General features: G+C 40.4%; 8 protein-coding genes, 1 long non-coding RNA gene and 1 pseudogene across 17 annotated transcripts in view; 5 read left to right on the forward strand and 5 right to left on the reverse strand.

Annotated features, from left to right (window-relative positions):
- The window catches only part of LOC102798900 (vasoactive intestinal polypeptide receptor 2-like), a 54,791-nt gene extending 10,235 nt beyond the window's left edge, over window positions 1-44,556 (reverse strand). Inside the window, exons 1-6 of one of the 3 annotated variants that reach the window (XM_087846366.1) lie at window positions 44,117-44,556; window positions 31,863-31,962; window positions 28,398-28,505; window positions 27,054-27,157; window positions 4,243-4,340; window positions 1,379-1,517 (exon numbers count right to left, since the gene is read on the reverse strand). In XM_087846366.1, coding sequence (XP_087702492.1) covers window positions 1,379-1,517; window positions 4,243-4,340; window positions 27,054-27,157; window positions 28,398-28,505; window positions 31,863-31,962; window positions 44,117-44,173 — 606 coding nt within the window. In that variant the 5' untranslated portion in view covers window positions 44,174-44,556. The remainder of the gene's footprint in view (window positions 1-1,378; window positions 1,518-4,242; window positions 4,341-27,053; window positions 27,158-28,397; window positions 28,506-31,862; window positions 31,963-44,116) is intronic. The other 2 variants (XM_087846368.1, XM_087846367.1) reach the window with 2 other exon arrangements.
- A 4,475-nt stretch (window positions 44,557-49,031) lies between these two features.
- LOC102798602 (disco-interacting protein 2 homolog C-like) lies at window positions 49,032-123,663 on the reverse strand. Of its 2 annotated transcripts, XM_087846369.1 has the most exons (38): window positions 123,235-123,663; window positions 100,703-100,774; window positions 99,955-100,059; window positions 98,229-98,354; window positions 95,298-95,588; window positions 94,828-94,950; window positions 93,425-93,571; window positions 91,515-91,634; window positions 89,514-89,711; window positions 87,397-87,488; window positions 85,502-85,612; window positions 84,456-84,579; window positions 83,108-83,217; window positions 81,168-81,270; window positions 80,967-81,031; window positions 78,823-78,916; window positions 78,582-78,701; window positions 77,059-77,173; window positions 76,203-76,342; window positions 73,422-73,558; window positions 73,133-73,341; window positions 71,089-71,203; window positions 70,644-70,845; window positions 70,455-70,555; window positions 68,345-68,425; window positions 67,792-67,915; window positions 67,575-67,696; window positions 67,283-67,394; window positions 65,624-65,733; window positions 65,117-65,247; window positions 63,237-63,405; window positions 60,447-60,617; window positions 59,186-59,247; window positions 59,043-59,100; window positions 54,938-55,012; window positions 54,503-54,677; window positions 54,297-54,420; window positions 49,032-52,795 (listed from the first exon to the last, which is right to left on the reverse strand). In XM_087846369.1, the coding sequence occupies exons 1-38, from the start codon at window positions 123,311-123,313 to the stop codon at window positions 52,543-52,545; spliced, it is 4,866 nt and encodes a 1,621-aa protein (XP_087702495.1). In that variant the 5' UTR covers window positions 123,314-123,663; the 3' UTR covers window positions 49,032-52,542. The 2 variants fall into 2 exon arrangements, with proteins under 2 accessions (XP_087702495.1, XP_087702496.1); XM_087846370.1 differs by lacking the exon at window positions 100,703-100,774.
- Window positions 123,664-124,971: 1,308 nt separating this feature from the next.
- LOC102795738 (la-related protein 4B-like) lies at window positions 124,972-135,962 on the reverse strand. 4 transcript variants are annotated; one of them, XM_087846371.1, is made up of 15 exons: window positions 135,544-135,962; window positions 132,862-132,999; window positions 132,639-132,761; window positions 131,497-131,545; window positions 131,110-131,246; window positions 130,713-130,816; window positions 130,436-130,546; window positions 129,962-130,231; window positions 129,686-129,765; window positions 129,409-129,609; window positions 128,424-128,493; window positions 128,257-128,352; window positions 127,666-127,739; window positions 127,386-127,455; window positions 124,972-126,070 (listed from the first exon to the last, which is right to left on the reverse strand). In XM_087846371.1, exons 2-15 carry the CDS (start codon window positions 132,956-132,958, stop codon window positions 126,050-126,052), a joined length of 1,503 nt encoding a protein of 500 aa, XP_087702497.1. In that variant the 5' UTR covers window positions 132,959-132,999; window positions 135,544-135,962; the 3' UTR covers window positions 124,972-126,049. The 4 variants fall into 4 exon arrangements, with proteins under 4 accessions (XP_087702497.1, XP_087702500.1, XP_087702499.1 ...); XM_087846374.1 differs by lacking the exon at window positions 135,544-135,962 and adding an exon at window positions 135,454-135,473; XM_087846373.1 differs by lacking the exon at window positions 135,544-135,962 and adding an exon at window positions 135,010-135,140.
- A 2,640-nt stretch (window positions 135,963-138,602) lies between these two features.
- LOC102795253 (gamma-aminobutyric acid receptor subunit rho-3-like) lies at window positions 138,603-175,063 on the reverse strand. 2 transcript variants are annotated; one of them, XM_087845672.1, is made up of 10 exons: window positions 174,879-175,063; window positions 160,325-160,437; window positions 145,608-145,675; window positions 144,003-144,226; window positions 142,806-142,888; window positions 142,510-142,647; window positions 141,965-142,117; window positions 141,007-141,068; window positions 140,218-140,349; window positions 138,603-139,099 (listed from the first exon to the last, which is right to left on the reverse strand). In XM_087845672.1, exons 1-10 carry the CDS (start codon window positions 175,061-175,063, stop codon window positions 138,797-138,799), a joined length of 1,461 nt encoding a protein of 486 aa, XP_087701798.1. In that variant the 3' UTR covers window positions 138,603-138,796. The 2 variants fall into 2 exon arrangements, with proteins under 2 accessions (XP_087701798.1, XP_087701799.1); XM_087845673.1 differs by lacking the exon at window positions 174,879-175,063 and adding an exon at window positions 169,969-170,105.
- LOC148101539 (uncharacterized) lies at window positions 152,000-152,723 on the reverse strand (annotated as a pseudogene).
- Window positions 175,064-208,726: 33,663 nt separating the features above from the next.
- On the forward strand, window positions 208,727-216,322 carry LOC102794969 (uncharacterized). The gene is made up of 6 exons (XM_006809082.2): window positions 208,727-208,874; window positions 211,792-212,100; window positions 213,804-214,061; window positions 214,236-214,526; window positions 215,146-215,250; window positions 215,334-216,322. The coding sequence occupies exons 1-6, from the start codon at window positions 208,802-208,804 to the stop codon at window positions 215,411-215,413; spliced, it is 1,116 nt and encodes a 371-aa protein (XP_006809145.2). The 5' UTR covers window positions 208,727-208,801; the 3' UTR covers window positions 215,414-216,322.
- A 4,538-nt stretch (window positions 216,323-220,860) lies between these two features.
- LOC102794688 (NACHT, LRR and PYD domains-containing protein 3-like) lies at window positions 220,861-231,478 on the forward strand. The gene is made up of 10 exons (XM_087846377.1): window positions 220,861-220,964; window positions 221,268-221,366; window positions 221,702-221,800; window positions 222,318-222,396; window positions 224,694-224,922; window positions 225,052-226,852; window positions 228,331-228,504; window positions 229,467-229,640; window positions 230,361-230,410; window positions 230,505-231,478. The coding sequence occupies exons 1-10, from the start codon at window positions 220,876-220,878 to the stop codon at window positions 231,047-231,049; spliced, it is 3,339 nt and encodes a 1,112-aa protein (XP_087702503.1). The 5' UTR covers window positions 220,861-220,875; the 3' UTR covers window positions 231,050-231,478.
- Window positions 231,479-242,182: 10,704 nt separating this feature from the next.
- LOC148101540 (programmed cell death 1 ligand 1-like) lies at window positions 242,183-250,545 on the forward strand. Of its 2 annotated transcripts, none has more exons than XM_087846375.1 (6): window positions 242,183-242,586; window positions 246,024-246,341; window positions 246,832-247,110; window positions 248,609-248,704; window positions 248,787-248,809; window positions 249,113-250,545. In XM_087846375.1, the coding sequence occupies exons 1-6, from the start codon at window positions 242,520-242,522 to the stop codon at window positions 249,113-249,115; spliced, it is 786 nt and encodes a 261-aa protein (XP_087702501.1). In that variant the 5' UTR covers window positions 242,183-242,519; the 3' UTR covers window positions 249,116-250,545. The 2 variants fall into 2 exon arrangements, with proteins under 2 accessions (XP_087702501.1, XP_087702502.1); XM_087846376.1 differs by having other exon boundaries at window positions 248,609-248,701; window positions 248,785-248,809.
- Window positions 250,546-257,858: 7,313 nt separating this feature from the next.
- Window positions 257,859-258,683, forward strand: LOC118456045 (uncharacterized). Its single transcript, XR_004844334.2, has 3 exons — window positions 257,859-257,894; window positions 257,986-258,026; window positions 258,328-258,683. It is a non-coding gene; the product is annotated as an uncharacterized LOC118456045 (long non-coding RNA).
- Window positions 258,684-260,260: 1,577 nt separating this feature from the next.
- LOC102786439 (CD276 antigen-like) lies at window positions 260,261-266,124 on the forward strand. Its single transcript, XM_087845521.1, has 6 exons — window positions 260,261-260,345; window positions 263,081-263,395; window positions 263,886-264,152; window positions 264,345-264,629; window positions 265,492-265,590; window positions 266,033-266,124. The coding sequence occupies exons 1-6, from the start codon at window positions 260,279-260,281 to the stop codon at window positions 266,122-266,124; spliced, it is 1,125 nt and encodes a 374-aa protein (XP_087701647.1). The 5' UTR covers window positions 260,261-260,278.
- The last annotated feature ends 17,598 nt before the right edge of the window (window positions 266,125-283,722 follow it).

Genomic DNA, 283,722 nt, shown 5'->3' on the forward strand with positions numbered 1-283,722 from the left:
CACAGTTTTCTAAACTAAAGCTGCTTCTTTATGTGAATGGTTTCCAATGCTTCACTCTGAGGTCGTTTATAGCCATCTGCCTAAGGACCCTCAGTGCCGTGCAAAAGATTTAGATACGTTAGATTCTTATCCATCACACGCACACAAAAACAACATCAGGAAGGCGTCTAACTGGTTCCAAATTCATGCTTCTGCATGACAAAGAGTCCAAACATTTAGCCAGAGTCATAAAAAACCAAACATTCAGTTCAGCTACAAGAGTCCTGCAACAGATGGCCTCATAAAGTGCTCATCTCCAAGATGCTTGGAAGAACCCAGAAAGTTTTTAAAACAGGTCAGAGCGGCACGCTCCATTTTGCACAACTACTTTTAAATCCCGGTAGCACTGCAACCACATAAGCTAGCGCAATAATTTTTTTTGCATATGAAACCGGAGGAGTTGTACGTACATCTTATGCCATCAGCTTGTCCTCGGTCACAGTTTCCTTCCACATATAGCTTTGCAAAAACTGCATAAAAAGCGCTTGCAGCAATAAAAACATAATATTCCAGAAACACGCTTTGCTGATCCGATCAGCTGTTCATAACACTTCCTACGTTAGAATAGACGTCAGCACGAACTATAGCATATCGCCATGACCTGCCCGAAACCGGAAGTAACGTCATTTTTGCGGAAATGTAGTTTTTTACCATCGGGGACTTATGAGCCTATACTGGTGTTTTTAAAAGTTATGTTTGACTTTCTAACTTTCTGTGTCGTTTCTGGGATGCTTAGGACTCATATTGCACTACTGGAAATAGTTTATTTTGATGCATATGCTGTTTTTTTGCAAATTTGCAAAAAATATTTATTTTCGTTTTTCCTGCAGTATATAAAAATTGGTGTATTTCAAAAATAAAACTATGAAGACACTCAAAATAAATTTCCTGTGGTGGGAAACTATTTTGTGCAACTTTTTTGTATTTGCAGTTTTGAGGGATAAGCCTCTTAAATTTCTCTAACTAGAAATATATGTTAAAAAAGCAAAAACGATTTTCAAATTTTTTGTATTTTGTTGCACTTTTTTGCAATTTATGTAATTACTGTGCACTTAATGCATGCATATTATTAAAATCTGGGCTATAATGGTTGTATTGATGTATAGCAACTTGAAATGCTCCCAAAAATGGCTCCACAGCATGTAAACATATAATATAAGCTCTGGCGGGCTTTGTTCTATGGTAGGTCTTAAAGGGTTGGTGAACGTTGGTATCACCAATACAGACTCCTCCTTTTTGTACTTTAATTAAGGTTCATCTAAAGGTTTCTGTACATATAGTAAATGTGTTTAACGGTGAAGTAAAAAATGTGTGTGTGTTTTCATGCGTGAAAGGCTACCAGCGAGGGCTGTTGGCTGCAGTCTGTGGTTTCACCATACGAGAAGAGCAGGGTGTCTTTGACGAGCACTGCGACGGCGCGCAGGATGAACGACACGAACAAGTTCAGATGGATGTAGTTCCTCTTGCAGTGGAGTCTCCTGTAAACACGCACACACACGCAAACATAGAGAAGTGTGTTTATACAGAGTGTGTGGGTGTGAATTGACTGAAGGATGCGGTATCTAAACATGTTGATAACGGCCGAGTGAGCAGCTGGAGTCGATCCAGACTGAGCTTCGCACATCTCTACAAACTGTTATCATGCTCCGTATGTTCGGAAGTGTTAAGAGTATATAAATAAAAATATGTTATATAACCCGATTCTGAATACATCATTTGTTCAAATTATCTTGACTTTTCAGGAAATTTGCACAACGAGACTGATAACTTTGCCTTCAGCGCTGGACCCTGCCTGACTTTAAACCTCACGTTTTTTTCAGGATTTCCGCACTTTAGAAGAACAAAAACGATTCATTCAACATGTGTGAGAAGACTGAAGAGGTCAGAGCCATGACCCCAAACTCTGTAGTAAATGGGAGTTTTCTAAAGAAACGTGCTCTCCAAACCCTGTATTTGTTTTCTTTAAAAAGATGACCTGAGGGGCTGCACGAGGGCCGAGCATAAGACTACGAATCATGCAAAGTCACTCTGGCAGCGTTTAAGAATAGAAATATGGAGCTATGATGTAAAAACTGAAGACAAAATCATCTGTTTCTGATTTCTTCAGATACCAACTTTCACTGTTTCAGGGAATTTAAATTGAGATGTTAGATTAGTCATTATCATTAACTTTACAAACCTATTTCAAAATTACATAAGGGAAGTTTCATGTTTGTTTTTTTTACATTCGTCACCATATTTTTATGTTTAAAAAGAAAAAGAGAGTTTATGCAGACTTTTCAGGGTTATTGTATTAATAGAAAAAGTGTGAGGCACCTTTGTTTGTCCTTCATAAGAGGCCTCATTTACATATAAGAGATGTTTATTTTAGGTTGTTCCACCAGCACCCCTGTGGATGTTTCCAGCAGTGTCCTTGTTAAGCTCAAAAGCATCGCCCTCGCCTTTGTTACTTTTATTTTGTCTTTTAGGTAACTCAGAAAACTTGAATCCGTCCATGTGCACACAACATTATAAATCATGACATCCAAAGGCAACAATTTGTAGAAGTTTTAGAGTCTAGTTTTAGTTAGTTATAGTTAAGGCTGGGTCGGGTGACCATGAATTATCTCTTAGTTATGCTGCCACAGACTCAGGCAGCTGTGGGATTTTCCACGAAGCAGCAACAACTTCTCCTGTCTCCACTCTTCCACACAGCATGTCCTTAGATGCCACCACTGCGTTTGTGTTCTCTGTCCTCCCTGCGCCTCTCCAACCTGTTCGCTTGTTTCAACAAGTCTGCCTAACACACGTTTTCTTCCTGAGGCGAAGAATAAAAGCCCTTCTAATGCATCTTTTGACCACCAAGAGATGCATCCAATACTATCAGTTGCTTCTTAGTTTTAGCTTTTTTTTCCTACTTCCATTTTGCTTCATTCAGCTTCAGTTGTGTTTTGTGTGTTTTTGCAGCATTTTTTAATTTGCTGGTGTCTATTTGACCTCTCAGGGCGACTGCACTAAGAAGTAAAAATAGTATTTTGCAGGGTTACTGTGATGGAACATGTTATGCCCTGAGTAAATGCCCTGATGGAGTTAGTGGCACCATCAGGACAAGCAAGGCAATCAATGCTTGTCCACTGAAATCTAAAAACAGACATTGATTAAAATCAAATTGGACTAAACTATCTTAAAGTAGGATTGATCTGCTTTACTCTGCTTGAATCTTATACTAAGAGTCAAATTTATGGGTGTGTTTGCGTCCTGTCATCAGCGCCTGCAGCTGGGCAAACTGAGAGCACAGCTGCTTTGTCTGGTTGTTTGAACATGCATATTGGGGATTATCGTCTCGTCTTTGATGGGTGATCAGGACACTAGACAAGTCGTCTGCGGCTCTGCTTTCAGTGTTCTAGGATCAGATAAGATCTGTACTTTAGATGGAAAAAGAGCAAATATTAGCAAGTAATTATCAGAATAATCACATGTAAAGTAAAAGAGTTGCAGTTTTTGAAGTTACAGGAGATGTTTTTTAACAGTAGCTTTTTAATAGCTGTATTATTAAATATTTAATATTATTATTATACATATTTATATAAGAACACTTAAACTGAGTTCATCTTAAACATCTGCAGCAGAAGCATTTTACTTTTGAATTTTGGACAATAATACAGTTTTGCCCTTCTAATGCATCCTTTGACCACTAAGAGATGCATCCAATACTATCAGTTGCTTCTTAGTTTTAGCTTTTTTTCCCTGCTTCCATTTTGCATATATTACATATATAAGAACACTTAAACTGAGTTCATCTTAAGCATCTGCAGCAGAAGCATTTTACTTTTGAATTTTGGACAATAATACAGTTTTGTGTGTAGTGAGGTGCTTTCATAGTTTTTATTTCTACTTTTACTGCATCAGACGAAACTCTACACAGCTCAATATTTGCACTTCCTGGTTGTCTGTGACTCCACAGCTTCCTTTATGCTTCTCTTTCCTCCACTTTCCCATTCATCAAACAAGTGGTGACAGCGCTGTGGTCTCTGAACATGTGCTTTTTGGATGACTTCTCCCTGTTATGGGGATTTTTCTTTTCTCTGACTATGTGGTCACTAATGGTCTGTCAGTGTTGTTTGTCTTTATAGTATAAAGTGCCTTGAGATGACTTGTAAGGTCACCATGAATTAAACTGAAATCTTAGTGCTTCTGTGAGCTGTGGTCAGTGAGTGTTTTTACCTGAACAAACAGATGATGATGGTGCTGGTTAGCAGAGTGATGATTGACAGGCTGTGGCCCAGATTGGACAGAATCTGCACCGCCTTGTAGAAGACCAGCTGCAGACATACACAAAACAGATTTATTATTATTTGCCTGCTTATCAAATCATAAATAATGGAGCCGCTGTCACATCGACTGTGAAGCACAGCTGGGTCCCCATCCTGAGTGTAACAGTGGATCCTGTGAGCACCTCAAATGTTCATGTAGATTTTAATGAAATTATTTGGCTTTAATGACTGCTGAGTAAAATTAATTAAAATAAATATGTGTCTACATGTGTGTTCTATTCTTCTACCATGAATCCATTGCTTTCTTTTCTAGGCACCTCTAAATTTAGAAGAAGTTGTAGAAATATGCACCTTTTACTCCTTTGGTCCACATAAAGGTACGCATAGAGGTCCAGTACACGTATGTAGGCTGTAACTGCAGGGACAGATATTGACTTTTATTGTACTCGTGATTCTGAGTTCATCAATGTTCTGAGTTTTATAGTGAATAAGTAAAGAAGAACTCTCTAGTCCCCTGTAAAATCCCAAAATAGTTCGACCGAAAAAGGATAAGCGGCCACTGAGGATTTCATAACTTGCACAAGGGTATTTCCTTTTATAAATACAATCTGATCACAGAGGAGGAAAAAGTGGGAGAGAAATAACTGTCCAGGAAATTTTTCCCACACCACGAAGCGGTGATGATACACTGATGAAACACAGCACTCATTGTGCCCACTGCTTCTTTGTCCAGAGTGGAGATGCTCTTTCACAATAAGGGGAGGGTCGTGATAAGAATGAGGATCTGTTCCTTCTCAAAACAGTTCAAACCTCTCCTCTGACTCTGGCCAAAACACACCCGCAGAGCATTAATGCTGCTCGCAATGTGTGGGTTTGTCAGTGCCTGGCGTTCGTTGCTATCTCATCATGTATAAACAACATTCCCCACCTCTGACACACCATCTGGCAATTAACCAGATATACACATTACACATCTACATCTAGCCTATATAAAATATACTCACTGACCTCTTTATTAGGTTAACATCGCTTCACAACGCTGAGGGTGGACTATGAGGTGCCGTAAGGGACATTATTACTGAAACGCTCTCACACACACTACTGAAACACTCTCACACACACTACTGAAATTTTAGCTCTCACACACACTACTGAAACGCTCTCACACACACTACTGAAACGCTCTCACACACACTACTGAAACGCTCTCACACACACTACTGAAACGCTCTCACACACACTACTGAAATTTTAGCTCTCACACACACAACTGAAACGCTCTCACACACACTACTGAAATGCTCTCACACACACTACTGAAACGCTCTCACACGCACAACTGAAATTTTAGCTTTCACACACACTACTGAAACGCTCTCACACACACTACTGAAACGCTCTCACACACACAACTGAAACGCTCTCACACACACTACTGAAATGCTTTCACACACACAACTGAAACACTCTCACACACACAACTGAAATTTTAGCTTTCACACACACTACTGAAACGCTCTCACACACACTACTGAAACGCTCTCACACACACAACTGAAACACTCTCACACACACAACTGAAATTTTAGCTCTCACACACACTACTGAAACGCTCTCACACACACTACTGAAACGCTCTCACACACACAACTGAAACGCTCTCACACACACTACTGAAACGCTCTCACACACACTACTGAAATTTTAGCTCTCACACACACTACTGAAATTTTAGCTCTCACACACACTACTGAAACGCTCTCACACACACTACTGAAATTTTAGCTCTCACACACACTACTGAAACGCTCTCACACACACTACTGAAATTTTAGCTCTCACACACACTACTGAAACGCTCTCACACACACTACTGAAATGCACTCACGCACTCCACTGAAACCAGAGGCATTTCCGCTGAACAGGAAGTTGTTTCCTGACAAGGAAACTGATGGAAAAAGTGGTATATTTCAAAACACTACAAGGATGTCTACTCAGCAACCTGCTAGTACAGCAGTTCACAACCTTTTTTGTGCCACGTAAACAATATAAAAATAAAAAAAAAAGATAAATACCATGAAAACCATGAATTTCAAACTCAAGCCTCAACTCTTGCGACCCGGTACCAAACGACTCACAGACCGGTACTGGTCCAGGACCTGGGGGTTGGGGACGGCTGTGCTTGTAGCCTAAGTGAAGCAGCCGCATTACTTAACAATATTTTAGCTTCCTTGAATCAAGGAATGGATTCAAGGTGCAACAGGGAATTTGGCAATTATGTCCTGTTTCCCCTAAGCTTTTTATATTGGCAACTCAGTTGTTAACACTATTAATCAAAAATTCTAACGACATACAAGGAATATCAATTTTTAATAAAGACTTCAAAATAAGTCAATTCACAGATGATACATCTATGTTTTTGAAAGATAAATACATGGTAGAGAAAACTAAAGCTTCTCGTTTATCTCTCAGTATCAAAAAATGTGAACTTCTCCCGATTCATACAAGCTCTGACTCCTCAATAGCTTTGGTTAGAGTTGAATCTAAAGTTAAATATATAGGGCTGATAATATCTAAAAAACCCAATTAGCAGAAAAGACACCAATATTTCTAACTGTATCATCGAGATGAAGAAATCACTTAGCCACTGGTTAAGCAGAGACCTCGCTTTTTTTGGCAGAAACATCCTATCTAAAGCTGAAGGCATCTCCAAATTGATTTATCCTTGTCACTCTCTATATATCTCCTCTAAAAGCATTAATAAGGCTAACACAGTTATTTTCGAATTTTTGTGGACGAATAAAACCCATTACATATAAAGATATCAGCTTGTGAAGGAATACAATAAAGGTGGTATCAAAACTCCAGAATTAGAATTTATGGATAGCACCCTTAGAATTAAATGGTTAAAATCTTGTCTGTCACAGCCAGACTCTACTTAGCTCCACATCCTATGATCCTTGTTTAATAAAATAGTATACAGGATTAGACTTTATTTTGAAATGTGATTTTGCGGTAAATAAAATCCCCATAAAGATATCAAACTTTCCAAAACAGACTGTGCATTTTTGGGAAAATGAGATTTACCCACAACTTCTCCCCATAATTCAACCTTATGGAATAATAGGGTAATAACACTTAATCAAAAATCAATTTTCAAGAGTGACTGATTTGAACAAAAAGATTATATTCATAACAGATTTGTTGGATGATAACGGTGTAATTCTAAGTTACCCAGACTTTTCAGAAAAATATTGTCTAAACTGTTCTCAAAGAGAATATAACAAATTTTGTGAACTGGTCCCACTGCCTCTGCTTCATTTGATTAAAATTTTTATGATATACAATAATTTCTCATCAGTGCTCCCAAATTTATTGCTAGGGCAATGTCAGCTGTTTGATAAAAATGCAATAAGAAATTTGTTAGTAGTTTCTTCAAAGACAAAAATATTTCATAGTTACAACAGAATGGTTACATTGCATGGTTCTAATTTAGTTATTTCATATACACTGGATAAAGCATACTAAAAATTTATGAAATAGCCTATTCTACCTAAAGTTAAAGAAACACACTTTAAAAAAAATTAATCCTGTGGCAGAATTTCTAAAAAAAGAGATTTGGCTTTGAGGTGGATCAGTGTTCTTTTTGTACTGATGAAAATGAAACCCTAGAACATCTTTTTTTTTTCTATGCCCTATCACACAATGTATTTGGTGCAACTTAAAAAATTGGATTTCCCTAAATATTAATGATGTGCCACTATTTGAATTACATCATAATTTTTTTTATATGGATCATCTAGCATTGGGTGTATCAGACATTATTAACATCATCATACGTTTGAGTAAATATCATATCCATTGTGTTAAATGGGGGAACGCTAAGCCTTCTCTCCCTGGTTTTATTGATGATTTTAAGATATTTTTTTCTTTGCTAAAAAAGACAAAAAGCACATATGCCAAAAAAAAAAAAAAAAAACCAGGATAATGCCCGTCTCCTGCTATTCTAAATTTTGACTTATGCTGAGGCTAATATATTTTTAAGTAATACAGCTGTCTCACTAAGACTAAGCTGTCTAACTTATCGTTCCATGATTCGATTCAATTCGATTCGATTCAATTCAATTCAATTTGATTCTGGGAAATTTTGACAGTCAGCAATATTATAATTCAGATCAGTACATTTACATATTTTTGTATCTAAAAAAAGGAAGCTGACACACGCAAGACTTTATCAAAGGTGTAAGCCTCACAGCAGATGCCTTTGTGTAAAAGTAGCTGAAGATAAAACACAGAAAAACATGAAGGTGATTTTTCCTGGCCTGGGATTTTATAAAAAATATTCTGCAGTACATCAAAAACGAAAGAAAACCATTAATCAACATATGAACGTTACCTCTCACGTTCCAGCGGTTTTATTAGAGACACGGCTAAGCGTTTTGCATTTTGCATAATTTTTAAATGTTTAAATTTGTTCAGTATTGAACTGCAGAAATAAGATTTTCTTTTAGGAAGTATGTAAAACGAAAAAAAAACCAGCGGCCGACAGCGCTGTAAACAACAGTAGACTTGTGCGTAACAAGCAAGCGAATAATGCAGAAAACAGATTTTTAGACGGGAAACTGTTCTTGAAGTACAGAGAGAGAGAGAAAGAGAGAGCTGTGCATGACGTGTGATTTTATCGTGGTGGAAGCAAAACATTAAACGTCAGAGGGAATTCATGACGATGTTTATGTGAAGCGCAGTTTGGATCTTCTTTTGCTGCTGGTTCAGTCAATATTGTTTGGAGAGAGATCAAACTAACAGCTTTAGAATCAGGCAAAAACGGCGTGAAAACAAAGCGCGGACCGCCGACAGATCAGAATCAGCCAGCTGTTGGCTTTCAGCCCCGACGGTGTCCTTGCCATCGGGTGAGAAAGGCGACATCCCATTGATTCTGATCCGCGGTCCGCGCTGTGTGTTTACGTCTTTGTGCAGAATCCTTGTTCCTGCTCTCATTTACTGTTTTAGCTGTTTGGTGGTTGTTGAAATTTTGTGAGGTTTCACCTGAGATTCTGGCATTTCGGGCAAAATTAATTTATATTAAAAAATCGATTCAGGATTTTAATGAATCGATTTCACGTTATCCAAGCCAGAATCGATTTTAATTGATAAATCGATTATAAAAACCCACCCCTAACTAGCAGGTTGCTGAGTAGACATCTGTGTAGTGGTTTGTTTGAAATCTACCACTTTTTCCTTCAGTTTCTTTGTCAAGAATTAACTTCCTGTTCAACTGAAATGCCTTCCTGTTCAACTGAAACGCCTTCCTGTTTAACTGAAATGCCTTCCTGTTTAACTGAAATGCCTTCCTGTTTAACTGAAATGCCTTCCTGTTCAACTGAAACGCCTTCCTGTTCAACTGAAATGCCTTCCTGTTCAACTGAAACGCCTTCCTGTTTAACTGAAATGCCTTCCTGTTCAACTGAAACGCCTTCCTGTTCAACTGAAACGCCTTCCTGTTCAACTGAAATGCCTTGGTTTTTCAGTTGTGTGTGTGAGCGCGTTTCAGTAGTGTGTGTGAGAGCGTTTCAGTAGTGTGTGTGAGAGCTAAAATTTCAGTAGTGTGTGTGAGAGCTAAAATTTCAGTAGTGTGTGTGAGAGCTAAAATTTCAGTAGTGTGTGTGAGAGCTAAAATTTCAGTAGTGTGTGTGAGAGCATTTCAGTAGTATGTGTGAGAGCGTTTCAGTAGTGTGTGTGAGAGCTAAAATTTCAGTAGTGTGTGTGAGAGCTAAAATTTCAGTAGTGTGTGTGAGAGCGTTTCAGTTGTGTGTGTGAGAGCGTTTCAGTAGTGTGTGTGAGAGCGTTTCAGTAGTGTGTGTGAGAGCTAAAATTTCAGTAGTGTGTGTGAGAGCGTTTCAGTTGTGTGTGTGAGAGCTAAAATTTCAGTAGTGTGTGTGAGAGCGTTTCAGTAGTGTGTGTGAGAGCGTTTCAGTAGTGTGTGTGAGAGCTAAAATTTCAGTAGTGTGTGTGAGAGCGTTTCAGTAGTGTGTGTGAGAGCGTTTCAGTAGTGTGTGTGAGAGCTAAAATTTCAGTAGTGTGTGTGAGAGCGTTTCAGTAGTGTGTGTGAGAGCGTTTCAGTAGTGTGTGTGAGAGCGTTTCAGTTGTGTGTGTGAGAGCTAAAATTTCAGTAGTGTGTGTGAGAGCGTTTCAGTAGTGTGTGTGAGAGCGTTTCAGTAGTGTGTGTGAGAGCTAAAATTTCAGTAGTGTGTGTGAGAGCGTTTCAGTAGTGTGTGTGAGAGCTAAAATTTCAGTAGTGTGTGTGAGAGCGTTTCAGTAGTGTGTGTGAGAGCGTTTCAGTAGTGTGTGTGAGAGCGTTTCAGTAGTGTGTGTGAGAGCGTTTCAGTAATAATGTCCCTTACGGCACCTCATAGTGGACACCCTTCTCCATCCATCCATCCATCCATCTATCCATCTTCTACCACTGACAGTAGAGAAACCCAGAACTCCCTAACTCAGGCATTCCCAAGTCAGCTGAGATATATTTATATATCCAGCAGCTCCTTTCTCAGTTCCTGGAAGTGGCACCCAGGAGTCATCCAAATCAGATGCCTGGACTGTCTTACAATTGTACAATTTCTGTGAACCTGTGTAAATTCTAACCTCAGCTTCCCGTTCTTAGCTGACAGGAGTGGTACCCGATGTGCTCCTCTGCTGCTGCTTCAAGGTTCAATCTGTTGGTTTAATCTGTCTTCAGAGATGCTTTTCTGCATATCTTGACTGTAACTGTTGCCGTCCGATCAGCACAAAGAAGTCGGGCCTTTCTTCTCTGACCTCTGACATGAACGCATCATCTTTGCCCAGAAAACTTTCACTCACTGGATATTTTCTCCTTTAAGAGAAAAAGGTCCACAGAGATGGTTGTGTGGGAAAATCCTGCAGCTTCTGAAATAGACGACCAGCCCATCTGGCACCAACATCCATGTTACAGCCAAAGTCACTTAATTCACCTTCCTTCTCCATTGTCATGCTTGGTTCAGCAGGTTGTCTTGATCAGGTCTACATGCCAGTCAGTTGTAGTTTTTACCTGATGCCAGTAAACAACTCCATGTCCTGTTTTGGTGTGTTGGTGTGTTTGTACTGTGACATACACTGGGCTTACAAACCCAGTATGTCTGAGGAGGTAAGACAAACACTGACAAAACATGCTAGTTATGCAGGAAATGTGGCTAACAGCACCCGGAGGACGGGGTTTCAGGCAAAACAGAGGAAATTTCTCCTCTTTAAGGTCTAAAGTCCTCACATAGATGGATTTCCTGAAGTACGGGACGTAAGTGGAAGTTTTGAAGTTTTCATTTTGAAACATTTCCATTTTTGGAGACTTTCGTGTTCTCTCTGTTCTTCTTATTAAATTTCTTTTTATCAATTTGTCTATTTTATCTTTGGCAATCACTCACTCTTTCCATTGCCTCTTATTTCTTATCTTTCATTTTTCTTACATACTCGCTTGTTGTTTTCCACACAATATTCACCGCCTAATGATCTATCACGTCCTCCCCCTGAATTTTTTCAATCTGTGGTCCAGAGATTTTCCATCATTCTGACAAAGTTTGTTCACTAACTTATTTGGATCATCTTGATAATCGATGGTCATTCATATTTGAACTATTGTGATAATGTACTTCAGTCTAATGACTCCTAAAATAGAGCTTAAATTTCTTTGTAATGTTCAATATTTACATTTTAGTGAAACTGTTCTGCAGGCTTTGAGGTGACGCAGATAAAATATATGAACGCGTGAGACTTTTTCCATTGTGGCGTTTCTACTTTTAGAGTTTCAGTCCCTGTCTGTCCACTGTAAATATTCGCACACAGAGACAAATATCTGAGTATACGCAGACGGTCGCAGCCTGGCATCGGCGTCTCATTCCTCAGCACGATTCTCAGGCCTTCTGACTGGGAGCTGATGACCTGCTGGCTCTGGTCTGCTGCAGCCGCACTGCCTTCTATGTCCAAATGCATCATATCCATCCATAAACTCTGGCTCACTCACTCTCCATTTCTGCCTCCTGTCTGACACTGGAGGATTAAAACAATGCTGAACTTTAGGCTGGGTATCTTCATGGCCATGGTTAAAGATTAAATCTACAGGACTTCCATGGCATGCATTTTTAATTTCTCTTTGATATTTGGGCACATTGGAACCTGATGAATGTAAAAACAAAGAATTGCCACATTTTTTTCCCTGATTTTTGTTTCTGACAAAAATGAGACGCACATATTCCTTTAAAATTCAATAGAACAGAGGCTGTATAATGTCCTTGTAAGTGGATATCAGGTCCTTGTAGAGCAAAATTTAGTATTTTGGTCTAGACAACCCAAAATGTGATGTCCACAAATGTGGACAACAGGTTCTAGGAAGTTAAATCAAAACTGCAGGACAGAGACCTCTGCCCTGTTCATTAAATGTAGTTTAGGCTAAAAATATTCCTGTTAAATCTCAGTTAGCTCAATTAGTTGTTTGATTTTAGAAATAATTTCTAAATGATGTATTTAAACAAAAAAGCATTGATCAATCAAAGACAAGGCTCTCAACTGGACACACAAACACTACCAAGTAATAAAGGTTTCATAAAGGTATGAAAACTATTTCAACAGCTAATGACATACAGCTTACTCACATCTTAAAATCAGGACTGAGTCTTTATGATGGACAAGCCTAAGTATAGTTATATCACCAGACAGTAATGAATTCTCAGTAAGCCGCATATGATACAAATCATAATTATGTTGCCATTCCCTCGTTTTTAATCTGGCAGATAAATAAAGTTGGAGAAGTTGTTCTGTGTGAATAATTTCTTTGGTTGCAAAGATGAGTATAAAACAGCGTTCTTCACTTTCACGACAGAAACAGGATGCATGCTCACAAAATGAAACCACGATGCAGACTTTGAGCAGTGAAATGTTTTTCATCTCAAAGTCTGTTTTGAACCCTGACAGCTTTGTGTTGATTGCTGAACGTAACTCAATTTTAAGGCTTTTATTTTTTATTATATTTGTGTTATTTTTCCATCTAATTGCTGCATTTTAAGAGGAAATCAGTGCACAGACTCCTGTGGTCGGAAGTTATTTTTTAATTCCAAAAGGAAAAATGCATGATGAGCTTATAAATTACACCTCGTTGCTCAGATTAAAACTTTGTTTCCACACATATTTGTCTCGGTCATTTATTAGCTTCACCAGTGACATGTTTCATATGTAAGATTCTCTCTTTGTCTGAGGCACAAAGCATTATGCAATATTTAAGGCACATAAATTACAAACAGAAGAAAAAGTCATAAAACAAATCTATATCACAGAACTGTTGTTTTTCTCCTTTCCCTGTCACTGGGCTCTCAGAGCCACCACATTAAATATGAAATGATATCACCATGTTGGTGTTGTTCCAACAACATCATGAAAATGTCAGTCATTAAAGGTCGTCCCTGTACCTGATCATTCATGTTGTTTTAAATCAAGAAGAAGGCACAAGGTTTCATTGTCTCCAATTGTCTGTGAAGGTTCTCAGTCATCCAGGTCATCGTAGTCAAAGGAGCTTGCAAAGAAAAGCGTCTGGACTTCTTTAAGTTGCTTGAAGACGTTTCACCTCTCATCCAAGAAGCTTCTTCAGTTCTAAGGTCAAAGTCCCAGATTTAAACCTAGTGGGAGTTTCCCCCCACAGACGGACAAAAGGACCCCCTGATGATCCTCTAATCGCCTGAGCCAAGGTGTGAAACTGGGTATGGGTCCCAATCAGCCAATTGTCTCCAATTCTTTCTATCGGAAAGCCACTGTAGTGCACAAGCTTTCTAAAGCCTGTTGGGAAAAAACCCAAATCCTTTCTGAAACCAGTTCAAGAAGTTTTGTTTTTCAAATCTAACCAAGCCTAAATCTATCTGCAACTGAAAACTGTAGTCTGAAGGAAATAATTGATTCTTTTCTGTGATTGCACTCAAGACAAGAACCCTAATTTTCTAAATAAATCATTAGCATGGATAAGTGAAACCAGTGTGGATGTGAGTTAAACTAACATTTTTTCCACATGCCTGAAGAGAGCGACTCCTCAGGTTAAGTTGTATAAAAGTCTGTGTGCTGTGGACTGCTGTCACACACAGGATTGTGGATTGCTTGGAGCCCAAATGCAGGATGCAGGAGACAGAAGTAAACATAAGCTGAACTGTTAATGGTGTTGAATCCAAAAGTCCAAAAAAACAAATTGAAGGCAGGAGACTTTCAAGAAATACTAGAAACCACAGAACTAGGAAACACAAAGCTACTTTGAAACACATGAAGACAAAGATGAGACTGTTAGAAGGAACTGAATGGAAACACTGGTAATGTCACTAAATATAAACCTAAAGTCATCAGAAACTAAAGCTAAGAACTGAAGTCACAAATAACAAAGCTCATACACACAAGGTTAACAAATAGTATTATTAACAGAAAACTAAATACTGACTAAGCAATGTATATAGAAGCCAATGAAAACCCAAATACTACAGACTTAAAACCGCGGGTTTAACGCTGAGACATCCAGACAAGGATGAAGGCCGTCGTTTTATCACCTGTATGCTATGAATGTCTCTGCAGTCAGTGTGAGCTCAGTGCCAGTGGTGTCGTCTGGCTTCAACAGAAAGTTTTCCAGATGGAAAACCTTCATCTCTCCCACAGGACACGAAGAAAAGCTTTACTAAAAAGCAAAAAGCTACACCTGAAGCTCTGGACAGGATCACAATTAAGCCAACTGTTCATGTCTGTGTGCGAATGTGCGCTTGTGGTTTATCTCTGGAGGCTAAAGTGAGAAAGAAAGATCTGGAACAGCGCCCAGATAACTTCAACATAACTATCAAGTTCAAATTCATTTTAGGTTTATTTATGTAGCACGAGGTGTCAACAACCATCAGCTCAAGGGACTATTGTATAGTAAATTAAAGACGGTACAATATTACAGAGTATCAGAACAGCCCATAGTGACAGTAGTGAGGAAGAACACGCTTTCAACAGGAAGCAACATGGTGGCTCTTACTCATCAAATCAGAGACTAATGCCATCACACGGTCCCTCTTACAACGAGAGCTTTCACTACAGGATTATTATAGTCAAAAGGACAATTTTTGTGACAAAAATATTTTGATATGTATGAAAAAAATCTAAATATTTATAATAAACAATAATTTAATGCTATGTTTTGAGAATGGCATGGTTTTGTTTAGTGATAACATAAAGCCCGATGACAGTGGTGGTAATAAATGGCATATCAAATGAGAAAACTGTGGACACATCTGCCTACATCTGGCTGTATTAATGCTCAGAAAAATACATTAAACAAACTGGAAGAAACTGCCATAAATTCATATCAAACCCTGACAGTGTCTGAAAGTTTGCAGTGATACAAAAAAATGACCTTAACCTGGACCTCAACAAGTGCAACGATAAGTGATGAGCAGTAGTGTTGTGTTGAATGGCACATCAATATACTGCAGCTCTCACACAGGGTCATCGCTGTTCATCTGAATTCAAGCTACAGTGTCACATTCGCATATTACAAATCCAGATAAAAAACATTGTTGCCTAAATTATTGCAAAATGGAAAGATGGTAAAAACGAGACTACACAGGTGCCTGTCCTGTTACCAAAGAAGCAGCAAAGATTCTTACTATAAAAACTCCAGTCCAAAGTTTACAAAAATAACACTCTTATGTGTAAAGATTCATACGAGAATGTGACATTTATGTGACATTTAAAGGAAAAGTGGCTTTTTAAATGTTCAGTAAGGATGGATGTGCAGGGGTGTCAAACACATTTTATATCTTGGGCCACAAACAACCCACTGTGACCTCAAGTGAGCTGAACCAATCAAACTACATGAAAAATGTGTAAAGTTACAGGAAACCTTCTGCAAGTTCATTCGGTTCAGAATGTCAGTACACACTGTCCTGTGATTATAACATATAAAGGTGGGTTGTTGTTTTTATCATATCATTTTTTTAGACTGTGAACTCACTGTAAAAACAAACAAAAACACATCTTTCTGCAGTAGATAGTGAAAAAACAGGAACTTTAATGTCATTTAATTAAATGAGGTACAGTCTGTATCAACTGAAAAAGCTGTAAAATATATGAAAATGCAGTTAAAACTTTTAACTGATTGGAGTCTTTGCTGGGCTGAGTCTGGCCCCTAGCCAGATGATTCATATCTGTATTCTAGATGCTAAATGCCTTCTTGCACTAACTTAAATCTTAGTCATACATGGCATAAACAGCATCACAGCGAGGAGCGGTAAAAGTTTGACATTGATTTGGGGCTTTCAGTGTTAATTTAGTCATTTTTGTCATGAGACTTCACAGGAGCAATGGGTAATGGAAAACCAGTTGTGTTTGTAATGGATTGTGGTGGTTTGGAACCAAATGCATGAGGTTGGAGGCGGAAGTATAGTCCAAAGATGCCAACAGAAATTCAATAACACAGGGGATAAGGAAAGCTGTAGAGAGGGGACATGGTGTACAAAGAAACATAACAGGCACTGTGACAAAGACAAAGTGGAAGAAAAAAATATTTATATACAGAGCGACAGGCCAACGGGAGAAATGAAGACAATCAGGACAATTAGGGGAGACAGGCAGGAAGCAAAACTAACACGCGAAACAAAAGAAAACACGTTTTCTGAGTCTTTGAAAAGTCAGAGGGAGGCACGTGGAAATTGGGAAACATGGGAAGTGTGGAGGAAAATATGACTTAGAATAACAGACAAGGGTTAATCCACAACCTTCAACTTATTACTAGAAACTGAAATGTGAAAACAGCAAGAGCCTTGATAAAATATCATAAGAATGATAAGTAATCAAAAACAGGACATCCCAAATGAATCAAAAACATAGAGCACTGGAATGGCCTCAAAACCAGCAAGAAACCACTTTAAAAACTCACATCCAGAAACTGTAAAGCAATTCAAACCTCGGGGTACAAAAAAGGGGTTGTGCCCTGAGACAAAATCTACATTAATAAAGCTTCAGTAAATAGCTACTTAAATCCAGTGTTGGGAAGGTTACTTTTAAAATGTATTCCATTACAGAATACATGCCCTAAAATGTATTCTGTAACGTATTCCGTTACGTTACTCAATGAGAGTAACGTATTCTGAATACTTTGGATTACTTAATATATTATCATGCTGTTTACAACTACATGAATGTTCTATTGCTGTGATTTATTACTGTTACTGAAGGTCCGCGGCTCCGAAGGTAGTAAAGGGACCTCTGACTAATACGGTGGGTTCTGTGTCGGGCTCGTAGCCGAAAACTAGCTTTACTTTGTTGTCTGGGTCAACTCTGCTTGCGAGAGACAGAGAGAGGCGTTGAAAGGCTGCTCCAACAGAACTTATTGTTTTTGGAGGAAAACACGAACACGGTGTACAGTCGAGTCTTAATAGCTTACTTACAACTGGGCTCGTCAGGCACTCTTCTTGGCTGCAGTGGTTATTATTTATATTTACATGCTTCCAGCTCCCGTTTTTGCTCAATGACAACTCGTAGTTTTCCTTTTTCTCCCTCCCTCGCTCACAGATACACAACGGGTATGGCAGTCCATTCTCCCTGCAGCACGGACTACACTGCCCATGATGCTACATTCTTTAGAGCTATACCTGTAGCATTCTGCCTGTTAGCTTAGCACAACAACAACAAAAAGGCCTCTCTCACCCAGGAAACACGCAGAGCGAGAGGGTCACCCTGTAACCATGGCAACTGCAACGCTGCCGCCTGGAACTAACGTAGCTGTCAAACAAAACCCAAACAGTCCTGACCCGCCACAATATGAAACAGGAAAGTACCGCCGTGTAATCCATTTATTTCAACAAAGTAACTGTATTCTAAATACCACCTTTTTAAACGGTAACTGTAACGGAATACAGTTACTCATATTTTGTATTTTAAATACGTAACGGCGGTACTAGATAGATAGATAGATAGATAGATAGATAGATAGATAGATAGATAGATAGATAGATAGATAGATAGATAGATAGATAGATAGATAGATAGATAGACAGTCTTACTCTTAAACCAAAGCGATTAGTGCCTAAACCTGAACAACCAGCAGGTGAAAACAAATCTAAACTGTGACTTCATAGTCTTGTGATTTACATCACCACACTTAAACTCTCTTTAAAACAAGTTTAAAACAAGTTGTATAAACATCGGTTATAGCTTCATAGCAGTCATCCAAACAATGTTTACAGCTGTACCAGATATTTTCTGGTGGCCTGAGGAGCATTTCTGCTCTGTTGACCTTTGGGATTAGTCAACAGCACGTGACAGAAAACTACACAACCCACAAGGACACCTCTTTTTTCTCTGCAAGGCAGAGGACGCAGTGTAATGTGCAATGATTTAAAGAGATAGAGCTCTTTCATGTTTTTCTATGACACTTGACATAAATGTATTTATTTCAAACTCTGTGATATCTTTGTATTTCTTTGTTTAAGAATAAGATCTGAGGGACACAGGCCTGGACAGGTAGGGAAAAATATGTATTCTCTGACCAGTTGGTGAGTGGTTAGAGCTGGACAGGAGGGGCTTGTGGCAATGTGGGAACTGCACAAAAATCCACCTTATTGTTCTGGAAAGGCCGGAGTACCATGTCCCCCATAAATTGCTGGATTGTCTGCAAACAATTGTTGCACTTTTTCCTACTAGTGATTGAAGTAATCACAAAGGGCTGCAACAGTTAGCAACTGTCAGCAACCTCCTGCAACTACTTGCCAAGTGGTTGTGGAATACACAATTTTCTCCCACAACCAGGAGTCCTGGTTGCCAAAGGATCACCAACTGGTCTCTAGGCCTCAGGGACTGGGGCTTTGATATTGATTGTACAGTGACTGACAGCAAACCTCAACAACCACTCACCACTGACTGGGGAATATGCATTTTTCCCTTGCAACTAGTGGTTTCCAGATGGTTGCTAATCAGTGTCCTGGCCTGTGTGACTGGGGCCTAAGCTGTTTTGTTTGTGCCTGGCCTTGTACATTTGTATGTGCTTTGAATGTTGAGGTTTTGAGGGTAAATCCATGGCTATAGCACACTTTGGAAGCTTTATGTTTAGGTAAACTGATCTGGAAGTGGCACAATTTTCATCCCAGTATGCAGTAAAGAGTCTCACTGTATACAGATAACAACATTTTAATGTTAAGTCAATGTGGTTATGTATAGTGACTCTGGCTCCCTTAGATATCCATCCACCCATCCGTCATAGGGACTTATCCCAGCTGTAATAGTGCAGTGGTAATGTATTTGCTAATAAATGACTAATGTCACTCTTGTTCTTGTCTTCTAAATTTCTATATGGACTGTGGCCACAATAGTCATAATAGGAAACTCTGATACAGCCTGGCTGTTGGTCGGAGTACCATGTCCCCCATAAATTGCTGGATTGTTGAACAGAACGGTCTGGGATGGAGCCACATTCCCATTTTGAATTATTGTTTCAGGCCATCCCTGTGTGCAATACACAGTATTTACTAGCTGTTTATAGAGTTATATAAATGTAACAGTATTTATGTTGTGTGTGATTCCACTTGTCATGATAAACACAATTTGTTATCCGTGTATGTGTGACACTGTATTGTCTCAATGGCGCCCTCTCTCAGAGATGGTGGACAAAAGTCAGTTCATGAGAGATGTGTGTTATGGGCACAACTAGTAATGCATGTGTCTGCTATATGACACTGTAAATGATTTAACTGTACGAAGAGTTTAAGTGGACAGCTGAGCTTTTAAAGTGCTAAAAAATCTATATAACAGAATAATACACTCGCTAAGCTAAGTGCAAAGATTCTGAGCTTCTGTGACGTGCTGTTCATAATGAGCCAAATATCGGATCAGGACATATTCTGACTTTATCCAGGTACACATTTACACATTATTTTATTTGTTATATTATTCCAGATGCACATCTTCACATTAGTGTGTTTTATTATTGGGCATAATGATAATATTATATGTTATATTTTATAGTTAATGTCAAAACTTAATGAGATGAGATGAGAGATGTGCCTGAGACGGCGCCAACCTGCCTGAACGAGATTCTGATCTTATCCAGGTACACGCTTTCATAGTTCTGTATTTGTTATATTACTTGCCACAACATTATTTGTTATATTATTAGACAGTGTTGAAACTTTGGCAATTCAATAGAGACGTGCCTGAGAATGAAAGGTTTGAGCTAGTCTGCACGACCAGAACATATTCTGCTCTTATTTTAGATTTTCTATTCATTAGAAGTTATTATGACATGTTGTTTTTTCAGATGACGTTGGACAACAGGACATCGTCCCGTGGAGCTCAGCTTCAAAGCCTCCAGCTCAGCGTTTTTGTTGTCACCGTCTTGGTGTTTTCAGCTATGACAGGCAGCTCACAGACAGGACTGTGAAACCACACACAAGTCCGTCAACAGACATTAGCCAGACAGCATGTCTTCTTTTTGGATTTTTAAAATGTCAATAATTTACAAAACTCACTTAATGTTTTACTCATTGTGATAATTATGTTGACCAGAAGTGGGCAATATTACCCAAAAGAACGTGAAATTACACGTTATGGCAATATCATAAAATACTCAGTAGTACTGAGGCCCTGTGAGGGGCATTCGAGGGTCTTTCAAACTTTTATTTGGACACTGGCTGCTTTTTCACTCATTTTGAGTCCAGTCCTTGCACGTGACCATTTTCACAGGAATGTTTTGGGGGCTTTTTTGTTTTTTTTGTCTGTTGGGCCACTTAACACTGACCTATGAATAACTGAAGCATAAAAGGTCACCTCACTTAGGGGATGAGCCACTGTTGTGTCTACGCATAACAACAACTCAGCACAGACCCAAACAGTTTCTGTTTGCTTCATTTACAGCCTGTCACGAAAACATGTCATTTGTTCCATTTCTTTAGCTGAATCTATGACAAATGTCAATAGCAGAGTTTGACAGGCATAAAACAGATTTCTACACAAACAAAATGAGCTATTATTAAAAGACTTGGCATATCTCAACATGGTATGCAGTATGTCGGAAACCGGACAAGTGAAGGCCAAACAAAAGGAGTGGTACGCCTAAAAAAGCATCTACAGCAGATGAAGAGTATGTGAAAGTCAAGTCCTTAACAAATGGGAAAATATCCAGCAAAGACCTGACACAGGAACTGAGAGATGCCTTCAGCTCATCCATTTACTGTTGGAGCTTCATCAGAAATGGAGCATCAGTGTCAGCAGATCTTATGGAGTGAGGAATCCAAATTGAACCCAATTAAAGTTTTGGAGGTCAAAGAGGTCAGGAGAAGTAAAACAAGGTCTGCAGACATCTGCAAAACACAGCAGAGGATCTGTCATGGTTTGTAACTACATCCATTCAGCGTGTTGGAGATCTTCTCAAAAATGATGCAATTTTGAACACAGAAAAGTACCATCAGATACTGATCCCACATAACAGCTTCATTTTTCAGCATGACGAAGATCCCAAACATACTGTCAATGAAGCAAAAGAATAACTTTAAAAAAGAAAACCACTCAGTGTGAACACTGTTAGTCATGGATTGTCCTCCCCAGAGTCTGGATCTCAACATCATTAAAGCCGAGTGGGATCATTTTGACAGAACGGAGGAAATCTCTAAATCTCTAAAGAAGAGACTGGAGTATCTCTGGAGGCTATTCCAGAAAACGACTTAAAGAAATGACAAGAAAGCGGAGAAAGGTGACAGAGAGAGTTCAGGCTGTGATGAAGAATAAAGAGGGTTGTACCAAATGTTGACATTCATCTTAGAATAGTACAAACTCTGTTTTTGCACCTATATTCCATCTCCTTGCAAAATCGAAGGAATGAGGAGTGACCCAAAACTTTGGTGAGTAGAGCAGCTCATTGATTTTAGTATGGTCAGCATGCATCTCTCAAAAAGGAGACATCCTCTTCAATTTGTTCCACATTTACTCCGCAATTCATCAAGATGCAATAAAATACTGCTCTTATCACATATTTTTACTTCATCGTAATTCATACAATAAATCTACTTGCTTTTAAAAGCAAGTAGTGAAAAAACAAGAGAAGTGTGTGGCATTATTTCAGGGACAGTGTGGACCCAATAATGGTTCCCGGATATTCTCTTAAACCTGGTTGTTACTCGCTTGTTTAAAGCTCATTATAAAAGAAAGGGTCCAGGAATGCAGCCGTGATTACAAGCAATAACTATGAGGTCAGAAAATAAGCTCCATGGCATCACGCTGGACTCCTCTGAGCAACAAGAAAACACCCACGCATCCCCATACACACTCAAACGCCCATTAAAAAAATAGCAGCGCAGGCATACCACTCTGAGAACAGGAAAAGCCTTTTTTTCTCGAGCACCTGCAGCATTCGGCTCAAATACTCACTTGTGTCACTCAGCTTCCTAATCCTCCTCTGAGTCAGCTGAAGGGGTGGGAGAATTTCGAGAAGCCTTACCTTCATCTTGTGATGAAGCAGATATGGGAACAGATGAGGCCGGATTAGAGAGCACAGTGTGCCAAGACCGGGAAGTGAACCCCGCAACTCTGTTGGAGGAGCTGGGAATTTAAGCCGGTGTCTAGCCACAACAGATACAGAACAGACCCATGCAAAAGACTGAATCCAGTGGATTTCTCATGTTCTCTGGTCACTTGCATTATTTCTCATATACCTATGAAAAGAGGAAAAAAGTCTTTCTTGATGTTAAAGAGGAGCTTAAGTGGAAATGATGAGGAAGTTTAAGACCTCAGGCATTTAAAGGCGGAAGGCTTCATCCTGCATCTCTGTAACTTTTTTTAAAGGGCCAGCCAACTATGCATATATCTGTATATCGGCATGAAGTCATAGAGCGGGAGTATACTTTGTATGGTCATCTCAGGCACACAGCTGTGAACTCTGGTGCTCCACCTTCCTGTTGTACAAACCTTTTCTTTATTATCCCTCCACTCAAGTCAGATTGTGGTATGACAGCAAAAACAGATGCAGACAGGTGGCGGTTTCCATTGCTTCCACAGAGAATGAAGGTCCAGACAGAGTTTCTCTTACCAAGTGGCAAACATGGAAGAGATGTGCAGATCAGATTGTAACAAAGGAATTAAATGCATCTGACTTTTTGCTCAACTTTCTGCTTATTTGGTTGCAACGTAGTCCTCCACATACATAGACTAGAACAATGTAAGCAGCATGTTAAGTCATTTATGTGCATGTAAACTGCTTTGTTGCCTGGTAAGCAAAGCATGTAAGACACGAACATCAAAGCAGGAGGTTGAGAGACTGAGTCACCCTAGATTTTTCTTTCTTCTTTGTCTTTCTTCTATTTTTTGATTCAACGCAGAAACATTTGCTGGTAATGGTTTTCTACATGCCTCAACATTTTATCCTAAAAGCATCTGATGGGAAGTGTCTGTAGAAGATTTTGGGGAGTTAATCAAAATTAAAGATCACAGAGTGCCTTCAAAACATTTTTGATCTGCTTCACCACCAAAGGGGAAGATTAGAGGATCACTAAAGATACTGTGTAGGGAAATGAACATCTCAAACAAATTTCACAGCACTCAGTCCAACTGATGCTTCAGTCTGTAACAAAATTATGACCCAACATTTGAGCCTTTTTGCAGTTATAGTAGAAAGAATGTAACACTCATTATATTACATATTGCAGAAGAAGAGCTACAGAATCAAGGCTTGAATCGAATCGAGGCTAACAACCCTCTCTGTGTTTGGATATGTTATTATTGTGTAATTATGTTGACCTCCAAACATGAGGCGTTTGTGGTGTTCATCGTCAGCTGAAAGATTTATGGAGTCACCTGAAAAGCAGCCAAAAAAACTGTTACCTTTGTGACCTTTGCATCTTTTGTTGAAATTTCTTAGCACCACAAATTAAATTCCTCTGAACCCCAGAGCACTGAACTGGACAACAATCAGATGCACAAATAAAGCTCAAAGTATCTGCATAGATAAGCGAGTACAGCTGTGTCATTTCTGTTTGTCAGTTGGATAAACTGAGCAAAACGCTGCAACAGATTCTCACTCATCCGCTCCGCCTAATTACAGAAAAGCACACCAGCACAGTCAGGCCACGACTTCACGGTGGTCTGAGTTATCTGAGGGGAGACACGAAGAGCAGCAGAGACCAGTGATCAGATGTGTCACCCGGTGAACCATCCTCTCTGTGCATTTATCTGTGGGCAGATAAACAAACACACATACAGAGATGCTGACATGAAATCCGCTGTGCTGGAGCATCTGAGAAAACTGAGCTGCGATCAGACCACAGAGTGCAGAGGTTTGATCTCTGTTTTTTATTTCAGTTCAAATAAAATAAAGCTGCTGATTCGTGCACAGCTTCTGTTTTGCTTAAATAAACTCTGTTCTGATTTAATGATTTTCAGTGTCTCACTGGAAGCTCCAGAACCTCTTTTTGCACACATCGTTGCATGCAAGGCTATGAAAAAGACTTTAAGACTGTTCTTGCCCATTCATTTTCTGTCTAATGTAGACATCACAAGAAAAACTCTTTATTTAGGACCCATATTAAACCTCGAATGACCTGCTAAAAGAGTTTTAAAATGTTTTTGAAATCTGAGGCACTTCCCATCATCAGTTTAGTTTGCAGAGTAAACATTAGCAGGCCTGCAGCAGGCATCTTTCCACAAAGCTGCATCCACACGCCTGTGCAGAATGTTGTTAGCCCACACAAAACCACAGATTTAATGATACTGCAAAATATGCTGATTGTGTTGTGGTAATTTGTCTTATTTTCCACTGTACTTGTTGACAACTGGTTACAGAGAAAGAGATAGAGGCCAGTGTCAGGCAAGTGGAAGCTGGCTGCTTAGAATCAACAGTTAAACTGTGTTTTATAATACTAGAAATATGAATGATTAGTTTTGCAGACAAACAGCTTTGATTTGAGCTACAGAGGGTGTGTAGGTCTTTACTTATTCATGCTACACACAAAACTCCGGCTGAAAGCCTGCAGCATCAGAAATGGTGTTATAACAACTTCTACTTAAGACGATGTCGCCCCAAACTCGACCTCAGTGCTGTCAGGCTACAAAATAGTGATTTATCATTCTGAAGGTGAGTTATAAATAATTTACACTACACATTTTAGCTCCTTTATCATTGCTTTTTAGTCTATTCTTCATAATTCTTCATTTAGACGAAAAGTGATTTGTACATGTTGATTTCTAACATAAACCATGGGTTAGTTACCATGGAGATTTACCCAGGTAACAGCTGCATCACCTTTGTGGGTGGCTCGCTAAACCTGAAATCCTGCTTAGCAGCACAGACCTCTGGACAAAGAGTTTCCCCGTCTCCAACAAACCAACTAACAGCACACTGAAACTAGTCTGAGTTCAGCTTTTTCCCGATCAAATCCGGTAAAAATGATTTATCTGCAACTGTTCTGTGGTTGGTTTGCTTCCTCTTGCAATGAAAGCATTTTAAAGTGGGTCAAATCAGCCCACGAACTCTCCCAACATCATCCACAGGCCGAGCATGTGCTGCGTGAGACGTGGCACGTACGTTTTTTGTGATCAGAACCCAAACGGAAATCACGCTTGTGCTAAAACCTGTACACAGCAGTTTCACTTGCACTGTGTCCTCAAACAAATTCACGTCAAAGGACTCCAACTAAACTTTAAACTCTTATGATTAAAGCTACATTCAGCTGCTCCCTTATTTGAAAGAGGTCAGCCCCGCAGAGAGCTTTGCATGTTTGATTTGGCAGATTTTTACAGTGACCTTCCTGATGCAACCCCAGAAGCATTTGGGTCTCCTCCAAGAATCAAACCAAGGACCTTTTGCTTGTCAGATGAACACGTGAACTCCTACAGTAAAGAGCCAGAAGCTACATTTATCACAAGCAGCTAAACATTTTTTTTCTGTGAAAAGATGCTTCAACAACTGATTTTTATTTATTTTTTATCCTTATGCTTCCTTTGTTTCCTAATTATGTCCTATAAAAACACTGATGAACACACACATGAACCTTTTTGTTTATATCTTGATATCATTTTGAGGGGAAAATTTAAAAAAGGATGAAAAAGAATAAAAAAAATAGTTTTATTCCCTCAAATTATTAAGTGTATGCACGTGTAGTTGATACATAAAAGCTATACATGGAGGTAAATAAATCATAAATCAACAGCTGTGGTGTATCAATGATATTTGATCCATGAGTGATTTAATATTTTCATGTTTTCTTTATAGTTAGCATGTTTTTAACCATCCAAGCCAAATTAACCACCTTGCAACCGCTCTGACTAATCTTCTACCTCATTTGAGAATCCAAGAACCCTGATAAACCAATACTGATAATGTTGCATTAACAGCGATGGGTCCAAGGCCTTCAGCTTCATTAGACAACAGACCTGAGAGTTTCAGCAGCTACCAAGTAGATATGAAAACCGAACACACAACTTTGATCAGGCTTCAAACACACACCAGTTTCTTCACTGTAAAGACAAAAAAATTAGTCCTTCTTATATATTATGTTATGTTATCATGTAAAGTTTATCACATTAACTGTGATTGGACTGAGAGAGGATGAGAAAACTGAATGAATTCACCAGCTAAAAAGGTTCAGGCCGGAAAAGGATTAAAAGAGTTGTTCACAAGCAGCACAACTCCAATCACAGTGGTGCTTCATATAACTCATAACTGCGCTCACAGGCACACAAACGTAAACACACCACAGACGTCAAACTTGCCCTTTTGGTTGTCTCTGGGGTCTCTAAGGTGCTCGTGCAGGTGATGATGTAGTCGGGATAGACGGTGGACCATCCACTCTCTGTACAGTTCCTGCTGAGGCTGCCTGAAAGAAAACCGACGGGTTTTAGAGCCTTTTAGAACTGAACTATAGATTTCATGAAATCTAACATCAGTGCTGCATATAAAGATATATTGCCCCCATTTTTTAAAGCTTCAGTGATATTTGTCCACAGATTTTAGATTTGGATAACTGGAATAACAATTATATAACACCAGTGCAGTCAGATTCACAGCAGCAGTTGCCTGGACAGACAAAAACAAAGTGGAGATGTTTATTCCTAATCAGAGCGCCACATTTGGAGAAAACCAAACACAACTGTCAGCATGGTGGTGGAGGGCTCATGATTTGGGCTTGTTTTGAAGCCACAGGACCCGGACACTCAAAGAATCAGCATAATGACGACACATGTCTGTTTTTACCCTCTCAAACAGCTCTCATCAGAGGCAGGCACATTCGTAGGCCTCAGTGAGGACTTTTGATACTGAGCAGCTACTGTTCTCATCTGTGGTGCTGATTGTGGTGCTCATGTATTAATGCTGTGTGTTTCTGCAGGGGCAGCGAGAGGAGGATAAACCAGCCGCTCACTGATGCTACTGAGGGAAATCACAGAGGGTCGGACAAATGGCGTCAGCCGCTGTGCAAATGATCACAAACATTAAAAGAAGCAGCTCAGGAAGCACTGGATGGAGACGATAAAAGAGCCACAAGTCAAAGTGAGAAATGGCAGAAAGTTAAAAAAGAAAGAGGTCAAAGAAGTTCTGTTATATTTAAAATAAGACAAGTATTAAAGAATTTCAATGGTAGTAAAAGCCACACAAACATCTTTTCACTTAAGCAAACTTAATCACTCCTTATTAGTGTTGAGACTGGTGGCATTTGAGTGAATCCACTGGATACTTATAAAGGATTATTTTTCTGTATCAGAGTTCAACAAGATGAAGATTTCAAAGTTTTCGAGCACACAAAAACTAAAATATAATAAATAATAAAATGTTGAGTATGCCACAGTTTTTAAACAGTCCACAAACTGCTGCACAGTCCTCAGACTTTGTGTGGCGGGGTCATACTAAGTGTCAGCCGTCTTAAAATGTTTTAAAAGTCGGGGGAAGTTGAAGCTTCCTTTAACTGAAATTCTGTATAATTTCCAGATCACACTTTTTGTTTTTTTTTAGCAAGTCGTGTGTGTGTGTGTGTGTGTGTGTGTGTGTGTGTGTGTGTGTGTGTGTTAACAAAGATGATTGAAGGGCAGCAGGAGGAAGTGTGTCTCTGAGAAGAAGCTCACCGTTCTTGTGAAAAAGCAGCAGGAAGGGGGTGGGACAGTGTAAGGTCAGCACATCGCCGACCGCGGCGCTCTGCCAACATGAAACGTTGTCCCACTCGCCGTGACATCCTGGACAGATATATACAGAGATACACACACACGCACGGACGTTAGAAGTGTGAACTTGCCTGCACAGAACTTCCTGTTTGGCTGAGCGACCTGTGTGGAGCTTCTGTGCGAGCTGCTGATTGAACGTGGACAATAAATCCAGCCCACATGAAAGCAGCCTGTGAGGTTTGGACATTTAGCTTTACTGCTCAGCCAGGAGGGACAACAAAGACATTCACTTAACACTCTGAAGGCCTCTTAATAGTTAAGTTAAAAATAAATGTAGCCTGATGAGGCCTGAGAGTAACTAATGCTGGTACTGTCCTTTAACATCAAACACACATGTGTATCTATAGAGCAGCGTGAGAAAAAGCTCACAGTCTGAAAGCTGAGACCACACAGATTAAACACATTTTATTATCTCTGTGCTCAAACATTCACACACACGACCGTTCACAAACAACAGAACAGCCTCTGTATGTCTGTGCGTCAGTCTTTGGTTACTCGTGTTGTGGTTTCACACAGAAATCATCCTAATATAAGTCGTGAACATCTGGAGACTCTACTGATGCCGATTGTGTGCAGCAGTCCTTCAAGCCTTTTATTCTCTGAGCCCTTTATTCTTGCTGAAAAACAAGAGGTTAAAAAACAAAGCTGCTTCGTCAGTCAGCTCAAGCATCACACAGAGGTTTGTGTGAGCATCACAGCACGCATATCCATGGTGTCACTTTGTACGTTACCATCACTTTTGACGCGTATGAATTAATGCGCGTTTCCATCCGGGGTACTTCTCAAAAAAGTAATGCATTACCTTACTTTATTTCTATATTGTCAGACGTAAATTGTGACAGAAGGATAACAGGCCTCCAACTCACACTGGAGCAGTTCACAGCTGAGTGTGAAGCAGCAGGAATGAAAATCAGCACCTCCAAATCTGGAGACAGAAACGAGTAGAGAGCCCACTCTGGATCATTCTGGGATGAGTTCCTGCCAACGTGAAGGAGTTTAAGTATCTCAGGGTCTTATTCACGAGTGAGGTGAGAAGGGAGCGGGAGGTCGACAGTGCAGTGATGGAGATGCTGTACTGGTCCATTGTGGTGAACAGAGAGCTGAGTGAAAAGTGAAGCTCTCAGTTTACCTGTCAGTCTACATCCCTACCTTCACCTATGGTCACGAGCTGTGGGTAGCGATCGAAAGAATGAGTTTGCAGATACAAGCGGCGGAAATGAGTTTCCTCTGAAGGGTGGCTGGCCTCTCCCTTAGAGATAGGGTGAGGAGTTCAACCATCCAGGAGGAGCAGCAGCTCCAATGGGCCAGTTGAGGTGGTTCAGGCATCTGACTAGGATGCCTCCCACGCACCTGCTGGGTGAGGTGTTCCAGGCATGTCCCACCAGGAGGAGGCCCCGGGGCAGACCCAGGATACGCTGGAGAGATTATATCTCTCGGCTGGCCTGGGAACGCCTTGGTGTTCCACCAGACAAGTTAGAGGGTGTGGCCAGGAAGAAGGAGGACTGGGCTTCTTCTGCTGCCCCCGATAAGCGCAAGAAGATGGATGGATGGATGGATGGATGGATGGATGGATGGATGGATGGGTGGATGGATGGATGGATTGATGGATGGATGGTTGGATGGATGGTTGGATGGATGGATGGGTGGATTGATGGGTGGATGGATGGATGGTTGGATGGGTGGATGGATGGATGGATGGGTGGATGGATGGATGGATGGATGGATGGGTGGATGGATGGATTGATGGGTGGATGGATGGATGGATGGGTGGATGGATGGATGGGTTGATGGGTGGATGGGTGGATGGATGGATGGATGGATGGATTGATGGGTGGATGGTTGGATGGATGGATTGATGGATGGATGGATGGATGGATGGGTGGATGGATGGATGGATGGATTGATGGGTGGATGGATGGATGGATGGATGGATTGATGGGTGGATGGATGGATGGATGGATGGATGGATTGATGGGTGGATGGATGGATGGGTGGATGGGTGGATGGATGGATGGATGGATGGGTGGATGGGTGGATGGATGGATGGATGGATTGATGGGTGGATGGATGGATGGATGGATGGATGGATTGATGGGTGGGTGGATGGATGGATGGTTGGATGGGTGGATGGGTTGATGGGTGGATGGGTGGATGGATGGATGGATGGATTGATGGGTGGATGGATGGATGGATGGATGGATGGATGGATTGATGGGTGGATGGGTGGATGGATGGATGGATGGATTGATGGCTGGATGGATGGATGGATGGATGGATGGATGGATGGATGGATTGATGGGTGGATGGATGGATGGATGGTTGGATGGATTGATGGGTGGATGGATGGATGGGTGGATGGATGGATGGTTGGATGGCAGCAAGAGTAGAAAGGGAAAGTTTACAAGGTGGGGAAACCTGCTATGCTTTATCTTTTAGAGACTGTGGCACTGCTAAAATTATCACTGGGAATGACCAATTGGACAAGATTGGAAATGAGTGCATCAAAGGGATGGCTCAGGTGGAGCTGTTGGGAGACAAACATAGAGAGACAGGACTGAGATGGTTTGGGCATGTGCAGAGGGAACGTGGGTATATTGGACAAAGATTGTTGATTGTGAAGCTGCCAGGCAGGAGGAAAAGAGGAATACCTCAGAGGAGATTCATGGATGTAGTGAAGGAGGACATGCAAAGGGTTGGTTTGACAGAGGAGGATGTTGCTGTGGTGACCTCTAAAAATGAGGGAATATCAAAGATGTGGAAAAATGAAGTCTTCAAGTCTGACTGCTCAGTGCTTTTGTTATTTGCTGCATGCAGGTCACACAGTTTTCACTTTGCCTTCACGTTTTTATCCTTTCTTGATCAAAATAAATGATTTTTAAATCATCTGATTGTAGCACAAGTGCAGAAAAGAGGTATGTTTGATTTCTCTTTGATCCACCCTCCAAGCAGGTACCTGAAGAAGCTTTTTTAACCTTTATAGCTAGCATTTGTGTATGTGTACATGTGTACATTTGTGTGTGTGCATGTATGTGTGAGTTTGTGCCTCTTGTGGAGTGTTTGATCTCACAAGGTAAACAGCTCAGTGTTGCAAAACCGTCTGAAATAGCGTCCAGAGACACCGACCACTTCACATCAACTGACCTCATTCAGTGCACTCACACACACACACACACACACACACACACACACACACACACACACACACTTTTCCTTACTTGATATGGATCTAAATACTTTTCCGAGGCCTAATATTCAGCGATGCTCTTGCAGCAGATTATTTTGCTCCTGCACACGCAGCAGACTTATCGTAAAATACTTTGGATGGGGATTTCCAAACACTTGCTCGTGTGTGTTTCAGTGCATGCGTACCTGCATGAGTGGAACTGTTCAGCTGCAGCTGTGTCTGACAGTCACTCTTTGCTTTCTGCATCTCCCAGTAGAACTGGCAGGGAGAAAACATTCCGTTAACCTGTCGGGATGAAGGGAAATACATCTTATGAATATTATCTCCAAAATGAACAAACCTCCTGCGTCAGGCTCTTTGTCTCAGGTTGTGCTGTGCACGCTGGTGTTTGACATACGTGCTCCAGTTTTCTGGAGTAAAGTTCATGTTTCTGCGATCTGCTCTCCTTTCACTCCTATCTGCAGCTTTCAGGGGGAGGATTTAGGCAGTGGTGATGATTTGGGAATACAAAAAAAACTTCTCCTGCTAAAAGCAAAAACCGAAGCAGGTTAGGTTCCTCGTTAGAGATCAGCGTGTATGACACAATCAAATCTCCATAAAACAGTGTCACCACTCATGAAGGATCCCTCAGAGGCCTCTGCAGACAGCAGGAAGTTTCTATAATCTTTGTCTTTCCCTGAAGCGCATCGGCAATAAGTCCAGAGTCTCACAGGCAACTTTGGTCCTTTATTTTATTCTATGTTGGCTGCAAACAGTTTCACAACAGTTTTATTGTTTTAAAAGCATTAATATGATTCTAATTTGTGCATCAAATCTGCAGATACTCCAAGTCTTTATGTGAATTCTGTTTTTGTATTTAATTTTTACTCTCAGAGCGTTAAACCCCACCAAAGCTACAGCTGAGGGAATAACAACAACATGTATTTAATGAAGTACTTGAGTATATAATCCACCAGATTATCCTGTCTCTTAATGACACAGTTGTGATACTGATACATCTGTTAGCTCACAGTCAACATATTTGCTAGCTTTCTTTCCTGACCTGACCAAACTTTATTAAAGTTCACACACAATCTTACTGCACCCTGGTACTAAACTGCTTTACTGAACCTTTCCTCTCACACCCACTCACTCTGCGGATTGTCTGCAGCAGCTGTGTTACTTCCAGCCTGTATCGTGTGTGCGTGTGTGTACGTGTGTAATCTGAGTACATTCTTCCATGTTTGTGATTGTTAGATGCTGTCACAACAACCCTTTTCAAGTGAGCACACTTGTAGTTAAATTGGGAAATCCTTCGGTCAATTTAGGAAAGCTTTGTGTGACCACTTATCTTGATTGTCGGTGTTAGGATTAGTGTGAGTGAGTCCAGATGAACGAAGGATACCCAGAGTTTGATGAACAGCCTGTTTAAAAACCAAAGTGTTGCAAAGTGACCCAGAGACCTCAAGCTGATTGAAATGTTGTGGTGAGAGCTGTTCATGAGCAAATTAAATGAAGTGACGCTGTGAAGAAGTATAGGCCCAAATTCTCCCACAACCATGTGAGAAACTGATAAAGTCCCACAGAAAGCAGTTAATTAAAGTTATTGCTCCTAAAGGAGGTTCTATAACCGAGACACCTAATCAATCATGTGGTGTAATTAGCCTATCACAGGGCTGCACAGAGGCCTGTGAGAACTTTTTATTTTCCAACGATTGTAAGACTGACTCCTCGGGTTGGGGGCGTGTGGTGGTTGGATCGATACAGCACAGTATTTGGATATTTAGCATGATGATATTGTAATAAAAAAGGGACACCAAATATTGATACTTTATTACATAAAAATACTACAAACAATAGGCTCATGTCATGCACCAAAATGAGATCATGTCCATCAAGCAAACTTACATTAAACGGCTCAACCAAAAATCATCCAACACCTTACCCACTTAGCGTGACAAAGCTACCTCCTGATTCAGAGTAAGCTAATGCAGTAAAAATAAAACAGCAACCTCCTTGCATCTACAAAAAACAAAACAAAAAAAAGCAGGGGCTGCCTGGTGACTTTGTGATGACTAAATGTTTCCCAGAGCTGCACAATTTTGATCGGAACACAATTGCAGTCGTCTGATAGGAGGCAACCTTTCTGCAGACAGTCACAGTGTGACGTGAGCTGAGAGTAATGACTGTGATCATTTCAGAGGGAAGTTTTATTTGAAGAGTTCCAGCCAGGTTTAAAAATTCATCACAGCACAGAAACGGCTTTAGTGACGATTACAAATGATCTTCTCATGGCCTCTGACAGTGGACTCATCTGTGTGCTTGTCCTGCTAGACCTCAGCACTGCATTTGACACTGTTATTTATAAAATTTTATCATAGCAATTAGGGCATGCCGTAGGTATTAAAGGTCCTGGTACATATCTGTCTAATAGACTCCAATTTGTTCATGTAAATGGAGAGTCCTTTCCACACACTGAAGTTAATTATGGAGTCCACAGGGTTCCATGCTAGGACCAGTTCTATATATATTATAGACCAGCGGTCTCCAACCTTTTTTGCGCTTTTAAGGTGTCAAAGATAAATACAACTAAATAAAATGATACGACCAAGACAAAAACTGTGGTATTTTGTAAATATAATAATAAACCTGAATTCGCTGTGTAATTGTGTAACTTTATTAGCAGCGTCCACCTGAAATGCCCCAACAACATCCTCCTCTCTGCCCCTTAATGCTCTCTGGTTGCTATGGTAACGCGTAAATATTTCTTTCAAAATAAAACACTCAACTACAACACGGGAAAAGACCCAGGGAACCCGAGTTAACGCTAAAAACCCTGAAAACCATAAATTTCACACCCGAGCCTTTATTATTATCAGGCTGTCTTATAAAGCCCTATATAACCATTAGTTGTTATTAATCTCAGGCTCTCTTCCACAGCATGTCTTTTTTCCTGTTTTCCCCCATCGACCCCAATCAGTTAAGGCAGATAGCTGCCCATTCTGGAGCCCGGCTCTGTCGGAGGTATGTAGGCTCTTTATCTTGTAGTTTAAGGCTACGTCCACACGTACTTTTGAAAACGCAGATTTTTCTATGCGTTTGCACCTTTCGTCCACATGTAAACGGCATTTTTGGTCACTGAAAACTGAGATTTTTAAAAACTCCGGCCAGGGTGGATATTTTTGAAAACTCAGTTTTTGCACTTACGTGTGGACGAGAAAAACGAGGAAAACTCAGCATCAAAGGTGTGCGCATTTTTTGACGTCACACTGTGCGCCACGTTATTGTTTCGGTGAAATGAATTTCTACAATACTGTTACTGTTAATTGTTCTCTCTGCAGTGTTTAAATGCTTACATATACACACAGTTACTGTCCCTCCACACATACAACTCGGTTCTGCTTCTATGCCCCAGCTTTGTTTACTTTTTCCCACCGAGGCTTCTAGACTTCTGATTGGCCAACATTTCTGCACGGTTAGGAATATAGCGCCACCTGTTTTTGGCATGTTCCTAGCAGCGTTTTCCTTCATTTCTGCCTTTACGTGTGGACGGGATTATTTTTTAAAACGAAAACAGAAAATCTCCATTTTCAAAAATACCCGTGTACGTGTGGACGTAGCCTAAAGCAACATGAGGTGATGCTGAGTGAGGGTATTGCTACTGCAACTCGGTCATCCAGGTCACACTAAAATGAAAAGACTCAATAAGGGTTAATATAGTAAGGGGAAAGTTCAATTTTAGTTAAACTTTCGAGAAAAAAATAACAAATTTAAACAGTTATGATATTAACTACAAATTAGAAATACATTTATATATTTGAAAAGTATTTGGTTGCAGTTTTTATCAATTTAATAAACTTTATCAGCACAAAGAGGCACCTGTGTTTATGAAGAACGGAATGAGCACCCATAACAAATACCCTAAATGATTAAATAATAAAAACAATAACAGCAAATGTAAACTGGGTAAAACCGACTCTTTAAAATGAACTGAGAACTGGCGATCTATTACAGAAAGAAAAAAAGAAAGCTTCTGAGCGATTGAAAATGCGGAGGTTTATATTTGCTCCACAGAAGCTGCCTTTGAAAACAGATTTCAATCTGAACCTCATTAATTAGCCTCACCTCGTTCGTACTGACTGTGCCCACTCGAGTGCTACTGAATGAGAACCATAACCCAAATTTTCCTGCTGACACCGTCAAACCCTCATATGTGTGAGTGTGTGTGATGGTACAGCTGATGGTAGCCATGGACACACACTCAAACAGACTGTACACAAAGGGCAACACGAACAAAGAAAAACACTCAAACAGAACAAGTTCATGTGTCAACTTGATTCACTGATATACCGCGAATGTGCGTGTGTGTTGGGAGGTCTGTTTACACTTAGATTTATGGTCACTCTGCACAGTGTTTCAGATCTGTCAGTCTGTTTATACACACACACACACACACACACACACTAAAACTTCTTTAGCCAAAAACCTGACCATGATGTCACCTATCATGCTCACCAATCAAAAATCACTTTCCTTCTGTCTTTAAGTGACCAATCAAAGGAGAGACTCAGACTTCAAACAACACTTCCACACATGTAGACACAGAGGCCTCAACAGCTGCATCAAATAAGATGAACGATCACTTGAGCTGATTCCAGTACGGAAAGGAAATCAGCTACAGAATGATTAGGTGCTAAACAAGGACGTGAGAGGAGCGGCGGTCCTTGTTAAGTGAAGTAAGGGGCTTCACCCTTACTGCACGCAACTTGTCTTCAATAAATGTGGATTATGCTGAGTATCGTTGTGCAAAGAAATGCTCAACAGGTAAATTTTCAGAATAATATGTCTGAAATTAAATGTAAATGCCTAAATTTAGCCTTTTCCCACCAAACTACGTAACCTAGCTTAACTTCCATAGTAACCAGGAACTCCTTTTATCCTACACCATACCTGTCCACAGCATTCAAGTCATTGTGATATTGACCCAACGTGCAGTTACATTTCTCAGGTTACGCAGAAGGTTGGGACATCGGGTTTAAATGGGAGCCACTATAGTTCGTTGGGTTGAATAGATGCCACAAGGCTAATGGAGAGGCCCATATTCAAGTCTACCCCAAGGCCTTTTACTGTATGTTTTGCCCCTGGGCATCTCCCAGTTTCCTGTCTTCTTTCCACCAACTAATCAAAATAAAAGCAAACAAGCTCAAAAACTGTGTTTACATAAAGCTGATGTAAAGTGCATTAAACCTACATTCTCCCTGATACCAGGAGTCAGACAGCAAATGTCCGACTCCTAGAATGGCAAAGCTCATCCAGGAAATGCTCATCATCAACTATCAATTACACGTCCATGAGTTGGAAACGCTCAGGTCCAGGTTTAAAACTTTAGACTTTAGTAACTAATGGATGACACGAGGGAGACTACGTCCATCTTTTAAACTCTCTGTGGACGTTACTGCCAGAGTCACATTAAACGACTGAGCAACAAAGCAAAAGCTAAAGAAAAAACAGCAGCCATTAGATCCTGTCTAAACTACAGCTATTCTTAATATTGAGGTTCTCTAGAGCCGGGCTGTCAAACATAAGGCCCAGGATCCAGAATCAGCTCAGCAAAGACTATAAGACTATAATCTGGGTGTAATCTGGCACTAACAAATGTGAAGGAGGGTTTTCCTACAGCTATGAAACCTCTCCCATGGCTATTTATCATACACCAAAGTAACTGTGCAATAAATAAACAATAATATGACAGATAGACTATCAAGTAAAGACATTTAGTTTTTTTACCGTGGGTCCAGAGAGCCAACAGATTTCAGTTACCGCAGCAGCATTTCTCTATCATGTAGAAAAACTGTTACATACTGTGGAAAGTGGACTTTTCAAAGTAGCTGTGCATGCATGTGGCCCACGATTGAAATTGACTTTGACATCCTTGCGCTAGATGAAACAATCTTTTGTTAAATGGTATTTCTGACGGTGTCTGATGGTGCCTGGATCATCCTCAACCCGCTGTGGAAGCTGCAAATGTGTGCAGCAGCTCGGCTCGTCGCTATGTGGGAAAGCATTTGGGTTAATAAGGCTACGTGACTTCACAGGAACACATTAGGAGGCGTAAATAATTAATGAAGTTACCGCCTGCTTAAAATGCACACAGGACCTTTCTTAATGTGGATCCTGCTGCTGTGACACTGCAGCTGTTCAGTAAAATCAAGCTAAGAGGGCACATCCACACAGAGCCTTAAAGAGGAGGAGAAGGTGGGCTCCGAGCAAATTCAAGCCCTGCTTATCTTATCGTTTGTCGGTGGATCTAAATCTTGTTGCCTCATAAAAACACTAAAATATGAGTCTTTTCAGTATCTCAGTGGCTTCATGTACTATTTGAATGCATCTGCACAGTCACGGTGATCAAGCAGGTTAGGCCTGCAGGTGAAGTTTGCATGTAGGTAAGAAGTGAACCACCTTGATCACAATGAAAAAACAGCTTTAAACCTGAAGTTATAACTTAGGCCCTCAAATGCTGCATCACAGTGCAGGCCTCCAGTTTCAGATTGACATCATTACTATTGTTTTAAAGTCCCAATGTTCCAGATGGAGGTGCTGCTTTCTTCAACTCGAAATTTGGCTACACATTTGGATTATGTCCTTTCTGTTCTCACTTCCTGCTTTTCAAAACAAACAAACTATAAATAGACACAAGCAAAAGGAAAAGATAAACAATCTTATTTAATCCATCGCCGTCTAAACAAACAGCATAATCTCTTTCATCTAATAAGCACTAATACACACAAATACACACAGAGACACACAGATCCATTACAAGGTAAGGGATAAAATGTTCTGGATTAAACTAAACAAAAGAACGCTTTTTTTTCTCCACCAGTCTGTAATCCCAAACCTCCTCCTCCCCTGACCCGACTCCACCACGCCAGACTCATTCAGCTCGCTGAGGACGGTAAAAGCAGCAGAGTCAGCTCTGAAACAGAAGCCTGAGCTCAAGTGTCTGAACATTTAAACACATCAAGGTCAGGGGTATGTTTGAAAAAGGTCTGTCTACTTAGTCCACTGACTACGTAGCTCTGGACTCCATCAGTCAAAGAAAAAAAATCATTTGCAGTATTTTATATTTGAAGCTACAGCTCTATTCTTACCCTTTCAGACACCTTCATGTGTTTACACGGAGGAGTCTGAAAGTCCCTATGGAACAAGACATGGACAAGGACGAGGTAGGTTGCAAAGTGGCTTGCAGGGGAAGCAGTGAGGATAAGAAGGCTAAAGAAACTTGAATATGACATTTTATATTGATATATTTATGTCATTTACCAGTCTTTGCATTTCAGTGATTATATTTCCATGTGAATATGCTGTTGGAACAATAGAAACATAAGCATAAAGGAACTTTAGAGCCCTTAACCCTTAGTCAAAAATGACCCCACGGGTTGTTTTTCTTCAAAATCTTTAAAATGAAAAGTTGTAATATATTCATATTCCAGGTATTCCTCATAAAACATGTTTGTAACATGAGGCCATTTGCATTTTTATTTATTTTTTCATTAATTTAAAAAAAATGCAGTTTTTGTATCACAACCCCACTCTTCCACAAGTGGGGTCAAAAATGACCCCAAGCAGTTCCTGTGGAATCTTCTATGAAACTTTCATTCTTAGCAACTCTGACTGACCCACTTACACTTCTGATGGATCAGGAATGAATTTTTACACAGTAACATACATGATTTATAGTCAGGGCTGCACATAAGTGGTCTGCAGGTGCGCATTCGCTGTCAAAATAAAAGTATTCCCAGAAATTCAGAGAATACGCGCTTCTTTTGCGGTGGAGGAACACCAAAGTATTTGCTTACGGAGCTTGCTTCTTCGACATCTTTAAGAGTTCTGAACAAATGTCTGTCCTCCTCCAGATTATCTTATGTACGCAAACGCGTGTTCCAACTTGTTATCTGGTGCGCGTCTTTTATTTTGACAGCAAATGCGCACCTGCGGACCATTATGTGCAGCCCTGTTTATAGTTTTCTGTGAATTTCAAACATTGTCCTTTCTCATTTTTAATATTTAAAGTAACATGGCTGCTATGAGGCCAGCTAGGATCCCTGTGGACCTACAGATGATCCAGGACGGATGGGATGAAGAGCCCATCAGAGGCACTGACTCAGAATCTGACATCTAAGATATAGAGGACCCAGACTATTGTCCCCCCCACTAAACAAGGCCAGTCAGACACAGAGGAGTCCTCTGATGAGTCATCTGAAGAGGAAATGGATATTGAGTCTAACAGAATGAGCCCCTCTTACTGCTCGAGCCACAATATTCTGAATTAGTCAGCCAGGGCTTGCACCTGGGTCTAGTACTGTCTCCCCAATAGATACATGAAAGATGTTCATGTCTGATAATAGAAAAGAAGAGGTGCTGACATACACAAACATGAAGGCATGAAGAGTAGCCACAGACAGGGGAAAAGAGTGGAAAAATGTAATCAAACTTAAGCTCCTGGCCTTCATTTGATTGACCATTCTTGCAGGAAGTGAGAAGAACTGGGATGTACCAGTCGGTGTGTTTTTGGGAGTCCTCTGCATAACCCATTGTACAAGGCCACTATGTTTATTCAAAGATTTGACGATATTCGCCCGTCTTGCACTTTGATGACAAGAGGACCAGAGCCTACTGACTGAAAACAAACCACATGGCAGCTTTCTGCTACATATGGGGCCTGTTCCTGGTCAACGGCAGGCAGAAATTCATCCTCAGTGATTGTGTTACAGTGGATGAACAACTTGTGCCTTTCAGAGGGAAGACCCAGCTTCTGCAGTATATGCAGAGCAAGCATACAAAAGTGATAGAAGTGATACAAAAACTGCAATTTCTTAAAATTAATGAAAAAATAAATAAAAATGCATCATGTCACAAACACGTTTTATGAGGAATACCTCAAATATGAGAATATTACAACTCTTCTTTTTAAAGATTTTGAAGAATAACAACCGAGTTTATAGCAAAATGCATTGTTTCTATTTGGGGTCATTTTTGACCCCACTCGTGGAAGAGTGTAGGTATTGGTAGGTTGTGCATCCAAGGGTTAAGCAGATATTTACATTGCATGAGCAAGAGCTGTGATTTCTCAAATGTTGTGCCATGGAATTTGTGACGGCCAAATATTATTACAATTTAAAACTAGACAGAAAACTGCTGTACTTTTTCTAATGCTGCTTTGATCAGCCAAAGCAAGCCAGTATCCGATGAAACAGCTCAGGCTTGCAGTAAGTGCAGTAGTGTTGAGCAGGGGTGAAACTAAACTGCTGATGATTTATAAAGTAAGACAAAAATTAGGACTTTAAAGCAAAACTGGATGGAAAAAAGCAACAACTTGATCCAAAATTATAATTATGATGAAATTCTGGTTAAAAACCTCTTAAACTTTACGCTGCAGCAGTCCGTGTCTTACACAGTGAGCTGTGCAACACCATGTCAGCTGCTGGCCTATAAACTGCTTTAATAATGCAGGATGAACATGACCCTCATTGTGTAAACCACAAAGTGCACAAAGTGCACAAAGTGCAGATCTCACCACCATATAAATACTAGGAAACCAACTTCAAAGCTGGGACTGAGGGTCATTGGGAAAAGCAGCATTTTTATTTATTTTATTTTATTTATTTATACACACATATTAACATTTCTGCATTTAAAAAAAATGCCTCTGATGCAGATTTTAAAGAACTCACGGCTTCAGCTAATCAACCTTGTCCGTAGTGTGCAAAGATCAGAAGAAGCCACTGACCTTTTCACTCCTTCTGCAACAGTTTGAGCTGAGAGGGCCCCACCACACACACACACACACACACACACACACACCTCTCTTTCTTCACAGAGAAGCGTGGTTCGTAAACACGAGTGCCATTTCCTGACGTCACTCTGCAGAATTTCAGTTCAACTGTCTCTGCAGAGTCGCCCGAGGCAGCGCTGACAGTTAAACGTACAAATACAGGAGGCGATTACAAGGGTTTATCACAGCTTAGCTTCATGCATCACAGTGAGAGATGCCGTGTGATACATGTCTGATTTTGTGTTTGCAAATGCATGTTTTTAATTGCAGCTTTCACACGTTAGCAGCAAATTACATTGTGTGCAGTAACTCCTGCATCCAAAGTCTTGTCATTTTTTCTTTGCACACAGAGCAGCCAGACTGATCAATACAGGAAGCAGAAGTCATTCAACACACACAGCAGACCTGTGTCATCGTTGTTTCCGAAACTCCTTCCTCGTGTCTAACAGACAGAAACCACAACAGATCAAAAGTTGAACTTTGAAGTTTGCTGCCTGTATTTAGATTCAGTTATAAAGGAGTTGCAAGATGACACAGATGCTGACCAACATCAGCGTTACAAAACAACACTGTTACGGTCAGGTTTCTCTGTTGCCAAATGCTCTGAAAACACAATCTGTCAACCAGCTCATTCCCAAAAAGCAAAATGCACAACTTGAAGTTTTGGAAACGCTGAAGGAAACAGCGTCAGATAGAAGGGATGATGAAAACATCACTGCCTTTTCTCTTGGCTCTGACTGAAGAGAAACGTCGCTTTGGTTATGAGTCATGACTATGCATTACTCGTCCAAAGTCTGGGAATAAATGCAAGCAGAAAACAAAACTTAGCCACACATTTGAAAGGTTGGAAATAAATGTTTGCATCAGTGAGCTTTGCAGAAACAGCTGCAATGCTGATCAGATAAAATGTCATTCATCTAGTTCTGGAGAAATACATATAAAATGAAAAGACTGTCTCTCTTCACTTGAGTATTTTTTTACACAAAGTTTTTTTCCCCTCACTTTAAAATAAAAATCATCCCGTTTCTCACTTGAGTGCATTTGGACCATTGATGTCACCTCAATGACGTGCACTTACGCACAGTTTTAAGAAAATCATCCACTTGAGGTGTCTGATGGTTTATCCAAACCCACAAAGACCCATTTTAATAAATGAGGCCTGGGCTTCAGTGTCTATATGTACAGGCCTGAGGGTGACTCAGGCATGAGTATGAAAAATTAACTCAGGAGAAGCAGCAGCAGCCATAAAGTGAATCTATAATTTATGTCAAACAAAATGCCAAATGAGAAACCTGCAAATGAAAACGTTACAGTGCTGCTTTATCGTGTGATGTTAAATCAGCTGCAGTTGGAGAAGATTTAAAGTCCAATGAGTGCCAAATACATGACTGAGGATCAAGTGAGAAGATTCTGTTCTTTTCCACGAGAGATGAAAATGATTTTTTACTGATTTCTAAAAAATGAAAGTCATGGCTGCAAATATTATATACTGTATTATACGCTCGAGTTCAGATTTTCCTGCACTATGACAGGTTTTCACCCTCATTTAAACATGTAAATCTCATTTTCAAGAGTGACCTGTTTCAAGTATCCAGATTGAGAGGTGACAGCGCTAACCTCTGCACAAAAAAGAAAATTGAGTATTTTCTTAACTACTCAGCCCACGAGTGGCATAAACCCTGAACAGGTTTTGGAGATTCTAATATCCACACATAAAACATTTTAGAGCATGTGTTTGGTCTCTGCGAGAGAATCAAAGCACCCAGAGGAAACCAAACCTGGCAGAGAGAGATCGTGCCAAACGCTGACCCAGCAACCACTCGGATACAAAAATAAGTAATCTATGAACTGCTTATTAACTTGAATAGTAAAACTTGTGTCTTGTTGTAGTTTGTTGAATACAAACAGTCACCTGATGCCTTAAAATCTAAAGAAAAAAACTGTGCAAATCTGCACCTAATACTGCTCTGAAATATATACTTGCCCTTTATAGACACCAAAAAGGTCATTCATGGTCCCTGTAAGGACAGAAATGGACTTTAGTCTATATGCCAGTGTGCTGCAGCTCTGCGGGTGGTTTGTTAGAGTCAGTCTGCTGTACCCATTGATTCCCTGCTCTATTTAATCAATGCCAAACAAACTCCTGTTGCTTAACTTCCACGGCTTTGTGACGTAAAATGCAAGTTAATTACGCACACTTTTACCCGAGGACTGAAAGCTGGTCTCACATGAGTTCAGCCTTAATACATTTAAATCACTGTTTGTCTGAGCGCTGAGGAAGCTGTTAATTACACATTATTGTGAAATAAATCAATAAACCATTTAGACCAGACCTGGATCAATGCCCAGAACTGGTCTCTCCCAACGTGTCACAGCCTTGTTCCAAACAACAGTGAAGTCATTTTATTGTAGGTGATAAATGGATTGTTAGACTTTATGAACTCACGGTGCGTCTAGTTAATGGATATTCCAACACAATGACGGATAAAACACGTCAAACCGCCAACTGGGTAACTCGGTAATATTTTAAGACCATAAAATCAATCATAAAAACATAAAAGGCATTTTGATTCAATTGATATTTGAAGAAAAATAAGCATTAATAATGATAATAAGCGAAGCACTGACCGTGAGGATGAAGGTGAAGATGAGAAGGCGCAGAGCGAGTCGGTGCGTAAAGGACATGGTGGCATCTCATCCAGCAGCGGAGGGTTAAACCCACCTGAACAGCAGCTCTGCGCTCATCTGACTGTCATCCTCTGCAGGAAGCACGTGTGTTATGAGAAGTGACCAAACCTCAAAGTCTTCAGATCGAGATCAAGGCGCTTTGCTGCACGCGCTTTTACGCACAGGTTCATTCAGCGCACACAAGCGGGGCTCACTTTGGTGCAGGAAACAATTACTTTTAAGTCTTCCAAAGAAGAGCAAGTTTGAGGTAAATGTTTATCCCGATGTGGAGAAAAGTAAAGCCAATTAAGTCGCAGCTGGAAGGGTCCAAACTGGCAGGAATCCGCTGCAGGTTGGGACCGAAACCCGGTGTGTTTAGGCCTGTGATCCGAGTTCCAGTGAGGCGGTGGTCCGAGTTCACTCCCAGTTCATGTTCAAAGCAAAGCGCGTCCCCGTCACACGTCCCTCGCTTGTCTCTGAACCAACGCGAGCACAAGCAGCCACAATCTGAAGGCGCTTTCTAGTGAGTGTTGTTATATAAAGCGAACAGCGACCTCCTGTGGATGTGGAAACCACTGCCGGTGAAAGAAGCGACATCAGAGTCGAAGAGCGGATGTCTAAAAAAAGCAGCTCCTTTAAATGGATCCACTAAGGACAAAATTTCGTTTTCATTTAATGAATCAATCGAGCAAAAATGAGTTTAAACGAATCTTCTCGCGAGGAAAGACGAGACTAAAGACAAAGTCTTTTAACGGAATTTTAAAATTGAAATCTGACGTCTTTGCATCCTGAATTTCAGAATAAGTTTGAAACATTTTAAAGGCGCTAAAAACCGATAATTTTACACAATAATAGAATGTGGCGCTAGTTTGTCAGCTGAAAGCTCGTAGGCCCGAGGGCTCCGTCAGTCGCTTCATTTACAAACTTTTGCGATGTCTAAAAGGAAAAAATAAATACAGGCACTCTCTCTAAACGAGCAAAGACCACCGTTAACTTGTGCTCCATTGTGTCGCTCTGGAAAAAGTTTCTGAAGATCAGCTGCTCATAGGACAAATGCATAAATGAGGCCTGTCGTCGTTCACATCAGGGATCACATGCTTTTCGCTTGCCTTTGAATTTTAGAAGATAAACATCTGTCTCACAACTGCTTTTACTTTTTTAATCCCATTAATCCTTCTTCATCCACACTGTCCCGTGAAAAACATTCTTAATGCAACGCAGCACTTTATAATAACAATTGTTAATGCATTCTAAATAAACTTTCCCAAATGTGATTAACTATTATTTACTTATTCTCTGATATTATTTATGTTATGCTATTATTGATATTATATATTTGTATTATTTACTAATATTATTTGCTTTAAAAAAACTCAAAAAAAAAAATGTCATTAGGTTGTGTAATGTTCAGGAAAATGCAGCCCTCTCAAAAACTTGGCAGCTGACACCAAAACAATATCAGATGATAAACGGCTCCAAAGTCCAGTGGAACGAGTTGAGGGGGGTTGATTTACGGCATGATCTGATGAGGATGCTGACACCTCGTATGTGTGTGAAGGTTCAGTCATCCAGGTCATCGTAGTCGTAGTCAAAGGAGCTTGCAAAGAAAAGCGTCTGGATGTCTGGACTTCTCTTTGCAAGCTCCTTTGACCATGCTGACACCTCCCTCACATCCCATAAGGAGCAGAGCCTAAAGCAGACGAAGGACTAGCTGGAGAGATTATGTCTCTCAGGTGGGCTCATGGGTGTCCCATCAAGAGCTGGAGGAAGTGGCTGGAGAAAGTCTGAAACCTGTGTAAGCAGCAGAAAATGGGTGGATGATCCAGGGAAAAAAAATATGTGAATCTGATTTTGGTGGTGAGCTGTGCCTTTAAATTCTCAGGCCTTTGGAGGTTAAACCTGCATCCACTAAATGTGTTTTCCTTTGGGAGTAATGAGCTTTTTCCCACTGACTGTTTGTGCAACTATTTACAGAGCGAAATAAACCAACTCAGCCTCGCATGGACTTTAATGTGCTGGAAGAACAGGGGAGGAAACCCCACCCATCAGCACCGTCGTCGACCCCACACATCAGATTTTACTGATTACACTGTTGGATCAGATCGAGGGGACAGAAAATTAGAAACAGGTTTATATTAAAGTTCTACTCTGTTTGTCTATAAGTTTTTTTTCTTTAAATACTGTTTACAGCTAATAATCTGAGTGAGTAAGAGGAAGCTGAGCCAAGAAACCCGAATCTGCTAAACCTCTGGGAAAGATGGAGAAGAGAGAAAGAAGGACAACATTTTTTTTCTCAAGACAGTGAAGATCACAGGGTCTTTAAACAAACATGAAACAGTTGCAGAATACATGGCTTGGTATCAAAAATGTTTATTTTTCAGTAATTTTTTCTTTCATATTTCCTTTGGTCTCTTTTCTTAGATAAAACCTTTATTTTGATGCTCATACTTGTTTTTAAGAGAATAAGTATGCGCACACTGAAATCTGAGCCCTGTTCCAGAAACCAGGTGAGTTTCAGACGTAACTGTCCAAAGCTTCAGAGATTTGCAAGAAATAGCAGCTGGCAACAATAACACAAAGTCCTCAATCTGTCCACGTCTACCCTGTTATGCCCGGCTCATTTCAGACATAACAAAGAATGTACATCCACACGCCGATAATTTTCACTAACTTAAAACTTCTTAGTGGCATTCAAAGAAAAACTGAAGGAATAGTAACAAGGAGCTAACCTAAAAGCTTCTCGATAACTACAAAACAATCAAAGCAAAGCAAATGAAAACCAAGCTGGGTGGCTGAGAGGCACCAACCGTCCAGGAGGAGAGAGACAGAGCTGGAAGAAAACCAGCGTAAACAAACTGCCAAGCAGGTGAAGTCATTTCCTTTAATAGATGGAAGCTTCTGATACTTATGACCTTAAAGAGGAGGAAGCAAAAATCAGCCCCACCAGCCAAACAAGGTTATTTCAGTTAACTAAAAACTAAAACTAGACGTGGAAAAAAAAACATTTTAGTGAACTAAAATAAAATTGAACAAAGAACTAAATAATTTTGTGAACTTCTTAAACTAGCTGAAATAAAATGTGGCTAGAGTTTAGGTTTAGTCTTTATGAGTTTGACCCCCATAACAGTAATCATCAGTGTTGGGGAGTAACGGAATACATGTACCGCCGTTACGTATTTAAAATACAAAATATGAGTAACTGTATTCCGTTACAGTTACCGTTTAAAAAGGTGGTATTTAGAATACAGTTACTTTGTTGAAATAAATGGATTACACGGCGGTACTTCCCTGTTTCATATTGTGGCGGGTCAGGACTGTTTGGGTTTTGTTTGACAGCTACGTTCTGTTGTTCCAGGTGGCAGCGTTACGGTTGCCATGGTTACAGGGTGACGCTTTCTCGCTGCGTGTTTCCTGGGTGAGAGAGCGCCTGTTGTTGTTGTGCTAAGCTAATAGGCAGAATGCTACAGGTATAGCTCTAAAGAATGTAGCATCATGGGCAGTGTAGTCCGTGCTGCAGGGAGAATGGACCGCCATACCCGTTATGTATCTGTGAGCGAGGGAGGGAGAAACAGGAAAAGTACGAGCTGTCATCGAGCAAAAACGGGAGCTGGAAGCATGTAAATATAATAATAACCACTGCAGCCAAGAAGAGAGCCTGACGAGCCCAGTTGTAAGTAAGCTATTAAGACTGGACTGTACACCGTGTTCGTGTTTTCCTCCAAAAACAATAAGTTCCGTTGGAGCAGCCTTTCAACGCCTCTCTCTGTCTCTCGCAAGCAAAGTTGATCCAGACAACAAAGTAAAGCTAGTTTTCAGCTACGAGCCCGACACAGAACCCACCGTATTAGTCAGAGGTCCCTTTACTACGCTAACTAACACTGGTAATCATAAAGACTAAAACTAACACTGACACTAAACACTAAAGTGCAACAGACTCTTTTTGGTTTAGAGATGTGATGTCATTTCTTAAATTGCAAAAGATAGGCCTTGTGGCAAAGGGCAAATACAGAGAATTTTATCGTATCTGGGGCCCCTTCGTAAACTATTGCAAGTCATTAAACGCTCTACCAGCTGGTTAATATCATATCTCCCCCCCCCCCCCCCCCCCTTTTTTTTTTTGTGTGTGTGTGTTTTGGGTTTCTTCTTAGGTTTTGTTTTGTTTGTTTGTTTTTGCAATTTTATTTAAGCGTGTGTGTGGGTGTGCCTGTGTGTGTATCATCGTATCTGTTCATGTAAGAAAAACTAAAAAATATGTGAGGTGAACAGATTGTATTGTCATTGTAAACTAATGTACACTTGTCTCTCAATAAAAATATGAAAAAAAAAAAGTGCAACAGACTCTGGAAACTAACTGAACCTGAAATTGATAGAAAACAAAAACTAAAAATTAAATAAAACTAAAATACGGAACTGTAACGACACAGATCACAACCCATCATCCATCCAAATAAGACGAACACACATTTCAGAAGCTGAGTTTAAGCTGAAAAGATTAGCAGGCAGCTGTGGCGGGGCAGACACCGGGCTGATGGCCTTCTACAGCCCGTCTGCTGCGGCCTCCTCCACGCGCTCGAGGCTGGAGGCCATCCCGGAGGAGCTGGATCATCTGAGCTGCTTGAACAGGCTGCAGGCAGTGCCTCGTGTTACCAGCGGTAACAAAGACATTATGAAAAAGTCAAACCTGAGAAAAATCAGCTGGAAGAGAGAAGAGAGACGTCTGCTCCCACCACCTGCTAATGGTTTATGTTTCCTGGAGAGGCTGAAGCTTAACTGACTTTTAGTTATAGTGTGACGATGTGAGGAAAGTAAGACATCACGCTTTTTCTTTAACTAACGAGTGAAGAGTTTGTACAGACAAACAATAACAAGCCGAGTCTGAGTTTTAGCCAATCAAAGCACTTTATTGCACTGTATAGTGTGACGGTGAGCCAGTAGCAGGCTCTTATAAAAGTGTCATTTAATCTTTTTATCATGTGTACAAAACAAGTCACACACACACTTGTACCGTACAAAATCAACACTATTTACATACAATATACACACACACACACACCTAACACGCACACACCCAGACACACACACACATCATGCAGTCTCCCTCCCATCAATCCCCGAGATGAGTCCTCCGAGTTTCTGATGGGGTTTCCGTCTTGATCTACATTATCCACCTCACACACACAGACACACACACACAGACACACACACACAGCTAACACACATCCAGGGACTGAAACATGACCGCTACGCTGCTACTAACAAACCCAAACTGCTAAGTTATCCAAACAAGCGCTAAGCAACTTCTGATATGCATAAAAATAAGTTTTCTGCTCATAAACGTGTGGAGGAAAACTGATGAGGAAACTCAAAGTGAAACAAAGAAGAAGAAGAAGAGCGATGAGATGATGTCACACGTGATTCAGCCACGGGGATGTAAACAAACGATGCTTCACTGTTTCCTCTAAACAACGGCAACGCTCTGAATAAAACCTTTTATACAACCTGCGGAGTCTCGCAGGTTTCGACGCTTCCACAGGTCACAGTTAGCCAAGAGTCTTGGCGTGAACTGATATAGATTATTTTAAAAGCTTTTCATAGAGTTATTAAACTATCTATCTTTAAATCTTATATACCCTCAGTACATATGAGGAAGTGTCTAAGTCAGTGCACATCAGGTGGTAGCTGTTGTACCAAAGCTCCGAGGACGTTCTCTAACAGGGATTCTTCACTCTGCTGTGGGACTCCTTACTTTTCTTTTTTTGAGCTGTTAACTTTTGGAAATGTTTGTTGTCTGATATATTATTAACTCTGCACTTGCTGCCAAACACTGGTGGATGCTCATATTAAACATATATCATCTGCATCACATTTACAGCAGTATCTACTGTGGTGTTGTACAGAGGCAGACTTATTTTGTAATCGTACTTTGAGCGACGACAACAACACAGTAACATTTCAGTTTGGCCATAAACACATTAGATCCATGTTTCCTCTCAGTTCATTCAGTTTACACTCAATAAAAAACACTAAAAGTCTGTTTAGACTTCGCTCTTGTTTTCTGTGATGTAGCCGGCCTGAAAAAGCTTTGGGAATTCCACGACATACAGAGGTTACACAGCTGTGTCTGATGTTTAAAGTTGGGAGATTATAATACTGGAACAATCATTAAACATAATTATCCCATATGTGTAGAGTGCACGCAGGCAGCAGCTGAATCCCTGCGGTAAAGAACGTCCCTGGGGGATTATTGCTACAATAGGAGCTTTTCTATGTAAACTTTATCTGGAGTTCCCTTTGTCCCAACAGACTCCAGATGTTACTGCAGCTACATCTGCATTTACTTCCCCAGACAGCAAGCAGCTACTTGATTTATTACCCGCACTAATGATTGGGTACACCCGTCTTTTTTGGCAATAAGACGGAGAAGTGTTTACTTTGTGATTAAGAGTGATTATTGTCTCCAAAGTTTGAACATTCATTCATTAATAAAAGGCCCGAGGACGTGTGTGGAGTTCATTATAAATGTCAGCAAAAGGATATTTTATGCAGCATATTTTTTTTCAAGCCATTTAACCGTTCATATGTATGGAGAGCCACAATTTTCTTTACATGGAGGACCAAAGATACCTTCAAAAACAAATACCTGTCTCCATCCAAAGCTGCCAAAATCATATATGTTTTATTATGTTCATCCAATTTCTGTCATTAGTCATCTTGTGCCAGTTCATATGGGACATATGAAGGACAAAAGCTGCCAAAGTCAAAAATAAAGCAGTATCTCAAAAATGAATTCATATGAGATTAAACCTAATAAGAAGGTTGACATTTATTGTCTTTATTACATCGTCATAAACGTGTTTCTATGTTTATTCACCTGCATATTCAATTTCTGTTCGAATTCTTCAATAAATTTACGTTTCCGTTAGAATTTTCCACTTTATTTATCATTTCTATGTTTTGTCTCGCTTTTCTGCAAATTACTAATTTATTTTTGAGGTTTTTGAAAATTAAAACATTTCATAAAATGCTTTTATACAACATTTCTTTTCGCTGTATTAAATCTCACATTTTATTTATTCGTTTATTTGTTTTGGCATATTTTTTGTGTCCCATACAAATTTGGTCAGTTTGAAAATAATAATAATAATATTACAGACAATGAATGTTTCCTTTGAGTCTTGCTGGTCAGAAGGTAGTAAATGTAAAAATTGCTGCAGCAACACCTTGATGCTGTTGTCTTTGACATGATGCACAGTTTTCCCTTAAACTCCCTTTAAATAACGATAATAATAACATTTCTTTGATATTCACACAGTGCACTTTGCTTGACATGCTTTGGGTGCTATAGGGACTGCAAGTAATTCAGGAAGGTAACTGAAGGACTGGTTGACAGCTAAGATGATCACTGACGTTTAATGTGCATGTTACAAAACTTGCCGCACGTTTGCTTTAAATGAGACACTTTATAGAAAGCTGCTAAAATTGCATTTGTGGTATTTTCTTTTTAGCCAGAAAGGTCACAAGATAAAAAGACGCAAATCTTTCTTAACTAGATCCAAAAAAGATAAATCGGTGTATTTTTTTCTCAGACTTTGGACACCGAAACGCACAGCCACTGAATTTCTCTTCTTCAGTGTGTTTCCAGTCTCCACATAAATGTCTCTTCTTTGATCGTCTCAGGATAAAAATCTGTTTAAAATCAGTGTTTGATTCACATTGAAACGACATAAAATGTCCCTGTTGCACACATGAACACAGACAGAGACGCACACACACACACAGTCTTCACACACACACGCGCAGAGGGTGTGGGCGGAGAGAGCTGCATAAAGGGGCTACTACACCTCATTGTGTTTTAAGTACCTCTCCATATAGATTATTATGTCTATGTACAATATTTATATTTTTACAATAATCTGGCTGCCCCTGCTCTAATTTGAAAGAATACCACAAATCCAGGATTTTTTTAATTCAACCGGTAAAACATGATGACAGGTACAGGCTCTAGTAATTCTCTCGCTCTACGTTTACCTCCTAAAACGACACGCGGTGTGACGGCGGGAGCCGGCGCCCCCTACACAGTGTTCCCCTAAGGCTTTCTACAGTGACGAGCTCCTGGTAACGGTCACGAGGTCAAGCGGGGGTGTAAAAATGGTCGCAACACCACTGAGCAACCAACCGACCGATCAATCAACCGATCAATCAACCAGCACAACACGACTAGAAAGAAAACAGACGACTTAAGACCACACCATATGCAGGTTCAAAAATACAGTACATCTTGATTCTGGGAAATAAATGAACAACAACGGCGAAATGCACAGCATACAGACGCATGCTCGCTCTCTCTTAAACACACACAGACACACACGCGCGCGCACACACTCAGGCTACATGTTGTAGGCCACGTAGATGGGGTCTAGCTGGTCTTGTAAGAAGCCGTCGCGGAGGTGCATGCGCTGTTTCTCGCCGCGGGAGTTGATGGGGATGACGCCGATGTCCGTCACCACGACCACGCCCACGATCAGGTAGTGCTCTTCCAGCACCGCCTTTGTCACCATGGGAACAAGGTCCAGGGCTTCCTGCTCAGAGCCCTCCAGCTCCACCACCACCACCAACAGGTTGGTCCAGGGGAAGACCGCACTGATGGAGACAGAGACGAGCAGAAACTGTAACATCGAGAGTGGTTTCTCAAGTCAAAGCTGCATTAAAGTAGAAATGCTGTGTTTAAATAAGGCCACGTGTCTCTACAGAGAATCACATGACTGAACAACAAACAGGCTGAACGAAACAGAATTTTCCTTTCATTCCCTTTTCAGCCACTTGAGGGAAGAAAAGCTCCACAACAACAAGCTGGTGGAGCTTCAGCGTAAAGACAAAGAGAGTTTGGCCTGTGCTAATCAGCTAGCACAGGTTTCTCATGTTATCCTACCACAGGTAGCTCAGGCTGCTGTTGTGGTAAACCTGAGACTCAAACTCAGTTCCAATCCGGCCTCTAAACCCTGCTTGCTCGCCTGGAACGCCCAAACCAAAAACTTTCAGTAGAAGTGAGCCACAAAAACAGATTCAGAACTGATTTTTGTTTCTATTTTGCTGCTTTAAATGTCAATAACAAAGGCCAAGAAGTGATAAAAGCAATAAGCCAAGAGCGAGGCGCAGGGCAACGACTAAAGCTCAAGCTTTAAAAAGTAAACCTGGAATAACTATTAATCACTCGTTCGTGATGTCTGGAGATGTTTATGTCCACAACAGACTGTAATCCACGTCTTCATTAGGAAACCCTTCAGCAGCCGCAAGTCTGAGGAGGAGGAGCCACTGGGTGGGAAGGGTGTAGGGACCAGACTGCAGTTAAACCTTTTTATCATGAAGCTGGACTGACTCCAGCTCCACCATCATGGACAGCAGCTGCTGACGACAGTCTCTGCTCTGCTCTGAAAGCCTGCTCTCAGGTCGCTCTAACCACGACCTGCAGCGCGACTGGAAAACTGGTGTATGCGTCTCTACGACGAGCTCACTAAGGCTGCAGAGCAGAACGAGGAGCGCTGCCAGCTGCAAACAGTGGAACTGGGAGTCCATCTATGGGACGAGGGGCTCAGTGGATCTGATCTGTCATATATCTCTCAGCTCATATTTGCCGGCTCTGTGTCGGTTCAGGAACAAAAAAAGATAAAAGTTTTGTTTGCAAATGAAAAGTGAACATTTCACCAACAGCATGCATTTTTAATGACATTTAGTTCAGAGGCAGAACTGTCATGGTTTGACTCACCTTAAAGTTTACTGCAGGTCTCTTTTAGTCGTATCTAAACTGCAGAACAATCTTCCCCAAACCCTTTGGATCTGATTAAAGTAGCTTGATTACTGCTAATAAGATTTTCCTCTTGCAGCTTCTTCTCTTACACACTGGTAGAAAAGAACTTCTCACAACCAAGCAGCTATTGTTCAGTGATGCTCTGGTGATTGTTGAGGACTAAACTACGGATTTGTTGATGCTGGTTTCCCATCTTTACTCTACCTGTTACATTAAAATGCGTTCGACAGCACTGTGTGAATCATTGACATTTATTCACTGCTTGTCTCAGTGAACTATCGTCCTCTGTTATGCTATTTGTTATTTTGTGTTTGTGTTTGCTGTTGTTACACGTACCACTCCACGATGCTCTTGTGCGCGCGGATGACGGAGGTCTCGATGTCGATGGGATGGTACCTCATCCCTCTCAGCTCCATGGCCTCCTCCAGAGCTCCCACCACGAACAGAGCGTCGTGTCGCTCTGTTCAAGCAGACACAAAGACACACAGTTAGTCACGGCGCGACGAGGGCGATGACACGTTGCACACGGCGAGACAAACAACCTCCGTTGGCGTCCGTGAGCTCGGTGCGGCGGAGGAAGCCCAGGTAGCCCGTCCTGGCCCAGACGGTCTGAGTGTCTCCGAAGCTGAGTCTGGAGTTGAAGTGGTCGGACTGAAGAACCTCCTCACCGTAACCGCTGTAGTAACCGCTGCCGTTATGAGCGCTGTGAACCCAGATCTGCATACCAGTAAAATTTATGATTAGCTGTGTTGAGTTTACTCTTTGATCTTCTAATTATCTGTAAAAATATATATTTTTAATAAACCAATCACACTTTGAACGCCTAGCGATGGAATAAATCACAGGACTCTTGCTCATAAATTCTTAGGTTGAGTTAGGAGCTCAACAATTTTGCCCCAAAAATGCCAAAAACAAAGAAAGAACAGGAAGAAGAAAAAGACAATTGGAAAAGAAAGAAACGGGTCGTGTCTGTCGACCTCTCCGAGATGCGAGTCTCCAAGCGGTCCTTTGGTCTCCGGATTGGCGATGATGATACGAACTCCGGGCAGGATCTGAAAAATAAGATGTAAAAATAAAGAATCAAAACAATCTCCCTGCTTCCTGCTTCACTCTGACTCATGCAGGAATACAGCCCCACAAACAGCAGCTGTTTATGTTAAAAACACTTTACATTTCACTGTCGGTTCACACCATCGCCTGTTAAAGCTGCCCGGACATAAAATACATAAAACAACCTTATAAACGGGTGTGAATGCACCTCAAATAACAGCCATTTATTATGTTTACCGAGCAGAAGTCCTCTGATGTTTTTGCACGTACACAACAAACATCGTGTCAGTGAAGCGATAAAAGAAGCGATGGACTGAGTGGAAAGCAATCATTCGTTTTCTCTCCTCCTCCCACATGCAGTGAGTCAAAAACAACAGCGTGCCGATCGATGACCGGCCCTGAATCATGACGTCCTCCCTTTGTGTGTCAACGTGGGGGAAGAAGACGCGGACGACTCGTCGAGCTCCGAGAAAAGATCCATCAGTTTGCTTTCAGGACAGATCGGGACAGTGGAGAGTTTAGGAAATTTCATCAAAGCTTCAGCGAGCTTCAAAACATCAAACCAAGCACAGTTTGTTAAATCTAAGAGCTGAAAGGCGTTTGAGGACTATGTGAGCTTCAAAGCGTTCTGTCAATCTCACATTAAGTAAGTGGCCACAAAGCCGCTACTCTTCATTTGTAAAATTTTAGGTCTAGGAGGCATCCAAGGTTAGAAACTCATGAAAAATGTTCAAATTCACAACTTTTGATCAAAATGAAGACAGACTCAGAAACCCCTGGCTTGGTATTTAACCAAGTCTTTCTCTATGGACTGCTGGTTTCCGAGGTTCTGGTCTTGAGATATCCCGAAGGAATAACGAAACTAAAGGTTTTAACAGACTGATCATGGTGTTAGCTGATCTCAGTGGTAGCCCACAGCAGTTGTTTTGTCAGCTGACACTCTTCTTCCAATTGTAAAGTATAATTCGGGCTGCCTTTTTTAAACTGCTTCAGCCTACGAACAGTTACTGTGCATCTGCGAGCTGCTGTGGATCCACCTCCCACATCTCTCTCTGTTCTCCACTGAGCCCTCGCTGCAGCTCCCACAGGAGACAAACCACCAAATATAAATGAGCTGAAGATGGAAATAACAGAAATCGAGAATCTTCTGTCTCAACCGAAATGCTTTTCTGGCAGCTTTAATTCAACATCAACATCTTAACACTGGACTCTGTATGCTTAGTCTTAGTTTCAGAGCTTCAACATGTCAATCAATCAAATCCCGCAGACATGCTGCCTCTTAATATTTAGACATTTTGCACTGCTGTCAGTCCTGCTGGTCTCACTCAGCTGCTCAGAGCTCAGTAATGAAACTGAAGTAAGTGCTGCTCAGCCATCAGTATCTCTGCAGATCCGAGTTGCTGTATGACAGCTCTGTATTCAGGAACGTATCACTAGACCTTCAATGCCAAAACCAGTTTTAAAAGCTTTTTAGGGAGGTTCGATGTCTTTATCAGGCTGACAGAGCTGGAGCAAAGACGCCAGAGAGTGAGAAGGGGGCGGCATGGACCAAAAACCCGTCCTTAGTGCCAGAGCGCCACTTTCATTTCATTCCTTTAAAAGCATCAAGCTCATTTCAATCACTTTAAAGCCACACAGATGCTGCAGCCTTGAACTCTTCTAGAAAATATCGAATGGTTCTTTATCTAAAATCACAAATATCTGACAGATCTGAAAGGAAAGCTTTCATTCCAACAGTTTAAACGTTTGTGTTAAGTCTGACTGAGCCCATATGAGAAAAAACACAAATGACAGTCCTGTGAATTCACAGTGAGCAATCATGTGTCCTGCAGGTTCATTCCAGCCATCTCTCTCTGCTAAACCAGAGTATTTCCAGTTGTCACAACACATCTGAGGCTGGAGATTGGACAACTTTGTTACCTTTTCCAATGGCCACCAGTGGCGACTCCTCTGGTTATAAAATAAATTCCAGTTTGGAGTTGTCTCTCTTCCACAACATGTGTTTTGCACAACGTGTCTTCCATCCCCAACCAGTCCCAGTTTCTTCCTGTTAAAAGAGAGTTCTTCCTTCCCACTGTTGCCAAAGTGTTTGCTCATCTGACTGTTGGGTTTTCTTGGTTTTCCGTGTATCGCTGTAGGTCAGCCATGTCACACCTGGTCTTAAAACACCAAGAAATCTGCGACATACATACGATCTATGTTACTGTCACCAATTTATGTTTTTCAGGGGCAGAAGCAGGAGTGAGTGTTATAGAGGAGCATGATGTTACAGGCTGTATGAAGTCTGGAGTCAGTAATCGATGTTACTCCCTTTGTGCCGAGCCATACACAGATGTAAAGAGAAATAATGCAGCACCGTAAATCACAAATAATAAGCAACAGTGAATGATGAAGCACGATTCCATAGGTTTCTGTTTAAAGTCAGGTGCCCTCTGCCTTTTTTGTTAGAAATGTTATGGCACCGTCCCAAACACTCGACCCTCACCGACTCTGCAAAGTTCACGATGATTTGAAACATGACGTGGCATGTTGAGCTTTTTTCACCACATAAACTGACTTTAACCAAGGCTAATTGTATTAGTCTGCTAAACATTTATACCACTGATGTTTCTTCTGATTACAGCATTGAAATCACTCAGTTTAAACCTCACTAAATATCTTAGTGTGAGTTTCATATTTCTGCCGCAGCAAAAGGCAAAAAGGCTGCTCAGCAGCTTTCCTTTCACGGATACATGGAAAGACAAATGCAAAGAAATAAGCTTCAAATAACACGCTGTGCAGCATTTGCTGTTTTTTAAATGTACTCTAAAAATAACCTGGTTTCACTGGACTGCAGCTACTAAATGTGGGCGAGCCGTTTACCAAAGGTTAGGATTTTTTCTTCCTTTGCCATCTGCCAGGTGCACATGAGTAGGTGCAATGTCTTTATCTTTTTGCATTTTGTCACAGTTGTTTGTACATCAAGAAGTAAATAGTTTCCTATATAATAAATGGTCAAAACTTTTTTATTTAAATAATAAAGCCATCATTACAAGACGCCCTTTTTATTTCCTGCTACACTTAAAAAGGGACTAAACAGCAGCTTTGCTGATGCAGAAGTGGACTGCATGGCAGGAAGAGCTAAGTAAGAGTTTCTAGAGACTGAAAAATGAACATGGAAGTTAAAAAAATTACAGTTCCTCTAACGTTAGAGGACTTGCTCAGAAAGTTACTTAATCTCTAACCTCATGCGCACAGCTTGCTACAAAAAAGGGGGTTTGGTCTCTGTGGCTACTTCAACTCTATGATGGGTCACACGTTGTTGAGGCTCAAAGTCACTCTGAAGGCTGTAGAAGTGGCAAAGTTCTAACTCTAAGCTCAAAGAGGGCATGAACTGAGAGGTACTGAGCGTAAGCATCGCATCCTTTAGATTTCGGCATAAAATTCACCCAGAGGCCTCCACAAAGAAATATTTCTTTTGAGGCAGAGATTTGGAAAAGGCTCAGACATCGCAAATAAAAATGGTCTGATACGTTACAGGTTTTTCTAGGGTACGTTTAAGGCTCACATCCTCACACCCACATGAATCCTAATCTAAAACTTGTAAAACTTTTCGGGTCGGGCAGTTCTGCAGTTGCACTAATGGACAAGCACGCATGTTTGACAGCTATCTAATAGTCGTCTCTCTCCTCCCACGTGCCCACCGACAGAAAGGGAGGATGAACATTTGAAGGCTCGTCATCGACTCAAACCTGCTGTCTGTTTTGACTCACTGAATGTGGGAGGACGTGCAGTGAAAAGCAGAGAATAGTCCTGGAAGGTGCTGCCATTCAATTTACATCTTCATCGCGGCGTCTTTGGTAATTTGCTGTCAGCTGCTCAGTGTCGGTTCATGTTTCACCTGAAGTTTCATGAATCGCCTCTCATGTGGAACTTGAACTTTTGTGGGGTTTAATGAAACCTTTTGTACTTCTTAGGACTATGCTGATTGGATGCTTTGATTTGATTTGAAGCTACATGCAAATTTTAATGTGTAAATATTAATGCACTCACCTTGCCAGACTCCATCAAGGGGAGACTGTGAGGAGAACCTCGCTCCACTAATCGAACCCTGGAACAAATGTGTTATCGTCAAAACTTTTTACAGTAAAGCGAGAGGAAGACGGCTGACGGGACTTACTGACAGGTTACCGTACCTGTCGTGACGCAGCGCTCTCATGTCTACGTACACAGTAGTGGGGTCCGGCCCTGAAGTGCCCTGCAGCCAATCACAGAACAAGTGATCAGAAAGATTTAGTTTCCCAAACTCTCCGACAGCGTTTCACTGGAGCGATGAGCTGACTGTACAGTGGGTGAACAATTTAAATGGGAGAGAAGCAGCTAAAAAAATACTATTTTTGGTCAAAGAAGCTAAGAAGAAGTGAAGCTAAGTGGGATATTGTGGGGATATTTGATCTCTACGTTTAACTAATCCTCATATGAGGATTATTAATAGTCGCAGGATTCAGGAAACCTGTTGAAGTCCAAGAGAAGAGCCCAGACCTGACCTGGGCTTAAAACCAGGACCCTCCTGGGTCAGACAACAGCACTACACATAAGCCACTGTGGTGCCAAAACAAAGGGTTCAGTGCCGACACAAGAGGAGGGAGGGGGAGGCACAGGAAAGGAAGTACAAACTGATTCCATTATGCGACTATACAGAGGAAGCAAATCCAGGAAATTTCAAAAGGAAACTATAAAGATGAGGAAGATTAGGTCACTAACTGGGTTAAATCTACTGATTTATGATTACAAGTTTTCAATTTGATTTTGCTTCCACATGCAAGGATATCACGAGAAAAGCTCCCAAACAATGACGATGGGAGCGCTAGTTTGGACGACTTCCTGGCGACTTTCACAAAGTAAGTTTGTCATGATTGGGCTTCTGTTTTATGATTTCTTACTATAAGGTAGTCTGTCTGAAGATCTCCTGATAACCAGTGCACATAGGAGGAAATCTTACAATTGATATCCATTAACCACTGTCTGTATGAATCTCGGCTCCACTCTAAGACAGACCGACTTTGGGGATAATAAATGTGCACGATTTCCATGCAAATCAGAAATACGGACACTTGTGTGCATTGCTCTTCCTCGGTGCATTTGGTAATCTAACCTGACACTGCGTATGTGCAATGTAACAGCTTTCAGTGGCTTAGAAAATATGATTTTTATTGTCAAACCATCTGATTAACAGTTTCAAGTATTTCTTTAGACAAAGTTTAACCTTGTCCAAGTTTTCCTACTTAGGGACTAGAAATCAGTGAGCAGGAACATCCCTAACCCACTGATAAAAATTCAAAGAATTTAAGCTGCAGAATAAACCTTTGAGTGCAAAGCTCCGTCTGAACTCTACCAAGTTCTTGTGATAACTGCACGTACAGAATAGTCTGCAGGAGCAGCTGGTTTGCTTTTTACCTGCAGGCAAATGGCCAGGTTGACTCTGCAGCCGAAGGCTGTGCTGACAGAGCGCGGGTGAAGGCCGAGGTCTTTGAAGAGCTTAGAGAAAGAGAGTGTGAGCGCCATCCTGGGCCTCTCCTCTGCCACCACCACACAGGCTCGAACCCGGGACAGATCCAGACCCCGAGCCTGCGAAAGAGACGAAAGGAAAATGATATCTAATCCCAGAGAGTACAGCTGTGGACTGCTGGGATGAGAAAAAAACCTTTCAAATATAAAGTTTTTCTTCTGACTTTCTGCCTCTTTAACCTATTTAGTTCACCAGAATAATAAGACGCTCAAATCCCTTCTTGTGTAGGTGTTACATAAAAAAAAAAAAAACTGTGACTAAAAATAAAAAAGTACAAAAGTATAAAGTTTGCTTCATCTGTAGCTGTAAAGGAGACAAGAAAAAATCTTTGTTTCTGCTTTTCTCTCAGCGTTTAACGCTCAGTCTCCATGGAAACTTAAAGACAGATAGTGACTAAAATTAACTCTGTGGCTTCTATCCGTGACCAATCAGAGGCGTCGGTGTCTGTAACTCCAGCTTTCAGATGTGTCCTCGGGCTGAGCAGATGGAGACAGAGTTTATTACCGCTGAGCAGAGGAGAGCGTGAGGGAAGTGAGTTAAGCAGCGTCAGACTTGGTGGAGCTGCTGTCTGCTCACTCACATGGAGGCTGTGGGTTTATCTGCTGTGTCATTTTACTGTTCCATCGTCTTATTTTGAAGGTTTAGCCACTGTGACCACATTCAGACAACTCAACCATCTTTGAGAGCACAAGGCGACAGTTCTGCTCTGGAGATTTGCTGAAACGTCAAGATCCACTTTAACCAGTCCTCGCAGCAGGTGGGGAGCTTGTTTACATGCTGACACAACAAACTCACAGAGGCTGATAAACAGAGCAACAACTAGAGGAACTTGGTTGGTGTGCCTTCTTTTGCAAGATAACATATTTGTACATGTTCCCGCTGACTGAGTCTAACTTTGGGAAAAACACGGTCCTGACATCTTTATGGACCAAAGAAAAACATATATATCTATTTGAAGGCCATGTTTACAGAGCAGGCTTTGAACTGCAGGGGATCGAGGGGAGAGACCAACTTGTCTTCATATTTGAATCAACTAGTTTTATTTATTTGGTGCATTTTGAGTTCTCTGAACACTCAAAGCAATTTACTCTCCAACCCACACTCACCTTTTCACACAGCACTTTATTATCTTCTCTAAGGTGCTTTAACTACTCTGCGTTCGCACCTCTGGCCAGTATAGACTCAACTAACCTAACGTGTATGTCTTTGAAATGTGGGAGGAAGCCGGAGTAGCCAGAGGCAACCCACGAGCACATTCAGCTCCACACAGGCCAGCTTAGAGGTTTGAACCTGTCTTGCTATGAGCCACGAGTACTAAAAACAAATACGACTCAGTAAATACCGACGGTCATATTTCTATTTTCATGGTTCCTGTTAAAATCAAGCAAGCTGTGTTTTCTTAGTCTTCATTTTTGACTCCTCAAGCAGATCCACCTGCAGGCTCGGAGTAGAGTCACTCTACTCAACAAGAACTTCACAGTGCCTGCAGCACTGTGGACAAGGCCGGCAGGCTGCATGAAACATTTACAGTGAGTCTGTGTGATGTATACGAGTGCTGTCCATTGTTCTTGTGTCAGGATGTGTGGATTGTAAGGGTAAGGATCCAAATACTGCTAACATCAACAAGTGTGCCTTTAATATGGCTCTTAACAGAGAATCCAGAATAATAGAGGTCAGAAAGTAAAGAAACAAATAAATAAATAAATGTATGGAGCATAGCAGATGCTGTTACAGAGACTACACTACAATGCACCACCTGCATGTGTCCAGCAGGTGAATATTAAAGAAGTACAACAGGAATGACTGCGTGACTGTCGTGTCTCCAGCTGTCTGTGTCTGCAGCAGAGTATAATCGAGGCTCAAGGGGGAGACAGGAGTATTTATAGACAGGGAGGGCTGATTAGGGAAGGACCAACACGAGGGTAACAGGACAATCAGGACATTCAGAGGGAGACAGGAAGCAAAACTAACACAGGACATGAAAGAAAACAAAAGTAAAAAGTAAAGGAAGTAACCAAAGGAAAGTGATACAGACATGAACACTCCCACCTATCAAGTACGAGTAGAGGAAACAATCCAAAGGAAAACATAGTAAACATGGAAACAAGAAGACACACAGCAGACATGAGGACAGAGAGAGGGAAAAACAAGCAGGGAAACACTGAAGGAACTTGAACTGATGGAAACTAAGACAAGAAGCTCGTCACACAGAAATGAACCCTTCAAACACTTGAAGCCTGAACTCTGATCCATCCAGCAGCTCCAACAAAACAAAAACCAGGCCCATGACAGAACTTCTCTTTTATACACAAAGTAATAAAAACATTTCACATCTAGATGACGTAAAACATGTCGATAGAATGTTTTTTTCAATCGATGACCTCGACCAGGCTGCACAGCCATCAGACTGTCCTACAGTTAATCACAGGAGCAAACTGGAGGCTGGACACATTATGTTTATACATCAAGTTCATTTTTTCATATTGATATTTTATATCAGGGATTTAAGTTGTTTTTCATGGCCCACCAGCTTGTCTCTACTGTTGAAGGACTGCTTGCAGCTCGCTCTTCTGCATCTGCAGCCTTCTGAAAAACCTCCCATGTTTGAAAATGGTCTTAAATACGTAAACAGGCAGAACTTGAAACCGAAACGTTGCTCGTTTCACTGTTGTGCTGACCTTGAGCGCCTCGGTCTGCAGGCCGAGTCCTTTGGTGCACAGCTCCATGACGCTGTAGGAGCAGAAGGTGTCTCGCACCCTCAGCTGGCTGACGGCCAGCAGCCACAGTGCTGGGTTGGACTCCAGCTCCACCGGCGGGATCAGGATGGACTGGTGGCCAGAATACACGCTGCAGACAACACAAAGGCTTTTCAGTGTGTGTGTCGGGGATCTGCACGTGCCGACTCAGAACAATAACACAAATTTAAAAATGGACGACAAGTTTACAAGCACTAACAGCATCAGGAGACTGATGAGGGTTGATGATCTGGTTATGTACTGCACCGGTTTGGACAGTAAAACTAACATTCACTCTATAACCAGTCACACTTACTAAGACTATGATTTATTGTCCTGAGAAACCGGCCAACCAGCACCACAGGGTTGTGTAACAATCTGATGTAAATGTGAGCTACTGTCAGCGAGGACGACGTGAAATCCTCAAGCCGAGGATGATTTGTTTTATCCCGAAGACATTTAGCAGCAGATATCTGCTCCAGACGAGTTGAGTATTTATGAGAAGAAGATTTGAAAGTAAGCAGACCTGCAGGCTGGAGCCAAGATTTAACGATTTAAAGACTGTCGAGTTTCAGGCGGAGACCTTTAAACATTAATATTACTTATTATTATTATCATTAAGCACAAATCACTGTTCTTGTATTTTAAGAGGGTGAGGCAGGGATGAGTATAACCAAACCTTCCACTTAAAGTGTAACACAATTTATTATTTACAACTCTACCCAACTCTTCCAGGAAGTGGATTCAGGTTAGTTTAGTCAGGGTATCTGGGCAGGAAATGCTCAAATACTTTAGAATATTTTAAATGTTCAACATAAAAAAGTTATATTTATTTATGAATTTCTTAAATTGCCATTAAGTGTTGTCAGCAAACACAATGAGTCACTGCATCCACAGGTTCATGCAATATAATGCAAGAGTAAAAGATGAAGGAGGCAGCTCCAATCTGTAGTTCCCAGCCTGTGCCATGTCACAGGGATAAATCCATATAGTGAAGCAGTTTTTAAGCACTGTTCAACTTAAGGTTTTCATTTCCCCCCATTTAACAGGAGGGTGTTCAAAATAACAACATGCAAGCTTGTTTTTAGCAGCGTGCTGCAGTACTCATGGTGCATGCAGCTCAGGTTTGCACACGTTATTAAATGAAAAAAACAAAGAAAGATGAAGTCATGAAACAGATGTAAAGCATTTTAAAATGAACTTAAATATATAAATATATATTAACCCTCTCGAGGCAGGCGTTGCCGATTTGCAACAGTTAAAAACTAACAACCTGATAACCCCACGTACATATTTTATGAGGTTTTTTTTACTCAGAAGTACCACTGCAGGACTTGGTTGTGCATTAGCAACAAAAACTCAATTTGAGCCTGAGAGGGTAAATAAGAGTATTAATCCTTAAAACAGATGTAGGGCTTTAATGATTCACAAAACATCTGCTTTTATTTACTTTTCTGGAAACCTGGGAGTTACTTTGGGAGTAAGGTGGGTGTGCCTTTGATTTGCATCCTTCAAATCACGGCGGGAGTGTTTCAGAGTGCTTTATGTGCCATTAATGCCAGTTCCTGTCCTCCTTATCTGCTCTGAGCTGCTTGATGAGCTATGTTGAATCTGATTGAATAATACACATTGTCTTAAGTGGGATACTAAGTTACTGCAGCTACATACAGTACAAGCTCATATCTGTGCTGCTTTGATTTGGACCATCCATTCTTTAACATAAAGAAGTGCAAAATGAAATGACTGGAGGATCCTCAAAGAGTGTAAAATGCATATTTAATGGTTTGTAAGTGGGTGGAGATGCATTTAGGAGCTGCACCAACCTGCAGAGACACCAGAGGACGAAGCCGAGGCCGCAGTAGGGATCCAGACAGATGGCAACTTCTCTGGACGGGTACAGCTCACACTGCAGCTTCACTGACCGACAGAAGGCTGCAACTGCATTATGGGACATCTGGAGCAGAGAGGAGACGAGAGGGGAGGGAGAGAGACACACGAAACACACAAAAAGACAAACAAGGAGCAAGATAGGAAGGTTCACAATGAATTTACATTTAAAGTAAAACATTTCACATTTTTCCCCCGGTAAACGAATCTTTGAAAAGCGAGCGACATCTTAGTTGGAAGAAGCAGTTTGTGTGTTTGGACTAAGCCCTTCAACTGTGAGCCAAATGTGCTTTCATTCTGCTTTCTGTTTACTCATTTTGCTGCTGCGCTGATGGCTGAATTTCCCTCTGGAATAAGAAAAGTAATGACTGGAGGAGGAGGAGGAAGAGGAGGGGAGTGGGACCAGGCGGCAGTGGTTTGGTGAGGATTAGGGCTGAGCTGACCTGAACTCCGGCCAGCATGCCGGTCGTCGACACGCTGAAGTCCAGATAGGCCAGGCCGTCCGGGTTGGTGGGCTTATAGAGAGCTGGAGGCTTCTTCTTTGGCAGGTCATCTGCAGCATGCACACACACACAAACACACACACACACATATATATTTATTTCATTGCACTCAAGAGTACAGTCTCATTTCAAACACTGACCTCCAGCTGAACCCAGAGAGAAAAGGGCCTCAAATACTCTGCTGCAGCAGAATCACAGCAACATGACTGATGTCTCACTTTCCATATAAAAAGAGCTTTAAAGCACAAGCATGGTGATACTCTGTGTTTCTCTCACTGTTAACAAATCCCAAGGGAAGACAGAACCAACAACAAACAGTGCTAACAAGCTCTGTGTGTACAACTGCAGCCTGATAGATCCCTTTCCACCCTTTCCTGGGTGAGATATTCCTTTATAATCAGTGGCACTCACCCACCGGTGTTTATTTTCACCTGATCCATATATACAAGTGTTCTTAATCTGTATTCGTACTCTGCTGAAAAAGCACAACAGCCACACGGAGATGAGAGTAAAAAAAGCGTAAGGGGGTATGTGTGTGAGAAGAGCATGTATCTGAATATTCATCTGAATATGAATCTGTTTTGCAGTCACAGGGAATATGTTGGTCCCTCTGATATTTTTGACAAACCTACAAACTTCATATTTAAATGATTTTGTTTAAATGATCATCCATGCACAGTTCACATGTTCTCATCTGACCAGTTTCTGACTAGCTGGAGATTTGTTGCTGGTAAGAAAATCTCTACAGCGTGCACTAAACTCAAGGCTCTCACATTTAATCTGGTCCGCACCTGTCTTGAAATTTTGACCTGCCTAGATGTAGCCTGTCCGGTCTGTGCACTCATTAATGGACAGTTGCACCTCCAGACTGCAGGCTGTGAAAGGTTTGGTTCTCTGGGGTGAGTTTAAGCAGCCGGAGATTTGGACGGCAACCACAGGACGAAGGACAGGGAGCTGAAACAGGCAGCCAACTGTCACATGAAAGTGAACCCTAAGTGATCCCAAAACTACAGCAAGTGCAGATAACCAATTTCTTTAGTGCGTTCACTGAAGAAAACATTAAGTGTTCCAGTTGTTCTATTTAAAGGGTGATCTAGATCTTATTCTTTGCTTTTAGTCGTCTTGGCTCAGTAGAGCGATTTGGAGATTTTTCTTGAAGGGCAAAAACAAAGGGAAAGAGTGTCTGTGATTTATAACACACACATAAAGAAACAGAATTATTTTTGTTTTAATAATAATTGGAAGCCAAAATTGCAATTCAGTTAATTCGATTCAGACCCGTGCTGACAGCAGACAAAACATTAGTGGCGATATGGACTGAGGGGTGTGGAAAAGACACTTCCACACGCATCAATTCAATAAACTGATAACAGACTTGCAGCTACAGCGAGTTTTTATTTTTCGATAAATCACAGAGTGATGGAGCTGTAAAGGCAGGTTTCATCACAGCAGAGGATTTCATTTAATGTGCATTCTTTAGGTTTATATCTGCAACCAGAACTACTCAGACTGCATTGTGAGGCGGCTGTGCACGACCTGCATTTATGTTAAATTAAAGTAGCGTGATTTCCCTGTGTGGATATGAATGAAACGCTGTACCGGTGTCCAGGACTGGGGGCCAGTTCCTGATGTCCACCGTGGCCATGGCCTCTTTGGAGCGCAGCAGCTTACAGATGACGGCGGTGGTCATCACACACGCCGAGTGACTCACCTGCACAATTAGAAAGAGAAAGACAGAAGAAGAAATTAAGCTCCCTTTTTTCCCCAGAGGAGATCAGAAGTCAGCCAGAGCCATACGAGTCTGGAATTAGCTGGGAGCGAGAGCTTGAACCTTGGAGGTCTGACTAAAAGAGAAACCGCATCGGTTTAACAGACAAATTAAGAGTCTGACCTCGACAATCATCTTAACAGTGGGCAGGGTGGTGGAGATGTTCTGAGGGTGAGGCGGTCGCACTGTGATGGGAACGCAGCCGGCGTACAGGCAGCCGTAAAAGGCTGCGATCAGGTCTATACCTGCAGAAGAAGGAGACACACAGGTGTGAACGATGCTTGCAGTGTCCAGGTGCTGTCACCTGAAAAGTACATTGAACATCTGCATCGTGTCTCACCTGGCGGGTACACCAGAGCGACATGATCTCCTTCCTGCAGACCGCCTCTCTCCATCAGCAGAGCTGCCACTCGCTCCGCCCTCTTATGCAGCTGCAGACAGGTGAGAGAGCTGGACACTGCCCCCTGCAGGTGAGAGGGGGGAACGGTGTGAGCCATCAAGAAGCAACCTGCCACACTCAAAGGACAAAAACTGCAGTTCATCTAACGGCCAGTTCATCCACAGTTATGGATAATTGTTATTCAGTTTTCTACTTGCTTGAATTAGCTCATAATCGTCAAATATGGTCACACCTGTTTTTATTTATTTACTTAAATTAACCATGATAATGAAGCCTGAAATTCCTGATTTTAAGCCACTGATTCCATGGATAAAGATCTGTTTTGGTATCGATTATAATCCACTTTTATTCTCCTTGTATTCAGCATCTTAACATCACAGAGAAGCGATGACTGAGCTACAGATTTTTCACCTACAGTTCACCAGCAGCAGGTTATACACTTCAAAATGTACAATTTTTTAAGGTGGTCAGTTGTGCGCAAGTGTGCTGGTACCCGAGAGCTGAGCAGGGTGTAGAGGATGTGGTCCGGTGTGGTCTGAGCTCGCCACTGCAAAACCTCGGACAGGAACAGAAACTGCAAAACAGAAATAAACACTTCTTTTACACACACGTTGACAGTTTAATCTGTGTGTGCGTGTGTGTGTGTGTGTGTGTGTGTGTGTGTGTGTGTGTGATCTGATTTCTGTAAAAAGTTCAAGTTGCTGATGTAATTCAAAAAACAGCAGAGGGGCATCAAACACGTTTACAAGGAGAATAAAATGATACATTTCTCCCATCATTTCAATTATTGCAACATCAGCATTTTGAGATAAAACTGCAAAGCAGACAAGAGACATTAAACTGAAACAGAGCTGATAGCACAGAGGGAGTGCAGCACATGTACAAAAAGTTTTTAGCATCGAGGGAACTCCATGTCAACGTGTGCTTACTCACCACTTACTGCTTTTTACTGCTGAGTCTCTGCCTTCTGTCCGGCACATTAAAGCAGTTTAATCAATATCACAGGCGGTGAAATTTCAAAGCAGGTGAAAAAAACAAAAAACTGCATCTGAAGATTATATTTACAGGCAGTTAAATATAATCTGATGCAGACTGACTGACTTGAATGATGCTGAAAATCTGACTCCATCAGGCAGTTGAAAAAGTAGGCGGCCTATTCAGAAAGTTAATTGTCAGTTTATGTTCATAAATCAATTTGTCCTTTTCATAAAAACAGTTTTTTCTAGATGTGTTGTTTTCATAAAATGTCTAATTTGCAACTTCTCCCAGTTCTGTAGCTGCTCATTAACATTTCAGCAGATTTCCTAAAAACAAGACATCAAAATATTTCTATTAAAGTAAAGAGGAGCAACTTCTCTTTTCAGCAAGATTAAAACTTTAAGCAACATTTTAATTACCTAAAAATACTGTATAATAGATTTTTTTTAAATGTATTTTTATCAGCTTCCAAAACCTCATACCACCGTATTCACCCATGAGAGGGAGGATACAGAGTATAGAGGAGTCACAAAAACGCCGACCTGCTGAAGTTCAAACTGAGCATCACGGGGGAAGAAAGGTTTTTAAGTGTCTTATCTGAGGATTTCAGAAGCAGCTGATCTGCCGGTATTTTTCCACATCCCTCTCTTGGGTTTACAGAGAATGAGCCAAAAGAGAGAGAATATCCAGTGAGTGGCAGGTTTCTTTGTGAAAATGCCGTGTTGCCTTGCAGCTGACAGGAAGGCGACACTAACTCAGATAACCCATCGTCACAGCAATGTCTGCAGAAGAGCATCTCTGAAAATGAGCTGCAGCAACAAAAGACCACACTGGGTGCCCCTGCAGCTCATACTCAGTCACCAAAAGTGGCAACAGAAGACTGGACAAACGTTGACAAACGTCTGAGTCTGATGAATCTGGTACAAAAACACAAAGGCAGCCATCCTGGCTTGTTTGGTTTGGTGTAATGTTGTGGGGGAGATTTTCTTTGCACACTTTGGGACTCTTAGTATCAACTGAGTATCAATTAAACATCACAGCCTACCAGAGTACTGTTGCTGACCGTGCCCATGCTATTATGACATGGGCAGTGTACCCATCTTCTGATCTTTGCTGATGCAGCAGGATTGCAGCACCTTGTTTAATGTAAGATAAAAGAGGCTCCAGCCCAGAAGCTGTGTGTACCTGACAAAGTGTGCATGAGTCCAAGTGTCTGTGTGTTTGTGGTTATTCGACTATGCAGACGATTAGTTTGGCAAATACTCATGGAGGACTGAACAACTTCCATCAGAGTTTACTGAGTCATAAGTGAAGGTGAAGTCTTGACACGACTTTTCATACAGAATATTCTGTTTGATGTGATGTCAAACATAGAAGAGCAGAAAAATGTTCTAGACGATGGAGTCAAAGAGATTTTGATGGTTTTGCTTGACTAAATTATTAATAGTTTATCAGAAGTGTAGCAGATTACTCTTCCTGTCAGTCAACTTGTCGCTTACTCAATGATCTTCTCATCTCTCGGCTTTTCAACATAAAGTTACCTTTTTTTGGGCGGAGCTTGATTTAAATGCAGTTGTGATGTTGAGCTGAGACTTTGTTACGCAGCTGTTTGCCGTTTGCCTCACCTGGTCGTTATCATCAGTCTGTCCCAGGTCTCTGCCGCTGGCCTGAGCGATTCTCTTCCCTGACACCAGATTTCCCACCATCACAGAGGCGGGACCGATCTCTGCCACACACAGACACAATCAGCACATCAACAACTACAACTACCCACAAGGTTACCACCTAAAAACCCTGAGCGGACCCTCACCCACCTGGCTGTTTCTGCCGCGGTTTGGGCAGGTTGGTGACACAGGTGTGGGGGCACATCAGGACATTGCAGGGGTGCAGCCCCCCCTCCAGGTACAGCTGCTTGATCTCCGACAGGTGGATGCCGCCCAGAGGAGTCTTGGGAAGGGTGTTGGCCGGCACCAGAGCCAGACAGAAGACGCCCACCCCGTGGATGCTGTCTATGGCCTGAGAGTCATGAGGGAGTTTGGTCAGACTGTAGATGGGATTTAACGTCCCCATGGGGTAACTCGCTTTGCTGAGAGTAGTCTAACACAATACACACATATCTAAGTGGAGTAAGATGCACCAAACACAGTACACGATCCAAGTGTCCTGCACAGTGTCCAACATAACCGCAAGAAAACGACATTTCAAATAAGACTTGATCTAAATGCAATAAGGCTGCATTTGAACGTGCAGGGAAAGCACCTGCAGTACGCGGCTCATCCACTGGAAGCTGTCCTCCTCCGTGGAGTCGGGTCTCTGCTCGGCCACCACCACGATCCTCTCATCTCTCAGCACCGTCACAGAGAACACAGCTATCCTGCACAGACGGGGACAGCAACACCAACCTGTTTGTTTTCTATTACATGACGAATGTTTTATTCCACTGTGTTGATCATTTCAACTGATTTTATTTTATAAAGCACAATTCTATTCAGCTTTTTTTACCCATCAAGCTGCTTTCTTTGTCTTTTATTTTCTTCTATTTATTGAGCTCTTTCTAGTAGAGCAGTTTTATTTTATTAAGCTATTCTGACGTGTTTTATCATCCATTTTTTCCATTCTGTTATTTATTGGTTGACTGGTCGGTTCATGTTGTTTGTGACAGTTATTTCACAAAGGATAAATAAAGTACAGCGTATGATGGATTGTCTGGATTGGTGTCCAGACTTGAAAAATGTGTTTCCTTTAGTTTTTTCACGCTGCGAGTGTGTGATGTCACATAAGAGGAGCGCAGCAGTGGTCACTGAGAAACTCTGAGAGCTCGCTGCAGATGGACTGTTTGATGCAGGTGGGTTCCCAAGTCTTCATTCTTTCCTTTGTTTGTCAATTTCATTTTTTCCATGGATCCTTCTTCATTTGTTTTCCTTGTTTCATAACCTCTTCCTCCTCGTTGCTCTTCTTTATTTCCCTTCCTTCCTTCCTTTGTCTGTTTCATTTCTCCTTGGCTTTTCATGTGTCCTTCTTTCTGCCCTTATAACTAGCTTGCTTCCTTATCACCCTTATTTGCTCATTCTGTTCCTTGTACTTGTTTCTTCATTTCATCCATTTGCTTTTTCCTTATTTTTCCTTTTCCTCATTTCCTTCATTTCATCCTTATTTATATACTTTTAAAAATTTTTGTTTCCTTTATTTCTAAATGTCTAAATATTTTTTCCATGACTCCTTCTTACCTCCCTGTTTCGCTGCATGTCCTTTTCTTGATTTCTTCCTTCTTTTTTGCATATCACCTTTTCTACCCTTGTCACCTTATTTCCTGCATCCTTATTCAATCCTTTGCTTCCTTTCCTTGTTTCACTGCATATTTCCTCTCTTTACATATTTTCTTCTTCACTGTCGTCTTCGTTTTTCCTGTAATGAAGCCCAAAAGCAGAAACTAAAGGCAAACATGGATGCTGGTATAAATATAATGAAACCTGATGGACTTTCTTCTTCATGTTTCCTGAGACTCTTTCTGCAGCTGCTTCCTCCCTGAGTAGAAACTTTAAATAGCTCCGGGAAACGTCATCAGAGGCTGTCAGGTAAAAGATGAATTTCCTGCTCGGTGGCCGTGGACACAATTAAACTTCACTCTATTACTGTTTCTGGATTCATCCACTATTGCTCTACTTTATTAGATTTATTATGAGCGATGGCATTGCTCATTTATCAGCGTATCAGCATTTATCAGCGAGCGTACCGATGTCGGACAGCTCGCTGGTTTTCAGCTTCTGTCGATAGGAACGATGATAAAAAAGATCATAAAATAAAAACCGATTCGCTGGCGGTCGAGTCATGTGACATTTGAGAAATGTGTGACTGCAATATTACATTTTCAAGTCCAGCAAACTTTAGTCTTTGTGTTTTAACATTTTAAAACCTGGAGCTAAATTGAGCTAAATTGTTTTCAGGTTTGTTTCTTTTCCAAAAACAAATTTACTGTTATTAATCAGAACTGTCCGTCATTAACATTTTATATACACATAAAACATCTTTTGGTGGTCAAACCAAAAGGTCACAAACTGCTGGAAACCTCTGATTTCTGTCAGGAGCCATTCTAGTTAATGAACAGTTATGATGACCTCATGGCGACGACCACAGACTGGAGGTAAAAGATGGCCACCATGACACCTTCTGTTTGAATTGTGAAGCTGAGCGTGTGCACTGTGGCCATCTTGTTGTTTTGAAACAACAGGCGAGGGATGAACCTACGTTCATCTTTTATATACAGTCTATTGTGACCCTCAAACCCCACCCACGTCACACTCACCTGCCCCTGTAGACGAATTTCATTGGCTCCACCGCGAGTGCAGTGGCAACGATGTCATCGGCATTGTGCCTCCGCCCGCTCACCATGATGAGCCCGTCCATCTTGCCTGTGATGAAGACGAGGCCGCCGGGGCCAATGAAGCCCAGCAGGCCAGTCCGCACGAAGGCGTACTCACTGATCAACCCTCCGCTGGAGCTCACCGGGTAAACCTGCAGAGGACATTACAGCATCACAGTATTTTTTTATTTTGGCTTTTAGTGTTTGGGTTCATGTCTTCACTTCGCCTCACCTCAAAGGTGTTCTTGGTCATGCCCGTAAGGCCGTAGTACGATGTCCCGGTGGCGATGGAGCAAACGCAGAGCTCGCCGATCTCATCGGTCTGACAAAGCTGGGGCACGCCTTCCGGCTTCACTACACACACCAGGCCTGGGAGGACGAGACACACACACGGTTAACACTCCTGAAATGTCTCTGCTTGTTTTAAAAAGTTATTTATGGCACGAGGAGGAACATTATTCACTCCAAACGCACCTGTTTATGAGACTCTCATTTGTCAAAGCTAAACTCTGAGCTTAAAGTAGGTTGTTCCAACCCGAGATGACGACCCCTCCTGTCTGTGTCACAGCAAAACCAGGTTACCCGTGTAAAACTGAACTGGTAGTACTTTTTTAAAGAAATATTTTGGGCTTCTTAGCTTTATTTGTAATATGTTAGCGGACAGAGAGCAGGAAAGCTGGAGAAACACCAGCAGTAATGCACAGAGTAAATAACTTTGGGCTGGGTTCAAACCCAAGCCTCTACATTAGCCCTACAGCAGACTGGTCGCCTGCTCCATCCAGGGAGCTACAGCAGTACCTGTGACATACTCTCACGAGCTTTCTGATTCTAGGATTGGCTGTGAGGACAGCGATAAGTATCATGTTACACAGCACAACTATAAAATGCTGCATCTAGATCAGTTTCAAGTGACTCAGCAAACAATTTTTACCCCGTGCTTCAGCATCTTCTTATTTCAGTCATTACAAAGAGAAATGAATGCAAGCTTCCACAGAAGCTGAAGGAAAACAGATTTTGCTCCTTAGTTTAGTTTCCTTTGTGGTGCTGCACGTATAATCTCTGTGGTGAACGCTGGGCAGAGCGACTTCACAGAGGCTGTTGCTGCCTGTTTGCTCACTCAGACCGACTGGAAAGGACCAACTTTTATTATGGAGCATCAGTTTGATCTTGGGAAGATTCCTAACTGAGTGAAGCAGCACAGTAAGAGGTGATCAAATTCCCGTAATACTAAAGAAAAGCTCCAAAACTCATTTACTTTTAACCCCTGAGATGAAACTGTTTTATTATTGAGTGCAGCTGCTTATTATCAACATTAAAATCTTTTAGTTTGCAGCTCAATGAGCACATTTAACCGTGGATTGCATTTTTATTCACGACTCTAATTGCAGACTAATCTGCACTAAAACTAATCAGTGAGAAGATTTTTACTCTAATCCATCTGCTGTAAAACGGGACAAACAAAAAATGCCACTGGTGTCTGTGGATTCTTCATTAAGACCTGAACGGATGATGTTTGGTCCTAAATGCTTTTCAATGTTCTGTGTTACCTTGTTAAACTATGTGTGGGCTTCACCCTGGAGGGGAAAACTCGGCTCATTAGAACAGATTGCAGGCTCTGCAGCCGCACTGAAAACTCTCCTGAGTTTCCATAATGTACAGCAGAACAACGCTTAACTCGCTCGTTCATTAGGAGGGAGAGAGAAAGGGGTTAAAGACCGGACACTGATGAAAAAGAGAAGCTGGGTCTTAAACTAATTTTACGATTTAATGGACTTCAATTACAATAGATGGAAAACTAGAAAGGAGAAAAAAGTTTGAAAAGTTTGCTGGCTCCTTTTTTTTTTTTGCCTGTCCCGTTTGGCTCTTTTGCCATCAGAATTATTGTCTAAAGGTGAAGAAAGATGCCCAACGGATTTACTTTACCAAATTGACCATCCCAGCTTTGCCGTAATGGTCCATTTGATTCACCTTTTACTGTTTATTTTATTTTCGCTTGCTGAATACGGGACAGACTTGACTGGGGGAAAGAAAGAGGGAAAGAAAAACAGCTGAGAAGAGGGACGGGGGAGAAGGGCAAAAAACTAAAACCAACAGAATAAGCAGACAAAAAACGTTTGCTGGCTCCTTACGTCAACATTCAGTAACATTTTTACTAGGGGTGGGGGAAAAAATCGTGATAGTAGTATCGTGATATTTTGTTTGCTAATAATGTATGGATACAGGGACAGCAGAAATCGATATTTTGTTACAAAAAGGTTTTTGTGCTCTGACTTCAGAGCATGTTGATCCTTTTTCTGAGCAAGAATCCTGACATTCCTTCACTGTCCAAATGTGACAGTTTACTTATTTTAATTTAAGACATGTTTTATTTTAATTAAGTTTAAAACTTTTTTATTTAATGTAAAATTATATTTTGTTTTAATTTACTTTCAAGTTCTTCAGTTGCTGAAGGGGCTGCATAGTTTTCATAAACTGCAGAGTTCAGAATAGCTATAATTGTACCAGATGGTTGATTCAGTTAAGTTGGACTAGACTGTAATACAAACCGTTCAGTTTGTCAACAATAAAACTGAAATGAGAGAAAGACTGAGTGTGAGACTTTGATATTAGATAAAATTAATATTGATAAAGTTTACCTTTATGTACAGAATCTGAATATCGCAAAATATTTTTAAAAATTGCAATAATATCGTATCGTGGGATGTATGGTGACTCCCACCTCTAATTTTTACTTGAATTGCACATTTCGATTACAATCCCCGCTTTTATTTTGTAGAAACACAAATTCCCTAAACCCAAGTCAGGCATGTGTGAAGCTCACAATCATTTTAGGAAACTGTTTAAAACCCTTGTCTTCTCCAAGATACATTATACTGCTGTTTAAACGTATCCCACCTCCGACTTCCTGCTTCCACGATTAAAATTCAACATTTGTGACACTAAAGTTATATAAATCTCAGTTACACCAGCTCAACCACACTTCCTCTTACAACACACACACAGAACGATGTACCTCCGGGTGTGACAGTCCCCACATCCTGAACAGTGAGCACCGACAGCCGCTCCTCCGTGTCGACCCTGACGACGCCGTAACTCAGGCCCTGCATGGACAGGACGCCCCGACCTGGAGGCTGGCTGCTGTCCTCCACCGGCCTGAACACACAAGCCGACACACACGAACAGCGGTGATCCTCTGACACAGCTCGCATCTGTCCAAACTGACAGACCGCCACACTACTGTGCAAACCCCTCGTGTATTTCAATTTAGCTTCCACGTGTTTCTTCAGACAGCGGCTGCTGTTTCACTCATCCTCGTCGCAGCCCTCCTGCCCGATCGCTCTCTTTCCACGAGTCACTAAACACTGACCTTTGGATTGTTCTAGCATGAAACAGACACCTCAAATGATGAACCAGTGTTGTGTCTACACATCAAAGACAACTTAGCAATTTTAAATTGAATCTTTAGGCTCTGCTACTAGCAGCCTAAACACATCATTTATTCCCATTTCTTCAGGTGAATCTATGAAACTTGTCAGAGATAACGCAGCTCGACAGGCAAAACACGCAGTGATTCCTGGAGAGCTATTAGCCAAAAGTTTGACACATCCATCCAAAATGAAGCTGACTTTCATTAGTAAATGTATATTTCAGATATTTTAAGACTTCTTCGGATGTTAAGCTGGATGCAGGTAGGCTCCTTCTGTTACTTCCTGTGATAAAACCTGTTCAAAGAGAATAAACTGGACTGCTTTATGTAAAGTTTTTCAGCTGTACATAGAGTCTCTGCAGGTGTGTTTCCCCAGGTGCATGCAAATGAGACTGCTGCACATCTCTGCATAATCTGTGACGTGGAGGTTGTGTTTACGTACCTCCTGATGGCCACCGTCAGGGCCTCGGGGGAGCTGGCGCAGGGACAGATGACTTCAGTTCTCAGCCCTTTGGTCTGAAAGACGTTGAGGAAGGCGTCGCAGGACGAGATGGACCCTGACAGACAGAAACAATAACAGAGTGTCAGGACAGCTTCAGCTCAGGTGTCAAGCCACTTTTCCCACAAACTCCTGACACGTGCAGGCGCGTACCAGATCCCTATATGTGATTAAAAAACACTCAAAAGACTGAAGTTTTAAAATGTTCCAGGCCAGTCACCTTTTTATGACCACGTCTCTGAGCAGGTGCTGGACGTTTCTTTCTATTTTATTAGCACAGGTAACAGCGCACGGCTGGTTTTATATTGTGTTTTTGGGTTTTTTATTTTGTCGTTGGAGGGCAGCTGTATGCAGGGATCAGCTGAAATAATTATTTAGGGCAGGAATATGAGTTCATCCCAGCGCACTCAGGCTAACATGTGTCACCATGTCAGAGCATTTAAAAATCAATAACGTTGCCAGAAAGCTGTGTGTTTTGTATGGTAAAAATAAAGTGTGTTCATAACTGTGAAGAGAGATCAACTGAAAAAACAAATCAACACCTTTTTGTGTCATTAACATAACATTTCCCCTCAACTATCACTGCTGCTTTTAATAGTCCACTCTCACTGAAACGTGTCCACAGTGGTTATCGTGCATCCATCTGTGTGCTTCACTACAAATGAAAATGTTCGTCACTGACAGACAAACCTGTGTGATTTCTGAATGTTGATGATATGCTAAGATGAAAGGTGTTCTGACACACTTGTGTCTCTCGCTCCTTCACCTTTCCTTCGATCGCAACTTCTCTGTTTAGAGAAGCAGTTAAGCTACATCCCTGCTTTTGTTTTGTCTCCAAATTTCTACATTATTTGTGGGGAATTTCAGGAAGGTTTCATGAGAGATAGAAAAGTTTGAATGTCATGTCTCATAAATGCTTATCACACTGAAATGAGAAACTTTGGGAGAAAGTTTTTTCAAATAAATATCACCAACCAGATCCAGATATCCTGGGGCTGATCCTCTAATGTCAGAGCACACCTGAAGGCACCATGAGACAGCACCTGCTCAGAATAAATGCTATGACCTGAAAATCCTGTCTCGTGCCAAACATGATGCAACATGATGCAAGTTTCAAGTCACTGCAGCTTAACGCAGAAAAACAAGGTTTCTGTGGTCACTGCTAAACCAGTTAAACAGTTACTGAACTTAAAGATACAAACCATCAGTCTGGATGGTGAAAACATCACCTCCTGGTTCCAAGCTGTTGTATTTTTGTCTCATGTTAGGCTGAAAACCTTTTAATATACCAAGTTTGTGCAGTCGGACACATCCTGCTCTATTCCTGTAAAGTGACCCAGTTTCCTGAAATCCCCAGAGAGTTTTCTTTTTTTCTCATTTCCCTGACATTCTCTATCTGGAATACACCTCGCTAAACTCCCCCGTTAGTGAAAGAGCTCGGCTGTGAAGGCTGAGCGCGACCTTACAGGGGTTTGATCCGTCGGCCACCAGCAGCATGCGCAGCGAGCTCAGGTTGATGTCCTTCTGGTCTTTGTGGGCCACCAGAGCCCAGTGCATGTCTCTGGACTTCACACAGGCCACCTTGGCTGCAGGAGGAGATGCGCGTGCAGAGAAAAAGAGTGAAATTAGCATTTAATCTTTTTGACAGGCAGGTGAATGGAGGGACTTGACTAAGATGAGTGACAGGTGTGTGTGTGTGTGCCTGACCTTTGTACTGGCAGACTTTCTGGATCCACGACAGAGGGTTGACCTTCATCAGCGAGTAGGGCACGCTGATCACGTGCATCATGTTCATCACACTCTGCACACACACACAGAAGAAGATATTCAGGTGAGGCTTCATGTTAATATCTTTGGAATAAAACTCTTCTGTTTTTTATGCATTATTTGATCATAAATGATAAATGGGCAGGAGGCTGGGGAGCGTGGGCTGAAAGCCTGAGCTGAAGTCGACCAGGTAAGCTACGAAGATATCTGTGCATTAGGTAAGACAGGTATAATCCCTTATGAGACGCTTCAGTGTTTCCCACACAAAGACCTTACTCGGGCAGCGCGCCAGCTACATCAGTCCCAGCCGAGTGATTCATTTTAGCATTTCTACACTTTTCAAATCTGCCTGCAAGAAAAACCCTCTGCACCCAACTTAGGCTGGTTCTCTTGCTCTTATTTTGAAAGTTCATTCACTGCTAATCATCCTGCTCTGGCCCCTTCACTCTTTGGTTTTCTTTACCAACCGGCTCACTGGCCAGGTTGTTAATGTGCAGGTCATTAATATAATTCAGGCGCTTCCCCGCAGATAAACGATCCTGTCCCACTGTTGGACTAAGCCCAACTCCACCTGCTTGGACAGAAGCACTAGTTTGGACTTTAGCAGAACAGAACAAGGACAGTGGAGGAGATCCTTTTGCTTTTGGGAAGCAACTGGGAACAGAAGAGGCAGAGCGTGAGAGATGGGTGACTGCCAGAGTAAAGCTCGAGGCAGAATTGAGCCCAGGCTGCTGCAGGAAACACTGACAGCACTCAGATGCTACACAGAGCTCAGCAGACCAGCCTCTACGCGTTTAACCTGCGTACTGACACCAGGGGGCGGTGTCGTAAAACCAAGTGTTAAAAGTCATCTTTGATGATCTTTTGCACAAATGCAGAGGGTCACTGATGTCCGGCTACACGTCATTGGCCTTTTTCTTCCTTTCTTCCATAACCCGTCGTTCAGCACAGCTACAGAGCTCCGCAAGTTCAATACATCAATGTAATGGACTTGTCTTTCTGTGAATCCTATTACTTACTTTTAATTTTCCATCCTTCTTTGTTCCCAATTTATTCTTCTGAATTGTTTTTATGTGGATCATAATTTTGCTTTTATTTATCTTCTAATTATTTCTTTTATTGATTGTTTTTCTTGCTTTTTGTGCAGCACTTTATATACGGCATGCTTAATTGTGAGTTTTAAAAATACTGACTTGACTTAATAAAGTGTAAAAATTAAAATGAAAAACACAATTATCATTTATGTATTTAATCAACCCTGAAATATAGTTCTTCTTCCAGATGTCAGAGCAATGAAAACGCTTGTTAATTTCATACTGAGAGATTTATTCATCTTGCAAAGGCACTGTCTTTGGTTTGGACAGGGTGGATGCCAAAGCTCTGATCAATGCTTCATCAAATATGTGTTTATTCTACACAAGAAGGAAAGGACGTTTAACAATGATGCTAGAAGCTGGTTAACTTACACTTAAAGGCTCGTTAATATACTTAAAATGGTAAATGGCCTGTATTTGTACAGCGCTTTACACATTCAGTCATTCACACAAATATCTCATAATAACAACCGTGTTTATAGTCGTGTTCCATATGGTAAATGGTCTGTATTTGTATAGCGCTTTACTTAGTCCCTATAGATCCCAAAGCGCTTTACACTACATTCAGTCATTCACACACTGGTGATGGCAGCTACATTGTAGCCACAGCCACCCTGGGGCGCACTGACAGAGGCGAGACTGCCGGACACTGGCGCCACGGGGCCCTCTGACCACCACCAGTAGGCAACGGATGGAGTGTCTTGCCCAAGGACACAACGACCGAGACTGTTGGGCTCGAACCGGCAACCTTCCGATTACAAGACGAACTGCCAGCTCTTGATATAAAGTCTTACTGATCATTTTTCAGATTTTTTGACTCCATTAGACTCCATTAGACTCCATTGACGCCCATTGTGAAAAATATTTGCTTGACAATTAAAAATAGTGGAAATTAAAGAGGAATAGTCAAAAAAGTGATGGACCTTCTCCCAGCTAAAACCAACAGGAAATTAGTGTCATGACCTATGACCTCTTGCAGGCAGATCTTACCGTCAGGATGCCGTGCCACAGACCCACGTCTTTTTTAAAGTCCAGCACATTCACTATGGTTTCAGCTGCAGGCAGAGATGGGACAGAAGAGGGTTAAATTACTTATATATAACCCTGAGACTGCACAGTGTGTCTGCAGGTGTGTGTGTGTGTGTGTGTGTGTGTGTGTGTGTGTGTGTGTGTGCGTGTGTGCGTCCTTACCCTCAGTGTAGCTGCAGGACTGAGTGAGAGCCTGGCAGTGTGTGAGCAGAGCGATCCTCGTCACAGTGACTCCCAGCACACTGCCGTCCTTACAGGTTTTATACTGGGAGGAAAACAACAGATGGATCATTGAAAGCAAAGCAGAGGGAAGCTGTAAGTGACAGACTCAACCCTGCTGTACCTGTCGTTCAGTACAAAAACACAATCTCATTTCAACTTTGAAGACATCACATTCGTGGGTCTCTGCAAATAGATTATTACTAAAGATAAATGTTGCTGATTATTTATTCCTTTGATTTTAGTTCATAAAAATCCAGATAATTGCAAAAACATTCATTTTAAAAACAATATAAAATACCACACGCTGATATTTGGAAGTGTGCTTTATCGCTTTCTGGCCTACATACGCAGACTGACGCCACTTTTATGTCTGCAGCTACATGCAGCAACTGGAGTAGGTCACATTAATGTTTCATATATAACCTGTTTTCTCACGTTTATTATTTATTTAATGTAAAACATGTTGAGAAAAACACTATAGAAATAGCACACCCACAATCCAAGCCTAGAAATCAGATTCTTTCTAAAAGATGGTCTTGAGAGAAAGGTGGGCGTCTAAAATATGAAACCTGGTTTCCTTCCTTTGACCAGCAGGAGGCGAGACTCATGGTCACATGTAAACAGATGATAAAGCAGGGTATGCTTTGAAAAAAGAAAATTAGTAGGTGACTGCCCCCCAATTACCATAGCTACTCCCACCTCAGTACACCTGTTCAGCTGCTTGTTAACATTAATATGTAAGCAGTTCAAGCTGAGCTGACTCTGAAGCTGGCAGGCTTGTTGGTGTCAGGCTGGTGTATTTCAGAAACTGCTGATCACAGAAACATCTCTGAGATTCACAGAGAATAGTGAGAAAAAGAGAAAACATCCAGTGAGCAGTTCTCTGGGAGGCAATGTCTTGTTGATGCCAGAGGTCAGAGGAGTGCGGCCAGACTGCTTCGAGCATCTCTGAATGAATGAACAACACATTGAACCTCGAAGCAGATGGACGACAGCAGCAGCAGAAGGCCACACTGTGGCCATGCCTGTCAGCTAAGAACAGGAAACTCAGGTTACAATTTGCACACGCTCACAAAAATTTGGCCCACAAAAAAAGAAAACATGTTGCCTTTTCTGGTGAGTGTCACTTTCTGATGGTAGGGTGAGAATTAAATATAAAGGAGATGAAAACATGGATCCATCCTGCCTCATATCAATGCTTCAGGCTGCAGCTGGTAGTGTAATGGTGTGGGGGACATGATCTTTGGCCCTCAGTATCAGCTAAGCATCATTTAACCACCACAGCCTACCTCAGCATCATTGCTCATCTTGTCTATTGTTTTATGACCAGCTGACAAATCTGTAGCAAATGTGTGACACTGTCATGTCAATATGGACTAAAATCTGTGAGGAATGTTTGTAGAACTTTGTTGAATCTATGGAAGAATTAAGGTCGTATGGAAAAAGTCTCAGCTGAGTGTATGTCCAGTCTGGCTTTGACCAAAGGTGAGAGAAAATCCAAACTTGGCTACCAGCTCCTTTCAAGCTCACACAAGTTTGATTTCCTTACTGAGTACAAAAGCTGACATGAGATTGTCAGCAGGAAGCAGATGCTTCTCGACAGAAATAGTCTGGCACAGGTTCCCGATGTAAACACATACCTTTACACCTACAGATTTTATTCTCTCCACCAGAGAAAGGAAACAAACATGTTTACCACAATTCAAATATTTGTCAATGCAGACATATGCAGTAAGCCTGTAACACTAATCCTATCAGCACAAAGTGCAAACAAGCAGCACAAGCAGCAACCCAGCGGTTGGTGAGATGGACCACAGGCAACAGTTTCATTGTGCCTTTGTGTTTGCATATATGTGTGTGTGTGTGTGTATTAGCCTCACCTCTATGTAAGCAGTGTCATTATTTGCATCTTTGATGTGGGGGAACCAGTCTCTGGGCGGTTTGGACAGGTGCTTCGACTCTGTTACGAACCACAGCAGCTTCGGCCAACCTGCAGGGGCGAGAGAGAAGCAAAAGGTACGATAAGTAAAGAAGAGAGACAGAGGAGTGATATGACTGTCACGATGCTGATATTTGCTGTTTTATTTTGAAAGTCATCTTGGTTTCTTTGGTGGTTTTGAGTCCTCCCCACAGCTGAAAGCCACACTGGTAGCATTTAGCCTCACAGGATCTTGTATTTGGAGAAGACTGGGTGCTGTGTGGCATTCCTGTGTCTGACCTGCTGCCCTCCTCACCTGCTCCATGGAGCTTAATGTAACTTCCACAGAAAACAACAAGGACGCCCGGGGTTCAAGGCTTCACTTCAGCTGCTACACCCTTGTCTTTATACTGGTGTGGGTGGTGGTGGCATTACTGGAGTGGGTGATTGTATGATTGACCCTGATTGTGTTTATCGGTTCTCTGTGAATATTTATACTCAGGTCCAAATGCTTTCTGTGAGTCTTTGTCAAATTATGTTTTATCCAAGTTCCTTTTGTCACCTCCTCCGTCTGCACTGGCTGGTCCATTGTTTAGTTTTACCTTTCATGTATGCAATTCGATTGGCCAGCTGCTCTGACAGTGACAGCGCTTCCACCAATCACAGAAGCAAAACAGCTTAACAGAGTCCTCACTAACGAGCATTTTTTTCCCTTCCAGTTAGTATTTTCACACCCATGGAAACGTTTAATGCCGCTGAAAGAAAGAGAAGATTCTTACTGGCACTAACACAGTGTAGGAAGGCGATGATAGTAGTGCAGGGAGTTTCACTCACATTTGTGACTGAAAATAGATGCATGCAGATTGTAAAATGTGGTTTGGAGCATAAAAATATGATGAGATCCAGCACAAACAACAAAAAGTTGCGACGGTAGAATCGAACCACCTGTGCAGAAAAGTTCAAAATAAAGAAAACAATCTTTTCAGCTGCTTTCATACACGCTCGCTTTGTTTTACACAGTGACAGCCTAAAACAAGCTTACTAATTACTCTGTAAATCTAGATTATTAATAAAAATCTACTGATGAACTATTAGACAAAGCCACTCAGCAGTCTGATTCAAATGAGCTTTTTTTTCCCAAGCCAGTAAAACTCTGGAGAGTGACAAGATGTTTCTCTGACAGTGTGCTCACTTTGAATGAACACCCTTTCTCTTCTCTCGTTGTGCACATTTAGCAAAGCCACCCATCCCCCACCCCCACCCCGCATCATGCCTTTACAACTCAGCTATGATTGATGACTTTCCCTCACCTTTGAACTGTGGGATCTCTCCTGTTGCGCTCTTGGGAAGACCCTTATGGCAGGCATCACTGGTCAGCGCCACAGTAACGCCACAGCTGCCCAACAGGAATCCAATCTGTTGGCTGCCGGCGTCCTATTGGATGATACAGAACACGATGAAAAAAATAAAGCTGATGCTTTTGTTGTTCAGATATCTCATAACTACAGTAAATGTGTTTGTAAAAGACTTCTACTGCAGCACAGAATAGAACAGAACAGCCCTTTAATGTTATTGCACGTGTACAGTGAACTTGCAGTTACACTTGTGAACATACAGCGCTGGTTTGGAAGTGACTCTTGCTGCACTGCTGCTGCACTGCTTCAGCAGCCCAAACGTAAATTTTATGGAAAATCCTGCAGCACAAATGCAGGAGGGGGGAAGGGGTTCAAGAGAGGCTACCGACATGCAGCAAAAGGCATTTTCTGCTAAGCAAGTCATCACCGTGTAACCATGCCAACCCCTATGCTGGCCACTGCGCTGCAAAGACAAGCAGCTTTGTCTCAGAGTGAGACTAAAGCAGAAACAACTACGATACAGGGTGGCATCCAAAAAAGAAGCTGCTGAAATCTGAGGTCACTGAAGGTGAGAGATCAGCAGTTGTAGCTGAGCTGATGTGTTTCCTGTGTGACGGTGGGGCAGCAGGAGGGCCCGTTTCTTGTGTGTCAACTGTATTTTTTTGCTTTCTGTTTAGACGTGATTATTTCCTCAGAAATACTTGTTGCTGGTAAAAGGCTGCAGCTGAAGATCCAAAACATTTTATCAACTGTCTGAGGTATGGATAAGGCTTCTGTGCAAACACGACTGAAATGAAACGCAGCGGGAGTCTGGAGCTCCGGGGGGGCGAGGTGAAATACAGATGTGGCCACAGCAGGTTTATGAAAATCTAATTACCTAACCTCCAGTAGAGACTAATCCTGCACAAAACAGCTTCAGCAACAGATTTAAAGGTAAAGGAAAGGAACCAGAGAGCTGCAGCCACGACTAAAGACAGCTGATTTGCAGTGCTCTGAAGTACCTTGCGACTTAGGGGCACCTCTATGGGAACAGGGACCACCTCTGCCAGCAGACAGCCGTAAAAGGCCACCATGAAGGCCACTGGGTCGTTGTTCGGAAACACCAACGCCACCTAGGAGGGAAGGACAGAAGACAGCACGGGGGTTCAGAGAACTGAAATCATTTTCTAAGGCTCAGAAAGCAACACAAGGAGTGAAAATTTCAGTCAGTTTCTAAGCAACACGCAAGTTCATGTAAAGTCCCCAGCACATTTATCTGTATGCTCAGCACAAGTTAATTTGCTAGAATGACTAACATACAGCTCTCAGTGTTTATTTGCTTTTCACTGAGAGCAGAGTGAGGAGACTGATAACAGTCTTGTGTTTGTGCACTCAACATGAATCCAGAGCAGTAGTCTGGAAGGTCATTATGTCCACCACTGAAACGTGACGGTGAGGATAACATCAACACTGGGCATGTGCGTGAGTTTAATAATCATTAGGTTACAAGAAAAAGTGATCGTGGTTACATCTGGCAAAAAACACTGTGTGCAGCTCCTTTTAAATGAACAGAGATGAGGCCCAGTATAAACTGTGACAGGCAGGCAGAGCTGGCATCACAAGTGTGCTCAACTATCTGAGCGCAGTTAAGGGCGGAGGGTGATCCAAGACTGCAGCACAGAGCAGTCGGCCATCAGTGAGAGTAGTTATGACACTGATTAAGTCAGAAACTGTGCGAACAGGAGGAGCTTTCACATGCGCAGCAGCTGTAGGAGGTCTACAGCTGCTTAAAAAACACACGAACAATATGAGATGTAGAAGAATTTCAGCTGACGTGGCCTGGCACTGAAATCAGTTGATCTTCCCGCACTGTGGACGGCTGAACTGAGGCTATGATAGACTTTAGTGCTGGGGATCAATACTCCTTTTATTTAAGAACACTTCATCATTCCTTCTGTTCTCTATCAAACTTAACAACAGCTCATCTTTTTGCCACACACACAGTTCTGTATTATGCATCCTGCTGCTGTTTCTCACATTTATGCTGCACTTTTTTTTTTTTATCACTGTTCGATATATCAAAACTCTTTGCACCACTACCCTCTCAGACCCATTATGTTTTTCCTAATAAAAATCTCCCCAGGAACGACTCAATGAAAGAAGAGCAGCGAGCTAGCCACACAGTGACATGTGCTCCATTAACCCCGACACCAGTGTCACATCTCCCAACTTTTTCTAGAGGACTTTCTGTTCCACTCCACAGACAGAGAGCTGTTGGTACTGCTTTTTTTAATGAAAAGTTGATAACAGCCTCACGTTGCTTTGGTGTCATTTCCACTGCTTGAGCACCTCCCATTTATTGAAACTGGCACTGGTGGTCTGTCCAGTTTGCATATGCATCAGCTGCATATGCAAACTGGACAAACTGGAATTGTAAGCATGTGGTGATGTACTTCTTGCAATCTTTTACTGCTATTCCAGCAAATGTGTTTTTCTGAACAGAACAGAAACTTACAGGAGGTCAAAAGCACCTTAAGTGCAGGTTTAAAAGCGTTTTCTTTGTGCTGAACAGAGTCAGGTTAGATTTGCTTCTGCTCGCTGTGCTAAGCTGCAGACTGCAGCTCAATATTTTGCTTACAGATATTACAGTAGTATCAGTATCTCAGTGAAGTATCCCCTTCATTCTCAAGGGAATACAACAGGAGCTTTATTATGGAGACATTTTTTGGTCAAATAATAATAAAAACTGCATATCATCATAAATATACCAGCAAATATATAATTATCTGTTTTAATAGATTTAAAAAAAAAAGCTAACTTGGCTGAACAAAGTATCAAAGGGTTGGAGTGAAGTGAGCACAAACAAAAAGAAAAAAGTGAAAAGTGAGAGCTGCAGTGGTGGGCGAGTGTGACTCACCCGATCGCCCGGTCGCACCATGGGCTCCTGCTTGCTGCCCAGTTTGTGGAGGATGTTGTAGGCAAGCTTGATGCTGCGAGACCACAGCTTCCCTGCGGGGAGCGGGACACAGGATATGAGGGTGCGATTGAGAGAGGGGGAGGGAGAGAGACTGAGATTGTGTTTGTGTGTTCTTGCACTTCTATTTTGAGGCAATTCGGTCGATAAGAGAGGAAAAAAAACTGTCTGAAGTGATGACATTTAAGAGCTTTCAGCAGTCAGGAGAGGTCACTACTGACGTCTGGAGAATGGATGGATTATACTTAAAAGCAAGTGTCTAACGCACAGTTGGTGGACAGGTGCACAGGAAAGAGGAAACCATGTAAAAATGGTGGGGGGAGGACGCATTCCTGCACACGTTCAGCTCTGAGTTTATTAAAAATAGAATATTAGAAAAATGCCGCTACTTCTTTTGCATAATTTGATTCCCCTGTGCAGCCTTGACATATGCTGTTACAGAAGCTGCAAATACAATGAAAAATTGGTCAGGAACGACTTGAGAAAAAGCAAAAAAAAGCTTTCAAGGTGTCGAGGTCCTAAGAAAATCCCCAGATCCCAATCTGATCAAGCATCGAGGAGAAGCCCAGTTCACAGCAGGACCCACAGGATGATTAGGCTGCTGGTTTTAATGGCCCGGTCTGGTCATTATATGTGTTAGTCTCAGGGAGTGTCTCATTATAGTCCACATCAGAGGTTCTCAATGTTGTGATGACCGAGTGCCAATTAGGAAAAAATGACTCATGATGTTGTTTAATTAATACAAAAAATGAAAAGAAAGGTCAGGCAATAAAAGAGCTTTATAACAGAGTCATGGACATAACTATTCATGTGTAATTAGTACTTAAGATGTGTCTGTTCTGATGGATTTTAATATATATTATATATATATATTACTATATTGATTTTAGGGGGATTTATTTTGCTATGAGAGCTGTAACAGAAGAGTTCAAACTTTTTTGTCCCTTTTGGTCCCCTTATTTGCTAAAACCAAAAGAAATCAAACAAATCAAATCAAAAACCCAACATGACTTTTAAAAGAGGAATCATGAAGAGGCAGACCAACAGAGGGCCAACAAATGATCTCATAAAGAAAAGAGGAAAGAGGGCACAACAGGCGGTGATTGAAAAGGAGACCAGGTGAAACTAATGAGGGTGGGCGGGATACTGAGCAGGAAGTGAAGAAACCTTCAAAGTAACCAAAAAGATAAATAACCATCACAGACACCAGAGACAGGGGGACACAGAGGGGCCAACAAAACCACCAGATGCTTCTGTGGATGTTTTATCTTTTGTTGTTCCACCACTTTCCTGCATGACTCCTCTTCTCTTTAGTAAAAAAGTGAAGCAGCGGTTTAATAACAACTTCACTTTCATGCAGTTTGTTTCAGAGATTAAAATAATAAAATTAAAATATTATATTTAGTTTATTTAGGCACATTTAGGTCCCTTTGAGTATTTTCACCGATTTCTGGTTGCACTAGCTTCTCTCTGTCAGACTTCAGTCTATCACCCTCTGTATGTGCGAATGGGGATAAGGTGTCACCGGAGTTGTTGACAAGTTGACAAACAGTAAATTAACCGTAACCAAACAAGAACAGACGCCAAATAACCCCAAATGTATTTACTGGTCTGACAGCAGGGCCACCCCAGTCAGCGTCAGAGCCCGGGTGTCAAATTCATTTTACATTGCGGGCCACATACAGCCCACTTTGATCTTAAGCAGGCCGGACCAGTCACATATTTAACTGTGACAAAGCTGCTGTGACAAAGAAAGATGAATAGTCATGAGAGAGGTTTTTATCAGCAGGAAGAGCTGGAAAAGTTATGAAAATACAGTTAAGAGTCCAAATTTAATGCTTGTTCTTGTTTGTAGTGAGCAGCAGCTCAAACAAGTTAAGAATTATAAATATAGAGACCAGGAGTGTGCAACATACGGCTGTACACCACCCCTGGTGTGAATCATATTCAGCCTAACCAGCATGCATGTCTGTGCATTTTTAAATTCTTGAACTAGCAAAACATTTATCTAACTGTAGCTCTGGTGGACATGAATGAGTGAGCACTAAGTGTGTGGTTACCATATGTGAGCACGTAGAGGGGCTTCCCTGCTGTGTCCAGGCTGGTGAGGCAGGGGGCTTTCGGGGAGATGGTTCCCCAGCGTTGGAGAGCCGCCTCCAGAGAAGGAGGCCAGTTAGTGACCACCCCCAGCGGCTCTCCTCGCACTGGCATCATCTCTGCCCCCTCCGGCCGAGGCTGGTTAGGGTCGGGTTGCTGGACTGTAACAGGATGAGGCCGAGAGTTTCATGAGTGCACAGCTCACAAACTTTTACTGTTTATTTGATTTCAAGAGAAAAAAACACATAAAAAACTTTTATGAACACAGATGTACTGAGGGGAACGTGAATAATTCGTGAGTGGAGCGCTGATCCTCTTTGAATATTGAGTTCAGACCGCAGAGAGGCTGAGAGCGAGGCAGCAGCGGGGAGGGATTTGACTGGATTCAATCTTCAGCCAGTGCCATAAAAAATAGAGTTAGAGTCAATTGGAAGTTTTAACCGCTACATCAATCCCAAGCTCAAAATTTTGTTGTATGATTAAAACACACATGTTTACAACACACTGTCAAATGACTCCAGGATATGATTTAAAAGACCACAAAACTGGACAAAAGTATGAGTTTCCCAGAGAGTCGAAGAAACAGAGAAAACACTCCCAGATGGCGAGGGGCGAGCAAAGAGCAGGAAATATTTCAGTACGTTTACAATTTTAACCCTTTAACAACACATCTGTGCTCTATATGAACCTTTCCCATGACTTGGAGTGTCCACATGAAGACAGTTCTTTACATGGACGTGAGTGTTGTTCTCACCATTGATGAAGATTTTGGTCACATTGGTTACCACTGCCCAGCATCTTCCTCTATTATTTTATTATTATTAACTAAAACTAAAAATCTGACTGCATTTCCCTTTTTTTTTAAATTCTGAAAGTTCTTCAACTGTCATGAACTAATTCAAAGAAAGAGCTTTTTAAAGGCTAGCAGATGATTATTGATCTGCACAAAGTTTATGGCAGCCACAATGTCTGTTCACAGCTTCATATTTCTGGAGTCAGAGTGGACCATAAAAGGCTGGAGTGCTAAGGCTAGCAAACTTGTTTATCTGCGGTCTTTATATTGTAGAGGTAAGGTAGAGACCCTAAAATAATAGAGAGAAGAGCACATCCCCGTCTGGGCATGCGCTTGGCGACACTGGGAAGGATAAACTCCCGTTTAACAGAAAGAAACCTCTGGCAGAACCAGGCTCAGGGACGGGCCGCCATTTGCCGCGACCAGTTGGGGTTGATGGAATAAGTCACTAAGAGAAGAACTTTGCTTACCACATGTTATGAATTTGAGACATATTACATGTTATGTTAGTGCTATGAACCACACAGGACCAGCACAAACCTGCCTGAGGGCGCACTGTTCTGCATAAATCAGTGTGGCCACGCCTATAATACTGCATAACTTTAAGTGCTAATAAAATTTAAATAGGTTTGTTTAAAAACATTTTCAGCCCCATCAATTTTTATGAAGGAGAAAATTAGCTACACTGACTAACGTTGTTTCTTATTGTCAGCTGCCAACAGGTTTATTTCTGCTGTAATGTTTTTAACATGGGAGTCTATGGGAATTTACTCCCACATGGATCCTGCCTCGAGTGGCCATTGAAGGAACTGCAATTTCTGGGACTTGACCAGCTTACAAGACGTTCAGCTGTTAGAAAGATGCTGTAACTACTGCTGTTCTGTAATCACACGCAAACAAACTTATTTGCAAGCTGACCAACTGTCAGCTTCAACTTAACAGAAACTCTTTTTTCCAAAATTTCTTGAGACCTGCAAAATTAACATTCACAGTTCATTTATTTGCATCCATGAACGCCACTTAACACCTCAGCACTGAGCTGTGTTTCTTTGAAAAAGGCTGATTTTGCACACTGACCTGTAGCAAAGCTCATTACGTGTTTATTAAAGAGATTTATTAAATGAATCACTTGGGGATCATTTTTTAAAATGAACAGAAAGACTGTTTTTACCTTCTAAAAGCTCATCAAAGTCATCAACAAAGAACTCTCGTAGTGGAGGTCTGCGAGGCTGCTTCAGCGTGTTCACCAGCTGCTGGATCTTAGCCGACACGCGACTGCTGACCGGAACACCTGCAAAAAGGAAAGTGGTGACATGAACAGCTTACAAGACGATCATGAAAACTATAATAAACCTCCAGTGTTACATGATGTGTTGCAAAGTCTGAGACTAAAATACTGCCTGTGATGTAAACCCTGGACAAATACTGAATGAACGATCCTGCTTTTCTTCTGACTTTCTTTCATATATGAGAGAAATAAAGTTTTTGTCAGTCCTGTAAGCAAACAGTTCAAGCTTTTAAACCACAGACTGTATATAAATGATGTAAAGTAAAGTAAGTAAAGTAAAATTTTATTTATATAGAACCTTTCAAGATAAAATCACAAAGTGCTTTACAAAGGCAGAAAACAGACATTAAAATCTCAAACAAAACAAAATTAACCAAAAGCGAGTTTAAACAGATACGTTTTTAACTGCTTTTTAAAGACATGACTGAGTCCACAGATCTCAAACTCAAAGGGAGCGAGTTCCAGAGTCTGGGAGCCACTGATACAAACGCTCTGTCACCTTTTGTTTTTAACCTTGTACGCTGGACAAACCAGCAACCCCTGATCACAAGACCTCAGGGACCTGCTGGGGTGATAAGGAAGAAGAAGATCACTTATGTAAGTTGGAGCTACACCGTGCAGGGCCCTATAAGTCATGATTATGATCTTAAAATGGACCCTGAACTTGACAGGGAGCCAATGCAGCTGAATCAGCAGGAGAGTATTTGTGATGCTTTATCAGAAGCCTAGCAGCAGCATTTTGAACACCCTGCAGTTGTTCCTGGGAGGCATTACTTAAGCAAGTAAACAAGGAATTACAATAGTCTAGCGAGATGAAACAAAAACATGAATAATCATTTCCGATTCGGAACGTGACACAATGGGACTCAGCTTAGCGATATTTCTTAAATGGTAAAAACAAGAGCGAACCAAAGATTTGACGTGTGTCCAGCGTCAGAGCTGGATCAAAATAACACCAATGTTCCTAATGGAGGATTTAATATAAGAAGCAAGAGGGCCCAGATTTTTAACCATGAGGGGAACACATTTCTAGCCAACGTAAACCATTAGTTCAAGGTTAGTGAAATATGGTACTTTTGGACCTGGAGGCGTCCCCGCACTGAGTCCATTAAACAGAATGCAGGCTTGCAGCACTGCAACATTTGTACAATCTACAGTCTAAACATTGCATTTCAACAGTTTTTTAGACTCCTGGCTCTGTATGATGTCATGTGAGAATATCCCTTATATGGTCATCTGAGGAAATCTGGCTTAAAGAGGGAGGAGCTAAAGCAGGTTGTTTCTGACAGAAGATGAACTTCACCAAGAACCTGGTACATGATAAATATGGATTAATTTGGACTGTAAATAATAAAATACTAATCAAGTACAAGCCAATAATAAATGTATGAAGATGGAAATTTGCAGATTGGTTTCCCTTTAAGGCGCTGAAGTAGAAACTCTGTATTTTTGGCACAAGGCTCTGCTAAGTGGACCACAGCCTGTGATTATTCTGAGGAGCTCTCAGCTCTCTAACTGTGACTGTGATTGTGAAACATGCTGAAGAAAGAACAACAAAGGTGCTCTGTCAGCTCTGCTTAGAAAAATAAATGGTAAAAAAGTCCAATCTGTTCTTCCAGGGGACTGACATCAACACAAACCGTGTAATTGGCCAGTTCTCTGAGGCGCTGGTCCAATTTGAGCTCACTTCCTGATTAAAGAGTTGCTATTTTTATCAGACGGTCTCCAGTATTTTTATTCAGAGGCTCCAGCTGGGAGCTGGCTAAAGGTGTGACGTTGGCGGTGACTCCTACCATCGCCTGTCTCCATGCGCTCCGCGTTGCCGTATTTCTGCGTGTTCCTGGCAATGGTTCCCATATTGGCCATGTGGTGACGCTCAGTGTGGGAGTGGGACGAGTCCGACGAGTATCCCGTCACGTCCGGCGGGGCCGAGTGGTTCTCTGTGAGGCAGATGGAGAGAGAGAGAGCTGAAACAGACAGCGGTGACTCACTGTTCACCTTTATCACTGCTCTGTTTGTCAAGTGCCGTGTGTTATAGAGTCCACGGGCAATTAGACACGTTCTGATGGTCATCTTGTTTCACTGCTAATTTGGGTCACAGCCCTGACAAACACAGGAGTCAGCAGGGTCTGGAATAGCTGCGCTTCAAAACATCTCTTGCTGCGTACACAAGTGTAAAGCTTTCAACGGAAAACTTCTTCTCCAAACATCAATAACAACAGATGTTTTTGGTCATATTAAAGGTGCACTTTGTAGCTATCCTGTACAGAATTGAACTAAACCTTTTACCACCAGGGGGCAGCATTTTACCAGCACATGTGTGCAGTCTTTTTCAAGATATGCAGCTGTTTATCCATCCATCCCATTCACTTCCGCTTATCCTTTTTCAGGGTCGCGGGGGCGCTGGAGCCTATCCCAGCTGTCATAGGGCGAGAGGCGGGGTACACCCTGGACAGGTCGCCAGTCTGTCGCAGGGCCAACACACAGAGACAGACAACCATTCGCGCTCACATTCACTCGCACATTCACACCTAGTGGCAATTTGGATTATCCAATTAACCTATCCCCACAAGCTGCATGTCTTTGGACGGTGGGAGGAAGCTGGAGTGCCCGGAGGGAACCCACGCAAACACGGGGAGAACATGCAAACTCCACACAGAAAGACCCCGGCCTGATGGTGGTGATGCAGCTGTTTAGCTTTATATATTTCTTTTCAGCCAAACCTATTTTCTAAAGAGACGTTGCATTGACTCACTGGTATTACACAAAATTGCATCTCAGCATCAATTCGACTTGAGTCAATACCTCACAGTCTTCTTCCACATTTTATGGAGTGATTTAGTGAATTTTTAAAGGTTTTAAAAACAGAAATTGATAAGAAAACGATTTAATGTCCACATACTGTTTTGGAAATAGCTGACATTTCTTCTCTTAACCTGCTGAGGTCTATTCGGCCATCCGTGGTGACTCCAACTCTAAATGTAACCCTAAACTTTACTTAAACAGTTCCCCCAAGTCAAACTGTTCACATCACACATTCTGCCTTTCTCCAAACTCAAGGTTGGGGTTACCACCTATCATGACTTATACCTCAGAATGGTGATTAAAGGCTGCATTATTTTGATTGTTTATACTCACTAAGGCATTCTGCAGGCATTCTGCAGTCTTCAGAGACTCTGTAAAAGGTGAAACCTACCCTCTGACTCCAGCGGCGGAGGCCACAGCATGTCGGAGCCAAACTCACAGGACCGTCGCAGAGAGCCGCCGTTCTCTGCTATACTAAGAGCTCCCTTCCTCTTCAGAGACAGGTGGCCGATACCTGAAGGAGCAATAAACAGCTGCATCACAGTCAAATACTGTGAATTACTGCAAAGGCTCTTGGACTGCACTCCTATTGGGCCATAACCAAGACCAACGAAATTCTAGTCCTCCTTGTTACAACCTCAGTTGTGTCAGAAAATGAAAACTGACTCCTTTGACCTCTTTTACCTTGTTTTCACTCTTTGTAGACCAAATACTTTATCAGTAACAATCTTTGGGTTTGACTATAATAAAAATAATGTGAATTTCCTCATTTTAGGAATCACCTTTATTAAAAGACACAGGTGAAAATTCAAAACGCTGGAGCTGTATTAGGAAAAATGCACGAGAGGACTGGAGTCTTACCGTGGTGCGACTGTGACAGGTGGCTCTGCTGGTGGTGCGACTGGCCCAGGTGCGCCAGGTGCGTGTGCGCCAGGTGCGAGATGTGCATGTGCGCCAGCGAGTCGGCTAGCCGTCCGGCATTACCGCTGCCTCCGCTCTGCGTGGACGAGGACGAGGAGGAGGTGGAGCCTAGGTGGGCGGGGCCTAGCTGGGAAGGGCGGCTCATCCAGTGCTCCATGCCCGACATGTCGTCACCTGGCCCCGCCTCCTCCTCTGAGCCCGACGAGGAGTCTGAGCACAGGGGGGACAGACCTAGAGAGGGACAGTAGCCGCCATTATATGTTAATAACAGAACTTTCACAGCATAAAAGTAACAATAATAAATAAGCAGGAACTGAAATAAGTGCTAACACAATATAAGACCTGCTGCTAAACAATTCAGCAGTTTGGGAGACTAGCTTCTTCCAATTAAATGAAATGATAAACACTGCTACGACGCCAGAGCCATTTGTTTGCTAGATTAGCTCGGCATCCAATTTAGCTCAAGAGAAAAAGATAAAAGTTTGTGTTAATGTCCCAGCTCAGATCCTTTTTGGTTCTTTGTTTTTCTACAGAAATAATCAGATAAAACATCTTTTTAGTGAATTGGAGGCTCACTTTCTTATTGTCTTACTGTTGCTTTAAGTCTTCACGCTAAGCTAACCGTCCCCTAACTAAGTGCTTGAATGAGAATGGTATTAAATTTTTTCTTAGCAAGAAACTGGTGTAAGAGTTACAGAGAAGTTAACAGGGTTTCAGAACGAAGAGGGGGAAATACAAACAGTAGGTTCCAGCGATAATCATGGGGAATGTATTTGGACAACGATGAGCTCAGAGCTAATCAAGACCCAGAGGGAACACAGTGAGCGCGGGATGTTAACCTAAGTAGAGCAATTGCACTGTTTTTGTTATTCAAAGTGATGTAATCCTGGACGTTTTCCTGTGATTTCATGTTTTTCTGGCCTGATTATTGAACTGCAGCTGTGGAATGTGTCTATATTACTCGCCAAGGGAATTCAGTTTGAATTCAGCTAACACAGAGATAATCCACATAACTGTGCTTGTGAAGAAAGACTATGGTTAATAAATGGATACCCCAAACCACCTCAACATTTACTGAACCAGCAGGCACTTTGTCTTCTTCCTGTATTTATATTTAGGTCTTGATACAGTGAGCCCTGCACTTTTTTCCATTTCACCAAGCTCCTTTTTGGGTCACATTAAGGTCATTTTGAGCTGGGTTGTTTTTCATGCTTTGGCTGTTTTTACACAGTAATTTTCAGACTTTTTGGATAAATAAAATATATCTCTATATATCTATTTATGCAAAAGAAAAACTAGAAGCATACAAATCTCTTGATGCATATTATTTTTCACCTAACCCGTGTGGCTGCACATGCGCCTGAAAATCGTGTTTTACACCAATTTCCTACGCTGGATTTATTTCTAATCAAACATTCGGATTTCCTGTGGGCTTGCTCGCCTCCCTTGTTTGAGGTCCCACTCCTGTGCCACCCCACATCCCTTCATTTATACCCAGCGTGGCATTTAATCCACGACTACTGATCCACATCTGAGCCCGGTAATAAGAAACAGATCTGAATTGAGTGTTTTTAAGACAATTGTCTCCAGTCAGTATTACAATGGTTCAGAAAAAGCCTGGAGACCATGATTCATTCTGTTCACCGCTGAAGTTTGATGAGCTTTGGGCGACACAGCAGGCTCTAGAGCTGAAAATGTCAATAATTAGTCAGCTAAGGTAGTAACAACCACGAGAACCAATTTAGGTAAAACTGGCTTTGGGCTGCACTTTAGGAAAAAGGCTGAATTGACTTCTTTAAACGAGTTCATCGTGTGAACACGGAGGAGCAGTAAACATAACATGGGGATTCAGTTTCTGCTCTGACTTTCCTATAACAGGAAGCAAATAAGTGTCCCGTGACGACCACTGAGGCTCATGAGTAAGACGAGCCTTTGGGGTGACGTCGGGATCGCTTAAGAATTTTCTCAAAGGTTAAAAAGCAAATTGGCAGTGAACAAAGTTATTACATTTCCTCCATTAAAATCCAATCAGCAGCAAAATTATACCGTCAACTCCAATTATGTTCAATCTAATGAGCTCATATTTGAGGTAAAGGTCAGCTCCGACTTTCCCCCTTCGTCCATGTTTTCTGCAGTTGCAAATACGCAGAATAGTCAGCTACTAATCGGTGTTTTTCCTTTTTCTGATGGCAGATCGCATTTACAGTAGCTGACTGCGTGCAACGTTACATCTGTCTGTGGTTTGTTTTCACTGTAAAACCATCAGCGCCTCAGGAAATGTGCATGTTTGCAGTTTTTTGGAGAGATGAGTGTGTTTCTGTCAGAATGGAAAACGTCTGAGAAAGCAGAGACACGGCATTACAACATAATCCCGTCTGGGCTCGGGCCTGCCTCTCCGGGGTCAAATTTTCGGCTTAGTGCAACCCATTTCAGCGGAGATAACCACAGCATGTGTGTGTGTGAGTGTGTGTATGGGTGTGTGCACTTTCTCTGTACTTTTTTCTTTAAACTAAACATTATTTTAAAGACATGAAAAAACAATCCAACGCTTGGCTGCTTCTAATCTCCTGCTCAAAAGTGCACATCAGAAGATCACATGACCTGTTAAACTGAACCACTGAGCTATTCTTAGTTCAATATTGTTAAGTCGTGTAACTTTACGCAGCCACTTTCACACATTCTGTTTATAAGTTAAATTACTGAGCTTCCTTATTATATTTTACTTTGGGGTTTTTCTAGTTTTATTTCTACTTTATTGACGTATTTTGTTATAGCTCGCAGTTTTAATGTTTGTCTCGTTTGATCACATCTCAATCAGAGAAATACATGGAGCACAAATACAGGTGTGTGTCTCAGTCTGTGTGTCGTCACCTGGAGGCGTGTATGCATCCATGGAGGTCTGCACCACCAGCGAGCGTCTCTTGGAGGGCATGGGCACCGCCACCTTCCTCTCAACGTGTCGCGCCAACACAGCCTGCACCGCCTCAGTGTGGACGTCTGAGTGAGAGAGAGAGGTAAACAGGCTCATTCATGCAAAGGAGGAGGGAGAAATTTTTCCTAAAAAATGAAAGTGGAAAAAGTGCACTGTCCCCTCCATCTGTCTTTTCCAACAAACAAAGCCACTGAAGTCCCATCCATTTTGATTACACTGCAAGTCCCTGTAATGTATTAACTGAAAATTACAGTTTACACATGAATAAAGCCAGACTGTAATCATCCTTCATTTCACAGTAAAGAGCAACAAGTTCATTTTAACTACCACAGTGCCAGCAGCGCGATGTGATATACTTCTGTTTTTCTAATCATAAGTACTGAATGCCAAGTATGTGCAGTAACATGGTTACACTTAGGGCTGCCACAAACGATTATTTTGATAGTCGACTAGTCACCGATTATTTTTGCGATTAGTCGACTAATCAGATCATCATCCATTGGACGTAAAACGTACAGCTTATTGCACCAGCGGCATCTGCTCTTATATAACTATCGTTAGCTTACAGCTTTAAGTGTTTAAGGTATGTGCTAACTAAAAATAAAAACAAGATGATAGTTTATTGAATTTAAATGAAATTTGCAGATTGTTTTAATGAAGTTTAATAAACTCCTTGCTATCTAAAATATAACAGGACACCGGAGTAAATTCTCCAGCGTCTCACACTTCTGATAATCAGCTGTCTGCTATTCAGCTGTGTAAAAACTATAACTTTAATCTCAGCCAAACCGATTTACTCAGGAACAAATAAAATACTGAAAAAAGCCAAACAATAACATTTTTAAGTTATCTAAGTGACTTATATGTGTTTAACCTGAGTAGTGAAAGACGAGAGTCCGGTGTTCTCACGGCTCCAGTGAGCCTTGCCCCCGGCTAGCTATCGAGCTAGTGGGTAACAGACGTCTCTGAAAACGTCGGAGCGCTTTTGAAAATATGTGGTGTCTTGATAAACTGAGCAGATATTTGAGGTTTACACAGCTACATTCTCGCCTGAAAATATGTTAAACGTTTATTTTGTGACCCAGAAAGAATAATAAGAGTAATTTTAAAACTAACTAGCTGCCGCCATTGTTGGAAACTCAGCTTCTTCTTCTTCGAGGTTTAACGGCAGCTGGCATCCTTGTACATGCAGTGCTGCCATCTTCTGTTTCAGTCCGTTATTACACTCTTAAATCCTACTACTTATTCCTGCGTCTTTTGGGATCTTACAAAGCTTCAAACAACGCGTCGACTATTAAATAGTCGACTAATCGTGGCAGCCCTAGTTACACTGCTTTATGAATTCATTTTTTTCTTAATGCATTTAAAGTGGAACGTATTCTGTTCATTACCAGCTCTGTATTTTTATTCTTGGACTCTGCTATAGTAGCTTTGCATACTACACAGTCCTTCTTCATCTTATACTAAGAATACTGAACTAGGCTCACAGGGATTACTTGTACATACGCTGATTTCATTATATCTGAAGCTTTCACCTTGTTTAATACGAGTATCCACTGCTGGAAGAGGAAATATGAGAGAAAATGAAGAGGAGGTGAATATGGACACTATATAAGAAGTCTCAGCGATCCGCTGGTGGTGTTTATGCAGCTGTCGTTTCCGTACCTGATCTGTAGCGCTCGTCTCTGGTGCCGGAGGTTCTCCGTCGGTGGAAACGGGCCGCAGAGGGAGGGCCGAGGGGGGCCCGGTGAGACATTGGCCCCTCCATACCTACAGAGCCAAGCAGACAAGCAGCGACAGATGCATACATATATATAGAGAGACACAGACATACACACACGTGCACAAATACGTTTGACAAAAGCAAAAGATAGGAGGGCCAACAAAGAAAAATAAACATGGAGATGATCTGACTCAGCAGAAAAATTAGATTTTTCTGGCATCTTAAAATGAAAGAATTGATAAAGAAAAAGAAAGTAAAAAATAATAATAATAATTCAAAAAATGTGGCAGTTTCTTCTCTGCTCTCTGATAGAACATCCCTCAGTATCCAGTGAGCCGTTATTGCTAAATCATCCGATATACGATAAGGGTAAACCAGATTGGGTGACACATATGTGTGTGTGTGTTTTAGCTGCAGGAGAGCCTGTAGGGCGTGTGTGTGTGCGTGTGAGTGTGTTTGAAGACAGCGACTACAGAACGTTCAGATAAAGAGGAGCAGGCCCAAGCTGAGCTCTAGGGAGTCCTAACCTACATTCACTAATGGCGGCGGCTGAAGACTGAATCGATAGAGTCGAGTACAGTATCGTTGCCACTGTATTTGTCATGATACCGGATCGATTCTCTACTAGCGGTATGGGAATATTTTCGCGGCGTGGGGAGTGTGTGGGGGAGTCAGAGGTTGCTAAATTACCTCCAGCATGTGGAACATATGCCCTGATCAGCTTGGACCTCTTCTTCTCATAACCCTTCTGAGTGATGTCCCCTGCGAACAGATAGAGATAGATAACGAATGAGAGAGCCAGCGGAGGCTGCGTGGGTGTTTCCCTTCATCTTTTTTCCCCCAGAAATTGTGTCCATCAAACACGTTTTGGTTGCTTATACTGTTTTTGTTTTCCTTTAAAGAGGACCTATTATGCTGATTTCCCACTCTTTGTTTTAAACCCTGATTCACAGTACTGGGCCTTATTGCAGCCGTCTTCAGTGTATGAAATAAGCTGTTCCCCTCCTGTCGATACAGTTGTCTTCTCATTGGCTGCCCCTCGTAAAGAGACATTTTCAAAAGCAGGTGGGTGTGGCTTCTGTACTCGAGCTGTGTGCCTAACATGACCATATAAGGAAATCTGCTTTTGCTGACATCATAATGGTGGTAACACTTTATTGTAACAGTTGTGAATAACTAGAAATTTGATAGTTTATTAATCCTCACATGGAATTTCCATTATTGTAAAGTTGTATCTGATATTTATAAATCGTTTTAAATAATTCATACTGGATAATGTATATATAATGAATTAATTTGGCTGAGTAGGTAGTTTAGCAGCTGGATAAATAACGAGACTGTTACCTGGAGATGGTGGTTTTATTTTCACTGCTTTATATTCATTTATGCTAGCTGTCAGTGCTGTTAGACAAGACTGTGGATTGGATGTTATGACAGTAAAGAGCAATGTGTGTGTCGTTACACATGCGTTGCAGTGTGTCTGCTTTGATCTGAGCTGTTCATGTTGGGCTTGGAGCTTATAAATAAACATCGGCATCGTGGCCACGCTAGATACAATTACAACCTATTACAGTCTGTTTCACAAAGAGAATACACGGGGCGTGGCTGCACGAGAGTTGATCGCATCCTCTCAAAGCAAGGAGAGGATCCCAGAAATGTCTCTCTGTTCAAATGGCATCAGGTGTGTTTTCCACAGGAGTGGGCAGGAAGTCGGACACAGGTCCGACACAGAATCTGAAGCTGTGTGAGGGATGATCTGTCTCACTGTTGTGGCCACATGAGCAAAAGGGCCAACATTTACACAAACCGTGTCCTTGTGTCTGAGGTGCTAGCAACTTTTTATGACACAATAATAACACCAGTTATTATAAAATAATAGGAATTACAGGATAATCTAATTGTTTGTTAACACCCCAATAGCTATATACTAAATAGCTATTTAACAATTTACTGTTTATTAATGACAGTTATGATAAAGTGTTACCAAAACTCCTGAGATGGTGCTTTATTGGGATTACCTGTGCATGCACTGACCTCAGTATTTAGTAGGCAGTAGTATTTCAGCCATGTTTAAACCTCTACCACTGTGACAGCATAGCTACAGCACAGAGAGTAAGGACAAGCATAACAGGTCCGCTTTAAATAAGACGGTGCAGCCTCATTGGTCTCGTGTCACCCAGCCTCCTCTGTCTCTCAGTCTTTTAATGCTTCTGTCCGACTGTTAATTAAGAACATAAACATAAATAAAACAACATGAAATGAATAATGAATAATGGAGATGATGAATAATGTTATGCACTGCACAGACTCTGCAGTTCAACAGTCAAATGCTACATGATGTTTTTTCCCCAATGCATACAGAAGCTTTCAAGGTCGTATGATAATCTGAGCATCATTATAATGTTATGTGGCACAATTCTTTGTTTTGTTCTGCAGCACACCAAGGTCTTGTTCGCTTTCTGACATCAGAACATCAATGCTTGACATTCACGTCGGGTTTAAGCGCCACAGCAGGAGGAGCCTCTGTCTCGGGTGTCACGTTTATATTTCTGGAGATAAAGCGTCCCAAATGAAAACCTGAAAGAGCAGAAACAAAGCTGGAGAGACCCGTGATGGATGACTGGGGGAAGGAAATTTCATCTTGGCTTTTGGACTCCTGTCCAGCAGGGAACACGAGTAAATACACTTAGTGCTATCATTTGTAAGCTACATGTCCAAAACATCACCCGGGGCCATAGAAAGCAACTACAAGAAGCTGCTCATTGAATCACATCTGATTCAGGAAGCACCTCACCCAGCAGTCTTTGTATACACAGTGACCGTCAACGGGCATGATCTTTTCCTTCCTGCACTCCCACTATGAGAGTCATCTGAGGTTTTAGTAATTCATTTCGAATAACTGCAGCTTTTTCTTTATAAAAGACTCAGAAATAGTAGAAAATTCATTGATTTCTGTCAAAAATTCAGCTCGATCGACTGTACACAGATCAATCACGCGTGCATGAATAGCTGACCACCAGAGGAAAAACATAGTATAGCTGTAGGTAACATATCTCTTCATATAAACTACATGACAAGTGAAATGACACCATCAGCACTCCTGTTATGTGACTACATGATGATTTTAAGACCGAGTATGAGTATTAGTGTGGATTAGTGACAGCAGCAGAGACTAATGGACGGACAGGCAGAGGTCAGCGTGGAGAGGCAGCGATGCAGAAATTCATTCCAGTCCCTAAGGGAGGTCGTGGCTGCCTAGGCGACCCCCCACCCCCAGCAAAACCAACACGACCGCTGATCAATCACAGCACCCCACGGTCCTCGCTGCAGGGCTAATGTGTGCTAATACTTCCTTGTTTGTCCCAATTAAATGCTGTTAAACTGGCTCACACCAGTTCGCTAATTATTGATTGTTGTTTGATTGCCACGGAGACGGGAGACAAATCAAATCCAAAGACAAAAAGTCGCCGGGAGGCTACAATATCAGTCGCTCTGAGACAAGTGAAAGTATTACACCACAGCAGATGCCTTTAAAGTCATCACATGTCATGGAAAACATCAAAATCAACCAACTATGTCGCTTTTCTGTCTCTATATAAAAGATTTTTATACAACATTCAGATTATTTTTTGTTTTTTTAAGCATCAGTTCTGCTCATCTCCATCTCCCCTCTCTATGACATCAAGAGAGCCAAGAGAATAAAAAAATGAGTGACTGAGAACAGAAAAGAGATGAACTCAGCTAAGAGTAAAGATAAATCAAATATTTAAAAAAAAGATTGGCAAATAATGATTACTTTAATAAGTTTATTTTGCTATCAAGTTCACATCAAACATACTCGTCTTTAGAGCCTCTAAAGACAAGTATAGCTCAAGAGACGATGAAGCGAGAGCCTAAATCCAACATTTTAACCACTTTTTAGTCCACGGGCAACTCTTAGTCCCATCTGATCAACATCAAAAACTCCTTTCTTAAAGTTTATAGAAGTAAAAGCTATTTGTGAAAACACTCATATGTAAAAACATTCCAACAATGTGTCTCATGTTGTTCCACTTTCTATCAAACGACTGTCGTTACCAAGTCGTAACTCAAAAACGTCCTTTTTGGCTCTTTATCTTAAACGTCTTGATTTCTTCTTAGTAGAAATATAGAGAAGCAGCATTAATAGTAGTAAAGTGTCATCCTTCTCTGAAATGTTCACACTTTGCAAGCAGTCCAGTGGCTCTACTCTCAGACTTCCCTCAGTGGAAGCAGCACAGCAGGAAGTCCAAATTGGGAATGAAAATATCCAAATGAAAAAGACTCCAGAGCTTGAAGTGCATGGAGAACAAACAGAACCAGAGCAAGCACAAAACACCAGTCAGCATGGACAAAAGAGGACACAATAACACAAAGACAAGAAGACTTCATAATAACATGAAGGGATCAAGCAGACGCACCACCAGAGAGAGAGGACAGAGGGAGGAAAATACTGAGGCAAATAAAACCACAAAACTACCGAAAACCAGAACAAAGCAATTAATAAAAGAACCAGAAATACAATAATACAATAACATTTATAGCTCAAACACACCAAGACATCCATAAAACATCCCGGCTTTGTTTTTTAAGCAAAGCTTTCATAAACATTTCGAGGACAGAGTGCGTGTGGAGCACCAGGATGGTCCAAACAGTGAAAGTGAACTACGCTGTGTTTATGGGAGTGAAAGGAAATGTCCCCCTGCGCACCGCTGTGGCTCGCTGATGTGTTTTCAGACCAACAATGGGGCGCTCGGGTTTTGGATACACAGACGATAAATCACTGCTGATTTTTGGGCTTTTTGTTGGGCTTTCTGACAGCTAGAAAAATGTAGTATATCACCAGGCTTCCTGTTTATCTGAGCACAAACACATCTACACTGTCAGATCCATGTGATACCAAAGAGTCCAACATATTTCTGTAGACCTGCCAGGAGAGAAGACGCTCGGCTTCACTAGTTTTATCTGCAGTCGTCTGCTTATTTCAAGCTGCTGTTTCTGTAAAAGGTGAATTTATCACACCTGAGTGGAGACTGCTACTCAATTTACCAAAAGATGAGCTCAGCTGTTTGCACACAGATTTTTTTTTTTTGCAGTGCGTGACTTCAGGGCACAGATGTGATTGTGCGTCTATGAATACAAACAACTTATGGCTACAAACAAACAGTGGAAGTGTAGCGAATCCAGTTTCCATAAAAATCACTTCCTAGAGAGAGAACCTTATTATGGTGTAAACAATATATTTCCAAGAAAGTCTCTGAAGGACCACAAATCAGGTCCAGCGAGCTCACGCTGGCTGCTCATCCATTTCAACAGCTTTATCCATTTCTTACAAAACAACCCTGCGAACATCATGACAGCAGCCAAGATGGTTTTAAGGCAGGCTGCCGAACGGGACGCTGCTTCCATGTCCAGTGTTGGTGCAGTCAGACCCTCTCATACAAGCCACGAAATATTGTTAACTGCTAGGGTTAACTGCAATAAGGCCCAATATGACCAAAATCTCATATCCCGATATAAGAATTCTATCGCCTGATAACGATATAAATCACAAAAATGTAACATTTTCTGTAAATTCTGTGAATCTCGGGCAGCTTGACTTGCGGGAAGTGTTTCCAGCTGCGCGTCGATGCATGAAACGATACATTTTTAGACATAAGTTGTAACGGCCGCCGTTTTCTTTGTGAGTATTTATTACACGGCGTGCTGCGGGGAAAAGCCTGTTCTAACGTTTGAGTCTAAGGTTTATTTTTTAGCACCTGACGACTTTTTTTTAATTCTCATCCGTAAATAATCTGCTCTTTCACGTGATTCAGTTTATTTTGAAAAGTCTCAACAGGATCTTGAGCTTTATTGTGAAAGGTTTATGTGGAACATAAACAAGCGGACACGTGATGCTGTTACCGTAGTTGTTGCTAACAACAACGCATAAAAACAGGCGCTTGTCCATTGGTAGTGTGGTTATATAAAATATAAGAGAAAGAGAGAACTTTAATAAATTAATATAGCCACTACAGTGACCATCAAAACGATGAGAAAATATTGCCGTAAACAGTTTATTTTGCGACACCACGAAACAAGCGATAGCGTAAAATGAAACGATAGACGTTTTTATATCGTCATCCGATATATATCGTTATATCGACCCCTATAAAGGGTCAGTGATATATTTCCATCGTATGGACGTCATCAGGATGTTCAGAGTGACCGTGCAAATATACCGGATCTCCAACACATGTATCAAATCGCACCAGGAGATTTTCAGAAACAGAGCATTTAGTCTACAAAAGGCTTTACGGCCCTATTTTTAATGGAAACAAATTATACAGACTGCAGTAACATACAATGGGGTGGCTGTAGCTCAGATGGCAGAGCAGGTCAGCCACTAATCAGAAGGTCGGTGGTTCGATCCCAGGCTGCCTCCTGGCTGCATGCCAAATATCCTTGGGCAAGATACTAACCCCATGTTTGCCTACTGGTGGTGGTCAGAGGGCCCGGTGGCGCCAGTGTCCGGCAGCCTCGCCTCTGTCAGTGCGCCCCAGGGCAGCTGTGGCTACAATGTAGCTGCCATCACCAGTGTGTGAATGCGTGTGTGAATGGGTGAATGACTGAATGTAGTGTAAAGTGCTTTGGGGTCCTTAAGGACTAGAAAAGCGCTATACAAATGCAGGCCATGCAGGCCATGCAGGCCATGCAGGCCATACAGACAATCCAAGAAGTTTCTAGCCTGCAAGACCTGCTGCTGGTGCTCTGCTAACACTAGCTATACTCTTCACTGTAAGGCCTCAGATATATGGCTCTAGAGACAATCCCCTGGTAACGTATACTTACTATAAAAAAAGCTTTACTCTCCAAATGGTTGCCAGAGGTTGCAGGCTGTTGCTAGGTGAATTTGGTCACAGCTACACCTTTGAAGACAAGTCTATGTCTTCCACTCAAACTATGGGTGACTGCAGCAACGTGTTTGCAAACAAAACAACTGGAAGGAGTTTTTCTCTCGAGTACCATATGCCTTTTTGTGACCAAAAAGCTGTAACCACTAGCAACTACTGACCAATCAGATGGAGAGTAAAGCTTTTTTGTCAAGCAACTGTACATATACAATTGCATGTTATATTTCAGTAACACTTAAATATGACTTTATTATAAATTAATGTGACTAACAGTTTCATATAGCTTTTAAATACACACACAATATTTGTATGGTCAGTGTTTAACTACATTAATTCTATTCAATATTTTTAAGATTTTTTCTAACTTTTAGAGTCTTTAACTAGTCTTATTTTTTCAGTCGTTTAAACAAAACAGTAAATTAGTTGACAAGGGGACCTCTAACGCAAATATGGTCAAATCTGGCTCTAAGAATCAAACGAGACAACCCGGCTGATAACGTTGAGGCTTTAAAAACCCAATGAGTTTATCCCGTCCATGGATGCTTCCAAAATGAGCTGCATCACATTTAGCTTGAACGACAATGAGCTAGGGTTATTACAGCTAACTAAAACATTGCAGTGAATCGAAACAGAACAAAAACGGGACACCGGAAGCTACTGAGACCCATAAAACTGACTGAAATGATACTGTGCAGATGATTACCATCCTTCCATAGCATGGCAATCACCTTCATCTTGGAAATATCTGAAGGCTCTCTTTCCATTAGCTCGGCTTGAATTTGTGCTTTTATGAGAAGTGCAAAAATCAAAAGTGGAAAAAGCCATAAATGAAATTCTTCTTCACTCGTCCTCTGTCACACCGACCCTCTGCGTATCCACCCATGAACCTGCACATGTCCATGCTCATCCAGCCTCTCTAACGTTGTCTCCAAACCGCTAAACCTGCGCTGTTCCTCTGACATTCTCATTTCTAACCCTGTCCATGCTGCTCACTCCCAGCGAAAATCTCAGCATCGCCAACTCTGTCACTTCCAGCTCAGCCTCCTGTCTTTTTATTGGCACTGTGAGGTGGAGGTGTTTGAGATCTGCTGGAAAACAGATAGATAGATAGATAGATAGATAGATAGATAGATAGATAGATAGATAGATAGATAGATAGATAGATAGATAGGTGTGTGTGTGTTACATCTGACTGAGGTGTTTTCTCTGTTTATTCCTGGTTTCTTCTCTCTCTAATTCACACACACGAGCGGTCCATAGGGAGACGCCATCTTCCACTTGCAGCGCAGCAGAGCAGGGAGGGAGTTGCCTAGCAACGGTTCTCCTGGAGAAGGCCTGAAACGGCCATCTTGGATTTGGAGCATCAGATGTGAGAAGTGGGCTAATGATACCTGCCAGGGGGAGTGCATATGTTTGAGTCTGTGAGGTGTGTGTGAGTCGCAGCAGCCTGTATTGGCAGCCTAATTACTTTCCTCCGTCTCGCCGCTCCCTCTCTTCCCCGCTCCTCGACGCTCACCTGTTTTAATGGCACACAGCTGAGAGAGGATCGATAGCGGCTGACTGCAGATTGGAGTTTTTACGCCCGCTGCCAACGCGCAGTTGAAAGGTTTGGCAAAAAAAAGAAAACCAGTGCCAGAGAGCAAGTGAGAGAGAACCATGAAAACTTCTTTTACCAAGTTCACCATAAACCTGTGATGTTGTCTGCAGAGAACGCATCATTCCAGATTTCTGGATGTTTTACCACCAACTTTTTCTGCAACAATACGATCATGTCAGTCACAAAAAACAATACAGTCTCAATTAATCACTTGATTTAATAAAACCATAAAACAACGAGGAGTAGTTACAATTTCCTAAAGAATATCTTGTGTGTTTGTGTTGCTTGTTTGGCTCGATCAGCGCTCCAAAACCAAGAATTATCTTTTGTTTTTTTAATCTCAGCAGAAAACCAGACGTTTACAGTCCAAAATCCAAAATTACTCGTCATAGGAGTAAATAAAACCTTAAAATACACATCTAATGCTAGCGTGAGGACCCCTACCAGATGCAGGGGCTGGTCAGGATTCAAACCCCGATCTATCGTTCCAAACATGGAAGTGTTGCTACTACACTAACCAGCTACACGACTCACACACCCCAAACGATCTCCAAGCTACCGAGTAAATCCTGGGCGTGGTCAGAGAAAGAAAGGACGTTGGAGAAGCAGAGGTAAGCAATATCGCCCTAAAGTGGTCCTCGTGGATCACATGGATGAAGCAACACTAACCGGTATAGAAATGAGCAAACAAACACATGTGTCTGCTACGCACTAACACCACCCACACAGCACATAAGCTACATCGGTAATGCCTTGTGGCGCTGTGCTGGATGGAGAGTGATTTACTGACTCCGCTCCTCTGTCATGCCAGTGTCACAGCAATGGCGGTGAGGGTGCTGTCAGGGCTAGCACCGATTAGCAGACCATGCACCCAATAAGTGCAGTTTTCTGACTGCTTTACTTAATGTTACCGGATAACGTATCATTCAATAAAGTTAATAAAGCTGATTCTGATCATTCTTTGGTCTAAATTTGGTCAAATAAATCAAAACCAAAAAACAGCGATGGCCAAAAAGCTAACACAGAGTTCAACACTACGCATAAGCAGTAAGAAGAATGGATGTGGCGACAGAGATGTCACCTGTTAGACAGGTAACATCATGAAAGCCTCGAGCCAAATTTTTTTGTCATCCCAATTTCGGTGTTGAATACTTGTGACTGTGAATGATTAGCCAATGAGGCTATCCTGGATAATCCTTAGAGGTGGGAATCACCATACATCCCACGATACGATATTATCACGATACTTAACGCACGATACGATATTATTGCAATTTTTAAAAATATTTTGCGATATTCAGATTCTGTACATAAAGGTAAACTTTATCAATATTCATTTTATCTAATATCAAAGTCTCACACTCAGTCTTTCTCTCATTTCAGTTTTATTGTTGACAAACTGAACGGTTTGTATTACAGTCTAGTCCAACTTAACTGAATCAACCATCTGGTACAATTATAGCTATTCTGAACTATGCAGTTTATGAAAACTATGCAGCCCCTTCAGCAACTGAAGAATTTGAAAGTAAATTAAAACAAAATATAATTTTACATTAAATTAAAAAGTTTTAAACTTAATTAAAATAAAACATGTCTTAAATTAAAATAAGTAAACTGTCATGTTTATTGCTGCCAAAAACAAGTTAAACACATTTGGACAGTGAAGGAATGTCAGGATTCTTGCTCAGAAAAAGGATCAACATGCTCTGAAGTCAGAGCACAAAAACCTTTTTTGTAACAAAATATCGATTTCTGCTGTCCCTGTATCGATACATTATTAGCAAACAAAATATCACGATACTACTATCACGATTTTTTCCCCCACCCCTAATAATCCTCCTTTCTTACACCTAAAATAACCACATTTTACAAGACGAACTTAATGTTTTCTTCAGTATGACCAGAAATGAGTGACTCAGGTGGTTCCTTTTAGGTCATTCAGCTCGATGATCTGCACCTTTAACAATATATCAGGAACTATGAGCTGATGGAAAAGGGGTGCCTGGATGGGAAATCATAATTACATCTCTTAAATGAAAAAATCTTAAAAAATAATTAAGAGGATGTTGAACCTTTTCTCCTGTCAACTGGCTGCAGCAAAATCTAGATGCACAGCAGAGCAGAGACCGTTGGCTCTGCATTACACACAATCTTTCTATTGGCTGGACTCTGCTCTGCGTCCTTTTCCTTAACATCCAGCTTTAACTTGATCTCTCTCTTTCTTATCACATAATCATAAACAGCCAGTCCACCCACAAAGCCACCATGGTAACCAAATCTACCTCCAGCAGGCACACTCAAACACACACACACACACACATACACACAAATGCACACACATAAAGGAGGACTAAAGCATGCGTCATGCTTTGGGGACCTTGGGCTGTCACACTCACATGCAGGGACCCGTGTGGACGGCGGGGCGTCCTCTGGCTTTACAACTTGTGTGTCCACAGCAAAGCCAGGGGCAACACACAGAAACACACACATTTATACAGTATATGTCTAAATATACACACAGTTGTAGCAGCAGCCAAGCGTCACGTCCACAATGGCAGAAAAGCAGAAAACCAGGGCGCCCTGTCGGAGCAGTGGGTTAAGATGCCACCAGTGGACATACAGTATCATGTCCGGGGGGAAACAGTGATACGCGTCCATCACTGTTTCCCACAGTCCAAAGAAACTCAGCTCGGGATATGAAACACAGACAAAGGCTACAAATGGTTACAAAGAGGAGGCAGAGAACTACACACATATATCATAATTGCAGATACATTTTCTGACAAAAGGCTAATCTATTATCAGAGGAGATGCATCTATTAATAATGCATTACTTCTATTAAGAGATGCATTTACTCGTCACTCCCTAATTTCTGTCAGAAACATATCTGAGGGGTAATGAGCTCGCAGCCTCGTCAGCAGACGGTATTCTGCTGCTGTAATAAGTCGCTTACTTCAAACCAGAGTCGTCTGACTGAATTTCGCAGGACTGATCGTTCGCTCGCTCAAACGCGCTTTAAGAAACAGTCACTCGTGTATTGATTTGCACTTCCTGGACATGAATTTTCCAACCTGATTTTTGTGCCTGAGCTCAGATCTGTCTGGTCTCATTTGTACTTATTTGTGTCCATGTAGAAGAAATGAATATTTTCCCTTTGTGTATGACTCCACTTATTTTTAAAAAGACGTCAATTTAAAGCACATCACAAATGACTGATTTAATGTAATTTGTTTTCATATTGTACTTATGTAACACAATGACAAGGAAAATTGACTTGTAATTACATTTTTGAGTGCCTGGTTTTATTGATCCATTGATCCATATCCAAATAATATTTATTTCTGGGAATAAATGACATTAAAAAATTAAAAAGAAAAAGAAAATCGGTCTGCAATTTCACAATCAGTGTATCTACAGTCGGGATAATAAACCGTTTGATGGCATTACTGTGCTCTGCAAACTTTTCATTATACTTGGCACCTTGTAAACAAGCAGTCACACCGAAAAAAACTCTACAAGCTCGTCTTTGCTTCAAGTGGCTTAATCGAGTAAATGTTCGGGCTCCTCGCTCAATAAACGACACTAACTGTTCAAAATTAGACTCAATTTGCAGTTCAACACTGAATCCATTCAGCGTCTGAGCTGTAGTGACACCTCTCTCTCTGTTTCTGCTGCTCCTCACTCTGACCTAATTAAAAGGTTAAACTGTCAAATTAAGGCAGAAACAGACACGCAAAGCAACGTTTTTCCTGCCGATGAAGGGACCTCTGGGGTGAGACGACATTTCACGGGATCAGTCCATGTAAAAGCCGATGAGTCTTGGAGGAACCAAAATATGCAATATGCCCGAGGAGTTAATAAATCTGTTTGAGAAAAATAAAAACCTCTTTGGGTAAAATACACAAACAAAATCATCTATGTAGGACAAAAACCCTGCAGAGAAAAATTCTGGATTCTGACATCATCAGTGCATGTAAGTAATTGTTCCTATAGCTCAACAGTTCTGCTCATTTATTGGTCAAAAATGTCTAACCAATGCTTGTTTCCACTTTTCAAGAACTGGGATTTGACTGGTTTTAGTGATTAGTATCAATGGAGTATAATAAACAAGCAATGTGAAGACGTCACTGTGGTTTGCGTAAATAATGATAAGCATCCTTCTCCGTATTTACCATTTTAAACTCGATTAGGGTAGCTTTGCATGACTCACAATTTAAAATAATCCTTATATAGGTTATACTGGGCCTTGGTGCCTTGCAAAGACTATGGGTATGAACAACAGCTGAGTGGGGCTTCTGTGCCTGAGATTGGGGCTTTTATACGAGATATAAGATGTGACAATATCGTTTATATCGATATAGTCTATGTTATGTTATAATTATAGTTGTGGAGCCGCAAGTTTGCCTCTCTTTGTCCACTTTTGTCTCTACGCAACGTTACTCGACCTCACCTCTCCTTCACTGAACACAACTCCCCCTCCTCCCCCAGCGGATTTCAAACTCCAGGCTGTCAGTCACGCAGTAGAAGTTGTGAACAGAGCAGCTGTGAAATCTGTCTTTGTTATTATGCTCATCGTCTTTTAGTTTACATTTTGACTGCACAATTGTGAGTTTTTGTTATGCACAAAAACAATATAGTTTTCTTTGATTTATGGAGCATGATTATTTAGTAAATGCTGATAATTTATTTTTGAGTAGTTTTTTTCATGTACATCTACGCTGTATGTTAATTAAAGTGCCTGTGTGACATCTGGGACACAGCTTTGACTAAGAACTCTGTTTTTGTTCTTACTTTATGGCTTTAAAAAAATATCGAGATATATATTATATATCGCCATCCAGCTAAAAAATATCAAGGTATGAATTCTGGGTCATATCGCCCAGCCCTACCTGAGATGACCATTTTAGAGACATCCTCCCACTAAGACACAGGTGTCAAACTCCAGGCCTCAAAGGCCGGTGTCCTGCAGGTTTTAGATGTGTCCTTGATCCAACACAGCTGATTTAAATGGCTAAATGACCTCCTCAACATGTCTTGAAGTTCTCCAGAGGCCTGGTAATGAACTAATCATGTGATTCAGGTGTGCTGACCCAGGGTGAGATCTAAAACCTGCAGGACACCGGCCCTCAAAGCCTGGAGTTCTCCACACCTGCTTTAAGACATCATACAAATAACTGTATATATAACATAAAATAAATAATACTTTTTAATATACGGATTGAAGAGGGCTGGAAATGATTAGACAAATTAAACTCTGATTAACTAATTATTTACCTTTTTATTCAAACCTCCTAAATGTAAGAGCTTGCAGCTTCTGTGGGCATAAATGCCAAATCATGATCTTTGCACAGCAAGTTTTTAATACAACTCAATAAAACCTTGTGTTTCTAGTTTTTTCAAAGTTGGGGATAATAGTGGAATATCACTCAGTGCATTCACACACAGTAGTTTGTCCAGCAGACGGTGCAGGGAAGGCTGAACTCACAATCAGTGATACCATGACACCATTATTCACATTTAAAATCCAGTACTGGGTCTGGATGTAATTTTAAAGTATTAAAATCCAGCCATGGACTTCACAGTCTTCACTATGCACTCACTCTCCAGACTAAATAAAAAAACTCTTGGACAAATTAAGTGATACTAAAAGTAGTACCACTGAGAATTAGTTGAGTCCAGCAGCTTAAAGTCATGCCAAGTTGGGAGTTTAGATGAGTGATTTAGGCGATGATGTAACGTTCTTCTTAAAATGGACAAACCGCACAAACAAAACAGACAAGCAGCAATGAAACTCAGCATGAATTACTTGGTAACTTAAGTACAAAACTGTCCTATAAGAAAGCTATACTATACAATAGCTTTTGCTGCTGACACGTTTCAGTCAGTACTGGATGACAGAACAAGTCCGGAGAACAATAGCCACGTGGTTTCCGGTTAAAAATGGGAAGCAGACCAGTGACAGCTCGATGAGTGGTGCGTTGGAGTGTCATCAGAATAGAGGGGCTGTCAGTCATTTGTCATACAGCGTCTTTGAAATGACGTCTGTCTCCATCACATGCCCGCTGAGTCTCACAGCAAGCAAAACTAGACTGTGGGCCTCGGTTCTGTGGGCGTGTTGTGCAATTTGACTGCTCAATGAAGACGACTCAGATCAGAAGCGTTCAGATTGACTGAAAATCAATGTCAGGATTGTGCTGATGATCAGCCATCAGGACTCCTTAAACAACACCGTGAAACCATCACGTAGTCACAACACATTAAAGCTGCTCGCTGCTCATTTGTTTTGACGTCTAGAGTAAAGGTGAGGTACAGGATTCACATGGACGTGTTTCAGGCTTCCCATTTCACTTTGAATAGGCTGATAGAGTAGATGGTAAAAAACAGCGGTCCCCAACCTTTTTTGCGCCACGGACCGGTTTATGCCCGACAATATTTTCATGGACCGGCCTTTAAGGTGTCGCGGATAAATACAACAAAATAAAACTAGTACCGGTACCGAAAAAAAGAAGATTTATTCATAACACATGTGAAAAGACCCAGGAAAACCGAGTAAACGATAAAAACGATAACAAAATAACGCTGAAAACCGATAAAAACCCTGAAAACTAAACATTTCACACCTGAGCCTCAACTCTCGCGGCCCGGTACCAAACGACTCACGGACCAGTACCGGTCCAAGGCCCGGGGGTTGGGGACTGCTGGTATAAAAGATGGAGAAAGTCCAATTGCAAAGCGTCAAGTTGAAGCTTAATTTAAATGTCTGTGCTGAAGCGACGTAAAGCCTGTGAAGTAGTCTATGCAAGCGGCCAGCGCTCCTGTGCAATTTAATTACCAAAACTGTGGTCGGCAATAGTTTATATTTAGTTTATCTCCTTGACTTGATTTATTCTCTTTCAAGTCGATTTGAAAAATGATGCCAGAAACAGAAAATGCCTCAGAGAAAAAGACGGTATCGAACAGGCCAATCACGGCCAGTAACGTTCGGGGAGGTGCACATCAAGTCATGACAGTTACAGCGTACGTAAGAACTTTTGCCATCTCCATCAGACTGTGAAACTGCATGCTTATTGGTTAAGAATCTGTGATTGTCAAGTTAACCAATGGGTATACCCACAATCATCCTCCTTTCTGAATCAAAGGAGGATGATAGTGGAGGATAATTCTCACGTGAAGAGATCAGGAAAGTGTTATTGATGTCACAGAGAAAGTTTTCCCAGAGACGACTGCATTCTGAAAATATCCGGAGAGAGCAGGTCGTTGCTTGTGCAGCTAAAAATGAAGGATAAGTTGATCAGTGCCGTGAGTAATTAGCCTGCTGTATATGAACAATATCAGTAACAAGTAGCTAATTTGCCTGAAACTATGTGCCAATCAAACCTTGGTCACCCTGCCTTGTGAGTAGGGATGGATATCGTTCAGGTTTTATCCGATACCGGTGCCAAACCAGTACTTTTGAAACGGTGCCTGTGATTAAACGGTGCTCGAACCGAAAGAATGGAGAACACAAACTTTGTCCAAAAACCTCTATCATAACAGTTTTGTATAACATGTTTCCTTTACTTAGACCAGACAAAGATAAAGGACTGTAGCATGCCTCATGTTCTCCTCCACCTATAAGATCCCCGATAATCAATATGCACAGTGAAGTCAGACTGTCATAGGGCAGAGAGGGTCAGATAGCCAATTAGAGAAGAGATCAATCAGAAAAGATTTGAAAAGCTAGAAATCATCAAGCAAAGCTTCGAGACAAACATCAACCCAGCTGAGGCAGGTTTCATGCTGTCATACATGAGACTTATAATAACCCCGTCCATGTCAGAGAGTCAAGCTGCCCTTTTCTACCAGGCTTCATACTACATGATGATATCAAGATGTTTTACCCTGCAGACTGCAGTCACAAGAAGACTGCCATTTTCACCTGCCCTTATTTATATCTGGCTGCAACAAGGCAGCAACTACAAGACTCATCATTACAGAACTGAGCAATGACACAGCTAGAAAGGAGGGCCTGGGGTGGGGGTGGGTTGCAAAGCAGCGGCACATGCAAATAGAGGGTGGCTGAAACACCACTAATAAGAGATTTATCAACTGGATGTGTAGAAGGGTAAAACCTGAACTGCAGCTAAACTTGAATATGATAAATGCCTGAAGACATTTTCTCATCAGTTACTATTTAGGTTCTAATGTGTAAAACAAACCCAACAACTTTTAAATATTACCAAAGATTTGTCGGCAGGACTTTGCATACACACAGATATAACAAAATTTATCTTTAGGAAGGAACAGCTTATGTCAACTAAGATTTGCAACTTTTAAAAGAATTTTTAATGAAATTTCAAGTCCAACTTTACAGTCAGATCATACCAAAGCAAAGAGGAGTTTCACAACTGCAGTTTTTTGGAGGGTCGAAATTTAATTACTTATCTGACGCAAATGTGGACTCACCAGTATAGATGATACTCAGCACAAATATGTGACCATTATTATACTTATTACGCTTCAGCGCATACTGTTTGTGAAAAATTGCTTTGTCATTACTTAGAGCTCAAGACACCAGTGTGTGTGTGTGTGTGTGTGTGTGTGTGTGTGTGTGTGTGTGTGTGTGTGTGTGTGTGTGTGTGTGTGTGTGTGTGTGTGTGTGTGGTCTGGTTTAATTATTAAAACAAATGAATCCTGTTTAGCATCTGCAACAAGCTGATATATCATTTGTACAGGTTATGAATACAGATTAATACTTCTGCATTTTCTGAGCTTAGGAGCACCAACAGGCCATTTTTACTAAATTCACACATCTCCATGTCAGTGCACTTTTCACTATCGAACAGTGCATCTGCTTTGAGCATTCTGGCAACAAAACTCTGCCAGGTTCTGCCCCCCTAATTTACATGAAATATAATAATAATACAAGAGGATTTTAGTAAATGATCAAGAAAAAGAACTAGACTTTAATAATTATTTGGAGATATCCAATTGTAAATGTCAGAAAAAGATGAATAGGATGTAGTGAAATGAGCCAAGTGTAAATAACTTACACGAATAACAGCAGAGCAGTTTTCCCTTATGAATTGCAATAATACCAAAAATCTGTACATTTATATTCTTAAAGGGATTTTTGTCAAAGTTAGGAAAGCAACATTTAAGTCAAGTGTGTTGCTTTTAAACAATAAAGAATCATTTCCAATCTTGTCCTCACAGTGAGGAATATAATCCATAATCAGGATTGGCAGATATCCAAACCCAAAGCATCTCAATCAAAAAAATGGGAGAAGTTGGACTTGTGCTCCTCTAACTGTGACACCCAAAGCAACCTACTACACGTTTCTTGGGCTTTTTTGAACAACATTACTCCTGGCCTCAAAAGCTACATAATCTAGTGCTTTGAAATTTCAAACAACAACTATATGCTGAGTGACATGTTGGTGTGGTCACTGGCACTGTTGCTTCACAGCAAGAGCGTCTCAGGTTCAAACCCACCAGCTGGCCGGGGCCTTCCTGTGTGGAGCTTGCATCTTGTCCCTGTTCCTGCGTGGGTTCTCTCTGGCTTCCTCCCACAATCCAAACACATACACTACCTATACACTAGGTTAGCTGTCGATTTTAAATTGTATGTAGGTGCGAATGTAGTTGTCTGTCTATATATGTCAGTTCTGTGACAGACGCTGGACTCTGGCTGGACCTATAAACACCTAAATCTATGGAGTACAATAAGAAGAACTTTGCATCCCATCCTGATTGGAAACTCTCCTCCACAGCAATGCTTCATTCATCACGCCTGATCAACTTAATCACACATAATAGTGTAAATACTCATTAATTATTCATCAACATCCCTGGGAAAGAGACCGCGTGAGGCACTGCAGATACAAAAAAACAACAAGGCTACACTGACCTGAAATGTACGGCTTCAGGCCACAGATGCACGTTATTGTTGTTGTTGTTGTGTTCATGCACACGCAGAATCTAGGCCTCCGTTGTTAATGAGAAAAAAACTGCAATATTGCATTTTACAAAACCCCCAAATCTGCAAGAATTTAGAAGTGAAACGCAACAATCACCCTCACCAGCTCCTGATAAATATTCAATACAAAAAAGAAAAGAGAAAAATGAACAAAAGCTTTGATACCATGTGAAATATTTAGCAAGACGAAGGAAATGTGCTGCTGGTTTCACACCTGAGCAGCTCTTTGGTGATTAAACATGAACGAGTGTGTGGACATCCCCTCATTTTTAATCTCTTTGTTTCTCCTGGTCACAGCGTTTTACTTTTAACACCTGAGACTGGAGCCACAGCTCACAGCGTGATCTCAAGAGGTCCTTAAACACACCAGAAACATTCACAGCTTCATTCTACAGCACTTTAACAGTTAGTTCAGGGACTGCAGGAGAGCTGGACTTTGAGAGCTCTGCGGTTAACGCGGCCGTCCTTTGACGTTCCTATCATCCACCGACAGCTCGCTGCATCCCATCTGCGAGTCACTCTGCATAAGAGCGAACGCTAAACGCTTGAGAATGGCTCCTTAATGCCTCGAGGTCACAGCAATACAGCAGAGATGATGCGATTTAGGCGACAGTAAGCGAGGGAGTGAGGGAGAGGCTTATCTACCAGAGCTCAGCTGATTGCTGCGTTTATCTAATAAACAGGTGGAGCGCCGCACCGTCTCCTCAAAGACAAAGACGGAAGTTTCATCCTGCAGCCATACTCACTAAATGCAGCAGGAAATTGTAGCCTGACTGTCATTGCTGCACATTTCAATAACCTTAAAGGCACGGCGTCCTCAAACACCTTTATTAGGAGGCAGAATACCTGCTTTACCTCTCTGCCACTAATCAGACAAATATCCTCTGTGGCATGTTTTAGCTTCTTAAAGGAGAACAATTCTGCTCATTTCCAGCATCACATTTTATTCTTAGAGTAGTTTGCGTGATTCACAAGTCTAAATAATCCTTAAGTATCTTATACCAGGCTGTGACGCAGCCCCTCAGCTCATCCACTGTCCTCCTCTCAAAGCTACTTTCTCCTGATTGGCTGCCAAGTGTAAATAAAGGCTGAGTGGCTCTTATGTGCCTGAGATGACCATTCTAGGTACAACGCACTCTATGACATCATACAGAGCCAAGACAAAAAAAAATTAAAAACTCAGTACTTACCTAAGAAACTAAGAACTGTCCCTCATTGGGGTAATTCAGTAAAAAGCATAATAGGACCCCTTTAAGTTTTTTATGTAGTGACTGTACAAGTGATGAAATGGAGTTCTTTAAATCAGCCTTTCAAACATCAGTTAACAACAACTGAGGCTGGTGATCAATAAAGGTGATCGATACTTTCAGGGGTTTTTTGCAAACGAATTAATCCCTTATTCACAAACAACACATAATCCACTCATCTATTTTTCTGAACCTCCTTATCTGAGTCACAGGTGCATATATATGTTTAGACCTGCCTCTCCGCACTCACTCCTCCACTTGATGGATCGTTTTTGTTCGCTATGTTGATTGATCTTTGTGCGCAAACAGTGACGTTGCCACAGCTCTGAAACATACTAGTGCTGAAGGCGCGAACGCTCCCTGCAGCATTCTCCTGAAACATCGGAGTCGCCCCTCATATAAAACCTCCACATCTGGTATGTGGGGGAGAAGTCAGAACCGGAAGCAAAGAAAGTTTCATCTTTTCAAACTGTAGCAACAACGCGAGGATACAAAAACTGCTGAAACAACAGCAAAGAGTAGCTCGTGCCAGCGGATGTGATGTCACTTTCCGTGGATTAATCACGTGCATTAATAGATCCTGAAGAAGCGATTAATCCCCAAAACAGTGCGGACATCCACCCTTCTCTGGCTGGACAACTGTGGCCTCAGATTTGGAGGTGCTAATTCTTATCCACACCACTTCACACACAGATGCCACCTAGCAGGACTACATCATCCCCAAATCCACTTGGTACGTACGACACTATTATCTGTTTCCGGGTCCAAATGCTTGATTAGTTCCCAAAAGCAAACAGTCACTGGCTCACCACCCAGAGGTAAAACAATCCAAATTCCTTTTACTCAAATGGAAAACAGCCCGGCTGCTTCACAAGGTTCAAACAATCAAAAACGTACAGCACCGCTGTAGGTAAAAGGTCGTAAACAGACACGAAAATCTACACACTGAGGTTGTCTGGAGGATTAGTGAAGCACATATAACAATGTGCGACCTGGTGAGTAGCTACAGAACTATGATTAGGATGATAAAAACACATTCGCCCGGGAAACTGTCAGACGAGGGTTTAACTGCACTCAGTAAAAGTTCACCTTGATGGTCCCTGAGACAAACCACAATCAGCAAACTTCAAATAAGCCAAACGTTTTAATCTGCTGCTGTGTGGTCTGAGGTACTCACTGTGAAAAAGTCTTGACCCTAAATTTAACGTCCCCACCCGACACCAGTGGCCTTCAAAAGGCGTTTCATCCAAAGAGTGGGACTGTAGTATTAACCAGCTGGCTAACAACTTGTTTCAATCACTTCCTGTTTGAGAACATTCATTTCAGAACACCAAGGTTACTGCAACGTTCCAGTTACTTTGGATGTCGGATTTAGTGATTTTCAGTAGGAAAGTAAGAAAAGCGTAGAAGACCAGGGCTTGTTTCACTTCTTAGCAAAGCAGAGCAACTCATGTACCGCAAACAAAACAACATAATGCTTGTTGTTTGTTGTGCTATTATTTTAGACATAAGGTTTCAAGTTTCTTTACTTGGACTTTATCTGGACTGTTTCTTACTTTGAAACTAATTGGTTAGTGTTTTGCTTTTCTCACCCGTGCAGTTTATTAATGGACGGTGGTTACGCTGACAGCTTAACGCTCCACCCTAGCTTCCAAATGTGGACACTTTTGGATCTAAAAACACAACAAGGTAGTAATCAAGGCCTTCCAAAAACCAGTGGGTGACGTCGCTGTGGCTATGTCCATTTTTTACACTTTTTATGCAACTAACAAGAACACAAAGCATTGTTTCCTATTAGCTGATGTTAACAAATTGGAGTTTTTAAAATCTCTTTGAAGAGACGCCATCCATCTGAGCGGCCTCATCTGCTGCTCGCCGCGCTCCTGTTTTGTAATGACCACAGCAACACGATCCCTAAGTGATCCAACACACACACACTCACATATATACACACACTGTTCTCACCCCGTGTTTGGATCAGTACATGTGACAGGCCCACGCTGACATGTCCGTCGCACAATCAGGAGGCCTGTCATCCTTCAACCTGCTGTGATCCACCACTAACTCCACCAATCCCTCCATCACACACACACACCTGAATGTTTTCAGGCTGGCTGACGTTGGGCGTGACGTTTGCTCGTCGTCCCGCCGTTTCCATCATTAATAACATCTGCCAGCAGCAGGTTCTGCTCTGATAAACACTCTCGACTGGATTAGGAGCTCCAGTCGGCCTGCAGCTGCCACACTTTCACCTCAGCGTGTGTGCGTGTGCGTGCATGTGTGTGTCACTGCAGAGAGAAAATAAAGCCTTTTATGAATGATGAGGCTGATCAGAAAGAAACGGGACAGTCTGATGCATCGAGGTTTGACTGCTTTCAGGGGATTTCAAAGGCGCGCGCCGATGTTTTTAGATTAAAGCCGCGGATTCTTGGTTGTCTGGACTAATTACTCGGCACTCGCCCCACAATTTACACTCGGTCTTCATCATTCTCGGAGAACACGTGAAAGCATTTTCAAACACATATACACCACAATCTCCATCACCTTCAACACATCAGATTTTGGCAGCATAACACACACGCACACCTGCACACAAGCAGTAAATTGTTGGCAAAAAAGGGTGGCTCACATCCAGCGTGTATCCAGGATCTCTCCCTGTGCAATGTAGACCCTCTCAGGCCTGTATAAATAAAATATGCCCTCCACATTATATAAGGCAGAGATGCTCACTGGCACTGGGATAACAACTGGGTGGGATGTTGTGATTGGGATTCAATGGCCCATACAGAGGAGAGTGTGTGTGTGTGTGTGTGTGTGTGTGTGTGTGTGTGTGTGTGTGTGTGTGTGTGTGTAAAAAGAAGATGGTGGTGGTGGGAAGAATATTCCTCCTCATCCTCAGGCCCAAAAAAACAGAGAGAGCGAGGCAGGGATGCAAGAGTCTGCGATCACGGGCATCAAAAGCCAAGCTGCCCCCCTCTGTGCTGCGCTGTCACGCAGCGTTGCATCGCAATGCTATTATTAAACACACACACACACACACGTACACACACACACACAGGTAGGCTCGGCTGACTGTGTCAACATCTCAAGGTCAAACAATGGCTCGATTTTCGGACCCAAAACGGGCGAACAGGCCGTGTCGGGTGTGTGTGTATGTGTGTGTGTTTCCTCCGCAGCTGAGACAAAGAGCAGCGGGAGAATCCCGCAGCCTGCTCCCGCTCAGCCCTCATCCTCCCCCGGCCACACAGAGCTGCTCAGGCCGGTCCCCTGACTGACAAACATCTGGATGGGAGGAGCGGGAGGGGACAAGGAGGAGGAGGAGGTGGAGGACGGGGCCGCAGGAATGAACGGTTAGATTCCGTTAGTAGGTACGGGCTCCCGGTGTGGATGGTGATGGTGATGAGATAACGTGATAACAAGAGAAAAGAGGAAGAGGAGGAGGAAGAGAAGGAGGAGGGGGAGGCTTTTCTCCCTCGCACCCCTCGTGTTTTTTTGATCCATTTCTTACCCTCTGACAGCTCCAGCTCCAGCTCCGCCAGCCGAGCTCGGATCTCCAGCGGTATCGGCGACGCCTCGCGGTCCGCCATTCGGCTCGTACCGTATTAAGCACGTCCCCGGTTCGACTGTTACCTCCGCTGCCGCCGCTGCTGTATCTCCTCCTGCCTCCTTCTCCTCGGAAAAGGAGAGCTTCTCCTGGCGGCCCCTCCTCGGCGGAGGCGCGTGAAGACTGCGAGAACAAAGAGGATAAATGTGGCTCTTGGTTTAACGGGGGCCCGCCATGACGCCCGCTCCTTGAATCGTTAAAGACCCCGGTTTCGGTCGGCTCTCTATGCTGTCGTTGCGGCGGTTGTGGCGGTGATGATGATGATGATGATGAGGCTCGCGCAGCCCCGGTCTCAGAGCCGTTTGCAGCTTCTTGCCGCTGGTGTCACGTGACTCTACGGAGGAAGGAGGGAAAAGGGAGGGAGCTCCGCTCATCACCGGCAGGGGGCGCATCAACCAACCACACCTACAACGCCCAAATAAACCTGTATGGGAGCCCAAAAGTGGCACAATAAATACATAAATAAATAAATTCCTGGTTTAATTACACATAAATAAAAATAAACATTCGTTTTTGTATGATTATTTAATCTATTACTATTTATAAGTTCAAATGTTTTTTTTCTTTCACATTAGGAACATTAGGTAATTATTTCACTTGTATTCATTTTGAACCCTTTGAAATAAAAACTGCAATTTTTTTATTTGTAGATTTCTTGCAAAAAAACATAACATTCAAGCGTAACCTATATTTTCTTTCATTTAAGTGGTTTAAAATTAGGATACACAAAAAAGCACTCAAGAAAAGTTTATTCTACTACCTAAAAATAATTTGTGCCTGTTCTGCTTGTCTTTTGCAATGCAAATTTTGTTTACCTTAATATTATGAAAGTTGTTTGGTTCCTAGGAACAATTCAAAGACCCCAACAACACTCAACGTTTTGAGGGAAAAAATTGTAGAGCTGAAACTCTACAATAAAAAAATTGTGGCATATCAAGTTTCAGTGCCAACTTTATTTTTATTACTCACTTTTTAAATTAATGAATTTAAAATGATTAGAAACTACATCGTAGATTTCTAAAACAGTTTTCTGTTGGGAAACAAAAGTTGAATAACTTTGAATAACTAAGGAAGCTCTGCCTGATCAAACTGTATAGCTTACATTCTAAAAGTGCAGATTTATTAGTCATGTTTGTTAAGTTTTAAGTCAAACCGCTGTCTGCATTTTGGGTAGTGATTTTTTCCAGTTTAGCACATAGCTTTTCTTCTCCTTCTCTCATTAGCCATTACTTTTAATGTGGCTGTTCTATATTCCATGTTTGTGTGTGAAAACTGAGCCTCAGCAGAATAATATCATTAATATTAAAGGTCAAGCGCCTTTCAATTAAGCACAGTATGATTGAATGAGCATAATGTGCCTGTGACACATAACTGAGCATCAATTTGTCTGCAGAATGCTGTGTATTTCATTAGTATTCCTCATCTCATTCATTAGGCCTATAGCCTTCTGAGAATCAAATCATCCTCATTGTAAACAAGTGGTGGTGCCAGATAATGGAGTAACGAGTGTTGTGATGTTACTCTTCTGCCATCTGCTGGTCCAAAGAAGGAACTAACGTAAAGGGTGCCGACTCTATTTTAAATGTTAATCATGGAGAGGATGATCGGATAGAGCAGAATAAATACATACACAAACAAAACTTTAACTTCAAAGGCACTTCTTTAATAGTTGTTCAATATGTACAGTCTGTACAAAGTAACTTTCCACAACCATGCCCACTCTGTCTCCATGACACCTGTTTAACATTTAAAACTTTATATTTCAAAGAAAAGAAAAATGGCTTCATTACAATCAAATTCAAGTTCTCACATTCAGTTCAAGTGCTGAAACAATGTTGTTTATAGACACACAGTAAGTACCCACCCAGCCAAAAGGGTGTTTCCCTTTATGGAAGCCCAACTATGTCCAAAATATTAGACCGTGTGACACTGAAATGCACTCCTGTTTAAAATAAATAAAACTTTTCTAAAGTAAGGGAGACATGCTTTTGATCAATTTAATCCCAGAACTAGAAAGATCAAATCAGATCTCATTAAACACACTGGCCCTTGCAGCTCTCTGGTATCTAAAAATGGAAATAATACAGCTGATCAGCAATAATATTAATGGAAAAAGCTTCATGTGTGTCCACAGCAGTCATAGATAACACAGATGTATGGGTGGAGAAATACAACAACAGCACTAAAATAAGTTCACAATCATGGCGGAACGTCCTGTACAACTAAGAAAACATGTAACACACACAAACAGGACGAAAATAACTGGCGATGCATCAGGAAAGCAAGAAGAAACCAAAAAAAATGGAAGCTCACTCTCAACAAACAGACCTAAACTACAAATCAAGAAATAAAACAGAAATTAAAGTAGCAGATCAAACTTTACAGATCTTCCTGTCTAAAAAACGGAAAAGTTGGTTTTGCCAAATAGTCGGAGCCCTCTGCCCACCCCAAACATCCAGACCTGGATTAAGATGATTTAAAGGTTCAATGTGTAATACTCAGTGTAGTATAAGAGATCATTCTTTATAGTAAATATGCAGCCTGAAGGCAGCAATTAAATTTGATCTTTTAGACACTCATAACACCTAAACAACAAAAAAAGTGTCTTTTCTTCATCTCATTTCATCAGCGTTTCCACCGTGCTGGCTCTGGTGCATCACCCCAGTTCTGTGAAGGTAGGACCAGACTTACTGCATAAGCCTCTCTTGCAGACCTCGGCTTACGTCAGTTTCCTGGACTCCTGGCCAAACAGAGTAAAGATGGGGTCAAACTCACTATTGCACCTTTATAACGTGTTTGATTGAGTCATTTTTATAACTGTGAGACACTTGCTGCTGCCTATCTTGGGCAGGTCTCCCTTGAAAAAGACGTTTTTAATCTCATTGGGATCTTCCTAGTTAAGTAAAGGTTAAATTAAAAAAATAAAATGAAATATGACTCTAAAACTGTGCACCTGTGCTACTTTTGATTTTTAACTTCCTTTACAAAAGTTCATTTGTTGTATTTTTATCTTTTGTTGCTATCAACCCCCTTTTGTGATTTATAGCTTTTTATGTACAGTTTAGAATTACCAAACACCAGCTATCACAAACATTTGGCTTCCTGTTTCCTTCCAAGTGTTTGGTAGGTGCCACTAAGGCTACATTCACACTGCAGGCGAAAGCACATCAAATCCGATTTTTTTGACCCTATGCGACCCATATCCGATCATGGTGTGACAGTGTGAACGGCACAAATCCGATATTTTCAAATCCGATCTGGGTCACTTTCGTATGTGGTTCTGAAACCGATACATATCCGATGTTTTAGAAAGCGACTGCTGTGTGAACGGTCAAGTCGCATTAAATCCGTCTTTTACATCACTGACACAAGACAGACGCCAATTATCAGCACCCAATAAGACATCGCGAACGCTTCCTGGCCATCCGGTAAAACTGCTGGGAAGACAACGTTGGAGAAACGTGAACATTTTATTTGTACTGTATAATCTGCAGATTCTGACAGAAATCTGCAACTATCCTTTGAAGCTCCGCTCCTCTAAAACAGCAATAAGGATCATTATTAGGTTATTTACATTATTATGTAAATAACAAAATAACTTTAAGCAAAAATTGGGAAACGTGAAGTCCGAAGTCTTTATATTAAGACCATCAGTCAAACAATATTGTTTGGTCTGGGTCTAAACAGAGCGCGTTGTGTGTGATGTCTTCTTTTGCGCATGCGGCCGCTTTGAGCGTTCACACTAGAGCGCGTTTGCTGTCACATGTTATTTGTAGTGTGAACGAGCAGACAAAAAAATCGGATTTGATCAAAAAATTGGAATTGAGCATTAAGACCTGCAGTGTGAACGTAGCCTAACAGATGTAGGTGCAGAACAGCATTTAAAGCAGACATGCTGTAACGATGCAGAAGCAACTCTGCACCAATCCCTTCATTCTTTAATTGAAATAAAAAGATTCAAATACTGTAGTATAGATAAAAGTTATGTAGTGAAATAGTAATTCAGTTAAGAAAATGAATTTTAACACCACAAAGAAGTTGAAAAGCAGTCTCACAGTTACTGGTTCCTGTGTGTGCTGAACTGGTTTCTCTTCAGTGGTCATCTCTGAGGCTTCATCCGCAGCCCTGCAAACACAAACACAACTATCTCAGCACGGACAGCTGGAAAACCGCTGCTTCTTCACTTTTCAAATATCTCACGAGCCAAAGTGAAATAACTGTAGAAGCCTGAGCCATAGACGGTTAATCATATCAACTGTAACAGTGAGCGGTATAGACACCTTACATGTGAAAGCAGAACACAGAGCGTCCAGCTGCTGTGTCAGAGATACTCACTGCTCTGAGACCAGCTCAGGCTGCTGTGAAGCTGCTGCCTCTGAGGCGCAGGAGCTGCTGCTTTTTAATTCACTCTGTGAGGAAAAAATCAGAAAGAAAAAAAGAAAAACAGAACACTGTTCATTCATAGCTTCATGTTCATTCATGTACTTTAAGTACATAATGTGACAATCGAGATAATCTGCTTCATTCTTATAAAGAATGAAAGCACTGACCGACACAACAACACGAACGAGCCTGATAGACCACAGAGGACGACTAAAGCGATCCATGGTTGAGACAAACAACAACATCTAAACATAAAGAACATCTTTGAGGAGGTTGGTGTGTAACTGCCAAACTACAGCCAAGATGCAAACCAAAGGCTACAGTAAAGAACAAGAAGGTCGGATTACACGTTAACAGACAACATCACAGTTACAGACACTGTGTCTCTGTCCAGCAGATTATCCACATATGGTCAGTATGGCTGGAGTTTTACAGTGAACAGAGCCTCAGTTACTCTGCCATGAGCCCAGGTGAGCAGTGTGTGTGTGTAATACAGAGGGACCTGGTTGCCTCGGTGTTACTGTTAGCTGGAGGAAGACTTGCCATGGTAGAGGCTGGAGGAGGAAGAAGAGGGAAGTTCAACATTGTGAGCTCAAAATGGGGAGACGGCTGACGAGGAGGGGACTGACTCTGTGAATTCTACACAAACAGAAATGGTCAGTACGCTTTCTGAACAAAGTGCACATGCACAACACTCAGTGGTGACTTACCTGACTGCTTCGAGCGGATCGCTCCCAGGACCTTGCGGTCGCTCTCCTCCTCTGGTTGAAGTTTCCTCTCCTTCAGGGACACACAGGAAACACAGAGCTCTGACGAACATCTGATTTATAACTTTATTAAAGAACAAGCGTCCTACAAGTTTAAAAAAAAGTGACAGACAGGTGTCTGCCGCTGAGAACCTGATGACGTTTAAATCGAGTCTTTTTAGCCTACTGTGGCTGTAACTCGTCTTTGCTGCTCTAATTTTTATTGCTTACAGTTTGTTATCTTTGAAGCTACTGTTGTCAAACCTCCACCCTTCCAGGTCAGGTTCATGCCATACGCATAATTCTTGGCTTAATTTGGATTTTAATTCCCCTGTTACTGTTCTGAAAAGAGGAGACGATAAACACACACTTGCTGAATGTGTGTGCGATTGTGTCTGCTCAAAACGAGCTGATTATGGCAGAGACGTTATAAAAGAGACAGGGCACTGAAAGAGAGAACTTCTTAGGTTTCTCTTGTGTTTTCTAAGCCCTTCAAAGTACATTTTCCAAAGGTTAAGAGCTGGTTTATTAATATCATACAGAGAATACACATCTATTTGTTTGCTGTTTTTTCTATCTGTTAAACACAACTTTTCGTGTACGGTGTCTCGACCCTATTGTGAAAAGAAAGTAAGGACATTAGGGGGAGTAAAGTGGAGCATGACTTTATTTTTAGCTGCGGGGTTCCATGATAACAGTGGCAAAACTGTCCGATGAGTTACCGCTCCATCTGACTTCATATTAGCGTGAAATGAACCAGAAGGAAGAGGTTACCATTTTAACCCTGTCTCCGAACTAAATGAACAGTAAGAGTATAAAGAAAACATGCCCTTATGTCATATCCTATCTTCACTGCATGAACTATACTAATGAACTGGGCATAGCAGGACTTGAGAATAACAGAGAATAAAAAAAGAGACATCTGAAACCTGGACTGATCTTTTGTTACCTTCCCTGCTCAGTGGGAGACGTGACCTGCTTGTTGGGCTCCTTTCTTCCGCCTCTACTCGGAAGGCGCACCTTTCCGCGCGACCGTCCTTGACCGGGCCATGTGGGAGAAGAGAAACAATCAGATGGCTGCTCAGATGAGTGCGAGGAGGCAGGCTGCTGGGACTGCCAACGGTCACAGTGTGACCAACTCGAGCCTCTCCTGAAGAAACAAACAATAGTCTTCACACTGATGACATCATAAAGTGTCATGACATAAGAGGATAAAAAGGAGCTACCTGTGGCTGTGTGGTTGGTACGGTTTGAAAGCAGAAGCTGCTGTGAAGTCATCCACGAAGTGGTTCATCAGTAGAGGAGGCTAATGATGGAAACAGCTTAATCAGAGGAGGAGCCAGAGAGCTCCTCACACACATTAAACGACACGTTAACGCTAACGACATCCACAAATCACAGGAAATGAACAAAAACAAAAATGCTAATCTGCTTAACACTGATATAAAATTAAGGGTCATAAATACATTTTCCAGGCACAAATTCATCTTTAACGAACTCACTTCAGCCCAGTCTTGGTATCCAGATGCAGCAGTCCACACCTCACCGAGGACTTCGTTTAGCTGTTGTGTGGACGCGTGGGTCGGGCAGGACTGCTGGTAGGTGGTAGCGGGGGGGTAGAAGCCATAATAGTTGTTGCACTGGTCCGGCTGGGGGTGTCGGTAGCTTTGAGCGGGAGCCAAAGCAATGGCTGCTGTTGTTTCGGCCTTTATCCTCACCATGATGGGTTTTCCCTTAAACACTCGAACCTGTTCTCTAAGGTACTTGTAGGTCTGAAAACATGGACTCAGATTATTTCAGTTATTGTATCATCAGATCTCCTAACAAAGAAGGCTAACAGGAGCACTTTTTAGCTCTCAGGTAGTCATATTTGTAGATATTGACTGTATAACAAACCTAAATGGCATTAGCCAAAAAAATGTGCCCAAAAAAAGCAGCAGCTAATTTACTTCTCTCCTGGACCGGCCCTTTTCTACCTGTTCTGCATCGGCTTCTGATTTGAAGGTGATGAACCAGTTATCGTTGCTCACAAACTCACAGGTCTTGAACTTAGGCAGGTTCTCCCCTTCAAAGAGAGCTTCCACCTCCTGCACAGCAACAGCAATATCAAACACGCTGCCAACATACACAATTTACCTTTAAATGTCCTTTAAATAACAACACACGTCTCTATCCCCGCAGGTACATGTAAGAACAACACCTGAACTAAAACTGAGGATTTTGGTTGCGTTGGGGTATTTTGTGCAGTCTCACCTCTTGAGGTGTGGTGTTAGGAATCTCCCTCAGGATTAAAACGCACCGGCTAGGTCTGGGCCGGACTTTCTGTCCGCACGGGGAAAACTGGACCAGCGGCATGGCTGTGGGAGAACAACAGCAGAGTGTGTTTCAGGACAACAATAAACCACGTTCATCACTCTCATCTCTACACTAGAACAGTTCCTTCTAATGTGCATCGTCAGAATACCACATTTAGTTTTTGAACATAAAACCAAACAAAACATTCCTCTTCACTAATCCCTATCACGATCCCGTAGTTTTGTAGCAAAGGAAATAAAGTCTGATCCATGTACTTTAAATATTATAACTCAAAACTGACACAACCTCTGGAGTTACTCTGCCTCCACCTATACCCACAGAAACAAACACTGACATCTGAGAATATCGGAGATGAGGTCCAGGTCTGTGGTGAGATTCCTGATCTGGTCGAGGCAGGCCAGAGCAGAGATGGAAACATACTGGTTGCTGTCCATCTGAGACTTGAGATACAGGTCATTGCTGAGGTGCTCTCTGAGGAGGGACGGAAGAGCTGCTGAGAACACTGATACATGCTGGCGATGGAGAGGTTACCAAAGACCACAGTGCATATATTGTCAGATTAAAGAAATTTAAATGTCCCACTCGGGTATTTAGGTTTACATATGAGTGCACTTATAAACGGGTCAAACAAAACTACAACCACAGCAAAAATACTAAACCGTATGCCTTTTAGTTTGTACCAACTACTGTAAAATAGGGGGTATGTGTGCAAAGCTAATACCTGTTCAGGTAGGACTCCAAAACGGTCGTCAGCTCTTGTCTGATCTCATCTGAAATCACAGAAGTCATTGGTCCCATTTGTAACTTTGAATTTGAGAGATTTTGTTAAGATGAATTTCAGTGTTTCCCACAGACTTCGATTCGACTGACTGAACTGATGCTGGTAAAAGCAACAGGCAGCAGGAATTGTTTGGTTCAGCTCTTTAACCTTTAAATAAGTCACTGTATATTTAATGTTTTTTATTCTTAACTTTTAAATCATAGTGTGTTTTTGTTTGATGATTTTAAAATCTGTGATGACTATAAAACAAACTGCTCCTCAGTTAGAAGAAAGACACCCTTGATCTGTGTGTCGCAAATAGACGCTTTTTAAAGAAACAATACTTTTAGATGATTTTAGTTTAGATGATTAACTCCTGTTTTTGTATTTAAATGTATATACTGTGTGACAACTAAACTCCTGTTCCAGTGAGTCTCTCGTGCTGTGACTGTGCCTCCATTAGCTCAGCATAGCAGCACACGATCTAGTTCTCCACCTGCAGGTGGTGATAATCTCAAGAGCAGAACGAGGACTACTGTTTCCAGTTGTTGGGGGTCTGCCTGAACATAGGAGATCTCCTCTGGAGGAGTAGCTAAATGATTCCACCACAACAGTAACACGCCATTCGCTTATCCTTTTCAGGGGCGCTGGAGCCTATCCCAGCTGTCATAGGGTGAGAGGCGGGGTACACCCTGGACAGGTAACCAGTCTGTCGCAGGGCTAACACAGAGACAAACTGCATGTCTTTGGACTGTGGGAGGAAGCCAGAGTTCCCAGAGGGAACCCAAGCAAACACGGGAAGAACATGCAAACTCCACACAGAAAGACCTGATGGGGGAATTGAACTCAGGACCTTCTTGATGTGCGGGAACAGTGCTAACCACCGTGCCACCGTGCTGCAGCAATACGCCCAATGAGCCAATTGGTCAGGAAATTGAGAAATTTCAAAATAAAGGGAGCTGTTGAATCAAATTGTCTCTTTTTAAACACATTTTGCCTCAGCGTAGCTCGCAGCCCGAGTAAAGCCAACGTGTGTGACAAATACCGGATTTTAAAAACACAGCTGAAGGGACTTCAAAGAGAAACTTAATTCAGCTTTGTACCTGTCACAGGTGGGTCACAGGACTCTCCGTTAAATATGTGAGCGTCGGCTCTCAGTGTCTGATATTCCAGTGTGTTAGGATCCCCCAGGACCATGTTCTCCTGCTGAAACACTGGTATATATCCTTAAAAAGAACACAAATAATCAAATAATAAATAATAACTCAACAATATCCAGCAGCCAATAAAATGCCTGTGTATGGAAAAAAAGCAGATCTAGCCTACCTTCCTGAAGGGTCGGATTGTCATGGACCAGCCATGGCTGCTGAACCTGCTGGTAGGCGGGGTCAGGGTAGCTCAGGTAAATATTGTTGTGGTCCATATTTCAGGATTATTGTTGAGGCCTGGAGCGGTGGCAGGTTCCTATAATAAAAATGCATAAATGTGCACCATATTTATGAGCCTATTAAAACCTACGAATACATCACCTTTGTTATTTGAACCACAGAGAAGATGGCAGAGAATAATTGTTGTGTTGGTTCAGATGTGCAAAAAAGATTAACAAAATCCATGAAGCCAAAAAGAAATGTAGCTCAAATGTTCACCTTGTATCCACTCTGTGTTTAAATGTTTCTGCTAATTGTGATCCTGTGATATCAAAGCATTAACAGGAAGTTTATGTACCTCACCGTTCAGACTGTGCTCATGCATCAAGGACACTTGTATGAACAGTAACATGTTATGTAACTTGCACAATGGCTGCTTCCAGTTGTCCAGTTGCTCAATTTTTGCCAGTATATGAATGAAACCACGACACATGAACCAAATCCTGTTCTTACAGGGTTTTTCTTCAAACATTTAGCGTGTGAATGTTATCGCTCAGCCCAGTCACTCGGCATACTGAGCGAACACGTACAGACTGAATGCAATCTGTGTGCCAGTCCCACATGCAGGTCCCCTGAGGCATCACTGTGCTGTAGGGATAAGCTCCCAGCAGAGCCATAGAGGATTGGAGCTCTGAGACAGATTCTGGGCACTTCCTGCTCTCGCCCTGCCCAGGCTCGGCCTCAGACGCCCCCTGAGCTCAGCCTTCCAGTTCACCTCCAGACCCAGTTCCATCCAGGAGTGGGGGCAGAGAAGACAGATGAAGGAGTCTGCATCGTTTAGAGACCATCACTTATACCTCTTTCCTTCTCTACCTCCTCAGGAGCAGCAGCAGGTTCATGATCCAGGAAGTGAATCTCGTAAGATGAAGTTGAAGCATAAACATCGATCTGATTGGGGTCTAAGGTAGCCAAGGTGTAGCCCTCTTTGCTGCTGTGTGTGGTTGTCCACAGCCAACTGAAACCACTGATCTCAGGATGACTTAATAATGAAAACCTTTAAAAATGGGTGAGTGTCTTCTTCTTCTACTGTAATTATTTCTAATTGTGTAAAGAAAATAAAATCCCTCAGTGGTTCTGAGTTTTCTTCATTTTTCTTCATTAGATTTTTGTCCTCTCTCCCCCATGTGCATTGTCCTGCCTCCCTAGGCTCCCCCTTTTTTCCCCTTCCCCACAACCTACACTTTGTCATGGGAGACCATTGCCACCCCCTGAGTTCTTCCTTTCCACCAAAGTGAAAAGTGATCACTTATAAGTGGGTTGCTTAATTGGGTATAAAGATAAAGACCCAAATGAATATTGTTGTTGCACCTCATGGCGACTGCTCAGCTGGTGCTGTATAAATACACCTGAACTGATGAGGGTCATTACATCTCAAATCATCACATTTTCACAACATTTTCTGCTCAGCCACCTCTGATGTCCCTGAAAAGTTTATAGTTTAAAACCTGGTCATGTATAAAATGATTGCTGTGAAATTTTGGCTTCATATATCAAATAATTTTCTAGATTTTTTAAGGCAAATTCGACTTATTTTTCCTCCACACACTAAATGTTGAGGCAATTTTTGAACTTTTAAATAAAAAAAGACTGAAATTTCCAGACATTTCTTTTGTAAATAGAAATAAATCAGGATCTGCAATTTGGGGAAGATACATAAACAATCACTAGTTAAAACATTTAAATAATTAAAACCACCCTGTCCCATGTAAACCCCATCTTTGAGCTCATACTAACAAAAACAGATAGAGCAAAATAGCACTAGACACAACATGCATATCACAGTTTGATTAGAAAACAACATCTCTGCTTAAACGGTGTCAAATGAAGAAGGCAATACAAAGTAGATCATATCCCCAGATACGTGTTTTTGTGCACGGTGCCTCATCATTTCACCAACATCCCCACACATATTTAATACTCACTGCCTCAATAAAAGAAAAATCCCAAAACTCATAAAAGGTCCAGGAAAAAAGGGTCTGGCTGAATTAAAACGTGTTTTTAGCACTTTCGAAAAACAAGTTAATAAAAAGCAGCACTTTGAACACACCTTAGCACTAAACCTTGATCTAAATAAGAACTCAAAGTCTTTGAGTTGGGCGTGTTGATGTTACGTTTCCGCGCTCCGGCCTCAAATCAGCCTCGATGGGCGGAGTGAAACTGACCACACCGGCCTTTAAAGACACACACCTCTGCAGGTGGAAGTCAAGTCAACCGGGATCAGAGCCTCTTCCGTTTAACACGAACCGTGGACGTTAACAACGGTTAACCATTGTTAACGTCCGTGAAGCTAACTTTAACGTTTACGGTGCTAACGGCCAGTATGACATAAACTAAATATGTTTTTAATACTCTCATCAAATGTTTATGCATTTGTGAAATGTAGCCACTGTTAAATATCCATCTGAATATAAATATATAACATATAATAATGCAGATTCATAATAGTATGTAGTCATATTTCGATATAAAAACGATTAAATATATATTTAACCTCGTTGATGTCACACTGCTGGAGCTTAGCTTGGACACAGATAAGCTCAGCCTCTCTGAGGTGTTTTCATCGTGTGAGACAGAAACTCACCGGTTACCTCTCTGCTCTGCTCCCGGTGGATTTTCTTCCGCAGGTTTAACTTATTTTGCTCCGTGAACTTTGCGGCTGCCATGGAAACCGTGTTTACAAAATGAAAAAAAACTTTTATTCCCTCCAATAAACTCACTTTAACTCCTGTATAAAAAATAAAAATGTTTCTAAAACTCTCACCAAATGTTTATGCAATTGTGAAAAGTAACCACTGTTAAATATCCGTCTGAATATAAATATATAAATTATGATAATGCGTATTCATAATAGTATGTTGTCATATTTCGATATCGTAAAAAATGATAAAAAATATATTTAAACTATTGACAAAAACTAAATAAATGAAAAAATGAAATAAAGTTTAAAAAATTGCAAAGCAAAGCTAAGTTGATATTTAAAGATATTATCTTAATAAAATTTGGGTTAGGCCAGTGGTTCCCAAACTTTTTTTGCTAGGCCCCCCTTTGTTTTACAGGAAAAATGTCCCCCCGCTCACGCACGCACGCGCACAAACACGTCCTCCAACCACACACACCCATATTTTGCTCCATTGCGGTTTATTTCACACCTCAAACATTTAGTAAACAATTAAGCAAATACAAGTAATCTGCAATAAATAACAGGTAGTAAGAAAATAAGCTACTAACTCTTTTACGCTACGTCCACACCTACACGGGTATTTTTGAAAACGCAGCTGTTTCGTCCATACGTAAACGGCGTGTCGAAACACCGAAATGTCCGTGATTTGAACCGGGGGAACAAGTCGTGGCAGGATCAGCCTGATATTATTTGTATCCCACTGTAACTTTACTGTATAAAGAGCTAACGTCTCCAAAATGTCAGGAGTAGTTAGTCATTACAACAAGTGTTTGTGAACTAAAAATCACGAATGTGGGATACTGTTTGTCCGTGATTTGAAGAGCCCAGCGTGTGTTCCCGACGCAGGGAAAACCAATTCTGCAGAGGAGACCTACCTCAGCACTTGTGCAGGTGAAACCAAAGGGAAGATATGCTTCACCATATTTTCTAGTCTTTGGCTTAGAATGAAGTTGGTTTGGAAACATATTCAGCGATGCTTCATCTCCTGCTTTGCGTTTGTGTGGGCGCCCTGTGCTAGCAGTGTCCAAGCTTGTTTTTTCTTTTCCCTTTTCACACTGCGCCCCCCGGGGGCGGGCCCCACACTTTGGGAAAGTCTGGGTTAGGCTATCATTTGACGTTTTAATTGGTTCTGATAAAGGCGAGGATAGGGGGAAATGTAAACTAACAAATGCACAAACAAAAAACCCTTTAAAAACGTTTCTATTGTGTAATTTAAATGTAAATTTGCCTTTTATATTTAACCTTAAAAGTCAAAAATAGCTTTTCATTTTTAATCCTCTTTATTTTTCCATGTTATCTCTGCATCAGTGTTCCTATAATGTATGCTGTTTCTTTTTTTAATCTCTTTTGTTTATTTTTATTTTGTTTTGATCTTGTATACACAAACCTGTCATTTTTACAGAGCAGTTGGCTGTCAGCTCCCAAGTAAGGCTCTTAATGCCAACCTCAACAAGCAAACTGTCAGAAAATCAAAATAATTCAGACAAAGAAACAAAAAGAAGATAATCACATATGTTATGGTGTTGAACATGAGGTCAGACACAGTGCTGGAAGAGGGCGGTCATGATTTGTAGAACCATGGAGGACGGGCATCTAAGACCCGTCAGATAGTAAACTTGTTTTCAATAATAAGGTCAAATATCTCAGACATTGTTTTAGTCACTGTTGCACATCACAGGACTGATTTTCTGTCATCTTTTACATTTATTTACTACAGGTTAAGCCTAAAGACTCGTGCTGACATATTTCTTTTATTTACTATAGCAGCATCTCTTTATCATGTAGAAAAACAGTTTTTTGTCATATTACGACAACAAGGACACGATTTTTAAAACATATTCTTACTGTAAAATTAACAGTTTTGTATGGTTCGTTATTTTATAGAAGTGAATGTATTATTTAGAAAATATTGATGTAAATTAAACATTTGCTTTGTTGTTTTTCTATTTACACTTTTTTGATGTCAAGATTTTACACAATTTTACTGTTAATTTCACAAACGTTTTGCACAATGCATATGTTATGGTGTGGAACATGATATCAGATCATGTCACAGTAGAGGTTGAGGGGTCAGGTGGGCTGTAGACATTTTTCAGATTTCAAAATGGGCTGGATTAATATAGCTATAGAGTATAATATAATATCAACAAAAGCCTTTCCATTATCATCAGCTTGGAATCTCCACTATGCATATACTGGCTTGTGGCCTTGTGTAAATTGGATGTGGAGGATGGAGCGGCGAGGCAGGAGGGCAAGAGGAAGACTGCAGAGAAGAGTCATGTATGTGGTGAAGGACATGGTTGGTGCAACAGTGGAGGATGATAGGAGACAGATGATATGCTGAGGTGGCCCTTAAGGAAGAAGACGTACTGCACGCTCAAACACTAAAACTCAAAATTTTAGTATAGTTCTTTTTTTTTTCTTTTCACATACAACCATAATACCAAGTTTTTGCAGAAACCGTAAATCGATCTTTTGACAACTTTACATAAAACTTCTGTTTTATTGTTTAGGACAAGTGAACAAAATACAACTTTTAACCCTTTACACTATACTGCTTGTTTTACCCAAACACCACCTGTTGTACCTAACAATATTTTCTTGTTAATGCAAATATGTAATGAGACATTTTTTTCTTAAATAAAAATGAATCCAGCTAAATATTTCTGCCCGTACACTCCAACACTGCAAACAAGAGAGAAATTAATCAAGAAACACACCAAATTACACTTACAGTGTTTGCTTTGCTCCAGTCAGTGTTCAAACATGTTTACGCTGTTTATGTCTAATTTAATATCTTGTAGCTAAAGAAATCGGTAAAGATATCATATGTCAATAGCAGATATTGATATGACCTTTACGATGACGCACAAAAAAGAAAAGACACATGTACAAATCGTCCAAACAGAAAAAAGTCTGACTCTCAGGATTTGAAGCCCCTCTGATGAGATAAATGCACAATTACAGAGTTCGTACTCAGGCTGAGGATCCTCGAGGGTTTTTATCTCAGCTCTTCGGCAAAGAACATCAGCTGGATGTAGCTGAGGCCCCTCTAACCGAGAGCCATTTCACTGAAGTCTCTTCGGACCTCTGTCGAGATGAGGAATCTCCTCTGCAGCACTCAGATTAAATTTGTAGAGTATTTGGTGCTGGATCAGGAGTACATGCTCCAGTAGATGGTGTTGAAGAGCAGGTAGGACAGAGGGAAGGCCAGTCTAGAGTACGAGTCGATCATGTAGCTGTTGTTGACCAGCAGGTCCACGTTTTCACGTACAGACCGCTGCCGGCGAAGCCGTGTTCCCTCCGTGGGGCGCATGTCTGAGCTTTGGGTTGGCGATGTCAGAGGGTCAGAGGTCAAGGTGGGTGCCAGACGGGGGAATGTAGTCAGCTCAATATCATTGTCGTGGAAACACCCGTCAAAGGCCATTGCTTGACTGGCGTTGAAGGTGGACGGGATCTTTAAAGGCAAAGAAAGGAAACGAGCAGGTGGAGATTTCACCAACAGAGACCCGGCACTCAAAAATCTTGAATTACAATTTGAGGATTAATCTTTAAAAGCAAAGAGGTAATATGTAAATAAAAAGGGGGGACATCTCCTAAAAATTCCATTTTGTGGCAAAGACAAACGTTTGAATCATTTCTTTAAATCAGATTTGAGTGGTGTTCAAACATGTGCAGTTTTAATGCATCAGTGGACACTTTGTTTCAGATTTACACAGAAATCCAAATTCCAACATGACATGTAGAGATTATAGAGAAAGAGCTAATAACAACACAAAGCAGTTTAAAACTTGTGGATGTTTTGAAATGAAAGGAAATGTTCACCTGACTGCAGTTTCTTTTTAACTACTTTTGACATTTTAAAGATATTTTTGTAAAACGTAATGCTTGCTTTTGCCACAAGGTGTCAGTGTTTCACCAAGACGATTCTTTTTCTCTCGAGTCCTTCAACAGTCCAAAACCTCCTGAAGACAGTAACCGCTGGAGATTTTCATATTTTAAGAGCTAGGTTGAATTTTTGATATTTATGATTAAAACAACTCAAATAATAAACTAGTGATTTCAGCTGTTTAAAAATATGCTCCACATTCTGAAGTACTTTGTTAATACTTTGAGAGGCCACTTTGCTTGAAACCTATTGACTCAATGACTGACTTTTCACACACATGAAAGGGAAGGTTGCAGCCAATGGTTACTTTCAAATAAACTCGAGTTTTTCCCTTCCCACTGTTGCTAAACTGCTTGCCCAGAGAGGATCTTAGGATTGCTGGGTCTTTCTCTATGTATCATTGTAGGGTCTACCTTACAATATAAAGCATCTTGAGGTAACTGTTGTTGTGATTTGGCACTGTATAAATAAAACTGAATTGAATCGATACTCTGGCTCCAAAAAGGCTCTCACGCTTTGCACGAAAATGTCGAAGTTTGAGTAAATCTTAGTAAAGATCCAAGAGGCAGCTGGAGGGTTCTGTGCAGCACATGTAATGACCCTGATTGGCCACTAGAGTGAGACATTAAGCAAAATGTTGCCTCGCTCTTTGCACAGTAATAATCTCCCTTCCCCCCTGTGCTGACCTTCCCCCTCTTCATCTTCCTCATCTCCTCCAGAGTGGTGCAGTAGTTCACGGCTGCATATTCAATCACAGACAGGAAGACAAACAGGAAGCTGGTCCACAGGTAGATGTCCACCGCTTTCACGTACGACACCTGGAAAGCATCGCACATTTTCACATATACAGGGCCACATTTAATATGGTTCACGCCTTTGTCATTTATCTATTTATATTTTAAATTTTAACCTCATTTTTTTTCCTTTGTTGCCATTTTTAAATGGGGTTTCAACAGACTTTATAAAAAAGCCTAAAAACAAAAACAAAGCGATGTACAGTCAATGGTATATCCTCCTACTTTAGTTACAAAATAGAAAAAAGTGACAAAATTGCCATCAAAGCTCCTCATTTTGCATAATTCTAGTGTTATCAATGTTAAAGATAAGCTGCAAAATGTATATATTGTAAATTAATTTATAACACATTTTTGTTGGTTTTATCACATATTTAGGAAATGGCATTATGGCAAATAGCAAACGGCATTGTGTTTAAACAAATTATGAAACTTTCAGTTCCCAAATGTGATCTTGATCTTTGCACTTTTCCTCCACGATTAAGTTTGTACAGTTTAAGTCAAAGAAGGATCTTTTGGGCTATTTCGCTTCACACACGGCAAATAAAAATACTGCAAATGCAAAACATTTAAAAGAAATTTGACATCGGCATTGATATGCTGTTAAATTCCTTTCTGATCATCTGTTTTGGTCACCCAGAGCCAACATAGGCCTCCTGAACTCTCACAAACAGCTGTTACCTGAGGCATCGAGGCGGACACTCCTGTGATGATGGTGGACATGGTGAGCACTGTGGTTATACCTGCAGGGGATGAGAAAACACAGACAGACTTTACATATGACATTCAAATTCTTTCAAATAACGTGTGATGTTTGGTGACGACTGGCTGTTCTTGTTTTGTTTTTGGACATGAGTGTAGACACCAGGAAGCCAAAAACTGCAGTTTTTCAAATTGAGGCTGGCTTCAAAATGAATCCTCCTCCACAGACTGCCACGTTAAAGCCTTTACAGCAGAGATACACGTGATTACAGCAACTCTTCAGAGGGTGACATTTCTTTGGAACTCATCCATTTACTGTTATAACTTTGATGAGCAGGTGTGCTGACACACAGAGGTGTAAGGTGGTAACCGTCTGCTGAGCCTTGGCTCCACCAGCTGGAGTCACTGAAATGAACCTGTGGACTGCGATTGTGTTCGTCATGTTGCTGTGAAGCACAGAGCATCCATGATGTTTGTTCTTCAGTCTGAGTATCGAATTAGCACTCCACCTGTTAATATTGTAACTTTGACTCAAAACAAACTAAATACACTTGCTTCAACTTGACCCAGTTTTTCTGTCTTCTGTGGTTTATATAACTCTGAATAAGATGTGATGAAAAATACAAATAAATATCAAAAATATCCATCAACTGTGTCAAATTGATATTGATGCAATAGGTTTTAGATTCATATAAATGTTATCCTGGCAGTATCATTTGTCTTGCAGAGTGTAGAATAAAATAGATCAATGATAGTGTAAAATAAAATGTTTGAGCATCACTGACGTCATTAGGCTTCACCCCAATAAAGGAACAGAACAAAACGGCACTATTTACAGGTTTAATGTGCCTCTTTAACTGTGGTTAAAGAGCCAGGAGAGAGCAGAAAGACTGGGATTTGAGGTGGTTGTACTTAGGGTTTGCTTAATGAAAGATACCCAGAGACACTCTTGCAGGAACAGCCCGTCTATCGATCCAGAAGGAGACCCAGGAGAGGACGACCATCAGCATGGTGGGGAAGTACGTCTGCAGCATGAAGAAGAAGATGTGCCTCCGCAGGATGAAGGTTATGAAGAGACGGTTGTACCAGCCTGACAAAGACAGACAGAAAAACTTCAGTCTTTTCAGCAAACTGTGACTCTTGATGATAAGGTTGGAGTTCCTGTTCATCCCAAAGGTCTCTAAAAGCACTCTAATCTAAAAGAATATATCTACAAGTAAAGAGACAGACGTGTCCATATGTTTGTGACTACTAAATATGAATCTGCTCCCACTTCCATTATTTTATGACACAATCTTACTAATGACCTGCTAATTGTATTCAGGTGTGTTGCAGCAGGGACACATGGAAACGTTTCAGGACACTGGTCCTTGAGGACTGGAGTTTGAGACCCTGCTTTAGAGCATAGTGATCTGTACTAGGACTTGTGTTTTGTCTCTAAACGTGAGTACCCGCAGATGCTACAGGCACACAAAAACACACCGGTGCTGCTGTAGAAAGCCAGGCCACTGGAGGCTTGGAAATGCTCAATGAAGAACTGTGACAATACGATCTCATCCGTCCTCAGAGAGTCGTTGCCATTCTTCCAGTAAAGCATCAGGTCATTCTCGTTATACGCGTCTACAGTGAGAAACAATTAGAAACAAAGGGAGATGGAAAACAGAAGAAAGACAAGAACTGAGGTCAGCTGACATTATCCACCTTTCATTTATGTGTTACTTTATGATTAAAGAACGTGACGTTTTTATTATTGTGTGTATATACTGAATGTGTCTTACAGCTCTCCAACTCCAGCGAGCAGTTCTGCGTGTCCAAAGGGAAGCTGCTGAAGTCCATCGAGCAGAGAGCCGTCACAGTGACCCTGAAACACCAACACACACAGATATAAAACAGCTTCCCGTGCAGCTGTCCCTGCACTCCAGATAAAGTTCATTGTGACAACTTGTTCGTTCTTACAGTTTACTCCCTAGAAACTCAAGCAAACCAAAGTAGAGTCAGAAAAGTGAAAATAGGGCAGGGACACAAAGATTAAAGCAGGAATCTAAAAGTTTTTTTTTTCCTAGCTGCAAAACTTTCTGTTTTGTCAGTTTGTCACATCTGATACACACTCACCAGATAGTTCAGATAGTTACACTTTGCTTAATAGCAGATGTCCTTTTTTCAGAAAATAATGTAATTTGTGGCAGAAATTTGTTCCTCAGAGATTTTGGTCCAATTGTGTGAAGCTATTGACACGGTAGCTTCCCGCTGTTCCTGCAAATTAGCTGGCTGCAGATCCGTGATGCAGATCTCCTGCTCTAACATAGAGATGTGGTCATTGTGGAGATGGAATGATCTGTACATTTATGCCGTTTCCAAATGTTGCATCAGAAATTGAGACTTCTCAGACCAGCCATATTTTTCCTATTGTCTGTGAATTGTAGCCTCAGTTTCCCGTTGGGCAGCTGATCGGGTTCTCTTCTGCTGTAGCCCATCTGCTTCAAGCATGTGTTGTGCATTCAGTGATGCTCTTCTGCAGACAATCACCTTCACATTCACATTCATGTCACATTTAAAGCCACTTAAATACGGTTCTTCCCCATTTTGATGCTCAGTTTGAACTTCAGCAGGTTGCCATGTCACTGTTACTGTCACGTCATTGGCTGATCAGATGTCTAGGTCAATGAGCAGTCGAACAGGTGCACCTAATGAAATTCCTGGTCATCTTATAAACCATCAGTGAGGCTTCTGAATAGTTTAAGGGACGCTTGGTTCATAAGGGATGCTACAGACATGCACAGTGCAAGATGGGATGCTTAGAAAAATAATAATTACTTACTTATTTTATTATATGAAAAAAACCCTAATAAATCAATGTTTTCCTGACACCACATATATTTAATAAAGTAAACATTGGCTGCACTAAGCTTCAGAGGATTTCATCGTCTTCTCTGCAGCTTAACACTTCTGCATCCAGCTGAACACCTGCCCTCTACCTGACGCTGTAGAGGATTTTTCCATCAGGGTAAACCCGCAGCATGATGTTCTCCATGGTGGTGTCGTGGATGAAGGAACGTTTGGAGTGGACGAAGAAGACGTCAGGAACCCAGATCTTCTTCACCAGCCGGGAGTCAAAAGTCCTGCTCTGGTTGTTTCCAGACGGGAACGCCAGCCTCTCGTCCTTCCAGTAGTGACGCAGGTACAGAGTCATGGTGAAGTCCTACAGACGGCAGACACACACCAGAGAAACATATACTTCTTATGTTTCTTTAATTTTTATTCATGTTTTTCAAGCAAGTTTGAATTCATGGGAGATCTGGGGGCTCAGAAAATGTGGTTCCAGACAGAGCCTGAACCCGGTCAACACTTCCATTGTTTTAGATCAGGCTGTCATTGCAGCACCGTCCTGTTCTCATTCATCTCTCTTGGCTGGAAGAACTTTTAAGTTAGACATGGCGCTGACTTCAAAGCTGGCCACTTGAGGGATCAAGCGCCAGAGAGTCAACTGACAAACAGTGACGTCAGTAAAACTATAAAGTCATAAAACTATAAAGTCATAAAACTATAAAGTCATAAAACTACAGTTTAAGGAATCTCTTTAGTTCAGTTTATCTACATGATTTTATTTTTACCGAAGGGCAAAATATGACAGCTTTTGGTGTAATTTGTCTTAGGAACATTGTTTTTGGCTCATCAGAATGACTTATACGATCTTATTTAGGTGTGGTCTGACAGCGCTTTTAATACCAAACTCTAAGACGCAATAAATTCTTAATGATTTGCAGCACAATGCACAAAGAGGTTGACACACTGGTTAGATCTATGTGATTCATTTGGCAGATATACATGTATATATATATATTTTTATCCTGGATGGCCCTCCTGATGCAACCCCAGAGGGATCCTGGGAGGAGAGACAAAAGCAGGAAGTGTTTGCCTGTTTAGTAAATGTGTAAATTATTGAGCCACTGTTGGCAGCATAAAGGCCGTTGATCTAAAATACAGTGAAAAGTTCATAATTTAAGCTCTCTTTGTGTGCAAAGCAGTCCAGCAGGTCTGACTGGATTCTTTTTAGGCCATATCTGGGCCACAGGCTATTCAGCATTTGACACAAATGATTTGAGGCCTTTTTAAGAACAGCGCCAGCTATTTGGGCCTGATTCTGCAAACCTCTGTTAAACACCCCAATAGTTTATTTAATCTACTAATCTGTTTATTTATTTTACAGTGTAAAAATTATTGTATTAAGACATTTAACCAACATTTTCAGGAATATATTTAGGCAGCCTCTTTTATGATTATTTGCTTGTGACCTTCCTTCATTCCTGTTAGTCACACTCCCTTTCTGATTACTGGTCCAATTAGTATCTCCTGTGTTCAGTTATCCTCTCACTTCCCGGGCTTCCTTTTTTCTCTATTGGATTTATTTGCTACTTTCCTAAATCAGGTTTAGCTGTTTTTATTCACTTTCCTTCAAAAGCCTACCTTTCATGTATGGATCTTGCTATTTCTTGTCTTTCCTATTTTTGATTTTTGGACTTTTATTGTGACATCTTGCATTTGGGTCCTTTCCTCTGTGACATGCCATTAAAAATCCTCACCATGTTGACCTCTGAGATGCTGTCGATGCTCTCCACCTGCACATCAATGCCTACGGGGATGGGCGCACCTAAAGCAAAGGCATGAAAAGTATTTCATTTTAATGCCATTAACTCATAAATTATTCATCAGTGATAGTAAAGAAACTCAGACAGTCAGAACTGTGCAGCTCAAGCTCTGCACATATTTTATGGGTGTCACAATTCTGTGTGTGAGTGGGGGTGGGGGGTGTGAATGGTGTAAACCGTAAAAAGTTATAAACTTAGATAGACTCGACACATGGGTCATATTTCATGGGTTTCGCAAGTGCGTGTGACAGAATGATTCTAAAGCACCACCCATTTAATTTAAGGTTTTCTGGAGCCTATCCCAGCTGTCACTGGATAAGACACAGCCTGGACCCTCATCATCATCTACTCCAGGGTTAACAACCATCAACAGCCAAACATGTCAGTGAAGCTTCTCAGTCATCCAGTTTTGTTGTAGTCTAAGGAGCTTGGAAAGAAAAGCGTCAGGACTTCTTTAATTTTCTTAAAGATGTTTCACCTCTCATCTGAGAAGCCTCTTCAGTAGTAAGAGCAAATGATGTATAGTCCCAGATTTTTAAGGCTTATGGGAATGTCCCCAAGGGGGTCATGGACCCTCTATCTAATCACAACGTAGTGTGTGTGGTACAGTGTAGTGAGGAATGCTCAGATCTCTACATTGGAGAGACCAAACAGCCACTTCATAAACGCATGGCACAACATAGAAGAGCCACCTGCATGTAAAGGACAAAGGTCACTCTTTTGAGGATGCCAATGTTCACATTTTGGACAGAGAGGACAGATGGTTTGAAAGAGGAGTGAAAGAAGCCATCTATGTCCACTGTGAACGACCATCTTTGAACAGAGGTGGTGGTTTACGACACCAACTCTCTGCCATCTATAATCCAGTTTAGAGTTCCCAGACGCCTTAACGGCCACTCACACCCTGGGCCATCTGACCTCAGGAAATCACATGATAGTGTGGAGCTAGGTTTCACAAAGAGCTGACCCCAATCCTCGGCTGATTGTGACCTACACCTGTTTTCACACCTTGCTCGTGTGATTAGAAAGTGGATCAATAGCGGTCCATGACTGCCTTGGGGGACACTCCCAAAGGGCTTAAAATCTGGGACTCTCCATCATTTGCTCTTAAAACTGAAGAAGCTTCTCGGATGAGAGGTGAAGAGTCTTCAAGAAAATTAAAGAAGTCCAGACGCTTTTCTTTCCAAGCTCCTTACACCATCAACAGTCAAGGTACAACCAGCCTGTTTGCTGCAACAAAGAAGAGAGTCACAAAACCAACTGTATAGGGACAACGAAGTGTTTACCACAATAGTAATAATATGTGTACGCCTGTGTCAGTGATGTAATGTGGTGCATGGATGAGTTGTCGAGTATATGGCATATAATGGTGCATGGACACCAACAGATACCATCTGGCGACATTTAACTAGCCTCGCAAAACACTGGCACTTCCTGCAGTCTCCTGCATCAAAACACAAACACGCACACACACACGCACACACACACACACACACACACACACACACACGCACGTGCGCGCACACACATATCCCACGAAAGGCCTCCGGCTATAACAGAATTTAGGATCTACATCTAAGAGGCATGTCTTTGATCCGTGTGAGGAAGCAAAGGAAGAACGTGCAAACTCCCCACAGAAAGGCTGTGAAAGTCCTGGGTTTGAATCCACACCCAGGACAGTTTTGCTGTGTTTTCAGGCACAAACTTACAAACCCAGGACACAAACTCCACCCACAGATGAATATGAGCTGTGGTTTTGTTGAAGCATGTTCTTGCCAGCAAGTTGTATTTCTATCATTTGTCACAGCACAAATAATCTCATAACTCAAAGGTAGATTGTCAAGTTTAGGACAGACTGAACATTTTTGATAGAAGCCTCAGATTGGAGACATCTAGGTGCGCAGTTGTATCACCACTGGGAGGCAAAAGAAAAACAACATTAGGCAATAAACACAATTTCATGTATTTGAATTTTTTATTGTGCGTTCCATCAATGACACACATATGATTAGTGGTTCCTGAATGCCAGATAGTGCGCACAGGAATTGATAAGGAACTAGTTTGTGCTGCTGTCAGTCAGAATCCAGGGTGTAAAACATCCACATAGATGCAGGAAATGCCTCGACTGCAACACACCTTGCATGCACCAAGGTGCAAGGGCCCTTTAATCGCTGCTTGCAGCTTTAATTGACATTATCAAATTGCAATAAAGACAAATGTAATATAACTGTCAACAAAGAATTCTAAGCAATAAAGTTGGACGAATCCATGCAGTTATTGCAAGGCTGGACCATACTGTCATACAACACCAACACACCAACAGACGATCCCGGAATCTCAGATCTAATTTGTCAACTGAAATTTTTTTTATGAGTTTCTCACTTAGTGAAACACATAATACACACAGTGCAAACAGAAACACAGCTCATAGAAATCCACATGCCTTCACAGTTAAAGGAAAAAAAGAATAGAAAACTATCCTGTGATAACAATAAAAATACTGTTTTTAATGTGGACTCAGTACTGATATGTTTAAGGCACTGAGGCTTTTTTAACAGCACCGGAGGCCTGCCTGAAAAAATATTATTCTATCCCAGTGAGATGGGATAGAATAAAAACCGATAATATTTTTAACAGCATATCAGGATCAGTCGCTTCTCGTTTATTGCTTTAATCCAATCACCTGTCCTGACCTGGAAACCTCATTTTGTGTTGTGACATCCTTTGTCTTTGGCACCAACTCACCTGTGCAGCCATTGACATCTGTCTTCATCTCTCCCACCCCACCCCATCTTCCTCATCAGCAGATTGTTTAACGGCTCCTAAAAAGGCTGAACGCACATAAACAAGCAGAACACACATAGCTGGAGGGCTCTGCGACCAACCAATGATCATAAAAAAACACCACTTAAATTATGGTTACTCGCTCGCTGTTTGCTCCACAAAGCAATCATGACCTGACAAAGTTTAGGAAAGCAGTTTGTCTATCCCATAACAGTGCCTAGTGGCCGTGCTCTCCTTTGGAATTCTATACTGTTAATTTTAGGATATATCCACAGCTGCGACATGCAGACAAAACAGCTCATTCCTGCGCTGACCACAAGCAACAACAATGATTTCACTGCCGTTCTGCTGGAGAAAAATGTTTCCATTCATTTGGAGGTAATGTTAAAAGGTTAACAACACAGAGAATGCACAGAAGGAAAACCAGCTCCGACCACTCTTTCAGCCTGTTAGCGTGTGTTGCCATTCTTAGATGTCTTTATTTAATCCGGGATAAATTTGGATTAAATGGGAATGTCTTAGGACATCTAGGTTACGGTATAGAAAACAGCTGTTTTCAATGCAAAACTGCTCAAAAATATGTTAACTTTCCATTTCTGCTGTTGCACTGTGACTGGAGTGGGTGGAATGTTTGTGTGGGTAGTGTTTTCTTGACATGAATTGTCACAGTCTGGCAGAGGCAGACTGTATGTATTATGAAAAGGACCCAAAATGCGGACACCATGAAACAAAAACTTAAATGTTAACAGAAAGCGAGCCGTTTATTAAGGCTGGTGAAAACATTACAAAACAAAAGGCAGAGAAGAAGCTAAACAAACTGGGAGAGCTAAGATAACATAGAAACCCAAAACATGAACCCTAACACAAAAATACCTGGAGCACAGAACCTGGAAACATGACACAAAGGACAACAGACAACCTGACAATGACACACTGAAAACAGAGGACTTAAATACACAGGAGGTGATTAGGGGAAGTGGGAACACATGGAGGAACAGCTGACTGACATGAGCCTAATGACAGGACAAGGGAAGTGAAACTAAATACAATGAATAAAGAACACACGACTCCTTCAAAATAAAACAGGAAACATGAGACAGACATGATAATACAAACTTGATAACATAAGACACGCAGCATGAAACAAAGGGTGAGGGAAACATAAATACAGGGGAAGAAAACACAAGGAGTCTAATAACCAAATGAACTTCGCTAATCTAATGAACTTAAACATAAACAACATCCAAATAAACTAAAACTTAAAACGCTGGGTCAACAGACCCAGGAACATGACATGAATAAGGCTCCATAATTCATGATTTAAAGGCCTCAGTATGAGTCAAGCTGCATATACAGTAGTAGAGTTTTAAATGAAGAAGACTATCATCCACTTTATTGTTTTAGCAAAGTCCTGCCATACTTACATTCGTATAACTATATATCAGCGACCTTTTATATAGGCTGGAAGCAGAGAGTGGTTAAGAAGGTGGTCTTAAAAATTCCCATCATATTGCAGTTTTGCCTGACATGTTTTCATAGCAATGAAACATATTTAATAGCAGCAAACTTATAACTGCATTGGCTACCTGTGAATCCTCATGTTCACATATGAGGTCAATGAGCATATCCTGGACAATCTTTCTTTCTGACACTTAGAATACAGTTAATGAACTTCAGTGTTTTATTCAGTTTGACCGGAAATGAATGACGGGGTGTAGAGGGGTGTTTATCGAGGTTGGGGCCATTTTCACACAGATATGTGAGATCAGAAGTCTTCAGGTTTTGCTCCCTAGTTGCCAAAAAACCAAAAACAAATGCAGTGTTACAATAATGATGTCACTATTCAGACCTTGAAACTAAGGCCATATTTTTTGGAGATAATTTATCTGAATTTCAGGAGTGAGACCACACCTCCATACAAATGCAATCCAGCTCTCTGTCTGTCTATGACCCCCCCAATGACATTTAAATTAGCTGTGATGGATCAAGGACACCTCTAAAACCTGCAGGACACCGGCCCTCGAGGCCTGGGTTTGGACACCACTGCCTCAAAGGATACTGTGCTGGTGACAAGCCTTGTACCCTAAAACACAGTAAGTTACTTTCTCGGAGTGCAGACTGACAGACCTTGCAGAACAGTTACTGCGAATCAGGCAGAATCTGTGTCACTGCTTCCAAAAATTCCTATTTGAACCAAGAATTTTGAAACTAAAACTGCACCAGGTATCTGTGAGAAACAGCTGTTACATCCTCCCCAAGAAGAGCCAGGCCATGAGGGGGTGGAACAGCAAAAAGCTAAAGTGCTGGCAGGAGGTGACTGTTACTAACAACTCACAAGGTTGGCACACATGTTTCTCTAGGGCGAGCCACCTTTAAACTGCCAGAGCTCTCTCCTCTCCCCCAGCTTTTATACTGAAGGCTGAAGGATCGCTGAGTGCAGCCAGCTGTGCATCACCTTCATAGGAGAACGAGGTCTGAGTCATTCGTTTTTTTAAACTTTACACAACACAATGTTCTTTTTGGACAGTAACCAAAGCTATGTTTTTCCTTTGAGATGGGAAATTTGCTAAATTGAAGCTAACTTTGTAAACCAACGGGTAACATCACAGTGGGAGACATGAGTCATCAGTGTTCAGGAAGAGTTCGTCCGACGATGCTCTTTCGTTGCATTGATCCAGTTTAGATGCAAAATAAACTGCCTTGCTGGAAATCTTTGAAAAGTTGAGTATGCACAAACACAGACACACAAACTCTCTCTTGGACAGTCCCACACACACACACAGTGGTTTGGGTTTTTCTCTGACCCTCGTCTGGTTGTGGTTAACCAGGTTACATGCCTGTTTTCACCATCAAGGACAACATGTTAAAAAAAAAGCTTTAAGTTCAAGTTCAAGTTCAAATTTTATTCGCCACATGCAGTGGCAGGTTGCCCTGCAGTGGAATGAACCCGCCCCCCGACACACACAACACAGACTTCACATGGGGATACAAGTCAGAGAACGGCTGCATTAAAGAAAAAAAACACTGAAATGTACACTACAATGGGAAAGTACAAGAGGAAAAAAAGGGACCTCTACTCATGCTGGGCTCCTATAGGAGGACAGCATGAGAACAGGAAACAAAAAAACTCCTCTGCACAGAGAGCACATAAATGTCCACAGCACAACAATATGGAGCACGTGACAAGCAACAGGGTTGGGTAGGGGGTGAGGAGTAATCCTAAGCAAACACAGCAGCCATCCTGCCACTGCGCTGTCTCTCTAGCGCGGGCCCAGACCTGCCTCGTGTTCCCAGGAGGCAACAAGCATCAAAGGCATTGGAAGGGGAAGGGGAATGAGTGAGTACTTATCAGTGTAAGTGTATGTGTGTGCGTGTCCATAGTTCAGCTAAGACAGTGTCCTTCACCCTGCCAGGCTAATTAAACAGTCTACCAGCCAACCCAGGTGGCCTTGCATGGAGTGGGAAGAACAGTCAACACACAGTCGTTAACAGGGAGTTTTTGTTCGGCTCCAGCCTTGAGCCCACAGCTGGCGCCGTGGTGGTGTCCGCATCATGATGTTGATGTTGTTGATGTTGATTTTTCTTTTATGCGAGCAGCTCAGGAGAATTTCAAAGCTGTTCTTTAACACTCCGACACTGGTCTCTCAATCTCCCGCTGGAGAGCCGCGAGCTTCTCCATGATGTTATCAAACTTGCGCTCCGTGGTGTTGTCATTCTTGTGCTCAGAGAGACGATTCTGAGACCTCACGACTGCAGTGATCTGCTCCACGATGTAATCCAACTCTCGCTCAGAGGTGTTATTTTGAGTGGACTTACCTTGATGTAATCCAATATACGCTCAGAGGTCTTATTCTGAGTATTCACAGCAGCTGTAAGCTTCTCCAAGATCTTAACCATGCTGCACTCAATGAGCCCATTCTGAGAAGTTGCGCCTTGTCCCATCGTTTCAATCCCAGCGGGCAGCCTTGTGGGGGTTTGAACAGCCGGATCCGCTTTCTTAATTCTCCGTAAAGCCAGGGCCAAGCCAGCTCCGATCAGCAAGAACCCTGTTGTCATGGTTCCGAATAGGTAGATATCTTCAGCGTCCTCGATTGACAGTCACGCCAGGCACACGACCCTCCATTTCTTCCACCCATCCATCGTGTATCTGGCAGGGAAAGTCCCTCCAGGACACTCGGGCTCTCACGAGCCCAGACTTCTCGTTGAGAAAAGGGTGTCAATAGCATTCAGCGACCAGTTGATCAAATCCATAATTCTCTTTTAGGTTTTAGAGAACGACAGTGAGAGACTGTTCCAGGGAAAGTAATACACACGAGACAAGACAAGGACACAAGAGGCTAAGCAGGGAAGATAAGGGGAAGGAGGAGAGGAGAAAAGTGCGACTGCCTTCTCCGAGAGCCAAACGAGAAGGCACTTACTGGATAATTGTGTGTTAATTTGGCCCTGATGTTTGCATGGTGGCAGCTAAATGAACACTTTATTTAGTGAAGTTAATCTCACAGCCGGGTCCATAAAGCTCCCGCCACAGACTGGCTTTGTCCCCGTGTGACTCAATAAAACCAGTGGAGACCAAAAATTTAGTGTAGCCCCGACAACGACTGCTGTCAGGAAGAAAAACCTGCAACAGAAGGTCACTCGCTCTCCCTCTCCTGGCTCTTTACTGCTTTCCTTTTCCCACATCACACCCAGCCAGAGTACATATGAGGCAGACGTGCAAAGCGAGGCCACAGCTGATTCTCCACTTTTGTGTTATGCAAAGGAGCTTCAACCCTAATTTATAACCTAAACCCTGTCTTATTGTTTGATATCAGCTCTGAAGAACTATTGTAACAATACTGTATAAAAAGTAAAAAAAATAAAATCTGAACAACATTTTTCTTTAAATAAAGCAACAAATGACACAACAAATGACAGCTAATATACTTTAATATTAGCTATCAGCTAATACCAGCACAAGCTATCACTACAGTTTTTTGTTAAACACCATGTTAAAGAGCTTGGACTCTTGGAATTGCACCTGTATTGTTCTCATCTGATCATTTGTAATTAAAAACATGGTTATGGTTCACCGTGACGTAGAACAGACTCACACCTTTGAACAATTTCCTCAATGCTGTTTATGAGGAAATGTATCATCTGAACCTCTGAGCGCCAGAATGTTAAAACTGCACACCAAGGTCAAGTTCTGGCTTATTTGAGCTGCCGACAAGCATTTTAATGTGCTCATTAAGCAGTAAAGTGCTACCCTTGATGCGAAAGGTACTTGACTATGTTGTATGCTGAGCACATTAGGCTTTTTCAGCTGGGTAAAGTATGCATATTTGGATAGGTTCTGGTCAGCTGTGTGCAAATGGTTTCACTGTTTGTCTTGACTGCTGTCCCTTAATGAGACTTTGTTGCTGCAAGACTGCCATACTGCTCATTTGTTCACCTGTTTGTGACATGAGTCTAAACTGCAGTTTTTAGCACTTTGGCACTGACTTTTCTGGAAGCTGCTGCTGGTCATTACCTTGTGATTACATGTAAATTATCAGCTAAGGTCACAGACCTGATACCTTTACACAGAGACGCAGGGAAAAATGGGAAGACAACACAGGATGCGAGGAAATGACGCAGGGAACTAACACAGACGTACCAGCAACGAGCACAAGATGACACACAGTGTAAATACACAGGGGGAGCGAGGGAACGAGGAACAGGTGGCAACACAGCTGAGACTGATTAGGGAAGACGAGACAAGGAAGCACACTCACATGAGACACGGGCCTTCACAATAAAACAGGAAATGCACAGAGACATGGTACAGACACTAAACAGAGGGAGCACAGAACCCAACTCAAAGAACTAAAAAGTCTAAACCACAGTACACAACATGAGCAAACTAGAACACAAGATTATAATAATAAAAAACACAAAGCGCTGGATCAAAAGATCATGCAGGATTGCTGTCACAAAGCCTCTCTGACCTGCATAACATATTTTTTGTTTCTTTTTCTTATCAGCTCACGTGATTAGCTCTGCTACAAGGAAAGAGGGAGAAAACATCTTCTTAAGTCCCTGTTGGGCCTGTTTTAGCAACACTGAGACTCTGTGATTCTATCAGTGCTTTGGTGGTTTTAGGTGACATCAGCCTGAACAATCAGCAAACGTCTCTTGTGAGCTCTTCTGCTTCTTTACCTCTCCTTTAAAACCAGAATATTTCCACATGCGACCTTTAATGGCAGCAAACTTCCACCTCACTTCTGCTCTCTCCTTTCATTGTCCTGCTGGCCGCTAAATCTCACTCTGGACTTTTACTCGAGTAGTGTTATGATATTCTCGGTTAGTGATTTGCTCCAGATTTAGCTTAACATGAAACCTTGCCTGGTGCAGCTTTAACGGCCAGCTTTTTGTCCCATAATGTTTGTGTGTTCAGCGTTTCAGAACGAGTCGCCTTAATCCCCGAACACAACGCTGCAGATGGATCAATCCATGCAGTCATAAGCGGCATAATGCAGCTTTAAGGTGGCAGGATGTTTCTCTGGAGCCTCATCGCCGCATGTGTGTTCTCATTTGACTTTCCATCGGCACCAATCATACGAGGGGGAAGATGAGAGGTGGACTGGGATTAAGAGGTGAATCTCTAGGCAGCTTTCAGACAACATGTGCGTCAGACTACAGAATCCATACTGCCGAAGCCTAACCATGTGTAATGCTGCATCTTTGTCTGAAACACTTTTTTGCAGAATTTACAGCAAAAGGCTTTGAAAACAGGTTTTCTGTCTCTATGCACATTCTCAGTGTATGTGCCCTAAATCACAGCTGACTTTTAGGGAAACCTCGCTGTACAGTTAGGGTGCATTTTCCCTCTGAATTCCTTGTCTCCCCTCAAATATGTTGTCAGGTGATGGCCACAATTTGACTTTTTGTTGTTGTTGTGCAAATACCGAGATAATCAGAGCTTTGTAAGGAGGATTAAGGATAGATATTCTCCTGAGGCAGAAGCAAAAGAGGCAGCAGAAAATGTGAAACAGTAGAGTTAAAGGTTTCATTACATTTACAGCAGAAAAATAAAGCCGGTCTGAATAATTTATCAGATTCTGGATCGCAACAGAGGCAGACAATGATTGAATTAGATTTAAATGAAAACTAAAGAAAATATGAACTATAAACTTACAAAAGTCCTGCTGTGGTCCTGTACAGTGTGACCATATACGTTTTTGAGATTACCGATTACTGTCTTAATGAACAACAGCACAACAATACAATGTGGCTGTGATACAAGGACATTTAATATGACTAACCTGCTGTATCCCATTTCAGCTCATATCATCATTAAGTACTGGAGTCTAAGGAGCTTGGAAAGAAAAACATCTGGACTTCTTTAAGTTGCTTGAAGATGTTTCACCTCTCATCCGAGAAGCTTCTTCAGTGAACTGAAGAAGCTGAGAGGTGAAACATCTTCAAGCAACTTAAAGAAGTCCAGATGTTTTTCTTTCCAAGCTCCTTAGACTACAATGACCTGGATGACTGAGAACCTTCACAGACATTAAGTATTGGAACATTTACTTCCACGCCGTAGAAGTACAAAACAAGTAGAAAACCATTTAAATGAGCTTTCATAATCCATCATTTCAGCAGCAGCCACACTTTGTTTGAGAAATCATCAAATATTTTGGGTACACCTGCAATCAAAACCTTTTCTTTTGTTTTATGCTCCGAGGTGAGGTTATGATGGCAGCAATGAATCTGCCAATAAAATGTCAGGTTTGTACCTGACGCTGCAGCCGAATGAGCGCACAGAGCGGGAAGATGCAGCCAAAGTATAGCACCACTCGACTGGATACCAGCATAATTCGAGCCCTGATAGTAAATCGCAAGCATCTGGCAACATGACGTGTTATTTGGAACACATGTGTGAAGTTTATGGGGACAAGTTTAAGTTTATAGACATCCTTTAAAGGTTGACCTTGATTTAGAAACAGTAAAAGTTCTAAACATGAGAAAGAGGTATCGAGAAATGTCATAAGGAGTATTTCTGGAGTTTGGAGGGGATGGTTTTGGCTCTTCAGCTTCCCAAGACACACACACACACACACACACACAGAAGCTATAGGCTTATCTGAGGGAGAAAAATGCTGATATTTCCCTCGGTATAAAATTATAGTCCGTGGAAATGCCGCAGCGTCATGGGGCAGACAGTGGTGCTTTTGGTGTTCCCACCCTGAATGGCAGACAGGACCACAAAGACGCCGGCAGACCAGGCTTATAGAGGAACATACAAAAGCAGCAAGCAGGCTGTGTGTGTGTGAAAGTGTGTGCTAGAAACACGGTTCATTTTGTAGATTTATGGTTACATTTACTTTTTGTTGTTTTAAAAGTCCTGAATTGAGAAAATAACTTCACAAAAACTGTGATTATCTATGAAATAAACCCACAGGAAATATTTAAAGTAAAAGCTTCACAGTGAAGATGAGTAAAGTTTAGAGCAAGAATAAAAAGAACAAAATGATCAGTGGAAGAATTAAAGGAAGAGACTGTCACCAGCAGAAAAATGCCTGCATTGTCCTTAAAACGTCAAAAAGAGCTGTGTTTAGATTTTCACTCTGCGCAGCCTTTTGTGGTCGTGCAAATAATGACGTTAAAAACCTCTAACAAACCTTTCAGGATCGGGTGGAGACCGCAGTTTGAACCTTGGCTTCAAACAGCTGTCAACAGCGGCTTCTTTTAATTCTGCCTTTAGTCTGAAGACAAGTTCAGACAACGACTGGCACGGTGTGAAAGCCAGCGCTAATAAATCAACTAAAGCTTTTGTTCCACACAGAGAGTTTATCTAAATGATGAGAAATCACCATCCTGACAAAACACATGCAAACATCTGCCATCCATAGCAGAGGGCTTTGTTCGATCTTAGTATTTATGTGTTAAAAATGTCAACCAGCCAGAAGTCAAGTCATGGAAAAACGCATTTCCCACTGCTGCTGACTAAAGATAGAAAAGTCACCACTGACACTATGGCTACGTTCACACTGCAGGTCTTAATGCTCAATTCCGATTTTTCGATCAAATCCGATTTTTTTGTCTGCTCGTTCACACTACAAATAAAATGCGACAGCAAACGCGCTCTAGTGTGAACGCTCAAAGCGGCCCGCATGCGCAAAAGAAGGTGTCACACACAACGCGCTCTGTTTAGACCCAGAGTAAACAGTATTGTTTGACTGATGGCCCTTAATATAAAGACTTCGGACTTTACGTTTCCCAATTTTTGCTTTAAGTTATTTTGTTATTTACATAATAATGTAAATAACCTAATAATGATCCTTGTTGCTGTTTTAGAGGAGCGCTGCTTCAAAGGATAGTTGCAGATTTCTGTCAGAATCTGTCAGATTATACAGTACAAATAAAATGTTCACGTTTCTCCAACGTTGTCTTCCCAACAGTTTCACTGACATCTACACTGGATGGCCAGGAAGCGTTCACGAAGTCTTCGCGGGCGCTTCTCCGGCGCTGATAATTGCCGTTTGTCTTGTGTCAGTGGCGTAAAAGACGGATTTAATGCGACATGACCGTTCACACAGCAGTCGCTTTCTGAAACATTGGATATGTATCGGATTCAGTACCACATACGAAAGTGACCCAGATCAGATTTGAAAATATCGGATTTGTGCCGTTCACACTGTCACACCATGATCGGATATGGGTCGCAGAGGGTCAAAAAAATCGGATTTGATGCACTTTCGCCTGCAGTGTGAATGTAGCCAATGATGCTCATGACTTTTTAAAGAAAATACTTTTTTTTGTCTAAAAATAAAATGTTTCCATGTTGGATGTGTTACATCAGAAGGTGGCAGTAACGATATTATTCTTGATTTTATTTTCGTGGCCTCAAAGATTATTTTTTTGTTCATATACACAAAATTAATGCTGTCCTCTTTTCTTCTTCTTTTGGCTGCTCATTTAGGGGTCGCTACAGGGCCCCCGTGTCTCGATCTCACCCTGTCGCCGGCATCTTCCTCTGCCACAGCAGTCCTCTGCATGTCCTCCCTCACTGCATCCATGAACCTTCTCTGTGTCAGTAAACTGTCTTTCCCCAGTTGTTGTTAAACAAGGCCTTGATCAATCCAATATGGAAATCTCATTCTTGATGATCAGCATATTCAGTTTCACAAAGATGTTCCAGCAAAATCGCTTCCTGATGCGTTTCTGCCTCCACATTAATCTTGCTCACGACCAGCTCTAAGCTCACATGCTTGGCTTCATCATAAACGGAGTTTGTTTATATGGTTTGGATTAAATCAAACCAGTGGGCACTTGGAAACAGTCCTTGCTGTATATGGCAAGGATACAGTGCAGACACGGCTCATTAACTGATCTTTAACTGATCAAACACATCCACAAATGTGCAATAACACTAATGTGCAATAATCTTTTCTGGCATCGTTGTATTTTTTACTCAGTTGTATATAGCATTTGTATTCTATTTTTTTCTTATTGTATATTTTATTCTATTTTATTCTACTGTATATAGTATTTTATTTATTCTATTCTGTACAGTTGTGTACTGTATTTATTCTTATTGTATTCTAATTTTTGCTTCATAACTTTTGCACTGTCCACTTCCTGCTGTGACAAAACAAATTTCCCACGTGTGGGACTAATAAAGGTTATCTTATCTTATCTTAATGCTGAGTAACTAACTAATAAAATCCAAATCTGAGGCACAGACATCCTGGAGGGTCTCTATTAGTAAAATAACCTTATAACAAACTATAATATTTATCAAGTTAAAAAAAAAAGACTAAAAAGAAAAAAAAATTCAAAGCCCAATCCACACTTTAAACCTAAATGTAATTTAAGCACACGAGTCATTAAAATACTCACCTGCTGCACAATGTCACAAAGGGAGAAGCTGTCACCAAAGATCAAAACCTTTCTTGTAGCAGGCTGTAAACATGTTTATTTCTCCTCTGATGTTGGACATTTTAATATGGGAGTCGATGGGCACTGACTCGCTTTTGGCAGCAGCCTTAAGTGGACATTCAAGGAAGTGCAGTTTTTTAAGTGTCTATTTTAAAAAGGTTTTTAAAAGATGACGACGAAATAAAAAAGTGCACCTTCAGTAAATTCTCTCAAATCTAAATTTGACAAAATCCTAAAAAGTCAACAATGAAAATCACAGAACTCGAGCTGAACATCAAATCTGGTTTTGCATAATAACCATCAGTACATTGATCCCTTAATGCAAACACACAGACGCACTAATATACACACAATACAGATCACATGGAGCGTTCCAAGTTCATACATTAATATTTGAATCCATATCATGGATGATATGGATGAACCATCATCACATGACATCACAAGAACCATCTGTGTGGATAAATGCATTGTCGTGTGTTTGATAGCGATGATTTTCATTGCAGACGTCACTTTGTTGCCCACCCCTCCATCTGCTCCAGACCTGGAATATAATCCAGATTAATGCATTCGAACCCCCGCGACTCGCACATCTACACACACTCATTATGTTCTGGAAACACACACAGACACATGCACAGTTGCTTCTGAGAGAGCACATTGAGTCCTACTGTATTTCCAATGCTCTCACACACACAGACACACACGGATGCTGGTGTTGCTGCACAATGGTGATATCTGGGTCAGTGCTGGGTAATATTTTGGTTTTTATCACATCCGTTGTTTGTGTGACCCAATAGCCATCATCACATCAAACCACAGCGAGCGAGGGGTGATTCTTCTCTGTTAGGCGATGTGTGAGGGAACGGATTAAATCATCAGGGATCAGAGATGAAATGAGGACTGCCTTTGTCTCTTTGGCTATGTGTGTGTGTGTGTGTGTGTGTGTGTGTGTGTGAGCGCTTGACCTCCAAAGCCTGGTCTCATGGCGAAGTCGTGCTCTTCAATCCTGAGCAGTTGTTCACTTTTTATTAGTAAAGTTTTGGTGCTGTCCTGCCTCTTCAGCTTGTAGTCAATACGTCTGCAGAAAGAACACACACAGAGACGTAAACACACACACACATAGACACACATCATGTTGAGTGATTAGTTATGAATTAATTGCACATTTTGATTAGAAAAAAAATGCAATTTGTAGTTTTCTTCCTACTCTTTGTTCTTCCCATCATGCAGTTCTCTCTAGCCCTGCTAAAACCAAAACCTTCAAAGGCATGTCCGGGCTTCATGAAAAAATAACACACGTGCACACATACACACACATATTCGCACACATTCCCCATCTAACTAAAACACAAAGCATTTTATTATGTCCCAAAACAACCTCGATGCAACTGCAGGCCTGATAAACACAGCTGCTGAGAGTCAACAGTCAAACACAGATAATGAGCATTTTCAGCTGCATGGACCATTAGAGGTGGCTTCTTGGCCTTCACGGAGAAGTCAGGACTAATCCTCCAAACAATTGTAACACACATTATAATATAAAAGGCTTAAAATGTTTACAGTACATGGCAAAAACAACAGGGTTCAGTAGAGTAGAGTATCCAAAGTGAGGTCTATCATTTCAATTGTGTTTTTATTGTTTAAAAGTCTTTTTATTATTAGTTTCAGTGTTATTTGAATTTATTTGTTATTATTATAATATTAGAATCAGATTCAGAAAGACTATTTATCCCCAAGGGGCAATTAACATAAAACAGAGCAGCATAACGTTGAAGATAAGGACAATAAGAACAGGCAATAAGAGTGAGATGATAAATACACAGAATATACAGTTTTAAAATTACACAGTTTTAAAATTAAAGTGACTGAAAGGTGAATAAAGTGTTGGTAGTATAAAAAGAGGGTAGAGTAGTTTATAATTTAAACTACAACATACTAATAAACTACATAATATGAATAGCATTATGGTAGAAAGAAAATACATAAAATAATATAAAAAATTGAAGACACTCACAGTTTGTTTTGTCTGGACACACCTTAGGCTACTTTCAAATCACCATTTAAGCCATCAAGCATGGATCAAGACTGTGATAATCAAATTAAAATTTACAATAAAAACCTATTGTTTTGTTTATCATGTCAACATGCTAAGACAGCAAGGACAAACAAAACTTCTACAGCTGCTACATCAACACTAATACTCATATAATTGAGCCCGGTCCAGTAAGCGATCGTTACTTCCACCTGCAGAAATGTGTATTTATCAGTGTGGTTCAGTTGTACGAGGACAGCAAGATGAGCAGAACAGAGCAGGACAGCTGTGACACTGGAACTGTTTCAACCAAGCTGTACAGTTTCATTTCTACTGTAATAACTGACCTTTTATTTACATGTCTGCCTGAGGGGATTGACTCACTTTGAGGAACTGACTCTGCAGGCTGCTGCTTGGTCTTTGTCAAAGTTTTATAATAAATCTCATGCGATGCAACAAAGAGGTTGCATCGCAATCTACAGTGTTAAATGGATATATTTTGTATGTGTGCTCTGTGTGTGCTTGAAAATGATGTTTCCTACCCTTTCATCTCCCCCAGACGTGGATTAGTTCAGAGCAGCTGGGTTGCAAAGTGGTTTGCAGATTGAAAGACACGGGGCAGATACGGGCAGGCTTAAGCAGCTTAAACAACACAATCTACGTGAGAATTTGATGCATAGCCTTGCATAGCTTTGAGATCAGAGTGACATTGGCCTGGACTGCAGGTGGGTTTGACTTTGTGGCCTGCCTGAACTAATGCTCGATTTGGTAAGGCTTAATAACCCCAGGCACAGAGCACAGAGGCACATGTGACACCACGCAATGCTGCAACGCAATGGAAAATTTCTACAAAAGAGAAAAAAGATGACGTCATTTAAACACACAAACTAATCAAACGGACGAAAAAAAGAAACAACCACAAAGGAATCACAACGCTAAACAAATCAGCTAAACCAGACCACAACATAGGAAGCCACAAACAACCCAAATGACCACAGAGAGACACACAAGAAAAAGGACACGAATCTACCACAAGGAGAAAATAATGTTTACATGTAAGCATACAAACAATCCAAAACAGATGTGCTTAAAAGAGACACGGGAAGTACCACACAATTAGATAAACGCCTTCAAATATTTACGAAACAAACAAACAAAACATAAGCACACACGTAGAAAGCTTATGAAGCCTAAAGTCTAAATCTAATCAAACTGTAGATAATATATAATAAGATTTTCTTGTTTTATGCAACTTATGACCTTCATCATGAGGTTGTTGTGAGGCTTTGTTGATATCAGGGGACTTCAAAAGCTTCTGGATTTATCGTGTGGATTTTGGATGGAGGGGACTGTGATGCTGAGACAGATGCTGTCTGTGATGTGTGGCTGAAATGTTTAGAGAGCTTTTAACCAGATTTTTGAGAAAGCAGTGAACAATAAGTCTTCACACACAACCTTGTGGGAACTCTACAAGGTTGTTATGTAGCAGCTTGTCAATGGTGTCGAGTGTTTTTGGTTGAAACTGTCCGCAAATGACAAAGAACAAAGTCATCATGCAGGTGATACTGTTATGTAGGACCGACATTCAAACAGGGAGCCCCAGAGAGACGACATTTAGGATGCATAAAGTGTAATTATAGCTCAAGCATAACTGACTTTCAGTTGTAATACATGCAGAATTGCATGCGTGTGTGGACGTCAGAGATGGGCAGTAGCGCTACTGTAATCCGATTACTTTTTTCAAGTAACAAGTAAAGTAAGGGATTACTATTGCAAAAACAGTAATTAGATTACCGTTACTTTCCCATAGGAACGCTGCGTTACTGCGTTACTAAAATCGTGATTTTTTTTGCGAGAATGTCTCATGACAGTGACGTAAGCAAGTGCTAGGTTCGTGACAACAGCTGTGTGCAGATCAACAATGGATCATATATCGAGTGCAGAGAGAGTATGAGCGTGCAGCGTTTAAAGCGTGGAAGTACTGACCTTACTTTGAGTTTGATTCCATAAAAAGTGACAAAAACATTAGTGTCCATTGTGCGCGGGAAGAAAACTTCTTTTTACAGCGAAAAAAACCCCTAAACTTCCAAACAAACACCGAGTGCGCTATGACGTAATGGGAAACTCACAGAGAACTGCCGTATCCTTCCACTGACCGCTGCACACCTGCACCAGGGTAAACCTCCGCCTACCTCACTCCTGCTTTACAGGTGAAAATAGAGCAACAGGACTGCTGAGTCTTTGACTTTATTTATTTTCTGCTGTGTTTCACTTGCATCTATTTGAAAGACTGAGTGTAAACACAAAAAATAATTATTTTAAGTGCTGGAATGTGCAGAAAATAGGTTTAAATATTAAACAAATTTCTTTCAGTCAGAGAATGTTACATATAATTAAATTTTTGCTTGATGCATAAAGTTAAAAGATTAAAACTAATAAGTTTTAAAAAGAGACTTTTCCATTTGATTACATTTTATATGATGGATTATGCAGAAAAAGTAGAATTGGGCTAAAAGATCTATTTATCACCTATTCAGGTTAAAAAGTAACTAAGTAACTAAGTAATTAATTACTTTTGAAAATAAGTAATCAGTAAAGTAACGGGATTACTTACTATTACCAACACTGGTTGTAATAGATGCAGAATTGCATGTGTGTGTGTGGACGTGGTAATCACATGGTAAAATGGTAAATGGTCTGTATTTGTAAAGCGCTTTACTTGGTCCTAAGGACCCCAAAGCGCTTTACACTATACACAATCATCCACCCATCCACACACACATTCACACACTGGTGTGCGGTGCAAAGGTGAACATGCAGTGGTAAAAGCGATGGAAGCTGTTTGAGATCTTCTCCGCTCGTGGATGAAAAGCCTCTTTAAAAATCACACACCTCGACACACATCAAGGAGAACACACATGGACACACAGACACACAAACACACATTTGTTCCTCTGTTATTGTGAGGTTAAAAAAAATAATTTCAGCCAAATCCTATTTCTATAATCCCTTAAATTAACCTTGACTAACACTCCAAAATCCAGCCAGAACAAACCTAATGTAGCGCTAATCTCAAGCCTGAAGCTAATTTAATCAACTAACAATCAACACTGGATGTTTTTAAAAAAAATTGTTGCTCAAATGAAATAAAGAGTTCTCATTTTAGACATTAAACTCTAAAGTCCTGACATCTTAGAGGCTGGAGGAGGAAGTGCATTCAGACACTGAAAATTCTGACTCACACAAATTTTTCTCCCCTAAAAGTTCCTTTTGTTTTTCTGTAAAACTACACAATTCAGTATTCGTTAATGGCCTTTGAAAGTACAGGTCTTGTGCTCAAATCACTTAATTATTTTTTTTTAAATTTGGTTGGATAAAACCTCCATTGTGAAGTTGCCACAGTGGGTGTCCCTGTGGTTTAGCAGGCGGAGCAGGTTAGAGGATTTTAGCAGGACTGTGATTTGATTCCTCCCTCTCCTGGTTTGCATGTCCTTGGGGATGATACTAAATCCAAAGGTCACCGATGTGTGTGACTGAAAAAGTGACAAAAGCAGTCCATTTTACTTTTGTGATTAAAAAATTAACCATTTGCTGATATTTTGTTTTTAAAAACCAACAATCACAGTCTGATTCAGCTGATTTGGAGCATTATCGCCTCGACAGGTCACAACCACAGAAAGACATTCATCTTCTTTGTTCTTTTACAGCTCTCTTTGACAGAGGCTATCTCACCCTACCAGTATCAGCTCCATACTCACAACCCACGCTCCCTCCTCTGCACATGTCGCAACCATGTCAGCCTCACTTCTCTAACTTTGTCTCCGAACCTGAGCTCAGCCTCTGATCTCCTTCTGGAGGAAAACAGATTAGAAATGAACTCCACCTTAATCAGCTAAAGTTGAAAATTCTGGTACAAACGCATTCATGAGTATTAATAATGAGCATGAATGAAAGTGATAAATAATAATTTCCTTTTTAATAATTGAAAAAAAACCTTCTCGTTATGCTTACACCTTAATAAAAAGAACCTTTCCAGTACAGGGATTGTACTTTTCACATGTACACAGTGGTTTTAGTACATTTAGTTAAATATATACAGTTACAGTTGTGCCTGTTCTTATCAAACAAGGAGGTTAGCATATTGATAAATGATGCAGATAAGCCCAAAGCTCAGGCTTCAACTTCTAAACCTTTTTCCAGACTTCACACCGATGCGTTGGGCTCATTGAGACTGGATATCCTCATTGTGGTCATCTCAGGCACATCTCTGCTGTGTTAGCGCAGAAGCCCCATCTGATGCAAGAACTTCCTCCAACTCTTCTGAGCGGCGTTCCCAGGCAAGCAGAGCCACATAATCTCTATTTTGTGTCCTGGGTCTGCCCTGAGGCCCTCACCCATTTAGACACACCCAAAACACCTCAGCTAGGAGGCTTCCAGGAAGCATCTTAATCAGATGTGGAGCCACCTCAGCTGAATCCTTTCCAGTTTAAAGAAGCTCTGTGGATTGGGCAGCAGTTGAAGGCGGGGGCTTTAGTGGTGCAATTCCCAGCTACTTAAACTGGCTTTAGGGACACTGTATGTAATCTTAAAAATGCACCAATTGTGTTTCAGTTTTTTCAGGAGCTCTCAACAACACACAATGCTCCTACTTGTCTTAAAGTCTTTTCTTATTTATTCTTCTTCTGCTTCTTTTAGACGTCGCCACAGTGGCGCCTCATCTCCTCCTTCACTACAACCTTAAATCTTCTCTCTGGTCTTCTTCTTCCTAGCTGAACCATTTTAACATTTCCAGTATATCCACTATCCTTCTGCACATCTAAACCCATCTCAGTCTTGCTGTTATGCTCAAAAGAGTAATGTTGAGACTAACACCAGAGTTTGTAGAAAAATGTGTTTTATTTTATAAGTAGGGATGCAACGATACCAATTTTTTCAAACCGATACGATACCGATACTTGGATCTGAGTACTTGCCGATACAGAGTACAAAAAACGATACTTCTACCACACACACACACACACACACATACAATTAATTGGAAGACAGGTTTTATTTTATTCTCTGCCGATAAAAAAATAAAATCTTAATAAAAATGACCACAAAAAAATTTCAAGTGAAAAATAAACACTTCTGTTAAATTATTGCAGAGTCTCCACATTGTAATTTTACAAAATATCACTGAACTATTGGCACTGTCTCGAGCTTTCAGATAAATAGATAATAAATAAACACTTCTGTTTGGAATAAAATAAATACAAATTAGGTTTGCGAATAAAATAAACTTTTAAATTATTGCAGAGAGTCCATATTGTAAACAAACAAAATAATAATTATTATATAAATAATAAAATATAAAAAATTATAAAATAAATAATAAATAAAATAATAATTGCCCCCCTAGTGGCCAATCTAACAAACTACAACAGAAATGACAAGCAACCCTCTGATTAATGAAATAAGTTGGTATCGGTTAACTTTTACGAGTATGAGTACACACACATTTTACAGTATCGGCCCCGATACCCGATACCAGTATCGGTATCGGTGCATCCCTATTTATAAGTATTTAATAAATAAAGTATTTAATAACCTCAGCTCAAAATGACAGCCCAGAGATCATGAAGGCATTGCTCAAACTCAGGCATGCTGTTTTCCACACCTCGTCAGGTTTAAGTGTCGACAGTTAAGCTTCAGCAACACTTAGACTCTTGCAATGCTGCTGGGGTTTGCAGAGGGCTGTAACACTCAACCTGAGCCGTCCCTTTGATTTACTCCTCCTAATTTTGTCCCTTCTGTTCACTCCCAGTGAAATCTTAACACCCCCGGGTCGTCCCCCTGTAACTGTTCAAGTTGAGTCCAAGAATGAAATATTTTGCCTGAAATGAGCAAAATAGTTTAAGCAGAAGTTGTGAGCAGAACTTCCACTACTGCTGGAAACATTTGGTCCTCACAAAGATAGACGAACACACAAAAGCACAGGTCAGTGCGACAGATGAGGGCAGGCTGCCTGCTGTCAGCAGCAGGATTCACCCACAACTGCTGCTGTAATACTACACTGAACACACACACAGACACACAATTAATTCAAATCTAATTTAGGGATTTTCTCCGTTTAAAGGAAACACTGTTGAAACTGGCTTATTTGCTGCATTACTGGGAAGTGTTCAATGCAGTTCTGTGCTACATTTACAAACCTTCATTTGTCTTCTTTACATTTATTGTAATATATATTCAACACATATGTACGTAAAATAACATTTTTAGTGTGACCTCAAACATCAATCGCAGGCCGATTTTGTTTTATCGCAGTAATTTCAGCTCTGCTGTGTACTCACTCGGCTGTTTTCGCACTTTAATTTCACTGAGATTACCTGCTGTACAAACAGTGAGGGCTGGGTTATGGTATTATATACATGGATCAAGGTCATATTGTTATCTCACTGTTGCAACACATACATCAGCTCTCAGGTGGTGTAAACGACAAAGGGTCAAACTCAGTCACTGCTTTATTGCATGACTGTTTTTGTTGCATTTGCATTTATTTGCTTTATGTGTTTATTTTAAGTGTGTTATATGGAATCAAATGCAGAGTCATTATTATAACTGTCTGTGCTTGGACATGCTTTGGAAACATTTTTATGCACAAATTGCACTTCAGATTGCAAACGACTGTACATATTGAGTAGATATTTATATTGAATTTGGCTGAGATAAAGAAATCAGAGTGTTAAATGTATGTTGGGTTGGACAGAGTCCATTCAGGCAGTTTATGTATTTGGTTCTCCTACAGGAATCTGAAGAAGCTTATTAAACAGCGTGAGCTGCTCAGAACAGAAGCTGCATTCACCGATTCTGGAAAACTGGCTGTTGCTGTTTTTTTTCCCATTCAAAACCTGTTTGAGATGCAAGCTTTCAAAATCTGCAGTATGCTAAACCTGCAGTGGTCACTCCTCTGTGGGCTGGTGCTCCTGCAGACAGCAGACTAAGCAAAAAGAGCAGCTTTTCCACTTAACTGTGAAGTGCTGCAGACTTACTTTTAAACTAAAAATAATCCTGCCGCGCTGTGAAGGGCAGGAAGCCTTGATGTTACTTTTACACATTACTATTTATTTTAAGCAAATGAAAGGAAATCTACAGAAGTGAAATTTCCTTTGCAGCCGACTCTGTGGTTTTTCAGTAAAACTGGGATGTGAGAGTCAGCAGCCCATATGGGAACCTCTTTGTGACGTGTGCTTCAGAAGTGAGTCACAGCTTCCTGACATCCACAGAGTTTCCTGTAAGTCTCTGCTCTCCCTAAACTGATGCTGTAGAAACCTCAGCTTCCTGCTCCTCAGTCAGCTCTAGTAACTTTAAATAATTGTGTTGCTGTAACAGTGAAAGGAATTCATAAAGCATCAACAGATCACTCAGCAATGTCATTGGTGGAGAGTATATTTACTTAAAAGCTTCACAGCCTGAATGTAAAGTCTCTGAGGTTTAATCTGTATTTTAAACTCATACAAAGGCACATAAGCTACTTTCAGCTGCTCCCTCGTCACAAAAGGCCACCGCAGCAGGCAGTAATATAATATTTCTGTTCACGCAGACTAAAAGTAATTTAGATGTTTATGGTTAGTGTTGTCTCTTAGGAAGACGGCTCCTTGTTCAAATCTGAAAGCCTGCTGAAGCCTTTCTGTCAGGAGGTTGCATGTTCTCCCACAGTGCAAAGATATGCAGTTCTATCATTGACCATAGGGTTGAATGATTGCCTATCACTGTGTGTTGCCCATGTGACTGACTGGCTCTCATATTTCATAAGTGATTAATAAAAAGGATCTTAAACCATAAAGCTGGATCCAGCAGCAACTGGTTTCCTTTAGGTACCAATAAAACCGTATGGCAGCTCTCCTCAGTCTGACCTTTTCTACCCTGTGCAGGGCCCACATCATATTTTAGCTGTTAGTCCTGCTGTGTATACAACACAACAATGGATACAGAAACCTCTTCAGCCAGCCAGTTTACATCGTCACCGTTTCTGTGATCTGTGATGTTAAAAAAGGCAAAATTTTCAGGCTCAAAAATACAAATTGGAGACATTCACAAAAAAAAAAGCATCTGCACTGATTGGTTGGGCTTATGGTCATGTGGCTTCAGACCCTCCCTCCATCACTGAGAAAACATAGATAGCACCAAATCTTGAACTTAAACTGAACGGCTACGTTTAAGGGGCTGTGTTTAGGTGTCTAACTCTACCCCTTTATGCACCCTGGAACTAGTGGAAGCTGTGAGAGACACTTTTTACTATTTTATTGGCCTTTTTATTTGTTCTACTGTTCTAGTTTTTCTTCATAATCAGAAGAAACATCTCATGGATTACTTTGCAACACGAATCAAGTAGACAAAGACATTTTTAAGCATAAATAGATCTGAAGCATTGAATTGAACACCAACAGCAGGACGCCACATTCAACACATCTGCATTAAAGTCCCAAAAAGCAAAATAAGACACAAACAATAAGTCAGCTCTCGTCTCATCTGCACTACTGGCTCAAACTGCCTCAGTAGGAACGCACAGATCTAACAGCGAGTCTGCCTCACCCTCCAAACTTGAACTTGCTGTTCTCCCCGAGGAAGACATCCTTGTGTTTCCTGCGGCTCGAACTGCGGCCGCCTGTCACCATGGCGACAAAGCTGACTGCTGCCAGAGCCAGGTAGGTGAGTACGTCCACCTTCATTCTTCACAGGTTTCCCTGCCAAAGCAGACACAGCTCTAACATCCCGACCATCTCTCCTCCAGTCCTGCTGACTAACGCTGGTCAACCATCCCACAGCAGCTGGACGTTTCCTCAACCAGAGACCTCCAGGACGTCAGTGAGATTTCCAACCAGGACAAACACATGAGGAAGTTCCTGAAGTATTCATGTGTCTCTGCAGTGTAGATCTCTGCAGCTCCCAAGTTTCCAGCTGAACATCCCAGCTCGATGATCTCCAGGAATCTTCTGCCTTCCCTCCAAATCATCCATCCGCTGCTCTCCTCTCTCCCACTTTCACTCCCTCTCCCTCTCTCTCTCTCCCAGTCTGTTTGTTTCTGCAGTTGTGTGGATCTCTCTATCCCTGATTAAAATCGATATGAATCTATTCCTCGCGGCGATAGAGGAATGACACTAATTCCACCCTAATCCTCTTATCTACAGCCACAGCAATCTTTCACTAACCTACAAACAGCCACACACATGCATACACGCACACTCATCAGTAATCAGGATTTTCTCAGTGGGACAATGAAAAAAGAAGCACGAGGTTAGCGCACACCTCCACTTTGTATAGGTGGAGTATTTGTGAGGGAAAATGAATCGTGGGTTTGAAAGCGGCACAAACAACAATAGCTCATCAAGCTCAGCCGCGCTTTAATCTGAGCTAGAGTGGAGGGAAATGTGTCTAATCCCGCTTTACCTACCGTCTTCCTCAGCTTACACCTCTGGAAGACATAATCCTGAACACACAAGCGGTGCCGCAACACAGAAATGTGCACAAACTGCATTTTTCAGTGACGTGTTTTGAGTAATTTAAGCAACTTTTTGGAATTCCCTGCTTTGCATGTGAGTTGTCAAAGTTCAGTGATCTCAACATGACACATATCCTCTTACAGTTTCTGCAGGTCTGAAATACTCAAAAAGTGTGAACTCTAACATCACTAATAATAATGTTAATGTTCACTGCCACAGCAACAGGTTTTTAAAGCAGGAAGAGCACAAAATTAATGCTTCACTTCTCACAACATTTGTTCTCCTTTGATTTAATTAGACCAGTTACTTTTAATTAACTCGAGGCATTTTGAGGAACTAAACTGTGTCAGTATCAGGCTGTAACCTTCTTTACTACAAAGTGAGATAAACGGGTTAGAGTAAAATTAGAGTTTCTGTCTCATGAAGGCTGCTCTATTTACCTGCCTGGCTAAATCACCATGGTTACACATCCTGGACACATAACCTGGCCAGAGCAGGCTATGTTCAGAGTTTTAATTTAAAATTAGCTCAAATCTTAATGTTTTCACAGATGATTTTATTCACAGTATGTTTTAAGTATGAGGCAATATGTTTTATATGTGCAAGATGAAGGCTAGCTGTAAAGTTAAGTGGTCCAAACTGTGCATGGCAAGAATACCTGATCAATTAAAAAAATAATTTCACTTTGATCTACAGTCAAACTAAAGTGAGGCTATGGGATGGTAACATTTAATATTTAAATGTATCCATGTAACAAACCCAGGTGCACGTTCATGTTTTGCAGAATCTCTTTATTAATGGTTTGTTGTTCACACACTGTTAGCTGCAGCTCTCTCTCTCTCTGCCAGCTACACTCACTGACAAAAACCTCCCTACTGCAGGACCCAGTACCATGTTTAAGTCGGCGAGCATGACTGTGGATGCCGTGCAGGTGCGTCCGCCTTCCCTGCACGGCACCGCAAGCCACACCCCGCTACAATCCAATTTGAAGTTTCAAAGCTTTAAGTGTCTAAATCTACATAATCTCTTCTCTTATTTGCAACATGGTTTCTTTTAACAGTTACATCTTTATTGTTATCATTATTTATAGTTTTTCTTTTTAAATCTTTTTATTTGCACCATTTTAAATTTTATATAGACTTCAAGTTAGGGGCGTGGCCACTTGTTTGACAATTATCGTGTCACAGGCAGCTCTAGCCGGCAATTGTATTCTAGGGTTTGTTCCTAAACTGTGTTTGTGTTGTTAGTGCTTTATGGTGCCTCCAAAAGATCTGTGCTCCAGTTTTTGGTGAATGAAATTCTTGTTTGTTAACTATCACGGACCCGGCTCTGGAGGACTCGGGGATCCTCGAGCAGGATGGACCGTTATTATCATTATTATTGTTATTATTATTATTATTATTATTATTATTATTATTATTATTAGTGTTGTTATTAGTGTTGTTATTAGTGTTGTTATTTGGGGATGTGTGTTTTTCTGCACTATGCTGTGTTGTTCGGTGTTCCACTCATTATATGTAGAGGCAGGGTGTGTGGGTGTGTACATGTGTGGCTGGAGGATGGAGAGCAGCCACATGCAGGCCTGATGGGTGTGGCCCTGCAGGAGGAGTGGCCACACCTGAAGTTCCTGCCACACACCTGTTGGTGATCAGGGCTCGTCGGGGGAGCTACTTAGGAGAGTGTTGGAGCTCCCACCGGCGCGGTATCATTGAGTTGTCTACCCAAGTTAGTGTGTTTCAGCATACGACGGTGCAGTTCGTGTATGCCCGCCAGGGTCGGTGTTGATGGCTGTTTTTGTGGTTTTGTGGTGGACCAGAACGGCAGCACGCACAGGGTGTGCGAGAACACAACAGCAGGGCGCACACACACACGGGATTCAAGGGAGCAACAGGGAGTTATTGTGTTTACAGCCTTCACTGTAAATAAAGAGCACTGTTTGCATCGCAGAACCATGTGTTTTGGGTCCTCAGTCCCCCATATCCCCATTAACAATCTATTACTGTGTGTTGCACCTGTACAGTGTATGGATGCTAACCATGCTTGCACCACTATCCTGACCAAATTTGATCATTTCTGGTTCCAACCCATTGTGGTGGTGCCCGAAATACTAAAACCAGTGTGTGATGTCAGAGTGTCTGTGTTCGTTTTTACATGCTGTGTGGTTAGTACATGTGTGCAGCCGCTCCCTCATTCTCCGAGGCATTACCACTGCAGATAGATCCACATGTTTCATTTTTATACAGATTTTGAAATCCTCCCATTTGGGTCTTGAGGTGGTTTGTGACCCCCTGAGGATGGGTTTTGTGTCTCCACGTTGTGTCTCCACACATGGAAAATGTGTTAAAACTCCATCATGGAGCTACGATCTATAATCAATGCTTGTGATAAAGGATAACAGATGTTATTAAGTATGTTCAAGAAAGACTGGAGGACAAGGAGTAAGAATGAAGATCAACTAACAGGGTTTTGTGTTTATTGGTTAATTTATATTCTTAGATTATTGTCATTCATGGTTTTCTGCTTTGTTTATTTCTAGTTCCCAGGATTTCGGTTTCTGTTGCCTTCCCTGTGTTCCTTGTCGAGTCACTTTTGTCTCCATGTCTCAGTGTCTGGTCTGTTTTCCTCTGACGGTCCCATGTCATTTGTCAGCGTATCTAGTTTCGCTTCTCCTTGTTTCTTTATGTGTAATTAGTCCCAGCTGTGTTTTCCTCCTGTTTCCCATTCCCTCATTACTTCCTTCCACATTTCTAGTTTCCCATTGTTTTGTTTCTAGTTGTCATGCTCAGGGTTTTAGTTTGTTTTGGTTTATGGAAGATTTCTTCAGTAATAAAGCTGCTGCCTTAAGTTCGCCTTTTTGTTTCCTTGTCTTTTTCTTCTCGCCCATCTAATATATGATTAGTTCCCTGAAAAAAAGGCAAAAGTAGAACTTGAAGGTGGATTACTAAAGTTTTTGTTAAATGTCCCAAACACAATCAGGAAGAAACTGAGACTTGGGAACAGCTTTGGATTCCTTGTGTTAATAAAGGACTCGTGGACAGGTGGAGTAGCTGAGGGACAAACCGCTGGCACTGTAATTACACTCTGATCTACCAGCTGAGCCGCAAATGCCTGAAAAGATTCAGTCAGCCATAGCTGATGAGTTGCTGAGAGAGGCGCATAAGAAAATTCCATAATGTCAAGGATGTCATTCATGTGGCACTTTTCCCGCTCGAGTTATCTCTGCTATGACAGTGAAAACAGGAAACACCCAGCCAACGTTGTTGTTGCACTGATGCATGGTAATGGAGTAAATACCTGCATGGGGGCGTTACCTGGAGTGGGGAGATGTGCTGCAAAGGACTTTGGAGTCATTACTTGTTTTATTTATACAATAACCATTATCTCATGATCATGTAGTACTGTCCTCTTCCAAGAACCACACGAGTCTATTAATCATGAATATCATAAATCAATAAAATGATGCTTCTAACATCAATATCAGAAAGCTAATTGGAATAACGTACCACTGAATGAACAGCATACGATAAAACATAAAGATGGTGCTGAATTTGAAGAAGGGCCCACTTTGAGACTCTCTCTGTGGATTTCCAGACACATTTAATTGTATTAACTAACAACAAACATGAGTGTAAGGACAGCTCTGCCTGTTTTTGCAGAATCTGATCTCATCTGAATCTTTTTTTAATCTAATCCATCACATCAAATCACCTTCATCAACATTTCCATGCACACTGCATGTTTTAATGACATCCAATACTCACAATAAACAGGTTAACAGGATTTAACCAGTGTTAACAGCTGCATGTATTGGAGAACGACTTTTCAAAAGACATGCCCGGGCACATGTATGGATTATGCTATAGGGTAATTGCTGCCTGACTGCACTTGTTCAGACAGTTCGTCTTTGAAACTGTTCACAATGCAGATTAAGGTTTCTTAACTATTCGTAAATAGCACAAGAGACAAAGGAAAAGAACTTTATCACCACTTATTACCACTTACCTGCCTTTATCCCATGAAACAGGAGCCCTACTCTGCAGAGGAGCTCGCTGTGCCGGTGTCCAGTTTCCAGGTGTGACTGTGAGTAAGTGTGTTTCTGTAAAAAGACAAGAGCACAAGTGTATCTGCAAACAATAGGACTTAAAAGTACATTTAAAAGGGATTTCTTTCCACCTCCATTTTTTCATTCTTTGCACTCTACTGTAGCTTAGCACTATGCTTCAAAATAATCTCTGTTTATCTTCTACTGGGCCTTGTTGAACCCTGTCAGGTTGACACTTCTCCCTTAAAGCCAGCCTTGTTCTGATTGGCTGCCTCTCACAAACAGAACGTCATACAACATCATAAAGAGTCAAGAGTATAAAAGAACTGTCTGAAATCCAGGTCTGAGTGAAGCCCCTTCAGTTTGTCCTCTGTCAGAAACAAGCTGCTTACCTCATGTCTTTTTAAGTCCATCCTCGTCCTCTGATTGGCCGTGGCTTACAAACAGAAGGTTTGAGCAGCAGGTGTCTGGGGTTCCTCTGCTCACGGCCACATCGTTCTTATTCATCAAGCTTCATGTTTGCTTCTCTCCATCTCATCTAAACAGAGTGTGTGTGTGCGTGTGTGTGTTTGTGTGTGTGTGTGTGTGTCTGATGTGGCCATATTAGGAAGATCCCCTCTCTATGACATCATACAGAGCCATGAGCAGAAAAATCCTTTTAAATGGAGCATTTGCAGCAGCTCTAAGACTCATACTTTGGATCACAGGGATCACCTGTTCATACACTGAGATCATTATATGAAACTTTCATTTAACAAGAACAATAAATGTAAATCCTGTGTCTCCCTGATGCTCTGTTTCGAGACTGGAGCCCAGAATTAGAAGCAAACCTTCAGGGGCTGCACTGCAGCTTCTCTGTGTGTTTGCCTCAGCAGGTGTCAAACGGTTGGACGTTTTGGCATATATCACATAGCACATGGTACAGCACACCCACTAAAACAGCTCTGGACTGAAAACAAACCCCTCTGACATTTTGTGCCAGCAGAAGCAGAGAAATTGCTGCGAGGGTCTTGTGTGCCTGTGTGTGTGAGCCTGTGTGCATGTGTGATGTGTGTGTTTGTGTGTGTTTTGCCAATTACAACCAAACTCCACCCATTCAGAGGGTGTGTGTCTGACGGTGCTGTGTGAAGGGTGAAAAGTGTGCCTCCGTGTGTGAGTGTGTCTGTGTTCAGCCTATTCTCTGGATAACCTGTTGAGCCAGTCAAGCTAACGCTCAGTCTCTGGAGGCAGGAGGCTCAGAGCAGCTCGGTTCTTCCTTTGCCCTCCATCTCTTCCTCTTTCTGCTGGATTTCATCTGAACTGGAGCTGAGTCACCGTAAGTCACCGGGGTTGGTGTTTCCCTGCTTTCCCACTGATTCATCACCACTTCTCTGACAGGCTTCACCTCTTTACAAAGTTGACTTTTTGGACTAATGCTAAAATAAGGTTTACTGTTGATGCCTGGAAATTCCTGTAAGTACTTGTTGCTTTATTTTTCTATCATTTATTGCACATATATAGACACTAGAACCACATCTGCCAAGTTCTTTTCACACATTGAGGACTGTGTGACAACTCTGAAGCCGAAGAGAAGCTAAACTCTGGAGCTTTCTGTGTCTGTGTGGAAAACAAAAAAACGATTTATGTAATTTAAGAGCAGCTTTGAAACAAGACTATAATAATATGTCCATTATCTTCATTCATAAAACTAATCAGCCAGCGCACCATAGCATCCTAGATGTGAGATAAGATATGAGACACTTTGTAGCTGGGCAATGATGACAGGTGAACTATTGTTAAATTCTATAAACATGGCATTTGGATTTTTTTAAACATCTCTTCTGTGCACACTTAATTTGAAATGATGCACTTTTGTCTATGTCCATGTTTTCTGTGTTTATATTGGTAAAAGGTTAAAAACGTTTATTTTAGAAGGTCAGGTGACTGACGGTACTTTACGTCTTGATTGATTTAGTTCGTCGGTTTGTTTGTAAGATTACTAAAAACAGTTGTGGCCAGATTTCCACACAAATGTCTCAGCTCTGCTCAGCTTGTGAAACCATTTTCAATTTTCTTTACCATTAAAAGATAAGGAAAATTTAACTTAGCTTCTTATGTCAAATAAATATCAAACACATATCAAACTGCAAAAAGAAAAACTGGGAGAGATCACCTAAAGAAGCAAGCCTGGATCCAGATGCCTCGCTGGATACTTGTGCTCACAATGTGCATGGCGTCGTTTTGGAGGGAGTGCAACCTGCACTCTTTGATGAGCTCCAACTGTTTAGAAATTAACTCTCTCATTACTGAGCCACTTCACTGCTTCTGCAGTGACTCTGTGTCTATAAATGCAATGAATCACCTGTGGTTCACAGTGAGGTAAATGGGTAGTGGGTTTTATGGTAGGTTTTGGACTCCTCACTTTATTTGTCTGGTAAGCTTCTTTTTTGTAATATGAGAATGCCCAAATAAAACAAATTTAGAGTTCAAAGAGTAATAGAAACCACACTGGCACTGGTACAAACCTGCCAATGCCAAATTAGATCCCCACCAAAACACAACTGGTTATTGCTTTGCCCATCTTACTGGTCTAAACCAGCTTTCACAAGGCTGAGTTTAACTTGAGGTATAGTCACAGCCCGTTTAGTTTAAAGGGGGATTATTAATGTGGAAAAAGCTCTGAACTTCTTTGAAACAGCACATTTCACTGCTTGTTTATGTCCCATTTCTTGTAGATGAGCTACTGTATGGAATTAATTTGTGAAGAAATGTGCTGAATAAATAAATTGTCCTTTTATTTTCTTATCAAAACATCAAACCTGAATTTCTTCCCTAAAAACATGTTCTGTCACGTTTTCCACTCTGTATCTTTTTGTTTCCATGTTATCATGAATGCTTCTCTAATTATGCCTTTTCTCCTGCTTTTCCCTAGTACTTGTGTTACACCGAACCACCCAGAGAGATTCAAGGAAAAAACTGCTGAAAGGAAAAAAAGAAGAGTGGCAAAATTTGGCTGGAATCACTCAGTGGAAGGATTTTGGACTGAAGGCCTGTCTGAATACTTTTCTCTGTGTCATCACTCTGTATGTGTGTGTGTCTGCTTGCGTTTTAAATGTGCATAGCTGAAAGGAAATCATGTCAGCGATATACACCTGGGCTTGTTTCCTCCTCTGGATCAGCTTCACCACACAGGACAAAACCCCAGGTAAGACACAAACGCCTCTTTGTCTGTTTCATTTCATCTGATCCACTCACACGGATTAAAGGACTGAAGGGTTTCTTTGCAGCACCCGACACACAGATCCAGTTTGTTAAGAAGAAACAGAATGAATGAATGAATGAATGCATCTTAAAACTGCATGTTGCAAAACTTTTCTCTTGGATTAGTCAGGCAGCAGATTCAAGTTTTTTCCTCTCAGTTAAATTGTGACATCAGAAAAAATCCGGCCACAGCAAGTGAACGAGCAGCTGAACTTACAGGGGAAACAGTTCGAACAGCTCACAGCAACATTGCTAACTTCTGAGATCACTTTTCAATCTATGACTTCGCTGCTGACATCTACAAGGTTTTAATCTGGTCTGACTAACTTGGAAAGGAAACAGAAAATGACGCAGCTGAGATTTTAACAGCTAGCTGTGTTTCTAAGAGAAGCATGTTCTCTTCCCCAAACTGAACTTTACGAAAAGGTCAAGCTGATTTGTCTTCCTCTTTGGAGGAAGGCAGGAAGTTTAACTGACAGTGAGCAAAATTTGGTTTGTTAGCTGGCTGGTGTCAGTGGTCTGCTGGGATTGGCTGTTACTAGCTGAAGGAGCTCGTAAACATCGTCCGAGCCGTCTATATCAAAGTGGATGCTTTTCCCTTGATTTAAAAATATTGTGTATTGCCTCAGAGCTCAAAGTAGCTTTTCTCTTCTGTTTTTACACCCAGCTGAAAATCAGACTATCTGATCAGAAATTAATTGTAGAAAGTTGATGGAGAAAACATTGAGTCTACAGCCCTCCTGTGACTTCCTACAGGGGACATAAGAGGAAGGTTCCACTATGTAAGGCTTCGCAAATTTGAATAACTGCTTTGAAAAGTGCTTAAAGTAATATTTGCAGTCCTTATCTACTTCAAACATCCAAAAGAAAAAAAATACTTCTGCAGAATCATATCACCACAAACATTTCAGAGGGAGAGGTTGGGACCTGTGGCACACCCCTCACCAAATGTCACAACTTTGTCTGTACTTGTAGTTTACGTGACTTATACGTTTCATTGATCCGACAGTTTTAGTTTCTAGTTTTCAGTTCTGGATTGTTTCATTCCAATTAAACGTTAAACTCCCTCGCTGAACTGCCACACTGACTGGGTAAGCAGGCAGCGAGGCTTTAGAGAGCCACATGTAACTGAAGCCAAAAGCTATTGGCCTTAACTGAGATATGATGATTTTGTTAAAAGAAAAATACAGACAACACATTAGATGAGCTCTTCTATTTAAAAACTAAGAATATGAATAGTGTGAACTGTGAAATAGACTTTTAAGGCTTGACTCATCAGATTTTACAAGCAAGTTCAAGGTGGAGGGGAAGTCGGGCTAACTGTACTGCTAATATTTGTAATCCCATTTAATGTTTTAATCTGCTCACCTATCAGTTAACGTGCATAATTATATTAGGCTGAGTGTTTATTTCATTCAGTAAATGCATGCATGAAGTCCATTTTCACCCTTTGAAGATAACATATTTGCTTCACTGCAAACATTTTAGCAAGGGCACAAAATGTCATTTCCCTGTGTGACAGGAGCCGGCTTTGATATCACTGAGCATTCACGCAGGTAAGCTGCCTGCTACATTGCACAGGTGTGAGTCAGCAGTCTGAATCAGTACGCTGCTGCTGCTGCTGCCATAGTGGAAATTTACAAGAAAAGGAAGAAGGAGCCAAAAAAGCAGCAGCATGAGTCAGCAGATTCCATCATAATACTGCCCAAGGTGGAGAGGGGGATGAAAGAAACACTCAAGTGATAAAGCAACGATTAATCCCTCTAGTTATTCGAATGCTGCAGTGGCAGTAACTGTCGCACAATTTTGCAAACACACGGATTTGAATTTGAGAAAAATCCCCCAAATAAACAAATAATAATAATCTCCTGGCCCAGTCCAGTGATCTGATTCCAGGTTTGGCTCAGACCTGTCCTAAAACAGGGAGAGTAAAAGCCATCTCTGAGCAGGATAATTAGGCAATCTGTACTACGCTCGAACACCCACCCTCTTTCAACTTCCCCAACTTTAATCCTGTCATCCACGTGGGATTTTTCACAAAGTGTGTACTGAATCCTACTGATGCAGTTCTTCCAGACAAGTTTTCCAATGAAGTTTTTAGTTGCACTCCACAAACTGCATATAAACGATGGACAGACGCATCCATTGGTTTGTGGTCTACACATGTGAAATAGTGCAATCTGCAGATTTAGACCACAGCCTGAGTGAAAGTGTGTTGGCTAATGCTAGCAAACTTGTTTAGCGAGCTGCTAACTATACAGGTCCAGCTCACTGACTCCAGGAATATGAAATGAAGCCTAGCAGGCAGTCAACGTGGCCACACCCCTTACCTTAAGTCTTATTAAAATTCATACAAATGAGCTGTGTTAGCATTGATCCCCCAGACAAAAAAATAAATAAAAAGTTGACTAAAATACCAATTTGAATTCAGAAACTATTGTTTATACTGGACAGTTTCTGTCAAAATGAAATGCACATGTACATGTGGACACAGCCTCAGTTTTCCTCGAACTATTTGAAACACTTTTACGGGCCAGATCAAGTTGTTAGCATTTATAGTAAGGTGTTTCTTTTCTATATTTGTGTTTCCTTGTGTTTATAGATACTTATTCTTGGAAGACCTTTAGTGTGTTTTTTGGACATTTTTGTGAATTATTCAGCTTATTGGCTTTGCATGACCACAGTCTCTTTAAAAGATATGGTTTTAAGAGGTTTAGGATCTGATCTCTCTCTACCTGTGGTGTGCCGCAGTACTTCCTGAGTTTGGTACACCTAGTTCTCAAACCCTTGTTTTCTCTATCTGGACATGAATGCAGATGTGGAGCAGTGGTATGATCGTCATATCTCACCCAAGTAAACAGGCAGCAATCATGCTTTGAGCATACTCTTGGGTACAGCAACTAAAAATGAAAGTAGACTGGAGGTGCTTTTCTCAGAAATTAGGAAGGTGGAGTTCTGATCAAAGCTTTACAAACCGTTGGTGTTTCCAGAGAAGGAAATAAATTCAGAGGTTGCTTTGTTTGTACAATGGGTGCAGGTAGTTGGCATTTGTCATATGTCAGTTATACAACTGTAGAAGTCCTCATTCCTGCAGACTTAAGGGAGAGTTGATAGGAATCTGTGGATACACTCATTTGCTTTTCTTTTTTGTGTAATAAAAGCAAAGATATCTTTATAAATTGTAATTGTCAGATAAGGCCCACAACATAGTTCAAACACAGATAAATTGTATCTCATTCTTTTCTCCCTTGAAAGGTCCGACGTGTCAGGAAATACAATTGTATTTAAAGAACCTCTTAATCTTAGTCAAAGGAGCTTGTAAAGAAAAGCGTCTGGACTTCTTTATGTTGCTTGAAGACGTTTCACCTCTCATCCATTCTTCAGTTCTAAGGTCAAATGGTGGGGAGTCCCAGATTTAAACCCAGTGGGAGTTTCCCCCCACAGAGGGACAAAAGGACCCCCTGATGATCCTCTAATCGCCTGAGCCAAGGTGTGAAAGCGGTTGTGGGTCCCAATCAGCCAGAGTTTCGGGTGAGTTCATTGTGAAACCTGGCCCCACCTTATCATGTGATTTCCTGAGGTCAGATGGCCCAGGATGTGAGTGGGCGTTAAGGCGTCTGGGGAGGGAACTCAAAACTGGATTATAGATGGCAGAGAGTTGGTGTCGTAAACCACCGCCTCTGTTCAGTCCAGACGCTTTTCTTTACAAGCTCCTTTGACTACGACGACCTGGATGACTGAGAACCTTCACAGACAACCTCTTAATCTTCTTAAAGAGACTGTGATACAGTATCTCAGGAAAAAATCACGGCCTTAATTAGGAGGGTTAAGTTAATCCTATAATGCCCTTAGTGTCATATTTGATACATGAGTTTCTGAGACCTCGATCCATGTTTGCCATAATTTCAAAATGTTATGGACAAAACTTTTTTTTGTCTAAAATTAACATTGTTGTTATCAAAAACTCCCAATGTAAGAAATGTGATACAAAAATATATAATAAATCTATAAGAAACAAAACATGATTTGGTGGATTTTGTTATAAGGGTTAATAAACATCTCAGTTCCAAAAAATCTGAATTTTCTGGGTATTTTTTAATAGTTTGGGTCTTAGAGGGTTAAGAAAGGCTGCAGGTCCTGATGCCATTTGTGGGCACACTCTGAACTCTGCTGATCATCTTAGTTTTTCAGTGGTATCTTAATAGTGGACAATTCCCCACAATCTGGAAGACATCCACCAACATACCTACTCCGAAAACAAAACAACTCAAATAAAGGCTGATCTCAGACCAGACTAGTTCATTGCAATTTGTTTATGAGCCAAGTCAAAGTGTGGATGACGCCAACCTCTTTATATTAAACAGAGTCTATGAGCAGCTCAGAAAACACAGTCCTGACTCGGGACTTCTGTTTGTTGATTTCTCTTCTGCTTTCAGTGAGATTCAGCCTCATCATCTGATGGAAAGCATTCCCTTTTAAACGTTCAGATCAGCACCTGATGCTGATTTTAAACTTTCTCACTGAAACAGTCCAACAGGTCCCAGCAAATGTCTAGTAGGATTGCATCAAGCTCCAGTTTGCCTCACAGCTATGTTCTGTCACGCCTTCTACTTATTATGCACACCAACAGCTGACGTCTTATGAGAACAGTTTCCTGATGACGCTGTCCTTCTGTCCTCTTGCATTTGCTTCAAGGTTCTGGTCCTGTTTTACCTGAATGTGTGAAGTGGTGTAATGACAGCTATGTGAACTTAAATCTGAAGGAAATGATTATTGACTTCTGACTGTGTAACGAGTAAAACGCCGATGCAATTCATGACATGGACGCCCAGATAGCACAGTCTTATAAATATCTCAGGCTCAGTCTTTGACCATCAACTAAAGTTCGATGTGAACACAAAGTCCATCGTGAAACAGGGTCAACAGAGAACATATTTGTAAAGCAGGCTGGACTCTGTTAATGTTATAAGAACATTTTATGTAACTTCTATTGTTCATTAATTAAAAGGCTGTAAGAATTTCAGTGTTTTTATTTATTAAGGACAGAAACGCCCTCTGCAGCATTATTAATACCTCCTCCAAAATCACATCGTCAGGCAACATGTTTGTCATCTGAGTTCAGGAAGTTGCTCTCAGGTTGCCGTTCCCTTTGTTTGTTCTACATTCCAGTGCAGAACAAACAGATACTTAAAATCCTTCATTCCCTCAGCTGTTAGATCACTTAACGCTGACAGGACACATTTAGATCAATCTTTCTGTGGATGTTTAATTTTATGGTTTACTCTTTCTTTGAATGTATTTATTTATTGGTTTATTTATTGACCTTATAGTTGTTTGTCTTGACATGGAACAGTGTTTGTGATTGGTGGTCGTGTGAGAGTAGGCCGTGTGGGTAAGCTGCAAACAAATTGCCCTTATTTGGGCATTAATAAAGTTTATCTGAATCTGAGATAAACACCGCCCACTGTCATTTCCCAGCAGGCTAATGACAAATAAAATGGCAGATATTAGCTGATAACAATGTTTACATGATAATACTCGGTGGAAAAAAAGGATTCATAAATATCACTGCATCAGTGGTTTGGCTATGTAACATGACTAAGTTATGCTCTTCTCAAATAATCAGGGTCTTCTGATAGTGATGAAATCCTCAGTGGTTTCTCTGTGAATAAATGCAGCATGTTTGAGCAGTATTAAATGCAAATGCATTAATCCGCTGTAGAAAACAGTCTGGGACAAATGCACTAAATCCTCCAGTTTCTGGACATATTATTAAAAACAGCAGCCATTGGTCTGTTTTAGGAGATCACTGAGCAGGTTTTTAAAACTCAAGTGTATTGCAACTGTACGTGTCCAGTAAAAGAAGTCCAAACGAGAACAGACAACATGCTCGTTTTCTCGAGCTTTTTGTGGAGTTCACTGATGACCCTGTGAATCCACTCAGTGCCAGTTAAACTGCTTGTGCTTCCAATCACAGCTCAGCAGTCATAAAAAATGAACAAACCCGAGACATTTAAGTTGTGACGAGTTACTAGACCTGGCTGCACTAACATTGTTCTTATTATTAATGCTGTTTGTGTATCAAAAAAAAAAAACAACTTATCTCAGGAATGTCTTCAAACTTCCTGACTGTATATGACAGGAGGGCATGTAGGAACAAGAAAGAGGCTATTTTTTTAAAAACTTGTATTTCTCACGAATGCAGTTTGATTTCCTGTTTGAGTCACCTCATGTGGTAAACATTACTGCAGTCTATTCATTGCTGTCCAGGAAATACCCACCTGCCTGCACTGGCTGTATGCCATTAGAGTGAAAATGAAGACATTCCTGTTACTCCCACTTTGTGTTTTGAACAAGAGTAATATTGAGATTTAGGTTTCATTTGAGATCATGGAAACAGTTCAAAGATTGGTGTTAAGATTGTGTCTCACTGCTGAACAGCAGCTTTCTCGCTCTGCTGCTGTCACGAATATTTGATAATAAAATGTTTCTTATCCGGTGATGATCCAGTAGTGCTCGATGCTCCTCTTTGGTGTTTTATTTCCAAAGCTTGGCTGTTTTTCTCTCTCATTGACTACTTTGTTTAAACATGCACATCAACACCTGTGTACAATGGTATCAGAGGCAAATTCATCATCACACAATGAGTGTACACTTTTCACATTTTGGGATTAAACATTTTTCAGTTAAGTTGCTTCCTCTCATCCTTTAAGCCGTTCATACTTCTCTTCTCTGAAACACTTTATTGTCCTCTGTATGCAGGGCATTAACGCAAAACAGAGTAAACCCTCAATGTGCCAGACTCTGACAACGAGATGAGCGAGTGAATAAAAGATGATGGAACTCATCCAGAGTGTGTTTTTGTGAGTGTGCCTATTGTACAGGGTGGGCCATTTATATGGATACACCGTAATAACATGGGAATGGTTGGTGATATTAAAGTCCTGTTTGTGGCACATTAGTATATGTGAGGGAGCAAACTCCTCAGGATGGGTGGTGACCATGGTGGCCATTTAGAAGTCGGCCATCTTGGATACAACTTTTGTTTTTTTAATAGGAAGAGGACCATGTGACACATCAAACTTATTGGTAATGTCACAAGAAAAACAATGGTGTGCTTGGTTCCAACGTAACTTTATTCTTTCATGAGTTATTTACAAGTTTCTGACCACTTATAAAATGTGTTCAATGTGCTGCCCATTGTGTTGGATTGTCAATGCAACCCTCTTCTCCCACTCTTCACACACTGATAGCAACACCGCAGGAGAAATGCCAGCACAGGCATCCAGTATCCGTAGTTTCAGGTGCTGCAAATCTCGTCTCTTCACACCACAGACAATTGCCTTCAGATGACCCCAAAGATAAAAGTCTAAGGGGGTCAGATCGGGAGACCTTGGGGGCCATTCAACTGGCCCACGACGACCAATCCACTTTCCAGGAAACTGTTCATCCAGGAATGCTCGGACCTGGCACCCATAATGTGGTGGTGCACCATCTTGCTGGAAAAACTCAGGGAACGTGCCAGCTTCAGTGCATAAAGAGGGAAACACATCATCATGTAGCAATTTCAAATATCCAGTTGCCTTGAGGTTTCCATCGATGAAGAATGGACCCACTATCATTGTACCCCATATACCACACCAAACCATCACTTTTGTTGTTCCAACAGTCTTGGAAGGATCCATCCAATGTGGGTTAGTGTCAGACCAATAGCAGTGGTTTTGTTTGTTAACTTCACCATTCACATAAAAGTTTGCCTCATCACTGAACAAAATCTTCTGCATGAACTGAGGGTCCTGTTCCAATTTTTGTTTTCCCCATTCTGCAAATTCTGTGCGCCGATCTGGGTCATCCTCGTTGAGATGCTGCAGTAGCTGGAGTTTATAAGGGTGTTATTTGTGAGTAGCTAATATCCGCCGAAGGGATGTTTGACTAATGCCACTCTCCAGTGACATGCGGCGAGTGCTGCGCTGTGGGCTCTTGCTGAATGAAGCTAGGACTGCCACTGATGTTTCTTCATTAGTGACAGTTTTCTTGCGTCCACATTTTGGCAAATCCAACACTGAACCAGTTCCACGAAACTTAGCAAGCAGTTTGCTAACTGTAGCATGGGAGATGGGTGGTCTCGTGGGGTGTCTTGCATTGAAATCTGCTGCAATGACCCAGTTACTGCGTTCACCAGATATCAACACAATTTCGATCCGCTCCTCACGTGTTAACCTCTTCAACATGTCAATGGCTGTGAACAAAGAGAAACTTGTAAATAACTCATGAAAGAATAAAGTTACGTTGGAACCAAGCACACCATTGTTTTTCTTGTGACATTACCAATAAGTTTGATGTGTCACATGGCCCTCTTCCTATTGAAAAAACAAAAGTTGTATCCAAGATGGCCGACTTCTAAATGGCCACCATGGTCACCACCCATCTTGAGGAGTTTGCCCCCTCACATATACTAATGTGCCACAAACAGGACTTTAATATCACCAACCATTCCCATGTTATTACGGTGTATCCATATAAATTTCCCACCCTGTAGTTTGGCTTGTTTGATCAGGTGAGGATACAGAGAGCCAGGCTGTTATTTACCTTGAATCTGAACCAACTAAACATCAACAGAATGATACCGATATCTGATAAGCAGCACCTTATTCTTGGAACTTGTGAACTAGTGCAGAGCTGCGAGTGTAACCCAGTTTTTTTTTTTTGTATCAGTTTCACCATTTTAAAAAGATAAGAGAATATGATCACTTGTGTGTGTTTGTGTGTCACTGCGTAGAAAACAAGTAGGATTACATTGCAAATTTCTTGCAAACTGCTTACCCAAATGCCCTGAGCTCAACAGTTATTCAACCGTAACGTTTAACTGTCACAGTTAAGCACCACTCCCTGAAACCTGAAGTACTTCTAGTCTAAGTTGAGAAGCCTAAAGCAGGCCTTTGGAGGGGTGTGAAATAATAAAGATAAAGATGAATATCAAGAATAAAATAAAAGATGAACATAAAGATAAGGACTCCTTTATTGTTGTTGCACTTGGGCATTGTTCAGTGAAATTGGAGCACAGCGTTTCAGCAGAGCATGCAATCATATACATGCTTGCACTAATCACTCATTCCCCAGAATAAAATAGCAAATATAAAATTAAGAATACACATATAATACAGTTCTGTTAAAAGGGATATTGCAGCAGCCATGCAGTGGGAATAATATTGACTAGTGTACCATGTTTTGCTTGAACAGGGGGCAAAAGGGAGGCGATCGCGTCTAATCGGTTATAACACGGAGTCAGAAATATAAGTCCCAACATGTGTAGTAGCCACAGAAACCTCTGAATCTCTGTTAAAATCTCATATAAACCATTTCTACACCCACTAAACAAACAAAGACACCAAAAAGACACCACAGAACAGTTACATGATTTCCTGGAGTTAAATGTGAACCAAAGCATATTTTCAAAGGTGTTATATGCCATAAAATACTTTTAAGGGAATTAGGCAAGGGAAACAAAAACTCAAGTTTTTCTATGTTTGAGTCACAGTGACTTTGACATAATAACATTGGCAGTACTATTTACACCTCTGATGAAAGCTCACAAGTGTTAGCTTTATTTTGGTACCGAGACTGTTTACACAGAGTTTGTAATTGCAGAGAAATACCCCTTTTATTTTGGGCATTTTATTTTTGAGGGGGAAGCTCAGAAAACCCCTGGAGCTTAACAGGTTAAATAATGAGGGTCAACCAGAGGAGTACCGTCTATGAACCTTTATTTATATATATATATATATATATATGTATATATATATATATGTATATATATATATATATATATATATATATATATAGATAGATATATAGATAGATATATAGATATAGATATAGATATAGATAGATATAGATATAGATATAGATATATATCTATATCTATATATATATATATATATATATATATATATATACATATATATATATATATATATATATACATATATATATATATACATATATATATATATATATATAGATATATATAGATATATATCTTAAGAGTTGGTTGGTTGGTTGGTTTGGATCCAGAAATGAAAAAGTGATGAACTTAATGCAAGATTTCCAGCCTGTTTCATGTAAAATAACATTTTTTTCTCAAGGCTACTAGCACAGTTCTTTTGTGCTAGTAGCCTTGTGCTATTCTTTTGTGCTTATTTATTTTTATGTCATGGCTTTAGTGAGGCAGGTGTGTCTCCCAACTTGTCCTTTCTTTAAGAAAGAAGATTACTATAGTGACCGTTTACGTTTTTCTCAAGGCCCAACCAAGTTGTTTCTTATGCCTAAACCTAAACAGCAATTGAAAACTAAATTAAAAGTGAGTGAAGATTAAACCCTGGGATAAAAGAGACACCGAGCGCAAAATACACCCACACTTCACTCTCCTTACAAAAGTACAACTTATGTCACCACCAATTATCAATGGAGAGCAGCTGAAAGAAGAACTGTTGGTGGTCAATATTGGATAAAAGCACAGATGCCAAAAGAAAGTGTTTCTGTAGTGCAATGAGACAAAACAGAGTTATGTGACACCGCAGGATGAGAACATACTGAAATGTTTCTGGGGTTGTTGTAATCTGCTGAGCGCATGTTGAGTTTTTGTGTGAAGGGGTGAACATGTTGTCCTGGTAAGTCATTAAAGACTGTAGTAATGCTGTCTGAAGGTGGTCTGTAGTGTGCATTGTTATATAGCATGTAAGTTCAGGCCGTGTTCCATAAGCAGGACCCAGCTTTAGCTTTTCAGTTTCATAAACTAAGATAGACGAGGAAAAATTCAAGCTGTATCTCAACTTGAGTTACTTCAGAGGATTCCTAGTCTGATGACATATAATTAACATGTTGACTCATTCCCAAACATTTCAATGAAAATCACCATGTTCTCATCTTCACTCTTCTTCTCCAGATGTGAATGTGATGTGCGTTTTTTCGGAGGATTGTCTGCTCCCCTGCAGCTTCCAGCCCGGCAGCAACGAGACCATTGAATGGTTCAGGCAAGACGTAATAGTCTACAAGTATTTCAATCATCAGGAGTATTTCAATCACAATCATCTCAGTGGACGGGCCCACATTTTTCAACCTCTGCTGTCTCGCGGCAATGCCACCCTGATGCTCAGGCGCAGCGTTCTCAAGGACAGGGGCATGTACAGGTGTCACGTAAACAGCTCAGCGGGTGAACACGACGCAAAAGTCATCTTGAAGATAGAAGGTGAGTTTCGATTCGATGTCACAACTAGATATTTAATGATTCCAGATGCAGTCTTGTGCAAAAGAATCACTCCTTATGTTTTTCTAGTTTGCTTTAAAGGAGTGAGACTTTTAGTGGTCTTGAGCAATAGTCCCCCAGGCTGCACATCAGCTGCTTTGTCATTTGTTTTCAGTACGTTGTACCTGACTGTTTTTGGAGCAATGTTTTGGTTTTTCTTTCTGTTTTAAAGCAGTTTGACAGGAATGAAAGCACCTTGAGGCAACTGTTGTTATGATTTGTTTGTTTAAGGAGCCTGGAGAACTATCCCTGAAGACTACTTAAAGAAATGATAAGAAACCTTGCCCAAGAGAGTTCCGGTGGTGTTTGCTAATACCAAATATTGACTTTCAGGCTTCTAAGAATTGTAAAATAAATGTTTTTATTATAGACTGTCTTTCAAAGTCAAGGTCAAAGTCAGCTTTATTGTCAAAAACCATTTGCACAGATCATAAACAGGAATTTGAAATTACTGTGCTCTCACGGCTCTCAGTGCTACACTTTCCATTTATCTTTGCAGATATTACAATGAATCAATGCATTCTCGTTTTGCTAATAAAATAATAACAACAAGCAAAATAACCCATATTGATTATTGTAATTCTATCCTCTCTGGCTTACCACAGATTCAGCAGGTCCATGTCATAGAACATATTACTCAAATCCTTCAACAGCTTCACTGAAATATCACATGAATTTTAATAATCTGCTTCTCACTTTCAAGTCTGTCCACAATCCCACACCTCCCCACCTCTCTGTTCTTCAGCACAGTGCTTCCTGTACTCTAAGCTCCTTTATCTCATTATGACATCTGCTCGCCTGAGCCACCCCAAATTCGCAACCTATCACATTCTCCCTACATTTAAAACCAGTCTTTTAGCCTATTCTCTTTTATTATATTTTATCATGGATTGATTTTTAATTCTATAATAAACAAACAAGTCTTCTCCCTGTGTTTGTGTATTGTGGTCACAAAGCTGCAACGTTGTCTATATAAGAATAATATCAGCTAAAGCAGTTTCTTAGGGAGCATTTACCATGTTGTGTTTTTATGTCCTCCCGTGTGTGTGTGTGTGTGTGTGTGTGTGTAGCCCCAATCCGAGGCCTGTTCCTGGAGCAGTCTAGGATGAGCGGCTATGAGGAGATGAAGTGCACAGTTAACAATGTCTTCCCAGCTCCTCGAGTAACCTGGGAGACTGAACCCCCAACGTTTGAAGCCCTCAGACCAGTCACGCGCATAATACCTAACAAGATGGGTCTGTACAGTGTGGACAGCCGTCTCAAGAAGCTGAAAGGAGAGCTGGACATCATCTACATTTGCAAAGTCACCAGACTCTACAGTGGAGAGACCTGGACTGCTTCGATAAGACAGCGAGGTGATTCATTCTTTATAGTTGTAAGAGTTGAATGATGCCACTGTGTGTTAAAATATATTCCACTACTCCACCTCTCTGTTATGATGGGTGCAGTTTCCATTGTGGACGGAGGAAAACGTGCCACAGTCAGACCTTTCACTTATTTTTTCAGTTCATGTAATTTTGTTTTGTGTTTTGTTGATTTAAGTTAAAAAAACATTCCAGATTTCCTACGGTGATTTATGACACGCACTCAGGCCTTTTGGAGACTCTGCATGTGGAGTGTTATGATAGCATCTAGTGGAAGGATTTCATATTGCACTCGGTTGCTAAACTGTAAACCTGCAGACTGTGCGAGAGGGACAATTTGATGAAGCTGAAATCATTTTATAGAGGAACATATTTTCTTTCTTTCAACATTTCCATTTATGATAGTAATAGACTCATTAGAAGCAAAAATTGTAGGGTTCATGCTCAGGTATGCTCAGGACAAATCACCAAATATGTTTAAAGGTCCAAACAACAAATTGAATTCTTTGGATTAAAACATTTCTCTAACTGAATGCATCAAAAACTACAGAGCCTTGTTCAGAATACAACATTTACATTACCTGGAAGAAACTCACAACAGTCATACCTATTAGTAAGAAAATACACACAATACCAACTTCTAGTTCATTGCCCACTGACAACTGCATAATAGAAGTAAAACATCTTCATTCATAAAACATTAAAACATTAAATACACAATAAAATACAGTACAAATACATAAATGGCAAGAAAAACCAACAGACTTCATTCCATTAGGTCTGCAAGGTGATTCAGTCTTCAACTACACCAGTCAGTGTGTAGAAATTGCACAAGGACTTTACTCCTTGCCAATGCACACCTCATCTACTTGAAATATTTACAAATACATGTGTGGCGAGAATAAGGCACGGCGGGACCAAAGATCATAATTTAGAGCCATTTTATTGATTTAACATCACACCACAACACACCCAAACCCCTGAGTCCCCGTGTTTTTAACTAGGCGGGCGTGATTAAGGATGCCGTGCAGGTGCATCCGCCCTCCCTGCACGGCACCGCAGACCACGCCCCACCACAACATGTTAACCTTCGAGCTACATAAAAGCACATTTTATAATATTTTTCCTAAAAGGATTGTCCAAAAGTTCAAAAGTGGCTTCCAAGGCCTCACTGAGAACAACAAAAGAACTTCCTGTTTTCTCTCCAGGTATTTGTAGTTTTTGTCCCCCTTCAGTTAATAAATACTACATACTGGGCCTACCCACCTGCTTCAAACCTTCTGTTTTTAAGTGGCAGCCAATCATAAAAAGGCTGGGTTAAAGGGGAGGAGCTAAAACAACATGGATGAACTGAGGGGTTTACACCAAGACTCAGTATGAGATATTTTTTTTAAACAAAGGAGAACATTTTAAAGTAGAATTACATACGCCAGTACTCCAATAGACTCCAACAGAGTAAAAAAGTGTACAAAGCAACAGCAAAATACTTACTTATGATTTTTAAATGCAACGTGTACCTTATTTTGGCAGTAATCCTATTTGTGTCTCTCCTGTAGAAATAAGAGAATCTCCAGGGATAGACCTGACAGTTCCCTGCGCTGTCCCCAGTTACATGAACAAACCCTCCCTCAAGTGGACTTTCTCTAATGGCGAGGACCTTTCAACCATCTTAACCTATGACAGCCGGTCAGAAAACATCGTCTCCTCACCGCCCTGGAAGAGCCACGCGGAGCTGGACCCCTTCAAGATCTCATTTGGAGATAGCTCAATAAGACTGATGGACCCCAAGGAGTCGGAGCACACGGGCAGATACACGTGTGTGTTATCCATGCCGTACGGCACGCACACTGAACGTAGTGACATCATCATTGGCAGTTCTGTTGGTAAGGTTACAGACACAGGAAATTAATTCAAAAATTATTTCAACAATCAAACATCCAGCACTGGGATATGTCGAAGATTAAGCGCTGTGCTTTTTAAATTAATTTTTTAAAATAATTTTTAATTTTCTTTTTAAATGATCTTATCTGTGCATCCACACGCTACATTATTTGGCTTTAAAAACAGATAAATGTAATATATAATGTTGTTTTCTTTCTCTAAAAACAGCTGATTACTGTATTTTAAAAAAGAAGCCCCATTATGACCATTTCCAGCTCCATAGTTTAAACTCTTAGACTCTACTACAGCGGCTTGGCTGATTTTTTAAGGCCCTCTGTTCAAATTAAGTCAAGCGACAAGCCTTTAGCACGTCCCCTTTCAGACCAACTTACTTTTGATTGGCTGCCCCTCACAAAAAATGAATATAACAACAGGTGGGCGGGGTTTCTGTGATCACAGCCAGAGCTGTGTGCCTGAGACAACCACATGAGCAGCAACCAATAGTGTAGGTTACAGAGCCACAACTGCCTGGATGTTAAGCATTGAGAGCAGACTTCAGTCTGAGCTTTGATTCACAGAGATGACTTGAACATATTCTCACCTCATCATTTTAAACCCTTGTTTAATTAGGTAAAAAACAAACGGAGTATAACAAATACCCCTTAAGGCTGAGTGTTTTGTATAATGATCTGTGTTGTTGAAATTAACCTGTTTCTGTTACTTTTTTAAAATTTTTGTTGCATTGTGCAGATAAGAAGCCTACACAAGACAGTCCGTCATATTTGTGGATTCTGGGCCTGGTGGTTGGACTACTGCTTTTGTCTCTGGGAGGGATTCTGGTCTACTGGAAGCTAAAAGGTAAAGATGGAAAGCTGTGAAACAACAACTTTACTGCACTCAGAACTTGAAACATTTTAGCGCTAACTAATTCTCATACTGATGTTTTAAGTGGAAGTTAGTTTGAAGAAATGGTGGCCTTTACATAAGACTTAAAAGAAACACAAATAAATACACATAAATAGATTAAGACAAGCTGGACTGTTTGTTTAACCTCCAATCAAAATGAATCTCTGAGTTTTTATTGCAAATATTTAACGTTTTAATCTTAAAGAATTCAAGTTTCTCTTGGAAATTTACCGAGTCAGCAAATCAAACCACGACACACTTATTATATTGACCAATTTAAGACATCTGGGTAAAAAATCTGGGCCCAGCCGTTGGAGCCATGTGAGTTTTTGCTTTTTTGGAGTAAAAGGGTTGCTTTAAATGCACATGGGCATGACTCATAGGTGTGTGTTAGATGATAAATGTGGTTGTGTGTGCCTGAACTCAAAATCTTTAGAGTTTCATATTTATAAAGTATCGCAGAGAATACATTTATACCATTGTATGAGCTACACTTCTTGTAAAAAATAAACTGATTGGAAATGCGTTTGAGAAAACCTCCTGCTGTGACCTTCCTTCTGTGAGGGCACACACACACACAGAGAGAGAGAGAGAGGGGGGGGGGGAGATCATTAATACAAAGGATTGGAGTCGGTTTTGGATTTCCACTTGTTGTTGGCTTTAATATGAACAGTCACATAAAATTCATTCCAATTTTTAGCCTTTGCTTCAATCAAGATGTTCCTTTAAATCTACAACAGGGACAGTTTCCATAATAAAGAGGATTTCATCATCTGCAGTTCGTCAAAAAATGCCGTATTAAAAAACAATTCAGCAGACCCTCAGAGTGCAGATACAAACTACTGAACAATGGGTATATATATATATATATATATATATACGGGCCATCAACACGTACGCCCTGCCCGTGATCAGGTACCCTGCTGGGGTAATAGGCTGGCCAAAGGAGGAGATAGAAGCCACTGACATAAAGACAAGAAACCCCTTACCATGCATGGAGGGTTTCACCCTAAGTCCAGCACCCTGAGGCTGTACGCTAAGCGGAAGGAAGGGGGTCGGGGACTGGTGAGTGTCAGCACCACAGTCCAGGATGAGACAACGAACATCCAAGAATACATCACGAAGATGGCCCCAACTGACAGCGTGCTCAGTGAATACCTCAGGCAGCAGAAACCCAAGAAAGAGGAGGGAGACGAGGAACCATCATGGAAGGACAGGCCCCTGCACGGTATGTACCACCAGCAGATAGAGGAGGTGGCTGATATCCAGAAATCCTACCAGTGGCTGGACAAAGCTGGACTGAAAAATAGCACAGAGGCACTAATCATGGCAGCACAAGAACAAGCTCTGAGTACAAGATCCATAGAGGCTGGGGTCTATCACACCAGGCAAGACCCCAGGTGCAGGCTGTGTAAAGATGCCCCAGAGACAATCCAGCACATAACAGCAGGGTGCAAGATGCTAGCAGGCAAGGCATACATGGAACGCCATAACCAAGTGGCCGGCATAGTGTACAGGAACATCTGTGCCGAGTATAACCTGGAAGTCCCGAGGTCAAAATGGGAAATGCCCCCAAGGGTGGTGGAGAATGACCGAGCTAAGATCCTGTGGGACTTCCAGATACTGACGGACAAAATGGTGGTGGCTAACCAACCGGACATAGTGGTGGTAGACAAACAGAAGAAGACGGCCGTAGTGATCGATGTAGCGGTTCCGAATGACAGCAATATCAGGAAGAAGGAACACGAGAAGCTGGAGAAATACCAAGGGCTCAGAGAAGAGCTCGAGAGGATGTGGAGGGTGAAGGTAACGGTGGTCCCAGTGGTAATCGGAGCACTAGGTGCGGTGACTCCCAAGCTAGGCGAGTGACTCCAGCACATCCCGGGAATAACATCGGAGATCTCTGTCCAGAAGAGCGCAGTCCTGGGAACAGCTAAGATACTGCGCAGGACCCTCAAGCTCCCAGGCCTCTGGTAGAGGACCCGAGCTTGAAGGATAAACCGCCCGCAGGGGCGTGCTGGGTGTTTTTTTGTTTTTTTGTTTTATATATATATATATATATATATACATATACATGGTGTATCATTTCAAAAACAGGATGTGTTTGGCTCTTTTGATTTATTTATGCCTACACTCACACTTTGTTCTGCATTATTCCGGATGGCCCCGGTTCTTGACACGCTGCGTACTCTGTCTCAGGCCTGATGTATTAGAACATTTGTAAATATTTAAAACCTTTTCTACCTTTAAATTGAGTGTCATGTATAGAGACTTGTATACATACCTAGCGTATGGCTTGGTCTTATTGCACCCGCTTCTGTAGGTTTTTCTGGACAACTTATTGAACCTGTGTCCGGGGGATAAGCCCAGTTAATACAAGGTTTAAACAAACACACATATATTTAAAACATGTGTAACACTGTATTTACCTTGTGTTTTTTAGAGGTGTAGTTTGCCCAATATAGCTTTGTGAAAAAGAAATATACATTTTAAATGTTACTATGTGAGAAACAGGTAAGATTGCTTCTAAAACAATGAGGCGCAGACTGTTTGTTTTGTGTGCGCTGATGACTGCTTTTAAAAAAAGAAGAAGAAACACAATGGGGATGGTTTCAGTCGACCTCTGAGATTTAGAGATAAAAGAGTAGGATGTAAAGAAGAAAGGTGGAAAGCCTTTGGAGACTCTGTTGGACATGGTTTCAGTTGACCTCTGAGATGGTAAGATAATGGAGCTGCAGTTGGGATGTGTGCCGGGATGCTCTTGATAAAGGGAACCTCTTTTATTGTTTTATGACTTGTTTTGCTGACTGTTGGGGGCCTAACTGTAACCCTCTCTGTCTAAATGTTACAGAGTGTGGCTAGTTGTGAATATGTGCTTTTAGAAGTATCACAAGAAAAGTTTATTTCTAAAGGGATACCTGTTATTTGTGGTGCTCTATTTAAAAACTATTAGCCTGTGAAACTATTAGAAAAGTGAAGTCTTACTAAACTAGCTAAATTAAATGCTGTGTGGGAATACACGGTTTTTAAAAGTATCACTGTTTATTTCTAAAGGGATACCTGTTATTTGTGGCACTCTGTTTGAAAACTATTTGCTCCTAAATAGCACTAAAGAAAAAGCAAAATGCTCCTAACTAGTTAAAATACCCCTAAACTGGTTAAATTAAATCATCTATGTCTAAATAACAGCGACTGATGGGGGCCTAACTGCAACCCCCTCTGTCTAACTGTTACAGAGTGTGGCTAGGTGTGAATATGTGCTTTTAGAAGTATCACAGTTTATTTCTAAAGGGATACATGTTGTTTGTGGCGCTTTGTTTGAAAACTATTTGCTCCTAAATAGCACTAAAGAAAAAGCAAAATGCTCCTAACTAGTTAAAATAAAAAAAGCTATAGGTATATTGCTACTATTGTCCTTGTGTACAGAAATGTTGTAAGCCGAAGCCATTGCTGATTTATTTCTTCAGTGTTGCTGATATTCTCTCCCTCTCTTCTGTCTGCAGGAAGAAACAGCGAGGCCAGCAAAGATCCAGAAGAGGCCACTGAGCTGCGTTCAGCCAAAGGTTGGTACAAAGGTGACTTTTGTTGCCTAAACAAATGTCAGAACAGAACTGGACTGGAGTGAGTTCTTCTTCTTCTTTTTTTAAAGGCCAAATTTGATCTATCCTCATGTCTAGAAAAAACAGGCTCTTCGATCTTAAATATGCAGTATCTTGATAATTAGAGATGAACTTATCTGGGTAATAAACTGCTGTAGCCAGGTACACTGATTAAATTGTAGACCAAGTATCCATCCTCTTACTCTTCTCCTGTGTTTGTCCTGTTTCAGATGGAGACACAAAGTGAGAGTCAGCGCTCAGGAGTGCCACAAAACAGCCCTGAGACCAGACTTTGACGAAATACTAACACAACCAGCACTCACAGTTACACACTGAAGAGGAACTAGGAGCTTCTTAGAGAGATTCACTTTATTTTTATATTTTTTCAAGAGTACTGGATACTTTTGTTTGGCAAGTCTGTGTGCTTGGATGAACGGATACTTTCTTCTTCAGAAGCCAAAGTTGCATCCAGACAGCGAGGAACTCGATGTGTTCTTACAGAAATGTTTATTTGTGGAGATGCCTAAAAATGTCTTCTTCTCAACTAAAAAATTCACAGAAAACTCTTTGAGTGATCGAGATGCCTACTTTCGTCTTAAAAACAGGCTCTGAACTATATTGAGGATCACGATCCTTCACCAAATGAGGCCCTGCTCTGGAGGATACTCAGGAATTGTTATTGTTAATTATTGTTTAACAACAGAAACAAACCAAGTGCCTGCTGGGTATAGCTTTGAGACCTGGTGTCATCTCACACACCAGTTATCTGGATGGTGTTTGCACATATAAAGCTCCACATGCTTTAGCAGTGTAGTAATAGCAGCTAGCAAGCCAAAGCTATTTGTAACTGACTGTCAGTAGTCAGTTCAAAATAGCTGCTGAACGTTTTTGCCACGTTCTGCTGGTATAAAAGTTTATTATGGAGAAAAAAAGATTAATGCAACATTTGTACCATTGTGTGATTTTTAGTGGAAGATTTTACACCCCAGCAGAGGTGAAAAGAAACCTGTCCCACACTATCCTGCTGTCTTAACATCACTGAACTTTAAAGAACTCTTTACAAGATGAGTTATAAAAATGAATGTAAACATAATTCAATGATGTGACTGAAACGACGCGCTCGTGTTTTAACGTGGAGAGATTAATGTTGATCTGTCTGTGATCGTCATGGTTCCACACTAAGAGTCATGTTTCATGAATTATACTAGACCTCTTTTTAAATGTGTCATAATAAATTTATGTATTAAAAAAGACTAATTACTGAACTCGTTAAGTCTGCTATTCTGTTTTGCTTTAGGTTGGAGGAGGAAAAATGTCAAGGAAAGCACTTTCCTGTTGAGGTTCTCCCTCCACTTTGAGTTTGAAGTTTTGTTTAATAGAGTGTGTTTATCATGGGCTCATTTAAATAAGATAATGCTTTAGGGTGAGTCTATCTTGTGCATTTAATGTATGAATGTGTAGTGTCCCTCCTCATTTATGGCATCTTGCTCCAATAAGCCAAGCTGGAGTTCAGGCTTTAAAACAAACAGATAAGATGATTTCATCCATCTTATCTGCATAAAGTTTGATGATTTTGACATGAGGATGTTTTCACAGTTACAGTCATATTAATAGGAAAGTTGCTTTCAATATTTTACATCTCGTTACATACGAGGGAAATAATTATCTGATCCCCTGCTGAATTTGTCAGTTTGCTCACAAGTACATGAACAGTGTCTCGTTTTTATAATAGCTTCATTTAATGAAAATAGAATTAATATAAACCAAATGAAGAGAAACACAATATATAAATTAAATTGCATATCGTTAAATAAGTATTTGACCCCACGAGCAAAACATGACTTACTATTCTAGAGAAATCCCCGTTGGCAAGCACAGCAGTAAGTCACTTCTTGAAGGTTTGCACAAATGTTAGGATGGATTTTATCTCACTCATCTTTCCAGAAACTCTCTAAATCCTTTAGTTTTCATGGCTTGGCAACTCAAAGCTTAAGTTGCATTAGGATTTCTCCTTCAAACAGGACAAGCTAATGCCAAATTTTTGATTTTGGTTTCATCTGACCTCAGGACCTTCTCCCGAACCTTCTATGAATCATTTATCAATGGTAAACTTGAGCAGGGGAAATATTTCAGTCCAGTATGTGTTAAGGTCTTTTTGGATTTCTGAGCATTGACAAGCTCCTTCATTGTAGGGCTAATCCACCACCTTTATCATGATTGTCCTCAGCCCATGAGGCAAGCTCTCGCGTGGAGCTGGGGAGACTGATGAGGATTTCGTATTTCTTCCCTTTTTGAATAATCGCACCAACAGTTGTGACGTTCTCGAAAAGCGACTTGCTGACAGTCTTGGATCCCATTCCAGCCTCATGAAGGTTTGGAATCAGATACAAGATTTCAGTGTTGTGAAATTCAACTACTTATAATTTTGAAATTGTCACTAACGATCTTTTGCAATTTATAGTTTTTTAATAAGCGTGTGCTTAAATATGTCACTTTACAAGAATTTGATATATATTTAAATAATTTTTTTAAATTATTTGGGGTACCGTCGAGAAACTCCCAGCATTTTGCTCAATTTGGACAGGACGATGTGCAATGTTTTTGTTTTTGTGGTACAAACTGAGACATCTGAATTAACACTGGTTTTATTTTAACTGGTTGATTTTCCTAATACAGTAAAAATCATGTTTGAACTCCCTTTCTCTTCACTGTCTAAATATGTATAAATTATCTGTGTGTTTATATGTTATGGTGAGAAGAAATACATTTTTATCGGGCATGATTTGAACTGTGAGGAATCAGATCTGAAAACACTTCGAACAAAGACATTAAATGACTTTGAAAAGAACAGAAAATCATCAAAGGGACTTAAATCTTGGTATGTCAATCCCCGGAGCTCGGAGAAAGTGCACAGGTAAGGTTAAGGTCATGACCTTAACCTTACCTGTGCACTTTATGTAAAAATTCATTTTTACAGCAAGGATTTTATTGGAGTAAATGTCAGGGTCCCTGTGCCTACCCGGTCGGTTCCTGCTCTCTCCCTTCCCCTCTTTCCCTCCTCCCTCTGCCTGGGCGGAGCTCACCTGTGGGCTCCTGCCCTTGGCCCATGCACCTGGTCGCAATCACGCGCCTGTGGCTCATCACAAGTATTCCAGCTCCTTTATAAGATGGCAGCTCTGTGTTTCTCGTCGCTGGACCGTTGCCGACCCTCGTCAGTGTAACCCGAGCTCAGTTACCTCGAGAGTGTTTTCTCAGCGATTTGCCCTTATAATCCCTTCGTGTCTCTGTGTACAGATTCCCTGGACCAACCCCTGTGTTACCCGAGTGATTGGAGTGTGAAGAGGAGCGTGAGGAGTGGACGGAGTGTGTGTGTGACTTTCGGCGTCTTTCCCGTTCGTGTGTGGACCCCCGGAGCCCGGCTTTCCCCTCACCTTTGTAAATAATCACCTGGTGTATTGTAATAAAGACTCTTGTGCTTTCAAGACCTAGAGCCTGTGCGTGAGTCCGCTCAGTCCCGCTGTGACAGTAAATGTTTAACCTACTTTGGGGAGAATAAGGAGGAAAGCGCCAAAAACGAAAAGGAAGCTCACCTCTTCTGCTCTGTGTTGGATACAGTAAATAATATTTTTGCAACAGGAATATTAATCATTATCAATGCTGCTTATTTCAAACAGTAACAGACCATTTCGGCAAAAAGTCCCACAGGACAACAAACAGAGGAGTTCACTAGAATCTTTTTCCAGGGTTTTCCAAATGTGAGCTTGAGTGAAGCTGTGTGTGTGTGTGTGTGCCAGTTTGCCTTAACTGTGTCCCAATTCAGGGTCTGCACGCTTGAAGTACACATTTTAAGTGTGATTACGTCACGGCCACGCGATGACGGCTGTCCCAATTTGAAGTGTACTTCAAATGCATACTCCAAATGTGCCGTCGATTTCCCCAAATATCAAGCGTGGTCCGGTGCACGCTTCGTGGTCCCATATATCCCACAATTCATAGCGCGGCGGTGGGTGTGGATAATTTCGCCGCAAAATACGGCAGAAGGGAGCGGCCAAGAGTGAACTGTCAAAAGTAAGTACTGAACATGACGTCACTTATTTATGTGCCAATGTTTAATAACGAAGAACATTAAAATATTGCTGGCAAAGTTGTGTGACATTAGTGATGTTTGTACTTTCAGCGTTAACTTAGTTGTAAAGCCATATATACATATATATATATATATATATATATCATAATAATCTGACAATAACTATAATATCGGCCATATTATATTTACATTACCACAGTGAGATGATTTTAGTCTCATGAACAACATTAGCTAATTGTTATTTACTAACTAATCTTGAACTGACTGTTCAGTACAGAAATGAAGCCCAACAATCATGTTTTACAGTCCCGTGGTCTCAGCCTCAGATACTCAACTAATCACAGTGATGTCATGACAAAAATGAATGACCAACAAAACATTTTTTTCTCCTTCATTTCTGTCAAACAAAGCTGTATGTAACGTTTCTCACGGTTAGTATCATGGTTGCTAGGCAACCTGAACAGCGCGACGAAGGGCTAGACCGTCCCATTTCACAAGCCTCTCACTTCCGCACTTCTCGTACTTATAGTACGCACCGTATGTAGTACGCGTAGTGCGCGTACTTCAAGCGTGCGGACCCTGAATTGGGACACAGCCATTGTCTGCAGGACAGATTTCCCACCTTGTGTCCCCCACACACCTGCCGTTAATCACGCATCAGCTGTTGATGACGTGTTGAAACAGTTCATGCTACCTGGCTCTTGACCTTGTTGTTGCATTTACTTGTGTGCAAAAGTGACTCTTCCCTGCCTGTCTTTCTGACCAGCTTTGCTCAGATTTCCCAACACGGGGTGCTGACTCTCGTGTAGAATCGGGAGTGGATTGGATTCTGTTTGCATAATAAAACAATTGCATAGCAATATAACCTGAAAGTCTGGAAAATAAAATGCTTTTAAGAGATTACTTTGGAAGAGTATCTCCTTATCCATCAATTTTCAGTTGTTTTTTCTTTTTAGTGTTTCGAGACTGATTTCTGTTTCACTTCTAGTTGCAGGCAGTCTGCCTTTACAAAAAGAAAGCAAAAAAAACAACATCATTACAAGCACAGACTGTAACAGGCTATCATTACCATGTTGATTTGAAACCAGGTGTTATGGGTAGGCTGGAGCTCGTTGACATCGCAATGAACCTACACACTCTCCTGCTAATGAAGTGTTAGTCACCAGCTGGCAAGAAGATCTGCGGATCAGTTTACCCTGCCCTACATGGCTCCTGTTGGTCCACCACCCAGAGCAGGGTTCACTATCTTGTGTACTGGCTGGAGCCCCTGGCAGTTTGGTGCCCAGCTTGCAAAACAGGCTTATGGTAAACAGAGTGCCACTTCTGTGGTGGGGAAGGAACCTGAACTGGTATGTAAGGTTGAGCGATACTAATCAGATCATTAGATTAGGTCTTGGCTCAACACACGTTGGACTGGAAGGGAACAGAGTCCAGCTCCAGGAGAAAGGCACCTGATACTGGGGCTAAAAACAACCAGGTCATTGATCAGTTTTATCAACAATTGCCTGTGCCTGTATGTTCTGAGCATGTGAGTAAAGAGAGAGGCTGAACTTTAAATCGACCACCAACTGGTAGCTAGCTGGATCGGGTGTCACAGGAAGATGCTGAACGGGCCTGGTGTGCAATATTACATAGTGAGGATGCATGCATGGAGCTGGTATATGGTATACACAGGTTAAGGAAGCTCCACCAACTCCACCAGCAGGCCAAGTGGAGTTGAGGATGAATCGCTACCACAAGTGGAGGAGTTTAAATATCTCAAGGTATTGTTCCCAGGTGGTAGGAGAGTAGAGTGCAGACAGATTGGTACTGCATCAGATTAGCAGCAACATGGACAATGCACTGATGTGTTATGGAGAACAGAGCTGAGCACAGAACTGAAGCTGTTGAATTGCCAGTCAAACTACATAAGTTACATTATCCTACGGTCTTAAGATCTGGTATCTCAAAAGACTGAGATAATATATATATTAGCAATGAAATGAGCGTCTTTCAAAAGGTGGCTCCCTTAGAGATAAGGTGAGGAGATTAGTGATTAAGGAGGGAAATGCAGTAGAGTTGCTACTCCTTCAGCGAGACTCAGTCGAGGTGATTCAGGGATCTATAGAATGGACAAGGAAAAGAAATTCAAATACCATCAAACCACAATAAATAAATAGATCAAGTCAAGTCTATTGCTGTACTAAGTGGTTTTGAGTTATGGCTGGTTTTTTTCCACAAGGTTCACTCACAATGCAGGACGTCAAAAAAAAAAAGACAGACAACTTCAGCTTTTGAAGTCATTGCTGATTTATTTATTGTTTCAAACACACACCTCTCTCTCTCTTGTATGCAGTACGAAACAGTTCGTGAGCTGCATGCAGTCAAAGATCATTAAGACGGTTTTGTATATACTTACAAAACCAGACACTAGGTGGAGCCAGAGAATAACTTCAAACACTAAGCTCTTTATTGTTGCCCAAAAACTGCATAACTGGTTACAACTCAAAGGTGACAGTGAAATGTTATTTATACTAACAGGGAGTGTGATATATTTCAAACAACTGCAATATTAGGCAAAGTTGAATAATCAACCACCAAACAACGTTACAGCAAGTTCAACAGCAGTATAATCTAATTGTCACATCACACATTGTTGTTTAACTGGCATTTTCAGTTTTAAGTCTTAAGAAATCCAATAGCTGCTTGAAATGGCTTAATTACTTACAGATTTAAACACTGCCCACCTTCTCATCCAGTTCTCCTTGAAAGAAAATATGCCTATTTAGGTAACTCATGTGTGACCAAGTGAACCAATTAAATTGCAGACCAAACTGCCTACTCTATAATATCTAATCCTCTTACCCAGAATGCATTTCTCTTGTTCCACATGGAGCTGCAGGTGACAGTAACCTGAATGAGAACAGCCGTCTGACTGGCAGCACCAATGGACAATCAGACCCTCAGGCCAGCTACAAGCTAACTGGAGACCAGTCACTAATGAAATACTAACACAACAAACACACACACTGCTACACACTGAAGAGAACTTCTAAGAAAGAGTGGATAATAATAGTGGCAGTACAGCAGTCTGCATGCTTCATGTCTTATAAACAGCTATGTTGTAGCATCTTCCTGGGGAGCTGGTACATTTAGTACTTGCAGTTATGTATCTGCAGTTACTCAAAGTGTTCTTACAGAAACATTTGTTTGTAAAGATGCCCAAAAATGCCTTTTTCTCAATCCTAGAAACAAATAAACAAACAAAATCCACAGGAAATTGTTTTTTAAGGAATTCAGAAACCCATTTTTTCTCTAGAAAAAGTCAGGCTCTGAAATATATTGAAACATCTGTGAGATTATTATGTTATCTTATGCCACATTATACCTCTAATGAAAGATTGTGAAATCATTATGTAGTTTTAGTTTGCATTATTCTCCTGACTGATTTTGTATTACATTAGACTGCTGATTTATTTTGAATGAATTGCATTGTTTATGATGCATTATACTGCTGATTCATAAGAAATACTGTTCTCAGAGAATCAAGGTCTTATTTGTCTGATTAGGAAGGAACAAAACATACTGCACAGGAAGCCAAGGTCATAACTCAGGCTCACTGAGATAGAAAGAATCTGGATGTTTAGGTTTTGTGACTGTGGAAGGGGGGCCAAAGCTATAAGAATGTGAGAAACAATCAGACACTTCGAGATTCGGTGGACACCCTCCTGTCCACATCTCCGATCCAGATGGTTAATGCTCAAAAGTGTTTTATGGAATAATGAGAATTGTATGGAATTGTTGTTCTTCCTTCAGCCCAAAGATCAAAGAATTGGAAGATTTTAACACATCTGTACCCAAATGATGCCTAGCCCTGGGGGACAGTCAGGAATTATTGAGTCAAAGTTTGCAGGGCTGAACACTCCTCACAAAAACAAACTAAGTGACTGCTGTATGCACCTCTAAAGCCTGGTCTCATCTTACGCATGTATTAATAGTAGCTTGCGACCTAGCCACCCTCCCTTTGGAAGACAAAATATCAGCAAGTAGAAAATAGCTCCTGGCCTGTCTCTTCACAGCTCTGGACACTTTCTCCTGGATATGAAAGTTAATGAGAAAGAAAATTAATTAAAGAGATACTGTATTAACTATTGTCTTTTGTAGTAGAACATTTTATACTCCAACAGAGGGAAGAAATGTAACTGGGGCAATAGAGCAACTACGTTAAAACAGGTTCCTTCATTCTCACAAGAGCTCTGTCAACTGAAATCAAACTAAGCAGTTTCATCTCAACTTAAGCCTGAAGCAGTCCAACAAATTACTTAACCTTCGTAATCAAGCCAACTAAAAATTAATTGAATTTGCAAATGCTGAAGTGACCAGGCCATTATTCTCAGACCAAGCCAGTGGTGAATACAGGGCTGGACCTAGGATTTTGGTGGCCCTAAATGAGATTTTATATATAGCTCCCCAAAAACATCCAGCACAAACATTCTCAAATATCTTTTATCAGGAGCAAGTATCATGGTTGTTACAAATTGATAGAGCATATGCCCCTTTTTTCTCTAAGCTAACAAAACAGACAAATAAACAACAACAACAACAAAAAAAAACACCCACTATGGGCCCCAATCCCCCGACTGCCAGAAAAAAGGAAAGTTTATATTTTCCCAAGGTATGTAAGTAAAGGGTGCCAGATTAATTCAAAGTCTTTTACATTATCATTTATGGTATATCTTATTTTTTCAAGATGAAGAGTATTTGTAAGTTCTGTAAGCCACGTCTTTAATACAGGAGTCTCTTTGCCTTTCCAAAGCTGCAGGATCAGTTTCTTTGCAATAATCAATGCATATGACACAAACCTTTTTTGAGAGTGTTGTAAATTTTGTGTTTCTTTGGAGATCCCAAAGATAATTACTATCGGATTTGGCTTAATCTTACTCGTAAAAATATTAGACAAGTAAGTAAAAATGTCACACCAAAAACCCTGAAGCCTTAGACAAAGTGCAAAACAATGTAACATATTTCCATAATGTATCATACATTTTTCACGGCACAAACATTGAATCACTCACACTTCTCATAAATAAATGAAGATGAACACATGTAGAAGCCTGTGGTGCCTCAGTAAAGTTCTCAGTTATGTTTGAGGAGGGAGTACATGAGTCTGAAGTTTCAGACGATGTTTCCTCAGCAGTAGTCATGCCAGCTAAAGTAGAAAAAGTACTGTAGCAGTACTTTAGTACAGTACAGTCAAAGATCACTCCTAAATTTCCTGCAAATGATTTTTTATAGTTTTCTAAGGGACCAAGGTCATAATGGTCACAAGGACCAAAGACAGTGACCTCAGTTTTCTGTTCATTCAAATTGAGAAAGTTTAAAGCCATCCATGTCTTAACATCTTTTAAAACCAGACTGTACTACTTTTGACCAAAAAGCAATTTAGAGATTGGTCTGTAATTTGATAAAACTGTTGAGACCATAGTCTGCTTTTTAAGAATAGGTTTCACCACAGCATGTTTGGAGTCAGATGGAGCGGACCCAGTCTTCAGTCTGGGTCCGCTCCATCTGTGAGCTTTATTGAGGAGAATGGAAAAAAACTACAGAATGTTTCTCCACTAAATTATGATCTTATTAAGAGTTACCAGCACAATAAAACAGGGAACGCTTTCTGAATTGGCTTCCTTGTCAGTGCCAGACTAACGTATGAGTGTGTAATGGCCCTTATCAGTTGTGACATCTCATGTTAAATATGTCACAAACACTAATCTACTTGTCTGTATAAAGTTGAACTTTAAAAGGGTAAGAGTATCACAGATAGTGACACAACAGCAAAAAGTTAACCTTTGATACTTTGCTGCCAGAGATTTTAGGGATTTTATCATGAATGGTCAGCCTGAGTCAGAGATATCAGGAAGGACACACCTGGTATTGGTTCCTTAAAGCTGCAGTGCTTTAATCAATCATTACACATTTATCAGCTATACCAGTGGCAGACCTAACAAATTTTACATGGGAGCAAAGGAGGGCCAGAGGCGTAGGTGTGCTGTCTGTACTGCAAATCCTTTCACCTTCACAACACTCTTTACTTATTATTCCTTCAAGATATCCCCTACTCCATTTCTCTTCCTATTGCCACCATGGTAGACCTGCTTGAATCTGCTGCCAATGCTCCTGGTCATGCTTCCTTCTACCTGGTCACCCTCCCACAAAATAAATATCTTCCTTCTTTCCATCATGTCAGTATAATATCAGTCCCTGTTATTATTTTATTTTATTTTTATTTATTTTATTTTTTATCCAAGTGTTCACCTTTGGAACTAAGACATTCAAAAGGTTGTTGTTCCTCCTCTTCTGTGGAACCAGCTTGGATTGGGGAGACGGACTCTATTTCTACTTTTAAGATTAGGCTTAAAACTTTCCTTTTTGCTAAAGCATATAGTTAGGGCTGGACCAGGTGACCCTGAATCCTCCCTTAGTTATGCTACAATAGGTGCAGGCTGCCGGGGGATTCCCATGATGCATTGATTATTTCTTCTTTAGTCACCTTTCTTACTCACTATGTGTTAATACACCTCGCTGCACTGAATCATACTTGTTAGTAATCTCTGTCTCTCTTCCACATCATGTCTTTTATCCTGTCTTCCTCCCCCACCCCAACCAATCACAGCAGATGGCCCCGCCCCTCCCTGAGCCTGGTTCTGCCGGAGGTTTCTTCCTGTTAAAAGGGAGTTTTTCCTTCCCACTGTTGCCAAAGTGCTGCTCATAGGGGGTCATGTGATTGTTGGGTTTTTCTCTGTATCTATTTTTGTACGATCTACTGTACCTCACCCTATCATGTGGCAACGCTCAGTTGCCTTTTTTTCAAGCTCTCAGGTGAAAATCATGTTTCTCATAAGTTTGGGCTGGAAAATTGTTTTTTTTTTCTCCAGTCCTGACTTTGGTATCATTCTATTTTCTAGCATGCAGCTGAAAGGCAAACTGTATCTTTTTCACTTGAACTGAACCTTAGACCAGTGAATGTTTTACAACAAAGTTTTGTAACTTTTAATCCTTCAGCCTATATTATGCAACTTGACCTTTATACTCCCGTACAACGTAATACATCCACACAAACACTCACATCAGAGCTGAGATCCTAAACCTCTAAAAGCCTTTCTGAACCTCTAATAATTTCTAATAATATCAGAACTTATCTGAGATCATAGAGGATAACAAATCCACAATGTATTTGTGAGAGGACCAAAATACAGAGGATGAAAAAAATCCCTCAAATTACAAATTAATTGAAAAAATTGCAAGTTCAGATTCACAATTGTGTTTATAACCAGGTTTTTCAACAAACTGGTATATTTTATCTGAATGTGAGGAGTTAGACCGCACTCGAAGCACAGCCGATCTAGTCTTGCCTCATAGTACTGCACTGCCTCTAAATAGCCCAGCCTCTGAAACGAGTGACACATGACAGCTGTTTTCCTTTCAGTTCTTTTTAGGCTGGAGAGGTGAACAGAACCTTAAGATAATGATTGTGGCCAAGTTTCGAGTGGTTGTGGTGGTCTTTTTTCTAAGCTTCTTCTGGACTTTTGCCAATTGTGGTAAGAGACACTATATTTATACTTTGTCTGACCTTGTTCTGCTCGAAACACCGATGACCACTAACCTCAATAACATGTACTGTCTGTTATGTACCAAAGCTATCAGTTATTAGTGTAATGCCTCATTAAAGTGGATGTGACCTCATTATAATCTGTGGTACTTTAAGCTTTAAAGATATATATATATTTTGTAAATGTGGTTCTGTGTTAATGATTAAAGGAAATCAAGTAAAAGGATATTCACTTTGAGATCAGAGAAATAAATTCCACTGACACTGTGAGATAAGATAACTTGACACAAAAAATAATACTTTCCACAGTAAACTGGGTCAGGTATCCTTTAATACGTTACAACTGGTTTGCTTGGAAAAGAATGTTTAGTTAACCATTAGTTAAATTGGTCTCAGTGAACTTTGGTCAAGTTCAAATCACACACAGTGTTTATTGAGCAGTTAGAAAACTTTCAGTTATTATTTTATAAGGTTTAAAAACAGTTTCATATAAACGGCTTGGTTTTTCGTTTTGTATGTAGGCATCTCCTTCGAAAGTAACCAAACCTGCAAGGAGACATTCTTAACATTTTCTTAAACCACCCAATGAACGTAAGCTCTTTGTCATTCTTTAGATGAACATTTCAAAATCCCTGCCTGAATCGCTGCCATTTACTAAGATGGCTGCTAACTGGTGCGACTTGCTTGGACAGATTAAAACTTATTATCTAAAAACCGGTGGCTTATACTTTTTATGACTAATCATAACCAAGCAGTGAGTTGAAAAGGAAAAGTATGGCATCAAAATGTAATAGGTGGTCTGAAATGAAAGTTGAACTCTAGCCTCCAGATTGATGGGTGGACTATTTGAGTTTAAGTCTAAACAGTGTTTGTACTTTTCCTTATCCTATTTCATTCTTTTTAATCTCGTAAAGCATATCACACACACAAAGAGGTTTGCACAACATTTCTTTTTTCTGTGTTTCATACTAATATTGACCACTCCCTGAGTAACTTGGTTGACACAGAACACATGATTGTGACCTGTTTTTGTTAGGATGCCTGGGTCGTTGACCCAGGGTTTTGAGTTTATTGTATTATTTATCTTTTCTATTCTTTGGTTTCTTCGTTAGAGTTATGTCTTATGGTTTGTCTCTGCGTAATCCTTAGTTGCTGTCTCCCCTGTCGGCTATATCCCCGTGTCCAGTCAGTGTCTTTCTGCCCTGGGCCCAGGTCTCTGTTCCCTCTGTTGCAGTGCGCGCGTGTTAGTCTGTGTCTTTAGTTCAGTCTGTGTCATGTTTCCTGTTTTACTTTGAAAGTCTGTGTCTCATGTAAATGCATCTGGTTTTGCTTCCTTTGTCTCGTTAGGCCTGATTTGCCCCAGCTGCGTTTCCCTCCTGTTACCCATTCCCTGATTGCTCCCTCTGTGTATTTAAGCCCTGTGTTTCTCTGTGCCCGTGTTGCGATCTACCATTTAATTAGCTGTGTGTTCTGTCAGTCTTCCGGTGTAAGTTTATTTGATATTTCCAGTTATGTTATATTTGAGTTTAACATTAAAGCTGTTTTGAGTTCAAGTTTTGCCTCCGAGTGTCTGCACCTTGGGTCCTATTTCTGTCTGAACACAGCCGTTCCATAACAGTTTTGAAGTTAGATACATTTATAATTTATCATAACATTTATTTATCTATGTATTCCTAAAAAGATACCCTTTCATTTCCAGGCTCATAAATAGGTCAAAGCATCTATTTAATTTTAGCAATTAAAAAAAAAATCCCTTAGTGTCCTTGTAATGATCTATGCCAGAGCACTAGAGTGGAGTCTGTTACTCAAACCTCAGATTCAGGATACTTCACGATATTGAAGGGTGCACAGAGTTTGCCCAACCAGTCTAAATGTGGTTTGTAGATGTGGTGAAGGCATTGGACCATTGGATCCAGGGTTTTGAGTTGGGGATGTTTGGCATTTTCCTAATTATGTATGTTCGATGATCTTTGTATTTTGGTTCTGTATTGTTATAAGCCTCTGGTTACAGTGTTATGTTTACATTCCTGGTGCTTATTATGATATTGTTTTCTGTGCCTTTTGTTTCCTGCTTGCTTTAGGTGTGGTAAGCTTCTTTTGTATTCATGCTTCGTCCAGTCTGTGTCAAGCTTGTCTCTCTTAGTCATGGTTTCAGTGTTAGTTATTTCCTGATTTATTTTGGTGATTTCTTGTCCCTTTTGCTTTGTATTCAGTTCTACTCTCTTTATCTGCAGTTGATTTCAGTTGTTTGTACATAAACTACTTATTCCCTCACTGTCCTCTGCCCATATGTTGTCTCAGTCTCCGTCTGTTCTTTGTTGTGTTATTCCGTATGGCTGTGTCTTTCCATGTGTGTTTTCTAAGTAGACCTGAAGTTTCAGATTATTTGATCCAGACCTGCTTTAACTTGTACTTTGTTTAAGTTCAGCAACAAAGCTCCTTTAAGTTTACCCCTCAGCCTTGATAGAAATGGTTTTGTCGGAAACATTGAGCAATGGCCTTCAGCTTGTATTTGGGCAGCTCACAGCTGGGTGAAAAGTAGCTGGCATGAGAATCAGCAACTCTGAGGAAATGGCTCTCAGCTGAGTGCTCAGTCTGGATCAGTAAAGGCTCGGTGCACAAAGGGAAAGAGATTAAATATCTTGAGTTTAAATGAGTGGGACGACTGAAACGGGATATTTAAAAACTGGTGTGATGTCTGTAGTGATGCAGATAACATATCGATCTTTTGTGGTAAAGAGAAAGCTTGTTGGTTGGTTTTACTAAATACTCCACAAAAATTCTATAAATTTTATACACCCCACAAACAGTTAAATATGTCACGAGAGGCCTAAACAATAATAAATCACTCACCGCTTTTGCTTGAATGAGGCCTTATTGATTTCTCTGAACCTGATGTTTTACAGATGTAGCTGTCTCCTGTGATTTGAAGGACAACTGCATCTTACCATGTCAGTTTCAGCCTGGTCCTGAAGAGGTCATCCACTGGATGACAGAAAACATTGCTGTCCACTCATTTTACTACAACAAAGATCAACTTGGAAGCCAGAACCAGCGCTTCAAAGGCAGGACGTCAATCTTTAAGGACCAGATCTCCAGTGGAAATGCCTCACTACTGCTGAAAAATGTGAATTCTCAGGATGGGGGCAGATACAGGTGCTACACCAGCACCACCAGAGGAAACCAAGAGTTGTTCATCCAGCTGACTGTGGACGGTATGAAAAACACACAGAAACTAAAGGAAATAAAGCTAACATGACTATACTACAAATAATCATGTTTATATTTAGAGAAATTAAAGAACTTATTAAGTCAGCAATGATTTATTTTCGCAGTTATTACAGAAACCAGACTTAATTCAAACTTTTAGTGATGTCTTAAATGAGATTCTGCATACGAGCATGTATTACATATTTGCAGGTACTCATAGCTTTCCTGTTTGTATTGACCAGTCATGTTTGAACAGTCTATGGTTGCACACAGCTAAACGCAAAAGAAGGATAGTGTGAGCCAGAATACGCAGGATAATAATCAACTGTCATGAAGCTTTTTTATGTATCTGTTGTCATACAGTAATTTCAATATTTGACCCAAATATCTGCTGGCTACATGGAAAATCCCCCAAAATGTTCATGGCTGGTTGTTTTGTTAGGCAGAAATTTTAGGTATTTCACAGAAGCTACACGGCTAACGCCACCTGCTCCTCAAACTGGAAGTGCTTCATTCTTCACATGCTTTTAAGCTGCTTTCCCGTCCAAGCTGCTGTTAATCTTTTACTAGAAAAGAAAATCTGTGAACCTCAGTGAACATGATTTTTACAAAAACCAATAGACCAAAAAAAACCCCCCAAAAAACAAAAACTGCAGCTAACTTGAAAAATACTTTCAGGGCATGTTGCTTGTTTTCTTTACTGGATTTAGTTTTTGGAATATTGTGTTGCTCTGTCTGCTAGTGGACAGAAACATTGAGCTGATAAGATTACATTTCCAGACCGTAGTTGATACAGCATTCCTGCACTGCTGCAAATATAGATACAGACACCTCAGACAGTTTTAGTGTATGAGAAACTGAAGCAAAAGACACAGCAAAGGGACACCTGCAAATATCTAAGTTTTAGCCCACTCTCATGTCATAATCATGTTTGCTCCCCATCTTCAACGTTGGCTAAAACAAAACAGAACAAAGAGAAAAACATGTAGCATTTCTACTTAAATGAAAAAACAAAGGCTGAGCCGAAGCTTTCAGTTTAAAGAGACAGAGACACCTATCCGCCCTTTTTTAATTACTTTATAGTATGGAAACTATAATCAGGCCTAAACAAAAGTCATAAAAACAATTTTGTCATTTACCTGTAAGACCGAAAGGCTAAAGTGCAAATACTTGAACACCACACCTTGTTTGAGATTTAAATGTACAGTGTGTATCTAATAAAGATCCAGATATTTGATTCTTGGACTGTACTAGTGTCCTTCACATGATTTTAAATAACCCATACTTACTCATGCTGGGCTTTGTTGTAGTCCCTCAGTCTACCCACCTGTAAGCATTTGGCTTACAGGGAATACCTGCCCATGTACCAGCCTAATTTAACTGTAACTTTGGCCAACTTAAATATTCACCAATGTGACAGTGTAATAGATCCCCTTTGAACTCATTTGGCCAACAGAGTGTGTCCTCATGCTCGTTGTATTCACTGAGGTTCTCTTTTTTTAATATTATTATGTTTTGTTTTTTTTACATTTTGCTGTTGTTAGATAGTGACAGTGAGGATGAGGATGGACAGGAAAGCAGGAAGAGAGAAGGGAAAACATGCAGCAAAGGGCCACAGGTCGGCCCAACCTGGGCCACTGCTCTCTGGCCGTACAACATGTGGTCACCTGCACACCCACTGAGCTAAAACTTTTATCTGTTTTTTCAGTTCCAGTCCAAAACGTTAACATTGAGCAGTCAGGAGAAAGCATCATCTGCAGGTCAGAGGGGATCTCCCCTGAACCTACACTCACCTGGTCTACAGATCCTTCTTCCTCCATTGAGTCAAAACCCAGTGTCCAGCAGAACGGACAACTTTACAGCATCAGTAGTTCTCTGACACGCTCAGAAATTGATGCTGGTTTAAATTATACCTGCACTGTCAGCACAAGAAAAAGCAGAAGAACGGCAACTTTATTTAAACTGAGTGAGTATCCGAGGAAGAGTCGCAGTAATTGTACAAACTTGTTTGTGTATTTGGTCTTAATTTTTTTTATTTGGTCTTAATTTGTGGACTTTTTTATTAGAATCACAGATAGTTTAGAAACTGGAATCAAAATTTTTTTTATGTCACATGTGCTTTCCTTTGATATCATTTCAGATAATGTCACTGGTTCTGAGTCTGAAAGAACAATCCAGTGCTCTGACTCAAAAAGCCCTGTAACTCGTTTCATCTGGAGATTCGACCACAGTCAGATCATCGTGACTGAGAGTGAAGTCGGGGGATCTTACACAGCTTCAGAGGAGTGGAGGCCGTATGTGAAGAGTGTTTCAGAGACAGGAAGCCTCACACTACAGAACTTATCTACAGATAAGAAAGGAATATACACGTGTGAACTCATTAATGTTGATGAGACACTAATAAAAAATACTTTTCTTCAGATTACAGAAGGTAAGATCAAGTCAGGGAATAAGGAAAGCTTCTTTGAGTAGAAACTGTTTCATATTTGTGTATGGTCTGAAAATATTTTACGTTTTTTCCCCCTATTTTCTTTATTGATTTTTTAAATATCACTTGTTGCTTGTTGTTTCACTACTATTGCTACAACTCCATTTATTATTATTATGATTTCTGTGTTCTTCAACTAGTGTAACAAGCAAAGGATGCTTATAGAGTGTTTGTTTTGGAGTAAATTCATGTGGCTTGATTTTTTTTTTTCTATCTACATCATGGAGACCCTGAAGAAAAAGTTAGTGAGTTATCAATATAGACACTGAACCAATTACACTGACATTAACTTAAAAATGTAAGTAGTTTATTTGGTACAACAAAAGTTCCTTCTTAGTTTAACACGGAGTGGTTGCTTTTGTTAGACTGATTAAGTACATTTTAAAAATTATTCACTGCAGACATTGTTCAATGAGGCCTAATTATAGATTAAAACAAATACAAGGCTGTAAAGTCGTCACAACTCATGAAAAGGATAAAAGTAAAACATTTAATGTAAGCAGAGGCATAAATCTGACCTTGATTTTGAAAGCTGCATCAACTGCAAAATGTTCTTTTTCAGAGAAATCACATAAAGCCATGATCATAGGCGTGGTGTTGGCAGCAATAACCACTCTGGCAGTTATTGCTGCCATAGTGCTGCTGCGTGTCTGCAAAAACAAAACAGGTAAAATGCTGTTCTGGCTCCTGCTTCTAATTTATGGTTTATTTATTTATTGACAATAATGTCTTTTACATTTTTGCTTACAGCCAAGAAAAACAAAAATAAGGATGACAAGAATAACGAAAAAGAAAGCACAGCTGCTGAAGAGGAGAGTTTGAAAAGTTGAGTGAGAAGTGAATCTGTTTAGTGATTTAATGCCCACAAATCTCTAATGGAGCCACTGATGAGAAACTAAAGATGATGATGGACAGAGGTCGGACAGTGAAGTGAAGTTTTTTTTGTAAAAATAAAAAGTATTCTGACTGAATGCTTTCAGTCACCGTTTTAAAGACTTAACCAAAGGTTGCTGTATCTACACTGTTCAATGAAGAAGAAAGACACATTGCACTTTGACAAAAAGGGTACCACAAGACATAATTCTACAGTACAAAATGCTCTACTACTTTTCCTTGATGGGAGAGACTTGACAGACAGGATTATAGTGACTGAGTAATCACAGATCCTTGAAAACTCAACATTTGGGGTACTTTCTCATTCTTTTTACTAATTCTTCTTAATGGAATATTTTTGTGTACATATAGGCACGTCGACAAGATGAAAATATGGAACAAAAAAAGAATCAACTACGTCCTCTTATTAAACTCTTGATGCTAAGCCGTCTGGGGGGAACAGAAATTAGTTTTCTCCTGGAGTATCCATCCTACTTCCATCCATAGCTACTTATTCCAGCAACTACAGGGCAAGAAGCAGGGACAGGTCGCCAATCTGATGTAGGGCTAACACAGAGAGACAAACCACCATTCACACTGGGATTCATACCTATACACAATTTAGAATTAGCAGTTAACCTAACCCCACTAACTGCATGCCTTTGGACTGTTGGAGGAAGCTGGCGTAACCAGAGAGAACCCTTTATAACACAGGGAGAACATGCAAACAACCCTTTCACATCTTATTCAGTTCAGGCAACATGAATAAAAAATGAAAAAAAACGCAAAAAAAAAATTCTCTCTGATCGATGAGATATGTGATAATATATTATGTGATAATTATTAAAATATTTTTGGAGACCCTTGTTGTTTTATTTGTTTCTATAAGTGCATTTAAGGTTTTATTCATAAAGTGTTTAAAGGTACTCAGAGAGGAACCAAGACAAATTGTTGTCAGTCTTTTGCAAAAACACTGGATTCTGAGAGCTCATTCTGACCCACATATTAAAATTAGGGTAAATTCTCTTATCTCATATTGAGATTTAACTACAACCAGATTATTATGACACAGAGCTAAGGGAGCTTACACAGCTTCAGATGAATGGGGGCAATGGTGAAGGATGTTCCAGAGTCAGGGAGCTTCATACTGTAGAGCTTATCTTCAGATCAGTAAGAAATATTTGCATGTGGACTCACAAATGCTGACAAGACATTTAAAACAAACACCTTTCTTGAAGTTATAGACAGTAGTATTAAATCATTTTAAAAAGACAACAACATGGATATTCCACTATACATTTAAGGGCAAGAAAATGTTCCACAAAAATTTTATCAGTCAACTGTTGTGAAAATCTGAAATAAATTGAGGTGAACACAACCAGTTTGTCTTTGGGTTTTGCAAAGAAGTCAAACAACAGTAGAGACAGTATGACAACAGCCTGCATGTTTTTGAACAAAGAAGAATTACAGCATGGATTCATTAACAATCATTCAGGATATTTCAGCATTTGTGCAGCTCTGGGATAAAAAAAAAAAAAAAAAAAACAGCTTTTCAGACTGTTTGTCCTTGTTTTAATTGATCTGCAGAAACTGCTTGATCCATTATGGTATTATTGTGAAACATAATAGGGGAATTATGTTTAATATGCTGCTTTAGTCTTCTTAATAATTCATGTATGTAGGGTATATGCCACAGGCAAGAGTAAGGGAACTTAGTATAAGTATTAATGCCTTTACACATTGGACAAGTAAAGTTTCTGTAAATATTTTGTGTTTAAAAATATTCTTCAGTCTCACCTATTCTTAATGTGGCAATTCACAATGACAGGACATATTTGTGACATTTGTTTTTTGAATGAAGCTTGATTTTTCCTGATATTTAAACACTGCTCAAAAAATAAAAAAGAACACAAAAATAAGACATCCCAGATCTGAATGAATGAAATATTCTTATTAAATACTTTATTCTTTATATAGTTAAATGTGCTCCGAACAAAATCACACAAGAATTGTCAATGGAAATCAAATGTAGCTACCCATGGAGGTCTGGATCCAACTTTGATGTAATGTCCTTCAAACAAGTCAAAATGAGGCGCAGTAGTGTGTGTGGCCTCTACGTGCCTGTATGACCTCCCCACAATGCCTGGGCATGCTCCTGATGAGGTGGCAGATGGTCTCCTGTGGGATCTCCTCCCATACCTGGACTAAAGCATCCACCAACTCCTGGACAGTCTGTTGTACAATATGGCGTTGGTGGATGGAGCAAGACATGATGTCCCAGATATGCTCAATTAGGTTCAGGGAACGGGCGGGCCAGTCCACAGCATGAATGCCATCATCTCGCAGTAACTGCTGACACACAGCAGCCACATGAGGCCTAGCATTGTCTTACATTAGGAGGAAGCCAAGGCCAACCACACCAGCATATGGTCTCACAAGGAGTCTGAGGATCTCATCTCGGTGCCTAATGGCAGTCAGGCTACCTCTGGCATTTCTTTGGGAGGGCTGTGGGCCCCCCCAAAGAAATGCCACCCCACACCATTACTGACCCACTGCCAAACCGGTCATGCTGGAGGATGCTGCAGGCACCACAGCGCCTCCAGACTCTGTCACATGTGCTCAGTATGAACCTACTTTCATCTGAGAAGAGCACAGGGCACTAGTGCTGAAGCTGCCAATCTTAGTGTTCTCTGGAAAATGCCAATCATCCTGCACATTGTTGGGCTGTACCAACCCCCACATGTGGACATCAGGTCCTCACGCCACCCTCATGGAGTCTCTTTCTGACCGTTTGAGCAGACACATGCACATTTGTGGCCTGCTGGCGGTCATTTTGCAGGCTCTGACAGTGCTCCTCCTGTTCCACCTTGCACAAAGGTGGAACAGGAGTCTTTTGCATAAGCAGATTCGACCACTCAGATAACTGCGTTGGCAACAAGTGTGCTCAAAAACTCGCACTGGTGATATAAATAAATAGTAAAAAAAATAAAATAAAAAATAAAATTATATATATAAAAAACCTCAGACACACAGCTATATTAGGGTGACCCACCGTCCCCTTTTCCCGGAGAGGTTCATTGTTCACGTTCCGTCCGGGGCGTCTGGGGGGTTTTCGAGATTGATAAAAATGTCGGTGTTTGTGTGAATTCATCCCCGAACTGCTGCTTTGTGAGCGCTTGTTCTGCGCTCACAAACGGGACAGACAGCGCGCAGCAACGCGCCCAATCATGTTTAAAAGATCCCAACGCGCAAGTGCATCTAAAAAAAATTCCTTCGTACCGACCCAGTACTGGTAATTTTTCTTATGCAGATGAAGCATTATTTCATATATGGTCACCCCTAAGCTATATGCTGATCCAGGAAAATCAACTTCCTGAAATGTTTTTCTCTGTCTCTTTAGATGTGGTCCCAACTCTGTCTCCTCACAAGAGACTCAGCAGCGGATTAAAATCCCCAAATGAATACATGGACATTTCTGTGACACGCCCCTGATGTTCGCACACAGACGTGCGACAGATACCGGAAAAGGTGACGCTATTTTCTGGAGGATCAGTAGGCGGTGATTTCATACCTGATGATCTCTAACCTGGGTCTTAACCTGCTTCGGAGCCGGTTAGCGTCACATCATGTGCAATAACGTAGCTACTGTTTCCCAAAATGTAGAAACAAATCCGATCAGTTTAAAGATTTAAACAAAGTCATTAAAGTCACCTGTTTCAGGTGGAGTCCAGCCTCCTCTCAGGAAGCAGCTCACCTGTGCGTCAGTGTTTAGTTTCCGGTATGGAGCGGAGATTCTTTCTCTTATGCAATGTTTGAAGAACCTGTGAGTTTGCTTTGATTCTTTCTCTAACAGTTCGTCTTGCTTTCTGGCTGTGATTTTTGCGCAAGATGCGGTCTTCTTATAAGTCTCGTACCTCAGGACAAACGCTGGATCGCTGTGTTTGAACAGAAATCCACACAGTTGAAATCAAAACATAAGCAGCTGATGTGTGGTGGACGTCTTCGGAAAACAAACTATAATGAGTTTTTATGTCTTGTAAGAGCAGAGTGCCGCTTTTTCCTGTCACTTCTTTGAAAATAAAACTACATTAAAGCTTGATTTTAGCGATTTAGTCAGGTTGTCAAGTTCAGGTTCTTACAAATGTTCAGTGTTTCGCTAACATGATTCCCAGTTTCAGCAGCTTTCCACTCTGCTAAAAAATACGAAAATAAGTATTGACTGTAGAGCTGCAGTCAAAGTATTAACTGACAGTAAAGGAAACAAATCTAAAAGATAATTGGCTGGTTAATGGTGAATGTAATGTTTAGTTGCAGCTCTTGATGTCTGTCCACATTAATCCTGGAATTTACAGAGATAGATTGCTATTAGATGGAAAATGCCTCTTATTAACAGCAAATCAGTGTGTGCACAGTTTTCTGAAAAGTAACCAGGATTAATTATTGTGTAGCTTTAACACTGCTGGCACTCTGAATAATGGATCAGCTGAAAAGATAGAAAATGTTCAGACGTGTTTCACTGACTGAATATCAGTGGATTGAAGCTTCCATTCAGAGTAAACCAGGTGTGTCGGGGAGTCATCCTGTGTGCGACAAGATGACTCCCCGTTCAGCACCAGTGTTGGAGTCCTTACTGAAAACAAGTAATGTATTACACATTACTCGTTACTTTTCTAAAAAGTCATGCCGTGCATTGCTTAAATACCTGCTGGAGAATGTAATTAGAAAGTAGGTCAGTACACTCCTCATTACATTACTTACTTTCTTGTTGCTTTCATTTTACTTTCTTGTTATTCCAGAAAATAACCTGAAACACACTGTCTAAAAATGACCAGGCTACAGTCTCCCACACTAACACAAACAACGAGGAAACACTTGCAATCTTTTTTAGTGTTTACCTGCAGTGTGAACAGAAAGTGAAAAATGCAAAGAAAAGTTAAAAAACAGCTAAAGAGACTTAAGTGGGATCACCAGAGTGATTAAGCTGTTCAGCCTAAACAGGTAGAAACAGTTCAGGGTCTGGTTGCAGAGCTGTAGTCAGCATTCAGTCAGTACTATCACTATGTGTTTTTGGGTAGCAGTGTGTTTGCATGTTGTCTGCATAATTTCATCATAATGTGGTTGTTTCTGTTCTGGACGCTGTTTGCATTCAACCATCATGCTCATGTCCTTTTGGGAAATAAAAACAATGTCATAAACTCACTCCTGAAAAGTTGCTGCAGCAAGAGTGTTTTTATTTTACTTTCTGTCTCACCTGATTGATAATCATCAAACATTTGTAATGTAAGTGACCGCATAATTGTAATGTGATTACAGTAGTGTGTTACTTTGTAATGTTCAGTACACATAATGGAAAGAAGGATTTCAGTTGATGTTCATATGAATAATTTGTGTTTCCTCTGCAGATGTGGAATTCCACAGCATGGATGAGCGTGAGGACAGAGAGGAGGGGGTCCCTCCCTCTAAAACCACTCTGTGTGAGGAACATGAGATCCAGCCCAAAGCTCAGAGGTGACATGACATCTGTAAATATCGCAGCGGAGCACTCACATCACTGCACCATCATTATTTACAGAAAAACTAAACGTTGACCTGGACCTAAAGTTAAAGAACGAGCTGAGCAGAAAATTATTTAATATTTCAAAGACATTCGTGAGACACAGAGTAAGTCGTTCTCAGGATTCAATCAGAGTTAGATAATATTTCACAAGATAGTTTGAGTTTTTTAAGATTTTGATTGTTTGTTAGCCATTTCTAATATAACGTGGTCTACAAATGTAATTTCATATTGTTACTCATCATTCATTCTCACAGTTCCCATCAGCGAGCTGAACCCAGCTGTGTGTCCTTAAGAAGCAGCCATTCAAAGCAGTATGATATTACATTTAAAGAAGAAGCTTCTGCTGTGGAGAGGTAAACTGTGTCCAAATATTCTAACCAAATCTGTTTTTCTAAATAAATCTAAGAAATGTTTCATGTTGTGGTCGCTCAGTTAATTTCATTGGACATTCATCTGACACATAGTAAGTAGTTCTCACTATTTAATTAGGTTTAAATAATATTTCAAAATGTTTTAATTGTTTAAGATTGAGATATTCTTTAAATATTTAATTCTATTGTAAACTGGTCTACATTTCTAATTGAAAAATTTCTTTTATTCTCTTTATTTACATGAACATATATTCAGATTTTTTTCTTTTAGCATTTTCTGTGTGAGAGGATTTTAACAAATATTATTTTTCTTTCAGCTACCATCAGAGGCCTGACCCCAGCTCTGTGTCATTACAGAGCAGCCATTCAAAGCAGTATGATATTACATTTAAAGAAGAAGCTTCTGTCGTGGAGAGGTAATCTGCATCTAAATCTCTAACTGATTCTGTTATTTCTGAATAACTTCTCCAAATGTTTCCCGTCAGACCGGCTCTTGTCGCACGTTTCTGTGTTCATATGTGATTTTGTGTGTGCTGGAGTTTTTCCACAAACACAACAGTCTTAATGAGAGCCTTTCCTGTCTATAATGAGCCTAACTGACTGTTTCCCTTTCTCTCATGCTCATGAGAGCATCACTGTGGTTGTTGGCAGAGTTCTGAGATTAATAAACATTGTAATGGTCCATGCACCCCCAACACACATCAACTGTCAGGATCCTTAATAATTTTACAGCAAGTACTGTGAGGGCATTTATTGTTTTCACTGTCTGTGTCAGATAACACAGGGTGCCCTCAGAGCTCCAGACATTAGCAGGAAGGCATTGTTTTGTTAGTTTGGGTGTTTTTTGGTATAATGTGGAGGACCAGTGGCACCTTAGGTAGCTGTTTATGGTGTTTTGTGTGATTATACTTTTGCTTCATGATTCCTCCACAGAGTGGATCAGGAGACCTCAGAGGTTCCCAGTGGTCAGTCTGAGCAGCAGCATCAAACACACCTGGACTCCATATTTGTGGTTTGTACATGCACAACAGCTGTTTTTACATTTATTCTCTTCTTAGTTATTTCGAAGTTGAGTGTGTGGGTTGTGATTCAGGAGGTAAAGCTGGTTCTCCTTCAAACAGAACGCTTGTGTCAAATTTCAGAGTGCTCTTATCTGCATGCTGTACATGGTACATATGACAAACACTAGTTTCTTCTAGCATTGGAGATGAGGTAAGATGAAATGGAAGCACAATTAAGCACAGTTTAATACTAAACTTATTTTTACAGAATAATATAAAACTTTGTGGTTTAGCATTACTGGTGACTAATTTTACTTCTACAGATACATGTTTTTCTTCAGCTGCTGGTTAGTGTCTAGTAAACTATTTGGGTAGATAGATAATTGGAAACCATTATGTTAAAAAATGTGTCTGGTCACGAGAGATGACAATATCCTGTTTTGTACTGTGCAGCTCTCATATAGAACCAGATTTGGTAAAAGTACAGATATTCTGTACTTAAGTAGAATTACAGATACCTGGGTATCTGAAATACTCCAGTAGAAGTACTGAAGAAACTTCATTACTTAAGTAAAAGTGAACAAGTACAGGCTCCGCAATATACTCAAAGTAAGAAAGTAGCAAGTATCTCCTTGAAGGACATTTCTACTAACCATTTGTGTACAAAGATAATTGAACCTTATACATTAGTACATGAGAATACAAATATTATTCAAATCATAATTTTAATTCTAATAAATATACTCAATTTTATTCTGTTGTTTAGGTCACATGCAGTGAAAGAGAATTTAAAAACGAAGAACTGTTTTTTGTTGCCTGGACTTTGCCTGCACACCTGAAGAGGAAAATGAGTACAGTCAGGGGTTAAAGTTGGAGCTGGCATGTGAAGGGACCACAGTTTGTGGTGTAGTGGCTCAGTGTGGGGAAAAGAATCACAACTCACAAAAAATTTGTATTGTCAGATCCAGTAGATTTTTGCACAGGCTGTGTTCAGCTGATTTAATCTGAATTGTTGAATTCAACAAACTGGCAGCAGTTTAATCAGCTATTTGAATGAATCTAACTATCATGATCTTAAATGCATGTTAGTCTACTGCGCTTCATGTAACCCAACACTGACCGGCCACCGTGCAAAAATAAAAATAAAATGAATTTGCAATAAAGTCACAGAAAGCTAACCTCTTTACAAACTACCAGTGCTTTCGTGTAACATTTGAATAACACAAAATAAGTATAGCTTAGTTTGTTTTGCAGGATGATTGACAATATTAAAATACATTTTTATCAAAACACATCATGTACAGATCCAATATGTGGTTAAAAATGACAACTGTGTCACTGAGCAGGCCTAACCTTTAAATCTAACTTCTCTTCCCCTGTCCTGCCTTTCCTTCATCTTATCTCACACTCTTTTCTCTCCCTGTGAAAAACAGCAGCTGGACCTTTAGCTTGCAACACACTGTGAGACAAACTGCACACAAACAGTTTGAGTTTGCTGATGTTTGTGGAGCTGATAGAAATGTCAAATATTAAATTACCTGACAGTTAAAAAAATGTTACTTCCTTTCTGCTGGCTCCTCTTCTGTAGAACTAACTAAATGTTTAAGTACCATGTCCACAGTTTATGGACACGTGCACCATTCCAGCCCACTTAAACCCCTAAGTATAAATGCTGTAGATGAACCAAAAGTAACAAGTCTGTTTTTAAAATTTAAGGAGTAGTAAGTACAAATATTTGTGTTAATTTGTAGGGAGTAAAAAAAAAGTTGTCAGAAAAATAAATACTGAAGATACCTGGCACATTTACTTAAATACAAAGTATTTCTACTTTGTTACTGTACCTTATTATCCCAAAAGTGCACTTTAGAGTTTCTGAAAGTAAAATAGACGAGAAAACGTTCAGCTGTCAGGACTCTCTCGTGTGGAAACAGCTCTCGGTTTGTGTTCGGGAGACAGATGGCTGCTCTAGTTTTAAGATTAGCCTTAAAACTTTGCTGTTTCATGAAGCTTATAGTGAGGACTGAATGAGGTGATCATTAACCATCACTTAGTTATGCTGCTGAAGGCTTGGGCTCCTGGAGGACTTCCGATGATGCACTGATTACGTCTTTAATCCCCTCTTTTACTGCTAAAGCATTTATAAATCATCACTGCATTTTGTCTTTTTTCTTTTGTAGTTTGCATTTTGTTCTCTTTATTGTTCCTGGGTCTTTATACTTTTCATTTCTTTTTTTTTGTATTTCTCTATGTGTTGCAACTGCTTGTGTTTATGGGGTGACCAGGTAATTTTTAAAGTATTCTGTTGCAGCTGCTGGAGGACAGCATTGTCACTTTTGTGAAGAATGAACTGAAGAAGATCCAGAAGGTTCTGACTCCAGATTACCCAGAATTCTTAGAGAGTCAGAGGGAAGATGAGGAGATGTTAGAGAGTGAGGATGAAGAGCAGAGGAGGAGCTGCCGAGAAGCATTGGTTAAGATCACACTGCTCTTTCTTAGGAGAATGAAGCAAGAGGAGCTCGCTGACCGTCTGCAGAGCAGTAAGAGGATGCGTCTAAAGATTCATGCTATCTGATAAATGGGACATTTATTAATGGACCAATATATACTCACAACATATGCACTTGACAAGTCCTTGACTTATATTTTTTGTCTGTTTGTTCCTCCAGAAACATCTTTTAGGAACTTCCAATCGAGTCAAAGTGAGCTTAAATCAAAACTGAAGAAGAAGTTCCAGTGTGTTTTTGAGGGGATCGCTAAAGCAGGAAACCCAACCCTGCTGAATCAGATCTACACAGAGCTCTACATCACAGAGGGAGGGTCCACAGAGATCAATGATGAACACGAGGTTAGACAGATTGAAACCGTATCCAAGAAATCAGATAGTTCAGAAACAACAATCAGACAAGAAGACATCTTTAAAGGCTCACCTGAGAGACATGAACCAATCAGAACAGTGCTGACAAAGGGAGTGGCTGGGATTGGGAAAACAGTCTTAACACAGAAGTTCACGCTGGACTGGGCTGAAGACAAAACCAACCAGGACATCCAGTTCATGTTTCCATTCACTTTCAGAGAGCTGAATGTGCTGAAAGAGAAAAAGTTCAGCTTGATGGATCTTATTCACCACTTCTTTCCTGAAACCAAAGGATCAGGAATCTGCAGTTTCGAAGACTTCCAGGTTGTGTTCATCTTTGATGGTCTGGATGAGTGTAGACTTCCTCTGGACTTCCAAAACATTGAGACGCTGACTGATGTTACAGAGTCCACCTCAATGGATGTGCTTCTGACCAACCTCATCACACGGAATCTATTTCCCTCTGCTCGCCTATGGGTAACCACACGCCCTGCAGCAGCCAGTCAGATCCCTCCTCAATATGTTGACATGGTGACAGAGGTTAGAGGGTTCACTGACCCTCAGAAAGAGGAGTACTTCAGGAAGAGATTCAGAGATAAGAAGCAGGTCTGTAGAATCATCTCCCACATCAAGAGAACACGAAGCATCCACATCATGTGCCACATCCCAGTCTTCTGCTGGATCACTGCTACAGTTCTGGAGGATGTGCTGAAAACCAGAGAGGGAGGACAGCTGCCCAAGACCCTGACCGAGATGTACATCCACTTCCTGGTGGTTCAGGCCAAAGTAAAGAAGGTCAAGTATGATGGAGGAGCTGAAACAGATCCACACTGGAGTCCAGAGAGCAGGGAGATGACTGAGTCTCTGGGAAAATTGGCTTTTGAACAGCTGCAGAAAGGAAACCTGATCTTCTATGAATCAGACCTGACGGAGAGTGGCATCGATATCAGAGCAGCATCAGTGTGTTCGGGAGTGTTCACACAGATTTTTAAAGAGGAGAGAGGACTGTACCAGGACAAGGTTTTCTGCTTCATCCATTTGAGCATTCAGGAATTTCTGGCTGCTCTTCATGTCCACCTGACTTTGATCAACTCTGGTATTAATCTTCTGGAAGAGAAAGAGATGACATCCCAGAACTCTGAAACAAGAGATCCTACACCCTTCTACCAGAATGCTGTGAACAAAGCTTTACAGAGTACAAATGGACACCTGGACTTGTTTCTCCGCTTCCTTCTGGGACTATCACTACAAACCAATCAGAGTCTCCTACAAGGCCTGCTTACACAGACAGGAAGTAGCTCACAGACCAATCAGGAAACAGTCAAGTTTATCAAGGAGAATATCAATGAGAATCTGTCTGCAGAGAAAAGCATCAATCTGTTCCACTGTCTGAATGAACTGAATGATCGTTCTCTAGTGGATGAGATCCAACAATCCCTGAGTTCAGGAAGGCTGTCTACAGATAAACTGTCTCCTGCTCAGTGGTCAGCTCTGGTCTTCATCTTATTATCATCAGAGGAAGATCTAGATGTGTTTGACCTGAAGAAATACTCTGCTTCAGAGGAGGCTCTGCTGAGGCTGCTGCCAGTGATCAAAGCCTCCAACAAAGCTCTGTAAGCAAACACGTTCTCATCCTTTTGTTTTGAAAATATTGATTCTACTTTTCAAAAAAGCAGGCATGCAAAATTCAAGAAACCTAAATAGTGTAATGGCTGCTGGCACTTTACACTGCTGACATAGGCGTAACTTAAATTAAATGATCATCTGCACTCACAATCAATTGTAGGATATTTTTAATGTTTCAAAACAGAAAGTATTAGCATTTCTGGAAAATATCATTATAGATAAATTACCCTCAGTTTGAGCCTGTTGTTAAGAAATTTCAGGTTCACTTTTCTTGGAGCAGTGTTATATCTTTCTGGCCTGACTCTATGTGCTGGGTGACGGAGAACCTAGATAGATAACAACAACAACATAGGTCTGATATCTCAGCCCCCTAGAATCAGGTTGTTCACTCATGATTTTGTTTCTAAGTCAGGAGGTGTGTTTTTCAATTCTAATCCTTATAATTTAGTCAGCAGACTGTAACTATATCTTCTTTTGATGGCACTGAACATAGCTCAGTCTCAGTGTAACTAACCTTCATCATAATCCCTTATCTTATTGTTTAAATCTCTATTATGTCTGCTATGATATCTAGTTAGGAGAAAAAATTTGGACTGCACAGCTTTTTATAGAGACACTTTTTTGTATACACAATGCTTGGATTACTAACTCCAGTCTAGAGGTATGTTTTCAGAACAACTAAAGTACAAGGCAGAGGAGGTGGGGCTCCCAAACATTAAGTGCTGCCCTTTCTGTTTCCTGAAATAGACTAATCAAAAGAGAACTATGCTTTTAGGAAGAGTAGTTTTAAAAGAGAAAGGTCTAACCTGCTTGTTTTAGAAAGGATTAACTAAAAGTCTGCATTAAGGATTGCTATGTGATTAAACAAGGAGCTGTACATAGTAACAATAATCACAGTTTAAAATCAGGAAAATGACCAGCAGTGGTGTATGCTTGTACCAGTGAAGTGTGTACTGAACTATATCTGCCAGCTTTGTATAAGTACTGTAGAGGCTAAGCCTACGCTTGAAGCCACTGAGGTGTTCGTTGGTGGGGGTGACGCAATGTCACTGTTATGCATTAATTTATTAAAGTTGATGCAGTCCAATAATTCCAGCCTTACTGATCTTGTCCTTTAGATTCTTTATTTTCACAATTTAAAATAGCAGTGCAGCAGTCACAAACTGTTCATGTAAAAGAGTTTCTCACACACAACGGTTAAATACGTGTGTCTACCTTAAATACTTTCACATAAACATACAGAAAAACTCTAAAGGTGACCTCTAGCGGCATACATAAGGTATCAACCCAAAAATAGCTCCTACAAGTATTTTGACTTACTAAGAAAATGTAAACGTGTTCTGGTTTTGGTCTAAACTTAAATTAGTTTTTTACTTATTCACAAATTATGACTTTATCAAGGAAATATTTGTTTTTCTCGTTGAGTGTCAAAATAAAAGTTTTACTTTTTTTTTTTTTTTTACAGACTGAGTGGCTGTAACCTCTCAGAGAGAAGCTGTGAAGCTCTGACTTCAGTTCTCCGCTGTCGGTCCTGTGGTCTGACAGAGCTGGACCTAAGTAATAATGACCTGCAGGATTCTGGAGTGAAACTTCTCTCTGCTGGACTGGAGAGTTCGCATTGTACACTGGAAACTCTGAGGTCAGGAATCCGACTTTTTCTCTGATCTTTTAAAAGCGTAATTATAATATTGCATAGACAGTTCAATTTTAAAGCGAAATTTATCTTTAATAAAAAGGAATGTACAACAGAGCTTTTAATGTAGTTGTAATTAAACCATTACTTAAAAGGCCTTTACATGATCCAGCTTATAAGCTAATTGTAGGATAATTGCTAATCTTCCTTTCATTAAAAACATCTGAAGAGTTCTTGTAGGTCAGTTTTAGGCTTTAGAGTTCATTATAACACAGAAAGAGCACTGTTGAAGGTTAATATTGATCTTCTTATGGCCTTTGACAGTTGACTCATCTCTGTGCTTGTCCTCCTAGACCTGAGTGCTGCATTTGATATAGTGCATTATACTACAGAGGCTAGAATACAATGTTTTTATTAAAGGAAATTGGCTACAATGATTTGAATGCTGTTTATCGGATGGATTTTAATTTGTTCATGGAAAAGTGTTTCTCACACACAAAGGTTAATCTTCAACTTCTACAGGCCTCTATATTTTTATGTTATATAAAGTTCACTGTAATAATTCAGAATAATTATTGTGGATTATTTTTTTACAATTAAACAACAAACAATACTGATCAATATCATTAAATTTATGTGATATGTATAAACATACTCTTTCCAGAGTCAGTCTAACGTACAAAGGCCTGAACGTTCAGGCACCATCATATCTCAATGACCTTACGGCATCATATTTTACCAACAGAGTCTTTTGCTCTCCCTGTAGTTCTTGGATCAATATAGTTCCTAGAGTTTCCGAACATAGATGTGCGTCATTACACAATTCAAGACAACTGGTGTTATCTGTCTAAATTATCACATATAAATAAAGCTAAACTGAACTGAATGAATAGATGGCTGTGTATCACGAAAAGAAAAAAGCTTCAGTGAAGTGTTCACAGATGGATTGTTGTTTTTTGTGTCTTCAGTCTGTCAGGCTGTCTGATCACAGAGCAAGGATGTGTTTCTCTGGCTTCAGCTCTGAGCACCAACCCCTCCCATCTGAAAGAGCTGGATCTGAGCTATAATGATCCAGGAGACTCAGGAATTAAATTGTTGTTAAGTGGACTGAAGGATCCATGTTGGAAACTAGACACTTTAAGGTATGAGGAGAATGTTTAACAGTGGAGGAAACATTTTCTGTGCCCTCGCTTTGTTCCTGTTTGTTTCATAAAGATATGACCTGAGCAATTACAAATGCAGATGCACAAATTGCTCACAACAGAAACGTTAGTCGAGTTTACCAGTAATGACTCATTTATGCTGGAGGCTGTAAATCAGCATTGGATGCCTGTGATCTTTGGGCCCTCAGGCATGAAAATGATTGCATGGTCTCAGGAACATGCTGACATCTGAGGCAAAACTAATTTAAAATGGACTGATATTATATGGCCTATGGCCTGCAAAAAAATCAGTAAATACCAATAAAAGGTCACAGAGTGATTTATGTTCTCTGTCATTTTAAAGCAAACAAGAAGAGGACAGAATAAAATAACTGAGTACAGTATCTGCAATAAACATATGAGTATGCTAGTAAACAACATATATGGGTTATTCAGTGCTGACTTAAGCAGCACCTCAATAAAAGTAATGAATCAGGGTAGCAAAAGGATCTTGATGATATTCTCTTCGCTTATTATCATATTATCAATACAGTGCTCAGCAAATTTGTTGAACCAAGGTTTGATGTTATGGATTTACTGATATGAAAATCAATCCAACTGCCGCCTCAAAGAACTGAAAATTCATTAGTGTCTTTGTGAAAAAGTTGGACTGTGTGTGCATGCTGAAAGACGGCGGTCTGACCCCTCTCCTCCTCTCAGGGTGGAGCCGGCTGGAGTCCGATGGTTGCGACCAGACGGTCTGAGGAAGTGTAAGTTTTAACTATTTTCAAACTGTTGCATCACTCAGTCACATCTCTGATGTCATCAAAATGACAACATTGTTGTGTTTGTTGTCTCCACCAGATTCCTGTCAACTCACAATTGACACAAACACAATAAACAAATTCCTCAAACTGTCCGACAAGAACAGGAAGGTGACACAGGTGAAGGAGGTTCAGTCATATCCTGATCATCCAGACAGATTTGATTACTGGTATCAGCTGCTGTGTACAGATGGTCTGACTGGTCGCTGTTACTGGGAGGTCGAGTGGAGTGGAGGGATCGATATATCAGTGAGTTACAGAGGAATTGAAAGGAAAGGCGACAGTAAAGACTGCGTGTTTGGAAGGAACGATCAGTCCTGGAGACTGGAATGCTACAGCGATGGTCGCCCTCGTTCTGTGTGGCACAATAACAGAAGCATGTCTTCCTCCTACTCCTCCTCCACCTCTTCTGCCTCTAACAGAGTAGCCGTGTACGTGGACTGTCCTGCTGGCGTTCTGTCCTTCTACAGAGTCTCCTCTGACACTCTGATTCACCTCCACACCTTTAACACCACATTCACTGAACCTATTTATCCTGGATTTGGTTTCAATCCTAATGCATCAGTGTCTCTGTGTCCTGTTTAGTGTGAAGAAGCTCCTCCTGTTAGAGAAACATCAACTGTTTTCTGTCTCATTCACTCAGAAACGCTTCATCAACTGTTCTAAACTATTTCTTACAAACGTGTTCCTCTTAAAGAAGTTTTGTTGTCTTTCTGTCGTTTTCTAGTGAAAAGCTTCAGTAAATATCAGTATGTTGTGTTTTCATGATTTAGTTTATGTCATCTGTAGATAAGACAAAATGTGATACTGGAGAGGAACCACTGAGCTGCAGGGATTTGTTTACAACTGTCCAGTGACCACAAGCGAGCCTGTAGTCAGGTTTGGCCTCATTTCATCCTTATTTACTGACTGTTAAAATGATGAAATAACAACAAGATTACAATTTGTCTGTGGTTACATCTGAGGAATTAAATTATATAATTATATAAGCTACATTAAAGTAGCTGTCTAGATTGCACAGTCTTTAATTGATTAAATTATTTAGTTTTTGTTTTGTTTTATTTAGTAGTACAAATTTTACAAAAAATAATACAATTACGGGGGGAAATTTGGGGAGTTATGAAGTCTGACAAAAGAAATTATTTTTAAAAAGTAAAAAAGAAAAACATTAGTAGATTTAACTTGATCCTTTTTTAACACTGGTGCAGCAGCAGCATAATGACTGAGATCAAATGCATTTTTCTGACTTTTCTGTGGAGTCTTGTATTATGAACAAATAGTGCTCATGAAAAAATAGTATGAAGAAGATAGATTTAGAGATATGTGTAATTTATTTTGTCATGAACTGTTTGGTTTGTCAGTATCACTGGAAAAAACTGCAGAGATTTATTTCACCTCAGTAATTTAATTCACTGAAATTAACTGAATCTGCAGCATCATCTCACTGTTTAAAAATTATCATGTGACCGAGTCTTTCCTATGGAAAAAAGTAGTCAGCACAACAAAAACAAGAGATGTAGATTATTTGTAATGTGTATTAAATAAAATAAAATGATGTCTTTGTCACAGTTAAGTTTAACTAAAGCAGCAGAAATTTTAAATTTGATCCTGAGCAGCTAAACTTTAAACTGTCTTTTAATAGATGTTGTATATTTTTAGTGACATCTTCTGGTTGAAAGTTTGCTACAACACCCAGCAGTTTAGCTCACATGCAAACCTCAACCACTCTTAAACTTGTGTAATAAAATGAAAGAATAAATATATGAATTTTGTATTTTAGCAATAAGTAAATGTTATTTTTCTGCACATTCAGTCACCTAAATCACCTCTTTCCTCCCAATTCTGATTCTCAGTTTGAACTTTAGCAGGTTGTGATGGCGATGTCTATGTGCCTAAATGCATTGATTTGCTGCCATATGATTGGCTGATAAGATATTTGCATTCATGAGCAGTTGAATAGGTGTACTTAACAGAGTGGCTGGTGATTGAATATTATACGTGATTTTGGTGTGCAGTTATGAATCGATTTACTAAATAACTACAAAAAGCATGACATGATTCTCTTGCACTGTTGCTCATGCTGTTTTATGAAAATGATATTTATTGATTAACATAATGTGATCTGCACTCGTGATTTGAATGCACTGAAAAGGTTTACCTACAAAGTAACCTGTGCTGGATCAGTAATCACAGGCACTCGGGAGTCCTACCTTTTTTTGTATAAATGAAATCAATGTTTTTAGTGTTTAGCGTGTGCGCATGTGTGAGGGGAGGACAGTTTCACTTGAATCCTGGATTGTGAGAGCAGCTAAAATAAAGAAAGACGCAGTAAAAGGTTTGGTAGCATTTCAGAGAATGACTCTTCTTGTGAAAAGTTGATGATTGACAAGTCATTCTTTTCTTCTTACCACACCTAGCTATTTCAAACACTTCCCTGAGTCATAGTTTGAAAACACTTGAGAGCGTCACAAGCAAACAAACAAGCTCAATGAGTTTTGTTCTGAGCCAGTAACATGTTGGTTCTTTTTTCAAACACTGATGAAGTAACTGGGAGGCAACTAGAACTGAACGAGCTAATGACTGGGATCAAGTCCGTCGTGTTTTTGACCATGCTGAACTGTCGGTGGATAAAAGGAGTTGAGTGAGGTGTTATCTTATGCGTGCATATGCATAATACCTTCTTCTAACCATTATCATGGTAGTTATTATGAATGGATCTAAACATACCAGGAAACAATATGGCAGGCTAAAGAGAAACAGTTCATTCTGTGGGCGTGGAGGCAGAAATCTAGAACGCCAAAACTACATGTTCAAAGAGAGACTTCTTTTTTCTTCTGTTATGAAGTTTGATTCAGCAGCAGGAATATGGAACTGAGCAGGATAATCGGGATCAAGTGTGTTGTTCTGGCTTTTCTGTGGACTCTTACAAATGGAGGTGAGTGAGGCTGCCATGACCGTCATTAATACAGGTGTGTTTCGGGTCATGGTGGTTTTTATTCAAAGAAAAAATGAACATGCCAGAAAATATGACGAGCATTTAGAATTACAATAAGAAATGTATTAATATTTTGTTTGTACTCCTCAGAAAGTTTATATAGATGGTATGTCTGAAGGAGTTTTTTTTTTTACTTTGACGTTGCTTGACTAGTATTTTGTCTAGAAATCCAGTCTTCTGTTATGTTCCGTGATATAAACTTTAATGGCAGAAATTTCAGAGATATTTGTGCCCAAAGACTATTTTTTTTGCAATTGTGTTATTTTGTATGTGCATCATTCATTAAGAGATGAGACCTGCTATGATGCATAGTTCAGAGATGTGACACTAACAAAAAGACAGAAGACCAAGCTGGAGCTGGAACAGTTGAAGATTTTTGTTGGCAGTGACCCGGATGGACAAGATAAGAAAAGGGTACATCAGACGCTTAGTTGACACAACGTTAGAGACTCAAGTCTGAGATGGTTTGGACACATGTAGAGGAGGGATAGTGGGTATATTGGACAAGCGATGTTGAATATGGAGCTGCCAGGCAGGAAGAAAAGAGGAAGAACATAGAGAAGGTTCACAGATGTAGAGAGAGAACATTCAAAGGAAGATGTGGAGGATATGGAAGCAAAGGGAGCAGCTATAAGAATCATTATCTATTCATCAAATTTGGAAAATCCTTGTGATTGATCTCTTGTGCATCATTTTAGACACGTGTAACTAAATTTTAAACACTTAAGATAACTTTTTTTTGAATAGTGATTTGCTACAAAGTCCGAGTTCCTATTCACCTACTGTGTTAGTGTAAACTTTAAAAATGGCATCACATGAGAAATGTAGTTTTTGAATTTGACCTTTGTGCCGGCATGCATTCCAGCTGTCACATACTTTTGTTTTCTGCGTGGGAAAATGTGGAGTATGTAATGTTGCTACCAGAATGACACATCTTTCAGCTTTCAGCTACATTCAAGCAACCAGCTTGGTTTTGTATTTTCATAGTGTTTAATGTAGACACCAGGTTTTACTGGTGGAAAAACGAACTATTTTTAATTTAATTGTTGGATTTCGGAGAAATGTCCTCTAAGTTGAACTGTGTTGGGTGTCTCTTTGTGTTGCAGATACTGAGGTGTCCTGTGTTTTCCAGGAAAGTTGCATCTTACCCTGCAGTTTCCAAGGTAGCACTGATGCAGTTATCAGCTGGAGTCTGCTCAAGGCAAGACATGTTTCCATCCTCTCCTACAACTCCAAACAAGACCAGCTTACACAACAGGATGAGCACTTTAGAGGCCGGGCATCATTATTCAAAGACCAGATATCCAACGGAAACGCCTCACTCCAGCTGACATCAGTGGAGTTTCAAGACGAAGGCAGATACAAATGTGCAACAGGGGGAAACAATGATTCATTTATCAGCCTAAAAGTGGACGGTACGAGAAACATACAGGAAACACAAGACACTTATTTTTTACTATATATTTGCATGAAGATATATAGCAATCTTTGTCTTATAAACAAAAGACATTTCAAGACAAAATAATTTTTTAGAGTAAATAATTCATAAAGTATATTTTTTTATGACAGCTCCAGTCCGTGAGGTCAACATTGAGAAGGCAGAAAACAGGATCACCTGCAGCTCTGAGGGGATCTACCCCGAACCTGTGCTCACCTGGTCCACCAGCCGTCAAACCGTCTTCAGGAGCACAACCATAGTCCAGCAGAGTGGACCGAACAGAGAACTTTATAACATTAAGAGTTCTGTGATATTCCCTGACACCAAACATGACTTTACTGATATGACCTACAGCTGCACTGTCAGCACTCGCAGCAACAACAAAACAGCCATTTGGTCAAACCGCAACCTGAAAGAAGGTAAGTGTGTTTTAAGATTTGTGCTCAGTCAGTCAGACTCAACCAACCAAATAAAAAATGTTCTGCAAAAATCTTCAGAATTTTTTATTAACAAAATACATATAATAGTTATTTATATTGATTATTAAATAAGTAAAATCAACACTTTTCATTTGTGTCTGTGTGTGTTTGTGTCTGTGTGTGTTTGCTACAGGCATCGCTAAAGCCATGGTGGCAGGCGTCATCATGATTGCGGTAATCTTAGGCCTGATACCGATATGCTGCAATAAATTTAACAGTAAGGTAAAGACAAACAAACAGATATCAGGAAGGGTATCTACTTCTGAATTTTGGGGATCTGTTGTGTTGATGTGTTAATAATGCAACATTTTAGATGCACCAGAGCTGCTCAGTGCCAATGAGTGTGCTGCCTACAGTGGAAACAGGATCAGTGGAGTTACAGGTACAGACAGGGACAGATGTTGCAATGAGCCCCCTTAATCTGACCAAACTTTACTTAGAAAGTCCAAAATTTAATTCAAGCCATTTTAATTCTTTAAAATAAATAAATAAATAATAATAATAATAAAAAATACTTTCATTTCTTTTGCTTTTTTTTTTTTTTTACCTTTTCAACTGTGTTTCTGTATAATGTTTGAAGTGTATGTGGTAGTCTAAATTCTAAACTATTTTCTGTTTTTTTTTTCTTTTAAATGTCCAACGTTGATCTTTTTTTCTTTTAAAAACAAAACAAAACCCTAAAATTATATATTTCTATGCTTTAGCCCAACACGTGCAAGTTCAAAAGCAAAAGAGTAACAACACAGTGGAAGTATTTTAAAATGTTTATAGTCATGTGAAAAGGAAAACGTTCACACGATTGTATGCAACCCTTTAAAAATGATATTAAACTTATACCAAAACCTTTTTAGTACATGATTTATTGGCTGTACTACTTGCTATAGAACTAATATAAACTCTTGGATGACAAACTCTTCTTCAGTCCCATCAGGCTCAGCAGGTTCCTGATGCTGCAGAAATATCAAGTCAACTCGATTTGGTCCTGACAGAAAAAACTTCAGAGGGACTGAAAACACTGATCGCTCCTGGGTAAATCTCTCTCTCGCCTGTTCTTTTTAATCCAGCGTATCTTTGGTTTGCTTTTTTGTTTATTCTTAATGTATTTCAGGACAGAATTCTTTATAATTTCATTTTGCAGTCACGACCATGAGGGAGATGATTTATTACCAAAGGCAGCGGCAGAACCCACAGAAACGTGAATCCTGTAGAAACACGGCCTCAGACAACGTGACCTCTTCATTTATTAAATCATTTCTAGATGTATCTGTTAAATGTACCTGACTCAGTATCATTAAATGATGCTGATACACTCTGATGTCTTTTCTGTTCTCCATCTGTGACACTAATGCTCACTTTGCACATGTTGGTGACGTTCTTTGATATTTTGAGGTTGAGATTACAGCGTATGGTTCCTCCTCCTCTACTCGATAAAATGATACAAAATAATCAAGCAGAAAGAAAAAGTCACTCATTATATTTCATAACACATAAATTATGTGGCACGGTGGTTAGCACTGTTGCCGCACAGCAAGAAGAACCTGAGTTCAATTCCACCTTTAGGCCGGGGTCTTTCTGTGTGGAGTTTGCATGTTCTCCCCGTGTTTGCGTGGGTTCCCTCCGGGTACTCCGGCTTCCTCCCACCGTCCAAAGACATGCAGCTTGTGGGGATAGGTTAATTGGATAATCCAAATTACCACTAGGAGTGAATGTGCAAATGGTTGTCTGTCCCTGTGTGTTGGCCCTGTGACAGACTGCCGACCTGTCCAGGGTGTACCCCGCCTCTCGCCCTATGACAGCTGGGATAGGCTACAGCGACCCTGAAAAGGATAAGTGGAAGCGAATGGATGGATGGATAAATTAAAATGTTTACTTAACATTTACTTAAACTTATAATAGTTTTAGTTGTTTGTTTTTGTTTTATTAAAAAAACAAAGTTTTGAAATCTGGAGGTTGTAAGCAGCACGTCTTCAGTGTTTTGTAAAAACATTCACAAATATTAAATGTTTAAGACTTGACTATGATTTACTGTTTTACTATTTGTTGAAAACTTATTTTTGCTTTTTTTACTGCTAACGTTTTTATGGACTGTCACATGGTTTGTTGTTAATGCACCTTTTGGATGTCTACACCTTCATGTAGTGACTTTATAAATTTTAATGTTTGCATTTAGAAGTATTAGTGCCATTTGTGTTTGTACTCTTACTGAGCTCATACGAGACTACAGCATTTGCAGTAAATGTACAGTAAGTCATCAATACTGAGTTTATTGTAAATGCCCACCCTGCTTACAGACTGGTGAAGGCTCTCATGCTCACAGTGACACCTACACATAACCTGAAGTTAAATAGCAAATTTGGTTGTATTTAGCAAAACAAAAAAGTACAGTAAGTTTGACTTTACTAAACATATTTTTTAGTCTTAAGTACACATTTCCTTTATTAAAGAAAAAGTTTTCTTATTAAAAAAAATACAGTCCTGTCTGTCAAGAGATTTATTCTGAAGACACTTCTTCAGCTAAGAATCTAAAGGTAGAAACACACAGACGCTGCAGCTTTTACTTGCAAGGGCATGATCACAGAACGCTCACACCAGAGTGGGGGCCCTGTGATGTGCCCTCTGTTCTTGCACTTGTCTTTATTTATATACAAAAGTAATACAACAGTGAATACGTCTATTCATAGGCAGAGGAATGTTAGTGTGTAGGGAGTGAAGATAAGAGTGGTTCAGGTGTGTGTGTTATGAGATTCTGAAGGACGCGGCCCCTCTTCTTGTTAGGGAGCGCAGATAAAAGTGTCCAGCTCTCCTCTTCCTGGCAGGAGTGAAATAATAACAGCTTGTTCAGCTGTTATCGCTGTGAGAAAGAATTTATAAAGCAGTCTTGTAGTGAACAACAGTCTAAGTCATAAAAAGGTCATCATGCAGTATTCTATCATATGCAAACTTATATCATTAAAAGCTTATACTGACTAATAAGTACAATTTTATATTGACACTGTCAAAACTTCATCTGATTCTGCATTTGGAACATTTTTTAAGTCAAGTGTAAATATGATTTTGTTTTGGAGGCTATGAAATGATCGAAGTTCAATTTAAGTAAAACATTTGAGATATAAGAATGTGCTTCCCGTCAAACTTCAACAAACAACCATTATTCCCATAACGTGCAGGTATTGACCTGAATGACAGAAGAAAGAAGAAGTCCAATGAACAAAAAGTAAACCTTTATTGAAGCTGAAAAAAGTCCAAAATAGCAAAAACCAGCAAAAACAAACAAACCAAAAATGATATCCACAAAAACACTGAAAGGAGATAAATTGGGAGATTTGGATGGTGGAGACACGGTGGAGTCACCACCCGCTGTGAGAAGAGCTGACATTAACATAAATACCAACTAACGGAGAACTGACACAAATAATTCACAAATAAGCTGAAAGCATGCATTGAATTCAAAACCCAAACCATAATAAGATTTATTACTTACTCATTTAAATATTAAATTACAACAGCTGTGATGGCTGACAACATAACGGGTATAATAATTTACTATCTAAGCTTTTTAAACAGGCAGAGCAGGAAGTCCACTGGGGAGGATAAAACCACCTCTTACCAACATTACAACATGCACAGTAATCGATGCTGCAATCCTAAAGAGGCAAAGTTTGTGATTTCCTCATAGCTGCTTGCGAAGAGCTGCAACAAGTTGTAGCAAATCATGATTATTTTTCTATGAAGCAAGAGAGCAAGAGAGGACCTGCTCTGCACTCAGACAGGAGGCCATTCTGGTAGAGTTTAGAGAACTGAGCTTTTCAGCAGGTATCAAGGGAACCTAAGTCAGTCTTTTCTGAAAGGACCACAGCCACTAGAGTCTAACTCAGGGGTGGGCAATCTCAGTCCACGAGGGCCGGTGTCCCTGCAGGTTTTAGATGTGTCCTCGAACCAACACAGCTGATTTAAATGGCTAAATTAGCTCCTCAACATGTCCTGAAGTTCTCCAGAGGCCTGGTAACAAACTAATCATGTGATTCAGGTGTGTTGACCCAAGGTGAGATCTAAAACCTGCAGGGACACCGGCCCTCGTGGACTGAGATTGCCCACCCCTGACCTAGACTCTGAGTAAAATGTGTGGATTGTGGCTTATCTGCTGAGGGTGAGAGGGGGCGGAGCTTACGGGGAGCAGTGTCAGGTGAGTGAGTAATACACCTGCAGCAAGTCTGCTAATTTTTTTTCCTCATACACAGCAGTGTGCGGGGACATAGAAGACCAGGAATAAATGTGCTTAACATTTAACTCTCTTTTCCAAAATCGCCCTTACCTGATCCAAGGAGCTCTGCCACTCACTCACCAATCCTCACACAGTATTGGTTAAATATTACAAAATGAAGAATTATTAGTATTTTTAATTTTATTTGTTTTTTAGTGGTGCTGAGATTAAGCCTTAAGAAGCACTGAAGCTTCCCATTCACCTGTTGCGTTCATGCACTGATGCTTCACGGTGCTTCATTTGCTCTAAGCTGCCATCAAGTGGACAATACATGTAAAACAGTCAGAGTGATTACAATGACACCATGGCTTTGGTGTGAGTGTATGACTTAATGATTTTTGTAAACTTCTAAATAATTCTGACCTTTTAAATATGGTGTGTGTGTGTGTGTTTATGCTACAATAGCAGGATCATAAGAGAAGATTAGGAAAAAGGATGCAATGAGTTTGTGTTACTGGGTTTGTAACTGTGCTTATGTTACTTATAAAAAGTGACTTTTATTTCATTAAAAAAACCTTTCCACAGCGCTGGGCTTCAGGCGGTTTCTTCTTTTTCAGATGATTTCACCTGCTTTAGAAAACACTGGAGTGCTGAGAAAAGCATTGATTTGTCTCAGGAGCTCTTTGGGAGCATGACTGGACTTGTTTAGGTTTCACCTCTTATCCAAGAGGCTTCTTCAGTTCAGGAAGTTAAGTTATCCAGCAAGTTTTTTACAAGTTCGCACATGTCTCTCTCTCTGACACACACAACAGCAAAAGTTTGCTTACCTTGTCCTGTTTTTTTTTTTGGTTTGTTTTGAGTGCTGTTTGTTGTTAGAGTGTGATTTGTTACAGATGCAGCAGTTTGACACTCTTCTTCTCTCATTCACCAACCTATCCCTCACCACAGCACCCGGCATAATAACCACTCTGATCTTAGTTTGAATAACAAAAGGAATAAAAATGTAAAAAGACAAACAGGAGGAGCCCACAGAGAGTCTACAGTGCTGGTTGGTCCTCGTCTGCAGGACTGTGGTGTCCAACCAACAGCACAGTTTGCTACCTAACATAAACAGGCTGTCAGTGACTAAATGCAATAACATAATTAGAATGTGTCCATTTCTTCTTGAAACACAGACTGAGAAGCTTCTAATATGTGCAGTTGTGACGATGAGGAGGAGGAAGCAGCACTGTTTCGTACAACAACAGCACATTTAGAAGTGAGCATCTCCTCATCAGCTGCTGCTTTACTAGAGTTAATGAAGACTGTGTTTTTAAAGCAGGGATCGAGCAGTACTGCCAGTGATATGATGCTCATTTATTGTAAAATGTACAGCTTCTCCTTTAACCTCAGACTCTCTGGAGTATGGACAGTGGCCATTTCCTTCCTCCTCCGGTGCATGGTGCAGCTATGATAAAGGGGAATGACTTTTGGTGGCTCAACTGTGGCCTCATTAAATGAGGACAGCACTTTTAGACTTTCTAAAATATTTATTTTACTGTTCAGATGAGATGTTCTTATGGGACAACGTCAGTGTGCTCCTGCAGGTTCCCTGGGATCATAAACATGTTGGAGCATATGGTATGTGCTGTTCAAATATGTGTATCCATCTCTTTAATCATCCTTAAGCCGGCTGACCTGTTTGCTCCAACACGTGTCAGCGTCTCCTATAAAATCAGTGAACAAAAAGTGATTTTTTCAAGTGTCACTGCAGCAGCAACTTAAAAAAAATGGCATCAGTTAGAATATTGCAATGACAAAAAGCATATAATCCTTGCAGCGGTGCTGATAGAGGTTCACATATTTGCTGTTAAACTAACTACAGATGTCTTTGACACAGTGGCTGTGGGTTTGAATCATTATAGCTTATCTGTCCTTCACTACAGCTTTCAAAGCCTAAAGGAAATAATTTGCCAGTCTTGGAATGGCAAATATGAGGAAATGAGGTGAAATGCTCACATGCACACCTGTCCTGTGGGGAGAACATCAGTAGTGCTCAGAGCTTTAACAAGCTATCTTTTTTTTTTCTTTCAATAACCAAGGCCTCATCCACTGCATTATTCTCCACTGATGACTACAAAACAAACAAACAAATAAACAAATAATGCCATATCAGTTACAAATTTCATCAATTACTCACAATTAAAATATAAATTAATGTTGTTTAATACAAACATACCACTCAATGTTACCTGAGCTGGTCTGGTTTTCATGGAGGGCTCTGTAATGTCAGATCAGGTGTTACTGTTGAGCCAAAACAACACTTCACCTTTAAATATACCGGAAATTAGAAGAAACAAACTAGAACAAGGGATAAATGTCTTGTCACGTTTTTTTTTATATTAATTATATAAATACTATTAATACTAATTTATAACTATGTGTATATTTTATTAGGTGACATCAGCTGAAAATGTTTCCATACGGGTGAAATTTCTTGCTGCTTCCAAAAAAAGTTTGACCAGAGTGCAAACAAACTCATAATAAGTCCGCAGAATGACGGTGGGGTCCACTCCGCATTACTGCGATCATTTCCTGAATCAGTCACGTGGTAGTGCGGCTTGTGAGGCTTCGAGCGTCACCCAATAAAAACGAAAGTAATTTCTGCGCAGTACTCGACAGAGAAGGACTCGTCTCTAAATGTTTTTCTTATTGTTTGGATAATTGTTCACTCGGAAACTCGGTTTGTCGTTGATCAGCAGATGCCTCTTCTGCACGTTAGTGCAGGTGAAGTCACAAACTGTTAATGTTAATTCTTGTAAGGCGTGTGTCCGTGCTGACCTTGAACATTCAGGCGAAGTTTGATGAGCGTTTTCCTCATTCTCAGTGCGTTAATATGCGGCTGCGTGAGTTTGAGATCCTTCAACATTAATGCGCCTGCAAACGGATAAAACTACAGGATCATGGCTGGGATCAAGTGCGCAGTGTTTCTGGTGCTCCTGACATTTAAGTGGACTTTAACCGGAGGAGGTGAGTTAGCCATTCACTACACACACTAGCTTACTCCAGTGTAAACAGAAGTTACCTGGTTTTAATCTGAGAAAACAAATACCAGGAAGTGCAACGAGAGAAACTCCAAAATAGCTGAATGTGTGAGGAGAGGCAGAAGTGTCATAACCAGAAACCAACAAATGTCTCCAAGACAGAACTTAGAAATAGAAAATGAACCTTTATTTGTGCTGAGCTAGCGGTCGACAAGGCAGGAGACAACTGAGAACACAGCCCGAGAATAATATAATAGAAACAAACAGGAAATAAGACTAAATCTCGGCAATCTAAATGACAAGAATAGGAACAAACTAAGCAGAAAATATAATTGCCAACACAATAACCAATGATAAACTCAAAACGTTGGGTCACAGAGCAGGATCAGGACAAATAATGTTTGTGATTTATTTTCCTGAAAACTTTATTATTAAATATTATCACTGTCAGTGAAATGGGAATGTGGTTTAAACAATCAGTTTGTATCTACATCTAAAACCTGCTGGTGACAGGAAAATAGAGAATATACGGTAGATCAGGGTTGGCTGTCACACTTCAGAATCAGAGAAACTTTATGAATCCCAGAGGGAAAATCAGTTGTCATAGCAGCAAATATACAATAAACAACAAACACTCAGAGTAATGATAAATAAATATAAAGATAAATAGATGAGGTGGGATTATTCTGGAATGATTTAAAGAGTTTGATAGCACCAGAAAGGAACGACCTCCTGCAACGTTCCCTCAGACAGCGAAGTTAAAGGAACCTGTTGCTGAAACTCTTCAGATTGCCCAGTGTGTTATGGAGGGGGTGCGAGTCATTGTCCGTGATTGCCGGCATTCTGTCACCGATCACCTCCTCCAGGGTGGCCAGCTTTATGCCAAGAAGAAACTCGACCTTCCTGATGAGTTTGTTCAGTCTGTTTGCATCCTTTGCTTTGATGCCTGCACCTCAGCAGGCCACAGCACAGACGAAGGTGCTCACAACAACAGACTAATCAAACATATAGAGCAGCCTACTGCATACATTGAAGGATCTGAGCCTTTGTAGTGGTCAGAGGGCCCGGTGGCGCCAGTGTCTGGCAGCCTCGCCTCTGTCAGTGCGCCCCAGGGTGGCTGTGGCCACAATGTAGCTGCCATCACCAGTGTGTGACTGTGTGTGTGAATGGGTGGATGACTGGATGTGTAAAGCCCTTTGGGATCCTTAGGGACTAGAAAAAGCACTATACAAATACAGGCCATTTACCATAGTAGAAAGCAAAGCCGGCTCAGTCCCTTTTTGTGGGCAGCGTCCGTGTTGGCAGACCACTCCAGCTTGTGATCCAGTTGAATTCCCAGATGCTTACAGGATGTGACTATTTCAACATTAGTCCCACCAATGCAGACAGTGGAGGGATCTGTTTCTGCCAAAGTCCACCACCAGCTCCTTTGTTTTGGTCACATTCAGCTGCAGGTGGTTCACGTCACACCACCTCACGAAGTGACCAATCAGTCCTCTGTACTCCTCTTCCCTTTCCATCTCCACACTTCCAATAATGGCCATGTCATCTGAGAATTTCTGGAGGTGACAAGTTTATGTGATGTACTTGAGGTCGAATGTATAGATGGTGAAGAGGAAAGGGGACAGAATAGTTCCCTGGGGTGCTGCTATGTTCCTGTTCAGACTCTCTGACACACAACTCTGCAGCCTCACAAACTGTGGTCTGCCTATCAGGTAGTTGCTGATCCAGTGGACCAGTGGAGCCTCCATCTGCACAGCCTCCAACTTCTCTCTCAGCTGGATTGTGTTAAAGGCGCTAGAGAAGTCGGAAAAACATTATCCGAACCGTGGTGTCGGGTCTGTCGAGGGAGGAATACGCTCTCTTACAGAAACATCTTTTAATAACAGTTCCTTAATTAGATCGAAGTTCAGAGTTCTGGCTCGAAATGGGCGTCCTTTATATTTTTGCTGTTATTGTTACAAAAAGAAATTAAATTAGTTATCGATGGGGTTTTCAGTAGAAAATGGTGATTAAAAAATGAAGTCTAAGTTTTATTTTTTTCAAATAGAGACATCAGTAAGTTTAGAAATGAACACATGTTCTCATACTCCTTATATTTAAACAATAAATTTGAACCAGTAGTAATGATTGAGAATTATTCCCTATGGGAACTGTGAAATGTCGGAATCTATGGTGCTCGATCTTTGGGATCCACATTTTAAGGTTGCTGGTCTTGATCCCTGTGCCTCACTCAGAGCCTCAGTCATGGCAGATGTTTTCCTCTGGAGTCACAGGGACACAATCTTTCTAAGATCAGTTTTGGACAACACAACAAAGCAATGTTTCCATGTGTCGGCTCAACACGAAACCTTCTGCCAACAAGGAAGCAAACAAAAACATCCCTGCCTTTACATGCCTCGCTCTAAAAACATTATCACACGTCTCATATTTTTACTAAATCAGGTCAAAGGTCACTTGGTAAAATAACTAAAAGGGTTATACAGAGAAACCAAACTACATACACATTTAAAATGATGAGCTGACTTTGGCATCACTGCTGTAAATTAAATCTGTTCTTAAGAACTCTAAAAGATTGTTGGAGAACCTGTTTAACTGAAACCAAGTTACTGTTTTTCTGGAGTCAGCTGGAAAGAGCAGAGACATTAGCCTGTGGTACAGGGAAAGTCTTCAGTCTCCAGTTTACAATTCTTGCTTTGTAATTTACTGTCTGTTTCATGTTTAAATTTATTGGGCTCCTGATGATTTTTAGTTTTAGATACTTTCCTGTTTTCAGCTTCTGTCTTGATTTTTATTTGTCTCTGCTGTTGCTCTCAGTTTTGTCTGAAGTCCTTCTAATGTCCGTCTGAGTTTTCCTTGAATGTTGTCTCATTCCTCCATCAGAGCCTCCTTTAAGTATTTTCTTTTCCCATTTCCTGTTTTACTTTGATAGTTGTCCTTTGCTTCTTCCTTTGGGTTTGGTTCGTCCATGATCGTCTTCACCTGTGATGCACATTCACTGCACATTTGTCTTTGACTCCATCTTTGTATCTTTGTCCCTCCCACTAAATCTGAGCTAATGGGGAAAAAAGACACAAGCTGAGAGGAGAAAGGAGTCCCCAGTCAATGGCTTGTGTAATTCAGAAATTATCAAATGAGGAATTGAAACCAGTCGGCGTGGCATACTAAGATTGTTTTCAGGGTCAGTAGTAGTCTGTACTACGGCTGTAGTCCTGTCAGCTCAGAGTCATTTGGTGGTGGAGGAAGGATTATATTATTTCTGGGGGACTACTAGGTTTGACATTTAATTCTATACATGCATTTGTTTATCCCACTCTCAATAAAAGATTACTTAACAGCCCAAATTTTCACTCTAAAGCATCTAAAAATGTTTTGAGCTGCAGATCTTACTTTATGATCATGTGTCTCTTGCTGTTGTTGCAGATACCGATGTGTCCTGCATTTTCATGGAGACCTGCATGCTGCCATGCAGCTCTGAGGGAGGCACTGCAGTCATCATCCACTGGTTCCAGCTATCAGCAGGAAATCTTTTTGTTCATTCATTCTATGAAGGCAAAGACCAGCTTAGACTGCAGTACCAGCGCTTCAGAGGCAGGACGTCACTGTTCAGCGACCAGATCTCCTCAGGAAACGCCTCACTGCAGCTGACAAAGGTGGAGGTTCAGGATGAAGGGAGATACAAGTGCTACACCAGCACTGAAAATGGAATCAAAGAATCATTTTTCAATTTAAAAATGGATGGTACGTGACACACAATGCATTCATTTTAAAGAAATTTATGTTTTTAATCTTTATCATTTTCTCCAAGTGTATGTATAAATGTTTCTACTTATATTCAGATATTTTTTGCAGAAATAGCTCTAGTTAAAATATAAAAAAAAAACAATATCATGTAGCATGCATGTATGTATTGACTGTAAAAACTAGATTTATCTGCAAGTAAAAGACCTGCAAAGAAAATGCAGCTACTGATGCAGTCCAGAAAATGTATGAGAATAAAGAAAAGCACTACAATTAGTCTTTTGGTGAAACACTTGATTTAATGACAAAGATGTCCTACTCATAAAAAGTTCAGTTAAAATACATCATTCAGTGTAGAAAGATCAAGCACTGGTAACACTTGACTATATTTCTCCTTTTCAGCTTTTTCACCGTACTTTATAAATGCTAAAAAAAGAACCCATAAAGATATGTGAACATAAACTCTGTCGTTCTTTTCTTTTTTCTGCAGCTCCAGTCCACGAAGTCGACATTCAGCGGGAAGGAAACACACTCACCTGTTGCTCAGAGGGGATCTACCCTGAGCCTGAGCTCACCTGGTCCACCACTCCTCCCTCCAATGTGAACAGCAAGTGCAACACAGCAATGCAGAAGACTGAGCAACACCTCTACAACATCAATAGCTCTGTGACACCTTCAGACAGCGAAACTGATCTGACCTTCAGCTGCACCATCAGCACTCGCCGTAGCAAGAGGAGTGTAACTTGGCCCTCCGCCTCATCTAAACAAAGTAAGCAGTGAAGACAATAATGTTGTAATATGATGTACTGGATGTTAAATTCACCTTAATCCTAAAATGACATCAGATAATGTTTTGTCATACAAGAATGAAATCCACACAGAGTGTTGAAATCAATTTTAACTCTGCAAACCATGATTCACAAAATAGATGAATAATAAATTCACATTGTTTGTAATTGGAATTAAAAAAAGGAGAAATTAATTACTTGTATAAATTTGGCTACATCTTGATTTTTTTTGTGTAATTTATTCAGTTTTATCAGGAAAAAAATCTCTGAACTCTCAAACTCATAAAATCTCATCAAATATGATGCATGAGTATGATGCATGATATGATCGGTATTACATATGGGCTCAAATTGTGCTCATAAATATTTTGAACTTGTAAATCAAATGTGTATTTGTGTACTGAGTACTGATGAGAATTTGTGTGCGTTTGTAAAACACAAGTTACAATTTATTTATTTTTGTTAAGGTCTGGTTACAGATAGAAATCAAAAAACTACGTATATAATTCTGCGCTCAAGTTCCCTGGCTGTGAAGTAAAGAACTCCTCCAACAGCCAAACCCGTCTGTTCTCTGATTGGATTGTTAAATTTGTGATTGACATGACATTGACCAATCAGCTGAATGGAAGAAAAATCGGGTCAAAATTTGTACTTGCAAGTAGAAACTCCCACACAGCTGGGAACATGAGCGCAGAGTTTTACACGTAGTTTTTTGCTTTGCATCTGTAACCAGACCGCAACAAAAAATAATTTGTAACTTGTGTAAGTGTTTTTACAAACACAAATTCTCATCTATAGATGCACAAACATAAAAGTTTACAAGGTTACAAAACTCACAACAACAAAGTACAAATTATTTATGAGCACAATTTGAGTTACAGGGTCAATTTTCTTTAACATGCATGTGCAATGCAGCCTTCTCACATACAGTTTACACCTTAATCGGTCAATGATCAAGTTTAGTGTTATTTACACGTTTTTATCAAGTTTTATGCAGTTAAATCGTGGCTCAAGAGTTGGGAGTTCGCCTTGTAATCGGAAGGTTGCCGGTTCCGCCCCGGCTCCGACAGTCTCGGTCGTTGTGTCCTTGGGCAAAACACTTCACCTGTTGGCCAGAAGGGCCGATGGCGTGATATGGCAGCCTTGCTTCTGTCAGTCTGCCCCAGGGCAGCTGTGGCTACAACTGTAGCTTGCCTCCACCAATGTGTGAATGGGTGGATGACTGGGTGTGTAAAGCGCCTTGGGGTCCCTAGGGGGGACTAGTAAAAGCGCTATACAAATACAGGCCATTTACCATTTAAACACAAACTCTGATTTCATTATATTCTAATAATATTATTCTAATTAAACCACATTCTGATGATAAAGCAAAAATAATAATAATAATGATATAGAGGGACTGGGTGCTTATCCTATTCAGAGCTATGATGAGGTTTGAGCCAAAAGACATTTTAAGTGATTCTGTTTCTTCTGTTTCAGGTAATTCAGGAGCTGTTTTAGGTGGAGTGATTGCAGCCATCGTGATTACAGGAGTAGTAGCAGCAGTAGGCTTCATGCTTCATAAACGCAGAAAAGGTAAATGACTTTCTCCCTTCACTTTGCAGTTCAATTTGTTTATGTTATTTATACTGATTATGTTTTTTTTTTGATTCCTCAGAGCAACACCAACAAAACACATACGTGAGTAAATCTTGTTTGAACTACACTAAGTAAAAAATGACTTGTTTGAAAACAGTGTTATGGTCATGGAGATAAAACCAGATGTCCATAATGAATCTAATTAAACTGCTGTCTAGTCAAAATGATTTAGTAGTGAGTCAGCCTGAAGCAGCATTCAACAACATCCATGACATGAAAACAGAAAATCAGATGAAGCAAATTCAGATTGATGTGGTGATTTCTTTTATTTTTGGGCTGTATACGTTTTTTTATTATTCATAATGAATACATGTTTCCAAATTGTCTCTTTCATCTTGTTAACAGTAACACTGAACTTAAGGTGGAGCTGAATAGAAGCTCTGCCATGAAACATCTGACATCCCCCAAGCAGACCTCAACAGCTCTGCTTCAGTCCTGCACTGAACCCTCCTGAGTGTTGGATCTCTGCTCAGTAAAGCACAAACTTTCATAAGTGAAAAACCAGCTGAAAACGACTTTCAAATGAGTTACTTAGTTACTCATACGTGCACTGAGGAGCAAGGACACTTTTTTTTTTAAATTCTGTTTTCGTCTATGCTGATTCTTGGTCATAACCTAAATATTTTGATATGCCTTCTTCTGGACCTTTGAGCTTTGGTTGTGCAACACAAAGAAGAAGAGATGAGGCTCAGTCACAGAGGCAGCTTTGATTTGTTTGTCAAAAACTGCTGATAAACTTGAGTTTAGCTACTAGCTGGTAGCTTTTCAACATGTGTTCTTCTACTGTGGAACGAAAAAATAATGTTAAGCACTGCAGACAGTTTTAGATGATGTGAGAGAGACTTTTTTTCTTGTTATTTGTGTTTACATATGATTGATTTGTTTTATGCAGTGTAACATAAATGTAAATGCTTGAAACTGACGTCCTGCACAGTGTTTACAGCTACTAACTATTTTCAGTCCTTAATGGGCTGAGATGAGGGACCGTTTAATTTAAGTGCAGCAGACATCATATCAAACTTCAGAGATGATCAAGTTTGCAGCTGTTGTTTGAGTCATCTGGCATTTAATAAACACAGAGGGGAGACCGTCAAGCTGCTGGAAGAACCACACAGAACATCTTAAGGTGGATTTGTACTGTATTGTAGTAAAAATACACTGTCACCAGGATCTCACCTGCTGTGTCTCGGACGGCAGCTAAAAATAAAAGGTGGGTGAGAGAAAGAGCCGAGTAGTGTAGAGGAATTCCTTTTATTAATGTATTATTTTACTGTATAAGCCATTGGTGCCACTGGGTTTTAGTATAGCTCAATGTCTCACACATTCATGCCATTGAACAGCCGGGTGATTGTTGGTGGAAGCAGACAAATCCACAGGACGAGTCTTTTGTCTCTTCAACGACTGTGAGAGGTAGCAAGGGAGTGTGAACCTTTCTTTGGGAGAAAGGCCGACGGTCTGAAGCAGCTATGTCCTGCTTTTTGTTCCTGTTGGAGGTATTTAACCCAGGGCCTGGGCTCAGGGAGAGACACTGCTGACCGTCTGCCCCAGCGATGGCTTCTCTCACCAAGCTTGGCTTTTTGTTCTTTTTTTGATTAAAGGATGTTAGCTACCACCCACCGTTTGTCTGCAAGCTTTATTAAATGGAAACTTCCACAACAGGAGCAGCAACTAGTAACTCGTAGGTTTCTTTGTGTCTTTTCAAATGCTGCCATCATGAAAATGAATGTTTTGTGTGTATGTGTGTATATAATACATAAGAAACTTAACTAAATAAACGACTTGACTAAAATATATTAAGAACAATTTTTTTCAGTCCATGTTTAGTAGCTGAAGATAGTTCCTGCAGGAAGCAACATCTGCACATTTGTTCTCTAAAAGACGAACACAGTAACACACACAAAGACAGACTTACTCTGAAATGTAGTTTATTGGACCAAGGGAGGAACTACAGCAGTTTAGAACAATTAATTTAGAGAAATGTAGGCCCTCATGTAGGTTACAGGCTTCCTATCAGTGGCGTTTACTTTTTTGAACACCACTGATTATATTTGAACCTTCTTATACTAACACAGCTGTGATGAAGATTAGTTAAGATTTTTCAAACTGTAAGCCTGTAAGAGATAACCATAGATCTTTAACTTTTTTAAAGCTTGTTCGACCAAAGTTATTCAAACATCTAGGTGAAGGCAGGTTAAATTAGATGAGCTTTGTTACTTCCTAGTGGATAAGAAGAGGTGAGTGAGGCATTACTGACTTCCGAAAAGACTAAACTTCATTCTCTAAACCAAATTCTCAGTGGCCTAAACTTAGTAGTTGAATAAAATCTTCTTTTGTCCAAACCTTAAACACTGTTCAGGGTCTTAGGCACAAATTGCAAAACTCATACACTCTTTTTTTCAAAACCTTAAACACATGCTCAGTCAATAAACACATTTAACACTTGTATTGTATAACAGCTGTCATATTTTACACACAGCAACGCACAATTGAACACACCTGTTTCTAATGATTTAATCAGACCAACTGAACAGGATAAAAGTCCGTTTGAGGGAGGAGGACGACCAAGAGAAGTCATTACTGATGAAATTCAGGCAACTATTGCACACCATTTCCTTGTTCATGGAATGACAACGAGGGAAGCAGGATAAGGAGTTCAACCCAACCCTACTGTTACTGTAGGCTAGTAGTTGCAATATGACAATATGAGGCATGCTTTTAGAAAATGTGTGTAAACAATTGGTAAAAACCGTAATTGCAATGATCTCTTCACAGTTATGTGGTTTACATCTAAGAAAACAAAGAAACCAGGAAACCTCTCGGTTCAGTCGGCGTGGGCACGAAGGCGGAAACATTCCTGCATACTTGCGTAGTGAGAGCTACATGTTTCTTAGAAAACTTGGTGGCAAACATCAGGTAGCAGTTTTTGTTGTACAACCAGCTGTACAGTTTTTCTTTACATCGTTTCTCATAATGCTTTCATTTCATTGTTTCCGTGTTCTCTGGCTCCTCCTGGAGTGTGGGAGCAGGTATGTAGACAGTAATTATGGTCTTAGTACTAATTAGCATTATAAGCCAAAAATAAGTAAAATCAAATGTGACACAGTTCTGTTGTAATTAATTACCATCCTCCCTTCTTTGATATAGAGCTATTTGGACTGAATGCTATTTAGAGGTATTTAATACAGTTAGACACAACAACAACAACAACAACAAAAATCATTATTATTATTATTGTTTTTCTTCAGCTAATTTATTATAGCTGAAATGTAAAGTTTAGTGGTTCAAATTAAAACCATGTATTTATGGAGCTGAACAGGGTAAATCCACTGATGTTCTGAAGATCTCCAGGGGAGAAATGTTGGTTTTGTATGAGCACAGCATTTCAGTTGACATCAGATTTAAGTGATGCTTCAAAATAGAAAAGTATGAAAAGCATTTAAAAGGATTCTTCTTCTTCACTACTCACTGGTTTATTTTCTTTAGTTTTAGTTCATTTTTAAAAATTAATAATGCCTAACAATAAATCGCTGTTACTTTTTTTCTCCAGTAGGGGGTGCTGAAGTGACACTTTTTTACACATTGAGAAAAATAATCTTACAGTACAACATGACAACTAAATCATGGCCTGAATATTTTCTATGAAAGAGTAAAACAACCTGTATCACACCTGCAGAAATGACCTTTTTCAGTATACAGTGTCTGCTTTACAGCACTGCAGTCAGACAAAGGGAATCTAACACAGGATTATATCCTACAGGTTAGACATTATACTGAGTCAGTAACGTTCTCCACATTATACTGAAAAGGGCATTTCTATAGCTTTACCTCTTTAGCACCTGGTCAAGAGAACCCAGGCCAAGGCTAACATCAACGCCAATATGAATGACATTCTGCCAAACACTCACCAAGCCTTAGACAGAGTCTGCGAAATATTATAGAAACATTTCCTTTTTTGTGGTTCTTTTTATTCTTATTCAGCCAACCATTTTTTGGACAGCCGACCTCTTTGAACAGTTTAATTACATGAACACTGTGAGCAGTTGTTGATTAACTTTACCTTACTATGTCACAAAAATGTATTTAGATGAAGGGTGTGTTGTTTTTCACAGTGAACACGCTAAGCTGGCATAAGTAATAAAACCAGCTGGGTCAGATTTCACCATCGCTGTTCACTCTGTTTGAACACTCAGGTAGTGTAACATGAAAATGAGCAGGATCATGGCTGGGATCAAATGTGTCGTGTTTTTGATGGTCCTGATTCTCCAGTGGACTCATGCAAGAGGAGGTGAGTGAGATGTTCTCTACACCTATTACGTTATTCTAGTATAAATGCAAATCAATGTCATGTTGTTTAGAAAGCCAAATACAGGAGGAAATGTAATAAAGACAGAGACTCTGAGTCAAACTTATAAGCTTCCAGGGCAAAACTCTCAGATGTAAATCTCAGAAAGGTGTGTAGACAAACCTTGTTCTTTCTCTTTTTTATTGTCATTATTCAGTGAAGCAGGACTATGGTTTAAACAATGTTTGACTGCACAATAGTGAGTTTGCTCAAAGTGTCGGCAGTGAGGATTTCTTTAAACATACACAAAGACAAAATAAATAGTTATCAAACCCTCAGTGTAACTGTGTGAAGTTTATAGTTAAAGGAAAAGTGTAATATAAATAACAAAGTACAAAAACAATTTCAAGTCAGGTTAAATGTCCCTTCAAACTGTGACTGTAACATATAAACATGTGTTTATTAATTAACAGCAAATTGAAAGGTAGCAGGGCCTGGTCTGTGGCTATATATATATATATTAGGGGTGCAACGATACTCGTATCGATATCGAACCGTTCGATACAGTGCTTATGGTTCGGTACGCATATGTATCGAACGATACAACATTTTTAATTTATTTTATCAACTTTCCTTCTGACGATGCTGTCTGTGTTGAGCGCTCAGTGGATCTGCGCTCGACAGTGCAGCCTAGGCGGAGTAGTCGAACGCAGATTCACTGAGCGCAGGGCAAGCTAGCTAGACAGAAGTTAAGCTCGTTGCAACATGGCAAATTGAACCTCCCCCACCCTCATTCAGATCTGGCGTTTGGAACTATTTTGGTTTTCATGTGACATATGACCCTGAAGGTAAGCGCGTCATGGACAAAAGTAAAACAGTATGTTGGATGTGCCAGCAATGCTCAATTGGTGGGAACTAGTGTGTTAGCGCAGTTAGCTCGTTAATGTGTTGACGTCTTCCAGCCCCACTCATGAGGCGATCCGCGGTAGCTCGTTAACGGAGATTTGCCGTGTTGTGACCTTAACGTCATTTCAGATTAACGCTGACAGCACTAGTGGGAACACAACCAATATGACTGCACATTTACTCCGACATCATCCTAGTGCAAAGACAAGTGGAAGCAGACAAAAACAAGCACGCATGCTACAAACTTTACCCGAGTCATTTAGACAGCCGTTAGCACATGATTCTCCTTATGGGGACCTGATATGTTTAATATGCTGCTGAGAATATAGCCCAGAAGAAGCGTATAGTATAGCTTTTATTTTGGAAAGAGACATTTCTCCATAATAAACTCTCTTTTCCAAAGATGAGTGATTCCTCAATCAGATACAGGGCTCGCAAAATCGCTAGCCCGACGTCCTGGGGCTTTTTTCCAGTCGGGCTACCAAAATCTATCTCTGCCCTGCCCGTCGGCCTATCGTAGGAAGTGTCAGTGCTTTTGCATTCTTTCGGAAATGTAGCTGGGTAATTATGTCATTGGCATCGGCCACTGTCAATATGTGACATACTGAAATCGCGTTTGAATTTGCGCTTGTTTTTTGCTTTCACTTTGCAATAGCGTGAACTGTGTATAGAAAGCGACAGCACTGATTGGTGAGTGATGATAATTTGCGCACCAATTCCTCTGACATCGTCTTATCAATCGTTAGCTTACTATGCAAACATGACAAGTGAAATCTCCTGCAGCTTAAACATGTGAGAGGTTGATCGCGCAGAGAATCGCTGAGCGTTATGTTAGTGCGTGTGTAAAAGCAGCAGAATATATATTTTAGTTTTGCTGAGCCAAATAAGACAGGTCAGGGTGAAGAAGTGACAAAACGGAAAAGTTATGACAAATCAGACTATAAGGCAAAAAGAAAGTGCAGCTTTATGGTTTCATGGACAAAAGAATTTCTGTGGCTGCAATATGACGAGCTAAATAACCAGGGCTGCACATAAGTGGTCCGCAGGTGCGCATTCGCTGTCAAAATAAAAACCCGCACAAGATAAGAAGTTGCAACGCGTGTTTGCATACATAAGATTTTCAGGAGGAGGACAGACATTTGTTTAGAACTCTTAAAGATGTCGAAGAAGCTCCTTTAAGCAGTTACTGTGATGTTCCTCCACCTCCAAAGAAATGTCAGAAGGAGTCCGAACCACAAAAGAAGCGCGTATTCTCGGAAAAGTGGTTGCAGGAGGTGAGCTGGCTTCAAACAAATGATGAACGCACAGAGATGTGGTGCAGAATGTGCCGTGAAAATTTAATAAATGACAAATTAATAAAAAGGCATGAACATTTTTTTTGTATCGAAAAAATATCGAACCGTGACACCAAAGTATCGAACCGAACCGAACCGTGAATTTTGTTGTATCGTTGCACCCCTAATATATATATATATATATATATATATATAACTGACCTGTCAGTGAGTTTGTGCTCACTGACAGGTCAGTGAAACATGAAGGAGAACCCAAATGTTGGACTTTTACAATGGAGAAAGTGTGGTTTTTTTTACAGAAGAAAAAGAAAAACAGTGCCAACAATCCAGTTTGTGCTCTCCCAATTCCCCATGCCGTGATTCCTCTCTGTGATGTGTGGTAATGTTTAGTCCTCCTCGGTGCATGTGTTTAACAGTGTGCTGCTCCCTCCACACGTTTCCGTAATCACCCTGAAAACAAGAGATGCCACAATGAGTACCGTCCTAGCCACCGGCCGACAAAACACATTAACCATTCCAACGCAACTATATGAGCTGAGCACTAACTGAACTCCAAGTTTAACAATCCCACACTGACTGCTGCTCCAGTGCTCTCTTAAGTAGAGCTCCTTGATTAAGCAGATCAGCAAAATGTGAGTGATTATCCCAAGTGTGGGTGGCTCCAAGGCAGGGACTCTCCAGCCTGGTGGGGCAGCAAAACTGACACAATAACACACACGGTGAAACGAGGGACAAGAAGCAGATCACACCACAAACAACCATAAAGGATTAAGAAAGACGAATGAAACTCTTAATATTCATTAAACTCAAAAATAACACGTGATCTCAGGGTCACCCAGGCCCATGACATATTCTTTAAGTAATCCAGAGTGTAAAGAGCAGGAAATAGAGTTTGTAGTACAGCCAGCTGTCAGTGTTTGAGATTTTAAACCTATGAACACAAAAGCAACAAAACATATTTATTTTGTCGCCTGTGTTATTTTTCTCATCTGATAGCTTTTTTTCTGTTTCCATTCGTGAATTAATCTAAATGATTTAATTTATTATAATGTTAAAGGCTGGAAAACATGCACATATGACAAATTTATGTTTTTCTAAATTATGTTGAATAAAGACAGAGGGTGCAAAACTCGGACTGGAGTTTTAAAACATCTAAACTCTCTAAACCTAAACAGGAACTCAAATATACTAACACAAAACTGCAGATTCATGACAATGTGAAACAGTATGTGTTTCACTTTACTTATACTTCAATACTCATTCAATACTAGAAAACTGGAAATGTTTACGTTTTCAGCCTAATCCAATCTTTTACAGTGACATGTTCTCACAAACATAAAAAACTTGATGAATAAATGAAATAACTTAGCTAAGAGTCAAATAAAGCAGCAGATACAGTATATATTTATCAAAAACAGTTGTCATGCCTGCTTTGGAAATTGTGTCATTAATGTTTTTAAGTTCTCTGCACAGCACAGAAAAAGATGACATTTGATGAATATCAGGAAATCATTTAATCAAAGTCGCCACACCGGAGCTGCATATTTGGGTTAAATTTTCCTGAACTGGAGCAGAAAAGTGTTAAAAGGCTTTATTAAGAGAGAGAAAAGTTTTTAATTCTGCAACATCAGAGGGCTGAACGCTGATGATGTGTCTCTACCTGTTGTTGCAGATACTGAGGTGTCCTGCATTTTCATGGAAAGCTGCATGTTACCGTGCAGCTATAGTGGCAGTGATGTAGTCATCAACTGGTTTCAGGTATCAGCAGGAGACCTTAATGTCCACTCATTCTACAATAACCAAGACCAACTCAAACTCCAGAGTGAGCGCTTCAGAGGCAGGATGTCACTGTTCAACGACCAGATCTCCGCAGGAATTGCCTCACTGCAGCTGACAAAGGTGGAGGTTCAGGATGAAGGAAGATACAAGTGCTACACCAGCACTGACAGAGGAAACCAAGAATCATTTATTAACCTAAAGATAAAAGGTAAACAACAAAATATATATATTTATTCAAGAAATTTCTCTGTTTTGTTTTGTTTTGTTTTGTTTTGTTTTGTTTTGTTTTGTTTTGAGAGATGCAGGTGTGGAACCTGCAAGAGAAACAGACCCAAGATGGAAAAACACTGAACACTCGAATCATGAAAACCCTCCCCTCAAAGATCACTTCCTGCTCACAGAGCCGACTGTGAACCCAGGAGCTTTCCTCGGAGACATTGGACTCGAGGGGACAAGTTTGACCTTCAAGACACGAAATGGGATGGATGTGCACTGATCGTGGTAGCTTGAGCCTCATTGCAGAGGGGCTGATGACAGTCTTGACTTCAAAAAGTCCAATAGAATGAGGAGCGAGCGAGACAATGATTTGAATGAATATCTTTTGCAGTATGCCAGGATCATACTTGGGAGCGTGTATCTGGAAGCAGCATAGTGATGTTGCCGCACTTACTGGTTTCAGGTCCATCAACTGTGTCACATGTGATGCTGGACTCTATTTTTAAGAGAGAGGTTGGAGCCAAATGACTTTTTCTGTTTCTTTCAGGTTCACGTAATTCAGGAGCTATTTTAGGAGGAGTGATTGCAGCCATCGTGATTACAGGAGTAGTAGCAGCAGTAGGCTTCATGCTTTATAAACGCAGAAAAGGTAAATGACTTTCTCCCTTCACTTTGCAGTTCAATTTGTTTATGTTTTTTCTACTGAGTGTGATTTTTTTTGTCCGGCCCCAATCCCTCAGAGCAACAAGAACCACAAAGTACAGTCAGTGATTCTGCATACGTGAGTAAATGTTTTATGAACTACACTCTGAAAACTTGTTTGAAAACAGTGTTATGGTCTTGAAGATAAAACCAGATGTCTATAATGACTCTAATTAAACTGCTGTTTTGTCAAAAATATTTTAGTAGTGTGTCAGAGTGAAGCAGCGTTCAACAACATCCATGACATGAAAAACAGAGAATCAGATGAAGCACATTCAGATGGATGTGGTGTTTATTTGTTTATTTTTGAACTGAACACGCCGTTTTCCATTCATAATGATGATATGTTTTCAAGCTATCTTTTTTTATCTTGTTAACAGTAACACTGAACTTGTGCCGATGGCAAAGGGAAGGTCTACCATGAATGGTGAAACACCTGACACCACCCAAGCAGACCCCAGCAGCTCTGCTTCAGCACTGAACTCTCTTAATGTGTTGACTCTCTGTTTATTAAGCACAAACATTCATAAGTGAAAAACCCGCTAAAGACAACCTTCAAATGAGTTTCTTGGAGCCATAGAAACTCATACGTGCACTGAGGAGCAAGAACACTGAGACATTAATTTCCTTTTTTTCTCCATTTTGTTCGCGTCATATCCTAATGCTTGATTTTATCAAAGAACAGTTTTTATTTTACAATCATAACCTAAATATTTTGATATGCCTCCCTGCTTCATCTTGGACCCTTGAGCTTCGGGTGTGCAACAGAATAAATCTAAGGAGAAGAAATGAGCCTGACTCACAGAGGCAGCTTTGATTTGTCTGTGAAAACTGCTGATAAGTTGAGTTTAGCTACTAACTCAGGGGTCGGCAACCCGTGGCTCTGGAGCCATGTGCAGACCTTTCACCTTTACATTGCAGCTCCCTATGACGTCCTTTGACGTCAAGGACAAGAATCAATGTCTTTGTTTTTTCCCATGATGGTGGAGATGTTGGAAAATTCTGTGGACAGGTGTGTTTATACATATAAGGAGTTAGGATCAGGAGTATTTATAAGTGACTGGGCTCAAAATCAGGAAGAGAAAATGTGCTTGTTGTTGTGTTATTCATTTATTTTCATTTTTTAAACATGACAATATTTATTTGATATGATGTAGATAAATGTCAGTACATGTTTTTAGATATTTTTGTTAAATATTTTTAAAAAATATTTATTTAAGAATTTTTAAAGTATAACACTAGTCTTTGTGGGGGGCGGGGGGCAAAGGACTCTAGTTGAGCATACTAATGCTAATAATTGAAAAAATATTAGATTGTCTGGTCTCTCTGTACATGTAATTATAAACTCAATATGCAGCTCTTTTGATCTGCTCTTGAAAGATTTTTAACTCGAGTAACTTAAAGAAATTTAAACTTAAATCATCGTTATGCAAAATCTCAAACTGATTTTCAGACATGAGTGATTCTCGGTGAAATGTTGGCATTTCTGTGATGCTTCAAAATAGAAAAGTATGAGAAGCATTTAATTAGATTAGATCTTCTTTGTCATTTATTGGTTATAATTTCTTAAGTTTTAGTTCATTTTTTTAAAATAAAAAATAAAGAATGTCTAACAATAAATCACTGTTAGCTTTTGTTCTCCACCAGGGAGAAAGTGAAACGTTTTCACAGTCTGATAAAATGATCTCTGATATCAGTCTGTGAAGGTGTTTCGAAATAATGTAAATCTTACAGAACAACATGACAACTAAAACATGGCCTGACTATTTTCAATGAAGGACTAAAGCAAACTCAGAGGGAATTCTCTTGCTCCTGTATCACACTTGTACAAATGACCTTTTTCAGTATACAGTGTCTGCTTTAAAGCACTGCAGTCAGATTTAGACAAGAAGAATCTAAAACAGGATTTTATCCTACAGGTTAGACATTATACCGAGTCAGTAACATGCTCCACATTAAACTGAAAAAGGCATTTCTATGACTTACCTCTTTAGCACCTGGTCAGGAGAACCCAGGCAAAGACCAAGGCTAACATCACCTCCACAGTTCTACATATGAATGAAAATGTCTGTTTTCTGCACCAAGATGTTCTGCCAAACACTCACCAAGCCTTAGACAGTATCTGTGAAATATTACAGAAATATTTCTCTTTTTTGTTCTTTTTGTTGATTGACTTTCCTTTAGTGTTGTCATAAAAAGGTATAGATGAAGGGTGTGACATTTTTCACAGTGATATGCTAACCTGTTGTTAGCAACCAAACAAGCTGGGTCAGATTTCACCATTGCTGTTTACTTTGTGAACACTAACGTAGCTTGAAACGGAGCAGGATCATGGCTGGGATCAAATGTGTTGTGTTTTTGATGGTCCTGATTTTCCAGTGGACTCATGCAAGAGGAGGTGAGTGAGATGTTCTCTACACCTATTACGTTATTCTAGTATATTCCAGTATAAATCATGGATATGTGGTTTAGAAAACCAAACAACTCAGCGACTCTGAGTCAAACTTAAAAGCTCTCAGGGCAAAACTCTCAGATCTAAATCTCAGAAATTATTGGTGTGTAGAGAAACCTGTTTTTCATTTTCTTCTTTTTTTTATCATCATTATTCAGTGAAGTATGGTTTACACAATATTTGACTGTACATTAGTGAGATTTAATTAAACATACACGGGAGCAAAATAGAAATAAACAAATGTCACTTTAATTGTGTGAAGTTTATAATTAAAAGAAAACTGTAGTATGTATAACTGTAAGACTATAGAGTCAAACTGTGACTGTAAGATATACTAATGAATTGTGGTTTACACGAAGTAAATCTGTTCTTAAACTTTAGAGACCTTTAAAGGATTGTAAGGAAACCTGTTAGGATGGATTCCTTCATATCGCTATAAATAAAACCTTGGAATATTTTCTTGTTGACGAGTCAGCAAACAGCTGTCACTGTCTGAGATTTGAAATCTCTGACCACATACTTCACAGTGTTGTGTCTTCTTTCTTCAAAGATGTCTTTTTTTTTCATTTTCATGTTTCTTTGCATGACTTTATTTAAAATATGTTATTATGTCTCAATCTGGAGCCTTTAAAACATGCATGTATGATGTATGTATCAGGTGTGTTTGTTTGTCATTAATCAAAATCATGTAAAATTAAAAAGTACTTTGTGATTCCTTTAGCTTTACATTAATCTAACAATAGCAACAATAACAGCATTAGATACTATTGTACCAGATATAACTTACATTTGCTGTTAATACCACTGCAAATGCGTTACTGTTTTCTTATTTCCTGTTGCACTAAACTCTTTCTGTAGCATCCTCTGGTGTTGGGAACGTGGTGTCTGCATCTCTGCAACTCTTTCACAAAAATATATATATATTTTTTTTTAATCTTTGCTTTAAGACGAACTGAGGGGCAGCACTAAACCTTGGTATGATATAAATAAGAAGAAATAAGAATGATGTGAATTATGAGCAAGAAAATAATCAAAATGAACACAATCAGTCCTGAGGCTGATTACCTTAACTGTTTTCATTTGACATCCTCCACAGAAAAACTCATTTCCACTTTACACTGTGTATGTGTGAACACCCCAGTTGCCCTGTGGGTAGTCTTTAACCTTTCAGTCCTCTACCAGAGCATATACAGTAGTGAAAAAGTGTTTGCCCCCTTCCTGATTTGCTAGTATTTTGTGTATCACACTTACATGTGATCTTGATATTAGATCCAGGAGGTCACAAAAGAACCCAGAACAACATTAAAGAACAGCAGGCATCAGTAATCTCAGTCAATGTCAGAGTTTTTGATTTAACAATAAGAAAGAGACTGGGCAAAATAACATACACTATCTCTCAAAAGTGAGCACACCCTCCTCACATTTTTGTAAATATTTTCATGGGATAACAATGAAGACATGACACTTTAATACAATGTAAAGTAGTCAGTGTACAGCTTGTATAACAGTGCAAATTTACTGTGAGCTCAAAATAACTCAACATACAGCCATTAATGTCTAAACCGCTGGGAACCAAAGTGAGTACACCCCTAAGTGACCAAATTATTCCCAATTAGCCATTTTACCTCCCTGGTGTTATGTGACACGTTCGTTTACAAGGTCTCAGATGTAAATCGGGGACAGGTGTGTTGAATTCAGTGTAATTGCTCTCACACTCTCTCAGACTGGCCACTGGAAGTTTAACCTGACACATCATAGCAAAGAATTCACTGAGGATCTGAAAAAAAGAGTTGATTCTCTGCATAAAGAGGCCTAGGCTAAAAGCATATTGCCATAAACATGTAGTAATAATGTGGACTCGGGCTCATGGGGGTATTTTGGGTAATGAAAGTGCAGATAGGTTGGCCAAAGCAGCTGTTCAAAGAGTCGATATAGATGCACAGGTACCACTGTCAAAATTTGAAGGGAAAAGTGTAGTTTGGACAGAAAGTAGGAACGTCTGGCAAATGAAATAATGAAAAAAAAGGGAGACATTTATATAGGGTGCAAAACACAATAGAAGCTAAGAGGAGTGGCGGATTAAAGAGACAGGAGGAGGTTGTTGTCAGTAGAATCGAACAGGCCACTGCTTTTTGAATGGTACTCTTTTTAAGATAGGAAAACATCCGACTGGGTTGTGTGATGGGTGCACTGATATGGAGACGGTTGAGCATGTACTCCTTAGTTGCAGGAAGTATGCAAGTCACAGGAGGGTGATGTGGGGTGAAATGAGTGGTGGAAGGGAACTTACGTTTGAACGAGTGGTTAAAGAGTTAAGTCATGGTGAAGGGAAAGTGGTGGTTTTTCGTTTTTTGAGAAATACTGGTCTCATCAAGAGGATCTGAGGATTTAGGAATGACGGACGATTAACAGCCAGGAGGTGGCAGTAATGCAACAGTTTGGGATGCAAGCTGTCGTTAAACTTGACTGAAGAAGTAGAAGAAGCATATTGCCAACACCTTGAAACTGAGCTGCGGCACAGTGGCCAAGACAGTACAGAGGTTTAACAGGACAGGCTCCACTCAGGACAAACCTCCTCATGGTCGACCAAAGAAGCTGAAAAAAAAGTGACTTTAGTGACATAGCAAAAGAGACTTCTAGTAAGCTGAACTTTTTTGATGTCTATCTTCTGGTTGTTTCAGATACTGACGTGTCCTGTGTTTATATGGAGAACTGCACATTGCCATGCAGCTATGAGGGTGCTGATGTAGTCATTCACTGGCATCAGGTGTCAGCAGGAAATCTTCCCGTTCACTCATTCTTCCACAATCAAGACCAGCCAGGAAACTCGGCCCAGCGCTTCAAAGGCAGAGCATCAACCTTCAAGGACCAGATCTCCAGAGGAAACGCCTCAGTCCTGCTGACAGGAGTGAAGGTTCAGGATGAGGGCAGATATAGATGCTACACCAGCACCATCAATGGAAACATGGAGTCATTTATCAACCTAAAGACAGATGGTATGAGACAAAAAAGATACATTTATTTAGTAATTCAGTTTTAAGTTGTTATACTTATTTGTCTATTCTGTTTTCCACTGAATAAAGTTTTACATTTGCAACTCTGTGTTATGATTAGAAAGCAAGAGTGTAAAGTTATTTACTCAGGGTTAGTGGTCAACAGTAGTCGTATATATGTAGATAACATACCTGACCAGGAGATGTAAACCTTATTCACACACTACAAAAACTCTAAATAGTTGTTGAGTATGTGAAATGTTCAAACTGAGAACAGTAAAGAGATTTCTATTTAAAAAACATGAAACGCAATATTTATTAGAGTTTGTAGCCAGTTACTAGTCTCAACATGGAAAGATGTTCTGCTTCCAATATTTTTTCACTATATTACTTCATTCTGTACAAATACCTGTCCCTCCCTTTTAAACTGCTGTAGTCCAAATCCCTCCATAACGTTAGCAAAAGAATACAATTTTCTTTTCCTTTCTTGAAGCTCCAGTCCATAAAGTTGACGTTTACCAGGGAGAAAACAGGATCACCTGCAGGTCAGAGGGGATCTATCCAAAGCCTGAACTCACCTGGTCCACCAGCCCTCCATCCAGTCTGACTTTCAAAAACACCACCACAGTCGACCAGACTAAACAGCAGCTTTACAACATCAGCAGCTCTCTGATCCTTTCAGGCAGTGATCATGATCTGAACTTCAGCTGCACCGTCAGCACTCGCAGAAACAGGAAGAGTGTAGCTTTTCTTAAAATGCGTAAGCAGTGATGAATGTAACTAATGCTTTAAGTGGAAATTTGTTATTAAACAGATTCAGTTTTTCAGTTGAAGATCATTGAAAAATGATGATTCATATGTGCAGTAAATCTGCATAATCTTTAGATTGGAAAATTTCTTAATGTGCTTTCAAAAATATAAGTTTTGTGTGTTTTTTGTAATATTATTTCAGCTTCTCAAGATGTTCTTGAGTATGAGAACACAATCCCATGCAGTCCATCAAACATTACACTCTCAAATCTCATTTGGAGATTCAACCACAGTCAGCTCATCCTGAATGGGACTGTCACAAACTACACAGTCTCAGAGAAATGGAAGCAGCGTGTGAAGAAGCTTTCAGAGTCAGGCAGCCTCACACTACAGGACATATCTGCAGATCAGGAGGGAATCTACACATGTGAAGTCCGTGATGCTGAAGAGACAACAATAAGTCTCAGATCTGTGATGATTCATAAAGGTAAGGTAGCTTCAGTCTGGACCCATGAAACTGTTTGCAAAAGTTCAGTGCAGTGAAAAAATATTTCTTGTTTTCTCACACTTAAATGGTTAAGAATTTACTGGACAATGCAATACACTATGATTGATATATATATATATACATACACACAATGAAATTCTGTTCACAATCTAGTTGCCCTGAATTTGATTGCTGCTGTTGTACTGAATTAGACTACATCCCAATGTGATGGGCAAAGGAATAAATCTTTATTTTTTTCCGGTACATATTTCTAAAATATAGGACTCTTTTGTTGCAGTCAGGAAAACAGTTCTCACTCCCATGCCTTTCTCTCTGACTTCAAATCTCTTCTAAAACTACAAAGTAAATTATTTAATACTTTTGAACAAAACCTCTGGCCCCTGAGTGTCTCACTTTACGTGAACCTATTTTTTTTCCCATCAATTCATCAATTAAATTCATTTTTTTCCACTTCTCTAATTCAGAGTCATGAAGAAGTTAAAACCAAAAGACATTTAAACTGACTCTGTTTCTTTCTGTTTCAGGTACTTCAGGATCTAGTTTAAGAAGACTCATTGTAGTCACTGTCATTATAGCAGCAGCAGTAGCGTTCATAATTTATACATACAAAAAAGGTAAACAATCACACTTTACTTCCCTGAAATTTATTTTGAAATTCTATTGATTATGATGTTTTCTGGACTCAATTTCTCAAAGAAACAAGAACCACGACGTACAGACAAAGAAACTTGTGTTTTTTTATTTGATTAGTTTTTTATGGGACTGTTTATGGGTTTTTTTGTTTTTTTTTTAAACCCATCCTGAGAGATTGGAGCTAAATGCCTCTTTCTGTTTCTTTCAGTTTTAGAATTTTTTGCCGCTATTGTAGCAACTTTGTTTGTTGCTATTATGTTTAAACTACTAGCAGCAGTGGTCGTTAAGATGTATGGACGAGGAAGAGGTAAATTACTTTTTTTTTTCGTCACTTTGCAATTCATTTTGTTCAAGTTATTTCAACTGATTATGATGTTTTCTGGACTCGATTCCTTAGAACAGTGGTTCTCAAAGTTTTTACATCATTGCAGGAAGAAATATTTTCACACCCCATCAAAACCAAACAGATGGACAGAAAAGCCTAGCTGCAACTTTATTTAGATAATAAATTCATTCACAATAAATCCTTCAGTAATTTTTGTTTTAAACACACAACTTTCATTTCAAATAACTATTTATAACTTTTATCACTAGACTGCTTCATTAGTCTGCACCACTTCTTTAAAAAAGCAATATATATAAATAAATATAAAAAAAGAAATCCAGAAACTCGTGAAGCGAGATGGAAAATTTATAATTTAGTGAGCATTTAATACTACTCACTCTTGTGAGCCTGTTTTTAACCGCAGAGCGGGGCGTGGTCGGCGGCGTGGCTGTGGGGGAGGTGGATGCACCTGAGCGCCATCCGCAATCACGCCTCGCCAGTTTTAAACAGAACTAGGTCCTGTTGTTGTTGATGCTGTGTGTAGGCTGTAGCCAAAAGGCTGCAGCTGCGTGGGTAAGTCGACATCAGCAATAACGAAGTGTACTGAAAAGTGCAAACATGTGGTCAGGTCGATCCTGGGTTTTGGAACCACTGTACACAACACGCGACAGACCCGACCGCATGTTCGCACTTTTCAGTACACTTCTTTATTGCCACTGTTCACTTACACACGCGGCTGCAGCTTTTCAGCGGATGTGCAATGTATTAACGTAACTGCCGCAAATTATTTTTTTTCCGCCGTAAAAGTGAATCCAATGTTAAACATTTGTTCCGCATGACGCTTCTGCCAGGTAAAACACCCCCCACCTGTCAGAACTCTGCGCCCCACCTGTGGGGTGCGCTACACACTTTCATAATCACTGCCCCAGAGCATTGAGAACAACGACGTAGAGACAGCAAAAAGGATACGTGAGTAAATCTTGTATGAATTACACCAAAAAAATGGTCTTGTTTGAAAACAGTATGATTATGAAGATACAACCAGCTGTCTATATTCAGTCTAATGTAACTGCTGTTTAGTCAAAAATGATTTAATAGTGTGTCACAGTGAAGCATCGTTCAACAACATACATGACATGAACAGTAAATCAGATCAGAATCAGAATATTTTATTAATTTCTAAGGAAATTATGTAAGATGAGGCAAATTCAGATTGATGTGGTGTTTGTTTTGGACTGTAGAAGATTTCTCTTTGTTTGAACAACTGTATTCATTATCTTCTTTATATATTATTGGCAGTGCTAAACTTCAGCTAATGGGAAATGGAAGCTCTAAAACCATCCAAGCACGCCCCGGTAAACGCACTGCTTTGGTCCGGTGTGTAATTCTGTGACTGTAGTGAAGACGTCGATCCCTCTGAACTCTGCTGACTTTTGGCTCTCTGCTCAGTAAAGCACAAACTTTCATAAGTGAAAAACCTGCTGATGACGACCTTCAAATCAGTGACTTGGAGCCATTAAAAACTGAAACGTGCACGTACCCAGGGCCGTGCAGAGATGTTTAAAGGGGCGGTGCTCAAAGTTAAAAGGGGCATATAGAACCAGGCTGAATAACAACAACATTCATCTTTTTTTCGCCTGTCCGGTTTGGCTCTTTTGCCATCAGAATTATTGTCTGAAGGCAAAGAAAGACATACATTCATCAAGAATCTAATATGCAGTCGCATCATACTATATCATTGTCGTCAGGTGGCGACAGTGCAGCGCAAACCTAACATATGTTTTACCTGATGGGGTGCAATGTTGCTGTTGAGGGGTTGCTGCTGCTCCGGCTGCTGATAGTGCTGGAGGGCAGAGCTGTGTTGATCTGAGACAGCACTTGGAATCATAAGGCAACAAAACTGAGAAATAAATAAGGCTCTACTTGTGACTCACTCTTTGCCTCTCTTCCTCCTTCCATCTCATCAACACTCTCCATTTGCTGTCCATCGGAGAATAAGGCACAATTTGCTATTGCATTAATCTGTTATTTAATTATCCACACTTAACAACTCTTGCACTTAATTCATAATAAAGTTATAACAAAACAATGCTATAGAACCAAAACTTTCCAAATATGTTTATTATTATTTTATACTTGAATACCTCTGAAACAACTGGTACACGTATGTTACCTGTGCTCCTTGTAATCCAGCTGCTGAGGGATCCACTGCCTTTAGTAGCCTCACACAGCTCCTTTTCCTCCTCATGTCCTTACCAGCCATGTCTGGACAATGTTATATCATGAGTAATCATTTGTAAAAATCTATACACATAAAATACAATCACGCACGCACATACAATGACATTTTAGACCTTCTTCAGAATACTATATATACTACGGCCACAAGTTTCCATCATGGTGCTGATCCACAATCCTTCCCTTGTTATTTATTACTATTTTTATTTATTTAAGACAACTTACCAATGTGTACATAATAAGCTAATGCTCCTGCGTGCTATAGACTACAACTACTTACTGGTTTTGTCAGTCTGTGTCGCTGAGTTAATTTGTGTTCCTCCTACCGCTCCACACCACTCAGGTGGCAAGAAAATGCGCGTGCTCTTTGCAAACACGTTCCTGGTTCGTAACCAGCATGTGCTGTAATCAGAGGCATTGGTTAGTGGTAGTCATGTGACTGGCCAGTCAAGTCAAGCCAGATAATTTTATTTAGCAAAACTGTGATTAATAGATAAATATTATTGTTGAGGGGCATAGACAGGACTCCGCACACACACATTATTATTATTATTATTTTTTAATTTAAAAAAAAGTCACCTCAACAAAAGGCAAAGGGAATTGGACACCAAACAGGAAAGGGGCAGGTGCTCAACCCCTCCCCCCTTTCACGTGCCTGCATGTACTCATTTTCAATCCTTAATCAACTGAGGTGAATGTTAGCAAATTTACCTGCAGCAAATATTATATCAGACTCGCTTTGCAGATGATTATTTTTTGAGCTTTTGTAACCAGATGAGCTGCTGGAAGAACCTGTGTGTTTTTTGTCTCTTTTGATTGATTTTCTTGACTTTCTTGACTTTTTGGTTTTTTGTTTTTTTTTAGTTGACACTGTTCATTATTTTAGACATTTTAACATCAACATAAGTGCTCATTCTTGTGCTTGTGTTTATGTGGCATTTAGACTCTAACTGTATTCTTAATACAGTTGGGCAATATAATCAATCAAAAGTGACAGTCGGATGAAAACAGTGTTTTCACTTGTCCCATAAGAATCTTGTTTGGTTAATCCACAAATCTGTGTTTGTACGAGCGAGGGCTCAAAGCAAAGAGAAGATCATGTGTTTTTGCTTTTTTTGTTGTTCTTTAACATATTTTAAAGAGGAAAATGATTACCCAGGCAGGAAGGATATTAATGTAATTAAGTATTTTCAAGAGTGACAATAATCTTTGAGTTTGTCTTTACCTGCAAAAACTGCAAAAATAAAAAAGAACAAAGCATCAATGACCGAGGATGGTACTTTCGGAAACTGCACAAGCAAAAAACATTAAAAAAGCAAGAACAGAATCTTGAAACATCTGGACAGGAGATTGTTTTATTGAGTGTGATCTTATTTTATTTTTAAATCAAGTTATTTTAAGAGATATAATTTTAAAATGAAATGATGTTTATACAAAATCTGGAAGATGTTTTCAGTCATCTGTGAGTCATCAAATTTCCTCTGATATGTTTCAAAAAAAGAAAAGTATAAAAATATTAAATGCATTATCCTTCTTGTTAACCTACGATTTATATTTTCATTCGTTTTGGTTCATTTTTTAATTAAAATTTATCATGTCTAACAATAAATCGTTGTTTTTTCTCCAGCAGGGGATGCTGAAGTGAAATTTTTTCACAAAACGACAAAGTTATCTCCTACGTTACTCGGTGAAGATGCCTGGAAATAAAGGTTGAAATGATATAATGTGGAAAACATATACTTGAAGAAAATCTTACAGTACAGTCTGACAACTTAAAAATAGCCCAAATATTATCTATCAAATGAAATTCTCTTCCTCCTGTGTTACACCAATACAAATAACCTTGCTCAGTTTCTCGGTGTCTGCTTTAAAGCACTGCAGTCAGATTTAGACAAACGTAATCTAAAGCAGAATTGTATCCTAGACATCATACTGAGTCAGTAACATGCTCCACATTAAAATGAAAAAGGCATTTCTATAGCTTACCTCTTCAGCACCAGAGCAAGAGAACCCAGGCTAAGTCCAGACCAAGGCTACCATCCACAATTATCCAGTCAGAGAAAATATTCAGAGTAAACCACAACAGAAACACTTTTCTGCACTATGTAGTCCTGCCACACACATCAGACAGTGTCAGTGAAATATTATAGAAGTATTTTGGGTTCTTTTTATTCTTTGTCAATCAAACACTTTCTGGTTGGACAGTTGAACTCTGTGTTAAGAAGTTAATTACATGAACACAGTGAGCAGTTTATGATTAACTTGTTCCTCGATGTGTCACAAAACAGTATTTCAAGCATTCAGATGAAGGGTGTGATTATAGTCACAGTGGATATGCTGAGCTGCTGTAAGCAGCAAACCAGCTGGGTTAGTGTACACTCAGATAGTGTACCATGAAACAGCAGGAGAATGACTGGGATCAAGTGTGTCGTGTTTTTGGTGGTCCTGACTTTTCAGTGGACTTTTGTAAAAGCAGGTGAGTAAAAGCTTCACTGCACTTATTACTTTAATCTATTGTGAATACAAATCACAGTTATGATGTTTACAAACCAAATATAGAAGGTACTGAAGAGAGAGACCGAGTCAAACTTAAAGCTCAGGTATAAATCTCAGAAATGACAGGTACAGCAAGAAACCTCTTTTTTTAATGTGATCATTATTCAGTGAAGTAGGAATATGGTTCACACAATGTTTGACTGCACAATAGTGAGTTTAATTTAATTAAACATACACAAAGATGAGTTTATAATTAAAGGAAAACTGATTTACAACTTTCTGTACGGTAACCGGAGTGAAACTGTGACTGCAAGATATCCTAATGAATTGTGGTTTACATGGTTATTGTGAAGTAAATCTGTTCTTAAACTTTAGAGACCTTTAAAGGATTGTAAGACAACCTGTTAGGATGGATTCTTACATGAATATTTTCTTGTTGACGAGTCACAAACAGCTGGGCGTAGAGCCTGTCAGACAACCAGCTGGTACTGTCTGAGGTTTGAAATCTCTGACAACATACAGTGGGGCAAAAAAGTATTTAGTCAGCCACCGATTGTGCAAGTTCCCCCACTTAAAATGATGACAGAGGTCAGTAATTTGCACCAGAGGTACACTTCAACTGTGAGAGACAGAATGTGAAAAAAAAAAAAAAAAAATCCATGAATTCACATGGTAGGATTTGTAAAGAATTTATTCGTAAATCAGGGTGGAAAATAAGTATTTGGTCAGTAACAAAAATACAACTCAATACTTTGTAACATAACCTTTGTTGGCAATAACAGAGGTCAAACGTTTACTATAGGTCTTTACCAGGTTTGCACACACAGTAGCTGGTATTTTGGCCCATTCCTCCATGCAGATCTTCTCAAGAGCAGTGATGTTTTGGGGCTGTCGCCAAGCAACACGGACTTTCAACTCCCGCCACAGATTTTCTATGGGGTTGAGGTCTGGAGACTGGCTAGGCCACTCCAGGACTTTCAAATGCTTCTTACGGAGCCACTCCTTTGTTGCCCGGGCGGTGTGTTTTGGATCATTGTCATGTTGGAAGACCCAGCCTCGTTTCATCTTCAAAGTTCTCACTGATGGAAGGAGGTTTTGGCTCAAAATCTCACGATACTTGGCCCCATTCATTCTGTCCTTAACACGGATCAGTCGTCCTGTCCCCTTGGCAGAAAAACAGCCCCATAGCATGATGTTTCCACCCCCATGCTTCACAGTAGGTATGGTGTTCTTGGGATGCAACTCAGTATTCTTCTTCCTCCAAACACGACGAGTTGAGTTTATACCAAAAAGTTCTACTTTGGTTTCATCTGACCACATGACATTCTCCCAATCCTCTGCTGTATCATCCATGTGCTCTCTGGCAAACTTCAGACGGGCCTGGACATGCACTGGCTTCAGCAGCGGAACACGTCTGGCACTGCGGGATTTGATTCCCTGCCGTTGTAGTGTGTTACTGATGGTGACCTTTGTTACTTTGGTCCCAGCTCTCTGCAGGTCATTCACCAGGTCCCCCCGTGTGGTTCTGGGATCTTTGCTCACCGTTCTCATGATCATTTTGACCCCACGGGATGAGATCTTGCGTGGAGCCCCAGATCGAGGGAGATTATCAGTGGTCTTGTATGTCTTCCATTTTCTGATGATTGCTCCCACAGTTGATTTTTTCACACCAAGCTGCTTGCCTATTGTAGATTCACTCTTCCCAGTCTGGTGCAGGTCTACAATTCTTTTCCTGGTGTCCTTTGAAAGCTCTTTGGTCTTGACCATGGCGGAGTTTGGAGTCTGACTGGTTGAGGCTGTGGACAGGTGTCTTTTATACAGATGATGAGGTCAAACAGCTGCCATTCATACAGGTAACGAGTGGGGGACAGAAAAGCTTCTTACAGAAGACGTTACAGGTCTGTGAGAGCCAGGGATTTTCCTTGTTTGAGGTGACCAAATACTTATTTTCCACCCTGATTTACGAATAAATTCTTTACAAATCCTACCATGTGAATTCATGGATTTTTTTTTCACATTCTGTCTCTCACAGTTGAAGTGTACCTTTGGTGCAAATTACTGACCTCTGTCATCATTTTAAGTGGGGGAACTTGCACAATCGGTGGCTGACTAAATACTTTTTTGCCCCACTGTACTTCAGTTTGCTACTGTGTTGTCTCTCCTTACCTCAAATAAGTATTTTTTTTTTCATTTTCATGTTTCTGTACATGACTTTATTTAAACAATTTCATGTCTCGTGTTATGTTATCTTGTCTCAATCTGGAAGTCTTTAAAACATGCATATTACTAGTCTATGTATCAGGCATGTTTGTTATTGATAGTATAGTATAATAGCGCTACAAATAAATTACTTTTTCTCATTTCCTGTTTTACTCTTTCTGCAGCATCCTCTGGTATATGGATATGGTGTTTACATCTTAGGGAAGCTCCTTCTTTTTTTTAATCTTTCTTTGACGATAAACTGAGGGGCAGCTCAAAATTTTAGTATGACATGAATAACATGAAGCTAAAATGATCAAAATGACCAGAGTGTTCATTCTTCCTGATGCTGCCATCACTCAGTATCTCTAAATCTATCACTACGGCCGTCTTACTCTGTTTGCCCACTACTACTATGCCTGGTTGGTTAGCCGCCACCATTTTGTCCATCTGTATCTGGAAGTCCCTCTGATCTTAGCTCGGTCTTTCTTAACCACCCTAGGGTCGGTGTAACATTTGTACCTCCAGGGCATACGTTGCAGATGTTCCTGGACACTCTGCTGGCCACTTGGTCATAGCGGTCCACTTATGCCCTGCTAGCTAGCATTTTGCACCCTGCTGTAGGTGCTGGGTTGGAGGCGGAATGAAACCGAACACATTCAGCGTGTGGGAGTGGAGGCAACAATGTCAAAAACTATTTATCATGAAATGTGAATAAGGTTTATACATTGTTTGGATGCACAGAAGCAAAATTGTTCTTAGTGGCACTTTAAAAAAATAAATAAAACAAATTTAAATATATCCACCTTTTACTCTAACTTTATCTGTAAAGTTTAAGAAAATCACATGTCAGGATAAATGTCAAAATAACTGCTTCATTTGGTTGGATAAATTATAGCAAATCAAAGTGTATGTAACTACAAGGTATAACAATTATCTCGTTATACATGATTTTATTTCTCATAACGTTAAAGATTTGAAAACATGCAGATGTGACAAATTTATGTTTGAGGTGTGAGGTCATCATTAATTATTATTGTGTATATTTTTAGATTTTCATTTATCAGATGTAGTTTTGTTAAATTCTGCTCTCATGGTAGCAGTGTCATATTTTCATAACCGTGTACTTCAGGTTTTCAGGTGTTTAAGCTTGAATGACGTCTGTTAGAGTTATTTTGTAATAACTGCAAAAATTCATCCACGCTCTCATCTTTGATATGAATGATATATGACTTTATAGGAAGGCCCTGTTTTGAAAACATTTTTCCTTCATTAGTGAAAAATTATTATTTAAACAATTTTTCATTTGTACTCTAGATAATTATATTATAATATATTATGATTAATAATTACATTAACATGAATTTATATGTCAGCAAATGTATTTCTGTAATTCTGAGATTCAGGTCAAAGTTCAGGAAACTTCTTTTAAATCTAATGAACAAGTCTAGAAAGAGCTTACTGATAGTTTAACAATTTGTGGTGCAGACCGAGACTACATTCCAGTCGAGCACCTGTGTTTTATTATTTCTCGTTTTCTTCTCTTGATACAGTACAATACAAAAAAAATAAACAAACACAAAGTAATAATAATAATAATAATAAGGGAACCGTGACTGACACAGAAAGAATGTGACAGAGGATCAGACAGACAGGGAAACACTAAAAACCAATGATGCAAAACTGGGATTAAAAAAGTAAAATATATAAACTGGAACCTAAAACTCTATAAACACATAACAGCCTCAGTAGAATAATAAAAAAATAAAATTAATCCAAATTGAACTAAAAGAATCAAAACTTCTAACTCTGTAATGAAGGAAAACCCAAACAGAAACAACTCAAATACACAAAACCTCTGATGACTTTGATCATGTGTCTCTACCTGTTGTTGCAGATACTGAAGTCTCCTGCATTTTCATGGAGAGATGCATGTTACCGTGCAGCTATGGTGGCCGTGATGTAGTCATCCACTGGCATCAGGTATCAGCAGGGGACATTACTGTCCACTCATTCTACCACAACAAAGATCAGCTTGAACGTCAGAACCAGCGCTTCAGAGGCAGGACGTCACTGTTCAATGACCAGATCTCCGCAGGAAACGCCTCACTGCAGCTGACAAAGGTGGAGGTTCAGGATGAAGGAAGATACAAGTGCTACACCAGCACCATCGATGGAAACAAGGAGTCATTTATCAACCTAAAGATAGATGGTAAGAGTCACAAAAAATGTATTCACTCAAGAAATTTTTCTCCTCTGGTATGTTTTTGTTTTCTATTTTTATTTACTGAAAATGTGAGACAGTTATACTTTTGTACACAGAGATTTTCCACTTAAAGGTTGATTCAAAATGCTTCACAGAACTTTAATAGGTTAACAAAATAAATCTTTGTTGTTGTAAAACTTTCTCATATTTTTGTATAAATATGTGTCACACAGTTGAAATTTGTATTTATCTTGTATATTGTTTTTATTCTGATTTTTAGCGTTTATTTATGAGTGTCGTTTTATTTGCATGGTTTTATTCTGTTTCTATTGCATGGGTTTTAGTGTTTTATGTGACACAGTTTTTAATCCACTGTGGACTGGCTACACATGAGACCAATTAGCTGATAGGGACCACCTGCTGAGGCATGGGTGTGCCCAGAGGTGGCCTATCAGCTGTGTAAAGACCTTTTAAAAGCAGGCTAGCTGAGCACTGAAGGAGAGAAGCCCCAGACTGGAATGTTAATGCTGGATGACATGGCGACCCAGTCCTGACCTCATGGAACGGCAACAGTAGGAGACAACGCGTGTGATTGGCAGCAGGGCAGAGGTTTACCTGCCTGCATTTGTGAGTAGTGTCTCCACTGTTGTTTACTGGGTGCAGCTGGGTTGGGAGAAGGTCGCCATGGCCATGAGCCACGGCCGCTTCTGGGACCATTGTTCTGGCCCCTATTTGTTATTTTACAGGACACCGATGCAAGGGGAGCTGTGGCGGTGGTCGCATGATGGATTCGGGTGCAGAACGCAAGCTGGGCTGGGACATGATGGGCCAGTGGAAGGACAAGAAGATGGGAGGCTCTTTCTTGTCTGCCAAAGACGGGGCTGGTGTGGACTCTGCTCTAGAGCCGGAATTCCTGGCCTGCTGATGGACCCATAATGAACATGTGGCATAATTATAGCAGGGGTTTTTAGTGAATATAGAAAATGGTAGTTTTACGGGTTTTAGGATTGTTTTACTAAATTTACAACATTTTATTATGTACATTTTAAGGGTGTTTTTATTTGTGCTCCCTGGCCTAGTAATAAACTGTTTCTGATCAGACCTGCTTCATCTCTGTGCCCTGGGTATCTGACTCGCTTGCTCCCCCTTGTATTTTAAAGAATCTTTCATTTTAGTAGGACATTCTGGCATGACTGCTTTAGTGTCCCCATGTGTTACATATGTGTCACAAAATTTGTTTTAAAATCAATGAAGTAGACCTAAAGTATGTGAACATTACACCTGCTCCTTTCTTTTGCAGCTCCTGTCAAAAAAGTCAACATTCAGCGGGCAGAAAACATCATCACCTGCAGCTCAGAGGGGATCTACCCTGAACCTGAACTCGCCTGGTCCACCAGTCCTTCATCCAAGAACACCACAGTCCAGCTGACTGAACGGCTTCTTTACAACATCAGCAGCTCTTTGATCGTTTCAGACAGTGAGACCGATCTGGACTACAGCTGCACCATCAGCACTCGCAGAAACGGAAAGAGAGCAACTTTATTTAAACCAGGTAAGCATGTACAGGATCTTTAGTTTCTTTTTGTATTAAAGACATATCATCTAATAAACTTTGATACATATTAAATTAACCCAAAAATGTATTAAAATAACATTAGAAATAAAAACCAGTTTAACCGGTCATAAAAGTTCAATTTAGAGTCATTTTCCCAAAGGAGTGTGAGTTAAAGCTGCAACAACATGGTCAAGTAAATTTTATAATCCAGCACCGTGAATCTGGATTGAGGTCTTTAGGTTAGGAAACCCACCAAATCCACCCTCTCAAACCTTGTGATGAACCGGTGACGGTGTTGTCTTTGTTTTATTCTGCGCAAATTGGACCTTAAGCTTTAAAAAGGTTTTCTTTCATACCTAAATTTGGTTGATTAGAGTGAAAAGATGGGAGGTCCTGTTGTAGAAGCATATCCGTGTGGTTTAATGCAACATACAAATATGCCTATCCTGTTCATGTACATCTATGTGTGAAGTTTTTTTTCTTGAAGTTATGTTTTGTGTTGCATTGTGGGCCTACTTGTCTGAACCCAGTCAGTACTAATAGTTCCTCCTATTATGCTTGTGCAGTGGTTGGTACCTCCACGTCTTAGCAGGAGAGTTCTGGCAGTTACTCCATAGGTTATGTGAGTTTTCAGGTGTTTGAAGAGGTAGTGTTCTTTCACTTTTCCTCTTAATTATATTAATATTATTATTTTTATAAAGTCATAATTAATTTGCATATTTTTGTTAACCAGGTTTTATCCAATGTTCAGTTCACATTATTACTTCAGTCCATCTAACATCCTTTGGTTCTGGTATCACTTAATGTTTTCTGATTTCAAATAAAAACTACTGATGTTGTATTTATAGATTAAACAAATCAGAATATTTTTTTTTTAGATATTATCCAATATGTTATAATAGAAATAAAGACATAATAAACACAACCTGGAGCTGTAATCTCTCCGGTGTGTACTGGTTCTGTCCCCAGGCCTAAAATACATTTCATGGCTTAAAAACCTCACTTTGAAGGGGTCCAGCAGGCATCTTATTCAGGTGCTTGTATCACCTTATTTGATTTCATTCAGTGAAAAGGAGAAGTAGCTCGAAACTGAGCCCCTCCCACATTAGCAAGCTCAACACTCCCTCTCTAAGGCTGAGTCCAGATGTGCAGAGGAAACTCGTATGTGTAATTTTAGTTTGTCAGTCGTTACTTACAGATCAGCCTGTAAATCAACAGCTTTCCTTTCACGCTCAGCTTTCTCTTCACCACAACACACCACAACAGTATTAGCCCTTCACCACTAGTAGCTACTTAGACTCAACATGACCCAGTTTTTAGGGGTTTTCCATTAGGTGGCAGTACCTGGTGCGTTTTCATACCTCCTCAGCTGACGTACCAAACAACTTGAGGTTAATGAGAAAATGTGACATCAACACTGCATGCCACCGACTGGCCAGGCAATGGTTTTACTTAATGAGTTATTATTAGAGCTACTCCTTCACAAGAATCAATCATGCTGTTTTTGATATCCCACAACAAGCTGTACAAAAACCAACACTGCCACACGTTGCTTTCTCTGGCTCTCTATCATCAGCCTGAGTCTGACAAAAAGCCAAAGACTGAGTAGCAGATATACCGGGGCTTTAATGCCTCCAATGTTGTCTGTGAGTCGCAAACAAATAACATCACAGGACCTTCAGGCCATCTGGTTACAATGACCCCAACCACACTGATGTGGTACTCAATTGTAAAGGAAAACAACCAAAACTGATGCAAGCCTCTTTGAGTTGATTAGGGAATCATGGAATAGAGACACATCTCCAGTCTCCCACTGTCAGTCTCCCTCTTGACACTTCCCACACTTATGAACATAACCCTGAGGTAGTTAAACTCCTCTACTTGGGTTAGAAACTAAACTTCACACTCAACTCAACCCAATGTGAAGTCACTACCTTAGGACACCAAGCAATGCTCAAAAGCAAAAAACAGAGATAAGATCCTGAGTCCACACATTTACTTCACTTTGAGATTCCATAAAATTATTAATTACTATATTTGACAAGGGACAGCCCTGGTGGAGACCACTGCCCACCAATAAATAAGTCTGACAAACAAAACTACAGTTGTACAGGGACCAAAAACAAAAGAAAACTAAAGCTACGCACATACTACAAGTAGTGATAGCACACAAATTTGCCTCATGTTTGCTCAGGGCAGGAGGCGCAACAGCTGGTACTTTGCTGTCTTGCATTTTTTCTAACGCACTATAAATACAGAAAATGGGAAATCGGGAAAAAAAAATATGAGACTGAAATGTACTTGAGTCAGCACAAAAAAAATAGAAAAAATATTTAAATATTGGAAAAAAATCATTAAAAGTTTGCTGTGTGGCTACTGTGTAAAAAAAAAAAAAAATAAAAAAAAAAAAAATAAAAAAAAAAAAAAAATAAATAAATAAATAAATAAATAATAATAATAAAAAATAAAAAATAAATAAATTAAAAAATTAAAAAAAATAAATAAATAAAAAAATGAATAAAAATAAAGGGGGGGATGTTGCACATTAATAATACTTATAATCCAGATGACAAAGTTATCCAAAGTGTTTGCTTATGATCAATGTTTCTGTTTCATTATTTCAGCTTCTGTCCTTTGGTCAAACACTGAAACAACAATCTTCTGCCCTCCCTCTGACACTCCCTTCTCATACCTCATTTGGAGATTCAACCACAGTCAGTCCATTGTGACCAGGAGTGGGGCTGACATCTCCTACACAGTCTATGCAGGGTGGGAGCAGCACGTGAAGCATGTCTCAGAGTCAGGCAGCCTCACATTACAGGACCTTACTGCAGATCATGAGGGGATATACACATGTGAACTCAGTGATGCTGAGGAGACAAAAGTGTCTGAGAATGAAATAATGATGATGACGACAGACCGAGGTGAGGCACCATAAGTTTGATTTTCAAAAACTGTCTGCAAGTTAATTTAGTCAATTTAATGTAAAGTTGCATAAAACTGAAGAGTTTTTTTTAAATATCAAAAAGTAACAAAGAAGAATGTTGGGACTCAGAATTCAACCCATCTAGGAGCCATCACTGCAGCGAGTCTTTGCTTTACAGCATTATTATGCCTGATACTGTACAGCTACTGTACAGCTCCTGTACAAGTACAAAAAAGGTAAAATTCTATTCTGGCTGAACTTTTTATTTTTATTTAATGTTTGCACTAATAGACTCAGGCAGTTTATAGACCAAAGCCTGAGTACAGAAAAGGCATTTCAATGAACTACTGCAATGTATGAATGACAGCATATGAACTAATACGTTAGATCAAACTATTGTTGCCATGAAATTACAACATTTTGTTTTGGGGTTTGTTTTTGTTTGTTTTTTTTACAAAAAGCCTAATTAACTGCTGTCCCATCTAACAGATGAAGTGTTAGACTGAAGCTCCAGAAGATCAAAGGTATGAAATTTTCAGTGACAGTAGAACAGGAAATCAAAATCAAGTCATTTCTGATTGATGTTATAGCTTAGTTTGGTCTTCAGATTGTTTTCAATAATAAACATGTTTTTCACACACATTTTAAGGTCAACATCTGACACCAACCAACCAGCTTCCAGCTAACGCCATTTGTCAAGTAACAATTCCAATTAAGACAAATGGAAGCAAAAAGCTTCCCCAACCTCTGTTCTGGATCTCAGTGAATAAATGGTTCTCAGAAGCTTTTAATAAAACCCACAGCAAACACAGTTTGGTTTCCAGCAACTAACAACAAACTGGTTCCAGTTTCTTTGTGACTTCAGGAAAGCAAAAACAGACCAGATGGAAATTAAAAAAATTTTGGCTCCCATACAACAAAAAATGATTTTCTATACTAGCAGACTCCGGCTCATGACGTACAATATTTTTTTTTTCTCTGTTCTCCTCCTGCCCTGATGCAGACAAAAACAACTTACTGTCAGTTTTAAAATGTAACCTAAATATTCAGTTCCATCCTTGCTGTTTCCTGGACTAAGAAGCTTGAATAATAAAGAAAAGGAAAAATGAGGCAGCACTATTTTTCAAAAAGTAAATGAAAAACTTGAGTTTAGTTGCAAACTTGTAGTTATTTATTATTATTTTATTTTTTGTAACTGTGGTGCAAAGAAATAGAAATCACAGTTGAAATGTATTTCATATATTTGTGTGGAAATCATGTGGTGTTCAGGGTCATGCTGTACAAAGGACAATAAAATGCAAAGCTTCACAATATCATCTGTTCACCAGAACCACGGTTAGAGTGAAACTGAAATTATTTTAGACGATGAGGGAGACACTTAACAAGGGAATAAGAATTTTAAAATTTGAATAATATTTTTGTAAAATATTGAATAAAGTTTGTGTTTATTACATTTTTTGAACTTTTTACTTTGTCATGTGCTTGAATCCTTAGTAATACCAGTGGCATGAGTGATTAATAACAGCACTGCAAATAATGTGTATGAATGAGGTTTGTTTGGTTTAAATTAAAAAAATAAAATTCTAACCGGGGCAATACCCCAGTTAGAATTTTATTTATTGTATTTTACCAATACAATACAATGGTATTTTATTGTTACTAAAGAATTGAAAAAGGAAAACATGGTTAATTTGGTTTATAAAATCAGCGATTATGGAATGAAGCATCTCTGTTACACACCAGTGAGACGCTAACTTTTTGTTGTTGTTGTTGTTCTGTCCACACAGACTTCTTACCAACTACCAGTAAGCTTCAAGCCGTTCTTTTTAAAAAAAGTTTTTGTGCCAAATATTTGGCCACAAGCACACTATGTTGAATATGGGACAAGCTTTTTTCTGCCAACAGAATAAGAAGTGATCTATGGTGAGGCAGCCTACTTCGTATTAATTACACCATCCGGATGATCCCACCGTACAGGTATTGGCTTCACCTCATAGGACAATCTTGATGGAGGAGTGAACTGAGCTAAACGACTATAATAATTCTTATATTGTGGGCGATCGTGGCTCAAGAGTTGGCAGGTTGTCTTGTGATCGGAAGGTTGCCGGTTTGAGCCCCGGCTCGGACAGACTCGGATGTTGTGTCCTTGGGCAAGACACTTCACCTACTACCTACTGGTGTTGGCCAGAGGGGCCGATGGCGCGATATGGCAGCCTCGCTTCTGTCAGTCTGCCCCAGGGCAGCTGTGGCTACAACTGTAGCTACCTCCACCAGTGTGTGAATGTGAGAGTGAATGAATAGTGGAATTGTAAAGCGCTTTGAGGGCCCCGAAAAGCGCTATATAAATGCAATCCATTATTATTATTATTATTATTATTATTATTATTATTATTATGATTAACACAGAGACAAAAAAGCACACATTTTATCATAGTTTTCATCTTCTGAGTGTTGATTAAGAAAATTAAAGAATGTTAATGTCCTTTTGTTTGCCCAGCACTATTCTGCCAGTGTACACTAAATTAATGAACTCAATTCAATTAAATTCAATTTTATTTATATAGCGCCAAATCACAACAAAAGTCGCCTCAAGGCGCTTCATAGATACAGAGAAAAACCCAACAATCATATGACCCCCTATGAGCAAGCACTTTGGCGACAGTGGGAAGGAAAAACTCCCTTTTAACAGGAAGAAACCTCCGGCAGAACCAGGCTCAGGGAGGGGCGGGGCCATCTGCTGCGACCGGTTGGGGTGAGAGAAGGAAGACAGGATAAAAGACATGCTGTGGAAGAGAGACAGAGGTTAATAACAGATATGATTCTATATACTATATCTACTATTTTAACAATGAGAAAAATAATTGCTATACAAAAATGCGTACCCCTCAGCAGTTTAGATTTTAGACTCCAGCTCCATCTGGACCCATTCATTCTGGATTTCAATGGTATATTAACAGCAGGTGTACCCACTGTGACTGTGAAGTTCAGTTTTTGGTTAAAAAAAATGAAGCATATTTATTATGAAATAAAAGAAAAAATCATATTGTGTTTAACTCATGGGTGTTTAATAAAAAGTAGAATAAATAGTAATACATAGCAGAGTCGTGTCTGAAGATTTAAAGATGGCCACTGATTTTTCGTCTTACTTAATCTTTTATGTATTCATCCATGTTTAATTGTGAATCAGAAATGATTCCAATATACTTATACTCATTACATGTGAAAGATTCTTGGTTTAACACCTGAAAGAGACACAAACCCGGACTCAGTGGATCAAACAGTGCTTTTAGTGGTGGTTCCAGGATAAATGGACTGGGTCTGATGTTAAATCTGTACCAAATTCAATGTGCACGTTCGTATGCTGTTTTTATTTCCTTTGGGACTCAAAGAAGAGAGAGAGACAGAGAGGATGGAAATGATATCACTGTTCCACTATTATTGCAAGTTTGGTCCCACAATACACCTCATAGTCACTGAAAAATGAAATTACCAAATTACTTGAATCCAGGATTGAACGAATTAATATGACAGGATGAATTAGGCCCCTGAAAGGGACAAATGATCACAAAGTGACAAGTTTATGTTTCCTCACTGAGAACTTTTACTCAAATTAAATATCTCAGGTAAATGCGCCATTTAACCACACCACAAATGCACACTCTGCAAAAGTTTCCAACACACATACACATTTTTTTGTTACTCGGAATAGTATTTTTTTTTTCCTATAACTCATCTTTGTAGCATTCAACACCGTAAGGGCATACAATAACTGAAGCGGAAAATGGTGTTTAAATTAACCAAAAAAAACCCCAGCTCCAGTAACGCCAGTAACAATAAACAAAACTACACAGCCAAACAGTTTACTACATTACTTCTATATGAAGTAATCCAGCCAGTGAAGAGAGGAAAACCCTCCCCTAAGATGTTGGTTAATCTGACCATTTTACTGTGTATATTTCCAGTTTTTATTATTTCTATCTCTATTCTTTTTCTATTTTTATTGTTTCTTTTTCTTTATGTTTCTTGGCTTTTAAGCTCCACCTACTCGCTGTGCACGAGCGCACAGTGAAGGTAGAGGAGGGGCTGGTGGCATTAAGATATTTGATTGGGCAATACAGTGTGAGTAATGAAAATGAAATGCTGTCAGTGTTTGTACTGCCGGTGCCGAGCGGCCCTTCAAACTGGCCCATCAACCCAAAAGTGCATCGGCACGCCCGGCAGTGTTCCCGATGACCAGCGCTTTTATTCAAATACTAGTACTAACACGTGTAAGTGTGTTTTTTTCCTCTACAGCTTGTGTATAGTTATGGAAATAGAGTCTTGCTGCCACCCCCCCCCCCCCCCCCTTCACACAATAAACTAAGTTAAAATTACTTAGTAAAAAAAATGTGTAGGTGTTGTAATAATAGCATAGCTCTAAATAGCACGAGGGTGAAGCCTATATTTGAACACAAGACTTTTAGTTAGTGTAACACTTGGTCTTTAGAGACAAAT

Source organism: Neolamprologus brichardi, chromosome 9 (genome assembly GCF_056152115.1).
Source record: "Neolamprologus brichardi isolate AB-2024 chromosome 9, ASM5615211v1, whole genome shotgun sequence".
NCBI lineage: Eukaryota > Metazoa > Chordata > Actinopteri > Cichliformes > Cichlidae > Neolamprologus > Neolamprologus brichardi.

Excerpts from the sequence above, each read along its gene's own strand:
- LOC102798602 (XM_087846369.1), bottom strand. The coding sequence starts at position 123,313 with ATGGCGGACCGCGAGGCGTCGCCGATACCGCTGGAGATCCGAGCTCGG. Across the intron at positions 67,395-67,574 it reads CTGTTAAGATGATTGTCGAG|GTGAGTCACTCGGCGTGTGT; the intron begins GTCAGACTCTTA and ends CTAATTGTGCAG. Across the intron at positions 54,678-54,937 it reads GAGACTCGCATCTCGGAGAG|ATCTGGGTTCACAGCGCTCA; the intron begins GTCGACAGACAC and ends ACTGGTATGCAG.
- LOC102795738 (XM_087846371.1), bottom strand. The coding sequence starts at position 132,958 with ATGGACCACAACAATATTTACCTGAGCTACCCTGACCCCGCCTACCAG. Across the intron at positions 130,817-131,109 it reads CATCTCCGATATTCTCAGAT|CCATGCCGCTGGTCCAGTTT; the intron begins GTCAGTGTTTGT and ends GTTCTCCCACAG. Across the intron at positions 130,232-130,435 it reads CAGAAGCCGATGCAGAACAG|ACCTACAAGTACCTTAGAGA; the intron begins GTAGAAAAGGGC and ends CCATGTTTTCAG.
- LOC102795253 (XM_087845672.1), bottom strand. The coding sequence starts at position 175,063 with ATGAAAAAATGGAGGTGGAAAGAAATCCCTTTTAAATGTACTTTTAAG. Across the intron at positions 144,227-145,607 it reads GCATCTCAGAGGTCAACATG|GACTTCACCATGACTCTGTA; the intron begins GTGAGGATTTTT and ends TGCCGTCTGTAG. Across the intron at positions 140,350-141,006 it reads TGTCCGCCTCGATGCCTCAG|GTGTCGTACGTGAAAGCGGT; the intron begins GTAACAGCTGTT and ends GATGCTTTCCAG.
- LOC102794969 (XM_006809082.2), top strand. The coding sequence starts at position 208,802 with ATGATTGTGGCCAAGTTTCGAGTGGTTGTGGTGGTCTTTTTTCTAAGC. Across the intron at positions 214,062-214,235 it reads GGCAACTTTATTTAAACTGA|ATAATGTCACTGGTTCTGAG; the intron begins GTGAGTATCCGA and ends ATATCATTTCAG. Across the intron at positions 214,527-215,145 it reads TTTTCTTCAGATTACAGAAG|AGAAATCACATAAAGCCATG; the intron begins GTAAGATCAAGT and ends GTTCTTTTTCAG.
- LOC102794688 (XM_087846377.1), top strand. The coding sequence starts at position 220,876 with ATGGATGAGCGTGAGGACAGAGAGGAGGGGGTCCCTCCCTCTAAAACC. Across the intron at positions 224,923-225,051 it reads CGCTGACCGTCTGCAGAGCA|AAACATCTTTTAGGAACTTC; the intron begins GTAAGAGGATGC and ends TTGTTCCTCCAG. Across the intron at positions 229,641-230,360 it reads TGGAAACTAGACACTTTAAG|GGTGGAGCCGGCTGGAGTCC; the intron begins GTATGAGGAGAA and ends TCCTCCTCTCAG.
- LOC148101540 (XM_087846376.1), top strand. The coding sequence starts at position 242,520 with ATGGCTGGGATCAAGTGCGCAGTGTTTCTGGTGCTCCTGACATTTAAG. Across the intron at positions 247,111-248,608 it reads CTCCGCCTCATCTAAACAAA|GTAATTCAGGAGCTGTTTTA; the intron begins GTAAGCAGTGAA and ends CTTCTGTTTCAG. Across the intron at positions 248,810-249,112 it reads AACACCAACAAAACACATAC|TAACACTGAACTTAAGGTGG; the intron begins GTGAGTAAATCT and ends TCTTGTTAACAG.
- LOC102786439 (XM_087845521.1), top strand. The coding sequence starts at position 260,279 with ATGGCTGGGATCAAATGTGTTGTGTTTTTGATGGTCCTGATTTTCCAG. Across the intron at positions 260,346-263,080 it reads GTGGACTCATGCAAGAGGAG|ATACTGACGTGTCCTGTGTT; the intron begins GTGAGTGAGATG and ends TGGTTGTTTCAG. Across the intron at positions 265,591-266,032 it reads GATGTATGGACGAGGAAGAG|AGCGGGGCGTGGTCGGCGGC; the intron begins GTAAATTACTTT and ends TTTTAACCGCAG.